This window comes from Chaetodon auriga, chromosome 19 (genome assembly GCF_051107435.1).
Source record: "Chaetodon auriga isolate fChaAug3 chromosome 19, fChaAug3.hap1, whole genome shotgun sequence".
In the NCBI taxonomy this organism is placed as follows: Eukaryota; Metazoa; Chordata; class Actinopteri; order Chaetodontiformes; family Chaetodontidae; genus Chaetodon; species Chaetodon auriga.
The window spans coordinates 16081076-16341396 of NC_135092.1; the positions used below are offsets into that span (position 1 = coordinate 16081076).

The 260321-nt window shown below is 43.0% G+C and overlaps 15 protein-coding genes across 25 annotated transcripts; 4 read left to right on the forward strand and 11 right to left on the reverse strand.

Annotated features, from left to right (window-relative positions):
- Positions 1 to 31350: 31350 nt before the first annotated feature.
- smad7 (SMAD family member 7) lies at positions 31351 to 48970 on the reverse strand. Its single transcript, XM_076757736.1, has 4 exons — positions 47461 to 48970; positions 46476 to 46529; positions 42804 to 42875; positions 31351 to 32007 (listed from the first exon to the last, which is right to left on the reverse strand). Exons 1-4 carry the CDS (start codon positions 47924 to 47926, stop codon positions 31469 to 31471), a joined length of 1131 nt encoding a protein of 376 aa, XP_076613851.1. The 5' UTR covers positions 47927 to 48970; the 3' UTR covers positions 31351 to 31468.
- Positions 48971 to 58842: 9872 nt separating this feature from the next.
- On the reverse strand, positions 58843 to 109399 carry dym (dymeclin). The gene is made up of 17 exons (XM_076758401.1): positions 109185 to 109399; positions 107107 to 107313; positions 105984 to 106036; positions 105677 to 105770; positions 104569 to 104705; positions 103149 to 103221; positions 100685 to 100810; positions 98688 to 98827; positions 91416 to 91601; positions 91123 to 91301; positions 89669 to 89794; positions 89426 to 89539; positions 89167 to 89261; positions 84612 to 84711; positions 70339 to 70521; positions 68248 to 68361; positions 58843 to 59093 (listed from the first exon to the last, which is right to left on the reverse strand). The coding sequence occupies exons 2-17, from the start codon at positions 107244 to 107246 to the stop codon at positions 58944 to 58946; spliced, it is 2010 nt and encodes a 669-aa protein (XP_076614516.1). The 5' UTR covers positions 107247 to 107313; positions 109185 to 109399; the 3' UTR covers positions 58843 to 58943.
- An 823-nt stretch (positions 109400 to 110222) lies between these two features.
- On the reverse strand, positions 110223 to 112522 carry c21h18orf32 (chromosome 21 C18orf32 homolog). The gene is made up of 3 exons (XM_076758473.1): positions 112444 to 112522; positions 111369 to 111583; positions 110223 to 111083 (listed from the first exon to the last, which is right to left on the reverse strand). Exons 2-3 carry the CDS (start codon positions 111546 to 111548, stop codon positions 111018 to 111020), a joined length of 246 nt encoding a protein of 81 aa, XP_076614588.1. The 5' UTR covers positions 111549 to 111583; positions 112444 to 112522; the 3' UTR covers positions 110223 to 111017.
- A 2-nt stretch (positions 112523 to 112524) lies between these two features.
- On the forward strand, positions 112525 to 115018 carry rad1 (RAD1 homolog (S. pombe)). 3 transcript variants are annotated; one of them, XM_076758472.1, is made up of 7 exons: positions 112525 to 112620; positions 112889 to 113090; positions 113251 to 113359; positions 113465 to 113622; positions 113742 to 113842; positions 114064 to 114162; positions 114379 to 115014. In XM_076758472.1, exons 2-7 carry the CDS (start codon positions 112896 to 112898, stop codon positions 114554 to 114556), a joined length of 840 nt encoding a protein of 279 aa, XP_076614587.1. In that variant the 5' UTR covers positions 112525 to 112620; positions 112889 to 112895; the 3' UTR covers positions 114557 to 115014. The 3 variants fall into 3 exon arrangements, with proteins under 3 accessions (XP_076614587.1, XP_076614585.1, XP_076614586.1); XM_076758470.1 differs by having other exon boundaries at positions 112540 to 112593; positions 114379 to 115018; XM_076758471.1 differs by having other exon boundaries at positions 112567 to 112782.
- Positions 115019 to 115627: 609 nt separating this feature from the next.
- Positions 115628 to 118295, reverse strand: bxdc2 (brix domain containing 2). The gene is made up of 10 exons (XM_076758469.1): positions 118128 to 118295; positions 117676 to 117787; positions 117524 to 117567; positions 117365 to 117435; positions 117218 to 117267; positions 117055 to 117128; positions 116867 to 116917; positions 116591 to 116692; positions 116365 to 116493; positions 115628 to 116224 (listed from the first exon to the last, which is right to left on the reverse strand). Exons 1-10 carry the CDS (start codon positions 118272 to 118274, stop codon positions 115982 to 115984), a joined length of 1023 nt encoding a protein of 340 aa, XP_076614584.1. The 5' UTR covers positions 118275 to 118295; the 3' UTR covers positions 115628 to 115981.
- Positions 118296 to 118770: 475 nt separating this feature from the next.
- On the forward strand, positions 118771 to 123350 carry dnajc21 (DnaJ heat shock protein family (Hsp40) member C21). 3 transcript variants are annotated; one of them, XM_076757730.1, is made up of 12 exons: positions 118771 to 119185; positions 119617 to 119710; positions 119842 to 119965; positions 120395 to 120526; positions 120634 to 120938; positions 121032 to 121174; positions 121383 to 121476; positions 121690 to 121869; positions 121984 to 122032; positions 122123 to 122256; positions 122466 to 122550; positions 122662 to 123350. In XM_076757730.1, the coding sequence occupies exons 1-12, from the start codon at positions 119089 to 119091 to the stop codon at positions 122821 to 122823; spliced, it is 1599 nt and encodes a 532-aa protein (XP_076613845.1). In that variant the 5' UTR covers positions 118771 to 119088; the 3' UTR covers positions 122824 to 123350. The 3 variants fall into 3 exon arrangements, with proteins under 3 accessions (XP_076613845.1, XP_076613847.1, XP_076613846.1); XM_076757732.1 differs by having other exon boundaries at positions 122665 to 123350; XM_076757731.1 differs by having other exon boundaries at positions 122126 to 122256.
- A 293-nt stretch (positions 123351 to 123643) lies between these two features.
- LOC143337837 (alanine--glyoxylate aminotransferase 2, mitochondrial-like) lies at positions 123644 to 131669 on the reverse strand. The gene is made up of 14 exons (XM_076757735.1): positions 131573 to 131669; positions 130149 to 130237; positions 129464 to 129654; positions 129257 to 129380; positions 129070 to 129164; positions 128871 to 128964; positions 128184 to 128277; positions 127387 to 127487; positions 127104 to 127196; positions 126287 to 126419; positions 126015 to 126103; positions 125362 to 125511; positions 124451 to 124549; positions 123644 to 124141 (listed from the first exon to the last, which is right to left on the reverse strand). The coding sequence occupies exons 1-14, from the start codon at positions 131667 to 131669 to the stop codon at positions 124040 to 124042; spliced, it is 1551 nt and encodes a 516-aa protein (XP_076613850.1). The 3' UTR covers positions 123644 to 124039.
- Positions 131670 to 134322: 2653 nt separating this feature from the next.
- Positions 134323 to 144483, reverse strand: LOC143337836 (alanine--glyoxylate aminotransferase 2, mitochondrial-like). Its single transcript, XM_076757733.1, has 14 exons — positions 144244 to 144483; positions 142707 to 142795; positions 142218 to 142408; positions 141977 to 142100; positions 141779 to 141873; positions 141203 to 141296; positions 140868 to 140961; positions 139784 to 139884; positions 139491 to 139583; positions 139152 to 139284; positions 138059 to 138147; positions 137808 to 137957; positions 136489 to 136587; positions 134323 to 135484 (listed from the first exon to the last, which is right to left on the reverse strand). Exons 1-14 carry the CDS (start codon positions 144326 to 144328, stop codon positions 135383 to 135385), a joined length of 1539 nt encoding a protein of 512 aa, XP_076613848.1. The 5' UTR covers positions 144329 to 144483; the 3' UTR covers positions 134323 to 135382.
- A 721-nt stretch (positions 144484 to 145204) lies between these two features.
- prlra (prolactin receptor a) lies at positions 145205 to 157481 on the reverse strand. 2 transcript variants are annotated; one of them, XM_076757729.1, is made up of 9 exons: positions 157297 to 157481; positions 151727 to 151817; positions 150838 to 150970; positions 150313 to 150482; positions 148924 to 149090; positions 148696 to 148837; positions 148062 to 148158; positions 147449 to 147518; positions 145205 to 147306 (listed from the first exon to the last, which is right to left on the reverse strand). In XM_076757729.1, exons 1-9 carry the CDS (start codon positions 157297 to 157299, stop codon positions 146221 to 146223), a joined length of 1959 nt encoding a protein of 652 aa, XP_076613844.1. In that variant the 5' UTR covers positions 157300 to 157481; the 3' UTR covers positions 145205 to 146220. The 2 variants fall into 2 exon arrangements, with proteins under 2 accessions (XP_076613844.1, XP_076613843.1); XM_076757728.1 differs by lacking the exon at positions 157297 to 157481 and having other exon boundaries at positions 151727 to 152636.
- A 4687-nt stretch (positions 157482 to 162168) lies between these two features.
- On the forward strand, positions 162169 to 206058 carry nedd4l (NEDD4 like E3 ubiquitin protein ligase). Of its 5 annotated transcripts, XM_076758398.1 has the most exons (32): positions 162357 to 162538; positions 164329 to 164402; positions 169926 to 170007; positions 171556 to 171594; positions 172007 to 172060; positions 181948 to 181983; positions 182716 to 182766; positions 184289 to 184350; positions 184679 to 184781; positions 185800 to 185954; positions 186380 to 186515; positions 186606 to 186794; positions 186946 to 187023; positions 189248 to 189307; positions 190552 to 190689; positions 191718 to 191933; positions 194510 to 194707; positions 195420 to 195497; positions 197345 to 197399; positions 197939 to 197997; positions 198321 to 198386; positions 199039 to 199268; positions 200730 to 200851; positions 201028 to 201098; positions 201370 to 201465; positions 201570 to 201643; positions 201752 to 201812; positions 202024 to 202083; positions 202289 to 202396; positions 202915 to 203011; positions 203514 to 203586; positions 204123 to 206058. In XM_076758398.1, exons 1-32 carry the CDS (start codon positions 162494 to 162496, stop codon positions 204223 to 204225), a joined length of 3069 nt encoding a protein of 1022 aa, XP_076614513.1. In that variant the 5' UTR covers positions 162357 to 162493; the 3' UTR covers positions 204226 to 206058. The 5 variants fall into 5 exon arrangements, with proteins under 5 accessions (XP_076614514.1, XP_076614515.1, XP_076614513.1 ...); XM_076758399.1 differs by lacking the exon at positions 181948 to 181983 and having other exon boundaries at positions 162169 to 162538; XM_076758400.1 differs by lacking the exons at positions 181948 to 181983; positions 189248 to 189307 and having other exon boundaries at positions 162169 to 162538.
- A 5735-nt stretch (positions 206059 to 211793) lies between these two features.
- Positions 211794 to 218552, reverse strand: alpk2 (alpha-kinase 2). Its single transcript, XM_076758737.1, has 10 exons — positions 217527 to 218552; positions 214742 to 216272; positions 214443 to 214590; positions 213825 to 213952; positions 213670 to 213714; positions 213285 to 213583; positions 212860 to 212948; positions 212510 to 212727; positions 212367 to 212415; positions 211794 to 212284 (listed from the first exon to the last, which is right to left on the reverse strand). The coding sequence occupies exons 1-10, from the start codon at positions 218550 to 218552 to the stop codon at positions 212077 to 212079; spliced, it is 3741 nt and encodes a 1246-aa protein (XP_076614852.1). The 3' UTR covers positions 211794 to 212076.
- A 7614-nt stretch (positions 218553 to 226166) lies between these two features.
- oacyl (O-acyltransferase like) lies at positions 226167 to 231430 on the reverse strand. The gene is made up of 15 exons (XM_076757222.1): positions 231415 to 231430; positions 229317 to 229450; positions 229146 to 229224; positions 228926 to 229061; positions 228556 to 228761; positions 228216 to 228428; positions 228022 to 228124; positions 227818 to 227919; positions 227514 to 227679; positions 227354 to 227433; positions 227141 to 227251; positions 226911 to 227034; positions 226586 to 226772; positions 226344 to 226486; positions 226167 to 226259 (listed from the first exon to the last, which is right to left on the reverse strand). Coding segments are annotated over exons 1-15 (1878 nt in total). The 5' UTR covers positions 231416 to 231430.
- A 1160-nt stretch (positions 231431 to 232590) lies between these two features.
- On the reverse strand, positions 232591 to 247067 carry znf532 (zinc finger protein 532). Of its 2 annotated transcripts, XM_076758611.1 has the most exons (10): positions 246797 to 247067; positions 245776 to 246132; positions 239506 to 241873; positions 238819 to 239000; positions 237594 to 237770; positions 236750 to 236912; positions 236190 to 236492; positions 235899 to 236011; positions 235122 to 235260; positions 232591 to 235022 (listed from the first exon to the last, which is right to left on the reverse strand). In XM_076758611.1, the coding sequence occupies exons 3-10, from the start codon at positions 241840 to 241842 to the stop codon at positions 234519 to 234521; spliced, it is 3918 nt and encodes a 1305-aa protein (XP_076614726.1). In that variant the 5' UTR covers positions 241843 to 241873; positions 245776 to 246132; positions 246797 to 247067; the 3' UTR covers positions 232591 to 234518. The 2 variants fall into 2 exon arrangements, with proteins under 2 accessions (XP_076614726.1, XP_076614727.1); XM_076758612.1 differs by lacking the exons at positions 245776 to 246132; positions 246797 to 247067 and adding an exon at positions 244369 to 244483.
- A 4966-nt stretch (positions 247068 to 252033) lies between these two features.
- Positions 252034 to 253370, forward strand: grp (gastrin-releasing peptide). The gene is made up of 3 exons (XM_076757283.1): positions 252034 to 252187; positions 252829 to 253064; positions 253165 to 253370. The coding sequence occupies exons 1-3, from the start codon at positions 252034 to 252036 to the stop codon at positions 253216 to 253218; spliced, it is 444 nt and encodes a 147-aa protein (XP_076613398.1). The 3' UTR covers positions 253219 to 253370.
- Positions 253371 to 254634: 1264 nt separating this feature from the next.
- On the reverse strand, positions 254635 to 257757 carry rx3 (retinal homeobox gene 3). The gene is made up of 3 exons (XM_076758772.1): positions 257324 to 257757; positions 256696 to 256931; positions 254635 to 255878 (listed from the first exon to the last, which is right to left on the reverse strand). Exons 1-3 carry the CDS (start codon positions 257577 to 257579, stop codon positions 255429 to 255431), a joined length of 942 nt encoding a protein of 313 aa, XP_076614887.1. The 5' UTR covers positions 257580 to 257757; the 3' UTR covers positions 254635 to 255428.
- Positions 257758 to 260321: the final 2564 nt, after the last annotated feature.

Genomic DNA, 260321 nt, shown 5'->3' on the forward strand with positions numbered 1-260321 from the left:
TCAATGACGCACCAAAGTTGAACATAACATGAGACGTACATGCTAATGTAGGTCAAAGTAGTAGTACCGATTCCCTCAAAACGAACTGATTTCACAACCAACAGTAGCTGTTTTAAATCAAAGAATATGATGCATTTTGTTACTGCGCTGCATCCAAAAAAGCAGAGATCAAAATGAAGCTGTAGCCATAAAATACGGCGGAAACATTTGTTTATCTGCTTATTCCAGTTCCAGCTTGCAGGAGGCGGCAGCCTATCACAGGGCAACAACCTTGCAGGTAGCCAGTCCATCACAGTGCTCGTACAGGTAAGCGTACAGCCATTCACCACTTTCACCTCCACCAGTAATCCAGGGTCCCACATCCACTTGATTTGGGTGTTTACACCGCGGGAAGAAACTTGAGATGCTGCCCGGCGTTCACATCAAGAGCACTCCCTGAGCCTTCCACCCTGTTTTCTCTTTTAAGATTTGATGGTTTTATTTAACATCAGCGACTCTGCAGACTCCATCACCAGAGACTTTGTAAAGCATGATAGTAATATCCAACAACACAGAGACTATTAATGAATGCGCTGTGGCTCAAGGCCAATAGAAAGAGAATAGGCAGCATAATTGCACTGCGCTGAGAGCTCGGTTAATTCATCTAATTAAGAGTACTGTTGCAAGCGCATCAGCTCATCACGTTTTTGGTTTAAATTGCGCGAGCAGAGCTTTGAAGTCTGATAACAAAAGAACAGTAAAAAGTGAATTAATAAACACAAAACAATTGGCCAGTGTGTGAATTATTCACAATGTCTTCATTATTTCTGTTTCCACTTCAGCAGGTTAACTGCTCTGAGGCCTTTTATCTTACAGTAGATCCAACACTGACAGAGCCGCTCTCTTCATCTTCTCCCCACCCCCTCTTTCTCTTCCCATTCCTGCTTCTCTTTTACTTGCACACAACAATAACATGCCCACTTGGCATCTACGAGCACGAGCACACACCACACATGCAAACACAAAAAAGGCACACGCAAATATTAGGTACAGTAGGCGTCTTTACGTGAGTAGTCCTCTAGTCTCCTAGTAACCAAAGTTGGTGAAGCAGTAAAGCGGCTGTCTGCTGTTTTATTAGCCGTCGTCTGTCTGACTGAGTGAGACCACGACCACATTAGTGTGAATACGTTTGGAGATGCATCTCTCAAAACAAAGCTGATGACTGTCACGTGCTTAACCTTCCACAAACATGGCTGACACACAGACCCCGAGTATGGAAATCACATCATTCACATGTTATAGCCTTCACAGATCTGAACCCAGTTGAACACCTATGGGAAATTCATGTTTGAGCGCGCCATCAAACGTCATCAGAAGAACACTGGCTGCCTGCCTAAGCATGATATATTCATAGAAGAATAAGGTATACATGTATTCCAGCTCAATTTCATCTCAATGATAACCCCGAGTTGCTCCCGATGGGCAGGCCGGCGCTTTGCATGGCAGCTTCGCCGCCATTTGTGGGTGACAGTGTGAATGAGAGATAATACTGTGAAGTGTTTTATCCATTCAGGTAGACTTTCTCTTTCATTGCAAAGCAGCCACAGGAAATGCAATGGGCTTCTCTCTTCAAGTTCGTCTGGCTGCGTCGTAAACAGACCCTACAGTTGCTTCCACTTCTGTTCTATTTCTCTGTCAAAGATGGTGGTCACGAAGCATTCGCTGCAGCACGAAACCACACTTCCTGTTCAAAACTGTAACCACGCGTGTCACAAAATCAAACAGGGCTGAAATCTTAAGGATTACAAATCTAATATTTCTGTTTTTAGCAACCGAAAGACGACACCAGCTTGACAGAATGATGCAAATCCGTGGACGAATCATGGCTGGGGGTATTTCAGATGTGTGTGTAATAACAGCAGGACAGAGAGGCTTAACCGTGTAGACATTTTTAGACAGCAAAGATTACAGCTTAAATGACAGAAGAAGAGTGCCTAAGTGGACATCATGGATACTGAAGAAACCCAGTTTCTATTACCTAAATACAGACACTGCCTGCTGGTAAATATTTAATGAGTGCTTTATTTTTGTTGTATCCTCACAAATCAATCGTTGATAACCTCACAGAATATTTCAACTTCTCAGAGCAAGTGCTGTCACAGATGCTCATTTCTCCTTTCTCCAGCAACACATTTCAATTTTTTCACAAAGACAGGTAGCGGCTACACAGGAAGTGGTGTCTGAAGTTTGGCTCTCTTGCCGTTTCATCCCTCCAGCAGAGTTTCAGAGACTTAAAGAAGATATGACAAGAGAGCTGGTGCTCATGATGGATGACGTATTTGTTTTGTGGTCAAATCATGGTCATATTTTTACTTTCAGACAGTTTGACAAAAGAAACCAAGCAGCATGTTGACGTGATCTCTGAACTGTGTGATTGGCCATACTGACACAGAACTGCTTTGACATCGAGTGTGGACAGGAAACTTTAAAATATCTATCGATAAGAACATAAAATCAAACAGGTGTTTCTATTCCCTCTCACTTGTATGTCATCGTCAGTGTTTCCTGGAGGCGTCCTGCTGACGTTTTGATCCTCTCCCACTGTGGCCTCATGTGACATGAACAGCCCTGATGCCTTTTGGGAAACCCAGACAATGCTGGCTGTCCAAAATCTGACTCCGTCTGGCTGACTCTGTCTCACGTCCTCCCACGCACACATTGCACAGCGTCCCTGGAGCCCGGCGGGCTGAAGCTCACCTGTCACGGCAGCCACTCAGACACACTTTGTCTGATGTCAGCGGGTGGTCAGTGGGTCACCCTGTTAGTCATGTGGTGCCCAAACTGCAGCTATTCTAGAGGGCGGCACGCTTGGTGCGCCGCTCTCTGACAGTGAATGCACCATTGTGTCAAAAAAAACCTTTTCTTGCCTTGAGAGCTGAGATATGCACAACACACAGTTGCCTCTCCTTCCTTTCTGACTGACAGATTAAAAAAAGGAGCTTTTTTCTGTCTCTCCCTGCATGAAGGTGAAGCAGACAGTTAACCTTACTGTGTCTCTGTCTTTATCATGATGTTTTCAGCACAAAGGCAACTGACGATAGCAAACAAGAAAGATCCCCCCCCCCCGCCCAGAATTAATTTTCATGGCGTTAAGCGGGAGAAAATAACAGCAGTTTCTAGACAAGCAAGAATCATATTTCACTCTCACCTGGTAGAGGCCCTCCACTAAACTGATGTTAAATATGAGATTTGTGGTGAAGCATTGAATTTCCATTACAGCACCTTTATTACTTCATGGGGTAACGATGTATATTACTGCTGTTTTATGACAACAATACCATACTTAATGAGATCAGTTATTATGCACGCTCTATATGGCCTGGTACTCCTGTTCCAAGAGCCATGCTTTTCATTAAATATGTAACTTTTTTTGACATTGAGCTATGAGTGAAATGCCAATACAATATATATGATAATCACCATGTGTGGGCTGGAGCATCTCTCACCTCTTTTGAGTCATTCATTATCCATCTCCCCAGGTCTCGTATGTGCGCATCTATGCCTGTGTGTGTGTGTGTGTGTGTGTGAAGAGATGCATGTGGATGTCGGTAAATATTTCGCTTAATGTAATCTGTATGAGACACAGATGAATTTGTTTCAGTCTTGCCTCTACCCTATCAAAGGTATCCATCAGTGGGGATGGGTATTGAAAGCCGGTACTAAATTGGTACCAGTTCCTAACTGGCCAGTATCGAAATATTGATGAACTTAATGTTACACAGTGCTGTATTTATTGAACATTAATTCATCCTAACATAGCTGGCATCTTAAATTCCTAGCTGCCCCCCTAATGATGATAAAGCAGCCAATGTCAGGCAATTATGTTTGACGCTGCTTGACTGTAAACAAATACTACATTCTATAAATCTGAAGCAACGCAGTGTGTTTGACAGCCTTAGCAAAGCAGCTGCTGCAGCTAACATTTCATCCTCGAAGCAGCCAAAGTTTAATGTGAAAGATTTACAGGCCTTCCTTACAGTTGAGTCTAGTTGCTTTAGCTCTGTAGCAATAGTTAGCATAACATGAATCGCTAAGTGCTGGGATGTTTGTAAAAGAGTAATTGTGAAACAACTGCTGAAACTTTAACATCTTTTCATGTCATGTCTACTTATTGCACCAAATTACTGAGAGCAGCATCAATAAGAGGACTGATAAGTATCAATATCAATAAGTAGCAGCAGTATCGATATCAATGAAACCCTAACAATGCCCATCCCTCTCCAGAAATGAGTGGATGTTACACAAGTGTGTGTGTGTGTGTGTGTGTGTGTGTGTGTGTCAAAGGCTCCATGGCTGCACTTCAGACACGAGGCCCGCAGACAAAGGACCATTCATCGTCCCATTCAGGCGATCGCAAAGCCTCTCTTGGAGACACTGGGGCTGCCGCCGAGAGTGGTGGCACCGGGGCGCAACAATAGTGACATTATTTGATGTCAGCACAACTACGCCACGCTTCCCCGAAGAATGACTCCTGGCTCCAGCTCCAAATACTGGAAACACACACACAAGGATGTGCACGAGTGTAGGATGTGTGTGTGTTTGTGTGTGTGTGTGTGTGTGTGTGTGTGTGTGTGTGTGTGTGTGTGTGGTACAAACTCATCGAAACAAAATAAAAAATTGGCATTGGGAAGGTGTTCAGCAGTCGTGACGGTGATGCTTGTTTCTCTTCCCAGGAGCAGTAGGTGTTTAGAGGCATGTTGTCTTGGTAACGGCATATTTCCCATCTCACTCAAGGTGACTGGCTTGGTTCTCACCTCTTCGCACAGTCTCGCAAACACTAATTGTTATTTATTTATGGCGTGCAGGTGAGGAGCACATGGTTCGACTCCTCTGTCATTTGCACCCGGTGTGTTTCCTGTCAGTACGCTTGCTTACAAAACTCTGGTTTTCCCCTCAAAAATGAGGACAGCAAGCACTAACTCTAAAATATCTGCGGTAGAAAAGGTGACACTTTAAAATCAGGGGTGTAAAACCCCTGCAAGCTCAGAGGAAGGTCAGAGAGGGGATAAAAACAGCTGCTCGGGGCTGGTCGCACATGCAAATAACAGACAACCAATGCACAAAGTGACCATGTGGACGTGTTGCGGGCAGCACAAACGAACTGATCTGTAATTGCTTTACAAAACTGTCATTGACTTGTGCCTCTTTATTGATCGATTTGAACTGTAAAATCTCACCTTAATCACAAATAAGCCGAATATCTCAACTAAAGTCAGCTTTATTGACAAACCCTTTAGACCACCAGATAGACATGATTGATTTTCTTAAACTGATTTGTGCATTATTGATACACTCATGCTATGCTAGTTAAGGTGAGAAATTATTGGATTTGACTGCCCGTCATCAATTTGTGCCTCTCCCACACCGATTGATCAAGTTATTGATAGGTCACTACAAAGCACGACCATCGTGGCTGCTCTGGCATGTGTTTTGTCTTCTTATAATGGTGGATGCTATTGATCTAAATTATTAATAAAGCACACGCCTTACACATGTGCAATTTAAAGCTAAGACCAAGGCACGTGGGGAGATGCGGGGGGGGGGGGGGGTAAGGGAGGCAGAAAGACGAGGAATGAGAGGATATCGATGAACGCAGGGTAAAGAAATGGAAAACAAAGAATATCAGGATCAGAGAAAGAGAAACGGACCAGAAGTCTGTTTACTTTCATCCCTGTGATACCTGAATCCACCTTTTCCTCCGGTGTGTATTCACAGTGCAGCTGAACATGTGCGGGGAGTGACTGCCTGGCCAGTAATTAAACTCTAGTTTGTCTTAACACTCACCTCAGAGCCAAGGGAAACACCAAAGTGTCAAAATTAACATACAGGTGTAGGAACTCGTTCGGCCGTCTGAGCCGCAGGCTTGGCTGATATATCTGTGTCAACACACATATCTGAAACTGCAGGCTGGCTAAAAGAGGCCAAGGTATACCTGAGTGTGCATTTAGAAACCTTTCAAAGTGAAGCTGACTGAGAAGTGACCTTACATCAAAAAACATACACTTGAATGCCAGATGCATAGGCAGGTAAATCAAGAGCCACTATTTTCTTTTCTTTGTAAAAATAATGGCAGGTTCGTCTCATGAACTATAAAATGTGTTTACTTTACGTCGCTGCCAACCATTTTCAAAAGCATCTCATGTTTTTAAGACTGATTTTCTTCATTTCAAGCATCCACTGGCTTGATTTTTTTATTGTAGCTTGCTTGAGATCCTACAGTTTTTGTTAAAGCCACAATTGCCTTTGTGAATACCCTCCCTGATGAGTTCAAGGACGCTCCAACCAGCAGTTTTTCTAATCCAGCATCAACATTGGCTTATTGTTCACTTACTTTTAGCCTTCTGGGCTTGAGCTGAGAACTCAATGCTTTTTTGGCATTTGACAATCAGAAGGCAACTGATTGTTCAGGGGTGAAATGATTAATCAACAACTCCTTTGCTGCTTTTCTCATTTTCATACCATTGTAAAGTCAATATTTTAGGGATTTGGACTGATGATAAAGACATCACCTTGCCCTCAAGGAAATTATGGTGGACGTATTCCACTGTTTTTTGACGTTTGATACACCAAATAATCAATCAATGTGCTGAGAAACGCTTCAAATGCCTGCATGTTGATTTTCACTGCGTACTGAACACAATGGAAACCAGCAGCTGTTTGGAAAGCAGGAAATTAGTCTAAAAACTTTCAGTATGCTCTGAAAAAGGGATGGCAGACATGCAAAGCACGCGCAATTTGCAGTTAATGGGATAAAACTTGGAATACCAATGAAAGATGAACTTTCCTCTTGTATCAAATACACCTAAATGTAATCACACAGAGCAAAGATGGAGCTCAAGCATTACCCATCAGATGAGAATTTGGGAGAAAGAAAATCAGGCTAATGGGGGGGATCTGTTTACGACACCTGTGATAAGCTTAGAGAGGCTGCTTTTTGGCGGTTAGGTTTCAGGTAGTTATGAGGTTAAGAGGAGACCAGATGACGGAGGAGGGGGTAAGAGGAGGAAAGATTGAATTTATGAGAAGTGAAGAGTGCAACGTTAGATTTAGATGAGGGAGAACGTCTTCCCTTAAGGACAGATACAGACATGAAGGAGAAAGAGGAGACAACTACAGACACCCCAAGTCAGTTAGTTGATGGACACCCCAGCCTCTACATGCACCTCAGATGCCTGACACTGTCTGTCACCTTACCAAAACACACACACACACACGCAGACAAAACCAAAACACTATCCGCACATATGCAAGAAGTCACGGACGCCTTCCTTGCAAAATGAGCTTTCAAGCATATCTGTGTGTGTTTCTGTCTGTCTCTTTGCATTATCACCCCTCCACTGCCCTGCAGGCTTCCTGTTGATGAGCAAAGCAAGAAAACCCAAAAAAAAAAAAAAAAAAGTGTGAAGCAGAAAGTGAGAGACACGCTGGATGAGCTGTTAACTTCCTCAACCCAGGCCCATCCGTCTCACACACACACACACACACACACACACACACACACACACACACACACACACACACAAACACTCGTCTTTGTCCAAGCTCTCTCCCCCATCTCATTCTCTATTTCAACCATTTCTCCTCCCCCCTTCTCCCTGCCTCCCCTCTATTCAGCCTCTTTCCTCTCAGTCACTGCCTTTGACCTCGGCACCAGTATAAAAGCTAACCTTACACGTCAGAGGAAGGTCACTTGCACACAGGGAGGTCAAGGAGAGGTTGCGTTCGTGCCCCGAGGCGTTGCTGCTGTCCCAGAGGACTGTAGGCAATGTGACAAGGACGGGGGGGGTGGGGGGGTGGGGGGGTTCCCTACTTGACCTACGGGGGGGCTGTGGATGTTCAGCTAACAGATACACAGCTGTATGCTTTCAATGGCTCAGTGTAACAGTTTCATATTGTCACTATGCTGAATATGGATGTACCATTTAGAAGAAAATAGAGGTGTTTGAAAGGGTTTTTTGCTCAGCTTATGGCAAGAAAATAAAGCTTCAGATTCACATTGAGAGCGGATGTGTTCACGGTCTATTATGATTTACAGAATCTATACCAAATAAAAAAGCTCATGGTCTTTTCTGCCCACTGGGAGTGGATATTTCTCACTACATCTACATATCCTATCATGAATGTTTTATGCCGAGCACAGAAGAATCATTCTTACATTTTCCCCATTCTCTTTTTCTTTCCTCCTGTCTCTGGGGAGTGTGTGTGTGCACGCGTGTGTGTGTGTGTGTGTGTGTGTGTGTGTGTGTGTGTGTGTGTGTGTGTCCAGTGATTGTCTGCCTCCTACAAACTGATCTGTCTTCCTCAGAGCAGGGTGACAGGTCCCTCTGTGTCTCACAATAGACAGACAATCCCCTCACACGCACACACATACACACACACATGCATGCGCGCGCACACACACACACACACACACACACACACACACCACACTTACCACACAGCCAGATGGGCCTGTGTCCCCCATCGCCAGACAAATTAAGTTTGGGCCCCCAGATTAATATTCAGGCAAAGCACTGGCTCTATATAATTGAATCATGGTGCCATGAGTGTACAACAGGGGCTACTTTAGATGCAGCCACCATGCACACACACACACACGCGCACACACACACACACACACACACCAACATCAACACTTGGCTGCCAGCTGCGCTCGGTATCCTGTCTGCTGGTTGGGGGCAGGTCATGAATACAGAATGGCAGTTCTCTGAGCACCACACTGAGTTTTCTGGTGGATTTTACCATTAAGTCTCTATTCTATTGACATGTTACACCTTGTCATTTCTAAAGAAGAGAATATAAATATACACATCAGTTCTTAACCCTTTGCTTGTGTCATCAGGAGGCGTGCCAGCCAAAAAAAAAGAAAAAAAAAATCTAAACAAAAGTGGCTGGTGCTGCTCATGAGAGCTAGACTGAACAGGCAGATATAGTTTTGGCCAATATTAGCTTAATGCAGATAAGCATTACTCTTACATAGACCATATTTCACTCAGTACATATCATAAATAAACACATTTAACGGATCTTTATCTAAAACGGCCGACAAGTCCTGAATTCAGCTTCCTTAGAACGTTTCAAAAAGTCTTATTTTTCTATTTCCAGGACTCTTAGCTGTGAACAGTCGACTGCGTTGGAGGAGTCGACATCAGACCTGCAGCAAACACCGACACTACTGCTAGCTACAGTGGCAAATGAAGCCTAAAAGAATTAATCATTTTTAATTGGTCGATCCATCTAACCATCCATCCATTTTATGCCACTTACCCATTTCCAGGTTGCATTAACTTAATTAACTATATAATGAGGAATTATTGTTATATATTGCTGAGAGATATAATAAAGAATTCCAGTCCGTACCGCCTCTCCTGGTTTTCCATCATATTTCATACTTTGGATGGTGTGATCATGAAAGGGGTATTAAAATGCATTTTATGTGAGAGTAATAAGGTCTTTAAAATCTCAAATTTAACTCTGTGAACGCTGCAGATGCCTCACTCTATGTTGTATTTATCAGCAGTACTCATTCAGCTGAAATCAAACTCTCAAACAACAATATCGGTACAAGCAGCAGACACCATCATTAGCTTATATTTCATAAACTTGGCAGCGTTACATGTGAACGGGCTTCGCCTCCACGTCCTCCCAGGCAGCCTGGAGGGAGGTCTGACAGCAGAGTCAAGCATCAGAAAACACACGGAAGATGCTTCCTTCTGTGGTGTGTGTGGGACTAAAACTTATTCTTCTGTGGCTTGAAATGTTCAGCCGACTGGGCCCTGAATGCTGCTGTTCATCTTTATTAGACGAGGAAGCAGCTGGCGAGGGGAACTCCAATTACAGGACTCGCAGCTTCAGTTAATATCGCAGCATCAATAATGCAATCATGTCACCTTACGTCAAAAAAAAAAAAAAGAAAATCCAACAAAAAAAAAAATTCCCTTGAACCTGTGATGTGTTCACATACGCTGCGTGCAGTGAGTGTATGCTATAGCTAAAAGGAATCAAATATTTAAGCTCCTTTTGATAAGGATTTCTGTTTGATTGAGTATGCTTTTTGAATGAAAGTTTCATATTGTTTTTTGTCAAACATTTTTTGAACAAAAAATTATTCTCAGTAACATTATTAGCGCCGTAAACAACTTTTGAAGCTCCATTAAATTCATCATTACCTCCAGGAATTTACTTGAAAGAATACATTTTCTTTTCATTTGCAGGAACAACAGCGTGCAGACTCGACAATGGTTCAGTGGCTCACTTCCTTCAAAGGCACATGTTTGGTTTTAATATTTAACTGGGAAGGTTAGTTTGGCTCGTCAGTGAAAAGCAGTTTGGTCCCACAGGGAAAAAGGATGTGGGGGGGGGGGGGGGTGTGCTGGGTTAGCAGGGTGTGTTTTTAATGTCACGAAGGTGGCTGTCATTTAACCCGACTGGTAACTTATGCTGCGGAAATAGGTTATATATGCAAACTTTTTAATTTTACACAGCCATACACTAAAAGAATGACAAAGACACAGAAACTATAGACCACTTTGGATTATGTCTTCACACTTGGTCCTGATTTACTGCCCCAAGTCCATTTTACACTGCTGGTGTTGCAGCTGACAGAGCAGCAGTTAAGAAAACTGATTGTCTATTGGCATTTAATATTGATCCATGAAATTCATTTCACATCAATTTGACCGAAAACAAAAGTTATTTCCACATTTCTGTCATTAGAGGATGGACCGAAATGCAATTAATTGAATATTATGTTTAAATGTGGTGCATCAAGTTTAACTAAGAGCTCTACAATGTGCAGTTGTCACATTAGAAATAAACTGGAGGCACTGAGACTGCGCGTCTGTTAAAATAAATATAATAACCTACAAATGAACACAATAAGAAGTCTGTCAGCTTCCCTCTCTTGCCTTATTTGCACCAACAGTATTTGCCTTTTGCTGTATTCATTCTTTCATCTTCTTCATACTTCTCCATTATAACAGCCTGTTCCTCTGGACTGAACTAGGCAGCACGCAATCGGCCCATCTCGTGTGGAAGTCGCCTCAAATGACGCACTGAACATCCCTTTTAATGGGAAAGCACACAGAGTCTGATGAAGAGAACCTGAGTTAACAAAGAAAACCGATAACCACCAACGTGACTCGGATTGACTCGCCGTAATTATGTCGATGCTGCTTCATAGTACAGACGTCTGGTGCTTCAGGTAATCTCTAATGGATTTTCAAATACAGCGTGTACCTGTCAGCCAATCAATCAGCCATGGTTTAAAGGGAAAAGGCCTCTTTGTGTAAACAATATACTCCTGACAATGGAAAGTCCCACTTAAAATTAGACTTTTACCACATAATTACTGTTTATTTTGAATTCAACTGCATTAATGTGGTTTTCACTTCCTGAAATGTTACTTCTGAAGGTACAAAATATTGATCCTAATAATAGAACACAGTGCTAGTCTGCTCAGCTAGCTGCTAGACTGCCTCATCTCCTACCCTCACTCACACACACACACACACACACACACACACACACACACACACAAACTCACACCTCCACAGTCTCCTCTGCTTCCTGTTCTCTCACAGGCTGTCGCCCTCACAAGTTGTGGTGCAGAGAGAGGAGGTGACATGGACACACCCGCACACACATACACACCATTTCTCACCAGGCTTTTTCTGCGGCTCCCACACCACCTCTTCCTCCTCCTCTCGTCTCTCACTCTCCGTCACACCCAGGGTTCAGTTATGGGTTAGCCTGCGCAGTCGGCACATATTGGATTTTCGTGTTGACTATCCAACTGGTTTCTACGTTTGTTTTTATTGGTGTTGGTGTATTTCCTTAAGGTTTCACATAATGTAAGAGAGGCAAACACTGTCTCATGTTCGTGCACTCTTCATGTACAGAAAAGACTGCAATAAATGCCAATTCTTGTCTCTTTCATAAACAAAAACAGATCGAGTGAAAAGACCTTGCACCAGTGAAGTGGTAATGATTCCCCATCTGCACCTTTTTCTTTTTTTTTGGTAATTTCATGAGTCCTCCTCATCTCCTGTGCCAAAATGAGCAGGGAGGACACTAGAGACGAGTCAAGGTACCAATCAGTGTCGTTTTGGCATAAACACAGCCTTTGCTCCTCCAACTATTCAAACTCAGTCTCAGCACAGACAGCAAGACATGCTAACCAAAGCTGTGAAAACAGCTTTACTTAGCAAAGACGCTCCCACACAGAGCCCTCCAAAATCACATCAATGCTTCTCTTTGTCAGCTTGATATAAATTCTTGAACTGCTACACACGACTACACACACATCAGTGTGTGATTAAGGCCATAATGCCAGTGAGGCTGAGTCTGTTCTGTGGTAGAGGGGTATCTGCCACCCGCAGCTGTTTGTATGCTGTGTGAGACCCATCACTTTCAGTTGATTAAATCCCCAACAGTCATCTTATCTGAAGGCAGCAGGACAGGTAAGTGCGCTCCACTGGCAACAGTTAATTTGAGGGATGTGCTGCACATTTTCAAAGAGCTGCCCCAATTATATACACCACTTCCTGTGTGGGTGCCTTGGTTACATGTTGCACAATCAGAACCGGACTTAACCTCTCAGCTTTTGTCTACGCTAAATTGGTTGTCTGGTTCTGCAGAGCTTATGGTTTACAGAAATTATCAGGGAAATGCGAGCACACACTATGATACGGACACACAAATTCACATGAAAGCCAGATGGAGTATGGGTCTGTCCCAGCAACTACACGATACGATTTCAGGCGCTTAAATCTGCAATAACTGATTTTTTGGATCACTTTGGGACAGTTGAAACAAGCTGTGAACACAATATAGACAATATTCACCTACGCCTGTTTCAGTCTCTACCAACTATATCTCTTTCTTTAGCAGCTAAATGCTTCGCTCGGTTCACCAGCTAGCTGCTCACTGTGTCTGTCTGCTGTTTTGTGCAAAGCAGATAGTGCTTTTTCATTGAAAACAGCTGCCTGCATTGGCTAACAGCAATGCTACGAGTGGTGAGGGTGAACCAAAAAAGCAAAGTTGTGGCTAGACATCTAAGCGGCAGATCGGGGTGATAATTCTCTGTAGGCTCATCAATACGAACGATCAGCTCAAAATCAGTTACTGGATTCCAAAGGTGACTAGTTTTCACAGATGTGTTGATACTGTTTGTCACCATTGGAATCCACTGTAGCCATCATGTATTTATACTGGCCACAGTCGCTGTTGGTGAAAGATGCATCCAACCCAAAACACACACATAAACAAACACACATACAAACAATGAAGAAGCGCAAGCCCAAATTAACGTCAACATCCAAAAAAAAAAAAAAAAAAAAAGAGCAGATTAGGCTAGCTGCTTCATTTCCCAAGTACATGCCACACACACCCCCATATGCACGATTTATGACCACAACAAGAGACCCACTAATGACATGCTTCATAATGCCACACCTTTATTAACTCACACCACAACATAACGAACCAGAGAAGAGAAACAGAGGCCTTTCAACAGCACCGCACACGTCACCCCAGACTCAACCTCTCCCCAAGGCACAGAGCTTTGCCACTGTAATCTACTGTACAATCCCTGACCAAATGAGGGTATTAGCAGCATGAATAATTAGGCCAGATGTCCTGTTCTGGGCCAGCAATACCCAGCTACTTCCCCAGAGTTCAACACAGACATTCGGATGGAGTTCCTCAGGAGAGTCAAGCACAGGATGGTCAAAGGCGGAGCGAGGAGAGGTGCAGATGTGATGTTGTCATGGCCATACAAACCACAAATGGTTGAACATCGTCAAAAAAGGGGATGAGAAGACCTAGATATCACTGCCAGCCCCTGCAGCCATGTTTTTCAATGTCTGAACCACTTAGCAAATGAGAGAGAGAGAGAGAGAGACGGAGAGAGGGAGGGAGAGAGAGAGAGACAGAGAGAGGGAGAGAGAGAGAGAGAGAGAGAGAGAGAGAGACGGAGAGAGGGAGAGAGAGAGAGAGAGAGAGAGAGAGAGAGACGGAGAGAGGGAGAGAGAGAGAGACAGAGAGACAGAGAGAGAGACACACCACATCTTTACAACACTAATGCAGCAGGGACAGCAGCAGTTCTGTTGAAAAGCACATGAAGCCCCAAGGCAGCTTTCTGGTCCTTGGTAATCTTCTTCAAATCTCATCCCTAATGCTCACTCACACCCAAACACCCATCTGAAATGTTCCAAAAAAGGCAGACCAGCCGCCTGGATGGCTGGATGGCGGGCTGGATGACTGACTGGCCAGCTAATTGACTGGGTGAGTGAAATCAATGTTGTGAACTGGATGTGCTTTTCGGCTCCACTAACAGTGCACTGGTTCAGTAAGAGTTCAGCATGCCACAGTAAATGGTGGGGGATTTGTGTGTGGCTCAGCTGGTAGGACACAGAATCACCGCCGTTACCATGAATTCGCAAGAGAGCTTGCTTTAACACGTGTTACCAAAAGGTGGAAGAGTGCATTATTATACAATAGTGCCTGGACGGGACGAGAGGAGTAAATCATATCGACATACTGAAGACGAATTTTCAGATTCTAATCATGTGATGCAGCCTGCAAGGCAATTCATAAATACAAAAAAACAATTACTTATTTAAGCAATGAAAGAAAATAGCATAAAATAGTAGACTAACACATTCTTCTGAGTGGTCACTGAACATATGCAGTGGTTGATATAAAGTCAACGCATCATGGCGACTGTCGAGAAAACAAAAGGTTATTTTTTTGGCAGTTTGCTTAAGTTAGTGTGTGGGGACACCCTCAAAGTGATGGAATATGCTGGTCTTGAGCATTATTACAGCTCAAGACATGCTAAACTGGATAAGTTGCTCGGACAAGTGTGCTCTGATGAAGTTAACACTCTTTAGCAGAGTTTGGATGCCCAACAAGCAGCTTTCATCGCTGCATTCTGACAGAGACCGTGTCATGCAGGTACGTTTTGTGGTGAGCGAGCTGATAGCAAAGAAGATGAAATCTCATTCAGGAGGAGAATTTATGAAGGAGCGTGTTGATGCTGCTGCAAAGCTGCTAGCACCAGATAAAGTGTGAGTCAGTCGAAAACCTGTCATGAAACTCAGTGATAGCAAGTGGCTGTGTGATTTGGCCTGGGTGACATTACCAAGTACCTCTCAGAGCTGGTCTCCAAGCTCCAGCATGCTTCTAAGCTCTCTGCTTTCAAACTTGAAATCATCTGGAGCGAAATTAATGCTGTGGGGAGTGAAACTGGAAAGGGGTAACACTGTGCATTTTCCTACTGTGAAAGTACTAAAACCTGTTATGACATCTGAATATGCTGCAGAGTGTGTAAAACTCCTTCAGGCACTTGGTGAGAGGTTACAGGACATGAAAAGTCAACAAAAGCAATTGAACATACTTGCTACTTCGTTTAATGTGGAACCAGCTGATGTGCCTGACAACCTACAACATGAAATCAATGAGCTGCAAAGCAATGACCTACTTCTGTGAGCAGCTCTGCTCAAAACTGACTCATGCAAAGACTCAGTTCTGCTCAAGACTGACTGACCCAAACCTGAAAAACCCGGTTAGTGTGATACATGTGGTAAATTATTCAGCACGGCCCTTGAAGGATGTAATAAAAACAGAAAAGGCCATTGATAGGAAAAAGGTTCCCCACCCCTGGTTTAATCCATACAAAAAACAGAGTATAATGATGGCATGTTGTTGTGTTATGGGGAGTTTTTCCACAGTGATTTCCTGCAGTCTCACCGAGCCAGGCTTGATGTTGCCCCCTGCTTCCAGTCTTCATGCTAAGCTAAGAGAACCGTCTCCTGACTGTAGCTTCATATTTAAGTTCCTTAAGAACTCAACACAATGTCCAAATGATCAAAAAAGAAACTCCAGCAATGTTTGTCCACTACTAACAACATACAACTGTTAAAAAAGCACAAGAAGCAGGAGAGTCAGCTGAGCACGCTCAGTGTCAGCCTATGTGAGGAGTTTACTCTAATCAAGTTTTCTGTTCTTCATTCACCTCCACGCCTGCTGAAGAGTCTTATAGCAGTAACAAGGCCACTGGTCTTTGTAAAGCTCAGACGGTAGTATACACATGTGTGCACACACAATCACAAACAGGCTCGAACACACGGCCTTGCTGCATTTGGCCTCTTCTCCGTATCATTTCAGGGCTTCAGTGGGATTTTCTTCTCCCTCACACGCAACCTAAACACACATGCGCGCACACACAGACACACAAGGATAGCTGCGTAAACTTGTGTAAGACACTGCGCTGACTTCCGTCCATTGAGAGAGGCTGAATCCAAAAGCTAACCCTAACCAGGACCTCAAAAATGATGTTTTGCCTCATTAGGACCAGGCTTCGGTTGAGGACTACTGGTCCCAACAAGGTCAGTGTTTATACTGGAAAAAATCTCCAGAAATGCACACACACATACACATGCAAACATCTGCACGCAGACATACACTTCATTGTTGAGGCAGGCTTCCGCTCTTACATCCTGGGCACCTCTGAGATCGGCGCGACATTGAAATGAGTCCCCGGGAAAATTGGATCCCTTCCACTGTTTAAATTCCATGAACTTTGAGGCATGCAGTTGCTAAGCAACAGCAGAGCTGCATCCCTCTCTCCGATATCCATTTTGGTTTAGTTTCTGCATTTTCCAGCTTTGACAAAGACCTAAGTTAAGCATCTGAAATAATTCTCGTTTATGTAAACACACTTTAGAGGCATTAGACAGGATTTAGCAAATAAACAACTTCAAATCAATTTTCTAGCTGTGATATGTCATGTTTTCATGTCCACAAAGAAAACATCGGAGTGTAATCAGAACTCGTGAAATGAAGTGATAATTTACATTTTGGTGTTGTGCAGTTTGTTTTACTGAGCATTTATTTCCTTTCATATTCCAAGCATGCACAAGAGCACTGTAAGCTGACCAAAGTGTGTTTCTGCTCTGATGGAAGTCAGTGCATGTTCTGATTTCATGTCTGATGGGCCAGTAAAGCTGAAAGAGACCGTGTGAGTCTGTGTTTGTGTGTGCCTTTGTGTCCACTGCTCTAATCACTATAATAACTTCTGCTGAACACCACAGTCCCCAAGGGTGTTGTGTTTGTGCATGACAGACCAGTGCATGTCGGTGGAGGCGGAGAACGATGGGACTGTCGGTGGGATTTTTTTCTGTTTGGAGGTCCCTGCACGTCCCCGTATCCATCCAACTGTTTATTCCTCCCTTCAGCTCTCCACATGGTCACAATCAAAGAAATGCTGTCTGGTGTGTTGCCAAATATTTGATAAGCAGGGATGAAACGGAACGCAAAATTCACAGTTCAGTGTGTACTTTGGTCGGTGTGTTTTCGGTACAGCAGGGAAAACAAAAGAAATAGAAAAAACAAAAAACATTTGTGTCGTTCAACGGTGGCTCGTTGTCCATAACTCTTACCGTAACAGTTAAGGCACTCACATACTGTCATGTTGTCAATAAGAAAAAAATAACACTGGCAGAAATGTTCCATTGTGAGACTGTTGGTAATTTCAGAAGTCTGAGTATAAACACTCCCATAGCATTGCTTTGGTCTCAAACTGCAGCGAGAGGCTGCCTGAATAATGTGTTTTTGTCTCATCCCATTAATCAACACATTCAGGTGATGCTATCATGAATGACGTGTTTGAGGCGTTTCCACAGACAAGCCCAACTCCAGTTGAACAATGTCGGCACAGGGTTTGACACTAATCATCCTATTTTGGTGGAAATAACCGGGAAACCGTAACGTCTAGGACGAATACACGTACCGTTACACCTCTATTGATAAGGCTTCACATCGCCCAGATAGACCCTAAACTCGTGGACAAATTTCACATGGGATTTCATTGCACGACCAGAATTTGATGATGCGTGTGTGTGTGTGTGTGTGTGTGTGTGTGTGTGTGTGTGTGTGTATTCTCATCAACACTGCTCATGGATCTCACCATGTCTGCCTCTGCTGTAAAGGTTTTCATGCTCCACAGGTGAGACCTCATCTAATTCAGAGGTCTGTTTACAATCAGCTTCATACCACACACTGAGCTCTTTCAATCTCTTAGTTTCTGAATCTGTTACAGAGAGATTTCATCTGTACAGGTAAGGAAAATTATGATATGACGATATCGCCAGAGAAGTCAGGGGATCACCAAAGTTATTCAATTCATCCTCAGGGGAAAATGAAGACCTGTACCAGATTTCATCAGGGGTTCAGTAGGACATAGTATCAGTGCATCAGTACTGGTAGATGTTGAGATAAGGGGATCCATAAAGACAGTAGGATTCATTCTCTGGGGAGCATGAATGCCTGTATAAACTTTCAAGGTGATCCATCCAATAGTTTCAGACAAATGGAGTGCCAGGATCGTGGCAGCAGCACAAAATAACTGCCCAACTGGAGCAACTTGAGCCTGCATATGTGAACCAGGACTCGATTAGGAGTCCATGCTCGTTACCAAATAAGAAGCTCCAGCATTGCATTATTTCTCAGGACAAAGAGTTGCCATCAGTTATTAGAGATCAACAAGGGAGCACAAAGCTTTCAGAAATGAGCTCAATCTCTGAAGACAGATTGTGTGATGTGGACACAAATGACGTGAAGTTTAAGTCTGATATATGAACGACGATGCTATCGTCACACAAAGCGTCTGGACCTGTAAGCTATTGATTTGCTTGACGGGCCCTGCTTGTTTGTCATCTTACTGTGAGTTCGAGAAGAGGATCGATATCAATTTCATCTCTGTACGTTAAGCTCGGTTATGGGTCTGACACGTTTAGCCTAGCTTAGCTAAAAGAGTGGAAGCTGTCAAAGGTGCCTTCCAACATCACCACAGCTCAGGTTTCACCACTGTGGTTTTTCTACTCATCACAAGGGATTTAGATCAAATGCAGGGAGTTTTTTTAATTGAATGCTGATATGAAAACTGCTTCTAAATGGAGCTTTACGATAGGAAGTTTACATAAACCATCCCCAAAGATCCAGCCAGTCCAAGTCTTGATTCCTCTCTCCATCCTTCCTCTAGGACAGACATATTTCAGTACCTCAGTTGTTGTAAGACACCATTTGACTGCGTTCAGGTTTTGCTTTTTACAGTAGACCAATGCATTTATCTTATTTGGCTTTTAAAATAAAAATGTCTACTTTCCTGTAATGTGAGAGCTTGCGGTGAGTAACAGTGGCAGAAAGCTGGAATGAAAAATATTTTCTCAGGCTCTTTGCAGAGGGAGACCTACACATCATCACGCATATAAAGCTTGTCAGCACACTTCTCTCTCCGCCTGTGATTGTTCTCAATAACCCCCGTTGCCCAGATGAATGATGGCAGGTACTGGATGAAAGCCAGCATCTGCTTCGCTTCAGCTAAAAGTCTCTCTCTCTACAACGTTTTCATTCAGTACCATTCAATATCAGGCATCGCTGCACAAACCAGAGAGTGATGTTTAATAGAGAGGAAAAAATGGCTTAAGATGAAAGAGCAATCAGTTGCTCACGTATGATTCGCTCCATCAAGTGTGACCAAGGCAATCTAAAGTGAGGTGTTTGTCAATATGCAGCTCAAAAGCCCACAAAAAAACCCTCGAAATGTCAGGCAACTTTTTATGTGAACTTCTGAAAGCTGCTTCAGATTCAGCTGAACTCATCTTAAAACTCAATTTAACTAAATGTGCCAGCAGAAGATTTGTCCTGCTCCTCCATCAATGCTAAACTGGTTAACTTGTAAATTAAAGGTACAGTACAGTTATACAGAAGCCCAACATTCGAAGATTCTCAGAAATGGAAATGAGGTTATTCTCCCATGATTTAAGAAACTTTCAGGGAAAATATGGATTTATTCTCCAGATAATGATGGTAATATCTACCACAATGTCTCTATCTACTGTCTGTGTAGCACAGTGCATGCAGCACAACTACATCAAACTGTCAGGACTTTTTCTTTCTCCAGTATCTCATTTTACAAACAATGTCTGCCTGGTAATACATTTTTTTTTTTTCCTCTCTATCTTGATCTTCTTGCTGCCAGTGTGTCTCTATCAGCCTCAGCGTGTTTGTTTGGAGAGTACAGCTCGCTCGGTACGACATGGAAGTACGTCAGCGTTGTTGGCTTGTGTTTTTGCAAAAGGCAACAGGAAGAGACCACTCAGAGAGCGGAGACAGGAGGGGAGGCGAAGGAGAGACGGGTGAAGTTGTGTTGGAGGGAAAAATATATAAAAGGAGGGAGGAGAGAGACTGAGAGGTGATGCACAGCGCAGGACTTTGATAACTTAATAGATCCTGAAGACTCTTGTGCCCACTGAGTGCTCCTTCAGTCCTCTCTTCAACAGAGTCACTGCTCTGAACTCTCTGTATAAACAACCCAAAAGCATGGATGGGGGTGACGAAATGTCCAACAGGGTTTCTTCACCCAAACTGCACAAACACTTGTTGTATTGGCCCAGATATACAATTACCCTCCCCTTTCCAAAACCTGTCTTTCACCTTCTTCCGTAAGCATCATGTAACACACCATCTGCGTAGCTTGCCCATCAGTAACTTAGTCACACTCCCCTTTCAGGCTCTATGAAACGACTAGTCTGAAAGGAATCATTTTCTGGCTGCTACCACTTTTCAGACTGTCTTCTTGTCCTTTTGAGCACCTCATCACGTCATTCTGTGACACCAGTAATTCTTGGCTGCCTGACAGATCCCCGGTCCATTTCTGCGGTAAAGTCGGGACATGTTTTCTCTCATCAGGAATTTACTTCCTCTGTTGATGCAAAACACATTACACAACACACTATAAGCAGAAACTCGGAAGCCATGTTGCAGCGGTGTGCCAGATTCAGCTTATACCGTGGGATGAAAATCGATGGTTATCATTCCGTTTACACTTGCTCATGTACAGTTTTGAACTCTACCGTATGAGTGCAATTACAAAAAATAAAAGAAGAAGAAGAATCACAACAAGTGTAATCTCGTGTCCCCCAATGCTGTGATGGAACAGGCCAGTAGGTACCACCTCCAATATAATACCACCCTGAGATTTCACGTGTGATTTTCCAGAAAAAGATACCTTCTTATACTCAAGGCAAAATAACATTACATACCAGTAATGTGTCGCCATGCAGTTTTATTTAGCCTACTTTTGAGCAATCTGTCTCTGCCCCCAGCCCAACACAATGGAGTTGAATAGAGTCTAATTAGTTGTCTCAAAGCGGTGAAAGACTTACCCACTTATTCCATAAACAGTGTCCCTGTTACTCTGGATCATCTACAGACTTCGATCACAGTTTTCTAAGGAATTACTTGTTTTCAGTAAGACAGGTAGTTCCAGTGAAAACCGGGAGGTCACAGCACGGTATCAAGGACCCAGTCTCTGGCGAGGGGATTTGCTTTTGAAATTTTTACCAATAATGTGAGCGCCACAAAAGAAAATCAACTCGGCTCAATTGTATGCGGACGAAAGCACAAAGCTAAACCAAACGAAACTGTCTTGTGCCTAGAAACCATATGAGTTAGTCACTATTATTACTGTAGTTTGAATAGATGATGTCTGAGTCAGTAGCACAAGAGAAGCTGGATCCTTACCAAGCTCTTCGTCGAGTGTTAGGATGAACAGACAGCAGTTTCTGTGTTACTTGTGCTCTTCTGGCATTGAGCAAGGAGATAATTAGAGTAAAAGCAGAAGTTACAGTCATCTCTTTGTATGTCGTTCTCTTTGTCTCTCCTTCTCCTGCCTGGATCAGCACTATTGCTTTGATCTTATTTTTCAAATAACAAGGCCCCTGGGTCTACTGTACAACAGTGAGAAAGAGTCCAAACTACAGTGTGTGCGTGTCTGTGCAGGCGCTCATGCACATATATGTGTACTAGTACACATACTTTAAGTATGTGTTGAATATCGTCTTGTGTCAGACACTTGCCAAATTTTCCCTCAGGGATTAATTCTTCATGAGGATTTTCTTCTTCTTAAATGCTCACTCCACTTTTATTAGCACAGGATACTGCAGTCTATTAGTGATTTTCTTTTCTGTGGATGCTTAATTGGCATGAAAGTGCCAATTAAGCATTTCTAAATTGCCATTCCAGAAGGTGATAAATTGAATGTCATTACGTTTCCTTGCATTAGGTGTAAAAAAGTAAGCGTGAGATTGGAGAAGGACTGCTAACAGAAAGCAGTCGTTCTGTATTTTTGCTCATTATTCAGGAGACTTTAAAAGTCAGGGAATGTCGATTAAATGCACAATGTTTTCTTATGAATAATGAGGAGATGCATGGAAAAGTGGAAAGTTGCGAGGCAAGGACAGTTTGTTCTCCGGCAATTAAAGCCACCACTATTTCTGGCGTTTTGTCAGATTTTGTGTTTCTCTTTGCTGTTGTAAATAACATCATCTTCCCCATCTTGTTTGTATCTCGTTCTCTTTCCATCTCTCTGGGCAGACAGGATGTTTTGAGGAGGAAGACAGCAGGGTCACGGTCTGATCCAGAAAGTATGATAAAGATCAACCATTTCCTTTGCATCATATGCATGTGTGTGTGTGTGTGTGTGTGTGTGTGTGTGTGTGTGTGTGTATGTGTGTGTGTTCCTGTGTGTTTGCATCCACATCCAGTCTTTAACTGAGTTATGTATTTTGTCTTACAATGTGAACATACTTTGGTGCCACACTGTAATGAGGTATACTTCATATAAATGTGTACATTGTTCATAAATTGTGTTTTAATGGTTTGTAGATACGTAATAAGCCACTAACAAAGACAAAAATTGCTATTTTGTTGGTGTTATAGGACGTCTGCTCATTCGGACCAAAAAGAAAAACAGCATTTCTCTGGCTCTGCCCTGTTTGTCTTGTAATGAAAAGTGGCATGAGAGGAACAGATCGACATTTTGAGAAATACACCAACCGGCTTTTGCTTTCTGGCAGAGAGTTAGATGAGAGGACTGATACCACTCTCAAGTATGTCCACTAGATATACGGCTGCAGCTTAGCACAGTGACCACAAACAGGGGGTAGCAGCTAGCCTGGTTCTGCAAACGGTGACTAAACCTGCTCACCAATGCTTCCAAACCTATAAACCCCTTGTTATGAATGCCTTATTAGGAAGCAGTAGTCTCATCTGAATGTGACTTTTCAGTAAAATGCCACATCCTGTTCATGCTGTTGTGACGTACTATAAATTGTTATCTAAGCAGCCCAAAGTGTCATGAGCAAGCACAACTGAGGCATTACTACATTATCAGTTAATCTGCTGATTACTCTGCAGGTTATCTGATTATCATGATAAAAAAAAATGTCACTCATCTCAACTTCCTAAAAGTCCAAGGTGATGTCTTTAAATGTCTTGTTTTGTCTGACAAAGGCTCGGAAACCCAGAGATATTCAGTTTACTGCCACATAAAACAAAGAAAAGTGGCAAATCCTCAAAACTGAGAGGCTGGAACAAGCAACTGTTGGGTATTTTTTGCTTGAAAAATGACTGTTTTTCTTTCAGTACAAAGGCAACGCACAAACAAGGCCAAGCAGGCAAAAAAAATGATTTTTGGACTGAGGACAGGAGGCTGGACATGAAGGGCCAGGTTTGGGTTAAAGGAGGGGGGATGTTTTTAGGTCCCAGCCGAAATGTCTCCTGCAGGAGGTGGTGTGTCGGCGTGGAGGGATTCCCGCTCCTCTGAAGTCTGGCAGTCGGTATCTGGTTACTCCTGTAGGTCTGCCATGATTACCCTCCACTCACATTCCACAGCCCTCATTTACTCCAGTCCACACAGGAATCTTACAAAGTCTGCATTACACACAGGACAAATACACACAGGCTCACACATAAACACAGGGACCAACAAACCCAACAGATCTCCAGTTAAACCAACTTTTAACTCAAAACATTCACGTCAAATTACCACGCTCGCCGCCCCCGCTTCTTCAAATTCACCCGTCCTTTTCTCACAAACTCTTTGTCAATGGAAAAATGCAACACAACTTGGGAGTTTCGACAAAGACTTCGACTGAGGTCTGTGTCGCCGCTGTAGTGCTAACCTGGTTGTAAAATGCCCAAAATGCTGTAATCCACATGGAGGCGTTTGTCACCTCACACCAAACTGTGAGGGGGGGCAGCGGTAACGTGGTGGTTTTGCCTCGAGCTTGTCTGCTACCTTCCTGCAGGGAGGAATGCCTTCATGGCAGACTGGGCGCCCAATCAGCTGCTCATAGGGCCACATGTTGCAAAGTTCTTCTGTGATACTGCAACAGGACGTTATGTACTTTCACAGAGAGCATCCAATTCATGACATCAGTGTTTGTGCACATATCTGCGCGCTCATGCGTGTGAACAGGGTATCTCTGGTGCATCCTGCCTTGTGTGCATTGCCGTGCCTTCAGCCTCGTACTTGAGAGTCATCTCGTCTCCACACGCTGCTTCCTTCCTTTGAAAATGAATTTCCCATTGCTTTATTAAAGTCAGCTCTCTGTCAGTGAGTCTGACATAAACACTGTTCCTCTGTGGGGGGTTTTGGCCTCTGGGAGAAGGGCCCAATAGGACAGAGGACAGCGCAATTCATAATCAAGAGGAAGGCAAGGAAATGGCTCTTCTTGTGTAACGTAATTGAAAAAGAAAAGGGAAAGGATATTGTCGTCATCTCGAGCTTGTCTCATTCCGATATTGCACCTATCAATCATATTTCATAGGGCATGTTCTGTGTGTTCACTGACATTTCTCTTGATTTATCATAGTAATAATACGCACATACTGTGCGTATAAATATACAGAAAGAGAAGGGGCATCGGAGAGGGAGCTGTATGTGATGATTAAATGTGATGTGGTGCGTGTGTGTGAGGGGGCGGGGTAGAGGGCTTAATATATAGGATACGTGTGTGTATGCAAGAGTATAGACATCCAAACAATCATCTTTTTATCAACATGCATCGAAAGATAAAGCTCCCATCAGATTTGAGCCTGTGAAACTTTCAGATACAAAGTATTTGATACCGGGTGGAGCATCGGTTAACAAAATATTCAATCAAATAAAGATTCATTCTCTTTTATCCATAAAAGAAAGAGGCGGCTGCTGATCAAACTTAGATTGCTTAAATAAATCACAATCAATCAATTATTGAGTTGGGTGGGGTTGTTTACCTATTTGAGCTTTGGCAAACACACATGACTTCAGCAGCTCTGCAGACTTCAAAGCCAATACTGCAAAGACTGAACGTTGCTTCAGATGCTTAAATTAACAATGAAATTTAGATATTGTATGAGGTCTCATCCTGGGGGTGATGTATTTGATAAACATTTAACATTTGATGAGGACAGAAAGAGAACATCTTTTTCTCTCAGCACAGACAAATGAGCTGGCAGTGATTATCCACATTAATGTCCAGAAAAACAACTACGTTTCTTCTGTGATAATAAACTGAATATTTCAGAGGTTTGGACTGAAACAAGCAATTAGAAGACGTCCATTTGGCCTTAGGGAAACAGTGATGGGCAGTTTTTTTTTTCCCCCATCATTTTCTGACATTTTATCGGCCATCAACTCACGAAATAATCAGCATATTAATTGATAACGAAGGCAACAGATAGTCGCAGGCTTATCCGAATGTAAATCTAAGCTACTGACTCTTACGTTCATCTCAGTGCTGTTTAAGTATTGTTAATTGTACTACAAGCACAGTGGTCACACGGGTAAAGAAAGATCATCACCACCTCTTCCTGAGACCAGTGATGCACGAAATCTACTCAAATCAGTCAAAAGGTTTGGGCCCATCCACACAACCACTGACAGACTGGGTGCAGCGGGTGAGTCAGTCATTCCAAGCACTTCAACATGATCCCAATAGAGAAAATCGGCACAACCGCCAGTAAAAGTGCCAAACGGGATGCTGATGAACTTAACTTGCCGTCCACAAATATACACAAATGTAATGCATTTCCATTGTTTGACTTCAACATCCACACGGTTTTGCATTTTAACAGAGGCCTTCTTCCTGTTGACCAAATGATTCTTCTGGTTCCAATAACCCACAAAGACACTGACATCAAAGATCACAAATCCTAATTACAACTACAAGCAGCGCACAGCATAATCAATGCTGGCTCAAAATTGATCACATGGAAAATGCAGGACTTTTTTTTTTTTCTAATGACAATCTGCAGGCTGTATTCTTGCCACTGTCAGCTAGTATTGGTCTTAATGGCTAATATAACATCTCAATCTTTGGACGGACAACCTATAAAAGCCTTGAAATATGAGGGCCTGATATTTGAAGCGGAGATCAAAGTTTGTCTAACATACCTACTCTGTGTGTGTGTGCACATATGTTTGAGCCACTGAGTATACTGGGTTTGAGTGTGCTTTTTTCCTGAGATTCACTGAGGTTAGAAAAAATATGACTGCAGGCCATGCTGGGGCTAAATAAGCATAAGAATGCCAGAAGTGGCTGTCCCCTTCGTTAAACCCCCAACCGACACATCCAGCCCATAACATGGCTAGACTGTCCCCACCCCGACACCTCCACAACCTCCCATCACGGGGCCCAGCCCCCCCACCCCCCCCAACCCCTCCTGCTGGGAGCAGGCAGATAGACAGACTGTCTTATCCCCCCCCAGGGAAGAGGAAGAGGGGGATGGGGGGTCTGGCTTTGTGTCTACTGGCACAGACGAGGACTTTGTGTGCGTCCCCACATGCATGCATGGAAGCACGTGTGCAGGAATACGTGGACATATACACACACAAGCACGCACACACGGGCAGGCCAATAACATATGACTCACAGCACGCAAACGCAAGGACAAAGCGTACAGAACCCTTTGATCTATATATACTTCATATATAGGATGTCTCAAACAATAATGCAGTTTAAGATGCCTCGCGTTCCAGATAAATCTACAACGCATTATTTAAACAACGAAGAGGATGTTTACATCACATTTAATGTCAGATGACAGTCTAATTTAGAAAAAAAAAATAATTCCTGAAGTGAAAAGGTCAGGGCAAATTCACACACAAAGAACAGGCCAAGCAACCCCCACTAAAACCACCTAGACAGGCTTGCAAGGCCCCACCTACTGAGCACAACCCTGTTGATCCTCCCTACCCCCCAGGTCTGTATACACACACACACACACACACACACACACACACACACACATACAAATACACATAAAAACACAGTGCTATAGGCAGCATGGGTGTGTTAACCACAGACAAACCGCATGCCGGTTTGATTCTTACAAAAGGCTGTCCAGCATGCAGGCTGATAGCATTTCATTATAATAATAAGAATAAGATGGTGGAACAAATGTAGACAGCGTGCAGTCTGAGTCAGATCAAGGTGGTGTCTTCCAAAGGCAACAGCTTCTTTGAAGTAAATTACGTATTTTCTAATGTTCAAAAAGATTTGTAAAAGACTGTAAAGCATCTACGCACAATTTGTCATCTCCCCATGTCCATATCAGACTGCTGACATTAGATTTTTGTGAACTTTTAAAGTGGATTTTGTCCCCCGTCTCCTGAAGTGTAAATGCTGTGTATCAGGATGGGATCATTTCATGGCCAGTATGCAGAGGAGGGATGATTACAGCAACCAGTACGCCTGCCAGTGTACATAATGGTCATGTGGAGAGATGAAAGCACTTTTTTCATTCCATTGAACATTAAATTGACAATTTTAAGAACTGATTAATCATTAGAAGTATCTTTTTTTAAAGCAAAAAATTGCCAAAAATGCACTGTGCCCAGCTTCTAAAATCTGGAAATGGAGCATTTTAGTCTGTTTGCTGGACAAAACAAGAGGTTTGAATATATTAACTAAGGCCTTAGGAAGTTTTTTTCACTATATTATGTCATTTTATAGACCAACTGATTGACTTCATATTTTATAGATGGGTCCATTGATTGAGGAAAACACTTGTTGTTAACTGCAGGCCTGTTGAAAAAAGCTAAACATTCCCTTAAAGCAAACACAGAGAAGACTAATCTGTGAGTCTGTGTAGTCTAAACAGACTGTTCTACTTATTCAAAGTAATTATACAATATGCAACACCGCTTATGGACAAATCAAGGCCGAAAACAAAACTCAGAAGCATCAACCAGACGTCTGCACCGGCTACAAACAAGCCCAAACCATATACAGCCAACAGGTGACTGCTCAAATACTGTCTGTCATGGCGGCACAAACAGCAGCCAGGACACAGTACACAACACCAAACAACTTCCATAACATCGACAGCCACACAGCAAGTAGTGAAATACACACATTTAAGCGTCAGTACAGTCAGCAGCAAGCAAACACAGACACAAAAACACATAATGAAGGTGTTTCACTCACATTTCTTGACGCCTTTCATGGAAGTGAAGTGTTCATATCCAGGTGATAGTCATGTCCCAATGCACTTGTTGCTGAGGTAAATGTTGTTTGGTTGCTGAGGGAGCTCCCCGTTTCTTTCCTCCGTCGCTTTTGGCTATTTAGTCTTACTAGAAAAAATACAAACATAAGAAATACAATTTAAAAAACGGTAGCTGATATCATTAGCAACACAGAACTAGCTAACCGCTAACACATTAGCTAGCTAGTTAGCTAACTCCCCGAGTTGTTGACTTACATTTGAATGTTGCTTTAATAATAGTTTAGAGTGAGGCCTGAGGGCGGCTGCTTCAACTTTCATGTCACAGTGTCTTTTCCACTTATAGTTTCACAATGGCGAGGCCGCATCTGGCTGTTTGATAGTTAACGTCTATATTTTTTAATTAAAGGATGCAAGCTTCACCTGACTGCTTTTTACCGATGGACGTCAATCTTACGTCACCGTGGGAGTGTAATTCCCTTTTTCACCACACAGGCTGAGTGATATGAACCAGCCGTTACAATTTAGAGGGGCGCTGTTTTACCAATTCTAAGAAATTCATTTTAAAAAGCTGGACACCTCAAGGGAAGAGGTGTCGTTTATATGACAGAGAATGTTATTATATTTATTTATTAAATGACAGTGATGGTTTGTTTACACAATGAGGGAGAGAAAATACTACTGCATATAAGGAAGGGAGGAAGAAGGACTGCCAGGATTTCAGAAAGGTCTTACAGATATTTATTCAGTTAAATGTAAAATTATACTTTATGTAAATCACGGTCAAAGCAGTATTTCAAGGCCCTCTTCACACAGCCAGAAATGCTCGAGACTTTGTGCATTCATTTTCTTGAAAATAGTAATTTTGAGTCTAATAATACAGGGACCAGTTTATGAGATGCCCAGCTTCCTTGGAAGCTGCTCACAAAAACAGCTTTCGTGTCGAAGATACTCGCACAGGCTGACTAGAGATGTCTGTAATAGTTTTAATGGAATTATTGCTGGGCAAAATCAGGGTCATCCTGTCTGAGGGAAGTTATGGATATAGGGTCATTCCTCTCTGTCACGCACGCACACACACACACACACACACACACACACACACACACACACACACACACACACAAAGCTTCGAGCCGCTTTAGTTGTATTAGCAGGGTTAGGGATTATTGTTGTGAGGGCATGCAGACAGCCATGAGTTTAAAGTGCATGATGTCAAGGAACAGGGTCCCACCATGTGGGCCAACCCCCCTGGTGGGCTGTAGTCTAGTAGTCTCTGGTATTATTTATCTCCTTTTTCCATTAAGTTTTCTGTCTGTATTTTATGATAAATACAAAGATACGCACGCAGTACTGCATGTACTGGGTACAATCATTAATAAAACAGGAGGGAAAGAGTATAAATATGTTTCCTTGGACAAGCGGGGATTTTTTAGTCAGACAGAATTCTGGCTGCCGTATTTATCAATTTGGATTTCTGTTTATTATTCTTAGTCTGAATTATTGTATATGTCAGCTGATACATACAAATACTTAAGTGTTACATACGTCGTTTTTCAGCAATGATTTGGCGATTACTGATATGTACAAACAATAAACTATTGAAATCGCGCTGGACAGTATTTCAAATTTTGACTTCTCTAAAGGTTTTTCTCCATCTGCAATTCAAACTTATAGGAAAAAATGGTTTAAGGGACTCAGAGGAAAAACACATACATGATCCATTTCATTCCCGCCTCCACCACTGAGTCAGTGTCACTAAATATTGTTTTGTCTCTCGTATTCTAAATAAAATCCAAGGTTTTTCAAAGCGCTGTCGAACAGAGCCGAGGGTGGGGGTTGGATGGCGTGGAAAGTGGGTCTTGTGAATGTAGGTCTCTGAGACAGTGTGTGTGGGTAAAGCAGGCTTACAGTAGTAATCCTCTTCACAGACACCCATCTGACTAGCAACAGGACGAGGCCCAGACAGACACACGCACGCACGCACACACATAGAAAGGGTTTGTTAGAAGGAAATCCATTTTGTTTTGTCTTGTTTTTCGAAATACAGTAGGTCATAAATAGGCCACCACCCCTAATCGCACACTCTGGACATGACATGATATCTAACATGTTTAAATGAGGTAGTCATCTTCCAGAGCATTTTCCAGTGGTTCATTTCCTCAGGTGTGGCAACGCATTCTTTGTGCGATTGTTTGATATGTTACATTCCTTTGTTTTATCAGCAATTACAATAAAGAGGCTCCTCCAGGAAGCCGGACCCTTTGTTGACTTTATTGGTTCCTGAAATTTGTCATTACTGCTTCCTGGCCGTGATGTCATCAGTTGGTTAATGACAGAGAGGAAGAGGGACATGCATCCCAAAATAACTCAGAAAAAACAGACAATTTTAAAAGGCGTAATGAGCCTGTAAGAACAGGGGCAATGAGTTATGGCTCTGTCACAGTCTGACTCATTTTGTCTCAGAGGGAAATGCTTTTGCGACCCACAACATGCCATCAAGGTCCTTCAGTGGCACAAAGATAAGCTTGTGTTGACTTTGGTAATAATGAAAACACAGTGTTATTCACCAAAACTAAATTAGGAGGGGTTTAGGGAATTGACATGTGAATCTATTCAAATAATCCAATTTGGATTATGCACAAAACAGAAAAAAAAAGAAGAAATGAAACCACCACAAAACCCCAGATTAAACACAGACTAGACGAGAAACGTATTTGTATTTTTTTTTTTATTTTGGCATTTCTTTGTTTTGCATTTATATTAAGCAAAGTGCATCTTATTTTCTTTTTCTCATCAACACATTGCACAATACATAAATAATGATGCATATAAAACGTCTTCATATTTACAATTAATAATATATTTATATATAACATAAAATACATTTTTCGCTTCTTATTTTATTTAATTAAATCTTAGCCATTTATTAAACAAAGTCCGTCAGAATCTTATACTTTCTTCTTCTTCTTCTTCTTTTAAATGTTTTTTTTTTTCCCCCTCTCTGGTTGAACCTCTGGAACAAAAAAAGGAAAGTGGGTGTAGTCTGTTCGTGAGGCGGCAGAGGAGGTGAGGAGGGTGAAGAAGGCTGCTGCTATCGGGTGTTGAAAATGACTTCCAACCAGCACGGGCAGCTACTGATGAACTGTCTGGTGTAGCACTGTCCCCAGCCTTTCACAAAGCTTATCTGCACCGTGAAGCCCGTGCGAGGCTGCTGCGTGAACTCGTGGTCGTTGGGCCTCTGCAGGCTGCCGGCCTTGTCATAGTCAAAAGCTTTGATGGAGAAACCGGGGAACACCTTGTGCACCAGCAGCGTGCGCGAGTCCGGGTTGTCCAGTGTGGCCGACTTAATGAAGATGGGGTAGCAGCTGCGGTTGTAGACCCACACCCCGTCTGGCTCACGCGTCAGCTGGATGCCATAGCCGATCTTGGCCCGCACCATCTGCACCAGCTGGGACTTGTTGTCAGAGCAGAGCTGGCCCAGGCAGAAGCCGTTCCCCTGAGGTAGATCATAGAAGATGTCCAGAGAGGGCTCCTGGACTGAGTAGAGGCGCCCGACGCGTGTCTTCTCCTCCCAGTATGCCACCACGCACCAATGGGCCCGATCGCCAGACTCCTGCAACGCCAGGGAATCTGAAGAAGGAAACAGAGAGAGAAGGAGATGGTTAGACGTGCGTGAAGGTCCACAGTCAAGACGTGGTGACACTGAAATGTTAGACAGTAAAATATGGAGCTCAAGAAGTACAGAAAGAGAGGAGAGGAGGAAGGGATGAGCGCAAAAGCAACGGCTACACCAGACTTCTCAAACATCGCTACTTCTTCACAACAGCTTCCTTATCCCTGTTTTGGGAAATAGGGAATTTGCTTTAGTCGAGAGCCAAAAACTAAACTGCCATCCTCGATTTCTGCCATACAGGAAAACCATGTTGGAATTCCTGGACCTCAGACAAGAGAAGCAACTCGGAGACACTGGCAGGCAAGCGTCCACACGCAGTACAATATTTGTCTAGGCATTAAACGCTTATCTTCTGTCTGGCTCGCTGTATTTTTGTAGCGGCGTGGCCAACAATGTAGTGACGTCAACTCGCTGCCCTGATCATCTCTGCGCAGCGACGTGCTTCGCCCTGCTGGAGGAAATTAGAAACCATCTTTGGATTCACGCTCTTTGACGCGAGGCCACAGTCACCGAGCAACAGCGAGTGACTTTCACACAACACACATAATGTCGACGGCGAAGCACGTGGCGCTTAGCCGACGAGCGAGGCAGGCCCTTAACTCTCGAGCCCTGGTGTCTGAATCGTTGACAAGCTAGGCCTCTCCAGTCTAAAGTTTCCCCTGAGCGTAAAAGAAGTGTAGCATTGGCCATGCTCCAGTTTCCAAACCCCCTCCCTCCCTCTCCCGTCTCCCTTTAGTGTGCCTCCTGCGCCGTCCCTCTCCCCCTTCATATCTCTATTCCACAGAAATCTGGCTCTCAGCTACTCCCAGCTAGAAAAGTGGGAGCCAGTCAGGCGCAAGGGAAATAGAGGGAGACAGAGAGAGCGCGAGAGGAAAGAAAGAGGGGGCGGGGTGGGGAAGAGAAGGAATGCTTTCACATATTTTGACTGTTACTTTTGCAACTTTGCTTCCTCTTCTGATTTTTTTAACCGCCTCTTGTGCTTTTAGGGGTCGTCACCTAATTGCTGCAGCCTCTATCAGCCGCTCAACAATCTTTCACACTTCCTCCACTCCCTCACACGTATGCACACACACTCGAATCCAGCGCCGATGAAAGACACATTCAAGGGTTAAGAAAGCTTGAAGAGGGGAAACGCATGCGAGGGAAAAAATTAACAGAGCCCCTCTCAGAGCCGTTTCAGTTCCCATCCGACCCCAGCCTCCCCCGCCTCCCCTCCTCGTTTCATCTGGCGGTAGCTGTGAATGTAACCGGTAATTTGGAAGGTCCCGTCTGAGACAAACTGCGACGTTAATGCGGCAGGATCTCTGCCGGCCCGAGCGGACTCACCGCGGCCTGTCATTAGCCTTCATTAGACGCAGGGAGGAGGAGGAAGGGGGGGGAGAAAAAGACAACACTGGGAGAAGAGAGACAGAAACAGAGAGGAGAGGAGGGAGGGCAGGGGGAGAAAAACTGAAAGCATGCCTTCCATAAAACAAGAGGGGCTGTGTCCTTTGAAGTTGGTCAGAGCCGAGCCTCGGGGAGTTTATCGTAAATCCGTCCTCATGGGGTGCTGGGGGAAACTAAGCACCCAGCTATCTACCTTAGACTAAACGGAGGGGGAAAAAAGCATTTATCTTTGAGATAAGAGACAGAAAGTGTCTTTTGTGTCTCAGGGCTGATGTCAGACAGAGCCTCCGATCCTGACCGAGCTTTGCTCTCGGGTCTGCTTTACATGTACGTACAGGAACAGCCGGAGTTGATAAGGAGAAAGACGCGTTGGACTTTCTTAACAGCTGACAGAGGGCCTGCTGGCGGAGCTCACCTGTGGGGCCCTGTGTGTGTGTTTGTTATTGCTGAGAGAGACAGGGCCTGGCGTCAGAGGTCATTAGAGCGGCTGCCTGTCTGAGCCTGTCATTGCAGCCTGAAAACACCCTGCTATTCAGGACTACACTAACTGCCCCGCTTCCCCTCCCTCGTCGTCTCTCCTCTCTTCTCCTCTCAGAGACTGGTAGCAAGTCAGAACCGCAGAGGAGAGACGAGCGAGGGAAGGATTAAAGCAAAGGGCTGAGGAGAGACAGAAAAACAACAGAGGGAAATAGGTTGGTCAGCGGAACGGGTCAGCTAGTAGAGCATTCAGACCCTCCTCTTACGTAAAAGTCGCAGCGCCACATTGCAGAAATACTACATTACAAGTCCAGTCTTTCCAGAGACAGATTAAAAAAGAAAAAGTCGATAATCGGCCGAGACATTCTCACTTTAAGTCCCTAATGTGGGTCAAGCTTCAAAAAACACTTCCCACAATGCAACTCGATAGCCTCTTTCGTTAGATCCTCCCTGACTGGTGAATAAATGTCTTTCAAACCACCTGCCCCAAGTTTGTAACGCAGGCTTTTTTCCACCCAACGTCGTGATGACATCACTATGACATCATCAGGAGGTTATTTTCTCAGACTGGTAAAACTTCCAAAGAAATGTTTAGAGGCATTCAAGTTAAGTTAAAGTGCCTAGAAGCTACTCGTAGTTCATTTCCAGCACTGCAGTCAAGTGATTTGGGGGTTTTTTGTCCTCCAGTGTGACAGCAGCTCCCCTGAATTCTTCCCATTCCTCAGCAACAGTTAGATAAGAGACAGACTGAAAGCTAATTTTAGAGAATATTTATAGTTACAGCGTTCTGTCCGGCTCAAACTGTGCCTACAGGTAAACAAAACCGAACTTCTTCTGTTCAGCAGGCCGGCAGCGAGAAAGCGAGACAGGCAGACTCCTCCGTCTGTGGGGCGCAGCCTTGTGAAGACTGTGTTCACAGCTTGTCCTGACAGCCGATGAGCTTACACCTCTGAGTAATGCTGCTGAACACATAACCACACACACATACACACACATATAAACACACACACACTAATGTGAGTGGCCCAGTATCAGCACACCTTGTTCCAAGTGCAAGGCTCATTTAACTAAATTTTAATTTTTAACACGTCGTGTGTTTGCGTGCGAGGTGTCTGCTGGACACGCTCCTCATGTTACGGTCTGACACTATTTCAGGTGCTTCTCACATAGGTGCGCGTGTGTGTGTCAGACGGTGTCGTCAGAGTGTCTGCGCCAAGTCCGTCTGTCCTCGGAACGGTGTGTTTCCATCAGCTCCGGCCCCCGAACACTTACAGAGCTGTCTGCAGTCTCTGTCTGTACATCTGTCTGCTCTCTGGACGTCTGCCTATCGACGCATTAGTCCGTCTATCTGTCTGCCGCCCCCACCTGCTCGTCTGCTCTGCAGCCTCTCAGCCCGTGTGTCTCAAGCTTCTCCTCGCTGGAGATAAGCGGGCTAGCTGGCAGCCTGAGGCCATCTGTCACTGCGGCCCTCTCTGCTCCGCTCCAGTCGTCTGCTGCTGGTCTCTCCCTGTCTGGTTTGTCCCATGGGATCCACACGCAACCCCCCACCCAGAAAAACTAAACAAAAACAGCCCCTCACGGCTAAAAGATTGGCTCACTGTGAGGCAGCTGGGAGCTAAAATGTTGATAGATCATTGCTGAAATATACTGGAGCAGGTAGGTGTGGAGTGCATCATGTGATCAGATGATGATAATGATAACAAGCCTTGTTAAAAGCATTTTTTTGCAGTGTAAGACAGTGCAAGAAGCAGCTGGTGAGAGCTAATGTGGATGTTAGCCATTAGCAACACAGCGCAAACAAAAACAGCATATTGCTCCCATGTTTTCTAGGTATTTAATGGATGATCAGCTTATGGTCTGCGAGGTAGGGGGTGCTGGGGGTAGACTGTAAATATCTGTGATTAAATAAACCCCCTGTGCAATGCAAAATGCTTAAACCGTAGCACAGGGAGGGCAGATTCGGCGACTAGACACACACTGCAAGCTCCCCTGTGGATTTTAATGGTCCAAGGTCTTAAAGAGTGGACGCCACGCTAGCTGAGACAATTGGACTTGGTCGAAGGGGGGAGGGGCAGCTGGGGGGTATAAGGGAGGGGGGCTCATGGCCAGAGACACAGTCTGGAAGGTTAATCATTACCTCTGTCTGACTCCACACACACACACACACACACAGACCAGGTCGCTACTATACTTAGAAGTCAACACAGTCACAGAGCAGCACGCCCACACCCTCACGCACACACACGGTTTTCAACCTTCACTCCTGGACACAACACTATCAACATCGGTAAATAGCGAGGAGGCTCCTGAGAACTGTCTCGTATCGATCCCTGAGAGGCCTGTATATACGTGTGTGTGTGTGTGTGTGTGCGCGCGCGTGTGTGTGCCTCTCTCGGCTTAGACGTGCAATGACCCTGTCGTCATCAGACACACACACACACAGCGGCTGAGGAAAGGAATGGGGAAGGCATGAAGGAAACAGCTCGAGGGGGAAGGAAGGACTCTTCATGGTGCCTTATTTTCTAAGTCAACACCCTCTCTCGAGCCGGGGAAAGTCTATTCCAAAGGTCAAGGGTCACCCTGGAGGCATTCCTTTTGTTCTCTCTGCCACGCCGTATATGTTCAGCCCTGTGCGTATGTGTGTGTGTGTTTATGTCTGTAATGAAAGCCTGCGCATTTCTCTCACTCTGCTCACAAAAATATTTGGTCTCATTGATTTTTTTTAGTTTCGAGAGATCTGAACGGCGAGGTTCGTTGCATGTTGTGTTCACTTTCTTCTGCGGCAAAGAAATTCAATGACAGGCGACCCCTTCAGAAAGCGAAAGGTCAGCCGATCTGTGCAGCGAAGAGGAGGAGCGTCCTTGTCTCACGTCAATACAACAACACAGCCTTGTACATTTAAGCTATCAACTGTACAGTCTGGTTTGTTTTCTCTGTTTTTTGGTTGTTTTTTTTTTTTACTGTTGAAAGGTAAATGACTCAGTCTGCAGAGAGAGCAACCTGTGACCGAAATGTAATTAAATCAGGCTAAATTACGTTAGCACGGTTTGTCTTAAAAGAGTATGATGCTAGGTTAGCATTGCGCTCTTGTAACCGTCAGACTCATCATGATGTCCTTTTTAATCGCATGCATTGTTCCCCCCACAATGCACTTCACCCACTGACAATTCGGTCGCAGATTCGTGTGTGCAATGCTAGTAGCGGCTAATGTGGCCTCAAGCTGCTAGCCTCAAGCCACAAACAAGCAAACTCTGGCCGTTTTCATTGTGTATCAAACAGTGAAATGATTTAATAAGCGTACAAAAAGTGCAAAGTGACAGCTTTGAAGGATAAACGACACATTGTTCAGCCCTAGTGTGTAGATAAATACAGACATTGGGTTCAGCAGCTGGCGGAGGAAGTGGCTCTTTATGGTGGCAGGTTACGTAAGATGATGTTAAGTCCTTCCCCCGACTTCAGGAAACCTAAATAAGCCCCGATGGCAGGAAAACCACACAGGGGAGTGGCACAGTTTCGCTATCTACAGATCTGACTCCTCGCAGAAACACAGATAGAGAGAATGAGTTGCAGACACGCCATCTCTAACATGAACCATCCGGCCACGACTGGGAGAAGATAAGGAGAAGCAATGGCGCATGTTTTCCTAATGCCTCCATCTACTGTATAATTTTCTCTGAGTGGAAGTCTCTGCTCTAATTATACGATGCACAAGTCTTGATGCAGCTCAGGCACCGTGTTTCTCTCAGTTTGAGATAAAATGCAGGAATGTTTCATAATCAATTGGGCGGCATCTTGCATTTGGCTCCACATTATCACAAAACTGCAGCACGATTTTTCACTGAAGGACGTTTTATTCCCCTGCAACTCCTCCTTCCTACTCCTGTTAAGTTATTATTCCAACACTTCATCATACTGACCCTCTCTCTCTCTCTCACACACACACACACACACACACACACACACACAGAGATCCCCTGCAGCCCAGATTTCCCAGGGTGACAGGACAAATAAACACAAGCTAGTTGGCTACAGGGTGCCAGGCAGGCTGCACTGATGTCATCAGCTCACTTTTGCAAACAGCAGATCGCTCGCAGGCTCGGTATCTCTGAGCCATTTACATACACACACACGGCGCTATGGACAGATGGACAGACAAGCCGAAACAATCACCCTCATTGTTGAGGTGCTGAAACACCGTGGGAACTAAACACCGCAAACAAAGAAGCAGACAACCAGCAGAGCCAGTTGTGTTCATCCACAGCTTCTGTTGTGTTGTGACTCTGTTATTAATAATTATGTACCTGTGTATGTCTGTGAATGTGTCTGGTTACAGCAGCACTGGAGTCTGTGCAAGATATGTGGTTTCTGACAGGGCTGAGATACAATCACACACACACACACAAACACACACCCCTCCAGTCTGAGTACACAAAAGACAAACTGACTACATGAATGAGCAGGCGGGAGGGTGGAGACAGCGGTTCTGTGTGTCACACAAGACATCTGACACACACACATACACGCACAGGTTTACAGGAATGTGTCTCCACGTATTTCCATTTCCGTCTTTATTCTGCAAAGGGGGGGGGGGGGGGTTCTCCCTTCCTTCCTCTTTCTCCTCTTTTCTCCTTCACACCCACTCTGTCTCTCGTTCGTATCTTCATACATTGAGGTAATGTCAAAATCCACTTCCACAGAGTGACTGCAAACCAAAACAATGTTCATCTTGTTCTGGGCTTCCCTCCAGCTCTGGCTCGGAGCCAAATCTGCATAACCCACCTTTCAATCAACTGGCTATGCTAAGGTGGGCTAATGTTTTCAGCTGGAAAAGCTCATTTGATGACACAAAAACCCAAACACATGCAAGCTAGGGACACTTTCCTCTCTCCTCTCGTCTCTTCCCCCCTCTCTCCATCCTCCACTGTCTCCGCGTGCTGTTTTTTCGATTTGTGCAGCATAATGACACAGGGTGGGGAACAGAGGACGGCCAAAACCAAAATTAAGTCCCTTGCCAAGAGGCGGCTTGGCTGCCGAGCAAGGAGAGGAAGTGGGGAGTAATGAGAGATCCTGGCCCGGCACGGAGCGGCCCGGCTCTGCTCTGCTCAACTCGCTGGCTGAACACACAGCCTCCAAATTACAGAGAACAGAGCAGAGCTGCCGGCCATCTCTCCCTCCACCCAAAGCCGCCATCTTCTCTCCCTCTTCATTCCTTCCTCTCACTGTTCGAGCAGAAGATTCAAAGCAGAAACAGATTTACGGCGGAGACAGCATCTCTGAAACGAGCCTCTCCTGCTTGGAGCGGGCTGCACAGACATTTCTATCTTTGTAGAAGCAAATGCTCACTTTCTTTCTTTTCTTCTTCGCTTCACTCCCTCCTTCTTTCTAGCTGGTGCACTCCAGTGTTTGTTTTCTGTCACGAAGAGGCCTCGGCTGCCTCCCTGTCCGCTCGCCTTTTCCTCAAAGACATGAGGTCATATCCTGCGCAGCCCTTTCCTTTCCCTGCTAACCCAAACAAGGCAGGAATGCCGAGAGAGAGAGACGAGTGGGACTGAGGGTGCTGTGTTCCTGACTTGGGCTGTCGATTGCTGGAAGCCGGCTTTCATATGATTGTGTCTCAACACTGGTGACCATTTAATCCTCACTTCCTGTGAAAAACGGCTTCAAAAACAACACAAGGATCTTTTCTCTCACTGGGTTTGCACCGAAAATGGGCCGTTTCTTCGGGGCCTTCCATATGACAGCAGAACTAGTTTGATTTAATGAGCCGAGGTGCCAAGACTAAATTTAATCTCTGTCAGAGCCCCTGATGAAGGTTATACCTCCAGCCGATTCACTGGATGACTAATTGACTGACTGAAGGGCTGGCCGACTGTCTGTCGAGCGAGGTGACTGGCTGGTGGTGTAAGAATACAACTCAGCCTAAATTTAACCTGCAGTGGGAGGAAGCGCCTGTGTGACAGTCGGCAGTGCGCCAGGGCTCGCACCAGGTCATTCTATCTGCCTGCCTGTTGTGTATGCGTCGGTGTGTGTGTGAAAACGCGCGTGTGTGTGTGCGTACGTGTCACCGCAGCCCGACTGGATCCTCTTACACACAGGCACTCCGGGTCAGTCCCCGATGGCACCAGCAGGCACGCCACCGACACGCACACACGGATGCTACACATCCAATAAGAGCTTGGCACGAACAGACTATAAATCGCCTTTAAAGAAGAGTAGACGCATGTACGCACTTTGGCTGAGTATTTATCCTCAATACTTCTTTGGACCGACTGAAATGTGTCCACAATAATCAAAAACTATGTCTGGTAACAGTCATACCCATGTTTACTTACTCTTTGATCAGAGCGCACCAGACTCCATTCAAAATGTTGCCAATTTTAGACACATTCAACATGTGAGATCACTTGGATTCTTTTGTCAAGTGAACAAAATGGAAAACCTGTCAAAGTATTGTTTCTGTATCAGTACCAAAATTCAGCAGCGCTAGCATAAAAAGATTTGAAAATGATACCCAGCCATCACAAACAAACATCCACAGCCTGAACCGCCGTCTTCCAGATCCCAGAGGTCTTTTATTTAAGACAACACTCAGAAAAACTTGACCCCTGCCAAATCAACGAGATGGACATCCGGCTACATGGGTGCCACCTGAGCTGCTTGTAAACGATCTCGTCTCTAACAAGTTTAAATATTACTTAACACTCCGCAGATTCATAACCAACAATCCAGCGGCCTCTTAACGCTGACCCGAGCTCCCATTTCCAAATATCCCTCTTGATCTCTCTCTTCAGTTCCTGGGTGAACCTAAACCCCTGAGCTAAGCCCTCGCCCCTGCTCAAACCGAGATCAGCACCCCGACACCCAGCTCCAGGCCGCCAGCCATCAACCCCCTCCCCGCCTTTCTCCTCTCCTCTCTGCTCTGTTCCAAGCTGATGACGTGAGCCAGTGAGAGGAGCTTTGGAGCTGGTAGCCTGGCAGGCAGCCTAGTTTGCATTTGCGCTTGTCGCTGTCGCAGCTCACTTAACTCCTTACAGCCTGGATGGTCTTGGCTTTTCGGAGACGGATAAACGGTGAGAATAAAAGAAGGAAAGACGGGAGGAGAGGATGTTATCTCTAACCTCATCTCTGTCTGAATTGTGTTTTTTAGTGAGGATTTCTTTCGGGGCATTTTCCGCTCTTGCTAATGTGTAACTCCAAAGCAGGGCTGCTTTACCAATTATACACTCCAGCTTTTTCAAAAAGTCGACAAGTGTGTAAGTATTCTACTGCAATGCAAGAAAAAAATTTAGCAGTGCAACTCTTGCTGACTTCAAGTCTTTGCCACTCTCCTTCCCTCAAAGCCACCCTCCTCTCTCTCTTCCCTCTTCCTCTCTGTAAATATGTCTGGAGAAGAACATAAAAAGGGCAGAGTGAGTGAATTAGAAGGTCAGCAGCGGGCCTCTGGGAGAGCCATGTTTCTTTTGTCAGGGCCCCAGAGGGAGGGAGCAAAGGAGGGAAGTAAGGAGAGAGGGAGGGAGTACCAGCGGGGAGGAGGGGAAGAGGAATGGAGCAGCTCTTTTTTTTTTTTTTTCCCGGGGCTTGCCAGGGAAATCATGAGGGCAGAGCGCTTTGGCCATCCCGCCCCGAACCTTTCTACCTCTGCTGCCTTCACTGAGGAGGCCCATTCACTGGAGCACTGGCCGCTGCTGCCATGTCATCCTCGCCAGGAAGGAAAACAGGAGGAGGAGGAGGAGGGTAGTGTGTACGCCTTGCTGAAGGAGGGAAGGGGTAAGGGAGGGAGCATGGGGGGGGCGCCTGTTAAGACTCCAGTTCTTGGGTTTCACAGTTTGAACTGGGTCTAAAATGTGTCTTTAGTTAATGCACACAGGGAGGACTTTTAGTGTCCATCTCAAGGTGTGGAGGAGGGGGGAGCAGAGAGGGGAGTCTGATTTCGAGTTCCTCTGTTCTCGTAAGCACTGCTACAACCTCTTCCCCCATCTAAGGACACACACACAAATGCATGCATGCAGGGAGGCAGGCTAAACCACCCCCGACCCCCCCTACCACCAAACAAAGGAGGGGGGAAAATGGGCAGCCAACACCAACTGACATAAAACAGGCTTTAAAGGCCCAGTAATGAGAACCATCTGAGGCAGAGGAGAGCACAGAGCAGCACAGAGCAAGCTCAAGCAGCGGAGAGCAAACTCCTTCTCTCGTGAACACCATCTTATTCTGTAGCCTGCGGACATGGTGCTGGGTGAGGAAGGCAACGCTGCCAAAGGGGATTACGGGAGAAAAGCCGAGGAAGCCCGGAACACGTCCTGCATGAGAGATGGAAGAAAGAAAGGCGCCTGTGTCTCGCTCTTATCCACACACCGAGCCCAGAGGAGAGTTAACTTGTCCACAAAGACGTCTCCTGTACGCACAAACACACCCAAACAAACACTCGCATGTCAGCCGAAGCCTCTTCTTGCTGCTTCTCTCTCTCTTTTTTTTTTTTCTCCCTCCCCCACAATACCGCACGCACAGAGCATATTCTTCTCCAAACAACAGTTCGGCGTGTTTGTCTTCCATTACAACATGACACGGAAAGGGATGAGAGGGAACGGGGAGAGGAAGAGGAGAAGAGAAGAGCGTTGTTCAAAGAGCCAGGAGGGAGGAATTTGTGTGGATGTGGGAGAAATACACCACCCTCCTTCGCTGGCTTTTTTTTTTTTTTTATTACAGAGGGGAAGCAGGGGCCCCCACAATCACTGCCTCATCATCACAAGTATGGAGGGGAGATGTGTGTTGGGAGGAATGCACAGAAGAAGAAAACAGGAGAGGAAAATAATATGGCTGGGAAAAGGGAGGGATTGTAGGAAAAAGACAAGAAAATAGGAATAGGGAATCTATTCGGAGGAATATTTACCTGAAAGCCCCACAGGGGCCGAGTATGTCGTTCCCCCAGTATCACTGGATGAAGGTCCAGAGTCTGGAGAATCTAACAGAGAGAGAAAGAGACACTCTGAATTAGCACTGTGTGTGTTCCTGCATGTGTTTGTGCGCGAGGGGAGAGAAGGCAAAGCAGCAGCTGTGAGACCGTCAATCACTCCAGTGAAATCAATGCCTAATGAAGACGCTGACGACGAAGCTCGCACTCTCACACACACACACAGAGGACTTACAGAGGAGAGTTTCTTACACCCCCGATAATCCCCCATAATCCACTGCCTCAGGAGGAACGTTAGCCCCGCATCTCTGCATAGTCAAGCTGCTGATCTGGAAAGAGCTGCGTTCTTTCTGCTAATGACTTAGGCGACGTTGGAGCTGGACTTCTGATCCCGTATCAATAATCATACACACATCAAATATTAGATGACTGTGAGCGCAACCCTTGCCTTTCTGGGCCAACAGAGGTCCAAACTGCTCTAATGGAAGTCTCTTGATAACATTCCTGTTCCTGCTTTTCTCTCTCTAAGGACAGAGAAAATAGCTGGATTCAAATTTGCTGCATTGAAGCTAAATTGCAAATGTGAGCAAACAGCGAAGTGAGTTAAACGTGTATGTGACTGCCTCGACAGACGGAGCTCAGAGGGGCCTTGAAAGGTGTTCACTGTAAATTTTCTTAACAGGCAGACAAGAGAGAAAAAACTACTCATTCTCTCCCTCTCTTTGCATTTGAATGCTTAACTCCCTCTAAGACTCGTAATGTAGACTAGTTTCAACATGACACCTGAATGGAGCTTTAACAAAACCGCCGTGTGTTGAGCGGAGCAGCACGCCACTGGGAGCCGGCGAGCTCTGCTGCAGAGCTGCTGCTGGTAGCCTGGTATTCACTAATGATACATTCCTCTCGCTGCACGTCAACGCCGCGCTACACCTACTGAAGCCATTGGACCACGGTGTGCGGCGGTGGTCACCTCTGCTCTGCCTGAATCAGGCTCTGAAGTGCCATCTCTTCCGATTTTTTCATTGCGCAATAACGGGGCTAAAAAAGCAACAACTACCGTTTAACTGAAGTTGCTCTGAATTGAAGTTCACTGCAGCGTGTGTAAACAGGAGAAAGGCAGCGAGCAGGAGGTCAGTGTGCATTTAATCTACATATGGCGAGGAGGGGCGACGGCTGAATACCTCCACCGAGCAGAGCTGCAGTAGCTATGAAGTAATAAAGAAAGAGCAACCAGAGCGGTTTCACTGCGAGCCCTCCTCCCTGCCACCCTGCCCCCGTCCGGACGCGGACCGTGCCGCTGCGGTCGTGCTAACGAGATGCACGGGCATAGCCCAGCCTGCCTCGCTTTCATTGGCTGCCAGCAGCCTTGCCCTGGTCTCCCGGGCAACAGTTCACAGCTGACCACAGGGCTGAGGGGGCATCAGAGAGAAAGAGCCCAACAGTGTGTGATTTATATTCCCCAGAGCTGGAACAAGGTAGCGTTTTACGTCTCGGCTGCTTTCATATTGACCGCTGCTGCTGGAGCGGACAGGCACCCTGACACATATAACCCCACTTCCTGCTCACTGGAATCATAAAACCATCATCATAAAATCCATCGCTCCTCCGCCTCATGCAGATTTTTACAACGTCTGATTGCCTGCTAAAAGTTGACTGTGCAGGTTTTCTGAACGTCGTGATGATTTAAAACAGCTAAATATAAAGCAAATACAGAGAATAGTGCGGCAAATTGTAATAGCCTCCAGTAATGGGAAGGCTGATGATTGACAGCTCCCGGAGGCCCTGGGGAAAAACCCCTGTCTTTCTGCATGATAAGCTCATCTGTCCTCTGTGTGTGTGTGTGTGCGTGTGCGTGTGTGTGTGTGTGTGTGTGTGTGTGTGTGCCCTCGAGCCTGCTCCATTGTCCTATTAATATATGTTGTCTTTCACCCTCCCTCACCAATACAGAGACACAAACAGACAGAGTCTCCTTTGATTAACCACAACTGCAGCTGCGCTGACTGAATGCTACCAAATGAGGAAATAGCACGACAGGTGAGCTCGAGCTAAAGAGCGAAGAAATGTGACTTTAAATGGAGGCAGAATAGAACTTTTTCTGAAGTATGAAAACTCCACTTGAGAGACAGAAGAGCCGCCTGATGACATTTCCCATGCCTTGTTCAGTTCTCATCCGCGACATTTAATTCCCACACAGTTAAACCAGTAGGAGTTTTTCACTTTGCTCTGAGAGGGGGGAAACAGGGTGGTAACACGAGTTGTATAACCGTTTCCTTTGTCTGCATCCAGCTTGCATTTCCTATTTACCCTCTTGCTTCCTTTCGTCACTGGAACGTTTCCAACTGCTCTCGTACAAAGACGCTGCGCTAGCTCTGCCTGCACGCTGATCACTTCATTTTCAACCTTTTGGATAAAATCGGCTTGTGTCTAAGTTTTTTTGAGAATGCCTTTCAGGTAAGGCCTGGTAGATAAAGACAGAGGAAGACTGAGAGACGGGGGGCTTTGAGGAACCACAGCTGCAGCTGCAATGACTTCCTATTGTTTCCACTCACTGAAAGCCACTTTCTCCTTCTCCTGACTGACTGGCTGGCTGGTCGGCTGACCGGTCATTGTTTAACTCTGAGCTTTTCCTGCACTGACAGACTGCAGGACGGGGATAAACGAGCAAAGGAGCGAGGGACGGATTGAGAAAATCAAGAACTGTGAGGCTTAAAAGTCCCAGACTCAGACTCAGACTATGCATCTTTGTCACCCTCTCTGTGACATGAAGAGAAACTGCCGAGCAGAGCTCCCCGGTCTCACACTATTCTGGTTATAGCCTGAAATTTAACACACTTCAAACCCGACTTAATAGGCGATGACATAACCTGATGCCACTTTCCGGCACTGGGGAATCGGATGACAACCACAGCAGCATGTGGAGGCTGGCACAGGTGGAGCGAGAAAACAATTAAGCAGGACCAAATCTTGTTAAGGAAAAGAAAGAAGACAGAGCGTGCATGCAAACACAAATAGTCTCTCCCAGTCTGGAAAACAAACACATCCAAACAGAGATGTGGGACGGTGACACACACACACACACACATACACACACGCGCAAGCCCTCAACCTTAATCGGTTGATTAATTCAGCTGATAAAGGCTGGCTGGCTCCAGAGACGCCGCTGTCTGTGCCGCGATTCACAATAGATAGATGGACACACAAACAAACACCCATACAACTCCCCCTCCCCCCATCTCACACACACACACACACACACACACACACACACACACACACACACACACACACACACACTGCCCCTGGTGACATGCCAGTCAGTCTATAGCTGGTATCTCAACTTTGTGCTGCTTTGCCCTGGCTGCCAGCCATGCTAGAACTGCCCAGCCAGCCAGGCGTGCCACTCCACTGCTATCATAAATCACAACATAACATGGAGCCGTTTCCTACACACACACTCACACACACACTCACACACAAATGCACTGCAGGGGTAGTGTGTTAAGACTATATACATTGTAATGTCAGACACACAGACAACACATAAACATTCATGAACACAAGATGGCCTTTATATGTGTATGTTTTGGCAAAACAACAGTGTTTCAGACAATACATAATTTATGTCGTCATAAATATATAGATGAAGCTCACCTGGTGGTTTAAGATAGTCCATGGGATAGCGCGAATATGGAGGAGGAGGGGACTCTGCATGGAGGGAGGGGGGAGAAAAAGGCAGAGCATTAGAAAAAAAAAACACAAGGGAGAGATCTAAACTTTATGATAAGAGTTGTCATTCTTCTGGGAAAAGGTTTTGTGTCTGTCAGCTCAGCCTGGAGAGGCAGGCAGGGAGGCCGGCCGGGCGGCTATTGCCTTTCATTGGCAGGCAGATAAACAGGGGGCCGCCTGGCGCCAGGAGGGCCACTATCAGCGTCTAGGACAAACTGAGATACGGGCCTCTTTTGGCCCGGGACGCCAAGCAAGCGCGCACACACACACACACACACACACACACACACACACACACACACACACACACACACATAAACACACACACACAGGCCCTGGAAACTTCACCGTGGAAAGACTGTAAAGCCCGGGATGAGTCGCTTTGCGCTTTGGAAATGCCAATTGTGAAATGCTGAAATACCAGATGGGCTGTTGGTTTGAAAAGCGGGGCTTTGGTGGCAGTAGAAAATATCTCGATATAAGTTGGAATAAACAGCTCCGAAGTGGCTCTTAAGTGTATAAACACAAGAAATGAACATATTTAGCGTTTAAAAACACAATCAAGCTGCAAACTCATCGTTGTAAAAACGACAGGATATTTAAAAAACAGGCCAAATTCAGAGTGAGTGACAGCATGCTGCCGAAAAGATGAAGAGGAGCACTTGGCACGCTTTCAACATCGGTCAAGTTTGACCTTATGGAAACACAAGGCAGCCGTGCCAAGAGAGGTGATGTCATTTGAATTAGGCTAATTATCCCTTTAAGAGCCTGGTAATTCTTTGACACAATGACACGGTGTCTGAATTTGACCGTGATTTAAAATTAGGCCCGACCACCGGGGACCTCAACGCCATTTCAGAACTTTTGCTTGTGGAGATGAGGTTATTAGAAACATAATAATCCGGCTCACCGAGTTCACAAAGTCTGCTCATGTGGTGCGGGTTGCAGCAAACGAGCTCTGGGTTGATTTTCCCGTAGGATTCACAGCAAGACAGCCTCTTGAGCTCCGAGGAATGCCTGAGGTCCGGCCACCTGAACACTTTGTAGAGCAGCATGGGGAGAGAGTAAGACTGTTGACCCACTTTGGCGTCCACTTTGCTGGGCAGGAGCAAGCAGGGGCTTCGGGCACCCCCCTTGGACTCCACCGCCTGCAAAAGCACCTCTAATTGTTTCTCTTTGATCTTTTTCAGTATCGAGTGGGTCAACGCCTTCAATTCAGCCTCCGACCCGGCGTTGGACTTGGCCACCTTTGTCGCTTTGCCCATGCAGCAGCCCCCGGAGCCATGCGTCCCTCTATCCGCCTCCCCGTCGCCCTCCACGGGCGCACGGCTCCTCCAGAGTCGCCGGACGAGCCCCGATCGTTTGGTCCTAAACATGCGGGACGAAAAGAGGGTTCCCCGGCTAAAAAACGAGCATGGTGTCCGCAAATCATGAAGATTCCGGGATCCGAGTCCAGGCGATGACAAGCAGCCTGAGAAAATACGGTGGAAAAACGGGGAGCTGGAGAAGCGGAGGAAATCTGTAGCATACGCCAGTCTCTGTCGCCGTCTCCTGCAGACTTGATCAACGAAAAGCGGTCGAGGTTCACGGGACAGTCAGCTTGTCCTCCGGGGATAAATAACCATCACCTCCAGCGTTTAAGACTAGCCTATAATGATGAATCTTACAGCTTGTGCATCTCTATAGCGGCGGTGGAAATGTGCCACAGCGCAGCGGCATGTAGCCTGAATGTGTTACAATTATTCACTTGGTGATGTGCAGCCGAGCGCCGTGAGCTGACCCCTTTAAAAACCCGCTCCGTGCCGATTCTCAGCATATAAAGCCTGTCAAAACATTTTCTCTGTCTATGCGCATTAGCCGTGGAAGAAATTAGACAAACTGGGGGCCTAATTAAGCCTAAACACTATCACAATTATCCCATGGAAACCGAAGCTCGCCGCTGTGTCTTCAAGAGCATTAATCCACAAAATCCTTGATCCGACTGCACAGAGCAGGGCTCTCCACCAGGCTTGTGGAGGCTTTTTTTATTTTTTATTTTTTTTTTATCCGTTATCGTCTAAATATGCCACTCGTCTGCAGAGGATGTGGTCTGCTGGCAAGAATGAGCCTCGTCCAAGGAGCCAGGGAGCAAATCCGGGACTGAATCTCTCACCCGAGTTGAGTTGGAAGCCTGGGAGAAAAGCGAGAGAGACCCTCGGGTTACGTCCACGCACCGAGCCTTCCTGTAACCTATTTTAGTAGCCGAATCCCTTTCAGATAAAATAATCCAACCTCGTATCTCACACGAAGTTTCCGTGTGTGAGTGTGGCAGAAAGCGAGCCGACGAGTGATCTCGAGGGGGGGGAAAGGCTCTCTGTCTGCGAGCGAGGCGGCGGATGGTTTGGGTGCCCTTGCTCCGTCTCCAGTCTCCAGTGCGCATTGACGCGCCCGGTCACGTGTGTGTCTAGACACCCTGTCGCTTAAAAGAAATGTGATTGTGTTGCGCAAACAACAGATCAAGCAGAGCCCACAGCGCGCGCACACAACACACACACACACACGCACACACAGAGACAGACAGACACAGACACACACGCAGGCACGCACACAAAAAAAGTGGTAAAAAAGGAAAGTAAAGTTAACATTTCCCAGAAAAAGTTGACAAAGTGTAACGTTGAGATAAGGGAGGACGAGGTTGGGAAACTACAGCAGATGGGCCAAAGGATTCAGACTTCAAGTCATTTCTGTTAAACTTATGAATGTTTAAGTGGTAAAATTGAAGAAGATACGTCTCGAGCCCCTCTGTGCCCTCGTGAAGCTTATTTTTCCAACGCATAATCATAATTCAGCGAGCTTTAATGACATGGAAACCAAGAAAGGGACCTTTTTTTAAAAATGGCAGTTTTGGTGATATCGATGCCTGATCCATGATTGTCTGAAGCGTTTGATCAGTGTTTGATTAGCAGTCTATTCATACTGAAGAGAGAAAGTATTCTAAAACCGTGAAGAAATGGACCTGGACATCGATCAGTTTGCTGTATGGACAGCAACAGTCCATATAATCTTATAATAAAACTTCTGGCCGTTGTCATGCTGATAATCAGTGTCGTTTTCCCTGGTTTTACATCAAATCATTATGCCCTGACCTCGGTCTCTCAGGCCGAAAAGCACTAATAACCAAATGGATTTTAAGGTTTCAGCTGGACCTTGTTCAGGTTAGGATTTTGAGACTGTAGTTGGGGTTTTCTATTACAAGCGAGGGAGCTAGGAGAGAGACTTTGTGCCTGTGAGACTTGACGTAGGGCGAAGAAGGCCCAAGCATCTGTCCGAAACACGGATGAGAGCGCGCTGCTGCCGCCCTCTGGGCGCTCACTCTCAGGTGGGGCAAACTCAAAGTGTCCTTTGAGACTTAATTATCAACACAACCGTTTCCAATCTTCTTTATTTATCCAGTAAAACAGTCTATGGGCTGAGGAGCAGTTTCCTTTATAAAACAAATCCATATTTATTATGACAGGCGAAATGGTTTCATTTGATCATCTTACGGTTTTATATGCAGTTTAAAAGACAGGGACAGAAACCAACAAACAGTGTGGTGTATTAGATTTTTTTTTTTTTTTTTATAGTTGTATATATAATAAAAAGGCTAAATATGGTTTGACAAATGGCTGCATTGTTCTCATATTAAATTTATCAGCGTATGCGCCGTAAATCAGAACCGTATAAATTATAAACACACCAAACTCTGTGGAAATGATCTCATTTTAGACAACAGAAGTGTGGCTGCAGCCTTTCAGAGGATCTCAGACACTTCCAGCGCCCCTCACACAGTGAGCCGCATTTGCATGAATGCTTTTTTTCTAATATGTATGCGTGTGTCTCCTCCGTAGCCTAATTGTGTTCTCTAGACAGACAGTAGTCCAGGGGAGGAGGTGCAGGCAGCAGTATGTTAATGTGCCAGTGAGCCAGTGTCGCTGCAGGGAAGGGGGGTGGGTGGCTGATAATGATGATGGGAGAGATGTGCGGAGAAGGGGGACGGAGAGGAGTGTGTGTGTGTGTGTGTGTGTGTGTGTGTGTGTGTGTGTGTGTGGATGGGGGTAGTCAATAGCTCATCCCCACATTGTCCCAGGATCCCCCACTGGCGCCGCGCAAGAGCCCGACGCAGGAGCCCAAACGGTTCAGAGGACTGCGCCGCTTTTTACGGTGGTCTGGAAGCAATCAGTCAGGGGAAAAGGTCTGTCAGAGGGATTGTGGAAGTGGCTGCAGACGCGCATTGTCCCCTCCCCTCTCTCTACATCTCCCTGCCCTTCCGTTTGTGTGTGTGTGTGTGTGTGTGTGTGTGTGTGTGTGCGTGTGTGTGTGTGTGTGTGTGTGACTATTCTCCAGACTCCAGGAAGTAGCCAATTTTATCTAACCGTTTTCCATTTCAGTCTGGCTGCAAGAGCCCGTCTGTGTTCCAGCCTGCACAAAGCTGCAGGACAGGGTTTTCTTTAGCGTTTTGCAGCGCCATGTCTGAGCCACAACACTTGACTTGACTCATCTCAAACCCCACTTCACATGAAAGATAGCCGGATGTTGAATGGTGCGTTCAGCTGCGCAGGGGGTCTTGGTATATTAGGGACTGTATGAAAATTGTAAGTGGTGAGGACAGTAAACCTGTTTCACTGCGTTCAGCTGGAATATGTTTAATTGTGAGGTGTCATCGTCTGCATAAGGTAAAGTGCACATTGAAGGACTAAGATAGTGAAAGTTATCTTAACTGTTTTACTGCAAAAGAAGGATGAAATGAAATTTAATGAAAAAGTTTGTGCACGAAAGTAAAACTGCTCTACCTTCAGCCAAAAGAAAAACGTCATTAACCTCCCTCTTTTCTGATCTCCTCCCCGCTGCTAATAATTTTCATACAGCCTCTTAAAGGGCTCGACGATATGGTGATATATCCTGTAAGATTATGTGAATTAGTCAGTGGTTAAATACTTTATCATAGCGTTTATAGCGAGGATTCTCCGCGTTTAATATCTCTGGTTGTAATAGGACATTGTGGGCAATGGTGGAAATCAATGAGCAGCACAGTTTAATGGCTTATTGGCTTAATATATGATTTTTGCATCAATGTGATGAAGCACCTCGACCGCTCAGGTATTTAATTAGCTGGATTTGCCAGAAATGGACGTTCCTGTCTGATTATTTTGTCCATAAACTATTTCTCAATGGATTTTTCCAGAAAATACTGACATTTTTTCCATTTCCCAAAACAAAAAGAGCCATGGTTAATATTCTTCCTCTTCTGGGCATATTACATCCACACTCCCAACCAATTTGAGCTGTTTGGCTTAAATGAGGAACTGAATTTGCTCTAATTTATTACTTTATTCATTATTTATTACTGGATACAATCCAGCTTGTACTTTTCTTTGTAACTTTAAGATATCTGTGTTCTTTTATTTCCAATGGATATATATTATATGTATTATATCCATTATCCAACACATATGTAAAACATTACACAATTAAACACCACAAATCAGTTTGCTCTAGTTCCCTTTTTTCCCTTGGATGGAAATTTTATCCACACTGCCTCCTCCTAATCGATCGATAATTAATTTTATCTATTATTTTTGTACATTTCATAATATGGCCCTCCCTTGCAGGTATCCACCTACAGTATATTGTTTACACTGTGTGCTGCTTGGAGGTTTTTCCCATAATTTCTCCAGTTAAATAAACAATCTCATAAGGTTTAATATGTCAGATGATTGTCTCAAGTTCTGTAAATGTAAATATTTTCAGTAAAAACGTAAAATTTTGGGTTCCAGCCAGCATACAGTAAACGGAAGTGTCCCTCGCAACAGTCTATCCTGTGGACCACAGGGACGACTCAAAAGTGGGTGAGTAAAACAGCATGATAGAGGAAGGAGGATGATTAATATTCTAGATAGCAGTCCTGGCCTTTACTATAATTTATTGACACAGTGACTGCTTCCAGACAAGGGTCATGCATATGCAATTAAAGAGGCTTATTCTGTCTGAACCACAGTGCTCAGAATAGGTTGAAGGTGGCGCACAGGGAGCTCGTCATCGCTAAGATAAGAACAATAAAAAATAAGACAACTTTAATTAAAATGATAGAGAGGACTTTTTTCACCACTTGCACATCTGATATCTTGTCAGGAAAGAGCGAAAACACCCACATTGGTAAATGTCACTGCATAATTGAAAATTAAAAAATCCTGGGGTGAAAAGTGAGAAGGCGGATGTGCTTCTGTTCTCATTTTATTGTGTTGAAAAAAAAAAAAAAAGTCTATCATTTGTCAGCGTCTCAAGCTGTGGTTCCACCATAATGAAACAGAGACAGGGAGAGGAGGTGGTGTGAGCCAAACAGTGACACAGGCTGTACCCAGAACTACAACATTAGTGTAGATCTACCTGTCTCACACACTCTCAGCTGACCTCTCAGTGACGCCAAAGCTCACTTCACGTGCCTCTCTCCTCTCTCTGTCCAAAAGGAAGCCAAAGAGTTTCAATTCAGAAATCAGAAGATGAAGTTATGATTTGTCTTATTTCTACTGAAAGTGAAAATGAGCATAATGAGCTGCCGCTGACAGCCGGAGGTGAAGCCCATGAAGGTCCCGAAGTTCATCTCATGAGTTCAGAGTGAAACATGTCCGTGTCAAGCGGACAGTAAAGCTCCAGAAAGTACTGGTCAATGATATTACACCTCAGGGTGGAGGGAGAGATACCAGAGCTACAAATCACAGAAAGTGTAGCTCTAACTTTCATTATCGATTGCCCGTTTGGTGTATAAAATGTCAGAAAACAGTAAAAAATGCTCACTGGAAACACCAAAGGCGATGTCATCAAATTCTTTTTCAGATGAACTCTCCAAAACCTAAAAGGTATTCAGACAGAAAATGACATAAAGGTATGGAAATGTTGGTGCCTTAAGGCTGTGGTTCTCAACCTGGAGGTCGGGACCCTCCAAAAAGGTCACAAGACAGATCCGAGGGGCTGTGAGATGATTCATAATGTAAGATTAATGACTTTTCTAGTTTTCCCGTCTTCATTGCTCACTTCACTAGACACAAGGGTTTTGCTGCTGCAGCCTAATTTGGTCGAGTATGACCACTAGCTTGTGGTGGCTAATATTAGCTAATGTTAGCTGACTCGATCTTACTGAGCGACTTCAATGACTCTTCTCGACTTGACTGCTGCTACGTTACCTTTTATCAAGACACCCATGAACATTTCAATGATTTCATGACAAAAACAGACCAAGAAGACCACAAAATGTGTGTCTGCAACCTAATACGCCAGAGATGATTCATGTCTGTGACCTGTTTTTTCACAGGCTTTACTCAGTAGACAACGCCGTATAGAACGGGTCATTTTACATTCACATTCCTTCAGTCTGGTTTTGTTCAGGGATTCAATTTGTGACATCTTATCAAAGTAGCTGCAGGCCTCCGTGACCCAGTTCTGTTTATAGGCCATTAGTGTGAAACAGTTTTGAAGATCTGCATACGTGTACTTGGTCTACATACAAGAGTGGCAAGGCCAAACGGTGACAGGCATGTCAGTCAGCCTCCGTCCGTCCAGCACTTGACTGGATGTTCATGGATCCTGTGAGATTGTTATCAGTGTTTTTTAGTGACCTCCTATTAATATTCCACTGGCTTCACCGTCATGCCAGAATATCTACTTATACACAAGAATCATGAAAATGTACCGGGCAGATTGCCACGACATGTAATGAGCACAGCCGTGCCCCCCAGAGGATGAACCCTTTCAATTTTTGATACGCTTCTACTTTCCTCTTAGATCTCTGACAAAATGTCAACTTCGCCAAAAAAAAAAAAAAAAAAAAAAAGACACAACATAACCCCATTAAAGTTTAAGCTTAACAAAGAAAACATTTTCAGTCTGTTGTTTGCTCAGGCTTTTAGAAAGCATGTGGGGCTTTTATATTTTCAACATGTTACGCGTCGCAGGGTTTAAAAACTTTGAGCTAAATGCTGATGTCAACAACACAAAGAACAGCTGAGACGGATGGGAAAGTCATTAGTTGTGGACAAATTGAAATTTTGACCTGTTAATAGTTGAAACACCAAAGTTATTGCAGTTCATCCTTATGGGGACACGTCCACTAAAGTCAGTAGGGTTCATCCTCTGGGGATCTATCAGCCTCTATTACAAACTGATGAGCTGCTCCACGCAAAAAGGTCATCGACAGGCGACCCTGGAAGAATATGAGCGAAGTAATTTGATAACTCAGAAACAGAAAAATGTTCCGGTGTAAAATATAAACATGAGATAAGCTCCAGTCGAGGTATGTGGCTTTTAAAGTAGGTCCCCAGGTGGGAGGTTGTTCTCTGTAACCTGTGACTTCTAAATGTAGGTTAGCCCGTATCTTCCAGACATCAAGAGCATCATACAGTCTGTCTCTCCTTCGTATCTCTTTGTCGAGTTTGCCTTTGTTTTTCCATTGACGGTCCGGCCCATTGAAGCTCTGTTTTCATTCCTCTGAAGATCTGTGGGAGGGAACGACAGCGAGCGAAACTCTGTTTATTTTCATATTTGTGTCTTCATCTCAGTCTGCTCTCATGCTGCGAGCGAGCTTCCCGCTTGCTGTGACCTAAACCCAAAACTGTTGAGCCTAACGACCTTCCATCGTTACCATGGTGATCTGTCATATTAATGAGTTCCATGTCACAAGGGGCAACCAGTACTTAGCGCAGAACCACCTCAGCAAACTGGTCTCCGGTGCCCTACTTTTTACATCACTCAGTTGATGCTGATCCGGGTATGACCTCTGCATCTGGAGCCGTGCTGCGCTGGTAGGCTGCAACGCAATCTCACCTAGACCTTGAGGTAAACATACCAGCCTGAAAGGAAATAAACTACCCATCCCAGAACCCCCTGCTCCATCCATCTTCCTGCTGTCACCTGAGACAGGAACCCACGGTAAGGTGACCCCCTCCACCATGAAAGAACAAGGAGAGCCATGTCACTTTGTGAAAACCGCTCTTCAACCATCTGGCACGGCGATAATAGAGCTGGAAGCAGGTGAGGGCGAAAGAAAACGTCAGTTTGGACGGTTTGTCCTCGGGCACGCAGACTCACTGTAACCTCCTCACGACCCCGCGTTAAAATTGGGCCATTCTTTACATCAAATTGCATCCATTATATTGTCCTTGAGAATGAGAGAATTTCAGGCATGAAAATCAATACAATAGAGACGAAAGGCATGAAATTCTCTTGGGAAGTGGGAGCGCCAGCGACACAGTGGGTGCCATTGTGCATGAATGTCCCCCCCCAAAGTGGTTTCATGCCTCTGTTTCTGCTGCCTCTGCAGCTTTGACCATAACAGGCAACAGTAAGACATGAGGGACACATACAGTGCTAAAGTTAATTAATATTCTTTGATGCAGATAGAAACAGCGTGTGACAGTTGGCTTTTTAGGCGTTTTTTTTTTCTTTTGTGCTGTTTGCACTGCAGCTGAAATGAGCAAGTGCTGATGAGGTCCAAAGAGAAAAAAATAGATACATGCAGCATGCAAAATAAGCACCTGCTACACGCCTGATGCAAGTGAAAATCTATGCTGGCGAACAAAATGAATGAGGTCAGTCATCATTGGGGGGGGGGGGGGGGGGGGGGTTGCTGAAATCGGCCTCCTCCTCAAAGGTGATTGACTACACTTGTTCTGCCGTGACTCTGCACACTGGTGGTTGCATTCAACGTATGACTGTCCATCAGAGTAGATCAGCCTAAGAGGAAAACTGAAGAGCATAATGGAAGAAGGTTCAAAAAGAAAATTCAGCAAGAAGCGGCCCCTCCCAGATAAGGGGGTGAGGAGCCGCCGCTCATTTTTAACGATAATCTATCTTATGTGGTTTTACGGTCGGTTGAAAACTGTTTTGGCAAGCCAATCTTTTCAGTTGAACAGCCATTGGCAGAAAAAAACATCTTTGGGACCCAAGATATATGAATGAATATTCTGATCAATATCAATGTCAATAACTTCCAGACATCCTAAAAAAAAAAATTAAACAAACAGAAAGAAGCCGTTTGGTTCCAACCAGGGGGGGTTACAAGATTCATTTGGGTGTGTGTGAGATGATTAATGAGGTGAGACAGATGAAAAAAAAAACATTTCTGCTCCACATGATGACTTATAAAATATCAGATAGTGGACCTCCTCGGGCCTCTAACACCTTTCCAAAAGAAACAATCAGCGATGGGATCATCACTCTGCTTGGAACTGCTTTCAACTCAGATCAGTCACAAAAGATACTGCACTGCTTCAAAGGAACTGCTCAACATTGAGGGAAATACACTTCTCTGCTGTCTTGCAGAGCGTTAGATGAGAAGAGCGATACCACTCTCGTGTCTCTATGGAACTAAGAGGCTACCGCTAACAGCTGGGTAGCTTAGCTTAGCATAAAGAAGGAAGGCCGGAGGAAACAGGTAGCCAGTAAAATAACTCCCCCTACCAGCGCCGCTAAAGCTAACCAAATAACACTTGATTTATTGTTCCTTTAATCTGTTCAAAACATAAACACAAAAATGTGGTTTTACTGTTAGTTTTGAGCTGGACTACTTCTTGGGAAGGCGCAGTGACTTCCTGGAGTTGCCTGCAGCCTCATGCTAAACTCAAAAATACCGTACAACCACATTTTTGAGAACAAAATGAAACGCAGCCTTAGTGGTGCTATGATATGCTAAGCTAATTGGGTCCTGGCTGTAGCTCCATATTTAAGAGTACTGTTCTTCTCATTTCACTCTCTACAAGACAGGAAATATGTGTGTATCCAATGATGTCTATTTCACTTCACAGGCTGGTGCCTGTTGCAGGGGCTCGTATTACCGGGCTGCATGAGAGAGAGATGTGACACCAGAGACACATAATATTTAAAATACCCCAAGATGCTAAACAGGAGACACCGGTTTATTTGATAAAATCAGAAATGGCAGCTCGGCTTGTGTTCAGTGCCTGACAAAACTCCCCCTTTATGTCCACGTTCCTCCCTGAACAGGCCACCGTCGCACTTTGCTTAACAACCATGTGACGCTTCGGTTGCTTTGATTTAATATTTTTATTTAAACTCCTATTTTCAAAGTAATATTCGCCACAAAATGACAGCTGTTGTCATATTATATGTAGTAATATAAAGCCAGTTTCCCACCTGGGAAGAATCAAAGTAAAGTACCACCGTTTTTTCTTTCATTAGTAGTAAATATTTCAGTACTACTACCATTTACACTTTGAGGGGCTGAATATAAAAAAAAAATATACATGAAAATAAATAATTTAATACAAAGTCTCTACTTAAACATGCAAATAAAGTGACAAATCAAAGAGAAAACTGTAATTACGCACAATAGGACAGGAGGTTTAATGACTTGTCCTAGTTTAAGCACTTGCCTTGGGTTACCATCAGGGATAAAATGGAAACGACAAAGACAGGGTAAAGTCAAATAAATGGGCTGGAAGCAACAATGAAATCACATGAATCAGAGCGATGCTGACTGCTAATATTATCCAGGGACTGAAATTAAGCATTAATTATACTGTAATTCGATGTGGGTTATTGGAGGTGGCCACCAAGCAGCGCTGGTGGACTCCAGTCTGAAACCCTGCACGTTAGCATAAAACAGAGGACGTCCTTTTGCTTCTCTTTGTCTGACCCCTTTTTTTTTCTTAAAGTTTATTTCACCAACACAGATCTTTCATACAAACCCACCACTGTCAGAGAAAAAAATCCTAAGAATATGACACTAATTTATGAGACTCAATACCTTATACAGTAAGTTATTCGTGAAATGTATGTTTTAGCTTCCGAGACACGAGGCCTGTCTTGAATATTAAGTCGGTTCTACTTGTTAGCATTCAGTGCGGCACTAAATGACCATGTGTAACACATGATGCACGTGTTTTATCTGACCTTTTCTTTAAAAGCAAGAAAACAAAACGTAGGATTATCCATCGCCTGTGTCCTGAGCTCCTCAGAATAACAAAAAGCTTTACGTAAGAGATGAAACTTGGCGTGTGCTGTGGAACCAGGTGAAGCTGCTCAAATGTTAAATACGTATTCCCTACAGGTCTGACTGTACATGAGTGGGTGCTACTGTGAGAACTGTTACAGAGGACGCTTCACAGTGTAGAAGCAGAGGAATTATTATGATGTGAGGAAAAAACTGGTTGTGCTGCATAAAAAGAAAAAGAAAACACCATTCTGTACAAGGTTGAGGCACTTTCAAAGCAGCGTGCACATACTATAAAGGGCAATGCGCACACACACGCACGCACACACACCCAAACACAGACACACACATGCCGTCAGTCTTTTTTTTTTTTTTTTTTTGCCTAAGCTGAACGGGGATGAAGACGCAGGCAGTCTGCTGCAGCGGGTGCTTCAGCCAGAGTCCATGCTGAACAGCTCGATGCCATGAGGGCTCCAGTGGAGGCCGACTCCAGAGTTGAAGACCAGCGACCACACGTAGGGGATGAAGAAATCCTCCGGCTGGTCTTCCTCCACATACTTAAACTTGAGCTCCGGGAACTTCTATTCATGCAAAAAGAGAAAGAGAGATGTTGTAAGGATGCACAAATGTTGGCTGAAATGCAGAGGCCTTCTTCATGGCAGACATTTTGACTCGTCACAGTGGGAAAAGCACCGGTGTTACTCATATTAACGATGGCTCTGGAAGCCATGACAGTGAGCCAGTATTATCAATGCCCAGAACTGAAAACTGAAGCAGTTAAATGGAATTCAGGTATCACTCATTGTTGACAACGAGCCATTTGTTCCCATTCGAAATAAGGAAAAAACAAACAGCTTAGCGAGATGATTTGCCTTGCAAAGCGCTGCCATTTGCATTGCTGCTCGCGCAAAAAAAAAAAAAAAAAAAATGGAACGAGGTCCGATTTTGCATCTCAGCGATGCTCATCATAACCCGCCGTGAAATAAAGCGCTGCTGTTCTCAAAAGTTGAAAGTTGTGACAGTTGGATATTTTTGTGTGCTGTGCTGCTTCAGGTGTCGTTAAGATGATAAAATATGATTCGGGAAGGCCAGTTTGAAACATTACATCCATGAGTTTGAGGGCTTGTCAGATGGCTAAACACATATTACAAACAGTGATTTATGATGCCACAGATTTGCGGAGGGAAGGAGCCATTTCTGGTGCCCCCGGTTCCAGAAGTAACATTTCCATTCATTTTTCCCATAGACAACAACACGACACAGACCTCGCCGCCAATGTGGCGTGCCGAACGCCCATGCTTTTATTTTCTTGAAATGAATGAGAGGGTTTTTCACACGGTGCTCTTGTCGGTCTGAACATGGCCAAAGACGTCAGCACCACAGAGACACTGCCTCCAACCACATTGGATATTTATAAAGTGCTGCGTGACATCTCTCTCAGGTGGATGGAGGTGCTGCTGTACAGGTCGGTTAACTTGTTCAGGCCTCTCGGTAATCACTCTTCATCACGTACAGTAGCTCTCTGACAGAGGTAATTCCACCTGTCTGGAAGGTGAAATTGCTTACAGCTGCCTGCAGGACAGGTATTACTCTGTGGTCATACCGCTGACCTCTTAAAGGGCTGCTAATGTGCTAATGCCACCTCCTGACCCCAGCAGGAGACTGAATATTGACAGCTACTGTTTGGGCATAAAACAGCCTGACTGTCGCTCGTGGCTTGACCAGAAGCTCCACAGAGATCAATGAGAAAAACCTCCATTACAGAAGAGAGCTAATTAGCCTAAACTCAAACAAGAAGCAAACATGTAGAGAGGTAAGCTAATGAAGTGAAACCAAACACAGGAGCAGCCTGTCGGCCACACTGACCTTTTTATTCAGACCTGTTGGAAACGCAGAGTAACCTGATTACTTGGTAACAGCCACCAGACGCTCAAGCTCCAGCTCGTCTTGACTTGTTAATGGACAAAACACTAGCCGAGCTGCACCAGGCGAGGTTATCAAGTTTATCCTGCAGGTGTTGACTATGACATATCGTGCTGTGATTATGAATTTCAGAGCTGAAACGATTGGTCAATGAAGCAATTAGCTGATTGGCAGAATATTAAACAGCGACTGGTTTGATGGATGGATCGTTTTCATTTTTTAAGCAAAAATATGAAAAAGTTCCAGCTTCTTAACTTGGGAAGACTATGTTTAGAATATCCTAGAAGATGTGACGCCTTCAACACAAAGACTTTCAGTTTCCAGTGACATAAAACAGAGAATTAAGTTGATGAATCCACTAATCATTGCAGCTCTATTTGTCACAGATATGGAGCTCCTCTCTGGACTGTCAACCTGTTAGACGCAAACACAAGCCCACCTAACAGCAGGTAGGCAGCAAGAGAAGAGCATCAATAATACAGGGGTACCTCATTATACCCTCCTGTCTACACATGCAAGTATATGCACACACGCAGCCAGTAATCAGTCTGCGGTGAAAGACAGACGCTGAGGGCCTTTATGCAATGGTCCCAGTCCGGTCTATTGAGTCCCGGCTGGCTCTATTCACAGCCACACTATCGGTATCATAATGACACAGACAGAGGGGCTACGGGGTCACAGGCCATATGCCAGGCTACCGAGGCTAGGCCACACACACCACCGCCATTGTGATGGCTAGACACAATGCAGGGGCTGTATTAACTGGCTGGTATTTGTATGTAGGTGACTGTCTCGTAGACAAGCTGACCAACTCATCAAATGTTCATATGACACCGATAGCCACAGTTACTCAACCCAGGCTCGCTTTTACTTGCCCGCGTAGACGTCGTAGTTAATTTTTTATTTCAAGGTGGAAATTATTTTGCTTTCACTTCGCGGCTTTGTTGACCCATAAGCACAAACAGGAGGCCTCTGAGCCGATTAATGTCCTGCCATAATCGTCGTGATAAACGATCGTGATAACCAGCTGTGCTAATTGTGTCATTAAGATAATTAAAGCATTAATCAGTAAGCAAATACCGCTATGTCAACATACTTTCATACACGCGTGGTGTTATGATTAAGGAATCACAAGTTTCCCCTCATTAATTTGTAAATATACGGAACAGGGCTCCATGTTCCTCACATCATCTATGTGAGGAACATGTGGTGTCAGCAGTAACTGTCACATAATATAAGTTATTGTTTTCATAGGAACGTGTGCATAGACAGACATAAGCCACTGTGGAAGTATAATGTGGCACACTGCGGATTTCCATAGTAGCAGGAGACTAAAAAGAACAATATTTCAGTTCATATGCTCCATCTTTGCATCTGAATATGAGGAGCACTTCATCATGACCTCTGAATGCAGCATTCACAGTTTACAGGAACAAGTGACACAAATCAGAGCTCGCCTGGAAGCACACGAACGGCCTTTTCTCAGCCGCGACGGCGTGTATTCGAAGGCTTTGTGCCTTTGTAAATAAAGGTAGTGTACGCATAACATCAGCGATAAAGGCAGAGCATTGCTTTCAACTCCCGCATTATCCAACATTTTCTCTAAAAATCAAGCATGTTCTTCTCTCAGGCTGTTCATTGTGTCATGCAGAGGTTATTTTTGGGAGGAAGAGAAACATGTAGAACGACTTTATCTCAGCTAAAAACAACCAAACTGATGCTGATACGGACTCCAAGAAACACCAACATCTTCTGAAAATACGGGCACTTCTCAATAGTGTTTTTCTAAAGCTTAATAAAACAAACAAAAGAACAAATTGCTTCTAAAACTGGACCGTAGACACAAAGAGACAGATGAAAAGAATGATACTGGTTAGCTTAGCTTAGCATAAAGACTGGAGACAGGGGGAAATAGCTAGCCTGGCTCTGTCCAAAGGTGACAAAACCTGCCTACCAGCACCTCTAAAGCTCACCAATTAGCAACAAAGACTCCAGCACATGAACCCTTGTAAACCACAAACTGGCGTTTATACGTTTTAGTTTTTCTACATGTCTCCAGCTTCACCTTTAGCAGACACATATCAGAGTGGTTTTGATCTTTCTCATAAAGAAAGTGAATAAGCGTATTTCCCAAAACGTCAAACCATTCCTTTGATGATGACTGAGATGTTTGTGTGGTGTGACATCAGTAAAGCAGACAATCTCATAAACTGTCAAGAGACTGAAATGTAAGTGAAAACGATGCACCTAGCACCACTGAAACAAACATCTTATATCCAAATGAGAGCCCGACGAGACAAGCGCCTCCAGCAGAAGAAATCCTGAACCTGATGGGCAGGAATGCATCTCCCCCCCGTTCACATCCGACCATTTTCACTAGATACTGAGCACAAAATGAGAAAAAAAAACTATCCTTGAATCACAATGGCCAACATTTCTCCTTCTGCTTCTGTATTACACAGAACCACCAAGGGATTTGGTGCTTCGGGAAGTCTTGGATATTGCTACATGCCTCGCGGCAAAAATGTCCCCTCCTCGCTCCAGTGCTTTCTGGGAAAAATGTGAGCATCTCCGGACAGCCACATCCCATCCCTAACACTATCTGTCCCTTATTCTGCCTATACTGTGGCTTCCTGTCTGTACATATCTCCTCCGGCTTTCTGTTGCCTTCCCTGCCTCCTCCACCCCTCTGTTTTGTTCTCAGTCTGGCAGCTGTCTGGGCCCACTTGGCCCAGGCTCATATCAGTTAGTTATGGGTCCTGGCGGGTCAGGCCCTCGCCCCTGAACACAGACTGACTGGCTGGCTGGCCTCATATCTTCACTCAGGACTCTGTGTTCCCTTCCCTCCTCTGCACGCCGCTGTGCTGTAAGAGCTCGGCCAGACACAGAAGAATGCGGCGAGGGAGCAAATACTAACTGAACACACAAACACACACTGCGATGCAGGTACATACACGCACATTGAAAGGTTGTATTTGTTATTATCAAATTCATGATGATTAAAGATAAATTCTGTGATTTAAAACACAGTATCACTGCAAACAAAGTGCCTGCTGCAGTCATTCATGTGTAATAACGAGCACTGGTGATTTCGGGCCATGTTTCACACAGAGGCGATACTGAAAATCCGCCCTGATATTTTCAGACTTTGTTTAAGTCCACTGCCCTCCTTTCCTGTCCAAACTTGCAGTCATAGTGAAGTGGTCACTGCAATGTTTACGCTGCCAATTCAACATGATAGTGTGGACAAATATCGAGCGAAAACGTCCAACGTCAGCGGGTTCCAGCGTCTCAAATGTGAGGATATGTTGCTTTTCTCTGTTTTCTATCCAGGGTTTTTCAGTGTCTGTGGGTTTTGAACGGTTGCTCCACCGCTTGAATCATCTCAACAGCTATTGGACGGATTGAAATCAAAATTTGTACAAGCACTAATGGTCCCAAAAGGTTCTTCTAGCAGCACCAGCAGGTCAAAGTTTTCACATTTTGCGAAATATCTCTCATCTTATTGATGGATTGGCACAATTATGGTTCCCAGGCGAGGAATCCTACTGACCCCCTGACTTTCCCTCTAGCGCCACCATGAGGTTGAGATTTGTGATTTGGAGTAAAATGTCTCAGCAACTATTGGATGGATTGTCATGAAACTTTGTACACACATTCACGTCCCCCTCAGGACGAATTGCAATGATTTTGGTGATCCGCTCTCCAAGAAGCAGCTTGAAATATGAGCGATGTATGATCTTTACTGTTAAGCTTGTCTATATTTTGGGCATCGTGTATTTAGATTGCGGATATCTGTCTGTTCATATTTTACACTTCGATTTATATTGGTATTTAATTTTTGCTCTCTCTCCTACTTGTGTACTGCAGCTGCTGCACAACAGTTTTCCTCTGGATGAACACAGTTCTCTCTTATATTCTTATTCACATCAGCCACAAGTGTACTTTGTGCTCAGTGCTAATTAGCAATGCTAGCCTGCCTACATTAGCTCTGAGCTCAAAGCACTGCAGCCTCACAGAGCTGCTAGCACGGCTGTGGATTCTTTGTCTTGTCTCTCAGATTCTATAGACAAAAATTATGAAGCAATGTTGAATGAAGTCGCAGCCTTATGGTTGTTGGATATGTTCTGTTGAGTTAGTCTGTGAAATATTAATGCACCAACTCACATTCTGAAACTCACATTATGGTTCAGGGAGCTACGAGGTTCCAGCAAGTTCAATGGTGACAATAATCTTAAAATAATTCCACAGTAACTTCGTGTCAGATGTTTGATGAACCCTGGACTCTACTGGTCTGACAGAGGCTTTAGAGTGAGCGAAAGGATATACCCTCTGTTGGAAAGTGTGGGAAAGTTGTGCTGACCAGCCATCAGACCTATACAGGCCCAGGTACTGAGCAACAGCTGGTACCCCCCCCACCCCCCCCCCCACCCAACCGTCGAGTCCTGAGGAGCCACAGAGTCTGTATGCTATCACTGCTCAATAAGGCAGATTTCAGCTGGTCGGGCTAAACAACACATTCCACAGGCACTGCCCATGAGAGTCGCTCAGCCTCACACACCCTGAAACAACACACACACAAAGAATGAGAGAGAGACGGTTGAGTGACGAGGCATTGACCGTCGCCCCTGGGGTATTTACCACCTTCTTTAAACCCTTTCTTTCAGTTGGTCCTTCATTTGCATGTCCATGTCTTTGTGTAAATACTTCTAAGTCCTTTAAGTAAACTGGCTTTCTGTAGTCTTGTGTCTACAATGTTCCCCTCACCTACATGCTTCTGTTTTGTCAGTAAAATATACACAAAACTTTCAAACGGTCAGCTCCTTCTAACAAGCAGATTTCATGGCAGCAGATTTAAGCCGTGTCCACATAACGAGGGATTAAAAAAAAACACTGAAACGCAAACAGAATAAGAAAATCGCTGAATGTCTTCCCCCTATTTTCATATCGGCACATAACAACACAATCCATTACAGGCATCAGCTGGTGATGAGACAAAGGCTCAGAGTACGTCCATACTGAGCCCCTTACATTTGTAAACACACTTTTATCTCTCCATTTCAGCCCTCCGCCTGGACTGAAACGCTTGTTTTTCTCACCCAAAAACGAAGCATTCCCAAAACCGTCCCCAGGGTGTATACATCTTAAATGCTGACTTGGTGATTCACTGTGTACAGGAGACACAGAGCTTTTGCAAAATGGTGATGTCAGCTGCCTGGTGAGAGCCAGAGGCTGTGTGGCAGTAAAGTTTAGAGGGACTTTCTGTCACCTCCAGCTTTCTTTGTGATTGATCATTTCGATTGTCCATACAGCCGAACACAAAGCGCAGCTGTCGTCATTAACCTGGCTGACTTATCACGGCGGCGCAGCAGCCCGGGTTCGATTGCCGGTTAGCAGGTAGTATTTATGAGCAGCGGTTACGTCCACACTCGTTCCATTGTCCGACAGCAGAAACAGAAAAATATGAGAGCCACTATGCTGTGAATTCAGCTGCATTAAAGCACATTAAATGTGACCGCAGAGAGCAGGAGGAGGCTGAACGGAGGCAGCAGAGCTAACTTTCTGTCGTCTCCAACTTTCTCCGTGATCTCTCATTTTAAATGTGGACGTACGGCACAGCTGCTGTCATTAACCTGCATTTACGTGATTTTATCAGACAACATCAGGACCGTAAAATAATGATTCGGTCAGCCGAGCTGCCTGCGCCGCTCAGATGATGGCCGTGATGCAGACAAGAGGACAAAGAAGAAGAGACTTTGCTGTTTTTGTTCCACTGAATCCAAAATAGAGGTTTATTTCAAATTTAGCCCACTAAGGTCAACATGGCTACAAAATCAGGAAATCAAATTTCAACACACCTCAGGTAAGATTAACCAATTGTTATTTCATACAGCATTCACTGACAAGCAGGGTACTACTATGAAGTGTAAAGAAATAACTGAACAGACTCTTGTGTCCGGGGGTATTGTGTCTTCCAGCTCTTTCTTGTCAGTCCTCTCCATGTGCGCACACAACTGATTGAGACACCAGTACTCCTTCTGAGAGCTTTACTGAGTAATTACCAACCTGTCGATGATTCTACACAACATTAATCCGAGCTATGGATTTTTCGCGTTGGGAGCTGAATAACAGAATGAGCTCATAAGATGAAGGGAAGCGAGAAGCGGAGAGACAGCTGTTTGTTTGAGTGATGGAACCACGAGGCGGTGGGGACTTCTCCCCGAGGAGACATTGCCCAGATATTCTCTTTGCTTCATCTCACCCTGTAGAGCTGGAGAGCACTCAGATGGTGGAGCATCAATGAGGGACTCAGCAAGACTTTTGCATAGAAACAAAGACTGGAACACACACACGCACGGCGACACGCCAACACAGTCTCAAGGCAGTTTGTGAAGTAGTCACCTCGCGTGCATGGGCATGAATTTTTCGTTTTTCGTGACTGTCAGCACGACTGTCAAATTGATGTATTTCAATCCGAAGTACCTTTCGCGTCTGCCACCATGTTCAAATTCGCAATAACAAATATGCAACGCCGGTTAGACTTTCAAAATAAAGCTTGGTGAAAAATACTTCAGGTGACAGTCACTTAAGTTAAATTTAGGCACCAAAATTATTTGGTCATGTTGAGGAAAAGATTATGGTTTGGGTTAAGGTAAGCACTCCCTTATAACAATCGACCTTGATGAATGGTTTCATACGGGAAGCAAACGCCGGTCTCCTGTGTTAGACCCATCCATCCATCCACCCTGGCTTCCTCCATATATGTGGACCTTGTTGCTCTTTATACTATGTTCTTCCTCCTTAGTTTGAAAGTTCATGTCCACATACATGAATTTCTACATGTAATCATTTAATTAACCGCCCTGATCCTGGCCTGAACACACAAAATGGTCATCATGCAAACACACACAGATACACTGCATGAGTGTGCTACAGGTGCAGCAGCCTCGCTGAAGGACACGGCAGGGTTATGCACATGTCTCCACGTGTAATTCTGCGGCTCTGTGGTCGATGGCAACATTAACGCTCCAAGGTGCCGAGACAGAGAGAGCACACGGACCCCGTGAGCCACGCACCATCCCTCTTCCACATCGGCTAGCGAGACAAATGCCTTGCAGCCAGCCGCCAAGTATAGAACATGAAACACATGATGAAACATGCAATTAAGAGCTTCTGCGCTGGTGAGGAGCGGCGAGGGGAGACCGCTGGTTACATATTTCCTCACTGATTAATGGAGGAGCACAGGGAAGGGCGGGGGTTAGCGAACCCACCAGGAGTGTTGGGAGTGTTGGGTAACGAGGCACGGTGGCAGATTTATGCCCCCCCGTACCCCCCCTCCCTCGATCTTACGTGCCCATGACAAAGTGCCCCCTAGTCCCCCATCCCATCTCCTTGAAATGTCATTACATGTTCGCATGTAGCAAACCAGCAGAGATGGAATGAAGATGGGCATTAATGCTAATGAGAACTGGGCTTTAGCCTTTTGTCTCATGTCCCAATGGCTCTTTCCATCTTTCCCTCGCCCCAGTCCACATCCATACCCCATACCTCTCTCACCTGTCCAGACCAACTAATTCTCTTTTCTCCACCTACACAGCACCAATCCACTACTCCTCGAAGCCTTTGAAAATACAGCGTTCTCTCTGCACGAGCACACTGATGTCCAATATGAACCACTTCTTTTTTCTTCAGCCAGTCTCATATTTCATTATCCCTCGTCTCCGTCTCCATGCTCTCCATCTGTCCCCCTACTGTGCGTGTGTGTGTGTGTGTGTGTGTGTGTGTGTGTGTGTGAGAGATAGACAGATTTACCTTCAGCCTGTCTGTGGGCAGGGCCTGGGCTCCTTTCATGATGACCTCCTGAACCCTCTCAACTGACAGGTCACTTCCAGCCTGTTCCAGACGCTGACTGAAGAAGCCGATCACCTACAGGTCACACCAGAGGGAACAGCCAATCAAAACACTTAACCCAAGTTTGCCAGAAATTGGTGTAATGGAGAGGATTTGCATTGCAAACATAGAGAATGGGTATGAAGTTGGTTTGTGGTTTAATTTTGAGTGAAAAGAACAGTTAATATAAACTGTAAGAATAAATGTTGAAGAATAGCTGGCTCAAGTTTCATTTTGGCTTGCTTTGTATGTTTTTATCTATAGCTATCTAAAATAATGACATTTCCATGATGTTTTCTGTTAGGCTCCAGTCTAAATCTTTCACCATTAAATCCTGTTCCTGTCTCTAAATACACGGATCTCATGTTGTCTTGATCTCACTGAGGTTTGATACCCACTCCCAGTTCTGTCATGAAGCTCTTTGACTCTTCTAATCCCACTGTTTGGAGCTGTCACACTGATATTGCAGCAACCCCACCCTATATGATGACACTGGGTGCAATGGTGAGATCAAAGTTAGAGCAAAGTGGCATCATGTTGCACACAGAGAGCTTCGTTCTGTAAACAATAACACTGGTGAATGCTACAACCTGTTCACAACAGAGAACGAGCTGGTTTGTTTTGATCTGTCTAATCTGAGACTACATTTTGCTACTTTTGCATTGACAGCCAACAAGACGCATCCATGGGTTGTTATGTTTCCTAGCAACAGTAAGTTGCTCCAAAAATGCATCCATACTATGCAGGGATACAGAGATGCATATGGCATAAATTACATGCCAATTATATGACAATGTTGATTGAGAATCTTTGCAAATAAGAGGTTAAAAGTACAAGAAATGGCTATAAAATGGCATGAATTTTGCTTTTGGAGAGTGCACAAATTCAAAATGCTACAAACACAGGCTCAGATCATATGCCTGTAGGCTATAAGCTACAAATACATACATGCAGTATTGCAGATTACAAATTCACCAGAGGGTTTGAGCGTGTTTCGTCCCACTTAAAATAAGCACTTCACTGGAGCTCAAATTATCTGATGCCTTCTGGGTTTAAGCCCAAACAAGAGATCAAGGAAGCTGTGTTTCCACTGCAGCGCTAGGTTCTTCCCCAGAGAAATGTTTGATATTTGATAATTAAAAAACTGTAGGTATTACTGATTCTTTTTAATGCTCGCTTTTTTGTCAAACCAACAGTGAAAAATGCATCTACGGGCAATGTTGTCTCTGCTCACGTTCAGTGGTTGCTTTAGAGAATTCAAACACGCCACAGCCAACATGAGCACTGTTTGTATGTGTGTGTGTGTGTGTGTGTGTGTATGTGTGTGTGCCTACATCTATCTAATACTAATCTCTTCATTAACTCTGAAGGCCTCCCATATGGGGTTAATTTAGAGGAGCAAAGCAGCCCCTCGTCCTGAATCTCATGCTCATACACATGGATTTGCAAGCACAGGGAAGGCATCGGAGAATAGCCTTAGGGAGACTGACTTAACTGAGGGATTCTAGATAGCATGCTTCCCTCATACTTATGGATAACAGCAAAGCCCGTGGAAATGTATGCAGCAACCCCCATCCCTCACACATATACATTCATACACACCAAAGCTTCCTTTCCTTCTCTATTGGACTAAAACAGCTGTGAATGACAGCTTTCTCTCGCTCTGTGCCTTCCTCACCCATACACCAAACACTCCCAATGAATATTTGACACAGAGCCTCTTGACACAAGGGGACTGATTAATTCATCAATACTACTTAAGCTCACAGAGCTCTCAGCATGCCACACAGTCCAACTGCATACTCTGTTAACCATGCAGTTCCCTTATGTTCCTGGCTTTTTGAAACTTTCCCTGCAGCTGGGGAGGACATTCAGGGAAAATCTGTATAACCTTGATCTATGGAATAATTACCACAAATCAGCCAACAGCGTGAGCGAAAGCGCTCCAAGGTTCATGCTTGTCTCAGTTCACTTCTGATATTTGGGTGACTATCAGGAAAAAAGGCGACTGACCGTGTCCAGGTTCTGCATGATGTCCTGGAAGGATGGGTGCGTCCTGAACTGCTCAAAGAGCTCTCGCTTGTAGAGCAGTGCGTACACCAGGTTGGGGTTGTGGTGTAGAGAGTTGCACAAGCAAGAGTTGATGATTTCCAGCATCATGCGGATCACCTCCTCAATCACATGCAGGTCCTGGGCCTGGGGGAGAGGGAGGATGTAAAGGTTAATTGGTTTCCCACTACACTGGTTTCACTCATAATGGTGTTTTTAAATGATTGCTTCCTGATAGACTGATCAGCAGGGGGGAAACAAGGAGGTGGAAGAAATGGCAGGAGGGAGAGGAGGATGAAAGGAAGGAAGGAAGGAGGAATGGAAGATGTTCCTAAGTCGTCAGCCAACGTCTTAGTGAGGGACAGATAGGTGACCTTGTAAGCCACAGATCAGGTCATGTCACAGTATGTTTCCTCCTAGGGCAAAGACAACTGTCGCTAGTGACAGGTGACAGTACGGGAGGAGAGGGGTGTGGGAACGACGGAAGGAAAGGCGAAGGGGGTTGAGTGCTTGGCAAAGTCCTTCACACACAGTAGGCTTGTCACAGATCAAAACACAAAGCAAGCAAGTTCATGAGATATCAAGCAGAGAAAAGTTGGTTTAGCTTAGCACAAAGACTGGAAACAGCAGGAAACAGCTAGCTTGGCTCTGTCCAAAGGTAACAAAATCCCTCCACTATCATATCTAGCCAATGAGTCACTGAGGAACTAAAAATAAAAGAAATGCTGAGTCTTTAATGGAACTTAGGATGCTACAACAAGAAGGGTTTGGGGTCTTTGGGATTGTGTGTGTGTCCAAGTATGCTATCCATGAGTATGCTAGCTGTAGATTTAGTAATCTGTCCATTCAACAGCACTTCCTGTCATTCACCTGTTTAGAAATCTCTATACATTCCATCAGCGAGAAAGGTTTCCTGTGCAGTACTGTAGCCGGGTTTAGAGGTCTTAACAGACCAGAACCTGAAGGGCAAATAATAAGAAAGAACTGATCCTAAGGGGACCGACAACAGTCAGACCTGATCCAAATAGACTCAAACCAAACAGACCCATACAGAGGAAGAGCACCAACACTGACCAACCTTATCAATCATTTAAAACCCAGCCTGACTTGGGTCCCTGGTTGGGACAAGAAGCTTTGGTGGTTCCAAGAAGATCACTCTTATCATTAATATGGAAATCTAAGCAGCAAGGTATTCTAAAGTCTAATCAGACCATCTACTCTATTTGGGGAACTTGCAGTTTAAGAACAGAGATTCTATCATTCATTGTTCTTTATTTACCGCGCTCACAACAATGTGTCTACAGAGACAGACAGACAGACAGATAGACAGACAAGTCGCCACTGTGACGAGATAACGTCCCCTATGGCATGTTCCATGGTGGCACAGAAAGGAAATGGCAGAGAGACTGTGGGAAAATGAATAATCTTTAAAGAGATAAAAATCAGACGACAATGAATTGGCGAATGCAGTTCAGGAGATGATTTACGATTTCCCGGGGTGTGACAACTGTGAGCAAAGCTCTGAAAAATCTATCATGCACTGATGTATTATAGATAAGATCCCAACATGATGAAGTCAATTTCCAAAACAATCTAAAAATACAAAACAATGAATAGCACCTCACTTCATCTAAATGAGCACAAACACTGCTAGCAAAGTGGACTTGAGGCACCATGTCGTGTTTTTCATTCGCCAAAAAGCAAAACAAATATAATGACTGACTTAAAAGTGTACCATTCGCTGCCTAGAAGCTCATCTGCCCTACTCTATAAACAGAACATCTATGTTGGGCAGAACGGAGCGAACAGACCGACAACAGCCACGAAGAAGCTGAGATAAAAATGCAGACTAAGAGAATGCAGGAGTCAAGAACACAGAAAGCAGCTTAGCTTAATGCGATGGACGACTAATGAAATAAGTCCAACGGTGGAGTGACCACCACTGTAACACACAAAGACTCTCTAAACCCATTTCAGCGCTGATCCCGGGTCTGTATGATTAGCAGGAATAGCGTGGCCGAGTCACAATGAAAAGCTGTATGTCCGTGAGTAAATCCATTTTGTTTTTACATAAACAAAGATTATTTTAACAAGAATCCCTTAAACTAGTGAGGGAGATATTGTTAGTCATTGTTTCTAATTTCCCCATACATATTTTTGCCATTTCTTTACACATACTCTAAAAACGATTAAATACATAACATCTGTAATAAGCTAATACTGGCTGATGCATCTAATCCACACTGGAAAAATAAACTCAATACAAGTGCTTCAAATGTACGTCACTTAACCAATTGTGGACATCACAAATGTCATTAGAATGAATGTTCCGCCATGTTGGCATCGATCATCGACGGGCTTTTTTCACAGCAGTTGACACTTTGACTTGTCATTGTAGGGAAAGCACAGGTGTTACTAATAACATTAACTTAGCTCCGTTCTATTCAAGTGTCCCAGTAAGCCGTGACAGTGTGACACACAGCGTGCTATTGATTGTGATGTGGCAGCAGCTCAGTGAGGGAGTGAATACCAATCAAGGACTGGGATGTTTCAAAGAACACTGGAAAAATAAGCAAAAACATCAGCTGCGTCATTACAACAACTGTAAGATTGTCCAAGAGATAAATAACTACTTTGAAAGCCTAGTTGACCAGTTCAGCCAGTTAATCCAAAAACTTTAATCGCCATCCTTGCTTTGCAGGAAGCCTCGCCTTAGACAGTACTCATCAGCAGCTTCCTCTGGGGTTACATCCTGCCTCATTTCAGGCTTGAAATGAGAAATCTGTACTCCCCTGGGAGTGTTGTAATTCCTGTAAAATACATTAGAATAAGGTGCTGAGCAAGCCAGTTATAGTATTAATATTTAATGTATGGATTTATAAATCAGTAAAGCGTTTTGATAAAAAAAAAAGGCTTGTGTTCCTCTGCACTATGAGACACATTTAATACCTTGAAGAACACTCATAAAGTCTGTTTAGCCACATACTACCATGGAAAAACAAACAAGAAAAGAATACGGGTCTTTATGTTCTTGGCTCGCTTTGAGGATTCGTTTTCATGACGAACATCATTGTTCTGACGATGACCTGTTTCGACCAAGAATTTGCTAATACCAGCTAAGACCAGAACAAAACAAAACAGCAGCTCAGCGAGACTGCAACGGCAAGCTGATTGGAAGCTGAGATTCCACCTCCAATCTGGGCGAACCATCTGTAACAGAACTGCATGTGGTGGCGTTTTATATTCCATCTTCGGTGTCCTGCTTCGGAAACAAGTCCTTATCTTATAAATGACTTTGCTTGCTGTGTGGCCTTTTTTTTTTAGCTGTAGCCACACATAAGCGTATGCAAAATCTCAATAACCCCCTGAAAGTAGGCAGGGGGATTAGGGTGATTGTAAATAACTGTATTCTGTTGTGTGATGACCGTGAATCAGGCTTGCCACACAGATGCAATAATGCCTTGCGCCGACTTCCACAGGCTGGCGGACGAAGGTGTGGAGCTTTAACAGGCAGCTTTAACCTGAAGAGACAAGTGGAAGGCAGGAGAGCCGGCTATAATGAGGATTGATTGTGTGTCTGGAAGCAGAGGTGGCTCTCTGGGCTCGACTCCACTGCCTGGCTAGACCTGCTCTGCTCTGTTCTGCCCTGGCAGGCCATAATTAGACAGAGAGCAGGGACAGATCTGGGAGACAACTGAGTAGGAGGCAGAGGAAGGAAGACGGCAACAAAAATGGAAGCATGGAAGAAAAGAGTAGGGGCGAGATGATGGAGAAAGTGAACGCGACGAAGAGGAGACAAAAGGAGAAGAGGAAGGCAGAGTGGGAGTGAGGGATGCCTTGTGTGTTTGTTCTCGAGCTGTGCACCCAGCTTAATGAGATTAGCCTGGCAGGAAAAAAATGCCACACTAGGGAATTCAGGTCACATGAAAATAGGCTAGCTAGACGTCTGCCTGGCCCTGTGTGTATGTTTGTCAAGTGGATGAGATTAAGAGTTCCATGGTCTACTTGAAACCCAGACAGGATTTAAATATATTGGCTCCTCCTCTTCCACTTCCCACTCTGTTCTCTTGTTTTCCCCCAAAATGTATCTGCTCGACAGCCAGAAAACACCTGACATGTGTTTGTATGACTGCATGAAACCATTACAGCCTTTCCTTTCTTTCTCTCGCTCCCCTTCCTCATTTTTTCCTTCCCTCCCCTCCGCTTTTGTGCTCCTTCTCCTCCAGTCATGTGCTACTTTCCAGCCTCCTGCATTGTCATTTAGTCACAACCACTCATGCCGCTATTTAACGTCCTCTCTCCACCCAGGAAAACACAGGCCTCAGACATGAGCTGTATCATTAGTCTCAATGATCCTGCCCCATTTTACTTGTTTCACCATTTACGCAAACCTTACAGAAAGCCTCTGTGTGTGTGTGTGTGTGTGTGTGTGTGTTTGAAAGCCTTCCCATCTGTCTGATTTTGCTGCTAATACTTCAACATGCTGGGCACAAATGTGTTTTGTCTACAGGTATGTTCGACCTTTGCTATCTGTCTGACAAGGAAAATTACAGTTTACAGATGCAATCAGTGACCGAGAAGGACAGTGCCAGCACTACACTATCTGTGTGTGTGTGTGTTTGTATGTGTGTCTGGCCGTCCTATCATACCCAGGCGTGTTTTTATGCAAGTGTTTGTGTTTGTGGACAGGGTGTTTAGAGACACAGACATGTAAATCCCTGTAAAGTAGGAGCTGGCATCATTAAACCAATAGCTTAGTGATTCCCTGGCTGGCCCCGCTGCTCACTGCAGGCTGTTGCAGGGCAGACAAACCAGACATATTAAGAAAGAGCACTGACAAAGACAAGGGCATGAAGATAAACACAGACAGATACGCAGAGCGACAAACAGAAAGACAGACTTAAAAGACAGCTTGAAATCTGTTTTTCTCAATGTCAGAACTCAAGCCATTCAGTGGAACTGAACGTTTGCATTTTAGCCTTGATGCAATATCAGAATAGGCAAAAAGAAAAGAGGGAAGGTCTGAATATGAGAATAAGCGGAGAGAAAAAAAAAAAACTCCACGTGGACAGACAGAGAGGGTCAGACTGGCTGAGTAGCAGCAGCTTGCCGTGTCTTTTGGGAGTTTTTTAAATAGGTCATTGTCTGACCTGCATTATGGTACCACGGCCATGTCATAATCACACCATTTTGTGGAGCATTGTGCCCAGATCAGCCTCTTATTACCCCATAGCCTCACAAAACTTCCTTTGTTGCACACACACTCACAAAATGAGGCAAAAGACTTGGAGAGTTTGCTACAGGACCGACAATCCAGTCTGCCAGTCTGTTTAGGAAAGACTGTGTTGGACAATCGCTGCATCACTGTCTGTGTGGAGGGGAAGTCCGGCATATTTGCAGACAGACACATCATTATGTGTTTAAACAAGCACGCTACCTCTCTGAGACTTGGTTAGGTCTAACAGCAGGGGGGCTGTGGGGGGGCCAAAACAGCAGCGATGACGCGAGCGGTGATGATAAAAAAGATGATGCCAACAGCTGCAACAGCACTCTGGCAGATAGGTGGGCAGCGCTAATTGATCTGCTGCTAGCTGTGCTTTGTTGTGCTGTCCCTCGATCAGGAAAAGACCAGGGCACAGTGGGGCTGCCCTAATTACCATTTGGAAGCAGACAATCATTAGGACCCCAGAGCACCTGCTGCCTGCAGGGGTGGCACTCCTACTGCCCGAGAATAAATGCAGAAAGAGTCGGAGAGATGGGGAGAGACGATGAGAGGCTGACAGATATACAGAGAGACAGGCTAACAAGTAAACTAACAACTAGGCCCAGCATCGTCTGCACCAGGCAGGTGAGGAGAGAAGAGACTAAAAAAAGGGGGGTCAGTGAATGTGAGCTCTCAGCAGGATACTGCCTTAATGACGGCAACACATGGAGACAGACTTGACATAATGAACTACATAAAGTGTGGCATCAGTCTAAGGAGGTTACTTTGTAACGCTCTACCTCATTACAGAACATTTTATTCAGTGTTAATCTCTTATAAAGACCACCAAAGACTCGCCTATTTAAACCTCGAGTTCGGTTCATGTAGTGAAAACTATGGCTCAGTGAAACCCCATTTACTGGGGCTTGTTACTAGCAACACTTACTTATGCGGGCATTCAGATCAAAAACAACCCTGTGACAGAAGATTGCAAAGGGTGTTTCTTCGGGTACCAGTGAGACAAAGAAATATAATTCTGGAAGTCCAGTTTGATGCAAAGGCCTATCACACACTGAAAACCCTGCAAAGCAGTTTGTATTACTGAAGCATTTTTCTACTCTGGAAATCATTTTAGCTTTCATCGCAGCAATCGCGAGGTAAACAGGAATATGGAGTTACAAAATAATCTACCAGGAATGTGTGCGTGCATGAATTCGACTGGCCAGCACAGGCGGAACGGCGCGCACATCCACCAAACTTCTACAAGCGCTGGATGAAAAAAACAAGACAGCTATGTCTGAGCGAGATCTGCTGGAGAGAAGCACTGCTTTATTACATTAAATCTGTCAATGGCCTGGTCCTTCAAATGCATTTTTTTCATGCAAAGCTAATTTTAGTGTGAATGCAGCCTTAGAAACAGAGAGGTACGCCTATTTGATGAAAGCTTGAGTAACAGTGACAGGTGACAGAGATGTGCGTGATTAGCTGACTAGTCGATTAAACTTTGCTACCCTTGCCAGTCACTACCAGAAATACTAGTCAGTTAAACTTATTATAACTATTATTTTATCAATGGACACATTTAAATGACAGTATAATGTGTTCATAATGCACCGCAGTAATTACTATTACCCCTTTACCAGGAAAATCTGCGTAAGCCGTGGTGTTCAGCAGTGGAAAGATGAGCCGGTGAGTTTTATTTTGATTCTCTTGAGTCTGAGTGAAGTGTGTTTTATGATGAGAAAATTACTGTTTCTGTAAATGAAGTCTGGTGGCTTTGGTGAGAGCGATATAGAGGCTGTTTCTGGTTAAATAAAAAGGGTCTCGCTCTTAAACAAAAAGGGATACTTTCCATAATGTTATCAGACACTTAGAATAACAATCTCAGCCTGTCAGTGGCAAAAACAAAGACTTTTAGTAGATGTACACTGACGGTGCGCAAAGGCCCGGAAGAATTACACTGCAGCCCGCTTTGCAGCTGCAGCCAGCGGTGCTCTCGTTCAGGACTGGACCAAAAAACTGGTGTCCCCATTAGCCACTCACACACAAAAACGTGGGAAAGTAGGGTTCATAAACACAAGCCATATTTGACTGGAGTATCTCTCATCTGTCTGGGACACTGGAATCTTACAGGACATGCAGAGCTGTTGTAAGTTTAAACCTCCATTTAATTTTCAGGGAAATAAGTTGTCAGGAGCCTCCCTAACTACTACACTATTACATTCTGGCAAGTGGCTGCTGCTTCTCACTACATCATCAAGCTGGATCAATCCAGAAGCACCTGACATAATAACCCAGTTAATCATCCTGATTTGATAGCGCTACACTCCAGACCATGAGCAAAAACTGTAGGCAAATACATTAAAGGTTCGATATGGTATGAAACTGAGGAAAGTTAAATGTATAGGTGGCTTTCACCTTCCTCACTCCTCTCCACATCTCTCCCCTCTGGGTATTTTCACATGTAATGAAAAGAAGCTCTGTGTGTGAGTGCACTGTAACCTCTGATTTCAGGGAAAGCGGTGGAATTATCAGTCTTCTCAGGTGATTGGTTCTACATCAAACGACTATAAGAAATGTGACGGGATAATGTAACATTCATACTTGAATCAATCATTCACTTCCTACTTTCAGGTAAACCATGTATGAAGGGAGACAATGATCCTTCCCCTTACGCACGATGTTGCTGAGAGGTACGAGTTGAAAATACATGAGATTCCCATTTGTGATGGAGTCATGTGGAGGCCATGCTGAACATACACATATGTAATTTCATATAAAATATGCAGAGGGGAGAAAGATCAGGAGAGGACAGAAAGGTATGGAAAAGGAGAGTGGACACTTTATCTGAGATACATATGTACATTTCATATACATATGTATGTTATTTTCCAGTAAGGGCAACGCTTCACTCCCCCTTTAAATAACAAACTTTAATGTAGTTGCAAGCAGATATAAGTGTTAATTAATATATTTGTCATGGGCTAGGACTCCTTCAGCTACATTATAGTGTGCTTTTTTTAATTTTTATATAAAATATTACAAGTAAATAAGTTAAGTGTGGTAAAGTGTAAATATCAGCTTACTGGGATTCAAACTCTTGTCCCATGTATAAGTGATCATAGCCCAACCCCGACCCCAATCCCGCTCTCTGAGGGAGAAACCTGCAATGGCGATACTGTTTCCAAATGATCTCAAACAGGGCTGGGTGATCGTTTCTTTTTTCACATCATCCAATCAAGGCTACTCAAGATCGCCAATCTGACTGGCAGGGGGTGGTGGGAATAGGAGGGGACAGAGGGAAATACATCCCAACACGCCTGTGAAATGCCAGCACGGACTTAGTGTCAAAGAAAAAACGTTAACATCTTGTATTTAACCTTTTAAAAACCTGTGTGTCTGTGCAATGTTGTGGTGTAATCCAAACTATGCGTGACGTCCATCGTCACCACATTTCAGAGTTCAGGGATACCACGGGGTCGGGGCCCCTGAACTCTGATATGGTTAAGGTTCAGTTGCTGTGAAGTGACGCTCAATAAAAGTCATAAAAGCTACTTGCAGAACAAATGAAAAATATCACAGCATCATGTTCTGTTTAACATCACTATCCAAATCACATGCATAACATTAACTACTCTTGTGGAACACAAAGTGAAGTTCTGGTGCGCAGGCTTGTGGAGAACAAGTCTGCAAACCGGTTTGTAGTAAAGGGTTTAAAATTCACTTTTTTAACTCAACAGGGTTCAGTGGGAGGACACGCCGCTCCACCAGAAACATCTCTACAAGCACAGTAGGGCGCAGATTCCGGAGAGCTTACCTTCATAGCACCTTCACTCATCGATATAAAATCCGATCACCAATCAGCACAAGCCTGGTTTGGTTTGATTACTGTGGTGGAAATTCTTGTTAGGAAACATAAAGTTGCTGATACTGTATAACGGCTTAGATGATTTATTGATCTGGCTCTACATGGGAACTTGAAGCCAGCATTAATTTCTTAGTAGAGCATATTTGAGTCGTCAACGGAAAAAGCAAAACACACTCAAAGCAATTAAAAATGGCAAGTCAAGAAAAAAGTCCAGCGAGTTCCAATTCAAACTAAATAATCATTTGCAGCTCAAACATGAACGGCCCTTGATTAAAAACTCAAAAAAGTGCTGCTGGTTGAAATTATCCGTATCTACATATACTTGAGACTGTACAGTCATCGACTTTAAAAAAAATGCAATTTCTAGCCATCCATGAGTTATTGTAGCATTAAAGGAAAAGGGAGGATTTTGCAAAACAATTTTGTAGCCTAATAAGAAAGTGGCAAATTCCTGGAAGGCCTGATAATAAACAGAAGGCATAATGTTTATTATGTGTTGATACATCCTGGGGCTCTGCTTTTTCCCTAAACAAGAGGAATGGTGCTACAAAGCTAATGCATGTGTCTACTCTGGCTATTAAAAAGAGATCACAGATTGTGACTCAACCAGCGCACATAAACATACAGACAGGGTGGTCCAACATGCTTCTGGCTCCATGTGTGTATGTGTGTGTGTGTGTGTGTGTGTGTGTGTGTGTGTGCGCTTGTAGTCTCTTCCCAGAAATGTACAACAGTAAACAGACTAAGAGGCACAGAAGTAACATTACCACTACCACTGGCTGGGAGCATAAACAGTGGCACTCAACGCAACGCAACGCAACGCAATGCAGTGCAACACAGCACATACATCCTGCTTTTTATGTTTGTTTGTGTGTACAAGCACATGCTGCATGTCACTGCACATATCTCAAAGGCCAAGAAAAAACATCTGCAATCAGAGGTGCAGAGGCTGCAGAGAGCAACTGTGGGGCCCCCTGAGAGCTGCCCTGCTTGGATTGGGAGCCTCTGGCTGTCCCCCGGGGGCTCAAGGGGCCCTAACCCTTCACTCTTTCTTCCCTGACACTAACCAGACGCAGCAGCACAAACACATAAGAGGAGCGAGGGGGGTGGGGGTATACATATATAAATATAAATATATATATGAGACAGAGACAGAGACCAAGAGGCAGACATCAAGAGGGAGAGAGGGAGACATTAACACATAAGCAGAATGCACCCAGCTTTAACCCACAGCTTAGAGCATTTGACGATGGTTTTTCATATCCTCCTCTCAGTCTCTCCCTCGTAAAGAGAGCAATTACATGTCCAGGACAATCCCACATTAAACAAACATTAGTTCTCTCTCCAGAGCCAGACTCAGCCAAATTACATTGTTTCCAGATGCCCATCACAAACCCACCCTCTCTCCAAACCCCCCTCCCCATCGCCTCTCCACTCCTCCTGCTTGTTTCTCCTCTTTCTATTGTTCTTGTCTACTCCTCATGTCCTCTGTATCTTTCGGGAACCTATAGTTCCCTAAACTTCCTGCCTTCCCAAGTAAAGACGAGGGTTTGTTGTGAATAACACCAGAGCAGGCTGTTTTCAATTACGCTACGACTGGAGGAGGAGGAGAGGGGGATCAGAGATGGAGAAAACAAAGGAGTCGATGAGACAGCACTCCTTGTTTCAGAGGTTATTATAACTGGTTAGATAAGATAGATTTCTGTTTAAGATTCATATTTGCACCAGAGAGTGGAGATACAGGGCTGGTCAGCTGATGTTTAGCTTCTCGATAATGTGTGCAACCATTAACTTTAGCTCAATAAGCTTATTTTTGTATTTGCTGTTTAAACTGACTTACTGATCAGGTCCACATTTGAAACCCTCTGTTGATGCCATACTTCAATTAAAAAACAGGACTCAGAGACTGCAGCTAAACCAGCAGCTCTGTGAGGCAATTCTTACTTAAGGACAGCAGCACTTTGAGCTAAATGCTAACTTTAGCATCCAAACAAGCAACATGAGTCTAACGTGATGTTGTGAGGTTCTCCATCATAATTTAGCACGTTAGCATACTAACATTTGCCCACTAGCACTAAAACAGCAGAGCAGAAGTTGATGGGAACGCCATTAGTTCAGAAGGTATTTGCTCTTAAATGACAAAGTAAAATATTTACCACATATCACAGTTGATATGTACCAGAATTCATGGCAATCTTTCACTTCAACAGCTCTCTAGACATTTCAATTTTCACCACAAAGGTCAACCTTGTGGCGACACTAGAGGAAAAATTATCTCCAGAGTCATAGGAATCATTCTCTCAGCGCCATGAATGTCTGTACAAAATTAAATGGTTATCCAGCCAATAGCTGTTGAGATATTTCTCAAGTGCTGGACCAATCAACAGACCAACACTGCGCTCCACTGGCATGGCTAACAATAAAAAAACGGAGGGCGATTACACATAGCCTGAGCACAAGCAGTGATGATTAACAAAAGACAACAAATGATTTACAGCAAGAATCAAGGCCAAGGCGGAAGCCCCCCCAACCCCCCCGAACAAGGACCTTCCAGGCTTTACCACTCAAAAACAGTACTGACTAGGACCAACCAAATTCTTGGGAAAATCAGATTGTGCATTGTACTGTGAGCTCACATGGAAGTACACTACTGTCCAAGAACACAGTTCATATCTCCGAGTGAGTGGGCGTATGTGTGCACATGCTCAGAAGCAAAACAATACAACATGTTCCTTTTAATCAAGAGATGTTAATAAAGTTGACTTCAGCAGCCACGAGAACGCTTGTGGACATGGGAACCAATGTCACATTGAGTCAGTATAGTCTAAGCTCAAGGATAAGAGCAGTATCAGAAAAGTTGACAAGCTCCGTCTTAAAAGACTATGACCCAGACTGGATGTCAGACAGCAGTCTAGGAAAAAAACACAAAACAAACAACTCTTAAAATTCCCATGAAATAATCATCCCGGAAAACTGCCGTGTGCCCTTGAGCAACACACTGAAACTTTACCAGAAGCGAGTGCTGTTGTGTAGCAGACCTCGCACTTTGACCTCTCAGTGTGTGTGCGTGAATTCGTCTTATTGTTGTCATTATTACTGTATTCACTGTGAGTGTGCTCTCCATGAAGAGCAGCTGGCTGGACTTCTATGTTTGACACAGAAGACTTAATCGTGGCAAAGTAATGTCTCTCTATGTTTTCTTTTCCATTTTCAGTCATGTACAGTGGGCATTTATGCACATGTGTAAATAAAACAGGGCATTAAATTGAGCCCTGAAGGAAGGAAGCATCAAAATAAAGCCGGATAGCAGCATTTTACAGTAACTGTTTTTTTTTTTGTGTGTGTGTGTTTATATGTGTGCATTGATGTCTGCTTATAAGGGCCCTCATCAGACAGTCGCTACACGGCTGAAGGACCACTGAAATACTCTCACGTTTCCCCATTACCTAAGGGCATCTGTGGGGACCTCCGAATGCATCTCCAACCCCCAAACACACGCACACACACAAATACAGTATGTTTACCCACGCACGCACACACACACTTATCTAGGATCACGCAAATCTAATGAGACAGCCAGACTGAGATGGACAGCATACAGACAAACCTGAAGGCAGAGGTGTCTCAACACAAACACAGACAATCATACAGTCAATACTCAGCACTCATTGGTCAGGTACGGCTACTAGTAATCTCCATAGATACTTGACTGCATTGGGACAAAATCATGATTAATTATAAGCTCCGCCAGTAAGTTACTGCTATGGTGCTGTTTAGATTTCAATTTCAGATTAACGCTGATGTCTCAGAGAATTTTCAATATTACTTTGGTGCCACTGTGAATGATTTTAATATTCAATTTTCGAGACGCTCAACACTTTCATCAGATGTTATTCTACAAGTGGAGGCTCCATTTCAGAACAAATTAAATGTGTGGGACGTGGGCTGCAAAAGTAATGAGAGGAAGACAAAGGATTGGAGCAGACAGAGCAACTCGACAGCAGGCCTGCAGCAACGGGCCTTAAATGTGATGCTTTCCAACGGCAGAAAAGGCAGAAACAGCGTGAAACTGTGCACCACATCCTTAAATGAATCCCAGTGAGTACCTAAACTGGTCGACATAACTGGTGCGAAAAGTAAAGCGTGGAGTTGTCTCAGACTTTTACAGCAGACGAAGAGAGACATCAAAAAACATTTCAAAATGCGTGATGGAGATGCTACACTGCAGATCAACTCAAGTGTGACAGCATGTGGTGACATATCTTTTCTTATTTATTACAGCAATATCAAATAACGCTGACAGCAGCTGATAAATACATTGGCTGATGAACTATAAATGTTTTGATTATAATTTAGATGATAAATTATTCACTTGAGTGATGAATTCAATAAAAGTACAAAGTATTTTGATGGTTGCAGTTTTGAATTTAAAAAGGTATGATGATTGCTGATTTTCAAACCATTATAAAACGTTGGGGTAAAATAGTTATGGTTACTTTAGATGAGAAGATCAGAAGCTTCAGCCAGCAGCTGCTTAGCATAGCTTAGCATACAGACTGGAAACAGGGGGAAACAGCTAGCCTGGATCGGTCCATGTAACCTTCGGTGTATGTAATATTTTACCTCATCAGCTTCATTGATTGTAAATATCTGCTCATTCTGAATTTGATGCAGCAACACGTTTCAAACCAGTTGGGACAGGAGCAGCTAAAGACTGGGAAAGATGTGGAACGCTCCAAAAACACCTGTTTGGATCATTCCACAGGTAAACAGGTTGACTGGTAACAGGTGATAGCATCATGATTGGGTATGAAAGGGGCATCCTGGAAAGGCTCAGTCGCTCACATGCGAGGATGGAGCGAGGTTCACCACTTTGTGAACACATGATTGGATAAAGAAGATTGCTGCATGGGCTCTGGAGCACTTTGTAAAACCAGTCAGTAAACATAGTTGGTTCGCAAATGATTGCTTTCTGTTTTTATTTACATTTTACTCAGCGTGCTGACTTCTTTGGAATCGGGGTGGTACTTCAAGCGCAAATTCCTGTAACCTCACACTCACAAAACGTCTTTGTCAACTTCTGTACCTTATCCAAGTAGAAATAATTTGGCAGCTCCTAATAAACTGTGTGCAGACAGCGAGAGAGGGAGAGTGTGATTTACTCACATAGTCGGGCAGGGCTGTGTTGTCTCCCTGTCTGCCTCTCAGAGACTGTGTTGCCTGCTCCAAAACCTTGTTGTGCTTTTTGGAAAGCAAAGCAAATAAACTGCAGGAGAAACACAGAGAGGGGAAAAGGAGTGAGAGCAGCAGAGACAGATGAGCGATACACTTCTACAAGGAACCCAAATACACACACATCTTCCTGCACATGTTGACCAGCGTTAATGTGCTGTAAATGCTCAAACAGTGGATTTTACTTAGCTAAACAGAAAAGAGAGGTCTTTATTTAAGACGGATTATTATTAGAGACCGGCCTGTTTTTCTTTCTAAATGAGGCCTTTAAAAAAATGGAAAATAATTTGTCTTGGAATAATACAATAATCACGAAATTGGCAGGAGAAGGATTTAGAAATGACGTGTCAAAATACTAAACATGATTACGTTTCTCTAACCTGCTTTTTTTTTCTTTTCCTGAACAGGTCACAGCCTTGGTTGCTTTATGAAAACCTCCAGTATTTGTACATTACAGTGTGCGTTTATTCCCATTGCGGGTCACGGTCTGCCACTCGACCCGCTGGTCACATGACTTGACTTCACCTTATTGTACGTGTTTGAGTGTGTACGGTTGTCTGGATGGGATTGTATGATTGCATGTGATGGATAGACACAGACATACATCAGGAGTCCTCGAGTATGCTTGGGCGACCTTGGGTTGCAGTGGGGTGGGTCAATACACATGCACGCACACACATGCACGCACACACACAAAGACTATTAATGGTTCAGTGTTGACATATGTGGTCACGCAAGAGACTTGGAAGAAAACACTTTTTTTTAAAAGAACGGCTCTTCAGCTTCGAGTGTGCAAAGAAACCCTCGCTGTCACTTGGAGTTGCTTTTAACTCTCTTTTAAGTGTTATCTTTTTCTCTTCAGCTCTGTATTACATCTTACCTAATCAATTACGGAGTCTTATTTCTTATTCATCGCGGTGTTTATTATTATAATTATTAGTGACCTTCTGTTTAATTATAACTTTTTAATAGTCTTTCTGAACGCCCAAGGGTGCTGAATATTTCATTTGTGTGCCAATCAAGGAAAGAAATTGTAGAATAAATTAAATTCAATGACAGCAAAGGGCTGAAGAAAGTCAGATGCATGAACAGAGCTCAGATAAGCCCCTCAGAGCTACACCTGTCCATCTGTCAGCACTGGATAAGACACACACACAGAATCTCTCAGCATTCGTTATCCGGGCTAATTGGCCAAATGATAGCTGAATGGAGATATCTGAGCAGCTCTGAGGAGGTCTACTTGTTATCTACAGGCCTAATGTCAAAGGCCATATTAGCCAGGACTACTTAATAGGACTTGTTGTTCTATCTAGTCAGCTTTCCTATTTCAAATGAGAGCCCACCGACCACCTGGGTAGTTTGCCCACAAGGAAGCACTGTGACTAGCTGCTCTGTCACGTCCCCTGTTTATGCCGAGGCAGTGACAGACACGGCACAGGAAACAGTGACACAGAAGGATTTCCATACTGCTGGCCTGATCCCAAAATCAGTCATGAGGCTGAAGCAATGACAGATGTGGTCCACCCCGACACATTGAAGATGTAAAGGTGGTCTGTCTGGACCAGTTCAAAGGATTCAGTGCGTGGTTGTGAGCTGTTCTTTGAGTTCTGCGTTTGGACATTTGCATGGATGAGATAACTTTCATGTTACGGATTCATTTTGTGGCTTGCGTGAGTGTTCGCATGTTTCCGTTGAACTGCTGCTCAAAAGGGGATTAAGATTACATAATTAATTGAGGAACAGTAACTCTGACACATCACGGTGTTTCATTACTGCTGACCATCACAAACGGTATTTTGTTCTGAAGATTAATCATTTCCACACGTATTTTGTTGTGTTTATCAGTTGCTATGGCACACAAAAGCAGGTACACACAGTCTGTTTCAGTCTTTGCCACATCTTCTCTTCAATGTGAAAAAAAAGCATTTACATTTTATGCTTTTTGTCCAAATGACAAAACCTTTACACCTCATGCAAGCATAAAAACTTTGGTAATATTTTGTCTGACCACTTTTATTTTATGCCACATTTAAAAAAGGATATCAAAGTAAGTTAACTGTGAACTTGAGCTAAAATGATCAAATTACTGGACGCCACTATTTTGACATCTAATTAGACATTCTAGTAATTTTCAATTCTCTGGTTCCAGCTTCTCAATTGTGAATCATTTCTTCTGTATATTTCTGTTGGTCAGATGAAACAATCACAGCAGGCTCTGGATATTTAATGTTTTTTTTTTTGCTGCCATTTTTTACTTCAAACAATTGATCGGTTCACTGAGAGAGTTACTGGTGGATAAATCGATATTGAAAATAATTGTTAGTGGCAGCCAGACTGTGAACTATGGGCAGAACAAAATATTGATAGGGGAATATAAGGTGTTACTTCCTCTTCCAATACATTATTGATATTTTTATTAAAACATGCAGGCGCTCTAAATGGATTTGACTTACAACACGAACAAGTTCCATTAAGTGTGTGTGTGTTAAAGAGGAACTGAGCTTCGACTCAGTCCACTTTTTTGTACATTGTTTCATCTCAGTTGTTAGATTCTGTGGAAATGACACCACATTGCAATGAATATTTCTTCTTCAGTTACAAAGACATTGTGATGTTTCGTAGACGATTGTCTTGCAATGTATCGCAGAGTCGCTGTATTGTGATAAAATTGTTATTGTGGGTAAGATATGATAGTATTGTGAGTCCCAACTCTACTGTGAACTAAACTGTATCTGTATCTGCACACATTAGAGTCATCAGTGAATGAATGGTATGTTGACAGAGGATATGGAGGACAGAGGTGAGGAAGAACAATGCAGCACAAAGGGAATATTGATGGAGAGAGGGTGAATAGGAAATAAGGAAAGATGCGGGTGGTGGTGGCGGTGGTGGTGGAGGCACTTCAACCCACTGCTGCCTGTAAGTAAACAGCACCAAGTGTGATTCTCTCTAAGAGTCAATTAAGGAGCAGAGTTCAGCTCTGCCTGGCAGACGTTTGGAAAATCCTAGCAGGAAATTCCCTTTATCTAGCCAGCCAGCCAGCTAGTTTAGCCCAGCCCCAGCCATCATAGTCATCATCATTATCATTATCATCAGACATGGAGTCAGTTGCTCTACATCACTACAGGACAGACATGCACACATTCACAGACAGTGTTCCTCTCTGACTCAAAACAGCAGAGAGTCACAGATATGGAGAGAGACACAGGCAGGAGATAAGAGGATCCTTGAGTGAGCATGAATGTGTGCACGTCTTCAGGGAAGGAAACATTCCTTCCTGTCCACAAACACACATGAATGACATGATGTGTGTGCGTGTGTGTGTGTGCATGAGTGTTTTGGACTTTGTCCTCTCAAGTCTTCCGTCTGCTCGTGGGCCAAAACCCTTTCCCTCAGTTCCTTCATGTTACATAATGTTCTCCTCCTCTACACAGACACACCACTCTCTAAATATTTCATTTCTTAGTCTGTTCCGCTGCGGCCACTGCCAAGTTACTATAACGATAAATGTTTTGTGCCGATTCAATATGAATCATTAAAATGACTGAGTGTGCTTGTGAGTGAATTAGAATTTCCACCCTTGTCTCTCTTTTGGCGTCCTCGCTTGCCTCACACAGATGAAGACTGTGTCGAGGACTGCCGCTTCCTTCAGACAGTAGCCGATGAAGTTGAAACACACACCAGCTAAGTGTGAAATTAACATGGACATGAAACCACAAAAATATCAGAAAGGACACCACCTCCTCTGTACTCGCTCTAGTTTCGGCAGACTATATGCAAATTCATGCTATGAGGAAAGCTTCTGGCTGACACACATTTACTGTTTTGATGGTGTGCCACCCTTTTCTACTTTATTATCTGATTTACATGTTTTAGCACCCACTTTCCCTCCCTGGAACTCACACTTTCAACCGTCAGACAGAGAGGAAGCACAGTTTAGAGCTGCTTGGAGTGGACAATAGATGAGATTCTGCCATCCCAGCGACTGTATATTGTATTTAATCACCCCTTGGTATATTAGACTAATATTGGAAAACTTCAAAAATCATTTTTTTTAATGCATTTTGCATCACTGTGATAAAGTATTTTGATTTGTGGGTATTTAATTCAGTCAATCTGCCGAAAACACACGATCTTCTCTGGACATTTTATCCATTAATAATGTTTAATCATGTATGCCGGGGATTTTAATTAATTCCACCATTGACAAGGATGTCAAAAAATATAAAGGTCAAGATTCAGATTCTAATTTAAACCACTACAGAGCAAATATTCATTGTCAAACAGGAAAAGTACACAATAAAAATAGACTAGTTCATTTTGACACAGTATTTGAAAACTTAACTTTTTCTTCAAACCACTTTTAGTATTCTTCCAAAGAATGAATTTAGAGCTGAAATAGGCTGGAAATGGAAAAGGGCCGGATGGATTATATCCTCTGGTCTGTTCTGTCTGTTATGTCATTTGTACACCTACAGCATGTACTCACCTGATGATGCGTTGGGCAGCATACTGGTGGAGACAGCGAAACTGGGCTGACATGTTGGCAAGTGCAGCCAGACAGTTGGTGTGCAGATACTTATCCTAGGGAGAGTGCGCACACAAATATACACACTTTACTCGATGTTACTGCAAACCTGCAAAGCACTCCGTTATTTCAATCTTTCTCTATCTAGGTATATAAAAGTGTCTACAATGGATGGATTTCTGAATGCAGGGCTGTTTGCTTTGCAAGCGCACAAAATTACCCTTGTCCGGGTCATGTTGAACTGGATGGTGCGTATGACCACCAGGATGAGCAAACTGCCAAGAGAGATCTCTGTCAATGACCTCTCTGTGTACCATGAGATGTTCTTCAATACCTGCGAGAGGGAGAGACGCAGAAATGAGCCTGCTGGAAACATCAGGAATGACTATCGGAGCCAACACAGGTGAAGCTTGCAGTGGCGACACCTGAAATGTGAACAACGTGTATTAAACTGTCTACCCACCACCTCGTGGATGGAGCGATTGAAGGCATCGTCCTCTGTAAGGATGAGCAGGATAATGAGGGCCATGTAGACATGATGAGAATTTCTGTCCTCCACGTGGTAAAGGATCTCGAGGATGGGCAAGACCTGAGAGGAAGAGAGGGAGGAAGAGGCTGAGCATGTGCGTGTTGTCACAGAAGTGACATTCATTAAATCCTTGCTGCAAGATTTCCGACTCTGAGTGGCTCCACCACTGCAGTGCATGCATTTCTCACTGGATAAAATTAGCCATTTCTGTGCTAGACATGTACACCAACTCTTAGTCTGTTGGGGTGTTGCTCTTCTTTCAGGAGGCTGGGCCTTACTGCAGCCCTGCAAAGCTGTGGAGGTTTTGTGGATGGAGGTGCGTAATCTATCAACAAACCAAATAATATTATTGCTTGAGCTACATAAAGCTCTATCACATAGTGTTTCCACCTGTGGTGAAAACAGCATCAACTAAAAAGAAATAACAAAACAGGAAAAGCAGCACTGGAGATGCTCTTTGGGAAGACAACATTTTACATAATTATGGCTGCTGGGGGAGGAGAGGTTACATTCAGAAGTATACAGAACAGGAACAGATGGTAAAAATGATCAGCTAACGACAACAATGTGCAAAAGATTTAATTCTCTGAATCATACTGTCGGAGTGAAAGCTAGTAGCTCGCAGGGTGAGTAATGAACACACACAGTCGCAGTGTTAGCTCATTACCCTGTCGTGCAGCGGTGCTTTATTGTTCAGCAGAAAAAGTGGCTAGACTCATTAGTAAGCCCCTACATAATAAGCGCCGTATAGATCTGCTCATGATATTGCAGCTATAAATAGGGAATAACACAGAAATGTCAAATGATATCAGATACAAAGAATTAAACCCGACCTGCTGTTTCAGAAAAATCATTTCCTGCACATGTTTGGCTTCTTTTTAAACCTGGTGCAGACTTTACCGCCTGCTACCACTCTTATACAAAAAAGTTTATTTTATTTATTGAATAAAGAACATTATTCTGTGCTACACTGTGTGAAAGAGCCTCATATGTGCCTGTCTACCATACTCATGTGTGATACCATCTGACATGCTGAGCTAAAGACTAATTTTCATTCACTAAATGCCTCTGTACATTCATTCGACTATAAAGAATAACTGGCACTGTCCCACATGGACAGAATAGCACCAGCTGCCACTGCATACATCCTCGCTGTTTACTGAGCCATAGCATTGGTCCTAGATGAAAGGATTTCATGGCCATACCCATGTGTGCAAGGAAGGGCTGTATAATGTGTTTTGTTGAGGATTACCCAATCACACTTTGATTCATTCTTAACAGTGTTCTTTGCTTTTGCCTTGTCAATTAACCACACACACACAAAATGTCAGATTAAGGCAGGAATAATGAATCCATTGGCGTAGCACACTCAGTGCTAGCCTACCCACCAGATTGTCCATGTCGGTTCTGGAGAGCATATACGTCCTCATGTTGGCGTTCTGATGAAGGAGGGTGTACAGCAGTAGCGTGGCCTGGTCTGAGCGCTGCTGCTCACACAGCGCTGTGTACAGACTGTTGAAATTGATCTGGAAAGTGTGAGGTTGCTCCGCGGACATCGACGACGTGTCTACATGGGCAGAGGTAAACATTATCATATTTCATGGCTTCACTGCCCTCTGGTACATGTCGTAGAACAGCCCTCAACTGTGTACAATTTGATTAAAATAAACAAAAGTGTTACCTTGTGTGTTTCTGAAACAAGTAATAGCCTGGCGGGAGGGGTTGGGCCAGTCAGGTCCATCTGTCAGATTGGCTAGGACCAGCAGTAAGAGAAGGCTCTGATTGGACAAAGGTAAGGGGTTGTGTTCCTGGTCTATCCCGGCTTTGCTGCCAGCTCCACCCAGTGTGAAGACACTCCACAGCCCACCTGGAAACAGGAATAGAAGAGAAATAAGGACACTTGCAAATGTAACGCAGAGAAAATCTTATTGGTGCAAAAACAACATTGACATATCATCACCTCTGAGGTTTATATGGCGAACTCTATTTACAGAGCAACATTAGCATTTGTTTGGAGTCGGGTTTCTCTCTTTTAGCTCTGTTTTTGGTCTCAACTCCTGAGGGAAATATGAGTGACCCCTTTTACTTTGTCACACTGTTCACACATTGTCATTTCATACCTGCTTATTCTAAAAATATTGACTTTAGTCTGTTGAAGTACATGAAACTATTTCACGTCTATTCCCTCTAACATAGCTCCCACGGTGTTATCAAGGCTTCAGTACAGAGTTTCAGGACTGGTCTGAGAACTGCAACAGTTTCAGTACAACAGATGGGTAATCTGTGCAGGATCCTATAATGAAGAGCAGTCAGCTTGTGTACGTCAACCTCTTTATAGAAAGCACTGAAGTATTCTCACAACTTGCAGCCCTTACAACTGATTTACGCTTCATGGGGAAATGAACGCAAAAGAGTATGTGCAGTCAGACTGATGTAATCAAGACCAAAACGGGCACAATGGAGTCACGCACGATGGTTTGCAGCACCTGAAATTTGAAACAACATAGACGGCGCCACAGAACAAAGAGAAACTAGAACTACTGGCCAGCTGGAGTGAGGTTCGTTTTTCTTGTTTGGGGATGAGAGGGAGCCGAATTTCCTACAGAGCCACTGAAGTGCTGGTGCTTTCAGGCGTCACGAGAAGCACGAGAAGCATGAGCACCAAGGTACACAGATGACAGTCTCTGGCTCCTGCACGTCTAGCCACATAGAATGCACGAACCAAGCAGCAGTGAGAGGCAGAGCGAGTGTGCTGCAGGCCCACACCGATCAAGCTACTGAATTTGAGGAGCAGCCAAGTAGATTTGTTGCCACCTAGTGGCAAAGGACGGAAGAGCGGATCACTTCTCGGACTGAATTTGCACAGGCTCTCCTTGATATGAGCATGACAGTAAGTCATCCTGACCAGTCCAACTATGACACACTCACATCATCTGTTTGCTTGGTTGCTGAGCCAAAAAAAGATTTAAGCTGAGTGAACGAGGAGGCTTTAGTTCAAAACATTACAGGGGTGAAATGATGCATGTACAGTGACATTCTGCTACATAAAAAATAAAGTCGAGGAGAAGATGGGAGGCCACATCCCTGTGTCTTCTCCTGCTGTGAAAGGAAGGAGACAGAATAAAGGAAAAACTGATATATTACAAAGTTTCCACATACTTTCTCTCTAAGAGGTTCATTTGAGCAACATGTGACTGTTTAAAATCTCAGTAACATCCATGTTTTATATGTTGGTTTGCCTCTAAATTCACTAATGGCTAGTAAAGAGCGGCTCCAGCATTCAGTCCGACTCTGTGTGCATAAATGTGAACGCAATTTCAGCAAGGAGGGAATGAATTTGTTTTTATTTGAGCAAAGGGGGATCAACAACAAAAAGAAAATCCCCAAGAGACGAATGACACAGTTTTCACCGGTCAGTCTGTCTCTCTCTCGCCCCACACATGATACTCTTCTTTCCATCTACTGCTCAGAGAGAGAAGTGAGTGTGAGAGTGTGAGAGAAAACAAGATCTAGAGGGAGAGGGCCAAGTTGTGACGGAGCCCTGTTCATCTCATCACTGGCACCACAGTGACTAGCCCAACAGTGTCAGAAAGCCCGGTCTGGCAGCCACATTTCCTGCTCGCTCTGTCTCTCTCTCTCTCTCTCTCTCTCTCTCTCTCTGTGTCTCACACACACACACACACACACACACACACACACACACACACACACACACACACAGAGCTCTTTTTTACCTTAGTGGGTGCTGTTTGTTATCCGTCTGGCTCGGTTCCCTCTGCCTGTCTGCCTGCCCACCACATAAACCCAATAACGCTACACTGCTTAGGCTTCTCCGGCTCTGGCCAGCCGCCCAGTGGAAAAAGAGGAGGAGGACACGAAGAGGAGGAAAGGGAAGGGGAAAGCGAGGAAAAGAGAAGGTCACACGCGGACACAGACGCTGGCAAGCTGAAATCATAATCTGGGCTTCAGGACTCGGGGGCAGTGAAGGCATCGTACTGCGAAACACGCCACACAACTTCCCGCACAAGTCTTACTTTACTTGAGTCTGTATCCACAAAACAACTTTTGAAATCGATCTTTTCATCTCGGACATGACCTATAGATCTCTAGAGGTCTCTTCACAATATCTGAATGCTATATGTTCTTACCAAAATCTATCAAAACAAGCTCATAAACAGTTTCACCGACAGAAAATGAGCTTTCGGTGTTCGACTAAGCCCTGGTTTTAGGACACAAGGCTGTGATGTCCAAACTGTAGTCTTACATCAGACTGTGCCTTATCATTCACAATAAAACAACAAACAGTGGAGAAGTTAGTTCCAAAAAGGGGAGCAACTTGTGAAGTGTGGAACAAAAGATCAGATATGCAACAAACCACATTAATATTATTTCACCACCTCAGGCAGAAGCACCCAGTTGAGTTCGAGGAGGGCCAAAAATCCTTCGAGGAGAGCTCAACAGCTATTGTGAGTTCTAAGCCAAGCAGACAAACTACGCTGGCTCAGCATAGCATCGCCAACTGTTTGGCAAGTTGTACTCTGGTTTTTGTCATATTGTCAAGAATATCATTATTGCAGAAATGCACTGAAATACTGTGATATTATTTTCGGGCCATGCTGCCCACCACTGGTCTTGCGTAATGACCCCCGTCATCAGACGTGACCACAGGCACCCAGCCAATATCTGTTTTCAAATTAAAGTATCAACACACAATTAAATCTGTGCCAAATGTTGTGACGCAGTCAGAAACCCATCTCCCCCAAATCCACATCGGCCCCCTGACATCTACTTCACCTGATCCCGACCCCGTGCCAAATCCTGATTCACATCATGGGTATCATAACACAGACACACACACGCTCCAGTGAGGCACTTAATGATGCCGCTGTTATTAGACTGTTGATTGGAGGAATATCATTACTTCACTTTCCTTGAACAGCACTGCACTACTTCTTATTTTCAGTCTGAATAAAGTTAGCGAGGAACATACTCTGATTGTTCTGTTGCATTAATTCCCTGTATGCAGCTGCTCGAAGCCACAGCACATTCACATTAACACAAAGGATCACTCCTCTATGCCACTGATTATGATACACAGCATTACAATGACAGACACAGGCTCAATGCATTTGGTCCTATTTCAAAATGACATTCAGAATAAGAAGACTGTTAAAAATAAAAAAAACTGGAATTGCATAAAAATATTCAACAGCTCAAATCTCTAATAAGCAAACACGACCTTTCTCTGGAGGTGAATTTAAATTCACTCCTGGAAAATTTGGCCTAATTTGGCACAGGTGTGCTCTCAGTGAACGTGCGCCCTGTGACAATGCTCACATTATGATTCTAAGCAGGTGATATCTGCCACATTCACTCTTTAGCACGCTAACAGTTGCTAATTAGCATTGACAACGGAGTACAACTGAGGGTGATGTGAATGGCGCTATTTTGCAGGACTAAAATAAAAGCATTGGGCAAATTAAAACTGCAAACCAATCATGATCACCAAAGACATTAATGTCTATTTATTTAGATATTTGAGTGTGGACCAGGAGACCAACTCTGCCACCAGTGGAGCCATGTCACCAGCATGGTTAAAAATACATCACCAATATATACATCAGCAAGACAGACTAAATGTCTGAGAAATAGGTCAAACATCTGCTTTACACTTACACAATACACTTGAACACCATTGTGAACATCTCAATGGCCTGTGGAGACACTCGAGACGCGAGCTGAGGTGGGAAATATTTTCTCATAGTCACACATGAGAACATACACTTCGGTGCAGACAGAGACGTGAACGCCTTGTGAACAGAGACAGACAGAATGTGCTACTTACTTATTTACTTGCATAACAGTGAATGAAATATGACATCAGGGCTTCAGGCCAATGCCTTGGCCAAGCACGCAGATACACACGCTGATACACACACACACACACACACAGACACAAGTACGCCAAAACTTGTGATCATTATCCAAAAATGCACATGGGGAAACAGGCTGTACAGACAATAAACAAACACTATTCTGATAATCTCACACAAATCCAAATATATGCTCAAAGCACTTCTACCCAAACCCAATCCAAGACCCGTCTAACATAAACAGCAAAACATGAGAACATTCCACAGACGTGGAGTGGCTCTGTGACAAATCATCACAACAAAAAGACACCACTAAAACATTGAATGAATCCTCCGATACCATTTCCCAAGTGTGACATACTAATGAGGCCCAACCCTAATGCTGTACATGAAGACACAACAAGGTGTCTAATGTTTGTCAGGATGCCACCAGGTGAGAGTTCCTGTTAGCTTCTCTATGGCAGCAATAAGGTGTGAGGACTGAGCACTAATCATTTTTATGTGTGTCTGCATATAGGCAAAAGAAAGACTCAAGCAGTATTGTGTATGTGTGTGTGTGAGGGAGTGTTAAGTTACAGGAAAACCTACAAAAGTACATGTGAAAGGAGAGGAGCCTAATGTAGAGTGGAACAGGATGAAGGAGGAAGAAGACGACTTACTTTATTAAGACCCTTGGGGGAAATTACATAATTTTTCTCCAGGGTTATATTTTTTCTATGCACACACCAGCCCGAAATACACACACACACACACACACACACACACACACACACACACACACACAAACACATACACACACAAGAAGCTATTGTGGAAAGATGAGAATGATGGAGTCGCCACACAGTTAGGTGCCCAGTCAGGGGTTTGGTGCCTTGCTCAAGGGCACCTTGGCAGTGCTCAGAGCTGGCTGCTGGACTTGAACCGGTCACCCTCCGGATCTCAAGCCCAGTCCCAACACACCCAAGGAGAGGAGAGGACAGGAGAGTAGAGAGAGTCATGCAGAGTGGAGGAGAATAGAGTAAGAGTCTGTTTGAGTCAAACAGAGGACAGTGGAGCAGAGTGTAGGAGAGAGGAGTAGATGAGAGCAGAGGAGCATGGAGTTTACTAAAGGAGAGGAGAGGAGAGGAGGGGAGAGGAGGGGAGAGGAGAGGAGAGGAGAGGAGGGGAAAGGAGAGGAGGTTAAAAAGTTCTGAGTTGCCAGTTTGGGTGATAATCCCCCCTGCAGACGCTTGCTCAGACTCAGACAGCAGAGTGTGTAAAAGCAAGAGAAGACGAGACATCCAAACCCCCCCCCCCAGACATTAAAATGCCGCCAGTAATCAAGCACTGCTTCGCTCTGCCAATGACCAGTGTTTGGTTCTGGAGAAAATCCAGGCTGTCTCTGAGTGCGAGCGTACGAGCACCAGTGATTTTACATGCGACTAATATGAAGAACTTGGATTTCTATAAAAAAGGAAGGACATGAGGAGGGAGTTGTATGAAGTACCGCTTTGTAATACAGGTAGAGTTTTAGAGGTTTGTAGTGTGGTTTGCGTACAGTTGCAGGCAGTCATGACTTTTTGTAAAAACCTAAGCTGAGACCAGTTCGAAATGACCTCACAACAATAACGTACAATAGCTTTGACACAGATAACGCAGACATCTCGTACATTGAGATTGCACGACTCAAGCAAGTTTCAGGGGTCAATAATTTATTCTCATGCCACGAGGAAATTAACGGAAACCAATGGATACCTAAAGATTTGTAGTAAAACATGCAAAACCACTGCTGTGCTCCTTTAAAGGGGCACTGTGAGAAAATTGCTTCACTAAGGCTCAGTTTGTAACACAGAGGTTATTTTCTCAGACTCACACAGGTCCTCCGGAGCAACAAAAGACATCAGACAACTGTTTTCACAGGCGTTAAGATACTAACAACGATTAGTAAACTGACCTTTAATGTGTAAAACTGGAGTTCCCTTTAAACTACATTTTACTCATGCTGCAAAGTCAAAAGACATTCAGCTGATACTTACTGTTATTACAGAGCAACATCTGTGCATACACCCGTTTTAAACATTCAAATTAAAGCCTGCTTGTGTACTCTGTCAATCCCAGTTGACTGTGTGCATGCGAGACAGAGAGACGGAGAGAGAAAACAAGTGTTGTTTCTGAGCTCGGAGCATAAGAGCGCTTGTGTCTTTGTTGGTCTGTGCGTGTGTGTATAAGGGAGGCGGCTGCAGACAGACAGGCTCTAGGGGATTACAGAACAGGACAGGGCACCATAACTCATCGGGCCGATCACTGGCCACAGACAGACAGGCTGGGGTGAATGCTGATGGCTCACTGATAGGAATCTGCCACCAACGGCCGACAAAGAGCATTTATCTGCGGGGGAAACCCAGCCCTATTCTCACACTCAAACAAACATGCATTCAACAAACACGCAGCACGTTACCAATCTAATACACACTCGCTCTGTTCATTTTTGACTCATCACTTTCATCCACGCTGCCATGGCTGTCAGCGTGGCTTGCACTTTCATTTCACAGATTAATCATATTTATCGCTCACTGGCTCCAAGAAAAAAGGAAGAAGCTCAATTCTTTGCTGTCTGGCTCTTATTTTTGTCGCTCATTCCTGGAATTTATGATAGCATTTTTACTCACCAGCTTAATTTTGATGTGGGGGATGCAGCGACATCACGACAATAACAGCGCAACATGAGTCATAAAAATAATTGAAAAATCAAGGTTTTATCATATGATCTAAGTTAGTGGTTTCCAACCTAAGGGTCGCACTCCTTAAGGGGATCCAAAATGAATGTAAGGGCTCACGAGATGATTAAAAGGATAACAAAGAAGAGCACATGTCACAATATGAGGTTGATTTAGTTCTGATTTCCCTCTATTTTACTGTCAAATACTCGGTTATTTCTGTCTTTTAGCAGGAACTCTTTGATTGTACTGCTCACCAGTAATGTTAGCACTGGGGCCAAAAAGTAAAATGTTATCAGAATAAATGTGAATTAATGAATACATTTCTCCTTTGCTGTATTGTGGTGGTTTCCTTTTGTTCATGTGTGATGCGCGTTCTCGTACTCGCCACCCCAGACGCCAGGCCGTAAAGCAGGCCTCCCTCGTCTTTCGGCTCAAAGATGTGGGTAGCTGGAGGTGGACATTTCTCCTGCCTGATGAAGTTATAGAGGAGGGTCTTCACCAGTCGACTGGTTAAACACAAACTGGGGGAAAGAGAGACAAAGGGAAAGAGATGGAAAGAGGTTTGAAAAGACCAAAAGATATCTGAAATGTAGATGTAACACCTAAGAGGAGAGAGGAGAGCGGTAGCTGTAAATTTAGCTTAATCGACATAAACGCTCTAATATTACATCAATAGATGATAAAACTGCGTTCTGTGCTGTGTCATTGTGCTTGTGTGCAAACTGATAAGTGTCCAGTTTGCCACATATAGACTTGGTGAGCTTCTGAACCATAATTCTTTCTCAACGTTTTCATCAAAACGAGGGTTAAGGCTGCAAAAAGATAATAACAGGGTTCCTTCGGACATGTTTTCTTCAGAAGAGGAATAATATGTTGTCAACATTGAAGATGTCAATTTAGAGAGTGTGTATACAGCACTCAAAAATAGACTGTGATACACACTAACACACACGTTTTCGCAAATCTTGGACGGTTCATATAATTTTTAAATGTGATATATTTGACATATTCTAATTATAAGTTTCTATTCTACATTCATGATTCTTGGCTGCTGCAGTTAAATTTCTTTTCTCCCACTACATTTACTGTGATCGTTATGCACCAAAAATACCTGTTTCTGATCGCGAGCTAAGCAGGAAACGTTTTCAAAATAAAGGCCCAGAGGCTATCTGGTCTTGTAGCAGTCCTCTGATTTGAATGTTCAAAGCTGCTGCTCACCTGCTCAACAGAAACATCACTTCTACCTTAACAGGTAAAAACTGGAGTGAGAATGTGAACACAACCATTTTAATTATCCCTTTATCAATCAGCAATCCCCTTCATACTGTTATAAAACACATGTCGTATATCAGTCCATATCAGGTGTCACTTTGAGACTCCTTCCTCTTCACATCAACTCCCTCCCAATGAGACCACCATGCACAAAGCCATTGACATATAACATCCAGTATGGCTGCTTTTTCGACAGATCTAATGGTAATACCATTTTAGATCGCCTTCTAATCTGTTTTACCAACATCAGCTACTTGGAAGCCTTTCTTCAGCTCCATGGCAATTAATCCAAAGTGCTCTCTTTTGGCTCTTATGCTGTGAGAGCCCTAAAAGAAAATTACTTCCATCCTCTGTCCGTCCATCTTGAATGCACCACGAGACTTTGAAATGCATTCAGTGTTACAGCATTTTTCTGAATTTATCCGTATTCAAGATAACAATGAACTATGGAAAATTGAGTTCAAACTGTTTCAAAGTACAGGTCAATAGCAGAAGGTTAACTGTAGCTTTGATTTGATTCTATTGATCTTATCACATCTTATTTATGCGTTTTGACTCCTGAGGTCACTTTCCCTCAGAATCGCAGACTACAAGGTCACAGTGGAGACAAAGGTCTTGGTTTACGAGATTTGCTTCTATTTTTTCCTCCTTTTAGCATCAATTGAATAACACATGAAGACATTGTTTGGAACATGATGAAACTGACTGGAAGCACAGAGAGAGGCTAACTGTATCAGAGTCTGGATAGAGGAACAGTAGGCTGGATCAGACGGTGTAATATTGGACTGGAGCAGATCCAAAATGATCTGGGCCTGCGTTCAAAAAAAAAGTCGGCAACAGACTGCGGACAACCCAGTTTCAGAGGCATGTGAGAGTAACTCGTACAGCAGTCAAAATTTTACAAAATTACTCCATCTTCATGTGTTTGTTTTACATTTTGTACCTCTGTTTTTAGCAAACTTGGTTTTGGGGTTAAGGTTGTCTTGGATAAGGATTCAGTTAGCCACAAAGTTTGGTGCATGAAGTAAACGGCAGAATTCAGTGGAGCCCGAACTAGTCTGTATGTGTGTGTGTGTGTGTGTGTGTGTGTGTGTGTGTTTTCTCACCATCGTCCCTTCATGATGTGCTGGTAGATCAGTCCATCTCGGAGGATGTCTTTGTGGAAGAGCTGATAGGAGAAGAACACCAGCAGCGTGGTCACTGCCTCAAACAGGATGCTATACGTGATGTCACTGCAGGAAAAGACGAACAGTTAAAGCAGATAAATTAAAGTTTCTTAAACCACAACTTCACGGATACAAATGTACTCAAAATAAGACAATGTTTAGATGCAGCAGGCTAATTCGAGATGATAGCAACACCTGCTCTCTCAACAGGCCTTTAAAAAGAACATCACTCCTTAATGATGTAATATTTTGGGATGCTGCTCATTTGCATGAGCGATATGCTGCAGCTCACTTGCCATGTTGTGCACATTGACACCAGTTTATAAAAAGGGCACTAAGGCAATTTGATTCCCAACTGGAAAGTGACAACATTACATAAGTGTCTTTCAAATGATGCATGTTTCCACGCTTGCATATGGACAACAATTATTTTCCAAACTAGCTGTGATGGCGCAAAATAATCTCGTATGAACACGTTTTAAACTCAGGATTGAACGAGAGTGCAAATAAACTCTCCACCCTTAAGCAGATGAAGCTAAAAACAGCCTTCTTGAGTCAAACAGTGAAGGTCAAAACAGAAAACACATACATATGGAAATGACTTAAAACATTGGTCAAAGGAGTACATCAAAATTGTAATAATTTGGGTTATTTTACTGATGAATCGACCAATGATTTGGTGTATAAAATGTTACAAAATAGTGGAAATTGCTCAACACAATTTCCTAAAACTTAAGCTGACATCTTTAAATTTCTTGTTTCATCCAATTAACAGTCTAAAACCCCAAAATATTCTGGTTAGCCTTATAAATGACTAAGAAAAAAAGCTCGAACTAGTGTTAAAACTTTTTTAAAAATGACTGAATTTACAACTAATTCATTTAATTAATTGTTTCAGCTCTGCACTAAATCTATGGTACTCTCTCTGACCACAGACACTCTAAATAAATAATTAGGGAAGCAGTATGTGAGGAAACGCAATAAGGAACAATCTGTATCTACTGCCTACCTTGAAATATGATATAAAGATTTCTGACATTCATCTTTCTCCTACAATTAGGTCTCAAAAGCTTACAATCGAAGCACAGACGCCTGGTGGGGATTTGGGGGAGTTATACTAAAAGAATGGTCGTACTCCCGTCCAAACCAGGAGCACGTACAGAGGAAATGGGCCGACGGCCACGAGGTGGTGGAGGGAAGAAAAACAGGTAGAGTCTCGAAGCTTGGAACAATGAATAATGTTGGATTGCTGAATGCATTTACACAAGAGCCAGGGTTTGATGTCCGGAGACAACAGAGGAGGAGGAGAGAGGAAGAAGGAGAAAGCAGGCAGGGAGAGGAAGATGTCAAGAATGACACAACACAGACGAGGAAAAAGAGAGGAAAAGTGGAAGATGCTGCGTCAAGGAAAAAACAACTGTCAGTCATGTTTCTGTGAACTTGTTTTGACATTGCCGGGGAGATTTTGTCTGCAGAGACTTACACACTGCATCTTTGTCTCTCTGTGACAGACTGAGTGGCAGGCAGGAGATAATTCCACCATTGATAAGTAAATACACTGAAATATTCACTCATTAAAGCAGAGTGTGCTAGCGTGCACACCGCCCACGGGGAGTAAAGGCTGATACCATTTTTCAATCATTATGTTCCCTCCTCTCCCACTCACTGGCACCGCTCCTAACCCAACTTTCATTTCAAGCCTTTTCTCCTCTTCCAAAACAACCAACACTTTCTCTCTTTCTTTATTCCTGTTAGTCATATCCGCTCTCTCTCTTTTTTTTTTTTTTTAACTTTGTCCCTTTGTTCATCACATTGCCAGCTCAGGGCTCCAGCATGTCAGTCTGAACTCTCTGGAAGTGAAACATGTAGACATCTGAGCCCAACCTTGTTTTCTAATGGATTTCAGCTTCCCCTGCTTAGTGAATCAGGGAGCGGATGAGCAAGCGGAGCACGCAAAGAGAGAGAGTTACACATAAACTGCTTTTCATTAACTGCTCAATGACGAACTTCCTACACGCTTTAACAACCAACAAACACGAATGAAAACAAGGGCTAGGCTGAGAAACTGCGCAAAAGTCGACCATACTTGAGGTTTTCATGCAAATATCGTGCTGATAGTATAATGTCAAACATGAGATTTTGAACAATTAGCACCGTGACGTTACCAAAGTGCTGTGAGGGGACAGTCAGGGCAGTGTGAACAACCAAAACTGAGGAAAATGTCACTTTATAGTGTATCAGAATCCTGCATGTCTGACCTTTTTAGTGCATGCAAGACACAGTGGGGTGTTTGAATTAACCTTCCCCTCTCTCTCTCTCTCTCTCTCTCTCTCTCTCTCTCTCCCTTGTCCTCTGACACAAACACACACTCATATAGATGTACATAAACATGGGAGATACTTACAGCAGGGGCACTTCAACGATCAGGTGAACGAGGTTGGACAACAGCTCCTCCAGGAGATCCTGGCTGCCTGTTTCTACACAAGAGGTTGAGGGAGTTATTATATGAGACATATATAGCAGCTCCCTGTTGATCATAGTCTCCCTTTGCTCCTTGTAACTCCCACTGCACTAATCCCTCTTTCTATCCTTCCCTTCATCCATATTTCATGCTCACTGTACAGAGGAATGGCACTGATGGAAATTAGCTGACTGGGATTACAGGGTTTCTGCAGGATTCACAACATTTAAGACTTTCAAGACATTTTTTTCAGCACTTCTCAGCAGTATACAACAATAACTCCCAGTGATATAATAAAATTAACAAAACCTGTGCCCGGTTAAGTGGAGTTTTTGATAAAATTCTGCTTCCTGTTACTGTAGCTAGTAGTACTGACAGTATTTGCTACAGGTCTGAATGCACTGATTGAAACTCCAAAGGATTGAACCCCCTGCAAACACAATCCACTGTTGTAGCAACTCCCCTTTTTTAGTTAATAGGTGTCTCCTGACAGCCTGCAACTGGATGCAAAAACATTTTATAACCAACATTACTGTCTGCAGCAGGAAAGAGAAAATATCCTGTCCTCCAGTAATACCTGCAGACACCCTGGATTATCATCTCTGTGCCATTTTCAACAAGCTGTAATTAGTTCAGTGTCATTCTGCAGGCAAATCAGAGGAAGATATTTACATAGCAACCGTCCAACATGGCAGATCTAATCCAAGGTCTATATAGAGATGATTTTTTTTTTTTCGCTTTCCTTTTAATGGTATTTTTATTGTCTCTCTAAATGAGCAAAAGTGTTAGGTTGTTTATATTTATCACGGCCGTCAAGAAGGCACACATTTGCCAAGTGTTTATTTAAGGACTTAGCTCAGACAGCGCTCGTGTTTGAGGCTAAAAACCGCTGAAGATGTGCACAGTGGGCGCAGATTCAGACTTTTATTAAGAGTCTCGGAGAGACAGCTGATCCAGGTCAGCAGCCAGGGGTATTTGTGCTCAATTAAAAAGCCAATTTTTTTATCTCTCTTTAGGTATGAAGGGCAGTGTTGCACATTTGACCCTTGTGACTATATTGCAATAACTCACACCTTATGAGTCTACCAGGAGGCAAACACTTTCTAAGATGCTGCTTGTAAGATTTCTCAGCAGACGATGTGGATTTTTGTGCAGAAATGATCTTCAGTGGCTTAAAGCACTTGAATTTTTGTCTCACACACACAGCTGCTGGTCTCTACATATGCACAAAACAAGAGGTGTGCACTCAAAGTCAGTTGCAGTGTATCCAGTGAAGCTGATTTCTTTATAAAATTTATGGCCTCACTTCAATCTCCCCTGTGGCACACCTTCCTTTTCCTAATGAAGCTGTGATGGAGCTCACCTCCACAGGAGCCTGGTGCCCTCTCCTGGTAGGAGAACTGTAGGTGCAGCTCTTCTTCACTCATCTCCCTGATGAACACCTTGAGCAGGCAGCGAATCATGAACAGTGCATTGTGGGCCTGCCAGATGAACAGCTGACTGCGGAGGAGAACCAAAAAAAGGACATCGTGTTAAAGGTCAAACATAAAACTGGGATAGAAATACATGCTATGCAGGGGCTGGCTATGTGCAGCTGGTTCAGTATTATGCTGCATCCGCATTGTGCCTCTAAAACAATGACACTTCCTCTTTTATAATGACTTGAGTGTCTTTTACATCTTCTCTTAACGTCTTACATAAAACACTGCTACACAAACAACCTTGCTGAACTTAACTAATGGCTTTGAAGTACATCATATGCGCCGCTCTGTGAAATGTAAAATGTGGTGATGGAAAAAAAAAAGAAAATAGCTGTCTCACAACTGCAACCTTCACTTTGACAACTAAGAATACTGTGAGAATAATGTGGCTTTCACCGGAGAATATAATTATCCTACACAAGTTAGTATATATTCACATGTGACAGACACTAGATTGGGACAAAGTTGGTGAGAAACAAATGAAGGGGAAAACAAGAAATGATTGGAGCCATCCAGTACAAGCCACAACGTTTCATAACCACTAAACGCCACCATGGGGATGTCTAATCAGTCCCACAAATTGCCAATTTGCACATGCCAATTATGTCAGACCCAGAAAATGTAGGTTTGGTTTATGGGACAAAATCTGTTACGAAATGTGTAATAGATGGGAGTGGATGGGGCGAGATAACTCCAACCTCTAATGATGTTTAATAGAGAATGAGGAGTCCCCACCCGCTGACTTGGGCAGGGTCAACCTCTGTGGAAATGGAGTGAGTGCAGAATAATGCCACATGTGTTGATGGTTATACCTCAGCAGCTTTCTCATGGGAAACTACAACCACTTCAGTGTTTCCCCTGTAAAAAAACAGGATTCCCTGACTGCCTGTGATCAAACAATGCACTGCCGCACAGTGAACATGCGCAGGGTCTATCATTACTGACACAGTCATCCCAGTTCATTCTCTCCTCTGAGGTTCCCATACTCACTCTTGGCATTCTGTTGAGATTTTCAGCTCTTTGGTTCTTCCCAGAAAAATTCTCACAAGAGCGCCCAAGTTCCCCGTTCTGGGATTGTTTTCAACTTGGAGCAAAAAAAGGAGGAGAGAGCTTATCAGCTGAATTATATACAAACTTCACAAACTTCTTAATTTGATAGTTTGACATGTAAACAACAAGAGGAAATAAATGTTTGTTTGTTTTTTATTTAACTCTGGAGAAGTTGATACTGGTTGTGAACAAGGCACTGACCAATAAAATACACACATGAAACATATTAGTATCACAGGCTACGTACTCAGGGCCTTGGCCAGCGGGATGACAGCCTCTTCCAGCAACTTGGAGTCTCCACTGTTTTAAAGAAAAGCAGAGAAAAAGAGAGTTTGGAAGAAAAGGAGAAGACACTTAAGTCTGTCACTCTGCAGTGACAGAAAATCAGAGTTACATAAAATCCTCTGTCAAGTGCTGTAACATGATGCTTGTGTGCAGTACGTTTCAGGGGAGCGTCCTTCGTTTTTCACAGTGTACTTAGCTTAACCGAGAGATCTGAAGCAGGGGGAATTGGGCATCTTTCTACTTTGGTTTTCATGTAGATTAAAGAAACGAGGTAACTGTTAATCAGTGAGCTTTAGAGGTGACGGTAGGCAGATTTAGTTTCCTCTGGGCAGAGCTGGACTCTATTTCCCTGCTTCCAGTCTCCATGCTAAACTGGGTTAAGCTAAAATTAGCTTATTTTACCGCATACGGTTTCTGGTTACAGCTCCTCAATGATCAGTATTTGCTGCTTTCCATGTTTTTTTTTTTTTCCCCGAGATACCAAGATAAACTAAACATCTTTGGGTTTTGGACTGTTGGTCAAGAAGACAAGCAATCTGAATGTGACATCTTTGGCTCTTGGATCTTGCGATATCACATTTTCCCTCTTTCGTATTCTCACATTTTACAAACCAAACCAAAGTTGGGATGTTGTGTAAAACATAAATAAAATAGAATGTGATAGTTTGCTAATCCTTTTTCACTGAAACAAAGACAATATGTTTCTCAGCACTATTTATGAAAGAGCAAAGTGCTAACTAGTAAATCTATTCTCAGCCAAACAGGACAGTAACACTGGTGAATCATTTCTGCAGAGAGCTCTACAAACATCATGTCTACAGTTTATTGTTGGATCCTGGTCGGGAATATCAAAGGACTTTCTCACTGGAAAGGCTGTGTGCCGTTCGTCTGTTTGTATAACATGAGGCAGCTCTTGAGTAGATGCTCGGGGAAATTTGTCAAAAATGAAGGTGTTTGTTAGAAGAGTCACTTATAGTTTGATGTCATCTAAACCTTTAACCACAGCAGCTGTACAACTGAAAGGCAACATTTTGGTACATAATCAGACACATGAATGAACAGAATCTGTGTGTGTGTTTGTGTACCTGCTGGTAGGACTGATGAAGGTGAAGGAGATGAGCTGATTCCAGAAAGGGTCATTCTCTGATATGGACTCTGCGCCCACCAGGGCCTTGAGGCTGGGGTTATCGGACAGGTCACTGACCTGGCTGGTGTTGGCACCCATCTCTACTGGCTCTGTTCAGCCAGACTCACCACTCTTCACTGCTTTTTCACCAGGCATATGCCAAATCCTGGGGAAGAGGAAATGCTTTAATTGCAAGTGCCGTCACAAAGATTAATAATTAACTCAACACACAGCATATCTGCTAATCATTGTTTTTCCAGAAACGGCCTAATGAGCTCAGTAAAAAAAAAAAAGAGCAGTGACAATATCCAAGTCAATACACTCATTACTGCCTCACTTTGAGAAAAACTTACAAATATCCATACACAGCAGAACACAAGTAAGATTTATAATTTTCACAATATTACTTGCACTTGTAAACGTAATTACTAATCCGATTTAACATCACCTCTAAGTTAATTTCACTGATACTGAAGATGTATCACAAATAACAGAGATATCAGGTGTGCCATTGTTCTGTGTATGCTTTTAAGGAGCCAAGAAACAACACAAGAAGGCCTGCTGCCACTGAGGACTGATAATTTGGGTCTCTAATCTCCCTATCAGACCTGTCAACCCTCCCAATTTTCCCAGAATTCTCTTGTATTTTCTCCTTCTCTCCTGCTATCCTCTTGTATGAATAACTTGAACCTTCCCCTCCACTGACGCAGGTGTAAGTATGTAGAATATGAGCTGCAAGCTCTAGTGATGAAAAGTCATTCACTCAGACAGCAGCTGCCAATAAAACTAGAAGAAGAATGTGAGAGGGATGGAGTACCTGCCAAAAAAGGGTTAAACGTTTGTGCAAGTATCTCACCGAATGGGAGGAGGCTTAACCGCACTTAATGGACGGCAACGTCAGTCACGCTTTTTGGAAATCTGCCACACAGATTTTAATGTAACACAGGGAGGGAAAAACAACAAATCCACCAAGACTAATGTACAGCAACAGAAGCGCGGAAACATGGTCTGCCAATGACTGCATTTATGCTATCTCTGCCATCCATTGTCTCAATCACCTTCTCCCAACAATTGTCTCAGCTGCCAGTGGCCTCTCTCAAAATCACAACCATAGCATGATGTGTGATATGTACATATCCTGCAAGTACCCCAAAATTAAATAAAGTGCTGACTTTATTTGCCCTTTTGTGTTTTTCATGTCTAGAATGCAGGGACGTTGATGAGGATCAGACAGGTTTGTCTGGTGGTGATTTTAGGATTCACTGTGTGTCCCCTTGCTTGAATGTTTGAATGAATATAAGGACAGTGGTAAGGGTGGTGGGGCAGCCCAGGGTGGGGCGCCTGAAAATTTCCCTTATTTTCAAATCACTCATATGTACTCAAACTAGATCTGTCCTCTTGATATACAGTGGTCCATGAGAGAGGTCAAGTTCTCTACAGGATGACACGTAAGGAACCAGGACGTGTGTTTTGTTTTCTTGAAATGACACACCTTCGACACACAGGTGTACCCAGCTGGCCAATATTTGCCCAGGTAAGCTGGAGCATATAGAAGCACCTGGTAGTGGCAAACCACAGAAGACAGTTTGTGCCCCTCGTGTATTAAAGATAATAACGTCACACAAATGGCACAAACGTGAATTAAGAGGGGGACATCGAAAGCACCAAAACATACTATTTTCTTATGTTGTTATAGTTATTGGTGAACAGACTGCTGTGATCTTGCCAAAACAACATTTCGTGTCCACAGTCAGTGTGTTAAATCTCATACGTCTCTGCTCATATTATGTCTGCACTTCAGTTAACCAACTTGCATGACGTTAGCTAGCTCATCCTATTTCAAATGCAGGAAATACTCTGTGCCTCGGCAATTTTGACTGTCAGCACGGTGTAGCGACTCCCAAATTAGCAGGAAGCCATAGCTAGTTAAATTATTAACTCTTGACGGTGTCCGGTAAACCGCTCGTTAATAACTCACTGTCCAGAAAACAGCTAACGTCCACCGCTTGTTTGATAGCAGCTGATCGCTCGGCTTACCTGTCATAAATGTTTCTCGCAGTTTCCGCGGCTCTGTCGTCTCCCAGGACCGTTCAGCAGCGACTGTTTTTTACACTAATTGGTAGTTTAGTGTAATTTATTTTTCAAGTATAATTTACAAAGGCAAATACCTGTAATTCTGAGGAATTCGAGGCAATTAAGTTAACTCTACATACTCCTTTCCTCCATGTTTTCCACGTCGCCACCCCTTGCGTGATGACGACATATGGGCGTTGAGGACGTCGGTGACGTTGCAGATAGAAATGGGGCCAATAGATCGTACTACTGGACTTAAATTTGACAGGTAGCTAGAAATACAGTTTCAAATGGATACTAAAATTGCTCACTGTCTCCTGCATGTGTTAAAAGACGACTGCTTGCCACCCTTTAAAATAAATTGAGTTATAATGGATTTCTTCAAAATTATGAATTCACTAAGTTGATTATTTACTGATTTGCTCTTTCTGCAGCACACGGCCTGTGTTTGAACAGTGCCTCCTCGAGAGCCCTGACTGAGACTCTCATGTCTTTGGTGGCTCTCAGTACGCTATGACAACACAAAGCCATTTCAACAGTGAAGTCAATTAAGTTCCAATAAGAATACAACTGGTTTGACTAAGTTTCAATATGCTAAACTGACTAAATTACATACATTTGAACTAAATTTTAGTACTTAATCTAAATTGCAGTTCTCTAAGACAAAAGTTTCACACTGCATGTGATGTCAAGCCCAAAACTGTTGACCAGTAAAAGATCTGAGTCCTTCTTCCACCACTAACATAGTCTTTAAGGTTCCTATAGCCCTGTAATGTTTCTATTTAATCCAGTTCAATGCTTTAAGATGACTTTTGCTCTCCAAGGGAAAGGGGCTGTGATCTACTTTGCCCCAAATCTGCTTAAGAATTTTGATTTCTAAAGAAGAATCAACAAAATCTTCAGTCACAAAAGCAAAATCACCGTTACTGTACATGCACCTGCCATGAGAATATAGTGTTGATTTATGCTTCAAGTAATGAACCATGCTGCTGTATTGATTAAAACGCCTTTGACATTCAAATGTTTAATCTGTATTTATTCATCACAGATGCACCTTAATTCATATGTGTTGTCTACATTCCCACTGGCTGCTGTAGGTACTTTTTAAGAACAGGTGAGTACTGAAAAACCTACATTATTTTCATTGGAGAGGTGCTTTAAAAAGGCTGAATTTCCCCATCATATCTAAGAAATTTCAGAGTATAGTTCTCTTTCTCTCTCAAACACACACACACACACACACACACACACACACACACACTCTCTCTCTCTCTCTCTCTCTCTGCTTCATGTCACAATGTCATGAAACTGTCAAAATCTTTACTTAAACATTTGTTTTTAAATATCATTACAATGATCATTCTCAACCTAATTCTGTACAGGTATGATATTGTAATCACATTCACACTGTTAAAATATAATTAATCACCCAAAAATTGATTCCTTCCTGACTTTATGAAGTGATCAAGCTGAAGAAGAAGCACAGCTTAATATGGGAGCAATAAATGAGCATCTTTTGAACTGCAAGTCTGACTTAAACTATCCAAGTGAGACTGAATATAATAAAGTCAATGCAACATGGAAAACATATCAATATATCTCATATCAACAATAACCAATTTCTTAAAGTTACTGTAAATTAAAAAAAAGAAAGAAAGAAAACAAGCTACACACAATAGGGAGAGTTCTGAAAACCACTCCATTCAAAGAAGACTGATAAGTTAATTGATAGTTTCTCTATATTATGTTAATGGAATATTTACACAGTTTTAGATACATTATAAACATTTGGAGGCATCAATCTGTCTTCTTATCTGCTGCTATAGCGGATCCATTGGCTGTGGCCTCACCATTGCATTCAGCCTGAAACAGACAAGAAGGAAAGTGTCGTTAAAAATGCTGTTATCAACAACATACAATCGTGAAAGAGGCACAAAACTAACACCAGCATTTCTAATGAGTATGTGAAGTCAAACCCCAAACTTAACCTGCAAAATTCAGTGGCTTTAAACGATGTTAAAGATGAGAAAACACATTCAGAGGGTCAATAATATTGAAGTATCACCCAGCACTACACAAATAATTAAAGGAAGAAGGGTTTCATTATCAAAATGTCTTAATCAAATCATTACTTTTCCATCAACTTACCTTGCAAGTCCCATTACTCTTTTCACTAACTTTTTGGTCACTTGTGCCAGTCTCCTGGACTGCTTTCTTGGACCAGAACATGTTAACAATCGGTGAGATGAAAGGATAGAGGTAAGGCTCCAGGAACCTCTTGTAGACCCACAACAGGACGGGAATCACAATACAGGGAATGCACACCATGACTGTGGCTCAGACGGGTGCCAAGAACAAAGAGCCTGAAGCAGAGGAGGAGGACAGAGACAGTTTGTCGCAAGTTGTCAAAACAGTATAATAATGTGTCTTCATCTCCACAGGGGTGTAAAGCTTCTCGTGACTATATGTTAAGACCAACATTTAGCTAACCACAGGAATGACAAATCCTGAAGGTGATTTGTGAAATGTCCAACTGTGGTGAAAGCCTCCACTGGTCATCCATCAGTCATGTTGGTTATTGGCCAACATGGTAAAAGGACTGTGTTTTATATAGCGCTTTTCTAGTACGATGAGCGCTTTTAGACTGCCGAGACCAGGGATCGAACCACCGACCTCCTGACGACGCTGTACCTCCTGAGTGTAGTACAGTGTTCACACAGCTTGACAGGGGGCGACAGCACAGCAGAAGTAAAAGCATAACAAGCTTATTTTAACCAACAAGATGCCAACTGCATCTGCTGTTTTTATTCCCCATACCACTTTACTAAGCACTAAGCCTGCCTGCCTTCCTCCCTCCAGTTAACAACGTAACCTGCGAGCTATCAGAAGCTAATATTAGTTTACAAAACATCGTAGCAGAAGAGGAAGAGAGGCTGTGTTTTCAGTTCTCCTTGTTAGACTTACGATAGACCTGCTGAGGGCCTTCCAGAGGCTCCACAGAGACTTTTGTTTGCTGTTAACTCGTCTTGTTACTGATCAACACTGTTACACACAGCGTCATCAGACTGACTGTTAGCTAACGCTAGCTTCAAGACTTCACTCGGCGGTGAACCGAACAACTATCTAAAAAATGTGACTAACCAACAAACTAAACGACATTTTTCGAGCCACGGGACATTAATTAAGTAATAATTCACTAGATAACACCACTGTTGATACGTACTGCTGATGTACACGTTGTATTTCTCAGGCGATCCTGATGCGAAGTCTCTGGAACGTCTCTGCACATGCGCAGAATATACTTCCGCCGAATAAGACGGAAGCGGAAGTTGTACAACATACTGGCGCCTTTCCTTTTCTTCAAAACAAACCTGTGAGTGTCTGAAATACAACTTTGTAAGTCGGTGACACGTAATGACAGTTTCCAGCAGCATTTTTAAACGCTTATTTACCGGAGATGCTAGATTGTACAAGAAATGGCACTGAAATTAGCAGTTTGCTGCGTACGCTTAGCCGAGCTTCAAATCACAGCAAAATGACTGTTTCCTGCGTATGAGTTATGGTAAAATTTAGCTAGCTTACATTAAACCTTTTCGCTCAGATGTTAACATCTGTTAACGGCATTTTCGCCTTTAAACTTAGCTATCTTATATATGTTTTCATTTCAGTGCCACAATGCCTCTGTCAACCCAGACGCAAGCCGATGATGAGCATTACATTTTGGTGGCCAGTATGGATAATGCTCGCAATTTGTCCAACATCCTGAAAGCGATCGCCTTCAAAGACCACGCCATCTTCAGTGCGACACCCAACGGCCTTAAAGTCACTGTAGAGGACTCCAAATGTCTGCAAGCCAATGCCTTCATCCAGGTGTGTTTGCTTTAAGTATACAATAATCCTTAAACTTTTGTATTGAGTAAACATGGAGGAAGTGAATGCAGCTGAATGCAGCAGAGTCTTGATTTCCCCCAATTTTAATTTCTGACAAATGCACCCCCTATAGTGGAGACATGTCCTGTCTTTATTCCAGGCTGAGATCTTCCAAGAGTTCACCATAAAAGAAGATTTGGTGGGTTTACAGGTTAACCTCACTGTTCTGCTAGACTGCCTCAATATCTTTGGAGGAAGCACAGTGCCAGGTAACGATAAAGGAGAGTGAAAACTAATGCAACCAGATATAACACTGTTTAACCATCTCCGATACGTCTCAACATTTTCATTCTCTCCCTCGTGTGATGTTACAGGAGTATCAACAGCCTTGCGGATGTGCTACAGGGGCTACGGCTACCCTCTGACCCTGTTCCTGGAGGAGGGTGGGGTCGTGACTGTGTGCAAGATCAACACGCAAGAACCAGAAGAGCCAATTGACTTTGACTTCTCCAGCACCAACGTCACGAACAAGGTGGACTTACAGTGTTTCATGTCATGAAAGAGATGAACTCTTCAAGTATCTCTACAGTATCTGCAAGTTTAATTAAAACAGTCCATAACTGATTGCTGCTCATATACCTCTTTTCAAAGGTGATCCTGCTCTCAGAGAGTTTGAAGGAAGCCTTCTCTGAACTGGACATGACCAGTGAGGTGCTACAGATCACCATGTCCCCCAGCCAGCCATACTTTAGGTGTGCTGTCAACATTACAAGTGCTTTGTAAAGCATCACTGTGTCTCTTGCAGAAGGTTTACAGGACATTTGGCTATACTTGTAAAACTCCAAAGAACCATGTTTAAAATACATTTAACCTGCTTTTAATAATGAATCGGTCACATCCATCAAGGTGAAGGAAGCACACTTGAACTTTGAGTTTTAGAAATACTTTTGTTCTTTGGTTTGTTGCTCTTCAGATTGTCTACGTTTGGGAACTCTGGAAATGCCCATTATGATTATCCCAAAGACTCTGACATGATGGAGCTGTTCGGATGCACCACGACACAAACCAACAGGTTAGCACATGACGACCAGAACAAAACAATGGCAAAGTAGGGCCTGAATTAACAGAAAATGTGTAGTACTTAGTCATTATGTAGTTTGTTTTGACTTGGTCTTACATTACGATGTCCACTTGCAGTACCACACACTGAGAAATGGCTCTATATCTGCTGTAATGAGTTTTATTAAAGCTCCACATTCTGTGCTGTCCTCTCTGTGAACTGCAACAGGTACAAGATGTCCCTGCTGAAGCCGTCCACCAAAGCCTTGGCTTTGTCCTGTAAAGTCTCCGTGAGGATGGACAGCAGGGGCCTCCTCTCTCTGCAGTACCTGGTCAGGAATGACGACGGACAGATCTGCTTTGTGGAATATTATTGTTGTCCTGACGAGGAGGTGGAAGAGGAGTGATGACAGTCCACTGAATACCCCTTTAAATAAGCACTTTAGTGGTGGCCATTCACTTTGAATGAGAAACCAGAGTATGCCAGAGCAGGCGGAGCAGCCAGTGGGGTGCATACAGGTAAAAACACTGGACTTAATGGGCATAATGGGTGATGATACCGTGGGAAAGGTCACAAAATCAACTGGTTCATCATTTGCCACACAGTCACGTCTGAGTGAAGCATTGCTACTGGATTTGTGCAAAGATGACGTCACTGAGCTGGTGTTATGTGTGGACTTGCATCGTTTGTTAATATGGAGACTCAGGTATTCAGAGTGCCTCCACATGCAAACATTAACTGTACCTTCATGTGTCAGTTTATAGTCCGGTTGCAGCCTTGATCTGTTCTGATCTCGTGTTTCTGCCCTTTTCCCTCAGAGAGCGAGCTGGTTGATGGGTAATAAAGTGAGCCATTGAAAACATGATACATTGATATGTTGTTCTTAAAAGGTTTGGCGTTACTGTCTGTAAACAAAACATTCAAACCAGCCCCTCGCATGCTCAGTGTGACACCTGCTGGATCACATATCATGTGCTGATGGCATTTTTCTACGGCCAGCAGTCAACAAGCCATCAGCAACACCAGGTAATTGTTTGTGTCCAGACAGAATTTAGCTGAGCTTCAGACAGAGGTGACACAGATTAAGTATTAGCCCAGTCCCAACCTTAAAAGGTACCATCCTGTGTACTGCTATTGGCTGGAGGCTACATACCCACCGCTCAAAGGTTGCAGCCCTGAAGCATCCCAACCACAGCAAAATAAGAAAATCCAGGCAGAGGGCAGATAAATACCCTGCAACACACTTCTAGTGGGTCATAAATGACAGGTTTTACATGACTCTATGTGTCGGTTTTTAGGAATCTCCTGCATGGTATTTATGGTGTTGTGTAGTGTGCATACATCTACTCTCAGACTTTACATTGCTCTACACATACTGGCATTTCTTTGGAGTATAGATCAAATAATACTGAGAGTATGTTTTAATTGTTTTATTTCCATGACATAGAAACAACTGTAGTCACTCAAAAGCAATAAACTTGTTTTTTTTTTTACACATATGGAATATTTAGTTTTATCAAAAAGGATGGGCCAGTATTGTTTGCAGTACTGTAAAAGCAGAGACCTTCATGGCCAGCTCCAATCAGCACAATCCTCCTCAAGGAGGGAGCGAAATGTGTTTTGTGTGAATCCACAAATGATGGCATCAGACATTGAACACAATGTGTGCAGATTTTCTCTCATTCTGTCAAATAAGTTGCACATACAGAATTTTTGTAACCAAACAAAAGGTCATAATATTGGACTTAAGACCTGGCTGCACTGTTGCATTACTACATTTTCTGGGGAAAATAACTGAACCACGGCACTCAGTTTAACCCAGTCCGTCCAGTTACCTGTGTGCCATCCTTTGTCTTTTGAAAGCTTTGTGTTTGTTTTTCTTCGCCATTTTGGGCTCAGGTGCTTCTGTCTGGATGTGAACAGGCTTCTCATCGGCTGGTGTTAGGAAGACGTCGGCTGTGACGTCTGTGGCCAAATCCTCCTTCGCTTCAGTCCTCTTCATGTTCTGCATCTCCTTCACCATCTGCTTCTCACGCACTCTGGCGGCTGCCGCCAGTCTGATCTGTCTCCGGTGCTGTGGGTGTGTGAGGAGAAAGGTGACTGACACGATCAGGAAATGATGGAAATGTAGCACGGTCATGTAACGGGTGCAAAGTGTGATTCAATATAACATCACATGCTTACAACCAAAAACTAGCATGAACTGGACTTTACCATGTTAGGAGACTGGAAGCCTGGGTTTTCATATAGCGTAGGCCCTCCAAAGCTCCCCTGAAAGATCTTGATGAGGTTGAGAACAAAGCGAGGGCCGATCTCCACGAGGGAGGCATCCTCCTCCATGATCTGAACACGGCACACAGAAAGAGATACGTCTTACTTCTCAATGCAAAATATTTATTTGTTGGTCTAAAAGATTTTGCCAAGAATAGCGAAATGTTACCTGGTAGTTTCTAAACCATATCCTGTTGTCGACAATGGTGAATGTGAAGACGTGGTCCACAAAAGGCTGACTCTTTGGATGGTAGCGTGGAGTGGAAAATGTCTGCAACAGGGAAAAGTAATGAGTTCCTTCCTTATTTAAAAAAAAATGTAGACATACAACCTACAGAGCTTTCAAACAAAGTAAAACCTTGCTTATAGATACATTCACAGCTGCATTAGCTTGTGTGTTCAGGATTCACGCATGCATCTTCGGACATGCTTCTCGGATACACACCTGGGTTAAGAGCTCCTTCAGTAGAGCATAGTGGGGCTCACTGTCAAATTTCTGTTGGAGACAAAAACAAATTAAGCTCTTACCTTCATGTATTGATTATGAAGCCTCAGCTCCCATCACAGACATATACTGCTAATACTATTGTACTGTTGACAGAATTACTGACAACATGTGCCAGTGCTACTCACAGGGTCGAACGAGACCAGTGGCCTGGATCCTTTGAGGCAGTTTCCTGTCATCTTGAGTTCAGCCAGTGTATGAACTGTGGAGGAGACAATAATATGAATCAGTTTTTACCCGTCGCGCATGACAGATGCACTGCACTCCAGGACCATGATAGACGTAACTCACTGTTTTGAACCAGAAACTTTGCAGAAGGTCCATGAGGGCTGTTTGAAATCCTGTACGAGAAGAACATTAGTGAATTAACTTTAAATAAAACAACACTAAGTACACAAGCTTGCTGGTTAGAGAATGTAACAAAGATCAAATACTCACCACATATAGAGGTCCTGCTTCTTCTTGGCCTCAAAAAAGAGGCATTTGTTGCAGTTTTTCATTTCACACACCTGGAAACAATGCAGATCTTTAGCTATACTGTAGTGTACATGATTATACATAAGGCCCTTTATTGTCCATTTTAAATAGCGAACTCACCTCATTAATAACAAACAACTTGTCTTTTCTGTCCATTTTTGTATCTATCAGACAAAGAAAATCCTTGTTATGGTCTCTGATCAAAATAAGTGTCAGCGTATGCATGTAGTGTGGTGAAATGACACTGCATCTGACTGACGGACTGCACGAACCTGCTTTTGAATGAGGCATTATGGTCCTCAGGTCTTGCATCAAGTGTCTTGTTCTGAAGTTGATGCCTCTCGAGGAGAAAATGAGAACCCTTTCCTTGTTGGTCCATTTACCCTGTTCAAGAAAATACAGCTTATAACATCAAAACAAACTCAAACACGTTTACTGTTATGGAGTTTAAGATATTTTCTCATTCACCTAGATGGCCTCCTAGTATCTAATGATGGGCAGGAAATACGGTGTGTTGTGAGTGTTGACCTCAGACTGGGCATGTTGTGATTTTACGACTTTCCGCATTAAATTACACTATTCACTGTGTTTGGTAGGTGTGAGCCGTTTTGGTAAAACAATGACATTACACAACTTAAGAACAATATAGCCCAAGTGTATGGATGAACTGAAGTTAGCTGACTAGCTACCAATTCAGTGGCTAATAACAAGCGCTAGCACTTACCATCGACACCGGTGGTGGAATTGTGACTTCATTTTTCATCTCCTGTTCGGCTTCAACCGGTGCTTCACCTCCATCTGCGACAACTTTGACTTTCTTTGCATTTTTATCAGCATGAACCCGTCCACGTTTTCTCTTGAACGCCGACATGTTTGTATGCTCGCTGACCCAAATCTCGCGTCACCGAACGATAGTTCAACTGAAACAGCACACGTGCGGACGGATCAGAGAGGAGGGACTCCCAGTGGCGCGGAGGTGGTACTGTAGACTCAACACAACACAATCTCCTCCTTACCTTAAAAGTAAAATGAGGACAGTATGTCCTGTGTCACTGTTTAAATCTGCTTTTAAATAGAAATGTCCAGAAAATAAAGCACACAGTAGGACTAGATTGCTGTTGACTACCGCTGGTAGAAATGTACTGTATTCCTAAATGATACTGTTAGACATGTATGACCTGAGAGTGACATGGAGAATCATTATTTTTTCACTGCATCTTTTCCTGATAGAGGAGAGCCGAATAAAATAAAATAAAATCTATCAACTGAGTAAGATACTATTCACATTTCGCACTGTGGAGGGCAGCAAAAGGCGATTATAGCTTCAAATCTGCCGAAACGATAACGGAAAGAAGAGCAATTCTCGCGAGATTTACCGGCACTGGTCATGGCTAATGGTCTAACCTATTGGTTGTGGAAGTAACTCAGTGGCTGTTGATATACAAACTATTCGTCAGTGTGAAAGGATATTGCGCGTATTTAAATATGTAACGTCAAAACAATACATTATTGTTGCTATGACCTGATAAGTCTGCGTTTTTTAAGAAATAGAAGAGAGATACTGCCTACTCGCTAGCATGCTACAGTTAGCTACATGTTAAGGATATCATCTGCTGGGACAACGTGAACAACACTTTTCTAAGTATTATTCCTCGAGTCAGGTTTCTCTTTACAATTAGCTGACAATGAAGTGTCACTATGAAATCTTGGGTGTGAAACGAGACGCGGGAGACGACGATTTGAAGAAAGCTTATCGTAAATTGGCATTGAAATGGCATCCAGGTAAGTTGTGATGGAAATGTGGTAGTTATGGACTTGGCAAGAAGGATGGGAGTATCCCAGGTCTATAGCGCATTGGACGAATTCTCAGTTAAAGTAAAATGTCGGAATTGACTTCTGTATATGTCATTTTTCTTACGGAGGTATTGTTAATATTGGTAAAGTGATTAGTAGTCTTTGAAGGGCGTGTCGATTCACTGCAGTATGTTTCGTAGAACCTTCCACTGTAAAGTGAGCAACTACACCTGTCAAATAAGTGTAATGTTGATGTAGTAAAAGTGTGATATTTGCCTCTGAAATGTAGTGGAGGTAATGCCATGTCATGACATTGTGATTACACAGTGTGTGTATATACTGAGCTCCTCTGGCTCCCTTGATGCGATGCTGTTAGCTTGAACCCAACAACAGCTGTGGTTTCCCTCTGACATTTCCAGATAAAAACTTGGACAATGCCGAGGAGGCGGCGGAGCAGTTCAAGCTGATCCAGGCAGCTTATGATGTCTTGAGTGATCCACAGGAGAGAGCTTGGTGCGTAGAGATTTATCTCATCATGCGCAAAGAGTTGTTGCAGACTCACGTTATCTCTGCTGTTTAATACACAAACCGTTCAGGGTTCGGTATGTCGTAGTTTGACGCCTCTGTCTCCTTCTGTGTGGCAGGTATGACAATCACAGGGAGGCTCTGCTGAAAGGAGGACTGAGTGGAGACTATGAAGACGACAGCATTGACCTGCTGCAGTACTTCACCGTCACCTGCTACTCTGGCTACGGAGATGACGAGAAGGTTTGTGCTTTGTGGTCGTGTGTGAGGGTCATCAGTCACATCAAACCTTCAGCGAGGTCTTTTCTTCAGACAAAGAAAACTCCAATAGAAACAGGATCTCAATGTGCCAAAGAGATTCCTTTCAAACATCGCCTGGAGTCTGATTTTGTCGGGGATAATTCAATTATGTTTACCATATGATATCTGGTCAATATAACTGAATCTCTTCTCTCTTTTGTCCATGTTATGACCTGAGGATGGAGCAAAAGAAAAACTTATGTTTTTGGGAGGCACACCCCACATGAAATACTGAAATAGTTACTTAAAAATCTGTTCAGATTGGTGGGGGCAGCTTCATCCCATGTAATTCAGGATTTCTTTGTTCATCTCAGAACAGTGATTTCATCATTTATTATTCCCACTTGTTTATAATCCATTCTCTCTTCGTAGGGCTTTTACACAGTCTACAGGAATCTCTTTGAGTCCATTGTTAAGGAGGAGATGGAGCACAGCAGGGTGGACGATGAGGAGGAGGAGGAGGAGTTTCCTCCCTTTGGAGATTCACAGAGTGACTATGATACTGTAAGTCAGCCCACACTTAAAACTCATGTCTCAAGATTGTTCCTTTGGATGATGTGAATCAGTCATGATTTTTAGTACTGAATCACACTCTCTTCGCCATATTACAGGTGGTGCACGTGTTTTACGGCTTCTGGCAGAGCTTCTGCACTCGTAAAAACTTTGCCTGGAAGGAGGAGTACGATACAAGGCAAGCCTCCAACCGCTGGGAAAAAAGGGCCATGGAGAAGGAGAACAAGAAGACCAGAGAGAAGGCTCGGAAGGAGCGCAATGAGCTCGTGCGACAGCTCGTGGCTTTCGTCCGCAAGCGTGACCGCCGTGTGCAGGCTCATAGGAAGCTGGTGGAGGAGCAGAACGCTGAGAAGATCAAGAAGATGGAGGAGCTGAGGCGGAAGCAGAAGCTCAGCCAGGCCAAGTAAGTAGTGGACAGATCACTGGGTAAATCTGGCATTTGTTTTCCTCCTTTCCCTCCTCCTAGTCATAATACTACACTGTATGTCCATCCCAGACTGGCAGAGGAGTACAAGGAGCAGAGCTGGGCGGCCATGTCTGAGCTTGAGAAGGAGCTGCAGCAGATAGAGGCTCAGTACGGAGAGGAGTTCGGAGATGCATCAGAGAGTGAGGAAGAAGAGAACAGTGAAGAGGGAGGAGGTCAGTGAGGCTGTGTTTGAGATTAAAGCTTCACTAAGGAGAGCGGCGACATGCATCAGCTCCCGTAGCTACAACACAGCTGGACTGAAAAATCCCCATCAGCACCAGCAGCGTTGGAATAGAATGTGATCATCAGTGAAATGAAAAGTACTTGTCTTGTTTTTATGTGCGCAGTTTCTTTTTTCAGTGCATAAATATTCCTTCACAGACGCAGAGCAGCCCGATGGAGACGAGCTGACAATCGACTATTATGATGATCTGTACTGCCCAGCCTGTGACAAGTCCTTCAAATCAGATAAAGCGTGAGTAAACGCACACCCGCTCTGCCTGCCCGCTGTCCTCTGGACGTACATGTGTTTGATTTCATTAGAAAGTCACACAGAGCTTCTTTATGGATAAACACAGTGTCTGGGGACACTGGATCTTTGGCTTTTATACTCTTCAGTCACTGTTAAATCTGTGTCATTGATGCCTTTTCTTGCTGTTTCATCGTTTCTTTTCTTTGCTGTCTACAGTATGAAAAACCATGAAAAATCCAAAAAGCACCGGGAGATGGTGGCGTTGCTGCGGCAGCAGCTGGAGGAAGAAGAGAATTCACTTGGTTTGAACCAGGAGGGAAGAGAGGAGGAAAATGAGCAGGAGGAGAAGGAGGAGGAGGAGGAGGAAGAGGAGGAGGAAGACAAGCCAAGGCAAAAGTGTGTAGCTGAATGTGATAATAGAAAAAAACATACTCTTCACCTGGTTGTCAGAGTGGTTACAGCTTGGTGACATATTGAAATTTGTTTAAAATTTCACCTGCTCCTACACAGGCTGTCCAAAAAGCAGAAGAGGAAAAAGAAACAGCAGAAAGTAGCACATGTGAGTAATAGCTTCTGTCTCTCAGCGACTGGGCCTGGCTTAGTGTGCTCTTAATGCAGGCTTCTGTATTCATGCTCTCCTCCCCCACAGCAGAGTGCTCCAGAGGAGGAGGAGGAGGAGGAGAAACCCACGCTGACCACCTGCAAGGAAGATGCCCCCGAGAAGTCAGCGGACCCCACAGACCCGGAGAAGGAGGATGATCTCCCTCCCACAGAAGTCAAGAGGTCAGCCCAGGGGTTTTGTGATGTCACTAATTCATCTTTATTAGACCAGACTGAAGTCTGCACATTTTAGGGGACCAAGAACAGAGTCCACAGCAGTACCGAATGTTTGAGGCTGCATTGATTCATTATTGTGGCCACTTGGGGGCAGCAGAAGAAGCAGTTGTGGTTCTAATCCGATTTTATCTGTCACCTAAATGTTTCCTTGGCAGCTCCGGGAAGCCAAAAGGAAAGAAGGGAGGAGGAAAAGACAAACCAAAGAATGTCAAGTCAAACACCGGAGGACAGGTTCCTGAGGTTTGTACTTTCACACTTGTCAGTTATCAAAAAGAATCTTATTACATTAAACTGTGAGAAAATGGTCCATACTTATATCAGTTAATCTCTTATCCCTATTTCCTCCTCCAGAAGGAAGTGAACCTCTGCTGCGTGACCTGCAACCACGAGTTCCCCACAAGAAACAAGTTGTTCGACCATCTGAAGGCCAGCGGCCACGCCTCCGCTCTCTCCTCAAACGCTGCTCACGGCTCTGTGAGCAAGAGCAAAAAAGACAAGAAGAAGAACAGATAACACCTTTCATCCGGGCTGATGAACCCCAAAGAGTTTGACTCAGCAGGAACACAGGAAGCGATGCTCTGAGAAGCCTCTCTGGAGGAAGATAAACTGAAAAAAGCCTGTTGAAAGTGGATTTAATGGACCGGATTGGCTGAATGAGAGCAGATAGTTTTTTTTAAACAGTCATTTTCAGCTGTGTATGTGTGAGAGACTCCTTTTACTGAGTCCTCCAGATTGGAATGACTGAAATGTTTTCTGTGCTTTTCCCAGTAACTTATTAAATTCTCCATCATGATAAACCAGTGGAGATTAACCAGACAGGATGTGTGTAGGAAACACCTTCATCCCTGTTATCAGATCCTTTTCCGTTTTGGGACTCCTCTCTCTCGGTTTGTGAACAACTCAGTCGTAGTATTACTGCATCATGAAAATAAAAGTGATACTGCATGTTGGTATTTATACAACAACTGTGGAATGATTTGCATCAAGTAACCCTGTTTAACAATAAACCCCTCTATGCTGGTCATGTCTGTACAAAAACATGCACCTGAACCTTTTGAAATGATTTTTTATTGGTGGGAGAAGAAACCAAATTGCATCTTTAAGCTGATGTGTAAAAGCACAAATAGTTGTTTGATCAAAATGCGGTAATTATTAAAATCATGATACGTATCGGTGACTTTACATTCTATGTGTAGCATTCAGGGTTCGTCTGAAAAAATGTGTAATTTTAATGTTTTCATGGTTAGGAAAAGGTTTAAATTCTAACATACATGTTTCAAAACATATTTGAAATGAAACCATCCAATTGTCATTTTTGTCTCCTGGGGTTGAAATTAGCAAGCTTGAAATAACCATGATCAAAACATACAAAGTCAGTATGAACAGATGGTAAAAATAAGCAAAGTGATTGATTGCTGAGGGCGTGAAGCTGCATTTATAGTAACAGTTTAGATGCAATGATAAAGGCTTTAGTAGTCTAGAAAGGTTTTGGTTTAAGGACCTTAAGGGTGCTAGAATTTCGGTCTGAACCCTGAGTATTCAACTGCAGACTGACTGCAAAACAATCATGTTGATTCATTTGATCCAAAGAGAGCAAAATGAGTTAAAGTCAGTAAGAGAAATACGTTATTTTTTCCTCATTAGAGTGTTGGTGTTTAAAAAAATGCAGTCCACTGCTGACTGGGTGTCCAGGGTTTGCCCTTGGCACGCAGTCGCTCCTGCGGCCCGTTCATTTTCTGTCCATGTAGTTCTGGATGGCCTTTTCGAAAATTGGCAGGAAGAAATCTACGTCCTCCTTTGTGATGCACAGGGGGGGTTGGATGCGGAAGGTCTGAAGTGGTGAGAAAACAGAAGAAAAGAGGGGAGATGATGGAGCGCCAGAGATTTTCAGGAAAGCATGCGTGACCGGGTCTCTTACTCTCTACTCTGGATCACATGATGCTGCTGGCAGAGAAGACACTTCTGGCTCATGTTCAGAGGCAGAGATGAGAATGTTCATAGGCTACTAAAACGGGTAGTATGGTAGTACACATTTATTCTGAAAATATTAGACTTATTCTGGACATCCTGTTTCATGTTGCTTTGTTTCCACAGCATGCTGGTGACCCTGCAACATAAACATCAAGGTGAGTGCAGTTACCTGTCCGTAGACTCCTCCTTTCCCTATCAGGACTCCCATGTCCTTCACGTCCTCAAAGATCTCGCTCATTGCCTCAGGAGCCAGCGGGTCCTTGCTAACCTGTGGACGACAGAGAAGAATCCAAACGGGCGGATGTGGGTGGATGTGTTATATAAACTATATTCCAGTAACTCAAATTTTGAACAGCATCAGTCTGCCCGTGTCCAAGCAACAAACCTCTTATGCTAAAAGGCCCGATGGGCTACTGCATCTACAGTTTCCAGGTTTAATAATAACTGAAGGTTACGGCAGCAGAAAATGATGTCCTCTTCAGCGTCGGTCGGTTACTCATCCGACCATGTCGTAAATATTGATGGATTGGATGGTTAGGGCAGTAAAAAATAATAATGTTTGTTGTTTTTGTTGATTTTTTTTTTAATTGTTACTAAATGAGTGTTAATTCAGTCATTGGTCATATTTGAAGGTAGTGTTGACCGCCTTACTCAGTCTGGGTCTCGGTGAGGATTTAATTTGAATGCTAATCCTCTTTGCTTTGGGGTTATCCAATGTTTTGTACATGTAATAACAATTTTTAAGAGCCCTTTGCTTGCAATATTAAAATTTTGCAGTGTTAACTGCTTCTGCACAAACAGTTTGGTAAATTACAAATATATCAAGGCAGAAACTCAGAGTGAGTGTTTCACGAGGCGTCACCAAACTGTGATTTTCTGCAGGTAAACTGTGACTTTTTAAGTTTCTGGTTCTGTCTCTTCGCTTTTCTAATTCAACATCTGCCAGATGTGCTGCAGCTGATTGTTCTCTTCAGAGTTGCACATGGTAAGTGCTGCTGTGGCTAAAGGTGAACCAGGGTACAGCTGAACCATGCGGAGGAAAGGTGAGCGTCACATCTGCTGCAAACTCAGTCGGCCTACCTTGTCTTTGACCATTTCCACGCCGATCTGCAGGCCTTTTCCACGGACGTCACCGATAATCTCATACTTGTCTCTGAGTTTTGCCAGTTCGGTCATCATATAGGTGCCCACGTTAAGACTGTTCTGCTGCAAGCCTTCTTCTTTGACAGTCTGTTGAGTAAGAATCCGTTATCGTTTGAAGTCCAGCTGAATTTAATCACCCCTTTGCAATCAAAAACAATCATAATCAGCGCTTTGACTCACATTTGCGGCGCCTTAATTCTCCCCTGTGAATGTACGTGTAGGAGCTGGACAAGTTGTTGTGCCCATGTTTTTAAGTTTGATGCCAAGGAGGCGTTAGCAGGAAAGCTAATGTGGTTTGTTTTTGAGTCTGTGGTTTTGTGTGTTGTGTCGCTGTCTGCTGTCTGCCTGTTTGTCATGACATTACAGCTCTATGCAAATATGGTTTTAAATGAAATTATTTCATTGGCTTCATGGAAAAAAGATGGAGAATGTAACAGTATTCTGACGGCTTAATGTAAAAGTAGGGGGCACCATAATGAAACCAAAAAAATGTAAAATACAGATTTTTCCTTTTGGTTTTTCCACACACAGGATGTGATTTACAGAGGGTATATGTACGCAGGATTGACTAGAAAAAGATGAATCCTTACATCCAGCACTGATGAAGCAATGGCACAAGCTAAAGGACTTCCTGCAAAGGTGTTGAAGTGGAAGGCCTTCCCAAAAGAGGCAGCAATTTCTGGAAAACACATGAATAAGCAAGCTCACACACAGACATGCAAAAGAAAACAGGGGGGTCTTTGAGTGAAGTCATTGTCAGGACAGACTGAGCCTGATCATCTTTCTCACCTCTACCTGTGTTTCTCGACTGTTTGATTGTAGAAATAAAGACATAAATGCATGCCTCCCAGTATTATCTCACCTGGTGTTGTCACAACAGCTGCGATTGGGAATCCATTACCAATGCCCTTTGCCATTGTAACCATATCAGGAATGACGTCATAGCCCTGGAAACCCCAGAAGTGGCTTCCTGCTCGGCCAAATGCAGTCTGGACCTGTCAGGTGCAAAATACATGAATTTATTTACAGTTTTCAAAGTTCATGATATATGATGCTATCATTGGTACCCATCCACCAAGCATTGGTTGAATGAAGTCTTTCATAATGAGTTAACAAAGCAATTGAGTGAGTCTTAGTTTGGTGGAAGAGAGAAAGGTCTAAAGGAGAGAACTAGTCTTCTGTTTAATAACCAAAATAGGCGTAAGAATATTTTGCTGTCTTGACTAAAAAAAAGCTATGAAACGTTGCAAACTCACCACTGGTGGGTGGGGCGGGGGTCGGGGGAGGAGACACACACCTGTGTAAATATATCGGCAATCGCTGGTTGTTGGGCTAACAGTGGCTGGTTGGAAAACATATTGCTGAAGCCTTGTATGTATTTATTATATGTATATATAAAAAACATGTCTATTATATTGTTTAGATCCTAGTTTAAATATCTGAATATGTGTTTTGTGTGTATAGCATGGAGGGGGCTACAGGTGCATCTCCTTGTACAGTGTTTAACTTGAAACACCTTGAACCTTGAACCTTGAATTTTGAACCTACTCTGAACATATCCTACTGAAAGCAAACAGGCTCTGCCAAGTTGACTTTCATTGACTTTCACCTTCAGAGCCTGTAATGGAATCATTGAGGTCAATTGCCTGACCGTATCCATGTTAGGTGGCGTTTCTAACCTCATCAGCGATGCAGATCCCTCCCCTCTCTCTCACAAGTTTGTAAGCGTCCTTAAAGTAGTTTTTAGGGTACTGCACAGCTCCTCCCATTCCCTGTAGAAAACAGCACATTCACAGTCCCACATTAATTAACACAAGCACTCATATTGAACATGGATGACTTGACAACGAAGGACTCAACAAAGTTCTGACTTTGATTTTGGTTCAAATTACTCAATTCATGTTCTCCTTTAAAGGTGTCACATCCATGACGTGACAAATACTCCACAGCAGAATACTGTACCTGAATCGGTTCTGCAATGAAACCAGCGATTCGACTTGGGACACTCGTAGCAAATGTCTCTTTCAGCTGTCCAATGTACTGTTCGTTTGCCATGCAATGACCTGCGGGATCAAAGACTATTATTTCGGAGACAGTAATGATACTTATATTAGTATGTATAAATGCAATATTTATATTTTTGTAAATATTTTGCAATCCCAAATAGAGGTAATACTAAGATCATTACCATTACATACATTTTGTTCTAATAGCCCACCACTACTACAGTCTAATTTGACTAAACCTGGTGTACCTTACAGTATATTAGACTATTGTTTACCGATATTATATCATAACATAACATTTTTTTAAAATATAAAAAGTAATGCGGACATGCTAACAATACTGACCATTTCCAGGCGGACTCAAGCTGAGGTGCAGGCATACGATACAGCTAATATTCCTGAAACTAATAATGTTAAAAGAGGAAAACAATCAAAAGAAGGCTTTAAAGGGGAATTGTTTAGTCTGATTTTCAGGATTAAAACTACTGGCCTGTCGTACTCTCGTGACTTTCAGGGAAAAGTTTGAAAGAGGGAACGTATTTTGTCAAAATGTAACTCTAAATTAATTTGGCAAATTAACTGCTGCCAGGTAATTTAACTAAACTACAGGGCCCATTAAATTGTTGTTGGAATATTGCACAAGGGATCCTACAGCTCAGTCCCACAGACAATGGTAGTCAGTTTGCCTATTTATGAGACCAGTATGAGAGATAACCTGAGTGTGTCGAGTCATGCATGCATGTGTTTGTGTACCTTGGGCACAGCTACATTCTCTGATGGTCTGCACGGGAGAGTCCCTGCAGTGGCTTCCTCCCCACGGGCCTCTGAACACATCAGGACACATGGTCTGTTTATTGGGTAGAAACCAAGTCAGCTGGATCAAACTGACAGCAACAGTCACTTTAAGTAATGCAGCACAAAGAAATCAATTTTTTTTTTAGCACAACACAGCTTCATGCATCTGTTCAGCAGCATGGGTGGAGCTGGAGTGCAATAAAATCTAAAAAGTCTGTTTAGCACACATATAAACCACTCTAACAATTAATCTTTAAACTGGACTGACTGCAGTTCCTCAAGGGTTCCTCAAGGGTCCATTCTTGGACCTCTTTTATTCAACATCTACATGCTCCCCCTTGCTTATTTTATAGATTATTACAACATCTCCCACCATTTTTATGCAGATGACACACAACTGTACATAACAGTATCACCACATGACTACAGTTCCTCACATTTGCTGAATAAGTGCATTAGACAGTCATCCAGTAACGTAACTGTGGAGTTTTTGTTTAGCTTTTTTGCCCATAACAAGAAAGATTAAAAGTCAATTCTTCAATGTTCCTGTAAAGCACTTTGAATCGCCTTGTGTCTGAATGGTGCTATATAAATACACTTGCCTTTCCTTATGTTGTGTGTTGCTATACATTAATAAATACATACACTTGTGCAGCCTGAACTGGTGGCGACGGGGTATTTATATGCTGAGTTGGAGGTAAGACCCATGGTCTGTTGGCTGCCACCGTGGTACGACCCTCTGGAGGATTGAACGAAAAGAATCAGACACATTTAAAGCAAACGTTGCTGAAAGCATTTCTTATTTTTCATGGAACAGTGAAGCACATAAGGATTTGACTTGGACCTGAGAGTGATGATGTCATAGTTGCCCGTGTAAAGTCGAGCCAGCAACATGGCCAGGTCATTGGCTTCTGAGCCGCTGTTGGTCAGATATATCACCTGGACAGGGAAACACAGAGCCGCAGACATTTTATTTCCCCTTCATGTGTATCCTGGCTCCTGTCCTCACCTGATCAAATCCACCACGGTACCTTAAGAGGATCCGGTAAGGTGGAGGCCAGTTTCTCACAATACTCGTGGAGAGTAGGATGGACGTAGATGTTAGTAGTATGCCACAGTCTCCTAATTTGCTTCTCTGCAGCTGCTGTCACCTTCCTGTGGCCACAGATTTCATTCATGGTGTATCAGAATAAAACAGGCCATCACTGTGTGATATTAAAAAGAAAAAAGGACCTTACGGGTGGCAGTGGCCCACACTGACAGTTGCCACACCAGCAAACAGATCCAGATATCGCTTCCCGTCCACATCCCATAGCCATTGCATGTATCCCTGGTTGATGAACACTGGTTTCTTATAGAAGGTAATCTTCGAGGTCACAGGGTTGCAATTCTGCCTGCGGATCTCCATCATCCGCTCTTTGGACATACCCTGGACAGACATAAATACACAGCAGAATTAATGACTGACACACAATATTAAAACGCAAAGTAAGGAGTTGTACTTTTGCACGAGTAAAGATTTTCAGTACACTACCCACCACTGGTAATACCACCCTCTGCAGTTGGTGATAATTCTGTGCCTCTCCCTCTATCGTTTAAATGTGTTTGTGATGGTAAAAAATGTCATAAAACATTGCCCTACAGTAACACTAGTGGCCAAAAGCTCCACAGGGTACCTTACCATCAACATATTGAAGTGTGTGTACTCTACTATTGCTGATCATTTCATTTTCTCTCCTTAAATTTAGGATAATGTTACGTATAGAACCTGCCAGGTGAAGTTGAATATTTTGGCGCACCACCTTTGCATGACATAATAACAAATCAGATATTTTACCAAAGCCATTACATCCAGGTCTGAATCATTACATAAAACAGAGTCCAGCAGTGCAAGATTGACATGTGATGCCACATCACTCTGACCTTGTACTCCTCTGGTTTGCAATTGCATTGGGGCATCTGCGGGAGGTCTGCAGGACGGTATTTGAAGGCGGATTTCTGACATACTGCACCTGTGGAATGGTTTCATGGAAATTCAGAAAGATAGGTTAAGTGGGTGCCACTCCTGAAAACCCGTGCACAAAGAGGAGTGAAAGAAACCATCCACGTCAAACTGAAACGAGCGTCAGTCAACAGAGCAGGTGGTCTAAGACACCACTTATCAGCCACTTAGAACCTCAAGCAAGTCCAGTTTAAGTAGATTTTATTCAGTTATTAAAGAACTCCATGAGACGATCAAAGCCTTACTCTGACATTTCTGTGACAGTTGGGGCTTTTTCTGTGATCATCTGTTCTAACATTTTCACTGAGGTCTTAAAACTTTTAAAATTCCCCCTGTTTATTGACATTTACCAGTAAATTACTAAATTCAATTGTAGATGTGGGCAGCACTTCAGAGATCTGGCACCAGACTATCTATAATCTAGAGAAAAATCAAATCTGATGTAAAATTCATTTCATCATGACTCTACCATCTTTTGATTTCATGTCATTCTGAATTATCTGGTCAATATTTAATCTAATTGTAACCTGGTTGATGGTTTAACTGCATTAACTTCGCACTGCGCAACACAGAAAACAGCATACTTCTTGTTTTTCTCGCTCTGCTGATGGCTGGAGAATGTCAGTCAGAACTGGTCACTGACGGACAGTTTTTTTTTAAATTATTGTTAATGATGACATTTAGTTTGAGCACAGAAAAACACACATTATACACAAGCTTAAATACTAAAATACAGATCGCACACAGGTTTAAATAACATGTTCTTAACTCTCACTATGCACCCTTCATTTAACCACTCAAGTGTCAAATTAGATAGTATGACAGTGAAGTATTTTACTGCCATGTGTGCAGAATTACATCTCTGCAGCGTTTTCTGCTGTCATTTAACTTGATGCACAGTTGCCTTTATTTTTATGTCACAATATCAAGACTTGTTTGTGTAATGTACCTGAAACAGTCTGTTTTTGAATAGCAGTGAATATATTAGCGAGTGTAGTGCACTTTATTATTAAATAACAAGAATATTAATTTTTATACAGCACTTACAGAAAAAAAAAACAGAATAAAAAAATTAAATATAGTAAAACACAAGAGGATAAAATTAAAGAATATCTACTGCAGCCTCTAATAACACAGTTAGCTAATGTTTATCCCTGAGTTTTACACAGACAGATTGTCTTGGCCTTCAATTATATCAGCCATTTAATTTATTAGCCGGCAGGTTGATAAGCTTTAGCTGAAAAAATGACCTGAATCTCTACATTGCTATACCGACTGTGTCAGCATCAGCAACAGACCATGATCAACAAATTCTGTGCTTTTGTTCATCTAGATGTCGACTCACCACTTCCCAGGTGAAATTTGGCCCAACCAGGTGAACAGCAGAACGGTCCCGTGAGACCTGCATAGCGGCCACTTAGACAGGAGCCAACTTTATACATGTTGGGCAGGTGCAGTACAGACGCCTCTCAGCTGCTCTCTCCACCTCAGCTTTTCTTTTTCTACAAAGTCACAAGGATGGGTGGACAGTGCTCAGCCAATGGTACCCTGATCCCACCAAACTACAATGATTTCTCTGCAACGTCACAAGGATGAATATGTAACTAGTGGCTCCAGGCCACTATGTCCGCTTCGAGGGGGAGTTTTGTTTAGGAATAAGGCAAGATATGTCGGGTGGTTCTGGTTCTTTCCTGTTGGAGGCCTGACCTCATTCTGAGGTGAGTGGGAGTGAGATTCAAGGTTCAAGACTCAAGTTTTTGTTTGTCGCTACATAATGCAGGATTGCACAACGGAAAGCAGTTGTAGCCCCCGCCAAGTGACACACGCAGGAAATATGAACAGATATTCAATCTTTTAATTAGAAACTAAATAGGCAATAACATAGAACAAACTACATGAAAGTAGCACTAAAGGAAGAAATAGACTTGGATCCTCTTCTGGGCACCTCACTGGTCAATTGATTGACATTGATTGGGAAGCTAATCAGCTGATGAAGTCTCACCTGCATGGGGCCATGTGCTCACTCTGTCTCCCCCTTCCTATGGCTCACATCCACCCTGGTTTACTTTCTTTAGGTTTTGCACCTTCAACACCTCCACAACACATGTACATACACTGCTTTCATTGCTTCATTTTTGTTAGCTATAATTTTAATAAACTATTCTTGTTTTAAGTGAATCTCCTGCTCTCTAATGGCACACTCCCTGAGCCAGTTTGTGACCACAGGAAAACTAAATTAAATGTACAGTTGGAATATGAGTGTTTCAAATTGTAGTGCTAATATAAAGCTTTGTTATAGTGGGAATGAGGGTAATGCAAAGGTAGTGGTGTGGTAATGTGCAAAACCAGCATAACAGAAAGTTAAAGTCGTTCTTTATAGTGTATGAAATGCAATGGATGAGATAGAGCGGAGGAGTTTCACAGCCTGAGGAAAGGAGTTGCTCTGTAGTCTCGTAATAATGCTGTGGATACTTCTGTATCGCTTGGCAGACGGCAGCAGGGTGAACAGACTCTGGACAGGCACCTCACCAATATCCCTGATGGACAGTGAAGGAGTACCCGTGACGTTCTGGGCAGGTTTAATCAGCCACTGAAAACCCCCTTCTGTGCACATCTCATGCTAGTTTGTAATCTTTGCTGTCCGGATGTTTTCTACTCCTCCTCTGAAAAAGTTATCAAATAACTCGACACAGGTGTGTGCGTCTTCACCTCCTTTATTCTAAAATCAACAAACAGCTCATTGGTTGCTCTCTGTGCACCACTCCGTAAGACCGCCAACTCCCTCGCAATATGAGGTCTCGTCATCGTTTGAAATCCTGCCGGTGTTGGAGCAAAGTTCTCTTCACATCACAGGCTGCAGGTGTGGGTATACAGCGTGAACAGGAGGGGGCTCCGGTGTTCAACGCTTGAGCGGAGCAGATGCGACTGCCAGTCTGAGCTCTCTGAGGTCTATTTGTGAGGAAGTCCAATATCCAGTTGCAGAGTGTAGTACTCCCTATCCGTTTCCTGGCGGTGTTGTGTTAAGCTGAAATCAACAAGCAGCGTTCTCAGCTGACTCAGTTGAGATTCTGCCAGATGATGGAGGCCATGACAAACTGCTGAATTCCACCTCGTCAAGAGCAAAGTGCACAATTTTTTGAACCTCGAGCCCAATGAGGGTTGCCTCTGTAAGAGGTGTAAGCCTCATTAGCAGAGGTGGAATATAACTCAGTACATTCAATCAAGTAACGTACTTAAGCACAAATTCTAGATACTTGTACTTCACTTTACCATTTTCATTGTGTACCACTTTGTACTTCTACTCCACTACATCTGAAGAGACAAATACTGTACTTTTTCCTCCACTTCATTTGTCTGACAGCATAATGTTTCATCTCCCCTCCTCTCCAGTGAAATTTGGTGAATTTCAATGTGACTCTTTCTGATAAACTGAAGGATTAGGTGTTCCTTTATGGGTTGAGAAAATTCTCCTACTTCTTAAGCTGCATAAACTATTTGAAACCCTCTTGGATTAGCTGGAAAATGCTTCAAAGCTGAAAACAGGCCTGTTTTCCTGAGCTCATGAAAAGAGAGATACGTGGTTCTCACAGGACAGCGACACAACAAACATATGATGATCTTATAGAAAATGATGCTTTACTGTAGATTAAATGAGCCAGCAGTACATAAAGTAGTTAAAATGAGCTCAACCTTAAACATCTACAGCAGTATACATACAGATTAATGTAACAGCAGTATTAATTCAAAAGCGTTGTGTATACAGTATAATAGTAAAACACTGGCAGGGAGCATTTTACTGCAAAATGAGTTTACTTTTGCCACTTATAAGTATAAGGGAAGTATATTTTTAAGTATATTTTGCTAATATTTACATACTTTTACTAAGCAAGGTCTTGACTGCAAGTTTTTTCAGTGTGGTATTAGTACTTTTACTAAATGATCTGAATACATCATCTACTAGTGCTCAAAGTGAAAGGAGACTCATGTTCCTATTACATTTCAAATCACTAAGGTGCTGGTAGAGTGACAAATCCAATAATATAGTAAATACAAATACAAGTACTGTTGCCTGTGGATGACTGCAAAGATGAAAAAAATAGCCCAATAACCAGATTTGGACCTAGAGGCACAACTCAGAGACCAAGCTGGTAAAATGAAATGTCAGCTTTACTTGTAGACAACAGAAAAAGATCATTACAAGGTAGGGCTGGAAGAGAAGGCAAAATTATCCAGCATGAAGCAGGACAAGTGGCAGAGATCCAAAAGACTGGACTGCTAAGAAGCACATGAGGGTGGGAATGGGCAAATATATGCACTGCAAGGCTAATAATGAGGTGGGAACAGGTGTGCAGGTGGGCGAGAGGAGGACAGGTGATGTGAATGGCAGGAACACAGGGGTTACTGCAGGGCAGGAGGGGGCTGGAAGAGAGCAGGTGTGAAATGTGGCACAGCAATCTGGTGTTCAACCTCAGACTTGGCCAGTTATTATAGCCAGGTAGAAATGACTGAGACAGATAATGCAACACCAGAATTTCCCACCTAATTTGGTATATTTGAGGTCAGTTATAAACCCTTTGGATTACGCACTGCACTTAGAACATTTCAGTGTCTCGTGCAGCGTTTGTTTGGGCAGTCAGCACTCTTGTACTTGGATAATGTGATCCTGTTCGGTGCAGCAGCATCTGGAGCGGCTCTATGAACTACAGCTCTGTGAAGCTTTGACTGGCAACTGGAAGCTATTGAAAAGCTGAATATCGGTTAGGTCATCCCGCACAGTGTTGACAGTCAAGAACCCATTATGCCATTTGGACACAGCAAAGATAGGCGCTATAGAAGGATCTGCTTTAGATCCAGAAGCAAGAGAAAGGGATAATCTTAGTGGAAGATTAAAGGATGACAGGATTAAAAAGATAATTAAAAACCACAAATAGGTAGATCCTATAAATACCTGCAGGTGGCACTGTGACCAATGTATGAGAGCACAAATGGTGCTCACAGATTCATTATCATTACATTCACGCCTATAATCAGCAGCATGTGGCATTTGGCATTTTTAACATTTTAAAAGATGTATAAAAAAATGCAATCCTCTGCTGAGTGGGGTTCCAGGTTCGGGGCTTGGCATTGAGAAATCCAGCTGACCGTTATCTGACTTTCATCTTCTTTCCATGTAGTTGTGGACAGACTTGCCAAAAACTGCCAGGAAGAAATCTGCATCTTCTTTCGTGATGCACAGGGGGGGTTTGATGCGGAAGGTCTGAAGTGGCGAGAAAAACAAGATGACGAGACGGGAAATTGTGAACAGCAATTTAGAAATAGTCCATATATCATCATGAAAATTGGGCTGTAATTGCAAGATGCGCTCAACGGCAACGCTGTGGTGGAGGAGCTTTATTTACAATGATTTCCACCTTCTTAACACTTCCTCTAATTCAGTCAACAAGATGGGGAGTGAATTATTGTAGCTGTGCATTTGAACTCTGTGGTGTTTGGACTGTTGAAACAAATTCCCCATATTCAGTGTTTTTCTTCTAGTATAATAATCACTGTGCAGCATAACAGATGCAGTATTAAAATTTCTAAAAGCCACTAAAAGCAACCTGCTTTTGTGCCATAATTTTCCTTTTAGAATGAGCGGAGCTAGAGGCAAAATGGCCTTGCTGAAATACTACAACAGCTGAACCAGAGAATCACAAAACTGTGGCAAAATTATCCAGATTGAAATCGGTCAAGCCACTACAAAAACAGCATCAGTCTTTGTTGATGCAGGATGGAGAAGCTCTAATTAAAATGCTATGCAAACATGTTTGTTTGAGTGCTGTACCACATGACATTTTTTTCCATTTGAGGCTTCTGTGAGCTTTTTGAACAAAGCCTCAAATGTCTGTTGTCACATTTTATGATATCATCACCCCCAAAAAGTAAATCCTTGAACAAAATTCTCAATTTGAGCGAAGTAAATCATGGGATTAAATGAGTTAGACTTTTGTTATTAAATCATCTTCCTTTAGTGAATTTTACTCGTCAGTTTCATCAACATAAACACATACAGTATAACGTAGCTCAGACACGGCGCCCCTCTCTGTCTCCAGAGCTCTAACTGATTTGCTACACGTCACAAGTGATAGCCCATCAACACTGAAGGCTACTGTAAACAGACAGGAAAGCCTTTGCAGACTGGAGCTACTCTGGTGAGCGAGCAAAACAACAAGCTTTGTGATGTAAACCGAAAACAGAGAAACAGAGCTGGAGTGCTGTTACCTGTCCGTAGATTCCTCCTTTCCCTATCAGGACTCCCATGTCCTTTATGTCCTCAAAGATTTCATTTATTGCCTCAGGAGCCAGCGGGTCCCTGCTGGCCTGTGGATGACAGGGAAGAGACGAGGATGTGTTATAGTAACTGCAGTAGTTAAAGTAACTAATATTATGAACATTATCCCGCTGCAGTCCACTAACTGTTTGATTGTGACACATACACCTAACCTCTGTTGCTAATTGGGTTGAGTCAAACATTTGAATTCTGGCCTAATTAACCTGTGAACATGATTTCCACTATTAGTCGGCGACATGAACGATTTCCAGGCTACTTACAGCTGTTGAGTGAGTATATCATGAATGGTGGTTTATAACATGTTGTATATGATGGTATGGATGGGCAGAGGAATTAAAAGAAAGATGACATCCAGGAAGCCAAGATAACTATCGGGCCACAAAGGCATCAAATCTTTCAGCAGACTCCTCGCTCTGAATACATGGCTGACAGAACGCCTCAATCATGGGTTTATTGACAACTTCTGTATCTTTTGGACCTGTAAAGAACGCTTTAGACCTCATGGACTACATCCAAACATCACTGGCTGCAGACTGCTCGGCACCAACCGGCGTCATGCCCTTGTCATACTGTACCAAAACAAGAACACGCAGATAACCGCCAAGGTCAGCCTGCACAGGCAGAAAGCCTCAGCAGACCCTCTGCTTCACATCATACAAGGCATCCTGTCTCTGTCCTAGTCAGGAATCCAACAGCCCTCATCCATCTCCATCTCTTTCTCCAGGGACCCAGCCTCCAGTGAAGCTCAGTCAAATTGGTGAACTATTAAACAACAGTAACCACGGACATCATCACTCAGGTGTCTATCAGAAATGCCAGTGGCACGGTCACGATCCTGAATTCATTCTTTACCTGTTTTTATGTCCATTCTGTCTTTTCTATGTAAAGCATTCACTTGGCTCAAGTGATTTCTTTCTTTGAGCTGCAATTCCTGTATGAAAGGTGCTATACAAATAAACTTTATTAGTATTATCATTATCACTGGCCCTTCCCTTTGCTGGCTCTTTTCAAATACAATAGTATCAACAGATTAAAAAAAAACATGTCGGAACTTGAGTCAGTCAAACATGCGCTGCAGCTGAGATTGCTCTCTTCAGGGTTACAGATGGTCACTGCTGCTCCGGCTAATGGTTAACTGGGGCATTGCTGCACCATGCCCCCAGGGGGCACAGCACACACACACACACCCCCACACGTTGTTCAAGCATGTGAGGAGAGCCAAGTGTCACTTCTGTTACAAACTCAATACCTTGTCTTTGACCATTTCCACGCCGATCTGCAGGCCCTTTCCACGGACATCACCGATAATCTCATACTTGTCTCTGAGTTTTGCCAGTTTGGTCATCAAATAGGTGCCCACGTTAAGACTGTTCTGCTGCAAGCCGTCCTCTGTGATAGTCTGCTCAGTAAAAACATGTAACTCATGAAAAACATTGAATTTTGATGAATCTGAACTTTCTCTCCTGATGAACAGGACTGACTTTGAGGATGAACTCTTACATCAAGCACTGACGAAGCAATGGCACAAGCCAAAGGATTTCCTCCAAAGGTGTTGAAGTGAACCCCCTTCGTAAACGAGGCAGCAATTTCTGGAAAACACATGAATAAATAAACAAGGTTACACCTCCACTCACTGCTGCTCCACACCAAATCCTCAGCCAAAAATGGATTTCCTCAGACAACATGGGTTACAAATGAATGGTGGAAATATCAAAGTGTTTTCATGTTGGTCTCCATCCCTTTATGGAAATCTTTGTATTTGGCTTATATTGCATTGAACAGCAAGGGTGCCTGGGTGCATCAGAGTTTGATTATTAAAAAGAGCTGCGGCAGCTACCTTAACAAATAACACAAGGGACAACACGTGATCACATATCCACTGCTGGGAATAGATGTACTTGTTCCAAGACATGAGGGTGATGACCACATCAGATCAGCTCCAGCAGCCAGGGCAACCAGCAACAGAGGTGAGGGTCAAGGGAGCTCCCCTCATCCAGCATATTTCATTTTATCAGATCAGTACTGCTATAGTACTGTGCTGCTGTGTCAATGGAGAACGCCCTCTTGTGACCATTGAAATGCTTTCTATAACTTGGGGACTTTGATACTACAATACCTACATGTGAGAAGTACTCATAATCTCATGTGTCCTCTCTGTCTTCAGCAGGGAGCTGGATGCTATGTATGTACTAGTTCTCCCATGAAACCACTGTCCCCGCGTGCTCCATAACGACTGCTTCATGTACGACGTTTGAACAACTATGTGTGCTGGTTACCCCCACAGGATGGACTGTGTGTTTTGTCACTTCTGAACTTTGCTACCATCTCACTCGATTTTAAGATGTGTCGCATTTATTCTGCCAAAGCCAAATGTCTAAAAGATCTCGCAGTGTTAACAGAAGTGGAAAAACAGGTTTCCTGAAAATGGGGCCAGTAGTTTTTTAATCCTGCAAACCAACAAACTGAACTGAAACCATCACCTCCTTGGCAGACATAACAATGCCCCATAAACATGCTTTATAACTGTATTTAATCTCTTCTGTGCATACAAGCAGATTTTCAAACAAGGTTTTTACTCACAGTATTACCTCACCTGGTGTTGTAACGACAGCTCCCATTGGAAATCCATTACCAATACCTTTCGCCATTGTTACTATATCAGGAATGACTTCATGACCTTGGAAACCCCAGAAGTGGCTTCCTGTTCTCCCAAATCCAGTCTGGACCTGTCAGGTGCAACAGAGATTAAGTTTATTCACATTTGTATTTAGAGATGAGAGATGGTAACATACTAAAAGACAGTATGGCCGTCCATTAGTACTTAACCTGAGACAGCTTTCTTATATTGTTTTTGTTTTATATGCCTTTCTCTTGGGCATCTTGGAAAATCCATCCATAACAATATTTAAAATATCTAAAATGTGTACCTAACCTCATCGGCAATGCAGACCCCTCCTCTCTCTCTTACAAGTTTGTAAGCCTCCTTTAGGAAGTTTTTAGGGTACTGGACAGCTCCTCCAACTCCCTGTGCAAACAAAACACATTCACATGCCACAGTCCCATCTGCATTAACACAAGCACTTGTAATATTACTGTGCATCCATGACATACAGTTCACAATGTTAACATTCAATGTGGCAAAGCAACAGATCAGACTTGAAAAAGTATTTACATGTTGACTGTAAGACTGCATTTCTTCAAATACTCCACAGTAGAATACTGTACCTGAATTGGCTCTCCAAAGAAAGCAGCAATTTGACTTGGGACACTCGTGGCAAATGTCTCTTTCAGCTGTCCAATGTACTGTTCATTTGCCATGCAATGACCTGCGGATCAAACAAATAGAAGCCCATTTCTTCACACTACTACAGAGATTAACATGTGAATAGAAAAGGGCAATTTGGGGTATTTTGTGGATTGGGATGGGACCGTGATAACTGCACTACTGCTGTCCAAAGTACCCACCACTAGAACAACTATATTCAGCGCACAGCAGCAGGGTTGTCATTGACTGATATTGATATAATATTGAAGCATATAGCTTGTTTGTTTTGTGTCAACAGTCATGTAGACATATTAACATACTGAACTGACAATTTCCAGGGAGACTCTCTACCTGAGATGCAGGCACACTATATAGCTAAAATTCCTGAACATGGTAAAAGGTCAAAAGAGGTAAAAGGGGTAAATGATCAACAGTTGGAGACTTTGACCTTTATTCAAGCAATCCAGTACCTCGTTTGTCTCATTTTCAGGGTTACAAGGGACCTGTTATTCCTTCATGGCTTATAGGCAAATTTAACCCATACCTAATCATGATACTACCACCTGTTACCACTGAACCTGTTCACCTGTGGAATGATCCAAACAGGTGTTTTTGGAGCATTCCACAACCTTCCCAGTCTTTAGCTGCTCCTGTCCCAACTTCAGGATAAACATAAACTTACAAACATCAATGAAGCTAATAAGTTAAACATCAAATATATTGTCTTTGTATTGTTTTCAACTGAGTATATGTCATAAAGGATTTCCAAGTTATCACATTGTGTTTTATTTATATTTCACACTGCGTTCTAACTTTTTTGGGATCAGGGTTGTAAAAAGGAACAAAATGAAAACACACACACACACAACCTCCAGCACAAGCCATTTTTACAATATCATTGTGTATGAACACAGTCCATGAAAGTATGGTTAATGTTTTGTAGTAAAAACAAATTACAATGCTTAATCTCACTGATAGCAGTCTTGTTTTTCTGGGTTACAATAGCAGTGTGAGTGCTGAGCCTCGGTGCATGTGTTTGTGTACCTTGGGCACAGCTACATTCTCTGTTGGTCTGCACAGGAGAGTCCCTGCAGTGGCTTCCTCCCCACGGGCCTCTGAACACATCAGGGCACATTGTCTGTTTATTGAACAGAAACCAAGTCAGCTGGATCAACCTGACAGCAACAGTCATAAGAAACGTAGCACAAAGAAATCACATTTTTCCTTTGTCTTATATGAGATGTTTATGTATCACACATACATGTTGTCCATTTCTATCAAAATATTACAGATTCACCTTCATTAAAACAGAAATTACAACATGCATCATCAATTGTATATTTTTCTAATGACATTCTAATACGTTCATGCACACATACATTTGTGCAGCCTAAAGCACCGGCAATGGGGTATTTATATGCTGCGTTGGAAGTAAGACCCATGGTTTGTTGGCTGCCACCATGATATGACCCTCTGAAAATCAATCAGAAACATTATAGACATTTAAAATATTATTAACAATCAAGCTGCCATGATAAATAATGTGTGACATGCTGAATGACTATAAGAATATAATCTAAACACATATAGTATTTTTTAATTCCCTGAGTGGGAGCTGGAATCATAAACCTTGGCATCCGGTGTTTACTCAAAATGTATACTTTCTGTCTGTCTGTCAATTTTTGTCCTGACTGCATCTTGAATTAATGTTGAAAAAAGACAACCTACTGCAAAACCAATTAAAAAATCCATCACGAGGCTGGAAAAAAATTAAAAAAGTAAACACTGGTTATGAATTTTAGTCTTTAACCTAATAAAAGGTCACAATATTGCATTACTACTTGGTCAATACCGCAAAGGTTTCTCCCTTGTCATATACTTTTCATGTAAATACGAAGCACACAATGACGTCTCTCTCTCTCTCTCTATTCACGATTCTTAAAAAAAGCTCGTACCTGAAAGTGATGATGTCATAGTTGCCTGTGTAAAGTCGAGCCATCAACATAGCCAGGTCATTGGCTTCTGAGCCGCTGTTGGTCAGATATATCACCTGGACAGGGAAACACAGAGCCGCAGACATTTTAATTTACCCTTCATATTTACCTGCTCCTGTCCTCACCTGATCAATATGAAAAAACAAGCCACCAAGATACCTTTAGGGGATCTGGGAAGTAGGAGGCTAATTTCTCACAATACTCATGGAGAGGGGGATAGACATAGATGTTTGTCGTATGCCACAGTCTCTTCAACTGCTGCTCTGCGGCTGCTGTTACTTTCCTGCACACACAGATATCAGATATAAGAACGACAATAAGTGAATGAATGGTTTTTATTATGTACTGTATATCAGAGTAAATTATCGTTGTATGACACAACAAAGAAAAAGGACCTTACGGGTGGCAGTGGCCCACACTGATAGTCGCCACACCAGCAAACAGATCCAGATATCGCCTGCCGTCCACATCCCATAGCCACTGCATATATCCCTGGTGGATGAACACCGGCTTCTTAAAGTAGGTAACCTTCATCACCATGGGGTTGCAATTCTTCCTGCGGATCTCCATCATCCGCTCTTTGGACATACCCTGGACAAAGATACACAGATCAGGAGATACAGTATTGAATCATCTTTCTCTCTTTGGAAAGAGCGCTCCAAAGAGCTAATCTGTATGCATTCATCAGTTCAACTGGAGTCTGTGTGTGTGCCTGTGAAATGTCACTGAAAAAAAATAAATAAATAAATAAAAAATACAATGAATGTACCAGCATGAATTATTAGTCTGAGATAATAACCTTTTATAGTCGCTACTGATGTGATTTCAGAATACAAGGCCCAACTGTTCAAGACAGAGACACTGAATGCTTGGAGGATATTGCTTTTACCTTGTATTCCTGTGGTTTGAAAGTGCATCGGGGCATCTCTGGGATGTCTGTGAAGGCATGATCGATGGCTGATTTCTGACATGATGCACCTATGAAATATTTAAGATTTAAGTTCAGACTGCAAGGCAGAAGAGACAGTTATTCTTTGAGGAAGTTGAGCTAGCTGAGTTAACTCTTGTTACTCGAATGAGGCTCAACAAAGCTTTGCTGTGACATTTCTGTGACATCTGGGAGTCAGTTGTGAAACAAGCTATCAGTTATATTTTACCCAGGGGTCATACACCTCTCATCTACCTTTCTATGCCTTTATTATCAACAGAACACAACAGACATATATGTTTATTTATTTCTATACTTGAATTAGTATTGGTGCTTTTTTTTCATAACATTCAGAATTTTCCTGCCTGTACGTTATCAGATTGACACCTGGCTGACACTGACCATGTTAAGTTGACCTTAGACCTGACATTGTGTAACACAGGATGGTGTCTGCTTTCTTTCGGTTGTGAAATGTGATGTAGAAGAAGCAGCACTTTGGCTGGCAACTATTCACTTTCTTTGTATTTCAACAGTCCTGCATTAAAACCTTGCTTTCATGAAGATTATGATGTTCAGTATTGCTGAAACTGTTTTCTTAGGATGTAGGTTGCAGTGCTGTTGAACTGTATTGTGTTACACAGAGAGGTGTGACATACTTCTACTTCACTACATGTCACAGATACTGTACTTTTCACTCCACTGCATTTATCTGACAGCTGGAATTACTCGTTACTTTATAGATAAAGATATAACAAAGAATACAATTGATCAATTTATAAAATACAACACTGTGCTATGGATTAAACTAAATATATAGCTGTTAATGTCGCTCCAGCTGTAACATTAAAATGCTGCTTATGTGTCAAAACATCTGCAATAATATTTTATGTATAATCTAATATTATTTCAATAATAAATAAACTACTGTAATAACGTGCTTTTACTGTAATAGATCAAGTACAATTGCGGTTAACCAATAAGTTATGCAAGACTACAGAGTATTTACAAATTGTTGTACTGCTACTTTTACTTAAGTAAAAGAGTAACGTTAGTTCTTCCACCACTGGTTATAAACGTCATCAATGTAGGGTTTATTGTGGGACTGTTGTATTAAAATACACATTTTATTATGTGGTTTCTATACACATATGGTAGCTAGATGTGTACTTACATTACGTAATTAACTGCAAACTGAGTATAATGCTAATTTCCGTTAAACTAAAAGTTAACTTAACGTCACTTAAAGCTAGTTAGCGTTGTGCATTTAACTATTCACTTTAATTTTATCTAAAACTGGGCAATGTGTGACATATTTGTTAGCAACGTTTCGCAAGTGCCGTTATTAGTTAAAGCTTGTAAACATTTGTTTCGTTTCTACTACGACAAACATAATACTTGGCTAACTTAGCCCATGTTCAGGCTGTAGACACAGCCCTAACGTTAACACACCAGAGCTAAGCTAGCTGTTCTGACTTTGTTGGTCTCCATGGTAACTCACCACTTGCCAGGTGGAGTTTGGACAGCGCAGGCCGGCGGCAGGACGCGGCACAGCGGCCACTGAGCCGGGACACAGCTTTCAACATGTCGAGCGGACAGAGGGCCCACAGCTATCCTGTGACCGTCACCGTTTCACACTCAGCAGCGGACTTGCCTAAAGGCGGTCTTTCTGCATTGAAAAAGTTTTGGGGGGGAGTTTATGCCGTCCGCGCGCAATCAGCGACCCACAATGCCCCTCTGCGACGTCACAGGACGCGCGTGCACGTGCACAAGCTGAGTTTATAGAAGTATCACGTGGCTTAATAAAGCTTACCTGCGTTAGTGAATAATTAGCATTCGTTGAAAAACGTAAATAACAAATAACAACTGCCAACTGATTAATGTTTCAAACAAGATTTCTAATTGATTCTTAGCCCTCCATTTGACCAAAATGGAAACGACAACAATACACACCTGATTTACTTTCTGTGCTTTAACCAGTGATATAATTTATGATACATGCAGGATAATTTCCCTTTTTACATGTACTTTGTCTGTAGAGCAAGAGTAGCTGTCAGTAAAATCATTCAGATTATTGATCAGTTACAGGTAGCATTTCTTTTTTTGTCTCATTATTGATAATTACACACATGTAATAATAACAGGAATGCAATTATCAATATACACGCAGACACAAAATAAAGATCAACATCCCATTACTGCGTATTGTAAATTTATTATAAGCATTTTAAAAAAATGATTACCATAATGATTTTGAGAGTTGATCTGTTTCAAACTGGATTTTGCATACGAGTGGCTGACTGTTTATAAAGCTTTACATAGATACATATACACATATAGCAACAAAAAAAAAACTGGTAAAACAGCAATTTATCACTGTTAAACAACAGAGACAGAGTGACAGAAAATTAGTGTCATACAAGTATCATGACACTATTTTCCCATCCAAAAAACTAAACCCCTTTGTAGAAATAACTTTTTTATTTGTCCACTTAATCAATCAAAGCAGTAATAAATGTATGTACAAATAAATGTATACAGAGTCTGAATGACTGATTTATATATATATATACATACATACATACATACATACATACATACATACATACATACATACACCCTATCCTTCCTCAGAATGAGCACCTGTACTTTGTCTGTGCCAAGTTGTTCGTACATCCTGTTGTACTGATAACATGCAGCCTCACTTCCACTACTGGATGCTGTGTCCTCTAAACTTTTAGCTGAGGTGAAGAAAAGGAGTCAAAATACAGAATTCACCATATTTACCACAGCAGAACTGTGCATCCAGAAGGACTTGAACAGAAGTTGTTACAATAATAGTATTGTATCATTCTTATTTATATATATTTTTTTAATTTAAAAAAGGTAAGTTTGTTTACTTTTTCACTCTGGCCAGCAGGGGGCGGGGCTGCAGCCCCCTCTGCCCCCCCCCATCCTGCACTAACGGCTTTGAGATGTATTGTTCTACAGGGAGCAGAGAAAATACAGAAAAAATGGATGCAAAATAAAAGCTTTCTGCGATTTTGATTTTAACACACAATTTTACCAGATGCTCACATTATACCAGGATACATTTCAATAAAAAAGTTCATGAAATGAAACGTGCCTGTGATGGAGAGAACGACTTATCACAGATAATGTCATAATGTCTGAGTGTAGTACCACATAATTTATGCAATCAGTCATATTCTGTTGATGATTGGTTGATGATTATTATTATTCAGATCATTCAATCATATTATTATAGATTTTCAAAATCAGAGAGTCACTGCTGTGTAATCAGTGAAAAGATGATGAGGAACATGGAAAACAAATAACAGCAATTCTGTAAGAGCAACATTTTGCCTTTGCAACCATTTTTGGAGGAGTCATCCAGTGTTGGTGTTTCTTTGTCTCAGTCCTGGCCTAAAACAGGTCTTACAATGTCCAAGACCTGCCAGCTGGACTTATGGGGCACCTAGTAAGTGGGCAGTGCGCACATGGAGGCAGTGTCAACATAACCATTCACCGCCAGGACCATTTCGTCCTGTGCCGGCATGGCAGTGTGAATGCAGGCTGTGGGCTTCTGTGTAGTGGTAACTCTGGATGATGTGCAGCAGTTCTCTCTGGCTCCATTCACCTCCTGGTTGTCACAGGGGCAATCTTCTTCCCTCACCTCTCTCTGGAGCAGCAGCATGTTGTTCCTGTCTACCCCCTTCACCTTGCTATAGTCCTCCCCTAGAAGTATCTGAGGGCAGCCTTCGATATCGCCACGGCCTGACACAACTGGCTGGAGAAGCACCATATCCTCCTTGTTGACCCTCTGGACCTCCACGTACTCGGTGGACCGGAGAGCGGGCGAGTGCAGACCGGCAGGCGTCTGCTTGCGGCCGATGCTGGAGATGTTGACATCGCTGTGGGCCTGGAGGTGCCGCCGGGCCGGCGTCTGGGGATGGAGCTGATGTGGTTGCTGGTTGCTCAGGCGGAGCTCCCAGGAGCTCGGTCCGAGAGCCTCCTTGGTGCTGCGGCCAGGCTGGGTGAGGTATGACGCTGTGGGGCCTGGGGGGAACAGGCTGTCAGAGAGGTAGTGCTGTTGGGTCATCTCAAGTGAGCTCTGCTGGTTAAGCGGGCTTGAGCTGTAGTGGGGCAATGGAGAAAACACAGAAGGCCAGGTCTTCACCCTTCCACTGGACATGTCGGGGCTAACCATGTCCTCATGAGCGCAGGCCAATGCTTTCTCCTCCCAGAGATTCGGGTGCCTCTGAGCCTCTACCCCTATTCTTTCCTGATCTGTTCGCCTCTCTTCTTCTTTTGCCTCTCCACACTTGTCCATCAGCAGAGTGTGGCTGTCGCAGCTGCCCCGGCCAGAGTCGCTGTCAGATGAGGAGCCCTCAGATTTGAGGCAGCCGTCGTGTAGGTCCTTGCTTTCCTCCAGCATCAGCTCCTGCTCCTCGGGGACGTACACCTCTAAGTACTCCACCAGCAAGTCCTCGTAGTTAGATGAGTGGATTGGGGGGAAATCAGACACCACCAGCGCGCTGAAGACCTCCTCAGATTTGCCATTCTACACACAAAGAGGAAAATTCAGTTGTAGTGCAGCAACAATCAGTCAGAAGTCACTTTTCTTATTTAAATCTGATTATTTGCAGCAGGTTAGGAGAATCCTTCTATACATCAAAAGATTGTTCCATATGTTTTTGCTTTACCTTGAGGAGCTGCTTATCAAATCCTTTGATTTTAGGTCCAGGGACTGGTGGCAGAATACAATGCTTCAAGCTTCACACATGAAAAGAAAGAAAATCATGTTCATGTGAGGCTCGTGAGCAACAGAGATGAAAATAAAAATCAATACTTCTCCTGCTGTAAACTATAAAAGCCCAAAGTGGCAGCACTTATATAAGCCCTGTTATTTTATTATCACAGCTTAATTTGTCACACTATCTGAAGATATTAACCTGTTTCAGTTTTGGGTTTTCATTATCTTACAATAACAAAATGATAATTTTCTTTCCAGTAATCAGAAACAAATGCAAGTAACAATAACTAAAGAAACTACGATAACATTTTAACTATTCTCTGATGGCCAGTTCTAGCAGTTCCAGCAATTCATAATATTCTGAGTGTCCTTATCAAAAGCAATGGCTGTTACTTCCACTTAGCAATGTGTTTAAATCCCTGGGTAATGTGCTTAAAAAACAAATATGAGTAGCTTTTTGTCTTTGGGTAATGGGATAGTGAAATCATGATCCCAAAGAAAATAGCTTGATATCAACATTTGACCAAACAAATTGCAGAAAGAATTCATGATCATTATCTCACCTGCGGCTGTTCATGTGTAGCAACCACGTGAGGATGAGGAAGATGAAGGCAGAAAAGACGGTAATGAGGATCCACACTGACTTCTCCCGATGGAAATCTGTAAGACACGACATGTCAGCCTGAGTGCTTCAACACAACGAACAACCTCGTACTGTCTTATTATCTGTGTATCCTCTGGTGATTCATATTGTATTCATATTCATGTGTTGCATGTCGTACCCCTCTTTCTCCCCCATTGCTTGTCTGCATCTGACCTACCCTGTGTCTACCCTCTCTAATAGATAAAAAAAATAATAAAAGTGTAAAAATGACGATGTGTGTTTTCATGGGAGACCTCAAGAAAATCTCTGCTCCCAGCCAAGAAATAGTTTCAGCACATAAATTCCAACAAAACTCCAACACTTTTTACCTTTGGACAGAGCCAGGCTAACTGTTTCCATCCGTTTCAAGTCATTATGCTAAGCTAAGCTAACCATCTGCCGACTGTAACTTCATATTTAACAACCTGATGAGACTAGTGTTGGTCTTCTACATTTAAATGTTGAACCATTCCTTTAATAAATGCTTTATAATGTGTATGTTACATGCATGTACTGTGTAGTGTGCTGTGGGTAATTGTTGGTAGATATCTTACAGTCAGGAACTTTGATGTAGGAAGTGGAACTCCATTCACTCCAAAAGCCATGATCGGGCTTACAGCGCACCTGAACAAGGTATGTACCACCTGACCGCAGGCTGAAAATGTTAAACATCTTCTGCTGGCCTGCAAGGTGCATCTGCAAATACAACACACACAATTGATATGACATAAGCCGTTATGATGAATACAAAACAAGTAGTTTGACCACCAGGAGTCTCCTACCTCCCAGTCAACTTCCTCCTCCAGCTTGACGCGGATCTCGTAAATGAGAGTGATCCAACCGGAGCGGGTGTCAGCCTTATGCGGTGGTTCCCATGACATCCGGAGGAAGGGCCAGCCCTTGTCCTCCAATACAGTAACTGTTACCCTCTCTGGAGGATTAGGCTTGACTGGAGAGGGAGAGAGAACACATGAGTATGTCCACGTGTCTTCCTCTATGCAACAGCAAACCACTGCACATCGCCAGCAGATGAGCACTGTCTTTGCACGAGTGGTTGTTAATGTTGAGGCTTTAACTTCTTGAAGACACATAGTTGACAACTGTGAGGTAAGACAGGCTTAGGTCTGCTAACCAAATCAGGTTAATGCAACTATTAAAGACAAGAGGAAGAGGAGCACTTTCAGATAAGCAGCCTCAAGGACAAAGTGGATACTTTCAGCCTTTTAATTCTATGGGTTTACGCCTCCCTTTTGGATATTTCATGAACAAAACAACATGCTTTTGCATTTAGCAACATGATAGGATACCAGTAATTCCATACCTCATACAATATTTATATATTATTACATAATATAAAGTCGATCTGCCCTGTATTTATATTTAATCAGATGTCATATGAAAGGGAACAGGGTGGAATCAATCTCCAGTTAAATCCCATGAAAATACCAAAACCAGCAGTGTGTTAGCTCATCTCTCAATGCATTCAACTTCCCTTCCCTGTCTGTGGCTTTTATCCAAAAGCTCCATTTATTCCTACTTTTAAAATGGGTTTATTTAGAAAAAAAAAAAAAAAAAAAAAAGCAGGACACTAGATTTTAGAAAACTGCACTTAAAGAGGAGAAAGTAGTGCAGCTGCTGGGGGCTATTTTCAGCCATTGTATGTGGGATTGACTCAAAATAAATGAGTGTTTATCAATTAATTCAGGAGCATGTTGGCCAGTGTGGCACTTTTATGTGTTTTTAATAGTTTTTGCACAGTAATTGAGGTGTGTAACTCAGGTACACAGTATGAGCTGTATCAGGTTTTGGCTACACGGACAATATTTGTTCATAGAATCAGTTCATTGTTGGTTTTGGTCTTTTCATGGGATTTGTAGACAATAATATTTTCAGTTTGTCTAACTCTTGGGTCAGTCTTAATCAACCTCTATTCAGCAGGATTAAAAAATAATTCTCTAACTTCACTGCGTTAAAATGATGACTTTCAGTGCGTGGTTACAGCTAAAGGGCAGGTTAGTACACTCACAGAGCATTAGCCCCAGTGTGCCATTGAGCAGCTGTGTGAGTGTGCATTAAAATACACTTTTTAATCCTCCTGGGGAAATAGTGCTCTAAACACCAGGCCACACCACGACAACAACCCATTAAAAAATTAGCACACATTCCCTCACCGATGTACACCACATCTATATCCACGGGGTCGGAGAAGGTGCTGCCCAGTGCGTTGGTGGCCACCACGGTGATGTTGTAATTCACCCAGATGGACGTGTCGTTCTTGTTGAAGAAGCAGGAGTTCTCTCCAGCTGTGTGGTAGTCGGGACACTCCAAGACTGTCTCTGAGCTACATGAGACAGAGGAACAACAGCATGTCACCACGTGTGTGTGTGTGTGTACAGTTCCATTTCTGCAGATCAGCATGCACTCTTCATGCTGCAGTTGCTACAGATGCTGTGTGCTTCAAAAGAGATGATTTGGCAGATACAATGCTTAAAGGTGGGGTGAGTCATTTTGGAGAAAGATTGTTGATATTGCTCCCCTGCATCTCCCCTCCCCTGTCCCTTGTCATGCACAAGAGCATGAATACCACCTGTTGCTGATTGGCTGGAATAGTGATGTCAACAATCATTCTCCAGAATGACTCACCCAACCTTTCCAGGATCAAAATGAAGGGAGGGCAGAAACCAGTCGTCACTCACTTTTCTTTGCGATAGTAGAGGGCGTAAGTAGTGGGCAGTCCCCCATCAGAGCCCGGCTCCCACCAGCAGGTGAAGGTCTCTTTTTCTGGAGAGCGACATCTGGTCAGTGCGGGCTTCCCTGGGGGGCTGTAGCCTAAAGACAGACAGGTAGAAGTGGAAATGAAATCAACTGAATACAGGGTGCATCATGAAGCAAAAGTAGAAAAGAAGAGATGTGAATTGTGAATGAAAATAACCACACTAACAAAAATGACAGCCGACCAACCACTAGACACCTCTCAGACATCTTAAAGGGACAGTTCACCCCCAAATCCAAACTAATTTTTTTCCTCTGAGCTGCAGTGCTGTCTGTCAGCTTGTGTTGCTCAAAACTGCATAAAAATGCAACGGTTACTCAAGATAATCCACAGAGCTTGTTGTGAGCTGTTTCACGGAGGAACCACTTTCCTTCTACCAGACTACACCTGCCAACTGTGTCACGGAGCATCTCGTGCTCATGACAGCACGAAATGTAAACAATAACAGCATCCTCCTCGGCTGAGCTGTAACGTTAGCTTGCAGTATCGGTTAGCTATAAACTAATCTCCACAAGTTAGCAAGGTCAGACTAGGGTTAGGGGAGTAGATGCACGCTTCCTTCTGTGCAGTGATACGGTTTGGCTGGTGTCATTCTGGAGAAAGAAAATAGTTCCTACATGAAACTGCTCACAATTGTACAATTGTCAACTGTATTTGGCAATTTGAGTAAAACAAGCTGAGCGCCATCTAGTTCCATTATCTTAGAGAGAAGTATTTTTGAATTTATGGTGAACTATCCCTTCAACTAATTGCCAGAAACATAAAAAAATACTGAGACTATTTTCCAAGGCCGGCTACATCCAAACACTTACGTGTTCCCTTTGCAGGCGACGTGAAGAATAGCAGCAACAACAGGAGGATAACTTCCACAGCTTTCTTCATCGTGGCACCACAAAGCCTCAGCTGTTAGATGGAGAAAGAAATAAAAAAAGCAAGGTGAGAATGGGAGGGCGGTTGGACTGTCTCATCTTTGCTCTTCACAAATCCCATTTGATGCTGTCCGCCACAACAGCAGAACCGGCCAACTTGTATTGAGTCACAACATGCCTGCATAACAAAGGAAAACTGTCATGCAAGGGAAAATGTCTCCAAATTGCCACAAAGCCCGCTTGAGAGTGAAGCCACAAGTGAAATAGTGCCTGAAGACATAATTAGGAGGAGGCAACGAAGAAGGATGTCGTCCACAGGCGAACAGAACAGAAAACAGAAAACAGAAGAATGAATCCTGTCAGTCAACACCCGCGTCCTAAGCAGACAGGATAAATAACTCTAAATGTGATGAAAGAACGGTAAATGTGATGAGCTGAAAGAAAAAAATCTTCCACAGAGAATGTATGCTGTTTCACTGGGGATTAAAAAGCATCCTCTCTGTGTCCGTCTACCTCTACCAGCTGGCACAGAACTGATTGCGTAATCTGAGTTCAGGCTTCTGCCTCGACCACACACACACACACACACACACACACACACACACACACACACACACACAGCAGGGAGGCTGGTTTGCCTCGCTGCCGCTCGCATGACTTAGAAATCTGCATTTTCCTGGCCATGTGCAGATGTTTGAGTTATTACTTGGTATGGCCCTTCATCTCTGAACTCCGACGTCAGGGAGGGAGGGAGAAAAGGAGGATGATATAGAGGTTACATGGATGATAGAGCTGATGTTGCATCAATAAAAATTGAGAGCTGGCAGAAAGCCCGTCCCATCACATGCTCTCTTCCTTTCTTCTGATTACTGATAGAGATTTGTTGTCAGTTGAGTCCAAATGCATGTTCACACACTCAGAATGGTAAAGAGAGTTCCTGAATGAAATAGAGTCTAAAAACGACCCCGATTGCAAAAAAAGTTTGAAACACAAACAAAAATAGAATGCAAGCATTTGCAAATGAACTGTGTTCACAGACAAGTTTTACAAAGTGTTCCTGAGCCCAGGTAGTAATATCCTTCATACAGTCATGTACACAAAGTGGTGGACTGAGCCTTTCTAGGACGCCCCTTTCATACCCACTGCTACCAATGGACCTGTTAACCAGCTTTCCCAGTCTTGTTTGAAACATGTTGCTGCAGAGTTTTAGATCTTATTATATGCAAATGACTCCTCTCTGCAAGCCTGAGGCTCTCAACAAAGCACTTTGTCAAAAACAATCATCTGATTTTTGGTCCACAGTTTGATTATTTGCACGTATCAAAGCACAGCAATGAGGGCACATGTAGCAGGACATATAATGTAAGAAGTGCACTTACAAACAGACATTTCAAACAAGAGACTAATAATGTTTATTTAAGCTGGTGAGAAGTCACTATTTGCTCTGAAACTCTTTCATTTCTGTCTAGACAACTGGTATTTTGATATTCAGCTTTTCGAATGTGCACCTGTATGCTCCCACTGTCCCACAGGCCTGACACAGCACGGCACGACAGCTACATAGAGGTGCTACAACACAATCGAGGAGTCTACGCACTGGTATTTCTATGACGTCCATATCACACTAAAGAGAGCTATCAACATGCAAAGACGGCTCACTCACTTATCAGCTTGCCGTCAGACTCGTGAGCAGTGAGGCTGCCTGAACATGTGTTTGTCATATCATGTCTATCTGGATGATTCATTTAATTTTATTTTCATAAGGATTTTGGCTTCCAACAATTATGAAAACAAGATTGTTTTTTTTTAATTTGTTTTTCGGCTAAATTATATTTAAAGTTCACGGAAATACTTTGTTTTTTCAAAGTTCAATAAATGCATGATGTTTCCAAAGCCAGTGAACGATCGGGATTTTTATCATTATCAAAGTTAAAAAAAGAAACTTTTCTACTTTTGCAGGCAGCTTATCTTAAGAAAGTTCCACTTCCGTAACATAACAAAGACGTTCGGCAAGTGTCATCAACTCTTCTTTATGGTGCCTTAATTTCAATAACGTCATCATGATCTGTTAATTGGCATTAAGGTCAAGGCACTGGATTAGCCTCCTGCTGCATATAGCCTTCTTACGTAACCGGTAGCCCAAACTGAATAAGCTGCTAAGCTGCGAAAGTGCAGGCCAACAGTGCAAAGCTCTTCCCTCACAGATAATATTTGTCTGAATGTTAAATTTAGAGTATATCATATAGGTTTGAGCGCATTTTCTGTTTTACTACACCTTTTTTCAGTTTCACCTCAGAAGCACTCAGCTGTTATCCCTCCACATTTATGATCGCCAGAGATGACTAATCTACTATTAGCTGCTTGCTTGCTAGCCCACGGCTCCACAGTTATACATAGGCTGAAAACGGGTCAGTCAGGTCATCGCAGGGCTAAGACCTAAATTCACACTGGTGCATATGAATCATACATGACTTGTGTCCATGAGTGGCCGCTCAATTTCAAAAGGTGAGGAGAGGACGTGCCAAATGACATGTTGATGTTAAAATGCAAGCAGTGTTGGTAAGATGATCCCCTCGGCCACGATTGTACAACAGCCCACCTCAGAGGTGATGAATAAGGAATGCCTCTTTCTCATGCAGGGTCACAGTGTTCTCAAGGGCACTGAGCACCACAGCAGCACGGCTACGGTGCTACAGTCCTGTTTCTAAGAACCCGGCTCTCCCTCCTGGACCTGCACAAAGTACACAATATATCCTCAATGATTTACTGCACAGTCAGGTATTTCAGTTTTACATTAACTTTTATTTACATGAAATATGGGACTGTCTTCGTACTAAATCGGACTTTATTTAAAGGTAGAAAATAGTGGCTCCCTTTCCTCAGGGCTCAGCTTCTGTATATAAACACAAAGACAGTGACAGCATCAGATGACCTTCAGGAACTCCACCGTGTATTTATTAAGTAGATCAGCTGGTTTAGGATGACAGAAACGCGCCTCGATGTTCCTCCAGTGACAGTCACTAATCTGTCCGAATCAGAAAATGAAGATAGTAGGTGCAGCCGTGAGTTGTCGTACAGATAAAGTGAAGAAACCTGTAAAAGTGATTCCAGGAATCACTGCTTTCACATCAAACCCTTGACCTACACTTCTGCTCAGACTGGAACAGACTAAACACTTCCTGGTACTATGAAAAAACCAACAACACCTTTCTAGGAACTATTTTTTGTTTTATGGGGATAATAAAGAGCAGAGAGCAACAGGAAACAAGAGGTAGGGCCTGAAGTTGTTGGGTAAATTTTAAGGCTGAGGACACTTGACTTTAGCGACCCACTGGCTTTTGATCTATTGTCACCCTCGGGACAAACTTTAGTCACAGCACCGATGAGGACATAGCAAAAGTCAGTGAAATGACAATACAGATTCTCAGGGTTGCAAGTGGGGATTTTGATTCGGATGAGTTCAAGTGTAGTTCTACTCCATGCACACTGGCACATACATGGGTAGTATGTGGCGTACGGTGGCGCATATTTACACACAGCAACACACACATGATTAAACGGGACAATCAGAGTAAAAGCTGTCATGGCACCTTCCTCGCTCTCGCTCTCAGCCACATACAGCACGCAATGAGAAAACTCAGCGTTCTCGTGAAGCACAGGTCATGTGTTTGTCTGCTCCAGCGACAGTAACTGCAACACTTTTTACTGCAATTGTGTTGCCTGTTCAACTGTACTTCCTCTATTGTCTTGGCCAGCCTATACCCTGTGCCCTCCTGTGTTTTTGACACACTCACCAAGTGGCCACACTGACATCAGGAAATAGTCAGAAAAGGGAAGTAACTGTTTTAATAGTCAGCCGCTGCAGCTCAGAGTGGCTCCTGTGTTCAGGCGAGCGAAGCAATGTTCTTTTAAGTGACACATCGGCCTGGTGGAGCAGTGACTGCATGTTTTTAAAGGTGACATGATTGAACATCTGATTTCTCCTGACCCAGCTGGAGTGTAACATACATTTGACGAAGGTAGCTCTGCCAGGACTTAATTGCAGCTGCAGGCTTTTCTGATGGTGGGCGTCGTAATAACAGCTCACCTCCATCTGGTTCGTCCTTTGTCAAATGGAAACATTGAGTGAAATAGCTGGGCTGTGGATGTGTGAGTGGAAAAAGGCAAGAGGGAGCAATGTACGCTTCTGTTGTTTGCTTGGACAAAGGAGAGTAATTGCCTCACAAGACCGCATTAGTCGTAAGGTTGTGAGGTGAATTTATTATCATGAGTCATTAAATTATACCACTTAAGCTTGTAGCTTCTATTCAAAGCCACACTCACACAGAAATGACATATTGTCAAATTATATCTTACGTGTTGGCCTGTACAGAAAATACAGTGATTACAGTGAACTTTCTGGTATGTCAAATGAGCCTGCTGTTCCTCTCAGTCGGTGTAACATAAGCCCAGAGGGTGCAACATTTCTGATCTGATTAAACTGATATGCACCTCTCCCCACTGTGAGTTTTAAAGGGGAATAATTCATTATTACTTATAAGCAAGAATTTCAAAGTCTAGGCACATGCAGTGCTCTGCTTTTAAAAACAATCCTTGGTAGATTTTCTTCAATCAGACTGTGTGACCTAATAATTACAGCTGCAGTCAGCATGCAAGGCCACACACTGACTAAATGAAGCCCCGGCGCAGGACTCACAGTGGAAAGAGTCAGTAAGCTGCAGGCACCTAAAATTGTAATCCAGTATTGAGTTGATCAGCTTGGTGCTATAAAGGCAGATGGCCTCTTTCACCTCTCACTAACCTGACTAAAGGGAGGAGGAGCAGATCATGACCATGGAAATCCCATTACACCGCTGACACCCCTGCATCATCATCCTCCTACGCCGAAGGAAATAACCTGCCAATCAGTCAGCTGTCACCCAGGGAACATGTCCTCATGTGGAACAGACACAGAAGTGCCGCACTCACTTGTTGACTCACACTGAGTCAAAGTCAAGCTGTTGTAGTTGTGACTGACCATGACAGACATGATTCAAGACATCATTCACTGTGCAGGCAGAATCTCAGTTGACTGACTCACATGATGTGAAAAGCTTCACTTCATCTTAAAGTGTGAAATTAACCATTAATAATTTGACTGCTTGGGCCTTAAACGGCAACGACAAGCACCAAAAAGAAAAATCTTTCCTTTGTCCATGTTATGACTTATGGAACACACACACACACACACACACACACACACACACACACACACACACACATCATGATTGCAATATAACAATAACAATAACGACATGATCCCTGCCCAATTAGTTTGCTGTTACCTGCAGCCACAATTAACTAATTTGAACTTAAAAACATCGTTTGTAATATTCAAAGTGAGATCCAGAATACATTAAAGTGCTCTTTTATAGGCTGCATGGTTACAGGTTCTCCACCGCTGAGCGCTCTGATCCCTACCCTCTCCCTGTCTCTGGATTCATCCACACCGGACAAGCAAATGTGCGTCTTACCATCAGCTGTCAGGAGTTTTCAGCCTCTCCCTCCGTGTCCCGGCCGTGGTGAGAACGCTGCCGGCTCCCAGAAGAGCGGACTTACCGGCTTGTGTAACTAGTTTACCGGGATGACAGCTGACAAGGGCGCGCGCACTGACCGGCCGACCCGGGCAGCTTACGGCTGTCCAGACAGCGGAGGAATCGCAGCATCCTCCCCCTGCTCCTCTGTCATCCCTTAGGAGGGCGGGGCGGAGGAGCCTAGCCTCCCTAACCGCGCGTAAAGACCCGCCCACCTGAGCCGCAGCGGGGCTTTGAGGAGGAGAGACCCGCTGTGTGACATCCAGCAGAGGGTCCTCAAACAGAAGAGGAAGAGGATGAAGAAGAAGAAGTCGAAGAGAGGGCTGGAGGCATAAAAGTAGTTCGATGTAAAAACCTTATCATGCAGATTTGTTTTTTTTGTGCCTGACAAATCTCTCTCTCTCTCTCTCTCTCTCTCTCTCTCTCTCTCTCTCTCTCTCTCTCTCTCTCTCTCTGTGAGTGAACGTGTGTGCGTGTGTGCGCGTGTGTGCGCGTTACAGTAAGGGATTGGGTCACACGTCTACTTGTGGTTAAGGTCACTCTCCAGGAAATGAATGGCAGTGAATGCAATTTCCTCCTGAGTGACAAAAACAAGTGCTTAGTGGTGAAGGATTCATGTCTTTTACTTGAGTAAAAATACTAATACTACACTAAAAATAGTCCATTGCAAGCAAAATGTTACTTAAGTCAAAGTATGTAAATATAATGAGGAAAATGTACTTAAAGTATTAGAAGTAAAAGTATGCAGTGCTGAAAAATGTCCTATGAGACTATTTAACCATTATATCATTAGATTATTAATACTGATGCATTAATATAAAAGCAGCTTTCTACTGTTGTAGTTAGAAGAGGAGAAGTTATATTTTTAACTTTTTTTTTTTTTACAGGGCTGCAACAAATGATTATTGTTATTACGGATTAATCTGCTGCTTATTTTCTTGATTAATTGACTGATTGCTTGTACATTTTCTGAAAATAGTGTGAAATGTTGTCACATTTAGCCTGAGCCCAAAGTGACGCCTTCACGCTGCTTGTTTTGTCCAACCAACCGTGCAAGCCTCAACATCATTAAAAATCAAAGCAGAAAGTTAAGATAAGGTAGGATAAACTTTATTAATCTCGCACCAGGGAAAGCAACAGATCCTCTCATTTCAGATGGAACCATGAAATGCTTTCACATGAAAAATGACAACAATCATCAAAATATCTCTTATATATTTTGTTTGCAACAAGTTCACTTTGTAAAGTAGAGCTGTCTAATAATTGCAGTGAAGTTAAAGGCCCAATAATTCCCTCAAAGACGTAATAGAGTGGCAGCACAGAGGCCTACTTATCTGTTATACTATCAAGAATGCTGTGATATTCCTCTTGTTGTCCACGGCTGTTAACAGACTTAAACATGTTGTCCTTTGCTCTTGACATCATGCTCTTGCTGTAAGTGTGTTCATTTTGTGGATAAAGATGTGCAGTGTGTCCTGTGGGACCCTGTTTCTCTCTACACAACAATAAAAGTCAGGACATGCTCCTGTTTTGCTGCTACCTTAGTGACTTTAACTCGCTCTGCCTGTGAACAAATATTGTAAAACTCACTGTGACGATCAGAACGCCGTGTCCTGTTTATCCTTTCACTGGTTCCTCTTACTGGGAGCTGTAAACATAGTAAGGTCTCCCAGTATTTGACATGCCTCCCTCCCTCTCCCTGGCCTCCCATGACCTCTCCCTGACTCACTCTGTCTTATTCATGCCTTCATGTGAGTCAGTTAGTCAGCTGTTTGACACGGATATGCAAAAGATTCATACACTCCTTTTGTTTTAATCCTCTAAAGGGAAATAAAAACATATCACACCTGTCCAGAAACACAAATCCTCTGGTCGAAAGGTGCAGAGATATTTGATTTACTACAGGATGTAACCCCGACTGACGTCCCCGCTGAAAACACTGTATGTGAGTCTCTGTCTAAATAGCAAAAAGACAGACAGTAATGCACCTGGATAAGACTAACAGCATTAAAAAAGGATGCTTCAGTGTGTGGATGGCGCCTGTGATGAAACATGAGGTGAACAATCACTGCAGGAAGGTGTGTAAAAAAACATGAACTCTGCAGATGCACGATGGCTGTAAAAGACTTCAGCTGCTGGAGATTCATGAAGGTGAACTAATTCCAGATTTCTTCAGGGATCTTTAGGGATCAGCCTCTGTATCCGATCATTGTCTCCTGAGCTAAACTTCCTTTTGGCTCATTGTGTTTGCTCTGTGGGAAGCCACACCTGCAGAGATCCTACAGACGCAGACACACATATGCATTCACGTCAAAGATGCCGCCTGAGAGACGGCAAATTCCTGGAAAGTCATGATGTGGACAGCAATGTGGGCTCAGCATTTACTTTTATTGGTTTTATCTCACATCTTTTTATTTGCCATCGGTCAACTGTTAGGTCACATGTCGTAAATTATTTTTTTACTGCTCAGTTGCTGATCTTAAAGTATCAAAAGTACTCAAATGCAGAAAATGGCCCCTTGTGTTATAACATCACATTTAATGTATAATGTATTAATGTGTGAATAGCATTTTACTGTTCCAAATAATTGAGGTGGAGCTAATTTTAACAATTTTAAATATTAGCATAATCAGTGTCAATGTATTATATTTGGCATCATATGTTTTGTGTGTAAAATTACTGATGCATATTCTCATTGATGTCTAATAAATTTAGACATTCAGTTATTTTGGGAGTAGGTATAGAAAAATTCTGTGTTGAAACAAGCTTTTGGACGGAGTGAATGATGGCCATGTATCAAGAGTGGCTCGGGAAATCTCTGCCTCCCCCCTTGTCGGCTCTACTTAGAAGCAATAATGTTATATAATATGGCCATCTGCTCTTCACATTGATTTAAAAGTCCCATTATGCGACACAACATGCTGAATGCCAGTGAGCATTTGACCGTGGACGCGTTTGATGGATGCCCCCAATAGATGAGTTAAAGACAGCAACTTTTTTTTTTTTTTTTTTTTTTTTAGCTTTAAAATCATTTTCTCTGTGCGTGTGCGCAGTGAACGTGTTCTGGTATTCTGGTATGACAGCTTGCGTGCCCGTGCTTGCAGAAAAGGAGTGAGGCACGGCCTGCTGTCAGGGATGAAGGATTGCGGTCCGCCTCTTCCTCAGGAGGTGTAACATCTGAAATTACAGCCTGCAACTTCGGGTTGTACCAGTGTAACATTTCCTCCCTCAGTCGTTGTGCATCTGGAATCAGCAGGCTGCAGGGACAAACCGGGACAAACCGGGAACAGATCGTGACTCTGTAGTGACATCTAGCGGCGCTTTTGGGAACCGCTTTGAGAAAGCGTCTGTCACAGGCACCGACCCACACCACAAGGCTGCAGGGAATGGGAAATTGGGGTCTTTGTTTAATAAAGAATAGACATTTGTTAAAGGCTTACCTTTTGAAATCGCAGCTATTTAACCGCAGTTTAGGGGGCATTATTGACATAATCTGCCAGATATAATATGATTTGATATCTGATGTGATATGAGATGATCTGATATTGAATGGAAAGAAAGAAAGAAGAAATCTAGTGTTGAACATTGTGTGTTTTCTGAATGTGCTAATGCAGTTTGGTGGAGTTTCAGTAGTGCAGTAGGCGTCTAGGCGGCAGTATAGGACCGGTGGTGCTCATGAAAGTGATTTTTAAAAAACGAGCTGAGTGGCAAATGAGTGTCAACAAGGCATCATAGTATGAATAATTCAGTTTTTACTGTACACGTAAGAGCCTAACCACTGCTCAAACCATATAAACATAGTTTGATTTCAAATGAATGAACACAATAGTAAAAGTCTACATAAAAGTCTACAAATAAAAACTTAGATATGGTCGGTAGTTTATTGGCTAAAACCATTGTTGTGTTTGCGTTGTGTATTTGGGATTCCGAAAAAATAATCATATTTATCATGTCATGTAAAACACATTGCACATATTAATCACATGTAATGACTCCACGTTCATTTAGCACAAGTGGTTCACATGTGAAACATTTCACATGATGAATCCACATTTTTTTTTTTTTTTGCACATGTGGCAATCGAACCCAGATCCAAAAAATCAATAAACAAGTAACCAAACCATGGCAATGACACTGGCAGCGACAATAACAACAATACACACCCACTGTTTGTTTGTAAGGGTTACATCATTATCCAATGGGCCACGTCTATGTGCTATTAATCCTTATTTCTTTTCAGATACAGTAGCTATAACCTCACGGTATAGACCTATTTGAGCTCATTGTGGTCTCAGTTAATTTTCACTCGTTAATCGGTTGCTATTATGTGAAATTATAAACGCTGGAGTCAGAGTTCATTCAATTTCCCACGGTGACTCCTCTAACTTCTGCCGCGGCATCGACCTAAATTCGTGAGACGCGGATCAGTAGTTCGATCTAATCTGTTATTTTCTGTGCATGTAACCTGTGATTGGCTGTGTCGTGCAAGCTCCGCCCCTAACATGAACGCGCTCAAGGCTGAAAGGTAATATCCAGAGCGAGGAACCCACCTGAATGAGACTAGTTCGCCGGAGATGGCGATATTATTCATGATGCAGATACATTAAAAATCCTGACAGTGCTTACCTGAGTTGCTTTACGAGAAACAGCCTCACACACCCCGAAAAAGGGGAAAAAACACACAGGCACGACACACCCCGTCTCCACGCCCACTGCATATCTTATTGGCTGATGAGGAACTCTGGGGAATTCACAACGCACTTGATTGGTTGGGGTTTGCAGCAATCACGTTCAATCGGCACAGGATTGGCTAAACTGTTAAGAGGAAGTCAAGTGTCAAAACGTTTCAGGGGATAAGCTCGGAGTTGACAAAAGCGATTTGTCTCAGTTGAAACAATTTGGACACAGTGAATTTTTTTAAATTACCAAATTGTGTCCAGGACGGACCACGCTGGCGAGGATTACGTTATCCGGCTGCGAACCAAACCCCCGTACCGAGCCAAGGATTTGCTCTCACCGTGAACTCGACCACCACCGCACGGCAGAGAGAGGAAAGTGGGACTTTATTGTTCAAGGCTAGCCAGCTAGCTTTGCCAAGCGGCTTGTTTTTGTGTGTGTAGCGTGGACCGCAGGCTATATGGCTGCGACGTACGAGCCAATATATGGACTTTCAGAAGACGAGGTAAATTAAGATTTAATCTCAACAAAGCTTTGTTATCTGGGCGACAGTGAAAAAGGGGGTGTCTCTCAGAGGGGGGGCTCAGCCAAAGATAGCTAACACCATCGTTAGCTGATAGTCAAGCTAACAAGCCCTCACCCACGGTAACATTCCGTAGTAATGTTCCGGCAGCTGTCAATTTCCTGCCCCCTGTCTGCGTGTCCACAAGTTTACTCATCTTAATTTCAGGTACAGCTGCTCACTTTGTCTCCAGAGTACTGAAATTAAACCTAAACGAAAGCTTAATAGCCTCGCTACATCCTGTACTTATATTAACGCGTGGACGACTTGTGGCTCGACTAGTAATGTCGCCCCAAAGTGCTATGTTGAAGCCCCGACATATGGAGGAGAAATTGATGCATTTCTTGGGCGGTGGGCTGCACGGCATTACAAGCTGTCAGACATAAACACTGCCCCTCGCCTGTGAGCAAAGCTGTTTGGTGGTGAGCTGAGCGCTGGGCGAGTTCGGAGACTGAGACGTGGACGTCTTGCTCTGTCACCTGAGGTCGATGCTCACTTTGGTCATGAACTCCTGTGTCGCCTTTGGCACTCAGACGTGCATCAGTAATGTATTAATGCTATATTGCAAATGTTGCGTGGCAGCACGATTGTCACGAGTCATCACAGAGTGACAAAGTAATCTGCCAACCGAGCAGCTGTCGTATGAGCCAACTACCTATCAGACATTACTAATACAGTCAGAAATAGTAAGGCTTTTTGGGATGACCATGAGAGATGACTGAAAATAAGCCTTTCATATATTCGGGGCGTGATTGTTGAGTTTGTCCTCTGCTGACATCCGTAGGCTGAACTGTCACTCCTTCACCAGGATGCAGGAGAGATTTGCATGTGGGCTTTTAATGCCAATTTACAGGACAAATGTCTTGGCGGGCCCAGTGAACTTTGGATGAAAGCTCCAAAACACATTCAATTTGTGTTTCTGACATTTAACATTTTATTCAGATTGGAACATGTGATGATAAACTTTACTCAGCCGGCGTCGGTGTATGCTCTGCCATTTCACCCATTTCACTATCACGGCTCTGCGGTGCTCTGTCAGTCATTATGGGAGGTGAGGCGTGCTTGTAACGAAATGCCACACACTGTAACTCGAGGGACTTCGGAAAGCGTTGGCTAGTTATTGGTTAATGTTCGCCATATTACAGACATTAAATCACATGGTGTAATCTCCACAAATAAAGGCTTTAAGACAATTGTGGGTCTGCATTCCATGAGACGCTGCACCTCCCGTGACCACGAGGTAAACGTTCAGTAATGCTACACCCTCTGAACAAGACCATGGCCTAAGGTAACAACAGGGTTGGCCTGGGCTTCCACCTCCACTCCCTCCTTTGCTCCTCTCTCCAGCGCTTGTCATGTATAAATAAAAAGACGCAGTGTGTCTGATTTTGTGTGAAGTGCTTTGACCCAAACATTATGGTCATCAAACACGGGGATAGTCAAAGTAAGATTGATGAGCAAACAAGCCAGCAAATACACACATTTTTGAATGTTGCGTTGCTTTATGAATGTTTTTCATGTCGTCTGTCAGGTTCGAAGTGTTGGTGTCACTCATGACTGAAAGCTTTTCAAATACAACGCGCTTTTTTTCTAGGTCAGGGTTATTGACATGACGAAGCAGGTTGGTGCAGCCAGCAGCTTGGAAGACTTGAAGTTGCTTGATTGTGAGGCTATGAGATCGTTTTTCTTTGATTTGATTAAATGTTTTGATCCATCATGTCGCTCTCTTGCAGCATGAAACGAGAGTGCTGCGGGTTAAGGTCATTGCAGGAATTGATCTGGCGAAGAAAGACATCATCGGAGCCAGGTGAGCACCTCCGGGTTTAATTCTTTCTTTTTTTAGGACACACCAGAAGATGCTGTTTTCATCAGGGGTGTCTTAGTAGTAACATTGTTGCGCCACTTTTGTGCTTTCATTGTGAGATCAGGGTGCAGGCCCGGTCAGTGCACCTCCCCCTCTCATACCACATATGTGTTTTCATTTTTAGGACTGTGTTGTAACATCCAAAATTTAAGCAAGGCACGCCAGTCAACAGTAATAAATTTTCAGGGGTGTTTATGTGAGAAAAGCCCAACATGACCTGTAGATTGCATCGTGCTCTTTGATTCAGAGGGGCTCCTTTAGCCCGTCCTCTCACCTTATAACAGCAGCGCTTCACACTTTCACTACGTTCCTTTTACTTAACAAAGACCTTGAACTCCAAGTGTTAATCAATGATTACCTACCTGCCTCTCCTGTCCAACTCATAACTCTAGTCAACTCAGTTTTTCCAGATAAAAGTGTTTGACTAATAATTATACATATCACAGACACAGATGTTAAACTTCAAACTTTTGAGGGTCTTTGAAGCGTTGTGTTCATCCAGGGGGCTTCTGTGTCTTTTGCTGTCTGACCTGCTTTTCCCGTGTGTGATTCTGTGATGAAGTGTAACCTACTGTTATCACAACTTTTCTGTCATATTGCATAATATCCCTCTGCGGAGCTGTATTTGAAGTCAGTCTGTAGTTACTGTTTTGCATGGCTAAGCACGATGACTCATGCCCTCTAAAGTTTAATTACCTACGTCTTCGTACCTGCAGTGCTAGAATGCTCTGACCGATTAATAGTACACAGAGTGACCATCAATTATTAGCAAATTATCAATTTGTTCATGTGCTAAATGGAGTTCTTAGAAACTTACTCCTTCTTAGTCCAGACCAAATGCATCATTGTCAGTCCAGGGTCTGAATTTAACGATAATGCCTGTTTATTTTTAACCGGTTTAGTCTTCGTGACCCATTCATGTACTTCCATCAGTCAAAATGACCAACCATCCTTTCTGCTGCAGATCTTTTTAATCATCAGGAAGTCATAAGCTGGCATTATTTTCACACACATTTGAAAATGTTCAATGACATACTGCTGGACTTCTCATGGGCTTTCTTTACTACACTGGCACAGAGGTCATGTGCTAGCCTATAAATTATGTCAGGTGTACAGGAAGGGAGTAAAACTAATACAAGACAGTCAGAAATTGAAATTATATCTCGAGGTTTGTGCAGCCCTGATTCCAAAAAAACTTGGATGCTGTATAAAACATAAATGAAGCAGAATGTGATATTTTTATATCTGCTTATTCTGAATTTGATGCAGCAACTTGTTTCAAACAAGTTGGGTTAGGAGTAACTAAAGACTGGGAAAGTTGTGGAATGCTCCAAAAACACCTGTTTGGATCATTCCACAGGTAAACAGGTGATAGTATCATGATTGGGTATGAAAGGGGCATCCTGGAAAGACTCAGTCATTCACAAGCGAGGATGGAGCGAGCTTCACCACTTTGTGAACACATGATTGTATAAAGGATGTTACTTTTTTGGGATGCAGGCTCGGGAACATTTCATAAAGCCATTGTCAGTGAACACAATTTGTTTGCAGATGGCTGCATTGTATTTTTATTTGTGTTTTACATAGCATCTCAACTTTTTTGATATTGGGGTTGTACGTGAAAGTGTAATGCAAACGCAGTAGTACTGCAGTAATGCCATCCCAGGAAGTGCTCAGAACAGGCTGCCTCACTGGAGATTGTATGTTGTCATTATCTGTAACTTATGCTGGTAAACAACAAGCACGAGAAGGTCCAATAATAATCTTGATGAGACAGCAACCATTAGCAGCAAAGCTTTACTCAAACAATCAGAAATAAATGACGTTATCCCAGGTACAGTGATGGAAGAAACTATGAATTGTACTTTCGTGATGCACTTGAAATGAGGCTGAAGTCGCCATATGACTAAAGCCCCGTCTAAATGTGAACACTGCTCCGTTTGTTCTTTATAGTAATGCTTTTGTATATCAGCCATGAGAAGGCCGACATTGTCAGAGGAAGAGGCTGGCATGTTTAGCACTGTGTGAATGCTCCTCACATGCCAGAGTGCATGTGTTCGCATCCTGATGGCCTGCTGGCAGGACAGCTCAGCCTGGCTCAGGAGAAATCTGAACTGTAATGAAGAAACACTGAATGAGGTCTCGATGTGTGGCGAGCTACCACAGGAGACAGTGCTGACTTGGCAGTCTGTCACCTCATAAGATGCTCAAACAGTGCTGGCTTGTTCTTTTCTTCTTTTTGCTCCAAACCTGTTTCCGCTGCTGCTGTAATACTTTGTTCTATTGTGTTCTGCTCTGTTATTTTTGACTAAATAAAACACCCCTCGGCTTCGCTTTTGCTGTTTTCGTGAGGCGTCGATAGAAACTCTTCTTGCGTGCAGTCGGGCAACAGTTTGATGGAGCTACCATTTGAATCCAGCGGCTCATGCTAGCTTTCATCTCCCAGTGTTGACCTGAAGTAGCCTGTCTCCCTCAGCAGGATTCCTGTTGATAGAAGGAAGGAGACAAGAAGGAGTCTCATTGCAGTCTAGATACAGTAGGCCCATTGTTTCTGTTTAGTCACAGTACATCACAGAACCACACAAACTCACAATTAGAGGCTGCAGGGTTCCTGGAGACGCTAATTAGCAATCAAGCAACAGCAGTTTTGCTTGGGGTGCGTTTGCAGCGCATTTTTTAATATTTCCCATTCTCCTCCTGCCTTTTCCCTTCGCTCCTTCTCAGTTACTCCCTAAAATCAATGTTAGGCTGCGCTCCAACCGGCAGCCCAAATCTAATTTTGGGCACATCCATACTGGAATTAGACCGGTGCTTATGTCAATCCTGCAGGGCAAAAAAAAATCCCATAGAAGGTGATTATGGCAAATCAGATCTAAAACACATTCGTGGATGATTGGAAATCTGAATCAAATCAAATTTCCAACCCTGCGTGTCGAGCAACTGCAATCAGCATATAATTGATTACACAGGATATGCAACACGTAACACTAACGTTTCACCCAGAGCATGGGAAAAAGAGAGATTTTACCTTACTTGGTGTCATCTGGGTAGATATTGTGCAACAGATAAAAGTAAAGACAACAAACATTTAAGTAATTTTTCCAGCATTTTCCAGGTCATTAAATGTGAGTATTTGCTGCTTTCCTTGGTCTTGCATCCTGTAACATTAATATTTATAGGTTTTGAACTGTCGGTCAGACAAACAAGCCTTTAGATGAAGTTATTTTCCGGCTCTAGGATAAAGCGATGAGCATTCTTCACTGTTTTCTGATGTTTTATGGATCAAACACTTAATCTCCAAATGATTGGCAGAACAATCCATTAAGAAAACCATCATTTGTTGCAGCCGTTCTCTCAAGTTAGGCGTTATGTTGGAGACTGTATTTGGACGTCTTTGCTGGGTATGAAAATACATGAAATGCACTGTGAAAAGCATCCATGATATACTTTGTTATCCAGTGCGGTTGGATCAGACCTCTCACTTTGTGCTTAGATCTCAGCAGGAGTGAGCCAGGTGAGGCAGCATGACTTACCTTACTTTGCTCCACTGTCATCTCCCTTCTTTTAGCCATTCACAGCAGTAACTGTGGTGCTAGTTATTTTTATATTGCTTGCTATGACAGGGTTATTAAAGACAAGTACAACACAGAATCATGTATGAGAACCCTTCAGCCATCATGTCCTCCTGCTTTATACAACATATACAAAACAAAAAGAATACAGCAACACATATAAATGTGTTTTAATACAGATTGAGATCAGAAGAAGCAGCGAGTCACATTTATAAAGGTGATTTTGTCATCCAGGTTTGGTTGTAATGCAAGAAGTTTCAAAGTTACTGATTAAAAAATGTCTGCCGTCGCCACACACTGAGACTTGTGAGAGGTTTTTCTTCAAAGGGAGGTTTTGGAAAGGTTATAACCTGACTCTGTACCTTGTGTGGCCCGCTGGGACTGAGACCAGCAGAGTAATTGGTCTGCCTGGTGAATAGCCACAGCTCCGCGTCTCTATCCAGAACTCGCTGGAGATTTCTGCCCTGTCAGCACCTTCAAATACACCAATTGGCAGTTTTTAAATAGCACAGTCACATATACTCTGCTTACTATTTGCACCGCTCACCTCAAAATGTTTTGCAGTTTCTATTTTTAGCACTCTGCTTTGTCAATACGACATTATAGCCTTATCTCACAATTCCCAAATGCAAGCAGTTTTTATCTGCTGGGTTGTTGGTGGTGGACTCGGGTTTCAGACCTGGAAACGAGCGGTGTTGAAGTGGAGTTTAGCAACATGGGCTCTGGCACCTGAGGACACAGTTAATGTGATGTCACACTGGAAATAGGGCTAACGAAGGTTATACTCGCCAGGCTGTACGGTACACTGTATGTTTACAACACGTGGAATCCAAATTCCCTATTAAGACCTAAAATTGGGGCTGGGGGACATGATAATTTTTTCCATTTTGATCAACATTGATATTTATCACGATGTATGATTTGATAATGCAGCCAGTTTGAAGCGTGAAGAAACCAGAGAGTTCACTGGTTAAACTTCAGATTACAGTTTAAACATTTAACTGTGTCAAGTTGCCTTGTAACTTACAGTAATGTTGTTGTCGCTGGGACGGCACCTTTTCAGATGGAAAAGATAGCAGAAAGATGTTTTGCAGACCGTCTTAATCTGCACTTAGTAGCTGTTTAAATATCCAAACCACTTCTGTATAATTGATGTCATGTTACCGTTTTTGGCAAGAATTTCCTGAGCTTTAATTTTAACGTGAGTTCACTTTCACCGTTGCTTTCGAGTCCCTCTGCCCCTCTCATGCTTTCACGACAGCATCCTCCTCCACCTCCACTCTCAGAAATGGACGTGTGCTTTGATGAACAAGCCTGAAACTGTGCACTGACTGGCTGTTCGATCTATCTGGCTTTATTTTGGTGTATGGCGTCCCGTGATATTCTTGTTGTGTATGTAGATCTGGTTGTGCTACTCCAGTTTACGTCATGTGTTCTCTCACAAATTTCTCCCACTGGAGATAATAAAGGCTGCTCTAATCGTCCATATCGAGTAAAAAAATAATCTTTGTTGTCGGCGAATCGAGATCGTTTTGTGGCCCAGCCCTACCTGAAACCGTGTCTTCTTATATGTATGTAAAGTTGCCTCATAATGCTTGGCCATATTTGTGCTTTTTAGTCAGATTTTGTCTGATTTAAACCATAATTGTGTTCATTTTGTTCATACTGTTCTGACTTTTTCTGAACGGAAGAACAACGATGTGTTTATTCTTACAAATTGGAAAAATACTGTTTTGGTATTTGAAATGGATGTATTCTGTCAGCAGCACTATCATCTGTAAATGAATTTGAAATATTATTGGTAAGTACTCATAAACTTGTGGAGAGCAGATTTGTAACTCTCACTTTTCACCACTAATTTTTCGTCTTGTTTTTTTTTCCTTTATCTCTGCAGCGATCCTTACGTCAAACTTTCCCTCTATGTTGCGGATGAAAACAGAGAGCTTGCCTTAGTCCAAACAAAAACCATTAAAAAGGTAGGTCCGATGATAAAGAGGTTGCTCCCTCCTGTGTTCTGCACGGACCTTTGCCTCACAGCTTCAGACCTAATGAACTTTAACGTCTTTGCATGGCAGCAGATTGGTCACCTCCTAATCTCAGCCCCAGTGCTAGCACCACTTTTCCCTCAGATCAAGGCAGTCGTATCATCTTGAGAGGTGGAAACCAGAGGAAGTCACCAGAAGGCGGTGCCTCCTTTCCTGCTCAGGGGAGTGTAGAGGGAGACATTGGACAAGCCCTTTTCCCCCAGTGGCCCGTTTTTGAGGAGGAAATGTATTCTCAGCAGGGGGAGCTATTACTTGCTATTAGTGTAAACTCCACTCAGAGGATATCTTGATATCAAAGTGGGCTCTTATTTTGAACCAAATGTTTGCAGCTCCCACTGTGGATCACTCTAGTCTTTATAGTTTAAAATGAAGTCTTAATTCACATATAGTGCAGAACATGTAGTGCATGTTATTCATTTGGTAGGATTTGTGGAAATCTTCAGTATATGCATGGATAAAACTTTGATACGCTCACATGTAGCCTGACTCTGCAAGCAGCTCCTTATTTCTTTGTAATCCCTCCTTTTCTTGCTCGTTAAGGATAGCCTCATGTAGCTGCCAGCCAACCCTCTGCTGGAGTCAAGCAGCTCAGGCCTCCATGCAGGCAGACATATGCTGCCAGTGGCCATGGCTGCCTTATTGGATATAAATAGCTGATAATGCACTGCTATGTGGAGCAGAAAAAGAAGCATTACTGCTCGGCTCTTCTGTGGGCTCTATGTGTCTTTAAGTGGGACACCTTTGATGGCGTCTTTGTTGTTGAAGCTAAGAGTTTGGCTTGTGGCAAGACGGCAAATAATGAAGAGCCAGGCTGAGACTAGCATCAGTAACTCAAAGTTACCCTGATCTCATACTAAATGTTGACTTTTGGGGTGTGTTCTGGGAATTTTTCATTATTTAATCAAGAGAATTTGACGGATTTTAGTGTTACATTTTCCATCAAAGGGCAGTGGGTTCGTTCATCACTCCTCTATGTCAGCAGTGGTTTTAACAGAGGTGTTATTTTATGGCTGCCGTAAAATGGCAAAAAAGTGTTTATTAATCAGACTGATGTGAAATTAAGGCTTCATTGACATTCTAGTGTTTAGGTCATTCCAATCACCAAGGGAATTTTAATGAGATCTGTCACATAGCTCCCAATCCAATAAAATATCGGGCAGACGGAGAGAGAGCCGCCGCATTCACACGCTGAGCTGGCCCATCCAGAAAGTGGGTGAAAATCCTCATGGCTGTTAATCTAGGGCCTAACGCCAATCACCGGCACATGTCAGAGCTACAAACTTCCTCCAACGGCTAAGAGGATCATTGACGCACAAGACTGAGCCTAATTTCTCACTTGAGCTCTCTCCTCTCACGACGAGCTGGACAGGTTTTATACATCTGCTCTGTTTCCTGTGTAAGCCAATGATGCCGCTCACTGTGCTTTAATACACAGTTAATTCATTATCAGTCTAACCACATCCATGCTTTGTGTTTCAGACCCTCAATCCCAAATGGAACGAAGAATTCTACTTCAGAGTGAGTTCATTATGTGTCAGATTCCCTTTCTTCCCGCTGTCCTGCACTGCCATGGTCTGTTATTGCCCGTGTTTATCCTAGAGTGGTGGTGTTAGAGTTGTTAATCTTTGGCTGGAGTTTAACTGAGAGCTGAGTTCCACCTCCTCCACCACTGTAATCAAACAGACCATGTCAGACTTTAGAAGCTTAGCCGCACGTGTGTGATTATTCTCCACCGGTTATTTATAAAGAATTATAGTTCAGTGCCATGTTGTAACGCTTAGAAGACTGACTCGCTGCTAGCCACCGTCGTCGTGAAGTATTTGACGCAGAAGCGAGCAGGCTGTTGCCTACAAGGTGTTTGTTTGCATGTACATCTGCATTGGCTTTGCATGCCACGTAACCACTGGTTGACTGCTGTATTATCTCACAGGTGTGTCCGCAGAATCACAGGCTACTCTTTGAGGTGTTTGATGAAAACAGATTGGTAAGATTCACATTTTGTACCCTCTTACCCCTCACTCCCTCTGTTGTTTATGTCACACATTATTTGTCTGTCAGTTGTGGATTTATTTCCAGTTCTAGAAGTCTCGAAAAGTTGGGACGCTGTGTAAAACATAATAAAACAAGTATTCTGCTTTTATATATGTTTTACACAATGTCCCACATTTTCTGGAATCAGGAGTTGTTCCAACCACCCGGATCTTCATGCTTTGAATTTACATGTTTCTGCTTCAAACTATCCAGACATTGGCTTCCCAGTGTTACTTGCTTTTATGGTTTAGTCTCAGTTATGTGAATGAAACATTAATTTGCCACTAAATAAAACATGATGATTATAAAACTGATATTGCTGCACATCTTTCCAAGTAATTTTCCCAGAATAGCTCCGCTTTCATTTCACTGCGGGGATCACCAACAACCTGGAATGTATTATATTGACTTTATCCGCACCCCCATGTCTTCACGATCTTTTTCTCGTGAACTCTCCGACACATTGCAACATCTGATATCGCAGGATACCAAACTGTAAGCTCAGTCAGAAGAACACAAGCAGAAGAAACGTGTTGCAGCACATGTGGGAGAGAACAGAGGCAGCGAACGGCCTGTTCATCCTCTAGTTTCATGCTCCGCTTTAAGGCCGCAGTCCACCAACAGCTACCACATTCCTCTTATGTCAGATTTCTCAGATTTCCCCCACAGACGAAAACACTCGCTTCCTTGACTTGTGAAATTAAAGCCCAGTTGCCATGACAACTAGATTAAATGTCTGCGCAGTGTCAAGAGTTGCGGCAATTAAAAATAGCACACGTATGTCTTAATGATCATCTCACTCGTTCACTGTCAGTGTAGAACCTTCACCTCGGCCGACCACGTCCAGAGGAGGCTGAAGTGGCTGTTGACATAATGAAGACATTGTTCTCTGGAAGAAGTAAAAGGCTTCCCTGAGAGGGCTGTAGGAATGCACTGATACTTGTTTCTAATGGCTTCTCAGTAACTCTGGGGTCTGCATCTTGAGATTGATGTTTAGTAAAACAAGCAAACTTAGTATTGATGTCCTTGGCTGGATAAGACACATTCTGTCTGGGCCTCACAGGCTCAGGGCTGCTGCCTTTGGAGGACTAACGTGGGAGGTTTCTCTTTCCCAATTTACTTAATCAAGTGAAGATAGGTGCATTTTATGATGTAGTCTGCACGTTTCATTCACTGATAAAATCAGCGCTCGCGTTGGTGCGGGTTGTGTGTGCTCGTTCTGCACGCCCCTGCTGAGGGGAATCGCTGGCCCTCGGCCCGCTAACGAAAGGACAGCTCTGATTTCTCCCTCAGTACGGTGGGAGCCGTATAGCCGAGGATGACACAAGAAAGCGCAGCACAGGCGGCCTCGAGCTCGGTCCTGTCCTTATATGTCTGAGGAGGTGCTCCTCTGTCGCTAGGTGCATGCCAAGGCAGCCCCTCCACCACTGGCCAGTATGTCTTTGAAGGAGCTGCTTGTTCTCCTGCATCCATTACTTTTATGGTTTATTTGTCAGAGGAGATGAAAAGTTAGATGAAGCTTTGTGCTGTAGAAATGTTGCGGTTTATGCATGTGCTCTAAATGTCAACTAATGCAACTGTCTGACATATAGAAGAACTACACACGAGACTGACAGCTAACATGGAATGTAAAGAAAGAATAGGCCTAAATACAGAGTAGTGCTTTGTTTGAAGCAGGCATGTTATGTCATTTGGCGAGCTGGGCTTGCTGCCATTGGACCACACACTGGCATTTTGTTTCTTTTGTACAGAACATTCTCCATAACATTTCACACACACATTTATTGACTGTGCCTAACACTGTAGGCAGTGTGTCATCACTAAGTGTAACCGGCTGCCAAGCCACAATTTCTTCTTGCTCTGCAGTCTTTTCCTTTTGACTGTTTCTGTGGCTGCAGTCAATATCGCCCATCTCCTTGATGCCCTCTTGTCCACAATGGAGATCTTTTTTTTTTGTTGTCCTCCTTTTTTCTCTTTCCTGTCATCAATGGCTTGGCAACTTGATTGCAGCTTGCTTTTTTGAAACAGATAAGGTGACGCACTGAGGGCTAAACCATAGGTCAAACCAGTCATAGAAGTTGGAACAGCTTTTTGGACAGCTCTGAAAGGCCAGATTATCACAGGGAGTTTGTCAGTTCTGTGCATGGGGGCAGACAGCTCCCCCGCTAAGTCTGGCCTCAGGGCAAAGTAGCCCAGAACCTTCATTTTCTCATGCTGTTCCACTGGTGAATCACTTTGCTGCCTAGCAGCATAAAGAATGCTCTCATGAATTTACATAATGCTGTGAAATCATCTCTCTGTTTTACCTTGTACTGAAGCCAAATAGTATATTACAAGTGCTTAAGCATCATAATTTGTGTGCCTAATTTCAGCATCACAAACTAGGATCACAGCTGAGTTGTATCTTGGGCGGTTTTTGGATGCAAACAGGGTGGCCTATAAAACCACCAGACAGTCAAGTGTTGGCTGTGTATGGGAGGCAGCGTAGTTTATTCCGTTTGAAGAAGACTTGGATGTCTTTCTCCGGAGAGGGCTGTGCTGTTTGCCGTATCAAAGCTGCAATCTGTCAGATACTCTGCTCTTTACTCTGCTGCTGCCTATTTTCTGGTCCATTTTTAGTAACAACTTCTTTATGCCTCATTTTTTTTATGTTTCCAAGCTACAAGAAGTACCAGTGGGCCTGGTGAAAAGGGATATAGATTTCATATTGTGTGTTTGTTTACCGCAGATTTATGGGTCTGTCGTGTCTTCTTCTCTTGCCCTGGCCGATCCATGTTATGACCTTAATTCATTGCATTAATGGGGAGAGAGTGCAGACGGTAGAGTCATATTTACCACTGGTGTTCATGATGAAGACAGTGGTGTTTTGAGGAAGATATTTGGTGCAAGAAACTGAGCTACACACAGATACTGGGAGAGCAGATTTAGGTAAAGAATTAACTTATTGGAGTTAAAAACTACCAAACTGCTTGTATGTAGGAGTGAGGGCATTATGAGAGGCGGGGAGGCGGGGAAGTGCGCGGGGGTTAGAAAGAGATCATGTGAATGGAGGAAGGGATGGACAGTGGCAAGTAGGATGTGTTGTGGGGGGCCAGCTGGCACTTGAGGGCAGAGTGGGGTTGTAACAAGAGGTGGCAGAGCCATTTGTAGTCACATGACTGACAAGCAACCCACTGTCACCTCGGAAACCAGGAGCGCCGGCCGCTCTTATCCAATCATGTCAGGAATGCTGGCCGTCATTCGGCTGAGGCTATTTCTGCTGTCTGTCGCTAGTGCTTGGTAGTGCTTAGAGTCTGGCATACAGGGATCCTTCTTCTTTTTTTTTTTTTTCTTTCCCCCCTCACCCTTCCTCTCTTTAGCCTCGACTCTGCCTTTCCTTTGAGTGCGCAGTGTAAAGTTGTCAGCTCTTTTGCAGTGGCAGTCTAGTTTTTGTGGTGTGACTTCTTTCCTCTGTACAGTTTACTGTGGGAAGGAAAGTTGTGGAAGAGACTCGCAGAGGGTGGGAGGGAGGGGGGGTGAGAGAGAGTGGAAGAAAAAAAAAAAAAAGGGGATCAGTCATCTAGTCAGCCAAAGCAGAGAAGTGGGCGACAGTAAGAGACCGAGACGGGAGCCAGAGGAGAGAACTGAACAGCCAGTCTAAGCGAAAGTGAGAGGGAACGGGAGCTGTGATACGGGAGGTGAAAATGGCACAACGTCTGCGTTTGTACTTTGGCTCAGGCCGCAGTAACACAGCCCCGGAGGTGCTGGAGGGAGACTCCGAGGAGCAGCAGGGAGACAATGTTGTGGTCACGCCGCTCAGCATGCAGCCTCCTCCGGTATCGAGGCCTTCTCAGGAGCCAGCTGCGCAGCATGTCCCACCAAGAGCGTTTGGTTCGGAGCCTTCGCTGAAACGCAGCTCCTCCATGTTCATACCTCAGCTCGCCGCCTACGCTGAGCAGCGGCCCACCAAGAGCTCCTCCATGCACATCTCCCTCCAGCGCGCCAATGGATCCCGGAATGGAGATGCCCGTGGTCATGTCGATGATGTCCCGCCACCCTGTTACACTCCTCCAGGACCTGCGCCTGCCTATACCGAACCGCACATCGAAGCGGATGTTCCGCGACATCCGCCTCCTCCTTACTGCAGCCCAGATTCTTTAAACTCACAAACTTTGGTGACAGAGCCGGAGCTGCCCAAACGCAGGGTCTTTAGTATTGGTTCCAATGGCCATACTGTGTATAGCAGAGGTCAACCTGGTATCAGTGTTGGTGGCATTTGTATCCAGAGGAACTCTCCTGACGGCTCTGACATCCAGCATTTCAGAATCCTACCTTACGGCGGTACTGGCTGGTCTGTCCAGCAGCCGAGCTTGGACCAGTGCTCTGTCGTCAATGGTGGAACACAGAGACTAGTGTTTCAGCTCCAGCAAAATCAGAACCAGGACCAGAGCCAGGACAGGCAACAGGCTGCTGCATCCCAGGAAGAATGCACAGATGTTGGCTTTGCCAGCTCAAGGGGTAGCCGTACGGTGCGTTACCCCAGAATTCGACTGGAGAGAAGCTCGTCTCATCAGAGGCTGCTGCTGGAGAATCAACACCAGAAAACTGGTGCAGATAGCCAGGCTGTGGAGGAGAACCAAGCAGACGCGGAGACTCAAAGAATGGAAGCAAGAAACAGATCTAATGCTTGTACTTTCAAAATCAGTGGGGATTCTTCCAGAAGGCAGCCTCACTTCAAGATCTATTTTACCCCTGGCGGAGGTGGAGATCAGGATGTGAGCCTCTGCAGTGATTCGACAAGGAGTAATCCCAAGGTAAACTACTAGAAATCTTTAGATCTACGGGAGTCTTGGTTTTACTGATGAAGATATGAATTTGAGAATGAAAATTGAACAGCCACAGCAAATAGTGGACGGGTCATCTCACTCCTGTGACATGACAGCTTGTTTGTAGTGAAGTCAGAATAACGGGGTGGGGGCATGTAGAAGGGCCACGGACATAACAAATGAGAATCAGGGTGAAATGTATAACTACATACCTAAATTGTGCAAACTTTGTGGCATTTCCCCAGTATTTCACATCTCATTTGCGAAGCTGCTAGTGTTTCACTTATGCTCCTGCTTGAATTCAGCCCAGATGAGGAGAGATCCGTATGGTGCAGGAAGAGGGTGGCGACATTCTGGGAAGTGAAAAGCACAGACATGGTTGCTGAGTTAAATCACACACACTGGCTGTCTTTCACTTCACGACCACAGGCATTTGAAATTTTACACACATCGGCCCGTTCAGTCATGAAAGGAAAACAGGAGCAGGAATGGGTAATTTCTCCCTGTGCACTTGTTGCCTTCTGCTTCACAGAAATGTGACACTTAAGTTTGGTAATACCCTTAACTGCAGCCAGTGCTCGTTGAGAGTTGGCTGTTTCTATCTTTAGTCTATTTCGAGTGTGCTTGTTGATTTTGAGAGCGGGCAGACGGCATGTCTTCTTTGGCTCTAGGCTGGTATGGATCCGTATCCTCGCAGCTGCTCCGCGAGTGATTGAGAACTTAGACGTTGTTATTGCCCAAACACTGATCAAGAAGTTTAACGAGCTATCAGTATCCTGAAATGTTCTCCTTCTCGTGTGTATCGCTCAAGCTTTGGAAACGAAACAGGCCCAAAGGTCGCTCTTCTACAATCAGCGTCATATTACCTAATTTGTCATTCACAAGCTTCTTCTTAAATCACTTTAAATATTCGACGTGTCGGCAGCAGCACGATCTTTACCCCTGGAAAATAAACTGAAACTCAAGTTGCAGCTTTAAATAACTGCTGTTTATTGTCGCTATTTAAATTATGGGGCTGCCATTGACTATATCACCATTACTCCCAGTAGTTTCTCACGAAGGGTTTGCTGCCAGGAGTCTATCAGGGATTCTATACACCCCTGATTCCAGAAAAGTTGGGACACTTTATAAAACGTAAGTAAAAACAGAACACAATAAGCCCAGGTAGTAACATCCTTTATCCAATCATGTGTTCACAAAGTGGTGAACCTTGCTCCATCCTGAACAACTGAGCCTTTAGAGGACGCCCCTTTCACACCCAGTCATGATACTATCACCTGTTACCAGTCAACCTGTTTACCTGTGGAATGTTCCAAACAGGTGTTTTTGGAGCGTCCCACAGCTTTCCCAGTCTTTAGTTGCGATGTTGTTGTATATACAACCTGGACATTTGTGGTTCCCAACCTTTTTAGCTTGTAACATCTAAAAAAAATCAATGTCTATTTATGATCTCTTGTCGCGGGTTGATTGTATGCGAGTCTTGACAAGTAATTTTTACTGTTCAGATTGCTTTTTGAAGGTTATAGCCTCAAGTCTTTATTCTGCTTTCCTGTCCTGTTAGTTATTTCATGACTCATGGCCAGTGTGCTACACCAATGAATTATAATGGATCTAACGGTGCCCTGTGGTGTACTTGACTGTTAGTACTGCGCGATACGCAGTCCTGCCAATTGTTTCACATTATTCCACTGACAGACAGGGGACAGTAAGGTGCTACGATGCACAGCAATGCACCAGCAAAGGCTCATTTACTGCTACCAGTAGTTAACAGGTGTTAAAATATTCAGAAAAAAACAGCTGTGCAAATAATTTATGTGGAAGGAAATACATTCAGCGTGCTTGTTTGACTTCAAGGATACACACACTGAACAACTTCATGATTTTTTTTTGTGTTTCATCTCTTAATTTAAAAACTTGTGTTTCATCAGGACTGTAACACTTTGGATTAACTGGTTATTCTTGCCTTCCTGACCATTAAGGCTAACAAGGATAACTGCAGTATGCTAACAATGATGTTTTAAATCCAAGATGGTGTAAGATGCGGTAAAATATTTATGGTTTGGGCTGTTCTCCACTAATGCATCTACTATGACTGAAATCATATTTTTAGTCATAGTTTTGACAGCACTTAGGCCGTACGTGAATGCATTTTACACTCCTTCCCTTCTTTAAGACACATGGTGTTGTGTTACCCAAGGGCATCTTGTTTCTCGTGCAACAAGGAAATCCTCATTTAGACCGCAATGACAGGTCTTCCCCGACTGGTTGCCTGGAGCTGGAGTGCCCCTTTTAAAGCTCCGGATGATGGGATACTACGAGTGTGTGTTGTGTGCGTGCCAGCTAGACTATCTGCAGACAGCTATGCCACCGTGTCGTGCCCTCGTTACAGCCCTGCCTCGACACCCCCCCCCCCCAGTTGCCATTCACAAAGAGCTCTTGCAGGCCACTGGGTTTGCTATATTTACCTGAGACTGGACTGTGGATGGATGGGGGGGTTCTCTTTTTATTTTGGTCCGGTAGCGTGTGAGAGGGATTCATATTGCTATTGTTGTGAAGGGCTTTTCTCTGTCGGCTCTGATCTCTCAGAGGTGCAGGGCATTGTAATTCAGTTGTGTCAGCACGGAGACTGTTGAGTAGGTGAGACAACCTCTTCACACTTCAGTGCGAGCCTGGACTTGTTCCAGGTTGCTCTATATACTCCGTCTGTTACCACTTCTTCATGCATGGCGGTTCAGTACGGCTACAGTTAGCATTAACCATTGTCATCATGCATCTCTTGTTGCATCCAGGCATGCTGTAATTGCTCTGGTCCAGTTTGAATGAAGTGAATTTCATTTGTGCGCTGAAAGATTAAAAACAGCAACACCTCTTTCTGTAAACAATGTCTGTGAAAAGGGTTGATAATGTGTTGTGTGGAGTATCAGGACATTGTTGTTGAATTTCTTCACTTTTCAGTGCTGTGAACACCACCTCCATTGTTTGGGTAGTGGAAGAAAACTCAGAAACTTTTATGTAAAATCCAGAGCTATCTGCATAAGAAGTATGTGAGAAGTAAGTGTTCGCGTTTTGGGTGAAATGACCCATTTGTGATTTTCTTGCTAACTTTTTTCAAGCTTCAAAATCCTCCATCTGCCTAATGTCTCTTAAACTCTTCGTCCCTCCTCCTTCTCTTGGTCAGTGGCACCCTCCCTCTCGGAGTGTAACCTGGCCCTGAGAGGCAGCTGCAGGCTCAACTATGACCCTTTGATGACTCTGCAATTATATCCCTCTGCACACACATACCCACAACTTAAAATGCTTGTTATTGTTAAGGACAGAAAAAAACAGCTGTGTGTCCCAGAGGTACATGTGTCCCATGGGGTACTGCTATTACCACTGCCCATTTCATAGCTTACAAGCAGCAGTGCCACCATTTTTTTATAGGTTCAAGCATGGTAGCAAATGAGTTTCCAAGGTGAAGATTAAACGTTCATTGGGACTAGAGATGCTAGTTTCAGTTACTTTTGCTTTTAGTTGCCCAACCCCTTTTAACCAGTATCTAACTGGTTAATTTTGCACTATATCGTTCCCATCAAAGCCCCCAGACTCCTTCCACCACACTGACAGGCAGCATATGGGTCGCAGTCATGCAGCATATCGATTGGGTGATAGCTTCAGACTGGAGTGCATCACACTGTATGTGTGTGTGTGTGTGTGTGTGTGTGTGTGTGTACAAATTAACTGACATGCACAATTGGACAAAAATATTCCCTGTGATTAACCAATTAACGGTTAACCATTGATATCCCTCATTGCGACTCATCAGTGCTGAAAGTCTTGGCTGGTTTGCAGCATTCTTTGTAATTCTAAACTTAATTCATGCAGCACGAACTCAGGAAGCGTTTCACAAATTCACATTGTTTGTTACACGTCAACACATGTGAGAGAGTGTAACATGACACCGTCATACTCGCGCTGTGGTCCAGGTTGCTTTTGTTGCTCTCTCCTGGTTCAGATAAAGCTCACGATTCACTGTTTCGAATTACTTGTGTCATGCAAAGCGGTAAATGAATTGTCTAGTTGGGTTGGGAAGTGAAGCCAGATCCTGCTGTAATTAACACAGCCGTGGTTTGAGCTTTTTCAAGATGAAATGGTTTAAACTGTGTCTGAGTGAGTGTGTATGTGTGTGAGAGTGCGCGTGCAGTCACAAGCGTCTGTTTACGTGCCTGTGCATTAATAACTCAGTGTTTTCATGTGACTCATTTGTAACCTTTCACCACTGAATTCCAGGTCTGTTAACTGTGGCGGGAGCCCAGTGCACTCGCTCCACAACACTGCTTTTACTTTTTCCCTCTGATCATCAGGATATACCTGATTGCTGTATATCTCAACCTCGTATCAGTGTCAATAACAGGGCTCGGCCAGCATAGTTGTAAGAAACGAGCAATCATGCAGGTTTTTCTTGTTTTTGCTCCATTAATTTAGGACAATGGAAAGCGACATTTGATGAGACTGAAGTAAGCACCGAGGACTGAAGAAGCGGTTTTCATAAGCACATTTTCTTCAAAGCTGTTCTTTGCTGACTCAGGTTTAAAAAGGGACCACAAATATCATCAAATTTCATTGTCAAATCATGTTGATATACAGGGTTCCCCCACTCATAAAGCTGAATTGGAAATTGTTTCCATAACTCCATATTTAATTTTTATGGCTGCACTACGAAGCAGCTTTTACAGATGCCACAGCACTGAAAATGTCTTCGGTTGTACATTAAAACTTGAAGAATGAATGCCTTCGAAAGAAGCTTTGAGACGGCCAGGTTGCTCTTTTATTTACAGAGAGTCTTCAATTAACAGCACTTGGTTAATATTTTTACATCGTTGACCCCGTGGCAACCCATTAAGCCTCCCACAGCCTACAGGTGGATCTTAACTCAGGACCTACAGAAATATCACACATTGTTTCAGCTCAGCCTTTCCTGTCAAACCAGTGTCTATAAACAAACATCATTGTTAGTTAATGCCTGTTGTCTAAATCAGTTGTGTCCCGCACACAGGCTTCTTCCAAGAATGGCCTTTTCCATCTCACACAGGTAATCACTGCTGGGGGCTGCTGCCGTGCAGCCCGGTCACCCGTCAGTCTCCCCCTTTTCCTCTCAGTCTGCATTAATTACGACTTAAGGATGGGCAAATCTACCGGCCTCGTAAATCTGAAGCACAAACCTTCCCTGGTTCTCCCCTGTTGTCACCGCTGTCCTTCTCTCCCTCTGTCTGGCTGACTTGGCTTCAAATCTGGTGGCAGTGGATGTTATTTTTCCTTGCTGGGTTCACTGGTTCTTCTCCTATGAAATGATACCAAAGGCCCGTCCAGAAATAAAACCCTAGACTGAGCCTCTTTGCCTGGACACGTGTGGAAATCTGTGCTGATTGGCAGAGAAGATAAGCCTCGACAAACTCGAGCAAATGTTGCACAATAATTTCGGTAACATGTGGAAGAAATTGCTCCAACATAATTGCACTTCATGGTTTTGCAGCCATGTTAGATTTTCAGATCCAGGTGTCCACAAAAAAAAAAAAAAAAAGGCTAGAGGTTATTTCTGGATGGGGCTGTCCATGAAATGAACATCTTTGTCTCTTTCACTCCGTCTGTGACAAACGAACACGAAATGCTTCTGGACCTTCTGGTGCGTTAGGTAATTAACCTCAACATCGTGGTTTCTCCCCCTCTCTTCCCCTGCTGGAACTTTCGGTGTTCCCCAGACACACTCAGAAAGCTGCTACTTCTAAAATTAAGCCGCTGAAGGTGACCTTGTTTTCTTTCCTAGACCAGAGATGATTTCCTGGGACAAGTTGATGTTCCTCTCAGTCATTTGCCGGTAAGTTATTTGCGTGTGTGTGTGTGTGTGTGTGTGTGTGTGTGTGGCCAGTCTGACACTGTTTTGAATACTCAGCTGTTTCTTATCTTCAGTTTTTGCTCTGCCTGATCAGCCTCTGTGAAGGTCAGGCGAAAGAGTGTGTTTGTGTGTGTCTGTCTGGAGTGTGAGAAAGTGCTAGCCTCACAAGTAGCATGTTGTTATGCTCAAACAGCTCACTCCTTGTTAGACATGGAAAGCGGGTTGTCTAGAATGTAAACAGAGGTGACTGTCCCGAGGGCGGCCTGCACTGAGAATCAATGGAAAAAGCTTCACTTGTCAAATTCTCACATTCACGTGCGCTCACTTGGAATCTGGGCTGGTGGGAGATAACAGCTTTTCACAGCAAAAACACGCAGAACCAGTGTGTTTGCACCTCGGCAGTTTTTACAGTTCAGGTTTGACGTAAGCTTGAACAGACCCGCAAACCCCTCTGAAGCAGCACGTCCTCAGCTCGTTTGAGAGCCCTGCTGTCAGACCGGCTCCGGCTCTCTGAAGTTCTAAGTTGTGAACCTTTAAAAGTACATCAGTAAAAGGTGTCGGGGTTAATTATTAATGTCCTGTTTGGCTCCCATAGGTCCAGGAAATTGGCAGCAGATAAAAGCTGAGTCATGTGGAGAAGGGAAGTCAGTGGACGGGCGGGATGGAGAATAATAAAAGAGAATATTTGGTCTTGATGCAGCTAATGCCGAGAATCTTAATTTAGCAAATTGAGCCGAGCATGAATAAGCTCCTGCAGTGCTTGTGTGGGTGATGTGTTCTGCGTCATGTGTGTGTTTTGAGTCGATTCATTCATTTTGTGCATGACTACATGTTGTAGGAATTGCAGTTTTATTCATAGTGACCGGACATTACTTTAGTCATCACTTTTCTTTATTAACTAGCTCCTTGATACTCCTTTCATCAATCAGGTCGGCCGTTCTGACCCACCTGAATATATCTGGTAGCTATTCTTCCCTCGTGGAAGATTAAAACTTTTTCCAAATACAGTTTCATGCACCATAAAGCAAACCCTGTGCCAGCTCATGTGCCTGTGTTTGTTGCATGAGTCACACTTAAGACAGGGTACATATTGCTTCATGCTTTTTTAACAGCAGCTATTTAAATGCATTATTCACAAAACTTGATATCAATTCTTAATATCTAAAAGCAGCAGCTGCATCTCAAATTATTATCTTTTATGCAAAACTGATATGGAAACTGACAGTGAGGTTCAGTGGTACGTTGCAGAACAGTATGTGGTGAGCAGCCAGTCTGTACTGGTTTGGCCCAGTCAGAGAGAGGTGGGAGATCGCTGTGAATCACAAAAAACCTTTTTGCTGTTCAATGTGTAACAGGAGAAGCTCACGATTACATAATGATGGCTGCGCAGAGGGCTCCAGCTGTGTTGTAAACTCACGGCTCTGATATTTTGATGCTCTAACATGCGCATTTGCTTGTGTGTGCAATTGATTCCTGTCAACAAATGCCTCCTCTTACTTTGCAGACGGAGGACCCTGCCATGGAGCGTCCCTACACGTTTAAAGACTTCCTCTTACGGCCAAGAAGGTCAGTTTCTACCCGATGTTACAAGTAAACAATAACATTGGATACCAATAAATCGCGTCTGGTTTGCCCAAACTAGCAAGTAGAATAGACTTTGACACATTGTTAAACTCATGATCTTGGTTTGGCTGCAAACTGGTGTCATATCTCGAGAGAGCGGCACGTTCACGTGACGGTCAGTTGAACGCTGAAGGTGAAAGACCATCTGGTGCTCATAGGCGGTTTGGAAACTCCCCTGCATTTCTAAGCTAGGGGCTCTGAGGGTGCGGGACACCTGGTTTTGATGTGCTGTTTTCAAGAGGGTCCATTTTTGCTGATGTTATCCTTCTAGTCACAAGTCCAGGGTGAAGGGTTACCTGCGCCTAAAGATGGCCTATCTGCCCAAACAAGGAGGACAAGAGGAGGAGGCTGGAGAGATGAGGGAGGAGGCTGAGGTAAGGTTTTGGCCACCGTTGTTGGTTAACTGCTGACTGAACATTACCAAAGGCATCCTTTTTGACCGCCTTGTTCTTAATAACCTAAAACTGAACCAGATTCTACTTTTATTCCTTCCTTCCACACAAAGAAAACACAGATCTAAGCGTGGAGATGAAAGCGAGTTTCCTAATTTTGGACCAACAGAAAATGTGAGAGTGGTTTTCCTCCGAGTGAGAGGAGAAAGAATCGCTCTTCTTTGTATTCCTTTCTCTAAGAATTCAGACAGCATCTCGCTGCCAGACTCTGGTGAAAGTCTTTTCCAGGTCAGCGTATGGAAAAACCATTTACAAAACTGCCTGTTATTTAGAAAAATCAGACCGTCTTCCTCTTTTACTTCATGTTTTTTTTTTTTTTTAGAAGTGTGTTCAAGTGTGGATTTCTTGTGGAGTGCTAGAGAGGTGATATACATTTTCAGGAAGTGAAAGGCTTCACAGATAAGGTGACATTTAGCAGCTGAAGTACAAAAACTCTCTAACCTCCCTTCACTACATGTTCTCAAAGTGAAAAATCCTCCCTGGATTTCTTTTTCACCTCGGTATACTAACCTTTAAAATGAAAAGCATTGCATAAGCTTCTCAGTTTACTTCTCTGCCGACTGATCCTGAAAGAGAGAGTTCAGAATTGTCAATGCTGGTTTTGATACTGATGTCTTGCATCCTGTGGTTGGAGATATCCCACCCAGCGAGCAGCCTGTCAGACAAAAATAAACACCTTTAAATGCTGCCGTGTTCTGCTTTAAAACATTTTAAACCACAACACAAAAGTAAACATTTTAAACCACAACACAGCACTCCAGCATCTCTGATTCATTCCCTGCTTGGATCCCGTCTGAAATCAAACTGGTTTGCTGATGTTCATGCGTGTCTGACAAGTTAGCAGCTCTCTGGGGTTTCTGTGACCACAGCGTCTTTGGTCTGACCTACCACTGAGGTACTCATACTGTGTATGTTAAAAAATCTGAACTCTCTCTTTCAGGGATGGGATGAGTCTGCGGACTCAGGCTCCCAGCGGCCCCAGCAGCTGCTGCCCCCATTGCCCCCAGGCTGGGAGGAGAAGGTGGACAACCTGGGACGCACGTACTATGTCAACCACAACAACCGCTCTACGCAGTGGAAACGGCCCTCTAACATGTATGTCTGTCTTGTTTTTAGTTTGAAATATATTTTTACAGTGGTTAAAAGGTATAAATCAGTGTCTGTGATGGGTCATTTTCTGTATTAATCTACGTTTTGCCTGTATAGTGGACTGTTAATTTCCCATGAGTCATTATGACCTGCCATGTTTAGAATGTTTGCAGAATAATTGTATTTTTCTGAGCAATAAATACGAAGCTACACATAGTAGCCATTTAGCTAACTTTAGCATAGAGAATGGAAATGGGAAACCGCTAACAGCTAAACAGCCTGGCTCAGTCCAAAGGTAACAAAATCCACCTACCAGCACCTCATTATTTCACATATATCTGGTTTATTTTATTGACGAGTGGTAGACTGCAGCTGAAACAGTTTTGTGACTCATGAACACTTTTTGCATGAAATCCCTTCTTCTCCTTCAGGGATGTGATTTCAGAGACTGAGAGTGACAATCAGCAGCGGCAGATCCATCAGGAAGCACACCGTGTTTTCCGATCCAGACGTCACATCAGCGAAGACCTAGAGAATGAGCACCTGGAGCCCAGGGACCTGGACAATGTGAGGGAGAAGAACACACACATACGTACAGCAGACAGTGATAAAATCTGATTAAAGTTTCATGGCTGCGTCTCCTTGTTGCTCCTGTAGTCCTGGGAGCTCATCACGGAAGAGGATCCTAACGACAGCATGGCCCAGTCTCTGCCCGGCCCCTCCTCCGTCTTGACCCCGCAACACCCGCCGACACCTGTCACCCAGGAGTTCTCCGAAGACCTAAATCTGAGGCTGTCCCTCACGCCCGATAGCAACGGCGAGGTGCCAGGGCCCAGCTCTGCTCTGGTGAGAGTGCAGTTTTCAGTAGTCAAAACCTGAGTTATGAAGTATGAATTCTAACTGATTTCCTGGTCTGTGCTTTTGTGTCAGACATTAGAGTGACAGGAAGTGCTCGCGATAATGTTTCCCTCTTTCCCCGCTGGCTTTGTTTTAACAGGGCCAGCTGTCAAACAGGCTCCGATCCTCCAGCATGACCGACGGTGTCAGTGATCAGGCCCAGGCTCCTCCTCTTATGGTACATATTTCCCAACCCTGACGTTTTCCTCCATTTTCTTCTCTGACTCCTTCGACTTCCTCCCTTTCCTTGTGACATTGCTTCGAGCATAGTGAACATCCCTTTTGTTTGTCTGCTCTGTGAACACCTTTAAGCAGGCAGGCATTGTTGTGTCATTTGCCTGCTTTCTGTTGGCATGCCTCAGTGCTGTGGGTGCACCACACATCAGATCACTTTCTTTGCTCCTCCTTGCATTTAAAACTTGTTCGCGCTCGGCAGGTGCTCCTCACCTTTCCTTCCCACTTTATGATCCTTCGATTTTACCTTTTCTTCTTGCCTCTGTAGGACTGCCACACCTCCTCCCCTCCTCTCCCACTACGACTCTCTGCTCTTTGTGATTCACTCGCGGCTATGTTTGATGGATTGTAGAAATGTTGGCTTTACAGCCGTATGCCAGCAGACTGACCATTCCGGTAAAAAGCGTTGGCAAGTAAGATTAAGGACAGCACCGCATCAGATCAAACGCTCCCCAGAGAATCCTGAGTCATAGCATCAGTGGAGACTCAGCTCAGCGAACTGTCACAAGATCTGAGTCAGATGTTTGTCACATGGCTGAGTCACAGCAGTGAGCTCGGCCTCGTCAAGGCGAGGAAAAGTACAGGTGCTGATGTCAGCCTTTCCCTTTAATGCCAAGTCTCTGAGGACTGGAAAACAGTAGGCTCATTAAGAAGCCATCAGACGAAGCCATATGTTTGAGCAGTTTCCGATCACAGAGAAGGGTCATTCATCTCTAATGATATTAAAGTGGATGTGGGTGGACTGATTGCCTGTTTGGTAAAGCAGCCATCACTTCTGATTAGCTGTTAGTAAACCTTAAAAGACAAAGCTGGCATTGTTCTGTATTTTTCTTACTGTCATCAAATTCCATAGATAGACCCCAACCAACAACATGTTGGTCCATCACAAAACATTCAGGCACCGTAGTCTGGATGGTGTATGTGCGACTGGCCAAAATAAACTACAGTGACTGCGTTCATGGCGATGAAGGAGCATGTCAGCCAGTGCAGCGGTGTGGCTCACTGATGTGGTTTTAATGGTTAACAATGGAGGCCTGCGGCTCTTTGGAATAACGTCCTGTGTATCAGGCTTTTGCTGCATGGACAATACTTTGAAGTATTCAATTCATTTCTGGCTTTGGGATTTGTTGACAGTAATAAAAGTGTAGAATATCACCACACTTGTCCTTGAATAGGAGGTTGTGGGTTGACTTTAAATGTCAAAATAACTAAGTGCAGATCTCAGCATGTATTTTTACTTCTTTATGGGTTTGACATTAGAAATGACAAGATCAGTTTGTACTGTAGGTTCCCTGTTAAAGGATTGGCAGTGAGGTTAAGTGCAAATCAGGTTGCTTACGGTCTTCCAGGTTATGTGGTTTAGAAAAAACACAGAACATCCAGTACATGTCTGGTGAAATCACAGCCGGCTGAGCTGCACTGATAGTGTCTTCTTTCTTGCGTCTTTGGCGTTGCTTGAATCTACAGTTTCTATTTTTGTTTTTCTCTGCATTTGATCATTTTCTCACAGTCTGAGATTGAAACTCCTTCTCTGAACGCAGCACATTAATTGACATTCACTGCTGTTTTCTCTGACGGGTATTACCGTCGCTTTAACGTCATTTTCTACTTGGGTTGTTGAGATTAAAGGCGCTGCGCTGGTTGGGGATTAAATTCACAGTCGAGGAAAAAGAATCCGCGGCTTCCCTCCAACGGGGAAATACAAGCCCGATAACTTCTGCAGCTCAGACTGTCTTGTTTTTCCTTTTTCTTTGTCTGTCTGAATATTCAAGTTGATTTACTTCGCTTCAAACTTACTGACAGCACTCTGCCACAAATTTCCTTAACCCACGTTTTGTGTAATCACGTCAACCAATCACGACTGCAGTTACTTTCCACATTGATTGTGCTCCTTCCTGCTGCCCGTCAACCTCACAGCTCGTATGCTTCAGTGGGTGTCCCCCCACCACATTTTCCCACCATGGCCCATAATCACAAGAATCTCCTCCCTTTCTGTCACTCCTCACCTCCTTTGAGAAGAATTCCCCCCTTTTGTGCATTCACTTTTTCCTCACTCGACCTGCACTGTTGCCAAAACACTCTCCCCTGCCCCATTGCTTCCACTCCAGCAATGAAAACATTAACATATTGTGAACTAAAGACCGTCTTCCCCTGTTGTCTACCACCAGCAGGGTTCCCAGACCAGAAGAACACGAGCTCAAACAGTCTCAGGTGGTGAGGAGTCTATGGTAATATCTCAGTCTATACACAGTTCAAACCCTGTCACTCGTACACCTCTTACCTCCAAGACACCCCGTAGGACGAGCCACGTGTGTCCCCTGACCAGCCTTTCAGTCATTTATGTCGCCTTTGTTTAGCTGTGTGATCCGAGAAGGAAGCGCACAAACATTTTCACACCATGTGACACGTAATGCAGAAAAAACACATTTTGTGTAAGCAGTCATTAAATTGTCCGTCCTTTGTGGAAGCTGATGGATTTGTTCTCTAAAACAGTCAGCTGATGAAGCCACGCGTAGCCAAACAAATCCTCCTGATTTAGATCAGCAGTTGTGCAAAAGTTCTGTGTGTGTGTGTGTGTGTGTGTGTGTGTGTGTGTGTGTGTGTGTGTGGTTTCTCTTGACGTGGCGACCTGATAGTCAGTATTAAGTAATGCCGCTGATCAACCATTGATAACAAGCCATAAAGCAGCGTAATACAATGAACCCAAGAGGAATGTCCCAGGCTAGTTGTCTTTTGTCCCCAGTCCTGATCAGGGTCCTTTGATATTTACTCATTCATATTCATATTTACTTAAATGTTGATGAAAACACGTATGTGACACACACAACAGCTGTAAACTGCTTAATCTTACAAGCCTGATCCTAAAAAAAAGTTGTGTAAAACAGAATGCAAAAATCCAGTTTGTAAGGTTCAATCATGGATACGATGTCAATAAAAGTTGAACTGTGCTGTTTTCGCTCTCAGTTCATGTTGTGATCGTTTGGTTCAGTAATCTTTATTCTACAAATGGTTAATCGTTCACTCAGCAAAGTAGTAATGATCCACTCCTTTCCTCCATGTGGTGTTTATTTTAGCACTGCTCTGTTTTTCATTGTGTTTTGTCTGTGAAGGTTCACGTCATACGCGCTCGTCTATTTTTCCCTTTAGAGTTAGAAATCTCAGTTTGTCATACTAAACTGTTTCTTTCTCTGTGCTGTGCTGCCGAAACGGGAAAATATTTCAAAGCTCTTGTGTTGTTCTTGATAGATGTTGAGACAAAAAAAACATGTGGTCTGTTGGAATAACTCTAAACTTTATTGAAAACATCAGTTTCTGTCCTCTTGCGCAGACGGTAATTTGTGCCCTGACTCTCTTTCCGTGCTGAATCATGTAAAAACATTAAAAAAAAACCAAATCCCTCCACGTGTTTCTCTGCTCATCGGCCTGTACTGATTAGTTGTCTTTGCTTTGCTCTCTCTCCACACTTGGCCAGTCTCCCTCGGCGACTGCCTACACCTTGACCACCCCTGGCCTGCCCCCTGGATGGGAGGAGAGGAAGGACGGCAAGGGAAGAACTTATTACGTCAACCATAACAACCGCACCACTACCTGGACTAGGCCAATTGTGCAGGTACAGCAGGTCTGCAGGCTGGCTGGACTCTATGCCGGGGACCGGACCCCACCTCGGCCCCCGTCATGGCCTTGGCCTGTGTGTCGGACGTCTTCCTCTACTCCCCCCTTGTGTCTCTCCTCTGTGTGGCCATAAAGAATGACAGAAAGAGGCACAGATTAGCAACCTAAAAGTCTCTTTTTCTGTCTTTCTCGCTGTCCGATTTCTGACTCTTTCCAGTTTTATTGTGTGTCTTCCTCCTCCTGTCTAGCATTTTGTCTGATACTCTGGATGAAGTGCAGCTCTGCATTGGTCACGCCTTTCTAAACCCTGGCATGGAGCTGCAACCACCACTTTTCCCTTCCCTTTTCCCATTTCTGCCCTGTTTTTCCACTTGTCTCTCTCTTTCTTTCTGTCTGCAAATGAGGCAGCTCCACATAGTCTGAGCTCAGGGGGAGGCTGCTACATGGGACTGGGTGTATGTTTAATGCTCATCTCTCTCTTTGAAATCCACCCTTTTCATTTCCGCTTTTAGCGCACCACCGGTTATCTTATACGTGTTCGTCTGTTGTCTTTCATCACACGGTCTTCTCTGACTCTCATCTGTTTTTGTTATTATTCAGAAGGAGAGGACACTGCCAAATGATTTATGTAATGATTTCATAGCGTTGCTTTGTCTTTGGTGCATAGTTGTGGCCCTCTGTAAATGTGGGTTTACCCATTGTAGCAGCCACTTGGGTTAGGGCTGTAAGTAACACTAACTTTCATTCTTCCAGTGCATTATGTTACTAATCCCAAACCTTCATCTCATTATTAATAATTACATTTTAAGCGACATAAATGATTGTCTTCTTGCGCCTATATGAGCCATTCTTTTGGCTCAGCTCATTTCCCTGAGAGAAAAGCTTGCATCCAGGCCTTTCCGGTGGCAGACAAGCACCTCTGACAGCATGGCTTACGATGAAGACACGTTTTGTTTACGCAAAAACGGCCCCGCTTGCCTTATTCCAAACCCCACTTACCCTCAGAATTGTTATTCTCACTGACAGCTCACTGAAGACGGAGCCAGCACCTCAGCAGCAGCAGCAGCAGCAGCAGCATCAGCATCAACATCAGCAGCAGCATCAGGAGGAGCCTCGGCCTTGCCACCCGCATCCACCCCCTCCTCCTCTTCCAATGCCTCCAACAACCACCTCCATGAGCCCCAAGTCCGACGACCTCGTAGCCTCAGCTCCCCCACTGTCACCCTTTCCACCCCCTTGGAGGTGAGAATTAGCCACCTGTACCACCCCGTTTCGCCACACCCTCATCCTTTTCCTCTTTTCTTTGCCCTTCCACACTTTCTCCTCGAGCAGTTCTTCACCGCATCACCCTTTCCATCCTTTATAAGATGATCAAATCGTGATCCTCGCCCCTCTACATCAGCCAGTCCTCAGTTTCCTTCTCTAGTATTACACCATTCTAATGCTATCTCTCCTTCTTTCAGGTTAACTCTGTCTCGACGCTGCTTTTCTCTCTTTTCACCCTCGCCAACCCTGTGGAAATGTTAATCTCATCATTTAACCGCTCCTCTCTCCTCATCTCTTCTCATCTCACCATGAAGGATGATTTCCTTTCTCCCCGCTGCTCTTTTTTTTTTCCCATCTTCAGCGAAGAATGAGCTGATGACCGAGCGCCAAAGCGGCTCTCCATTAAGCGACGATTAGTCGCGTGAAATGGTCCGAGCTTTACGCCCGCTTTTGTTATTCACCATGATGACTTTTGTTGTGAACAGTATGCGCTCTTGGCACAGCCGGCATCTCTTTCTGCCGCAGTGTGCTTTAGAGCAGAAACAGATTGAACTTGTGTGGTAGATCCAAGATGGTAGATTCAGTTACTGCCAGCTGAATGCATTACTTGAATTGATCACGGGTCCCAGATGATGGTTGTAATTTGCTAAAGCAAACCCATGGACATCCAAATCAATGATATTGATCTTGCAAATTAAATATCATTAAATCCAGAGGCCGTTTTAGGAGCACAAAGGCAACCGCAAAAGCATTTGAAGATTAATTTGTGCAGAAAGCATCCTTTTGAAACTTATCCTTGTTTAATACTCAGTGCTAATGTCGGGCACAAGCACTGCAGGATTCACTTTTGATGTCTTGTCTTTATAGCGACAAAAGATATGAACTTCTGCAGTCAACACTCACAAAGACTGCGATATCAGACGTGAGCTGCTGCTTTGTTGGAGCTGCAGTGTTTGATTCTTTGCCCAAAAAAGAGAGAAAATGCACAGATATATGTTCATATTCGGGGCTGACTCAGGTCCTCTACCTGCAGCCTGTCTGTGTTTCCACCGTCAGGGCCTTTCGTCTGTGCACGGTTATCATGTATGCAAGGTACATTTTGGCTTAAACTTTAAAAATATGCAGTCTAGCTATAAATACACCACACAAACGTGGCTAATTAAGATCAACATCTTAAAAAGAGCGCTCTCTTTGACCTCCTCCTGCATTTAATGGCTTTACTCTGCGGTGATGAACCTTTGCTGTACCAAGGGAGCAGACCTGAAGAAGGAAGTTTAATTAAGGTGTGTGTGTGTGTGTGTCTGTGTGTTAACAAGGCGTCGAAGAAGTAAGGGAAGTGAAACAGTCACTGCTGGATGCTGTAATTACAACTTCCAGAGGAGGTGGGAGGTGTGTGCATTAAATTATGCAGCCTTTTCTCATGTTAACAGATCAGATCAGTCGGTGATAATTGCTGCTAAAAGAATAATGTGATGTAGGAACACTCATTAGCCTGAGCGACTTTAGTCTGTTTAATGTGGCTGTGAAACTTTTAAGATGTCAGCAGTGGTCGGTTTCCTGTTTCTTTTATCCTTGACCAAGGTCTCCCTCTGTTCAGATGTGCAGAATACGATCTTCAGTTTTTCTTCATGTTATCCAGAGAGGATCTGCAAAAATGTTCTTATTGTACCATGAAGCCTCAGAAGCAAAGTCCAGGGAATCAGCAAAAGCTGAAATCTGTCGAGCTTATCAAGCCTTGACGCTTTCTTCTGTGACATTTTGATTGACAGCATGACAGAGTAGGCAGCATGCATGTTTAATGACTTCCCCCTCTTTGCATGGGAAACAGGAGAATTGTGACGATGGGGCTGATTTTTTCTTTCTAGATCTTTTCTAATGTTTTCAGGCACCCAGGTATTGTTTCAAAAACGCAGCTTTTTCTGTGCATTTTGGCGTCTCGTCCTCACTCGAGCTGTGGTTTAGGTCACTGAAAATGGAGCTTTTGGGAAAACTCTGCTGTTCAGAAACTCAGTTTTTGGCTTGTGACATCAGAGTGTGTGCTGTTACCTCCTTTGTTTATGTGTGGCGAGTCTGTGCAATGGCAGACGTGGTGCTGTCTGACGTGTTTACACATAAATGTATAGTCACTGTTCCTCTATATTGAGGAAGACTGTTCCTCTGTATTGAGGAACAAAGAGGTCTGAACGTTGCTGAATAATCGAACACTGCCCCACCGCTGACATCAGAGCTTTTGGATGAGCTCGGGCAGGACCTCTAGCTGCAGGCAGCCTGTTGACCATCATGGCTGTAGGGTTAGGGTTGTATCACGTCTTCCTGGTTTGTCATGCTCTTGACTGCGCCTCATTTGTGTTTTTGCGTTTTCACATAGATTTTTTTTTTTGATCCCTGTGTCAGTGTGGACTTGTCATTGAAAGACTGTTTTCCATCCTTGTTATTGTTTTTGTGTTTTAAAGGATCAGTGCTGATTTATTTCACTCGTCCATATTCGGTTACATCTGCTTTTAATCTAACAGGATTGATAATATTTCACTTCATGTTTTTTTTTTTTCCAGGGAGCCAACAACATCCAGGTGCGGAGGGCTGTGAAGGACACGTTCTCCAACCCGCAGTCTCCCCAGCCGTCCCCCTACAGCTCCCCCAAGTCACAGCACAAGACGCAGCAGAGCTTCCTGCCCCCAGGCTGGGAGATGAGGATAGCCCCCAACGGACGGCCGTTCTTCATCGACCACAACAGCAGAACCACCACCTGGGTGAGCAAGCACAGGCTGGGTTGCGCTCAGGGCAGAAGATGATTTTTGAAACATGAGTGACGCTTGACTTTATTGTAAAGGTCTGCAATTTCCAAGTTAGCTTCCAGGAAAACACTGTTACTTGGCAATGATTAAAGGGAATTTCTTGCGTAACCTCAGTTCACAGCAGGTCAGCACATGGTCTCCTGACAAGCTTTGTAACGTAGAATATGAAGATAAATGATGACGAATGATGAATGAATGAATATTTACTTGAGTTTAAATCTGAAGGGAATTCCTGTCAAAACCAACAGCTGTGAACAAGCAGCAAAACTGAAATAACATCTTTTTTTATGACTACCGCTTTGTCTGTTTCCTTAAAATTAATACTAATCAGACATTTCTTTCCAGGAGACTTGTTAGGACCCTTAAAAGTTCATATTTTTTGTTTCACCGGCCACAAAAAATCTAGGGCAGTGGTTGGAGTCGATCTTCCAGGATCTGTTGGTGACATCTGCTGGTTTAAGTTATTTTAACATTTATTTCGGTCGTTATTAGGATTCAGTTCTTCAGACTGAGTGAACTTTGGGGGCATGTCAAGGAGCTGCTTTTTATCCTTAAACCAAAGCAAAATGTTGTTTTTTTTACCATTTAAAAAGTCTTTCTCTTCCCCATGTTTTCGAATCATTCATATGCACGTCTGTATCTCCTCCTCCCTCTCTCGCTCACTCAGGAGGACCCTAGGTTGAAATATCCAGTCCATATGAGGAATAAGAACTCAATGGAGCCGGGCGAGCTTGGTCCTCTTCCTGTAAGTACAGTCACAATTAGACCAAATGCATATTTAACCTTTTGGCCCACAAGGCACGTCAGTAACGGCCTCACAGATTCCAGTAATTGCTTATCTTTGTTCACTCTTTCGTTACCAAGGTGCACTATGTAGATGACTGTGTCACCAGTTTCCTCAGCTAATGAAAAGAGGGTTTTTATTCAGTGACTTTTCATGTTTTGTTGCGGTTTTAGTGTCTCAATTGCAAATTTGAAGTATGTGGATGAAGCAGCCTTTGCGCTAAAAGATGAGACACGTTTTTAGACGTTTCATCTTTAGTCCTTTCTGAGCTGGCGACGGATGACAAAGCAGAGTCTGGGGGCTGCGATAGCCTCTAATTAGGAGGAGACTATTTGTCACCTGCTCCATTATCTATTTGACAAAGACAGACACCCAACAAGTGGGCCGAATGTTACCGTAGGTAGCTGTTGAATAGCTTCATGGGTTTGTACATCTCACAGGCTTGTGTGGTGTGTGTGCATGTGTGTGTGTTCTCTCTCTCTCTCTCTCTCTCTCTCTCCCTCCCTCTCTCTCTCTCTTCTCTCTCCGTTCTGGTGGATCTAATGTATGCTACTTCTTCTACACCTGGCCATGTCTGTTTGGCAGCACCTACCAGAGGAGGTTGGTTGGTGCCTCCCTCCCTCTGCCTGCCTTCTTTCCTGTCTGGTCCGGTCTGGTCTGGTCAAATGCCTGCAGACAGCCTTGCGCTTTCTTTTCTTTATTTTATTTTTTATTTTTCCTCTCTCGCTCTCTCCCTCTTTATATCTTTTCTCTTTCTCATGACCGGCATGGATGGACTGTACCTCTCCCTTCCTTTTCATCCGTATTTTTACACCACTTCCTCTCTCTGTGCGTCCCCCCTGCACCACCACCACCACCACCACCACCCCTTCTGTTAACGATTTAACATTCGGAGAGCTCCCCGCCGTTCTCCTGGGACCCCTCAGACTGCTCCATGTCTGTGTACCTGTATCCGTGTCTGAGGCACAGATAGACGAGTTGGGAAAGTGGAACGGGGCGAGCTGCACCGGGCGTTCGTTAGGGAGAAGGAGAATGAACGAGAAGGACTGGAGGAGGAGAAACAGGGTCGAATAAAGGGCAGAGGGAGGGATGGAGGTTTCAAGAGAAACAAAAGGAGCTATATATATATATATACACACACACACACACACGTATGTTAAAGGAAGGAACTGGCTGTATGCTGCATGTGTTATCAGCTTGTCAATCTGGTCTGTCCACTCATGCAGAAGCAGCATACTTGGTAACACACACACACTGTAGGTGCACCCTGTTTGTCAGATTGTCAGACTCGGTCCCTTCCCCCACGCCTTTACTCTCAATCTATTGTAAGTTTTTTAATTGCCTGACTGCTGGTGCCGTACGAGTGTGTGTGTGTATGTGTGTGTGTGTGTGTATGTGTGTGTGTGTGTGTGTGTGTGTGTGGCCTGTGACACCGTACTGAGTGGTCACCGTGTCAGTGGTGGTGTACTGGTTTGAACTGGTAGTGGTGATTAACCTTTAATGTTGTGGTCGTACCCCTGCCTTGCTGACGTCTCAGACATGCCTCAAATAGGAGAGAAAATCCCTTCGGTTCCTTTGCGGTGTGTTTGATTGAGCTCGCCTCGCCTGCAGTGCCGGCCTGTCAGTGTTTGGACCATTTTCATGGTCAGTCAAGGTCAATCAAACATAAATTAAAAAGGAAAAACAAAAAAAGAAAAGTGGATGGATTTAAAGGACTATTTGAGCATGGCCTGTTGAAAAGTGCTGTGTAATGGTGACTTTGTGCTCTTTTGTCTCACTCTTCTTCTCTTTTTTTGTTCTGTTTGTAGCCTGGATGGGAGGAAAGAGTTCACTCAGATGGACGCACTTTCTACATTGACCACAGTAAGACGACACCATCTTACCCCCCTCTCTCTCTCTTCCATGCTTGTATTTGGTCATGTGCGTTTTGGTTTATCTGTTAATCCTCTCTCGAGTTGCTGTTGTACACTGTGTGGTTGTTGCAGTGGAGCCACAGATTTTTCAGTGTCGGGGGCAGCACAGCACCTCATCCATTACAGCAGAAACTCAGCTGAGAGGTCATGCTGATTAAAATGTATTATGTGATGGGCTGACATAGTGCAACAGTGTCACTTAAAGGTGCAGGGTGTAGGATTTAGGAGGATCTGTTGGCAGAAATGGAATATAACATTCATCAAGTATGTTTTCTTTAGTGTACAATCACCTGAAAATAAGAATTATTGCGTGTTTGCTACCTTGGAAAGAGCTCTTTATATCTAGAGAAGTCAGAGTCTGCCATGTAAATTATGTATTTCCAGTCAAATGCCTCATTGACTAATCATTTCTCCATTAAAATTCACTAAAGTCTTGGTATTCCTGTTCTTGCCTGAGGAGTTTGTGTTATTTGTGTTCGTTTAATCCAGATACAAAGAACACACAATGGGAGGACCCTCGTCTGCAGAGTCCGGCCATCACGGGACCTGTGAGTACACAGAAACAACAAGGTCCTCTCTCAGCACTGTGCTTCTATCTGCCGCACACGACCGGCAGCCTCTGTGTCTGTGGACGACAAAGAGAAATCACTTTGTCGGCGCGGTCGTCACTTAACATGCCGACACCTTCGTGATATTCTGTGCACCACTTCAGATACCGTCCTCCCTCCCCTGTGTTACACTCTCTGTAGTTTTGGTGTTTGTTCAGTTTTCCTGTTAAAAAATTCACATCACAAGCCAAATGTCTGTAAGAGTATTGATCAGTTTCGGGTCATTTCTTGACTCCTGTGTGCGTTGTTTGTTGTCCATGCAGGCCGTTCCCTACTCCAGAGAGTTCAAGCAGAAATACGACTACTTCAGGAAGAAATTGAAGAAACCGGTGAGACGTGATTTTAAAATGTGTCTTGGGTTTCTGGGTCCTTGCTGGGGAACAAAGCTAAATTTGGTCAAAACCTCACTGCTTCTCCAGGCACAAGAAGGCAGCCTAATTAGCTTCTATTTTGATTGTGCTTGATTGCATAATTATTCAACTTTCTTCGCACTGCGTGACTGAGTTTGATGTTTTTAGATGCATGTTGAATATTCAGCGCAATTGTTTCACATTTCTTGTCGTTAACACTTTGTAGGTGGAGCGCAGAGCGGCGTGTTATGTGTTTCCTCACTGCTTTGGGATACACTTGGTGAAACTTAGCCGTGACACCATGTTCAGTCTGGTCAGCAGGCGTGATTAACAAACTGAGGGCTGTATCTAAACTGAGCTGTTTTCAAAGAGGAAAGGAATGCCTGATATTTTTGAGCTTTAATTATTACTTCAGTAGACCAGGAAGTAAACAACCAGCTGGACTTTTTCTGCATTTTGCCCTGTTTTTCACTCAGTCAGTGTTTTTTTTTTTTTTAGAGCACCTTTAGCAGCAGTTAAACTTCCTCGCCTTCTTTGATGAGTCTGACTCAGTTTGGTGTCCTTGTACGAACACGCTCCCACCTTACCTGAACGAACAGAATTAAATTAAAGCTGTATTCATCTATTCCAGGCTGACATCCCCAACCGATTCGAGATGAAGTTACACAGGAACAACATCTTTGAAGAGTCGTACCGTCGAATCATGTCCCTGAAGAGGCCTGACGTCCTGAAGGCGCGGCTGTGGATCGAGTTTGAGTCGGAGAAAGGACTGGACTACGGTGGTGTGGCCAGAGAGTGGTTCTTCCTGCTATCGAAGGAGATGTTCAACCCTTACTACGGCCTGTTCGAATACTCTGCCACGTAAGTTTCTGCCTGTTTGTGTGCGCTTGCTTTAGATTTACAGAGTTGCCTCGAAGTGGAGAGAGAGGTTTCAGACCTTGTGGATATTCGAGGGTACGACTACAGGACGCACTGATGAAAGGCTGATGTCGTAAAGGAACTGTGCTATATGTTTGCGGCCGTGGAAAAATCCCTCTCCGCTCATATTTATGGTCGTTTTCCACAAAGCGCAGCAAGGGCCAGAGCTGCCGTATTGTTTCCCTGTGAGGCTTGTTAAAGTTTCCTTTTACTTTGATTAACTTTTCCTCTCATTCAAAAAGCCATCCTGGAGCAGATGTTTCCCACATACCGTGCACGTTAAGATAATCAAAGAGTGGTATGTTTTGTTCCTTTACTTGGCACCGCCTCCGATTGACGACGACTCGGTTGATTCTCTTTCCGCTTTGCCGTGTAGGGCAAAGGTAACAGAAAATCAATAGTGCAAATGGAGCTGCTGAAGTTAACAAATGAACCCTGACTTTAATTAAAGCGGCCGTGATTAAATAAATGATTAAATAACTATGACTTAATGTTTAAGTTTGAGTGAATTTGTATTAAAACGTCAAACCTTTGAAATGAAACCTCATTCTAAATGAAGAGTTGATGTTTAGAAACCGTTTTTCTAAGTTTTCTGTCTCTGGGGTGCATAAAAACACTCACAAAGCTGTTAATTGTTCTTCAGAGACGGCTTGATTATGGCCGAATTCGTATCATATTTTCATCATATATTATTTAATATCTAATGTCTGTTATAAAGTTGTTTTTATTTGGTATATAAGATATGTCAAATTATGCTGAAATGCGTCTCTCTTGTCCTTTTTGATCGCTCCAAGCGGCAGTACTCTAATAGCGCAGATAGACGTGCATCAGAATCAAAGCAGCAGCAGGCTTGACCGGGTTTTCACTTGAATGCAGAGAGCTGAACGAAAAAGCCAGGCTCAGAGGGAGTTTGGGATTTCAGGGAGGGGCGAAAGAGCGCCGCTGTAAAGGAAGAGACTGCACAGGAACGGAATGTGGCACAATAATAGTTTTATCTCAGTTGTTTTCATAATCACTGGACGCCAAAGTTTGATCCATCGCCCGGCCCTGAAAACACACGCATGATATTATATTTATAAGATGCTCCAACACGGTGGCGCGGTGTCTCTGTGAATCAGCAGGGATTGGTTGCCATGGCAAGGAGGCAAAAATATGACTGTACATAAATGCATATTAAAAGATTTCCTCTGGGCTGCAGGCAGCGTTTGATCAACGTTATACAGATTGTGCAGGAGCAGCAGAGTCCATGTGCACTTTAGGGACATAAAGCACCGTGCATGTCATAAAGAAAGTCTCATGAAGTGAATCACAGGCTTATTTATTTAATCAAAATTATTTCAAAGAGCTGCTTGATGTTTGTTTTCATGGAAATGGCTTTTTCCTTCTGTGCCTTCAACCCTTCAGGGACAACTACACTCTCCAAATCAATCCCAACTCCGGCCTGTGCAATGAGGACCACCTCTCCTACTTCAAGTTCATCGGACGTGTGGCAGGAATGGCCGTGTTTCATGGAAAACTGCTGGATGGTAAGCTGCCTTTTATGTTATGAATGCACTAAAAACAAAAAGCGATCCTTTGTTGATGTGATGTTATGATGTGTATTTTCAGCTCGGACACACCGAGGCAGCACTTTCGCTGATGTTTTTGAACGTTTTCCCACACACAAACTGTTACAGCACCACATTATTTTCTGCTTTCTTAGGTTTTTTCATCCGACCCTTCTACAAGATGATGCTGGGGAAGCAGATCTCCCTTAAAGACATGGAGTCTGTGGTAAGTTCTCATGGCTAATAAAGTGTTAACTGATTAGTTGATTAAAAATTCTGCAATTCTGGGACACTGTCTTTGGCACTGGGACTGAAACATGTATTTAGAGCTTTTAATTTGCTTATTAATTTTAATTATTCTAACAGTTAGCCATCATTTATTAACAACTGAGCAGTCAACACTGACCACAGGGTTTATGTTTGATGGGAATGATTCTACATACCCGAAAGAAACCCTGAAATCTTATTTTTGTCTGCCCTGCGTTGCCCCCCTGCAGGACAGTGAATACTACAACTCTCTGAAGTGGATTCTGGAGAATGATCCCACTGAGCTGGACCTGAGGTTTTGTATTGATGAGGACAACTTCGGACAGGTGCGCAGGCTTCAATCAGTCATTTGGAATTTGTTAAAAACCACATTTTTTAATTGCAGTAAAATAAGTTGAGGCATTTATGTTATTGTGTATTTCTTTCTCAGACGTATCAGGTGGACTTGAAGCCCAGCGGCTCAGACATGGTGGTCACCAATGAGAACAAAAAGGAATACATAGAGTGAGGCCTTTTAACACAGATTATCATTTAATTGTTATCAAACATGAGTCTTAAACTGTCCTAGAACACGTTTCTCTACTCACATCTTGATAATCTTCCTCCTGACAGCCTGGTCATCCAGTGGAGGTTTGTCAATCGGGTCCAGAAGCAGATGAACGCCTTCTTGGAGGTATTTATGTGCAATAGTAGAGCGGCCACTTGGGGGCAATGTGACCACAGACTTTGTGTCGGCATGTGCGAGGCCTCGCTCTTAGATTCAACCTCTGTGTCTAAACCTCTTTCTTGAATATTTATAGATTTCAAACACACTTGTTTAGTGAGGTGTTGGCTTGAACTTTCATCAGAATTCTGTTTTAATTCCCTTCTTGTTGAACTTTCAGGGCTTCACTGAGCTCATTCTCATAGACCTGATCAAGATCTTCGATGAAAACGAACTGGAGGTATGAATTCTTTACTCTGAATGCTCTCCACCAGTTATCATATCTGTGTAAATGTCTGCAACATGTCACTGAGTATTGGAGCATTAACATAATTCTGTGTGAAGGTGGAAAGCAGCGATGGCTGTAAATGCTATCTCTCTCTTTCTCTCTCTCCCTCTCTCTCTCCCTCTCCCTCTCTCGTCCCTCACCCTCCGTCTCTGTGTAGCTGCTCATGTGTGGTCTGGGTGACGTCGACGTCAACGACTGGAGACAACACACTGTTTACAAGAACGGCTACTGTCCCAACCATCCTGTTATACAGTGGTTCTGGAAGGTACGTCTGCGATACGTCCACGCATCCACTCATGAAGACACACAACGGCTTTGGCTACATATTAATCTTTGAAACTGGACATTTCATGATAAAGGTTGGTTCCAGTCAGTTTTCCCTCCATCCCGCCTGTGACGGGTTTCGTGGCCTCGCGTTTGAAGATCAAAGTCTGTTTGGAAGAACAGGCTTGTTTGCTCTGATGAAAGAGCCCAAAGTAGCACCCGCCCTGGTTATCATCTGTCTTGACTTGAGCTTTAACACACACAGCCACACGCAAATACGCTCAGACAGCAAACAACACGCACGAGCAGTAATTTGAGCTTGTATACATGCTGACACACACTCAGACAGCAGTGTCATGTCATCTTATGAACACGTTTTTTTTCTTATATAAACACACACACAGAGGCAGGATTGAAAAACCATTCAGAACCTTTGCTGTTATGTGAACGAATGGGGTGTGATACATGAAGTCTGTGAACTATTTCATAAAGTATTTATCTGCCACTTGGTCCCTTCAGGTCGTCCTGCTGATGGATGCTGAAAAGAGGATCCGACTCCTCCAGTTTGTTACGGGAACATCACGAGTGCCCATGAACGGCTTTGCTGAGCTCTATGGTAGATCACCTTCCTTCGTTTCCTGCTTGTACAACAGTGCCAGTTCTTTAAAATCGTCTAATATCTGCAGGTCCTGAGCTTTATGCAACAGTGACACAAAAATAGTTTTCTGGGAAAAGATGAGTCAACAGTCACAGTTCCAAGAACTGAATTACTATCACCGTACCTGTACAGGTAGATAACACAGAGGGATGACCAAAAATGTCAGATTCTGTGGTTTTGTATGTATAAATACTTTATGTCATAAAGGTTTAGTTGGTCAGTGAGAGAAAACAGAACATTTTTCTGTACATACTGAATTATCCATGAAGCTTTAAATGATTAAATCACCACAAGTGAGAAATACTCAATTGTTTGGATGAAATGCAGTAATTGCCCAAAAGCTCCTCTTCTTCCTCCTTCATCAGTGACTGAATCTGTCATACCTAGAGGTGTAATAAAATTGTTCCTACATCACAATTGTTTGTCAGCACCATAATTATTGTTGTTTTCCTTCTTCCAGGTTCTAATGGACCTCAGCTGTTCACAATTGAACAGTGGGGAACACCAGATAAGCTGCCAAGAGCCCACACCTGGTATGTCACTACTATACACACACACACTCACACACACACACACACACACACACACACACAAAAAAAATAAGAGGCTACAGCTATGCTAGCAGCTTTGAGGCTGTATTTAGGCACAGCTAAATGCTAACCTCAGCATGCTAACACACTTCACAGTGACAATGCTAACATGTTGATTCTAAGCAGGAATAATGTTTAGCATTATTGTCATCTCTGTTTAGCAAGTTAGCATGCTAACAATCGCTGCTTAGCACTAAACACAAAGAGCAGCTGAGGCTGATGGGAATGTCATTACAGATGTTTGGCCATAAACGAGAGTATCAGTGAAGTCATTTAAAGTCATCCTGAGAGGAACATGAATGACCGTACCAAATTTAAGACATTTCACTTAAAAACACAAAGGTGAACCTCATGGTGCTGCTAGAGGAAAAGACCTGCTGGAGTACATAAAAGTCAAGAAGGTTTATTTATGCATTTCCTTGAAATCAGACACCATGTTACGTTCGTTGCATTTGTCAATCAAACGTTTCTCTTCCCAGTTTCAACCGCTTGGACCTGCCCACTTACGAGTCGTTTGAGGACCTGAGAGAGAAACTCCTCATGGCGGTGGAGAACGCACAGGGCTTCGAGGGGGTCGACTAAAGCGGCAGCCTCTGGCCGCATCCAACCAACCAACAATAAAAATGAACAAAAACACAAAGCCACAGGGATGTCAAACCAGCTGCTGTAGCAGTTCTGTGCGAGCATGTTGTACTGTAATGCCTGAGCGTGAGCCACCTCCACAGCACGGTGGTCTGAGACTGTACAGCGATTTGTTGAGCCAATATGCCTACGTCTTTATATCTTTTCAGTGCGGGTAGGTCACTCCTTAAAGGTGCTGGGGAAAGAACGGGAGAGTCGCAAAGGTTGAATGCTGAAATCTATTATCCGCAGGCATGAGCGATAAATGACGAGAGCTGGCCCCCCTCCCCCCTCCGATCCGCCGTTTCTTTCCCCTCTACCCTCGTCCTGTGAAAATCTACAGTGCTGGAAAACATTAATGCATTTCAATAGCTCCTTTATGTACACTATAGCACAGTGTTCGAGCACCTTTCAGTGGAAGGGTCTTAGCATGGCCTTAATCTGGCTCTTACATGCACTATTTCTCTAAGAAACTGCAATGGCACTATGATCACAACTCTCTCAAATCCTTAGACCAACACCAGATTACCTTAGGAATGCTAGCCAATCACATTTCAGGAAATCGGCCACACCCCTCCGTAGAGCCTTGTCTGTATGTTGTGTGATCAGAAATCGCCACTGCAGCCTTTTGTAGAATAATGTTTGTTTTTTTTAGCCACTGGTAAGGATTCAAGAATGGGGGATGAAACAATCCCCAAAGATGATTTTTATAGTTTTTGTCATCATGGAACAGGTTTTGTTTTTTTTTTTTTTTTTTAAATCATTGGTATAATTCTTGCAGGAAAATACTCTCAACGTATTTGTACTGATGAACAATGTTGTTTACTATTTTGAAAATTCTCTATGACCTGGTGTGTGAAGTGTAAATCTGGCTAGTCTGGGACTTAATTAATCCATATCATTTGTTATGGTGATAGCAAATGTGTTGAATAAAAATGGTTTTTATTGTAGTGCTATGAAAGCAGCATGAAACTGTATCTTGTGTTTGCTTTGACTACATGGTCGTAATTTGGACGTGTAATCGGTCTCGAGGCGGAGAAGGGAAAACTGGGAATAGCTTCTCTGAGATGTTTGCATCATGATTATATTAATATTCTCATGCCTGTTGCTGTTCATAATGCTGTAAATTGTTCTTGGAAAAAAAAAAACACATTTTAAGTTCTTTCATGATATATAAATATATGTATGACCTACATTTAACAGAAGTATTACTGATCAACATCACTAAAATGAAGCTGTGTGCGTGCGCGCGTGTTTGAGAGAAAAGCTGTGATTGCCACTGAATATAAAGCAGCACGTTTCTTACAAAGGAAAATGTTCTTCTTTTTTATGTTTTTGTTTCTCTTTCTCTCTCTCTCTCTCTCTCCTTTTTCTAACACCATTGAAGCTAAAGGGCACTTTATAGATCACTCTGAGGTCATGTCACCTGTTGTTTGTCTTTTGTCATTAACTTGAATGTGATTCTTTTATTTTTCCATTCGGCGCACTTACCTGGTGCAATATGAATAGTCTGTAAATCTGGGCTGCTGCTAAGGTAGAAAAAGTTGACAGAAGTGAAGCAGAGACTTCACCTCCTTTAGTATCCTCTCTCTTCCTTTCTCTATGTTTTCCTCCCGTGTGTTTCCTCCCTCCTGTGATCCCACACTGACTCAGTAAAGATTAGTCCTTTTTTTTTTTAGAGGGTTTTCTTTTCTTTTTTATGAATGACGGGAAATATCACTTTTGTTAAAGATTCCACTCTCTGCAACTCTTTGTGGTTCATTTAACTCCAGTCAATAAAAACGAAACTTCTCAGAGTGTGTTTGAGTTGATCACTCTTTAAAACTTCCTCACGTAAATAGTACCTTTTGAAGAATGGATGAAGTACACTTTGTGCTGTTTTGTCACCTTCAAGTATACTTAAGTGTACTCCAGTAGTCACTGAGTATACTTGAAGTGTAAATCATATGCTAAATTGGCTAAAGTGCATTGAAGTCCACCAGTGAAAATCATGATTCATGAGCATTCAAAACACACTTGCAGTACAATAGTATTACAGTGTTGGAAATATACTTAAAAGGACGTGAAATTAGAGTACACTTTAATTAAGCATGCATACTATTAAAAGTATTTGTAATTTAATACTTTTTAAAAGTGCACTTAAATACAATTTATAATACATTTGAAGTACACTTTTTAGAAGTACTTCAATATACAACTTTAAGTACTGCAGAATTATATTCATTTTTGATACATTTAAGTCAGACTTAATCTGTAGAATTTATCTATTTAGAAGTACACTTTTTTTAAAGTATGTCAAACATACTGTAAATTAAGCACTAAAATTAAAGGTGTACTTGTTTCTAATGTGCTAAACTGTAATACTTTTTGACCTGACTACATAAGTGAAAATAGATGGTTACTGTCCAACAGTCCCATATAAACATTAAGTATTAGAACAACATCTGAAATCACAGACACTTTACTGAATCTTTAAACTATTAATTTCTCTTGAATATTAACCCAAATTATCCATGAAGCCTAATTCCCTGTTGTGGTTTACATTGGTGAAAAATAAGTACATTTAATCAGTGTTGTATGTAAGTACAACTTTGAGTGCAATTATACTTAAGGATAGCCATTGGTGTATACTTTTACAGCACATTTCAGAGAAATTGTACTTTTTTCACCATTTATTTGACCACTACAATCACTAGATGCTAAAATGTGAGTTAAAATCTACCACACGAACGTCCTGTAAATTAGGATGCATACTGACAAACCTACCCCACATTATGTATGTAGAATATAAATACTTCATGTGGAGTGACTACATGATTAAAATTCTGCTTTTAAAATGACCTGCAGGATACCTACAGGACAGGTGCTGTGGAGGAGGGAGATTGTTTTAATTCACCCACATTATAAATGGCTTCTTCATGGGCAGCCAAACTTGGCTCAGTTTCCTGACATCCAAATATTTCTTGATAAAATCATTTTCAGAGCGCCTGTCTTGAGAAATAAGTGAGACATGCCACTGCCCCTGTCTCTCTTTTTACTGAGTGCGCACGTGGTGTGGTGAAAGGACCTCAGTTCATTCACACAATCGCAATCTAGGAGTTATCAGCTCCAAGGACAAGCAAATAAAAGCCACACTGCCAGTCCGGGGACATTTTATCAAGCCCCGCTACCCTCGATCTGGTCACAAACAAACCGAGAGCCAACTCTTCCCCAGATCCACCTTCTAAAACATTCCACCCGGCTCAGAAAAAAGCCACAAAGTGCAAATCTAAACAGTTACTTAAGAACAAATCAAGAGAAAGCATAAACCTGTTTCTCTGGTTTGTGTAAAAGTTTACAGTCTGTCGGTCTCTCACAGGCCTCTGTTTCTGTGTTACGTCACAGCGCTGACCTTAATGAAACCCTGATGGGAAGTTAAAGCAATAACCTGGGCCAAAAGTGGCTGATTGTGGCTCCTCTGCTGAGTCTCATGTGGACAAACCTGTAAAATATTTTGTTCATAACATCCACATATTTGATCAAAAAGGAAACTTAACTGCATTTAGTTAATAAAATTGCAGAATTTTATGATTGCTTTGGCTCAGTTTTCGTAACAAATTTCAGCAAATAACTTCGTAAAGAGAGCCAAACTTACTTTTAAAACACAAAATGCTCCTAACACAATTGTGCCACTCTTACAAACTGCTTGTAATTTAGTACAGATATTTTAATTTTGTGTGCTACTGTATGTGAGATTTTGACACCACAATGGAAGTAGAGCGTTTTGTGTTGAGAGTTTTGCAAATTGAAATTGTTGTGAATATTACACTACTAATATTAACTACACTAAAGAAATTCTGATTAAATTAAGTGAGAACTTGTGCCTTTTCCAGTTTTTCACAGCAATTCTAAATATTCAGTGGTGGAAGACTTAAGTAAATGTATTCATACCACACCATGAAAATACTCTGTTTTCCATTTTTTTTTATCTATTAGTTTTAGCTACTAATTTCAACTGTTTATTCATTACTTTTAGCCAATTAGTTAAAATGTTTGTCCATTACTTTTAGCTTAGCTACATATTTAAAACATTTGTTCATCGCTTTTAGCTAACTGTTCAACTGTTTATCCATTAATTCAATTCAATTCAATTCAATTCAATATTCCTTTATTTGTCCCGCGAGGGGAACTTCCAGATTACAGCAGCATCAGTAGAGCAGAAACTATTACTGTTAGCTTAACTGTTTATCCATTACTTTCGCTATTTAATTGTTCATCCGTAACTTTTAGCTAACTAGTCAACTGTTTAACCATTACCTAATTGTTTAAATGTTTATCTCTTACTTTTAGCAAACTGTTTAACTGCTTATCCATTACTTTTAGCTAACTGTTTAATTGTTCATCCATTACTTTTAGCTAACTGTTTAACTGTTTATCTATTACTTTTAACTAACTATTTAACTATTTATCCATTACTTTTAGCTAACTGTTTAACTGTTCATCCATTACTTTTAACTGTTTAACTGTTTATCTATTACTTTCAGCTAACTATTTAACTGTTCATCCATTACTTTTGCTAACTATTTAACTGTTTATCCATTACGTTTGCTAACTATTTAACTGATTTTCCGTTACTTTTAGCTAACTATTTAACTGTTTATCCATTACGTTTGCTAACTGTTTCTGTTTATCCATTACGTTTGCTAACTATTTAACTGTTTTTCCGTTACTTTTAGCTAACTATTTAACTATTTATCCATTACGTTTGCTAACTGTTTAACTGTTTATCCATTACATCTTGCTATTTCAGTAATGTCTACCAATTATTTTTAGCTAACTATGCAACTGTTTATTCATTGCTTTTACAGAATAGTCTACTCCCAGTGCATGAACCATCACCAAAGTCTGTTATGTCCAGCTCGGTGACTTTCAGTGAAACCTTGGTATTAAGGCCCTGTTGCCTCACCAGGGCAGTTTTTTGGTCTCCCGCTCCTCCACCCCTCACCCTCTACCTCTGGTCAGGGTCGATCAATACTTCCCCTGTAGCTTATCACTAATGTGGAACTGGCTGTTTGTCCAAACCCTGCTCCGTCTACATAAAGACTTGGACGGAACAGCATCAAACCCCAAATGCACCACGTATCACCTGATGAACATGCAGCTCCGGACGCACTACTGGACTTTTAACTGTTTGGAAAGACTCAGACAAAGATCGCTGGTGCGGGAGGGAAGGAGCAGAGAAGAGAGAGCAGTTGGGAGAGTCAGGAGCAGGAGAGTGACCCCCTGGATGAATGAATGAATCTGAGAAGACGATCCACTTGAGGTGAGTTAACTGTCCTGCATTAGGTCTGAATCCTTTGGTAATGTTTTTATCAAACACATGTGAACTATGATAAATTCAGTTGGAAATGCCATTTTCAGCTCATAAATGTTATTGAATATAGTTAAAAGCAGCTCAATAAAGATGTGTTGAATCTGCTTTGACATACAGTCTGAATCAACTGTTTTTATCAACTACATTTGAGAAAACTTTATGCAAAAAAAAAAAAAAAAAAAAAAGGGTCATCACACAGGTGTTCTTATATGTTGTTGTTCTCTCATTCACACACATTGCACACAGCTGCAGTCATCCCCACCATCAGTAGACAGAGACAGGCTGGACTTTGGACACTTTGGATAAGCCTTCTGTATTTACTCACCATTATTTTCCCTATTTTCTATAGTTTCTGTCTTTTTTTCATTTGTGTTTGAACTCAGAATATTGATGGGTACAAAATCAAAGTGTCTCATGGATAATGATAAATCATAACTTAAGTGTGATTTCAGTCTTCCAGAAAACAGCACAGTCACCACGTGTCCTTCAGCGTTTGTGTCTCTCCACACTTTGGTTTCTCTTTATTGATTCCACACGTCACCAAACTGCTTTTTTCCTTATTCCACCAGGTCATCTGCCCTGCAGTTTGTATTAACAACCTCTCCGTCTGCACTATCCACAGTAAATTCTGTCCTCCAGAGCTGTGGAGTGTGACAATGGTGTTTGTGTCCTCTGTTTCAAACGCCATTATCACACTAAATAGCTACAGTGTGAAAAGGACCTCAATATATCCTCAATTTCCTGGTTTGCTGTTGTTTTTGTTTTGTTTAACGGCTTCTCTTTTTGTGCAGATTTGTAATAGTTTCCTCATTCATGCTGTAAAATCTGAAAATGTGTGTTGTTGTTTTTTTTTTTGCTGCTTGAGACACATTGCACTTTGCAGGAGGGGCAGAGATGTAAATAGATATGCACTGTGTTGATACATCGTTCATGATCTTGAGCCTCTGAGTGTGACCCACTTACTTTTGCATTTGAGGTGCTAATTTGCTGCTGGAGACCCTCTTCTGTAAGTTTAGATAAGAATAGACTTGCCATTTGTTTACATGCTGCTGCCAATTTCTCCAATATCTAAACAGGTCATCTACGTTGAACACTTGTAACTTGTAAATAACACGAATAAACATTTTGTTTTTGTCTGTTGCTTTAGAGTGAACTTTTGCACCATTCATTAGAATTAAATAAGCCACAAAATGTATAAACAAGCAAATATTTGCATGTTCATATTGACACAGTGCTCCCTCCCTCAAACTTATGTAGGTCAGAGGTCCCATTACAGGAAATGTGAGTTGATTTAATTTCCTGAAAATCAGAAATCAGAAAGCATATTCAACCAGCAACATCTCTTTAATTACAAAGATCTACACGTGGGCCAGCTGCACCCTGATAGCCATGTCACCAATTTAGGTCAAGGATTTAAAAGGCAACAGTATTATATAGAGACCATTTGAGCCTGCAATAGCATGCTATTGAGATCATACGGACTCAGTTTGCAAGTAGATTTGACAGTTGGTGTGGTGTTATCACTGGGTTTAGTTTTACGTGTCTTCTACTTGAGCTAGACCAGAACAGCATAAATCCTTGAAATGATGCCAGATATCCAAAATCAATCTAACAAGCACAACTGCCCCAGATAATAAAATGACAAATAAATAAAACTTCACATTTTCCAGTGAATTAATTCAAAGGCATCCTTAACGTGAGCTTCATATGTACAAAATGTTTGTGTCGTTTTCAGAATAGAAATGTGAGCACATCTTGAATTAGCAGCTCTACTAAATGAGCAAACATTATAATATGGCAACATTAAACTGAATATATGTCCTCTGTCACCTTGCAAAACAAACACACAAAAATGACCCACTCATACTGTATAACTGAGCCCAAAACATTACACATCCTCTACTGGGTGTATTTCATCATACAACCTACTTGAAATACATTTCTTCAAATCAATTAATTACCAAGTTCATTAATTTAATGAACTTACAGTTTGAAAATGTCACAGAAGTAGAAAAACAAGAAAGACTCTGCATTGATCTGTAAAGAAAAATCATTGCACCTCATCAATAAAGCAATCTCTAAGACATCACAGTTCAACACTGTAGACAAACATCATTTTCAAGTCTTTGTTAGATTTGTCACAGTTTTCCCAAAACTAAATAAAATTCCCTCACCTAGATTATTAGAAATACTCTCTCATACAGAAATCTTCATTAAAATAAAATATATCTCTCAAATGTTCAACATGAGATGAAACAAAAACTCGTTGGTTGTGTAGCGATCGCTCCCTTCAGAGTCAAGTATGTCTGTCTCCGCAATGATCTGGCCTGCTGCTGCCCAAAACTCTGGACGCCTTCATGATTCCTCTTAGTCAGGCTGAACTCTGCATGACACCACCCCAATGTGAGTGAAGCAAATCACCAAAAATCTCACCCCTGTAGTCCAAGATTCTCCTCCAATTATGACTTGCCCTTCACTGTTGGCCCAAATGTTTTCTTCTTGGGTGCAGCGGAGGGTTGGGGTTTCGGTTTCGGAGCAGATGCGGGCTTTTTAGCTTTGGGCTGCAGGGATTTGAGGCCCAGGATCTCACAGTACGTGTTGCACTGGTGCAAGGCTTTAAACTGGTCAATGAAGGACGTGGCACAGTTTCCTTTGAAGCCTTTGTATCTAGAAATAAATAAATAATGAACACATCAATTTGCGTGTATCAACAGTTTGCATCTATTATCGACTTCCTAAAAATACTCACCCCTTCTTACATGTGGCTATTCCCACATCAGTAAGCCTCATTCCCACTCCTGAAAACCACAAAAAAATCAGATTTAGTGATGATGCAGATAAAAACATTTTGTATGAATTTCAAAATCTGCAGTTTTTTCATGTTTTTCCAACCTTGCATGTCAGTAACCAGCAGGTTGCCCTCAGTCTTATGGTAGACCCAGTGCTGGAAAGCACAGCATTTCTGTCCTGCCTCTGAGTCGCGTCTCATCAGGTTGAGCTCTTTGCCGTCCTTCACTGAATACTTGACAAAATCACCAAGCAGCTCCTCCTCCAGCGTGGCGTACGGTATGTCATTGGATGGACGGTGAACCAGGTAGATGGGAATGATCCTAGTGGAAGCATGAAAGAAAGTGGTTTCAGCCGTGACTATTTTACATCATTCTTAAATGATATGAAGACAAATGTGCTGCAGAGAGTTAAGTTGGGCATTAAATTCGCAGTTTGTGCTATGAGCCACTCACTCTGGGATCTCTCCAAAGGATTCAACAGACTGGGCTGCAGTGGAGTACCTCTTGATGTACTCTCTTGCAGTGTTCTGGACCTGGCACTCCTACAGAGCAAAAAGTCAATTACATTACAGTTAATTTCTGAATTATATCTCTGCACAAGATGATAGTTAACCTATAGGAAACCTGCAGTGCTTTTGTGGGCTACAATAAAAGACATAAAGGCCTTGATCTAAGACTGTGTTTTCTGTGCTTTTGTAAAAGTTATTTTAACTCTGAGAACTGACTGATTGGTATATTCAAACAAATGCTTATGCTATCTATGCAAATTGACAGAAGGCATTCTTGTGGGCATTTTCCCCACCAAGTTATATTTTTGAGCATAAATGCAGTTTCAATTAGAATTTTTCATCAAAATTTAATGCCTGTGACGTTCTCACCTCTACAGCCAAAGTAAAGTTCTTCTGAATGAGCTCTTCGTTGTTCTTGGTCCCGTAGCTGATAGCATTGTGTACTTTGAGCACGCAGGAGTGTCCAGGTACTAAAAGGTTTATCTGACCCGCTTGCAGCTTGGTCCGAAAAGCCCGCCGGTGCATCCCCTCCCCAAAGTGGACCTTTTCAGTGATGATGCTGACAGGTTGGTTCTCACCAAAGTATTGGTCAGACAGGATATCCTCTTTGAACATCAGCCTGGAACAGTGGACATCCTCTTCTTCACTCCCCACCTCTACAGGGGCAGCTAGAAACAAGAAAGACAGATCAGGATCCAAAACAAGACAAGACTGGGATGTAAAGTAATAAACCTTATTCTCAATCACAACTCACATGAGATGGTCTTTGGAGACGGAGGGATGACAATCTCACTGAGCACTGTGAAATGATCAGAGAGTCAAAAAGGAGAAATGCTGCTTTTTGTAAACTGTGATGGAAACACATTTTTAACTGTACATTCAAGATTGTGGTTGAGTCATGTTTTATACCTTCATATGTGAGCAGGTAGTCCAGAGTGACTGATCCGTGTAAACTGGTGAGCTGACACTGGTACTTGCCCAAGTCTTTGTGAGAAGCGTTGGAGACGGTCAGTGACACTCTGCTCTCATCCCCTGCACTTCAGAGAAAGGTACAGTGTCACACAATGCACCACACAAAGCCACTAACCTCCACACAACAACCCTCTGCCACTAATCTGAACCGGTGACATTTAATTATACATATTATGGTAATCCGGGATCCTTTCTTTGTCAAAAATATGAATTGTGTTTCCTGATGTTTGACTGCTTTGGTTGCTGCTCTTCTTGAAGAACGCTCACATCAGCTGAAGTATTATGCAACTGAAGGTATCTATAGATAGATGTAGGTACAGGTTACACAAAAGCAGCATGACTACTGAGCAAAAGATGGAAGTAAAAGGTAAAACCTTCCCTCCAATGCAAGTATTGCATAACAGATTTTTCCTCATTCCTCGCCACTCTTTCTGATGTTCATCTTATGTGGTAAGTCACTATGTATAGGATACTGGTTGGCGCTTCGGGGTGTAAAGCTGAGTTATGTGAAAGTGTTGTGTAAAGGTGAAGGTAAAATATGATGCACAAAACTACCTCCTCTTGAGCTCAGTCAGGACAGTGCCGTCTCTTCTCCAGGTGACGGTGTGGTGGGTAAAGACAGCCGCAAACTGACACCACAGGCACAAACTCTGGGGGTCTCCACTCACTGCCACTGCCTGGATAGGCTTCACTACCTTGGGCTCTGCAGACATTATCACAAGCTTTTATTATGAGGTGAAGAATGTGAGTTTACATGCCATCATGCAGGAGAATGGCTGGAAAACAGCTCTTGTCCTGATAATGTGTCATAGAATAGTGCGTAGTAGACAAATGGTTTAATGTTTATTCCTTACCTTCCTTAGGTGGGACTTTCTGTTTGACCACCTCACTGTATGCCTTCTTACGAGTTGCCCCGGATTCTGCCTTGGGCTCCTCTCCCTTTGCCTGGACAGAAACACCTGGCTTTGGTAGTTTAGACTCCAAAACACTGACAATCTTCCCAAACTTGTCTTCTGACAGACGTCGTCTTTTAATAATATCATCGTTCAAAGGACTGGTGAAGTTTTTTGGCTGGTGGTCTTTATGATCCACATGATGCAGAGGTTGTTCTCCCTGGGAAGCTTTAGCCTCTGATTGCTGGGACTTTTTCTCAGCACCATGTGAGTGATCACTGTCTTTCTGAGCTTTTCCAGGTTTAGCACACAGCTTGGCCTCAAACATGTCAATCCTCCCCTTTGCAGACTTTGGTTTTGCTCCGTTCTCCACCTCCACCAGTGGCTCGCCTACGCTCTTCACTCCTGTTGCATTTTGAGGGTGTTTCTTTTTCTTCTTGCCATGTGGTTTGCTTGGAGCCTTCTCAGCTGCCACACCAGTAGCAATCACCAATTTAGCCTCCTTGTCCTCAAGCCCGGCTGGTGTGCTCTCACTGGTTTGATTTTCTCCAGTAAGTGGACGTGTCTCTTGCTGTTTGCAGACCTGCTGGGCTGAAACATGGTGAGATGAATTCTCCTGCTTCTTGGAAGCTTGTGCACCATAATGATGGCCGGCTGGCTTGTCCTTTTTGGAGCGTGTTTTGCTCTCTGAGGTGGACTTATGGGTTTTATGAGGCATCTTTTCAGCTGGTTTCTGATTCAACTTGGCCTGCTCAGATTTTATGATGGGTTTTGCAGGCCTGGCGACGAATGGGTCATTTATATCTAAAGTGATGCATGCAACGCGTTTCTCCTCTGAGATGATGAAATGATCTGCTGGGACATCAGCCAAGTTTGATAGTTCTCTACTGAGGTCATTAATCTCCTCAATAATAGTTTTTCTTGGAGTAAAGAAACACTCTGCAACATCCAAGTCCAGATTCCCCTCTGGTGAAGAAGTCCCAGAAGAGTCTCTTGTATTTTCCTTCTCATGAATCAACTCACCTTCCAAAGGTGGTTTGTCAGTATTTCCATAAGAGGTTGGCCAGAGAGCGCAAGGTTGTACGTGATCACGCTTGTGATCACCGACAGACCTTTTGACAAAAGTTTGATTTCCTTTCAAACTGCTGCTTGTCCGACCGAAGAGGGAGGAGCTGATGCCAAGAGGAGCGAAGGGCATAATAAACCTGGGACTTCCCCACTGTGGCTCCAACTGACACGCTCCGTCAAAGTCTGGTGAAGTGTCAGACGACACGTGTGTGTTAACATTTATATGCAGGCCAGGTTGTGTGTCCACACCTGGCACCCGTGAGGGTGTCAGACTATGTGTGGTGAGGAAATCTGCTGAAGATTCTGTTCCTTCACGATCAACTTCAGCGGGTTCAGACCTCCTTTTAGCTTCCTGCTCGGCCACCAAGCCCAGCTGGGAGACGCTGTGTTCATCTGTCACTTCACACAGTCCATCTGCAACGGGCTGGTAATGAAGATGTACAAATATTAATAAGAATATGAGGTAATTTTAAGCAATTGTATATTTCCGAGACTGACGTTTTTATTTTTTCATCATGTTGTATCCTCTTATAGTAGTCTTATAGATCCTCCTACAGCAAGACTGTCAGACTCCACTGTAATATGATACAGTATGTATATATAAATTTTAAAGTTAAAGGCAGATTGTGCTGTTGCATTTCAGATATTTCCATTTTTCTTATCAACACATACCTTTCTATAGAGCCACAATGCAGACGTTTATGAAACAACATGCTCCTAGAGCCGATCCCAGGGTCCATATGTCCTGTATGCAACTGAGACCTACACTGTCGCCGTTATAAACAGGAGCTCCAGCTATGCTGTGCTTACCTAAGCCAATCAAAAGCAGTCCCCAGGCCCAAGGACCTGTTGGCATCTCGATCCTGGGTTTTTAAAGGAGTTGCGGTGGGAATGGGTGTATTAAAGGGTGTGTACAAAAAGAGAGAGAGAGCACGGGGGGGTCATGTTTCACCCCTCAGCTGTGCTCTCCTCTCACCCCTCCACCCTGACACGCCGTGGATGCATGCTATTATCATTGAACTTTCAGCTATTATTAGATGCCATTTCTGTCCATCTGAAGTTTTCCTCTCTCTCTGGCACTCCTGTTTCCTTCAGCACACACACAGCTGTCAGTCTTTGAGATGGGAGCCAAAGGACTTATCCAATAATACAGAATCAAGCCTGGGTGAGAGACCTTGGGTGCTAAATGAATGGCTCCAATCCAAAGCAATTGTCATGGGTCTGATGTCTGGTGACATACAGGGATTTCACTCTCAGGACTACTATGTGCCTCCTGACACGCTATCAATAATATAGGTATGGCAACACTGACAAGGGCAGGAGTGGGAATGTCTTTTAACGTTCTGGCCGTGTTTCCAAAGCACATGACTGATTCATCTGTTGGCCAGGACTTCTGATGTGAAGGTGATCGCTGTTATTCTCTCTACCGTGAAGGGTGAATCTTTCCACTGCTTTCCCTCTCTCTCTCTCTGCCAAACACTACAGAAAAAGTGGTATGTGTTTGGGAGTGTGTGGGCAGGCATACTGTATGTGTTTGAGTCTTATTTGAGGGACCAACACACAGCAAAAACGTACACATAAAGCAGAGCACAAACTTTCCACCTGTCAAACACTTTGCAGGATAATAACTCTAAATTTTTCAATAATGATTCGAAATCCATAACATAAGTCATCTTACCTCTTCAATTATTAGCTCTCCCTCCAAATCTGTATCCTCGATTATATTCAGTATGATTGGATCTTCTTCATTGCTGATGAAAATGTCTGTCTTGAAGGACTCAACATATCCACCAAAATGAGAAAGGTCCAGATTTGCAGAAGAGGTAGATCCGGGGATCCCATCTGCTCCGTATCCTCCAGAAGAGGCCACTGCAGTACCGGATGATCCCACGGATGAGTGCTGGTGTGTGGGGCACAGGGATGGCTCATCCTGTTCTTCTTGTGTGGTGAGGGTTGTCTCACACAGGGATTCAACGCTCTGGGAACCCTCTCTGTCTTGGAGCTCTGGTCCTGCAGCTTCGAGGCACAAAGGAAAACAGCTCTGCCCAGAGAGGACAGAGCTCTCCGGGATGTTTTGTGCCTTCAGAGGCTGATCCTGCACTCCCATGGCTGGCTGCGATAGTGTCTGCACTGCTGGTTCTTGACCCTCACCTTCTTTAGATGTCCCTGTATCTATATCAGCGTTTACCTCTGCTAGTGCCTGTGTCAAAGCATCTATCTCAGCCCCTGTCGCAGCAAAGGCAGCCGTTAAGTCCTCTGGTGGAGCTGTGATGATGCCAGTCCAGTCTGAGAGTGCGCTTGCCCAGCTGTCCACTGACGACCACCTCTCAACTGGTGGCCCCCAATCTATAGTGTCATTACTGGACCGGCCAATCCCTTCACTACCATCAGGGTTGTAACCTGACACTTGTGTCTCTCCTGCAGGAATAGACAAGACACCGGTGGCTGTGAACCCTCCTTGAGTCACAGAATCTTTCTTGTCCCAAACACCCGTATCTTCTGTATCTTCACCTGTGAGGTACTGGCATGCGTCCAGCCACAGATCGATGGGGCTGTGACTGTCCTGTGGTTTGGTGGTTAAATCAGTGACCTCTGGATTCCCTTGTCTCACATCATTTACTGACATCAAGCCTGCCTCGCAGGCATCCACAGCAGGTGGTCGTAACCTCATGTGTTGGCTCACGTCTGACTCACAGTCCACCATAGCTTGGCATTGTGTCACCACATTTTCTGAATCACACATCAGGACATGTGTATCACAATCCTTTTCCCCCTCTGTTTGTGATAATGGCTGGTATTCAGGACATTTAATCTCCTCTGGATCGACAAAAGGGCTCAGGATGAAGTCCGATGTCTCACTTTCAAAGATGTAAAGGTCTGACACGGGTGCTATAGCTGTATCACTCTCTAAGCTATCTGACTGAAGTGATAATGACCTCGATAGATACGTGGCTTGACTGTGGTCAGAGCTGAAGCTGTGGCTAGAGAGAGGCTCAGTAACAGATGGCTCCATCAAACCCTCAGAAGTAGATGAAATGGCCTTGAAAGGTTGGGATGTACTACTTTGTTGACTGAGAGAAAAGGAGAGGGCTGGTTCTTTAATGTAAAACTCTGAAAAGGAGTCAGATAGGGGGGAAATAAGGTCATGAGAGAGGTGAGGTACAAGAGGCGATACAGCATCTGATGAGCTCAAATAGCTACAGACCCTGAATTCATCATCCTTTGGTGCAGACTCTGAGCAAAGTGACAAACACTCTGCCATATTATAGCTGGATGACAAAGGCTTCAGACAGTGTGAGTCACTGTTTCTCTCCAGAGACGGGCTTTTGGAAACGTTTGATAAAGTCTCAGCTGGTTTGTCAGCGGGGTATGAGAGATCTGACATCGTCTCCGCTCCTGCCTCATATGCTGACAGCGTGTTTTCTGTGGGACTGTGCAGAAGACGAGGAGAGGCTAAATCCTCAGTTTGACTGTCTGTTAGAGCTGGTGTTGACCGTGTTTGGTCATCCGTGCAAAGAAGCGACAGATCCATCGGGGCTTCTACTCGTGCTGCTTGAGGAGGTTGTCAGCAGCGAGACTCCTGCTGTCAAACAGCAACTTCAGGCCAAGCCTTGGAGCGAATTACGTAACGTTCTGTGCACACATTGCTTGTGCTCGCCATCCCTGGTGTCATTTCCTCCCCTGGATCCAAGTGTATCCTCGTGTTTTTAAATTTAGTACCTGCAAAATGAAGCATGACATTACCAGAGAAGCAAAATATTTCACAGTTAAATTGCAAAGCTAGAGTCAAATATCTATATCAGATGTCTGATCTGAGGCTTGTGTGTGCATGGGAAGTATTAAATAAGGCCCAGTATCTCCCTCTAGCTGTTTATCTTGGTCGCAGGAGATGCCCCTTTAAACAGCACGTTGCATCTATTTTAGAAGCTTTTAAAGAGCACTTGACATACCTTATCAACAGGAAACCTTCCTGTTTTTGTTACTCTGTAGCTGATAAAAATGTCTGGCGTGTGGTGGTTGTGTTGTCACCAGCTGCAGACTACAATCTCCAATTCCTATTCCTAATCTATGATATCCAGACATAAAGACTGTATGTCAAGAAACTTGCGATGCAATTGGAACAAATAACTCTTTCCTTTGCATTTCAGGTTCTTTTACTTCAAGTTTTTCTTGACCAATACATTAATGCACACATGAAAACCATTCAGCTCTGAATGAATGCCAACCTGAAACCTTATATTTATGTAACTGCAGTCTGTGGAGGTTCATGTGGTATCATTGTTGATAATGCGCTCAACAATCAAGATATTCCAAACTCCAAATATACCAAAATAACTTTACATTGAAAATAAAGTATTACCATCTTAAAATGTTGGTTACAACAATGATGATACACCTGATGGACATTAATTTAATTCTGTCAGATTACGGCTGCAATTACTTTTAAAACTGAAAAAGTATAGCTATGCACATGTAATTGTTGTGTTGCCCGCTACCTTCTATATGTACAGAGGCCTGACATGAAGTGTTGAAAGGGGAGGCTTCAAAACATGCACCCTGATATACAAGATTGCAGGAGGGGAACTGGTGGCAGAGACACTGGAAAAATACCAGCACATCTTCACCCATGGCCTGCATTTGTCAGATTCCTGCTGCAGTGAAGGACACCTCACCGGCCCTCAGGCCTGAAATGTTTACTATGCAGTACAGGGCCTAGCTTTAGAAGGTGTAGTGACAAACCCCTTGAATATAAACAAATTTCACACAATTTTCAGGCCGCGAAAAACATTAAAACCCCAACAAAATGCTAATCTTACACTGCTCAGTGTAAATTCCTATTTACCTTAATAAATCCAATCTGTTTGATTCGCCACAGCCACATTTAGAGCACTGACTCTATATTTAGATTTGATTATCACATGTATAGTTCATATATCAGAGTTGTAACCTACATCCAAAGGCGCTCTGAAGTTTTAAATTGAACAGTTCGGCTCGATCTGTACTAATATTGAAAAACAATAAAGCTGTCGGCACCTGCGTGACTGAGCGCAAGAAAGCGTAATTCGATGTCATCTTGACCGTCTGTGCCAAAATAGACCCGTCACACAACACCCCCCAAGCCTGCTGCATCTTTCCAGCTCCTATATGTTAACTACTGAGCTTGAAAGCTCACATAAATCTGAACACAGTTTTGACAATAACAACACAAGCTGCCTCAAAATGGGAGACTTTCTCAACACTGAAAGCTGCACATGAGCAGGAAAAGTGCAAGAACATCAGTCAGACATTATACCTGAAATTCACTTAGAGGGATTAATTCTGTTGTTCAAAGTGTGTCATGAAGCAAAGCAGCGAGAGAAAGAGTGTGTGTGTGTGTGTGTGTGTGTGTGTGTGTGTGTGTGAGAGAGAGAGAGAGAGAGTGCGTGTCTGTGTGTGACTGTGTCAGCCTATCAGCAGTGTCATAACAGACAAAGCAGTGTAATTGACAACATAACCTTCCCAGAGAGAGCCACAAACAAACGTCTAACGAGTTACCTCCCAGCTGAATCACACATGATAAAAGTATTACTAAACCAGTTGTTACAGCCCATGAAGGGGATTTCAGCCCTGCATGCAGTACGTACCCTTGCCATAGCCGTGTGGTTGAGGACATAGACCTGTGATGTAGGACTTCAGTATGAGCTCAGGCAGAGCCGGTGGTCTTGGGGTGAGAGTCTATTTTTAACTGTTGTCCCCCGCAAGTACAAAGTCGGTTACCTGATATTGCAGACATGTGCCGATCTTGAACATTTAACACTCGATATCTATATTTACAAGCTGTCTGACTGATGGCCCACTTTATGGACTGATTTTGACTTGTGCTCGTCATAGAAATTAAGCTTAGGGAAGTTTTGGACTTGGGAGAGAAACTTTAAGCAACAACACGCAGCAGCAATAAGAAAGTTTGTCAATCACCATTTAACATCTATTAAACATGAGACTTTTTTTTTTTTATAAATGAATTAAATAAAAATCACAATAATAGTAGCATTTAACATTTAGCAAACATATATACTTATAACACTTATATTCAATAGTTGCTTAAACTTGACAGAAAACATGAAAACAATACATCACAAAGTAAAACCTCCTGATATGAACATGCATCTGTGACAGTGAGAGTCACATTTCTGCAAACATCAACGCTCTGACTGCTCTGGCAGAGCAACAATGAACTGTTGTCAGTGACCAAAACAACCAAATGAGGCCAGACCTTGTTGGCTTTCATGGAAAATGATTAGTCATCAATTATCTCCTCCTGGTGTGACAGTGATTAAATGTGACTTTGCCTCTCATTTGGTTAAATTACTTATCTCATAAGCAGTGAACACAAGCTAATCCCTGCTGACATCAATGGCAGCTCAGTTTCCAGTCATTTCAGCGGTCCAGTAATTTAGCTGGAAAGTGATGTCGTCATGAGGGCCTGTGTGTCTGCTGAAGACATGAAACGTTTAAGCTTTTACTCGCTAAGCGAAGGTTTGACTTACTACTTTTTGTAACTACGCTTATGTGCTTTCCTCATGAGAGATGGACCCACCCTCATGCCTGCTGCAGGAAGTCATGAAAGAGTCCGATATAATAATTCCATCACTTTTACACCAATATTAGTGTATATATTCAGAAAAAATAGCCAATTGACTCCTTTCCCATCGTTAGTAGATGACAAAATGAGTCTTTTAGGAATTTCTCAAAGACTATTACATGTTCTCACTCCTCGTTATCTCGCCTTATCCTGCTGCTTGACAACCTTCAGTGCTTTTCTCTTGCTACAAAGCGCCTTTACATGACTTTGATGCCTTGCATTCCTCTTCCTTCTTTCCTTTTCATTTTTCTGATGTTTCCCCAGTCACAGTTTAAATCACTCTTTTCTCTGGTCTGCTTTCAGTGTTTAATATAACAAACGTTTTACACTTGAGGAAACTTGTGTCCTCTTTTACTTGGATCAAACATTGTTGCCGAGTGGAGGACTGCTTTCTAAATGTTCTTTCATAATGCCAGCGAAGGAGAGTTTTGTAACCAAGACTAATTTATGGCTCTTACATAATTGCTCCTGTGACAGGTGAGCGGAGCGAATGCTTCTACTGCTTTAAAATCACCACGTTGTAAATAGCGGTTGAACAACAGAGCCCCTCCAATAAAACAACAGCGTGTCAAGTTGAACTTTGAACAAAACAAATAAAGAAAATGAAATATTTATGACTATTTTTAGCCGCTACTTCTCTGAGAGCACTGACACCCCTCCACTCTGGCAAAGCACTGTGTCACTATTGTGTGTGTGTGTGTGTGTACAAGTAAACAGTGACAAGTTTTATGAATGAACCCCCCCCCATCGAAGAGGACGAGGACACAAACCGTTTAAATGATGTCATGTCCTTTTTGCCCTTTCCGTGCCGTTATGTAACACCGTTTCGTGTCCACACACCTGTTCTTGTGCTGCTTTGTAAATCTACTAAGCAACAGAGGGAATATTATTGGACTATCGGCGCATGAGCTCGTGTGTGGGAGATGTGCGTTACTTTGTAGGTTTTAAAAATAAATAAAGGAGAGCGATGAAGTGAGACAACATCACCTGACTGACCACCACTTTATCTGAGTTACTGAGCAGCACTTGGACTTTAATATAACAGTGGCTAATAGTACAGTAGTTAATATAACCGAAGGGGGTCTTTAAATGATCACATTATTTTCAACCGAAGGTTCTGGAGAGCTGGAAGGATTACTGTTAGAAAATGAAAACACCACTTTATTCTTTAAGAGTGTGCTTGTTGACAAAGCTGTCAGTTGCTTATTTTGTATGTAAAGCCCCATATGAGCTATGCTTTTAAAGCTGACGAGGAGGTTGGTTTTTGTTGTCTTATCAGTGGAGGCGAGGATCAGCTGTGTCTCCTGGCAGCAGACAGGTCAGTTGGGGGGGTTAGTCAGCTCTTTGTGCTACTGTACTCGCTTCAGAGGTCAGAGGTTAATCCTTCCTGTTCTCGTTTCCGCCTGGCAGGGGCAGAAAACAAAGGTGCGTTCAGTCCACCTGTCTGCTCAGAAAGCTTTAAATTTCCATTTTTACCACCAGGATGTTACAAGACACCGACGGTAAACAAGGACAATTTCCACAATAACCAGTTTACAATGGCCAAACAATGTATGCAGTCATGTTCTTCAAATTTCTCTCTCACAATGTGTATGAAGGCCGAGCTGGTGATGAACAACGTACAGGCTTCTAACACGAGAGTGGATGCAAATACAAGATATGCAAAAGCAATGTGGTCACATTTTCCTGACTTTACAAACCAAGCAGGACAGGTGACTGACACTGAGCAGGTTATGGGACGGACTTTTTGACATTAACGATGTGTTAAAATGTGAAGGTTGAAGGAGACACAGCTGATAAAACATTACATAAGAAATGAGGGCAGTTAAAGACGGGCTTTTTGGTCTTTAACAAGATCATGCTATAACACTGCGTGTGTGTGTGTGTGTGTGTGTGCGCGTGTGTGTGTGTGTGTGTGTGTGTGTGCGTGTGTGTGTGCCCTCTCAGACACAACACATTTACTGCGTCTGCAGGGAACAGCTGAAGGGCCGAGCTGCCGGTTGGACTGTTGGACAACAAGCACTGGTCTTACGTTACTGAGTACATTTACTCAGGTGCTGTACTGAAGATACTTGTACTTTATTTGAGTATTTCCATTTTGTGCTACTTCATACTTCTACTCTGCTACATTTGTGTGACAGCTTTTATTTTTCAGACTACAGTCTTTGATTCCCTTCCTTGGAAGTGCAACCACATATTTGGTGGCTCTGAATGTTTCTGATAAACTGAAGGACGAAGTGTTTTCCTGCTGCTGAAGGTGAATAAATTATTTGAAAGCCCTCTTGGATTTTGGAAAAATGCACCATCACAAAGCTGAAAACAGGCACTACAATGCAACAGTAATACTGAAAAACAACATATATAAAGTGAATCACTGAGGGGAATCATTTTTTCTGCAGAATGAGTATTTTTTACTTTAGATACTAGTACATTTTGCTGATAATACTTCCATAGACATGCATGTCTTTTACATGCTGATATAGATATGGAATTATGCACCATTATTACCAGTATAATGAGTTTATTTAACTGTACAGCACCTTTCAAGAGCAGAAGATTTTTAAGCTGTTTTTTAAGTATGAGTGATCTCAGCAATGTTTCTTGAACTATAAGCATACAGCAGCTGAAACCATGTTGCTATTAACACTAGAAAATGCTCTAACGGTCTCAGACATGCTGCACCATCTTGAGCATGTTGTTGTGGGGTTTTGGATTGGACGTGGCCTGCTGGACTCTTGTCGTCATGGTGAGAGAAGTGTCATCTTACCAGAGCAAGGTATATTTTTACACCAGGTTGTTGCACAGTCGTCTGGCCTCCTTCCCTAAACTCTTTGGACGGCACCGGGTGGAAAATGGTGCAGCACATGTAAGAAGTGTGTTTCATAACCATGTTTTCTTTGTGCATGAGAGTCGGCTAAAGGATGCTTTTCTGGAATCAGTTAAACCAGGAACAAATGATAGATGTGAGACTCATCTTCACTGTGCCAAAGTGCTATGAAACTAATAGCAAACCATATGTGGCATTACTGTTAGACCACTGAACACAGAGTGGAGGAGGATAGGATCAAGGTTTTCTTGGGGGATTAGTCAACTTGATGCAACGCACAACAGAGCGCTTGCCCTGCATAACTCAAGTGACAGGATGGAAACGTGGCTGGGTGGTTTCACGTCATAAGAAAGTGAAAACCTTTCTTATGCTCTCATCATCTGAGTCAGAGTCACTTGTAAACTCTGACTCACTGCCATGGAAAGTGCAGTGAAAACATGGCTCGAGTTATTTGTGTTGTCTTACACCAGAACTGTTAATAGGATGGCAGAGGAATACGATGTACTTTGGGTCACAAGGAAGCTAGTCATGCTTGTCTTGCCCTAATCAAGAGCGCAATACATTTTACCATCTTAGTCCTCTTTGAAAAGCTCCCAAATTGAATACATGCTGTCAGTGATTCAGTGATAATGGCCATATTATATCCCAGACAACACAAAATATCTTTATTTGTAGATGACACAATGTCATATCTGTGACACAATGAACCAGAAAACCAAAAAAAAAAAACCCACAAACAAACAGGTTTATTATCTACAACAGCAGAGGTGAACAGGAGCACTGGGATAGCTTACAAGGCACAAGCAAACAGAATATAAGATTAGGGATGTTCGCTGGAAACGTCTTTTGTGTCCTGACTCGTCTCTGCTTTATTTCAGAAGGAGGTAAGGCTTCTCTACCAGCACAGTCAACACGTAGCTCACCGCCAGCGTGAGCACAAGGTGGCCCAGGAACATGTACATCTAAAGAGACAATACACAAAGTTACAAAGGAGAGAACAGATCATGGTCAAATCTGAAATGACACGTGTCGTCTGAAGTACTTACAAAGTTGATGTCTGTGTAGTGGATGGGGGTCTCTTGCAAGCCAATATAGAGGATGATGAAGACAGGATGTGTCAGATAGCAGGCAAAACTAATGTTGGACAGAGGGACCCAGAAACCCAATGAGAGGAAGCTCTTGATAAAACCTGAAGAAACAGTACTTTTTAAGATGCATATTTAAAATTGTATTTAGTTTTTCCTAAATTTTGTATTTGGACTCTTGAGCGACCCTGTTCTTAGTTTACCTCCATAACCCTCCTCACAGGCTAGTATGATCCAGGTCACAGCCAGAGCCCAGAGCGGTCTGTGCAGTCCCTGGTAGAGGGCATGCGGGACAGACGGATAGGCTGGGGTCTCCCTGAGGATGTAGGCCAATCCAACCAATGCAGCCATGAGTGACAGACAGAAGAACCAGCCAAGTGCTGCCTGCCACTGGAACGACAGCAAGACACGATCAGTGGGATGGCGCCTCAGTCGCTCAGGCTTCATAACATCAGATATGATGTGTTCAGTAAACTATGTGTAGTGATTGTGGCATGGACGCCTCACAACATCATCAGATGTTCTCACCTTCTGCTTTAGCAGCTGATCTTTCTTTGTTGTCAAGTATATTCCGGTTAAGATCCCTATTAAAAACGGCCCATATCTCGTGTAGGGTTTCACATAGTAATACAGGACGTAATTCTCAGATGTCCTGAAAACAAACAGATAAAACATTTGAATCTAAGTCACCTTACATTTCATGCATTTGGTTCCTGAGGCGACTGCATTAGTACTAGATCAGCATCACTAAGTCTTACAGTGTAGACGGCTGGAAGACCGGCAGCTGCAGGAGTGCAGTTATGACAGCACTGGTCACAGTGGTCATCAGCAGGAGGCCTCCAGCGACGACTGTGAACACACCTCTGTTTCTGATAAACAAAAGACAGAAAGAATACAGAACTGGACGTGCTATCATGTGAAATGGCCCTGATTCACAAGGTATTCTGATTTAATGGAAGAGTCATACATACAGTCTGTAAAAATAGACTAGCAGAGGAGTGGTGGCATAACACTGGAAGTCCAGAGACAGGTACCATGTCCAGGGAATACACTGAGGAGACATCAGGAAATAAAATGTGACATAGAGTTGAAGCTACTAGCACATAGATCAGAATCACTGCTTTAACTTACTATCTCATGGACTGGGAGGAGATTGCTAATCAGCAGTAAGTTAGCCCACCAGTAAGTCTTACAGTCCATCAATGTATCTATAAATGGGAACCAGTATGGCCCCCACTTGACCAGAGAGATGAGGCCAATGGTTAGACACATAATGAACAGATGCAGTGGCTGAATCCTGCAGAAAGAAGAACACATGTTTACTGTACATCACTGGCTTTAGATCACACACGCAATGAAGACCTTCCAAATCCCTTTTTAATGGTGAAAGGGGACACGGGTAACTTCATGTGGTGAAATGATCAACATACGGCACCTTTTAATCCTGTTGAAGAGGTAGCTGGCCACCACTCTGGGGCTCAGTTTGTCCTCAGCCCTGTTGATGGAGCCCAGCAGGGACCTTGCACTAAGCAGACCCCTGTACGACACAAAAACTGCTCTATAAACGGCAAAAACTGGCAACTTAAAACTCACCAATATAGATTTTTACACACACACACTCATGTTGTTTCAGTCTCACCCTAGCAGCAAAAAAGTGTCCACAGCCAGAAAAACAGGTCCGCTGATGGTAAGCACATACAGAGGGTTGCTTTCAACTGTCCTCTTCCAGTTTTTGTAGTTATCTGCAATAGAGACAGTGCAGCGTAAGAACGTAAAAGTAATCTAATGACATCCAGACTTAATGTGCAAGTTGCAGTGAGCCTTGCCATGTACCCAGGTTGTTTATTACGGGGAACTGTGCAGAGTGTCCACACATGATCCATAACAGGCTGAGAACACGGATGCCATTCAGGGAGGAGTAGCCTCCCCCAGGGATGGTTGAGGAGGTGCTGAAGACACCCTGGCTGGTTGTTTGTAGAGAGAACACCTGAAGGCACCGGTACACACAGCTTCGAGGAAAACACAGTGGAGTGTGGCTGGTGCTGTCTATGAAAGATTCAATAAAGCAATGTTTGAAGAAAAACACAGCACAGTATATAACTTTACTGTGCCCAGTATTTACTTATCATATGTGTTTGAGAAGCATTGTGCTTGTACTCACACAAAAACACACTGAACTTACTATTTTCCTCCAGTGTGCTACAATTAATTTCACTGCTGGAGGAGCTGTTAGTCTTCAAGGTCCCATAAAGGTTGAGGCCAGTGTTTATACAGGAAGCCTCTGCTGTTGGACTGACCTCTCTGCTCCGTTGCCACCTCATTATAGCTGTAAACAGGGTGGCCGCGAGAGGAACTGCTACCATTACACAACACACAAACCTGCAGGAAGAAAGGTTTCTGTGTTGGGTGAAGGCTCAGCAATGGCACTTTATTTTTAAAAGGCAATAACAGGATGAAGTCCTGAAGTCCAGTGCAAGTTACAAGTACATATGCAGGTAAGACAGTAGAGAGAGTGAAACAAAAAGTCTTTATCATGCACTGACAGGCAGGTGATGTCTGATGCATCAGGGGCAATGGTGTTGGACAAACAGTGGGTCATGAGCATCTCCTGGGTGGACTGATTGACCAGGATAGGAGGTAAAGGAGGAATGAGGGACGTCTGACCAAACTGAAGTTGCCCTGTTAAAAAGGTGAAACAAGTCACAATCAAAACAACACCAGTATTCGACTGAGTCAAGAGAAGCAGATTTTAAAGTCACTGACCGTACACCACCAGCATTTGCACCTCCTCTTCCCCGCAGGAGTCAGGAACACAGATACCTACAAAGTACTGGACTGTTCCCTACAATAGTGAAAACATTATGTTCAAAATTACATTTTTGTCTGTGAGGATGACATTTTATATCTGTGATTAACATCATGTTTTATTGTTACCTGCCTAAGGAACACCTGGCAGTACTGTCCAGAGAAGGTGGGACCGTGGGCGGAGCGGCACTGCTGCAGCAAGCCAGGCTGGTTGGCATTACCGCCTTCAACATTGCTGCCCATCTTTCCGAATGCATCATACACTGACACACAATACACACACACACGATTGATTATGATTGTACAGTACTGTAAATGTGGTATCTGCTTCTGTGATTCAAGAATAGCAATATTGGTGACTATTCAAAAACCCCTTTGATGTTTGATGTTTCTGCATCCTATATAAGAATAACAGTAGGCTTGCTATCTTAGATTATATAAAAGTGATATATTGCACTATAATCAAGTGCTGGCTAGTGTGCTTCACTTTTCTATACAATATAAAAGATAAAACTCTGTGAAGATAAATTAATCTCAAAAACAGAAATGAGCTTTTCGTGTTTTTAGTTAAGAAAAATTTCAAGTAATTAGAAATTTCACCATGTAAATCTTATTTTAGTTATTTCTTCACTTAATGCTTAATGCTGTTTTATTTATGTAACAGGCAAGCGAATTCTCCGTCTATGTATCTAACCAAAAGAGCTACCACTGTAAGTTTAATAAAAACATAAGAAGTCGCTTAACAAACACATTATTTCGTTATCTTTTTCATGCAGTCGCCTCAAGTGAGTGAAACAGCGCCCCTCTGGGTTGTAATGGCTGATCAATGAGAGCCAGTCGGTGTGGTCAAAAATGGCGTTGCACCCTGACCGGAGGGCGTACAGGTGAAGTTGGCAGAGGCCTTGATTACTTAGATGAAGGAGTGGCATGCGGTCACTGTGATGCCACTGTAAAACTGTGACTGGACATATCTCTGATGAAGACATTCAAAAGTAAATGTTGGAGCCTAAAAACAAACATCAGCGAGTTAATATTAAAATGAAACAAAAGTTAGCTCGTTTTTCAGTGTTGCTAACTGCCGTTGGGAGACTAGTTAGCTAGCAGCTCGTGAAAGAGACGCGCAGGTTAGCTAGTTCTGTTAGCAAAAACTAACAAACAAACAAACAAACTTACTCGACATCTAATTAACTGTGAGGAGGATATTATATGTCATGGATATGGACTTCTTGGCTGCTTCATCTTCACCATGAATAACGTAAGTCACCCTCTGTGTCATATCTGTATCTTTTCTCGCTGTTTTCGTCTGTTTTGGTTAAATGTCGCTGTGTGTGTTCAGCTGCTTGCTGTGTATTTGTTATGGAGATCATGTTACATGACCTGTTAGCCTGGACACTGAAGCTGTGCCCAGTCCTCACAGAGCAGAGCAGCAGGCCTTTAAATCATTCGTAATTGCTCCAATTTTACGTTTACAGGTAGTTCATTCACCTGTTGGTTGTGTGTAATTTGCATAGAAGCCAGAGCAGCTTCCATTCATTCATTTCTGTGTAGTTCTTGAGCTATGCTGTATAACAACAACAACAATAATAATATTAATGATGATTATAGTTTGTGTATATTTACATCATAACATGCAGCTCAAAGTGCTTTACTAAATGAAAAAAGACGTTAGACTCTTAAAATAGAATGTAAAAGGAGAAGAATGTGAAATAATAAACACGTTGGAAACAGGTAAAAATAGTAAAGTACATTTAAAAATGTAAGAAATCATTTTAATATCCTTGGTATAGTTAGTATGACTACATTGCTGTGGTAAAATTTGAAAGCCGACACCTGATAAGATGCACAGATAGGACTGTAAGTCATGTATTTGATGCATGCACTGATACTTTTTCAGCAGAAACTCTTAAACACTTGTGGGCTTTGCGGTGCTGTATGCTTCTATTCTGCAAAAATCCATGTGTTTATGTGCCTTTTTTAAAATTTTTATGTGAACGTAAGTCTAAAAGTTGCCAAGTGTTATGCAGTTTGTTGCATTTGTTGTGAAACAAATCTCATACTGTCCTGTTTGATAACATTTCTTTAGATGTCTTACTTCTCATGGTTAAAATGAGGACTCAGTGTGGCCCCTGTAGTTTAAATGGGCCTGAACGTCTGTGCCTCAGACTCATTGCAAATGGACAAGTGACTCTAAAGCTTTACTTTGTCAGGAAAAGTCTGCAGCACTTACTGAGAACAGCATACTCCTTCGGCCTGTCCTGGTTAAGTTCCCAGAGGAAAGTGTTGGTGTCCTCCTCACATTCCTGAGACACTGTCAAGGTCTGCCCGACGGTACACCCTGCAAACATAAGGACCGCCACCCAGCACAGGACCATTTTTAAGACTGACTGTATCTTTGTATTGCAGATGGTGTTTAAATAACATAGGATGGGGCACGTCACTATCAAGAAGGTAGCATGAAATTCATTCTGCATGGGATGGATTGAAAAAGTGCTTTGGCAACTGCAGGTTGTCCCTACCTGGTTTTCACACCTGGTTTTGAACCAGATTTGGTTACATGAGGATGAGAGGCTAACAAGAAAAATCCAGGCTGTGATTACGTCTCTGCTAATCAGAGTGCAAGTCTAATAATGACGGATACAAGTCAGTGTCATGGTTGTTGCCGCGTCGTTACAGCAGATGCTTTACAGTGGTGTCAGTCTGATTGTGTATGTTTAGCCATGAATGGCCATGGAGGCTGTTCTGTCCTTGTCTGGTGTGATCAGATAGGGGATTGCTGGTAATTTATTCTGGATAAGCATGAATGGAAAACCACAGCTACACATTTACAACTATTACATTAGATCTCTCCACTGAATTACAGGAGCCATTTATCTCAAGCTAAGATATGAGAGAGGTTAACGCCACAGACAGTCCAGTGATGAAGATAAATCAGCAATGGCCACTAGAGGGTGAGCTTGTCCCAAAAACCTACATAAAGTGCCATGACTTCAGCAAGCAACAGTGAGGGACACAATGTTTACACATTCAGTAAGATGCAGCTACCTTCTGATCTTCGGCAAGTTCTGGAGTCATAAGGAGCATCAATTTTTCAATGATATCCAAGCAGATTTATAGATCAGATTTATTTGTGATGGACAGATAATGATATCCTTGGAAAGTCGTAGTGAATGATGTGTATCATATCTGTGTGTTCAGACCTGTCTGCTGTTTGGTGCTGGGCAGGTAGCCAAGACAAAGCGTTAACACAAACCCTCCCACATGCATACATCTAAAACTGTGGGTCTGTAACTGCTACGTTGAGAACTATGGGGCCTTTCCAGCTCTGCAGGGCAATTTTTCCCACTTCCTCCATAATACAAACAGGTCCATATAAACATGAATGATCACGAGAGGATTTGTGATATATTTCCACAGAGGAGAGCTGATGTCTCATGTGCAGTTGACATCAGATCTTGCCCCTGGCAGGTTTCATCATTTATTGACATAAAGAACAGCTTTGTACACAAGCGTTGGAAATTTCTAAAAACAGCAGCAGCAGCAGCAGCAGCAGCAAGACACATTCTAATCAACGAACAATTCACAGACTGCTTCTCACATGCAGTTTTACAGTGCGAGACAGTTAAAGTCTTATTATCAGAGTAGAAAAACTACTGTCCAAAACTGAATGATAATATCTTTTTTTTTTTTTTTTGGAAATGCTTGGACCAAAGAAAGCAATGGAAAACAATCTCACAACTGTCAGTTACTGTTCATATAATTGAACTAGTCGTCTTGTATGAATAATTCCGTTTGCAGCCAAGTGTACATTCGTAGAAGGTTTTCTTCAGTTTTTCCCAGTGTTATTCCTGTCAATAATCATTCGTTATCGTTTCACATTAAACCAAAGAACCACAAACAGAAGAAACAAGACGGAAAATGATAATGTTGATGTTAGTTCTGAAAAACAGGGTCATTCCAGCTTTATTTTTATGGTGCTGTAACAACAGATGATGATAATAATAAAAGTTAAGTGCGTTGTATCATATATTTTAAATATTCAGGTAAATAAACTATTTTTTAAGTGATTTATAATCACAAAGAGCTGCCATGTAGTGTTAAGACAGGATTAAAACATAAAAAAGTTTGACAAACATTTATAAAAACAAATTCAAATTTGGCCCATATATTTTGAAATCTGTTATTCTCTGATCTGAATGTCTCTGATATTAAATGTTTAATATAATCATCCAAAAAACTGGGAGCTTTAAATGTACTAAAAATGGGTTTTTATCTTTGTCTGATTGTCTGAAATCTTCTGATATGTAATGTGATTTCAGCTCAAAATTAATGCAAAGATTTAGATTTAAGATCAGTAGCTTCAGGATGTATTAGGTTTATTGGCTCAGAGAGAAATATTAGTTATCCATGAAATTAAATTAACTTAAAACACAGAGAGTGTTTGATACCAATCTTCTACTCAGCTTTTTAGTTGAATTTGAAGACCTCAGGTAGGGGTAACCTCTACTGTACCGGGAGAAACCTAAAACTCCCCAAGTTTTATATATTTTGTCTTTCAGACATTCGTTGGACATTAGCAGCATTGAAAAATCAGGACACTGCTGACTGTATGAGGATTAATCCCATTGCAACAATATATTCATACATTATCTAGTCCTACCGAGAAGACGACAATGGAAACTGTTTAAAATAAAAAAAGCTCTTCTATAAAAAAGATCTATTCAAGGCCTATAGAAACATCTATGTGTGTACAAAAAACTACCTTGTTCCATTTAATTAAAGACACATAAAGTGACTTTGACATATATTACATATTTTTGTGTGTATACTGTATACATTTTGTAGTACCCTACATGTACATTATGTACAACCCCAATTCCCAAAACGTTGGGACACTGTGTAAAACATAAAGAGAATGTGACAATTTCCTAATCCCTTTTGACATATGCTCAACTGAAAAGAGCACAAAGACAGTATATTAAATGTTTTTCCTCTAAAAACACCTGTTTTTACCATTCCACAGGTAAACAGGTTCACTGGTAACAAGGATAGGATAGGCAGCAAGGATGGAGCGAGGTTCACCACTTTGTGAACACATGATTGGTTAAAGGATATTACCACATGGGCTCAGGAACACTTCGTCAATCCATTGTTGGTAAAGACAGTTCCTTTGCAAGTTTACTTTTTGGACAGTCCCAGATGTTTTGGAATCGGGGTTGTATATGCAGCATAATCGCAGCGAGTTGAGATACTGTAGGTTGTCTGCAACAGTTTGACAAAAGTTTAAAACATGAGTGTTTGCTTTAGGTGGAATGGTTTAAAAATGTGTCCCTATCACTTCTCAGCCACACTCAGTCTCTTTGACTTTATGAACGCCATCCCATGTGTCCTCATGTGAGTATTCAGGTTTCCCTCCGTTTCAAACATCTTCCCACACACTTTGCATTTGGTGCTCGGTGTCCCGTCGTTGTTCTCGTCTGTAACGTCCAGCTGGTTCTCTCTCTGACTCTCGTCGTCGTCCTTGCCCCGTCCGTTGTAACGGGCGAGACCCTGCGGCTCCTTCAGCCGATGGACGATGAAGAGGTGTCGGGCCAGCGAGCGGTGGGAGGTGTAGCAGAAGCCGCACTCCTGACACTGGTAGGATGAGCCATCAGACTTGTGCTGGGGAATGTGCTCGTGGAAAGCCGTGATGTCCTCACTGGTGAAGCTGCAGACGGCACACTTGTGAACTTTAAGGATGTTCACCTTGAGCCTCTTCAGTGGCTGTGAGTCGGAGCCCCTGGAGTTCAAGCATGGAGGCCCCTCATCCTCTTCTGGTTTCCTTTTGGGGCTGAGGGTCTGTAGAGAAGAATAAAATGATGAGTTAAGAATGGCAGGAGAACCATGAAAGTCACTTCACAAGGAGCACTTCCTGCTGATAAACGTGTGTCACAGTACCGCTTTCTTGTCAGGTGAAGCCTCCATATTATCAGGGTTGGTTGTCTTCCCCTCTTGGTCTTTGGCTCCATGCATCAGCTGAATGTGCTGATCCAGCAGCACTCTTTTAGTGAACGGCTGACTGAGAGCTGGGCAGTGCCTTTCAAAGAACAGAGAAATAACATACAATTTTCTGATGTTTTAATTATTAAGCAGTATTTAAGAGTTTAACTTGCATTACACTGCATTGGGGCTGCTGCAAGGACCCAATGTACGCCTCCTGAAATTTGTCACATCACAGTCTGTAGCCATGGCACCTGTCTATGACTCCTTATCGATAAATGGCTCATTAGTATCTAATATTCTGGAGCCAATCACTTTCTCCTCCGCCATCTTCAAAGGAGAGACTGTCCACCAAAAAAAAAAAACTGCTGTCTTTTCATGTTTCCTCCTAATGATCATTGTTGATTTCTTGGTATAATGCAATGATTGTTTGCTAGCTGTAACAAAGTGGTTATTATTGTTACCATGATGACAAAGGTTTGCTAATCATAACCAAGTCTTTTTGGGCCTAAACCCAACCAAACCTTAATCATACTGGTGTAGGTCAGAAAACAGTTTTATCTCTGATAATGTGATGTTGTCCTGCCACTAGTCGTGTCAGAACGGAGAGCACATGTTCTGATCACTGTGTTGTGTTGTTGTTGAAGACATATATGTGTGTTGTTCTGAGGGCATGGAGCAACAATGTACCTTGTCTGTAAATGTGGAGGAAACACAGTAGGTGTGTGTACTTACGGACAGGTGTAGACCTTCCGCAGTCCCTTGTGTTTGAGACGGTTGTGTCGGCAAAGACTGTGGGAGGAGCTGAAGGACTTGTCGCACTGTCGACAGGGGTGTTTCTTCAGTATCTGCAATATAAGCAAGAATGCATCATACCTTAAACTACTATTATTTGACAGCTGTAGCTAATATAGTCAAAAATTCTGAATACTTCTTCCACAACTATAGGAGCATCACCTCTCCAAATTTTGGTCCCTACGCAGAATGATCAATCAGAATGAATGAAGAATGATTTCAGACATTCACCTTGCCATGTTCGCGCCTCATGTGAGCCACAAAGGCCTCCCTGGAACTGAAGAGGTTATTGCATTCCCCACATGTGTATCCTGAGCTGGGAGGGTTCTTGAGGTCTGCTGAGCAGTTAGTGTTTGTTTTCTTTAGCGGTGAAGGTGAAGACTTCTTTTCTCCCTTGTCTTGACCATTTACATCTTTGTTATTATTATTACTGGGACTGTTGCTACTGTTAGAGTTAGTGGGCTTGGTGCTGAGAGGGAGGTTGATGCCTAAATTTGGTGGACCCTCGATGGTCCTCAGGGTTCCATGGATGGCCTGCAAAGAATCCACACATGCAGAGTGAATTATGCCTAAGAAGTTTTAAAGTACTTGTATTTGAAACATTTCTAGACTATACTTTTACTTATATGATTGCCTTGAAAAATGCAATACCGTGACACATATACCTATTCATTAAGTCACAGCATGAGGTTTGATTTCAGAGTTAATTAGAAGTTCGACACGACCAGGTTTACAAAAAAAAGTGGTTATTATTGTCAAGCATGCCTAAAATAACGCCTTCGTATGCCCACCTTGATGTGATCCAACATGAGCTGTTTCTGTGCGTAGTGCGTGGAGCAGTCGGGGCATTTGAACACTGAAACTTTATGATTGATGATGTGCTGATCGAAGTGCGTGTAGAGCAGGGACTGCAAAGTGAACACCGTATCACACATGGAACACTTATAGATCACCCTGAAAGACAAAGGAAAACCTCCTTAAGTAAGCACTGGGAGTTTACTGGAAAATGTGTGAGACTCAGTTTATCTACAGAGAAAAGAAATGTGAAAACTGAAGTGTTTAAAGAATCCTGGTTATGTTGGATCAGCACATTGAATACTGTTACTTAATTTTAAGCTCAAGACACAACCAGGGCTAAACCCACCCAGTGGTACTGCCCAAGAACACCTGCTCCTGAGCTCCTGTATCCTCAGGAGTGCTGATGATGGACAGTATGCAAGTCAGTGAAAGGTTGGCATGTGGAAAAAACAAACCCAAGATAAGCCACCATGTCTAAAGCCCACAAATCCTGCTACTGATGAAGCAGCGAGGATGATTTTCCTTAGAAAAATGAATTGGCCATGGGTATTAAGTTATATTGGCGTGTGCCTGTGTGAAAGGAAGAGTGTGTAGATGTGCACTATACATGAGAGGCTGACAATTATTTGAGGAAAACCTGTGCATTACGTGTGAATTGGATACTGTTTTCTTTTAAGTATTACTATATTGGACTTGTACACTTGCAAAAACAACTACAGTATATGCTGCTGAATTCTGTCTTCATGCAGAAAATACAACATAAATAGTTTAGATTAGCATTTTATATAGATGATAAAAATATGTTTAAAAGAGTAGATACAGCATTTGAAGACCTACTTGGGCTCTCCTGCCTTCATTCCTGGATGCTGTGTGTGTGCATGAGAGTGTGTTCCAGGTGCAGACTTGAAGGCCATGGGGCAGAGGGGACATTTATAGAAGACCTCACAGTGAGTGCTCTGGATGTGGGACTTTACAGTTGCAGCATCAGCGAAGATCACACTGCAGTGGACACAGCTGGAGGGAGAAGGAACAAGAGTTCACAAAAGTCAGATTTAATTAAGATTTTATCTGAGCGACGGTCAATTTAACCTGACAGAAGCACTAAGTTTGTCTTTTACAATTTACTTGATTGGTGACTCTAGGTGCGCAGTCACTGTCTTGTTTAGAGTCTGTTGAGTATCAAACTACAGCCTGGAGATGGAGATCTAGCATAAACACTGGCAACAGGGAAACAGCTATTCTGGCTCTGTCCAGTGGTAAACAAATCTGCTTAGTAACACCTTTAGAGCTTATTAATTAACATGCTGTGTATAAGTGGGCATTTTTTTTTTACTTTTGAATAGACTCAGACAAGCTGGTATGCTAAGCTAAACCAGTGCTTGCCGAGAGTAGTTCCAGTCTTGTCATCTGCAAGCAACTGAACATAATTTCCCAAACCATTGAACTATTCCTTTAAGAAGATTTGGCATGCTTAATCTCTCATTTCAGGCGGTCTTTGTGCACTCTGGTTTGAATGTTGAAGTTAAAATCAGTCATGTTCCTGAAGCTCAAATTAGCTAAAACATACAAAATGATGTGTCACATTTGTGAAGTTGTTACATATTGATCTGCAGTGAAAATGCAACAGACAACAATGTAATAATATTACAACAGTGCAGACTTTACTTTTGACTTAAGATTTTTATTTTCATAACATTTTGATAGACCAGACTCATAACTGAACAATAATTGGTCAGAGAATGAGTTTTCAGTTTTGATGGCTTGTATCTTCGATGACTCCACATAAAAATTGGGACTATCCAAGTTTTTCCCCATATGTTTCATGGTATCGCTTTCAGTGATATAGAATTGTCAATCTGAGTTCCACACAGTCTAATAATAACTGTAATTAGAAATGATAGTGGCACCATGAAAGAAAAGCTCGAACAAGAGGCACTTACATCTGAGTAAAGCCGCTTAAAAGGGAAGAACCCTGCTCAGTGGTAAATACCATGAATTTGTTTTCTATTCAATTCGACTATATTATAAATAAATGTTATGATTGCAGTTAAAGTAGACTGACCGGTAGCCAACTCTGCGGGTGTAGTGCAGGCAGTTCTTGGTGACATGTGACTGGAAGTGGACAGAACGGCAGCTGGCTCCACACTCGGGGCAGATGTAAGGAGACTTGTGCTGGTGGATTCTCTGGTGCGACAGAAAACTGCACTGATTCGGGAGAAGCATTTGGCAGATGGTGCATGTTTTCTATAGGCACAGGAAACAGGAGATAAAGAAAATCATTAATTGCATTTTATCACAGCGCTGTATTGACATTATAGGTTATCTTTACAAAAAGGTTGCTGTTCATACGCTCTAATATACAGTTAATTCAGGTCAGCCAAATTAAAAAAATAAAGTTAAAAAAATTTCTCACATCTAGTGCTGTCTGCTCATTCAGATAATTTTGGGTAAATTTAGATGGACTACTGGCCACTAGGCAATTCTTAAATACAGAAAAAAAAAACAAAAAAAACAATATCAGTGTCATTATTGTTTCTGCAGCTGTTAAAGTTTTAACAACTTGGGGCACTATTGTACTTGTACCAAGCTGTAGAAGTGCCCCGACTGTGAGTCGAGTAACATTGTCAGATGGACTTCTGGAACCAGAAGTCCCTAGAATAGCTCATCCACACGGTGCAACTCAATAGCACACTATGCTATGTTAACCAATAAACTTAGCATAAGTCAGAACTCTTTTGCATACACACACCTGCTCACTGGACTCTGATGCTTGCTGATAGTGCATAGCTAGCGAGCTGTCGTCCTGAAACATTTCGTTACACTCCAAGCACTTTAGGCTGTGCCTGCAGAGCTTCGATGCATCATCCTCCAAAGGCATGGCAGCCACAAGAGGAGCGCTGCATGGGGCTGCAATCACTGCAGTTTGTGACCCAGCACCAACAACTCTTCCAGGGATTTGACTAGTGGATGCTGGTGCTTGGGAGGTGGAAGTGGTGCCAGTGATGTTGGGTGGACCTGATGAGGGTGATGTGGTTATCATCTGATCTGCAGGGATGGGTTTTAGGATTAGATGTGAGCACTGCATGACGACCCCTTTGTCCTTGTGGCCTCTGGCATGAGACAAGAGGCTGCATTTGTTGTAGAACACTAGACTTTTGGTACAATGGTTGCAGGTGACCTCGATCCGCACGCTGCGACGTTCGTAGTGCTGTGTCAGGCTCTTCTCAAGGGCAAATGAATCTCCACACTCCAGGCACTTGTAGCCACGTGAGGGTAGAGAGATACAAGCTGAAGTTGGTGGAGAGAGATTTGGGACATACACAGGGACAGGATTTATGCTACTCAGGACTTTATTGAAGGCATCCACTACAGAGCTTTGAGAGCTAGTGAACACCTGAACCCTAGAAACTTTCTTTGAAGCCCGGCCAGCGAGAATTGTTTTCTGTTTGACTTGTGATTGTTGATGCTGTGGTTGTTTGGGGGAGGACAGTGCCTGTTTAAGATCACAGACACTTGAGGATAGAGTCTGAGGCAGAAGATTGAGGTTACTAAGATGTACTGTCTTTGGCACAAGTTTGGCATTAGCCAGACTGGAGGCAGGTACCATGACAGTCTGTTGCTGGATGGCATTGGCAGCTTTCAAGATGGCACTGCTGGCACTTTGCACTGATGCAGCAGGGATGACTGTTGCTTTGACTGTGGTGTTGTTAGCTAGCTTCAGGTTAATGACTTGGGAACCAGCTGTCTTGACTGCTGAGACAGGAAGGAAAGCTGTTGCCACAGGTTTAATTGTCATTTGCTTGGTTATTTCAATTGAAGGGCCTCCAGTTGTGGCTACTACTGTGGTTGGCAGAGAGTGCCTTGTGGGAGATGAGAAAATTGCACTGGTGGTTGCTATGATAGATGGGCTATTCTCTCCTTTTCTCTGACCCTCAGGATCAAACTCTGGTAGAACGCGGGTGACAGTACGCTTGATCTGGCCAGATGAGGTCTTGATTGTTTTGATCCTGACTTTTGGGATGACTGGGGTGGTGTCTGTGCTTGAGGAAGGGGAACCTTTGCTGCTCCCTTCACTGGTGACACTAGAGGGGCTGTCTGGTTGTCTTGTTAGCAGCCTTTTTGCAAACTCAAGGGCTGACTCCTGCTCATGTGGCTTCTCTGGAGCTCTGGCATTTTCATTGGCCTGGATGGATTCTTTCTGAGTTGCAGGGAAATCTGGAGCACCCAAGTCCGTAGTACTAGCCTTTTTGGCACTGAGGGCTGCTATCGCTGCTATACAAGATGAAAGTTTTGCAGAGGACTTGGCTTTGACTTGAGACACACTGGACGCATTAATAAGCCCTGATGATTCTCCAGCTTCCTTGCACTTTTGACTTTCAGACTTGATGACAGTTTCCTTTGCTTCCTCCTCAGGTAAGGTAGTGGGGTTGTTAGACTTGGAACCTACCGAAGTACCACTCTTGTTCTTATTGTGATCAGGTTTTTGGTCTTTGTTTGCTCTGGGTTTAGAAACATTATCCACTGAAACAGGAGGTTTGGGATTATGATCCTCTCTCGGAGTAGTGGATCTAAAGAATGACTGACCTCCTTGCTTGTCCATTGGGTCATCTACCTCAATTTTGTCATCGTCATCAAACTCTTCAGCACTGGAGATGGGGCTGAACTGATTGAAGGTAGATGATTGGTTGTTAACTGGCTGTCCTTCCTCCCTGGAAGCCTTCCATCCATTCTTGGTGTAATGAGTACCTGGAAGTATTGCGGGCACAAGACCATTATGAAGTCCATTGCCAATGGCAACGGATTGGGGTTGGGAGTGGCAGTGAAAATGCCCATGCCCGTCCTTCTCTGATATGGTTCCACCATGTTCACTTTTGTCTGTGTTTCGAATGTTCTTGACAATGACACTCACGCCAACATCATGTCCTGTTGAGGCATTGTGGGCCTCAACTGCACCACTGGATTGCTTGAGCTGTCCGTCCTGGTCATCGTGGTGGCCAGATTCAATAGCAGCTTTAGGATCCACCATGTCCGGGATGTCGAAGGCTGCCAGCAGGTCATCGAAGTCTGGCGTCTTCATATCTCCCATGGTCCTTCTCCTGTACTGATGAGGAGATCACCTGGGGAACACAAATGAAATGGAAGGATAATGAGTAATGTGAACTGTGTTCACTAGAGATCTTTTAACAATACGCTAATTAATGATATGATGAATTCTTCAACATGCTATAAGATAACACATTTTGTGATGAAGCTCTTCATGTGGTCTCTAGATTAGCTGTGTTTGTATCTGATTATTGAAGTAACAATGTAATTTAGCAATGAAAACATAGTTTCATGTGTTTCACTGTAGCAGATCAAAGATTGACTCAGTTTATTAATACAGTTGATTCCTTGTGATCTGGTGTTGAATGATCCAGTCATTTTTATTGCTAATTAGATGATAAGATGTCTTGTGTGTGTGTGTGTGTGTGTGTGTGTGTGTGTGTGAAGCTGGTACTTTGGGGGACTGATGAAACCTAATAATGTCCATCAATAATCATCTCCATAATGGATTGGTTTATTTTCTTGGAGGCATGAATTTTCTCAATAAATGATATTGCTTGTACTTGTTGTAAAAGCAAATGTGTGATGGATGGCTATACTAACATCATCCTAAATCCATCAGTAGTCTCAGACTTTAGCTTTAAAAGGAATAAATTCATTACATTTTTCAGGGAAATTCCATGTAATTCTCCCCAAAGTTGGAAGAGAGCTACACCAGAAAGACTAATTAAAACTAAGTAATATGATTGTGTTCATGAGTGTTTTGGCTTTTGAGTAGTGATCAGGTTTGAGTGTGACATTGGGGTGGATGCAAATTCCAGTATTTTTCTGTCGAAGTGCATTTATTTTATATTTGAAAAATGTGGACAGAAGTAAAAAATCAAATGGGTGTTGTATTCCAGACGGTGGCATTACATGAGTTCATGAAAGTGGTCTCTTGTTCATTATTGGTGGAGAAAGTTCTAGCTGTTACTAGTATGTTACTGTATCACATTGTGTATTTAATGTGTTATTTCTCTTTCAACAATACCAGAAAACCTCTTTAAAACAGAAGACAATGACAGAGCAACTTACTTAACATTTTTATAATTATAGATTTATTTTATTTGGGAAAAAGGCACAGAATTCATTATTTCTAAACTGTCCATATATTTTGGGAATTACAGCATGATTTCTGGTGGATTTAAGTCTATGCATGGAAGCATCATTCAGACTGAGCTTTTTGTGCTCTCCCATGTCTTCAAATCAGTCTACACAAGCCTAACTGACAAACAACATGCACGTATATGTACAATTATCCTATTTATGCCTCGTTTGTCCTTACACTGGGCAACTTCAACTGTTTCAGAAAGAAACAGCAGGGAACCACATCCTGGTCCTCACAGGAGGTAGATTTGACATTTTGATGACATTAAATGTGGGTATTCAGGAACATTTTCTTCTTCCCTCATTGCCTGTTCAGAATTGCTGTAATTACACAAATTCAAAAGGGAGAGAGGCAACAGTATACCAGTGTGCTGATCAAATCCATTTTTTCAGAGTTTTTGAGTACATATTTTCTGATGTATATGATCAGGAGACTGATGGATCTGGTCAAAATAATTAGTACAATAGAGAAGACGAGTGTACCTATCAGTGGACTGACACTCAGATCAGTCAGCTGGTTCTGGTGTGAATAAAAGATGTACGTAATAAAGATTTGGCTGAATGAAATATGAAGTATGTGAATATGATGACAGGAGGAAAGATCTAAAAATAGCCACTCCTTTAAGCGAGCATGTGTTTATTTATCAACAACAGCCAATGTTAATAGAACATGTCTTTGTTAGTTAATTCTGTAAGCACAATGTCTTATGCACTATTATCAGGCATCAGAAGAAGTTTGATTTCAGTGGGTTACAAACCAGTCTTTATTTTTTAATGTGAGCAAATAGAACATGATGGGACTGAGCTGCACTGTGTCTGGATGTGTTATGGGTGTTGGGGACAAAAGGCACAGCCATGGAGCTGCTCTGCTTGTACAGTACGTGCAGTTAAACCAGTACTGCTCTTTGATCCAAATGCATGGCAAACACATCTGCACACAAACACACACACACACACACAGACCCATATCATGTAGCCTCATATTTGGTTTCATAAAGCAACAATTCTGAATTCAATCCAGATGACGGGATGGTTTCAAGAATGAGGTAAACACAATGACAGAGAGAGGGAGAAATGGTATGTAGGGAGAGGGCAGCAGAGAAATGCAGTGAGGGGGGAAAAATGGCTGCTGAGCTGTGTGAAGCTGCAGCAGAGAGAGAGACAGGCCTGGTGGAAAGAACAGCTAGTCACAGCCATGACAGGCAGAGCAGCCTGACGTAGAGAATAAATGAAGGTTAAATCCAGACACATATGAAAAATACACAACACAGAACCCCTCGCAGCAACAGCAGTTTAATACACATGCATGATTACCACCTGGAATCCACACACACACACAGTGAAAAGGCTGCTACAATCTCAGCAAAGTGCATGTAAAATATAACAATGGTGGAAACATGCAAGTGAATCAGCCACTCCTCACCCTCTTGCCTCCGTCCCTCTCCAGCCACTAGCCAAACCTTCTTTCCTTCCTTCCTTCCATCCTGCAACAAACACAGCCACAACACTACTAACCCACAAAAAGCCATCCACCCCACCCTGTCTGAAAAAAAAAGAAAAAAAAAAAATGCTGTTTCTTCCCAACCAGGCAAAGGCCCAGAATACAGGGTCAGGTTACATCCAGGGATCTGGTGAGTGGTGGTGGTCCTGGTAAGGATCCTCCTTAGTCATTCTCTGCACCACTAGCAGCTCACAGACATACAAACAGACACAGATCATGCTCCAGTGTGTGTGTGTGTGTGTGTGTGTGTGTGTGACGGTGTGTGTGTGTGTGTGTGTGTGTGAGTGTGTGTGTGAGGCAGGGCTGCTCTGGGCTGCAGATTCATAGACTCCCAGCCAGCCACGTCCCCCTGCCCTCGTCCCTTCCCAAATCTCCCTGCCCCCTTCTCGCTATGAGCCGCACTGCATAGCACACCGACATCCAGCCAGCAGCAGCAGCAACAGCAGCAGCAACAGCAGCAGCGACAGCAGCAGCCGGGTCTGTGCCATGGTAGCCTGTGGCTGAGCTGTGAAGGGCTGCCATGGAGTAGTCTGAGCTATCTCTATCCCTCAGTGGAGCACAGAGACGGTATTGTTCCTGTCAGCCCTCCATCTGCCTCAAACCGGTTTCAGCTGGTTCCGGTCAGCCAACATAAAGCCCTGTGCTGCATTACGGCCTCAGAAACAGACAGGCAGAAGCAGCGAGCCCACCTCGCAGCAAACACTGCAACATTTCCCACCAAACTAGGTGTGTTGTCACATGGATTTAGTGAAACAGGACCACACATTTTATAGGCAGGTGGCAAAGAGGAGATACACTGCTCTGGTCGATTGCACTGCCATAGAATTAGGCCACAAAAATAAAAACAGCAGTGTACTAAATGATGGCATTTGGATGAGCAAAGTTACCTTGACAGAAAAAAAGAAAATACTAAAAATCATGCAATGTAAACAAAAACGTGAGCTAAGGTTGAAAGCAACTGCATTGAAAAGAGAGAGCAAATTTAGGCAAACATGATGGCAGTATAGAAGCTTAATCCGGTACCTTGGCCTGTCTCTCAACCAGATCCCACAGTGCTTTCACCTCCAGACACACTGGCAGCCTCTCTGACAACTACAAACTTTCATGTCGCCCCCAGCAGCCATTACAGCCAGCACTGTGATACAAAGACAAGGAATGTAAAATGCCCAACACAGACACTCTGCCATGGGCAAACACAGGCCACTCATGCACCTCCCTTCCCAGATTTCCATCACACAGATGCCACCCCTGCCCACATATGCCGCCTCAGAGACACACATAAACATAGACATGCACGTTCATGCATATATAGAGGTAAATGTGGCATACCCTTGGCAGATTTTTTTTCCACTCTGAGAGATAATCAGGAAAAAAGTCTTCCTGTAGAGGCCTCAGCACCTGCCTTTACTCAGCCCCAACCATTGCAGCCCCCATCCTCCTGCTCCTCCTCCCCTCCCCCTTCTCCCCACTCTCCTTCACTGTGTCAGTCCTAGATCTTAGTCCCAGTCCAGGCCTCGTTTTCTCCTGAAGCCCCCGCCACCACCTCCACCACCACCGCTACGGCCGTGCATGAGGGGACGGATGGAGAAAGGGGGCAGTGTTCAGCAGGCGAATCAGGCCTTTTGTCTCTGTCTGTGCAGGGGGGTGAGGGGACTCTTCATTCTGGCTCCAAAGCAGCAGCAGCAGCTGGTGCAGAGACAGAAGAGAGAGAGAGGGAGATGGAGACAGAGGGAGGTGGGGGAGATGGAGAGGAAGAAAAGGAAATGAGCAGGAGAGGAGTGTAATAAGGGCTTAAATATGCACACCATGTTCATATTTTAGGCCTGTGCCATAGCCATATATGATCGAAGTGCATAAGATTGTCCTGACGAGCAGGGCTCGATCCTGCACATTCTCCTTCAGGGATCAATAACATTATTCATTAATAACATGATCTATAAATAGCCGACGCCTCTGTTTAGGCCCAAGTGTCCATTTGCATGCTATGTATGCCAAGGTCAACAAGTCCTGTGTCTGCTTTTTTTTGTCTAAGATGGAGGTGTCGCAGACTCTGATGGCAGTACAGCTTTTTATTAAGTCCACAAGATAAAAACATGCACAAATTCATACTTTCTAAAAGCAAATGACACAACAGAGACACTAAGAGCACCATTGTGACTGACCCATGAAGAATTGTAACTCATTCCTCTGCTGTGTCACAAATGCAGACGTGATTATCCTGATTCATTTAGCCACGTGCAGAACTAACACATCACTAACAAGGCAATCAAACAGTAAAAAGATGACATCACATTACAGAAGGTGTGTTAGATAAACAAAACACAATCAAATCAAGTATTTCATAACCTACCTGGGAGAGTGCAGAGAGAGGCTTTCAGCTGAATAAGGCTGTCTCTCTTTGGCCTGCTACCAGTCCTTGATACATCTGGCAGACCTCTCAAAGGCAGCCATGAATGCTGCAGCATAAACTAATTAGCCCTCATTATGATGGACCATGCCAGATTTATTCAACAGACAACACAAATGCATTACATACGCTGCAAAGCAGTTGGATTTGTGCAGAAATATCATAAAAGGCCCTCATGGTGCCTCCTGCCTCTCGACAGTGTGACAGATTCAGTGCAGGAGAGGAGGCTGAGGTTGCTGTGCTCCCCACCCCGAGCAGAGGCACGGTCACATGACGTCACGTTGTCTCCATTCATGTCGGCTCCAGGCAGCAAAGAGGAGCTGCTGCCAGCTTACCGTCGCGTTCGATTTCCGGAATTTCCTGCGTGAGATATGCATGTTTGAAAGATTAAGTTTTAATGGAAGCAGAAATGTGTCGTTGAGATCGCAATATGATTGTGGATGCAGATTAGTAGCAGTAGTATTATTGCTCAGATTAACCATGTTTAGTATTTTTTAGCTACATAGAAAGGGCTTGATCCCAATATTAACTTCCTCAGATCATGTTCAATGAAAGGCTGCAAAGGGCAGACGTACTGGGCGTTTTCCTGATTGTCTTTGGCTCCATTTAAACCAGTGTCTCCCAACCTTTTTGCATACAAGATAAGGCATTTGTAGGGATGTTTTGCATTTGGATGATTTGTAGAGGCAAGAAGTAATCATATCCAGTATTTTACAAGAAAACAGCAAAACATTTGACGAAAATCAGCAAATTCAGCATAACTTTGCTTCCTTTGGGTTCCAGACCCTCAGAGTTTAAAACCACTCATTTAAGACATTTTAACCCCACCGCCTCACAAGTGGGTTCGTCATTACAGACTCCTGCTTTGCAGCCAACCATTGTTCAAACCCACAAAACTTTATTTCAGATTCTAGTGGAGATCCCAAAGTTTCCACAGATACCAAGATGTCAGGTTGAATTTTGGGGGGAAGGACATGGAGTGTTGAATATTTCACTCGTATGGCTTTAATGAAGAGCTGGAATGAGCTGCTTCTTATGATACAGTCAACAGTGTGGAATAAGATGCTTTTTCCAACCTTAGGGACCATATGAGAGGAAAGCTGGATTTTAAGGAGTTAAACCTGCGCTGTAAGCAAATAGGCTTTGGGGTTCAATGGATACAACAAGGTTTCTTGAATAGCTGCATATTCTATATCAAAACAACCAATTTTCAAACACCAGAAACAGCCATTCATATGCTCTCTCCCTCTCTGCCTCTTGTGTCACAATATACAAGTAAACAACATGTTTCTTTAAATCCCAGCGCTACCTTTGAGGTCTGCGATTGGACAGCTGCCAGGTGATTTAGTCAAAACTGTGACGAACGGCACAGACCTCATAATGGCAAAGTGTCCTGTTAAATTGACATTTTCTGGCTGAAAGGCCCTCCTGAAAATGGCTTTTGCTTTTCATAAAACCGGTATTATTACAGTCATGACATCAGCCATCAGAACACTTAACGTATCATGAGTATGACATTTGAAAAGAATGAATAGTCTGAATAGAAAATAGGGAGGGCGTTATTTTCAAAGCTCAAAAACAGAGATTTTCAGCATGAGATCACTTATCGTTCACTATGTTGTACATGAAATATATAGCAAATTAGCCCAATGAAGCATGTCATTTTACAATAATTGTATTATATGTTATTCTTATTTTACAAAGATGATAACAGCATAACTAGATAATAAAGATAGTTATAGAGGTCAGTCAGTATAATTAATAGTTTCATGCTTTTTGACATTTAACAACACATAATAATACACATACATATATGTATGTGTATATAATATAAAATTAAAGTTACTCATGCAGCTTCCATCACAACACATGACTCATAATTGAAAAACATTGTCTGAGTGCTCCTTAAATTCACCCCACAGTGCCATCTGCTGTCTCTCCTCCCAACAAATGAAGTTCAGAGTAAACCAGCTTTTTCCTTTTAGTGACACTTTCAGTGGAAGTAATGCACAAGCAGTGGATGCCAATGAATGGAGAACAATAGTTTTTCATAATGAAACTTTCCCAGCTCACTGTCTTCAGTCAAAAGAATATAATTACCAGCGTAGACGTGCAAACTGCAGAATGACGCAGCCAATCAAGCTTATTCAAGCTTTCTAGCCATCCTAGGTTTAATTATGTGGCCTGAAATGACTTCAGCGGTCTCTGGTGCATGTGATCAAGGGCTGGCAATCAGACATGAGAGGCTGCAAGTGAACGGGTGAATGAGTGGGTGAACGATTAAGAACTCCTCGGCCTCTCGGTATGCAGTCGCCTCAAGCTCACGCCTTTGTTGTACAGTGTTGGACAAGTGTTATTCATTTCTTTTTGTTCACGGTGCAAGAAAGGTGGAAATTCACCTGTGTAACCTTCAGCAGCATCGTCGCTTCAGAGTTTTAAAGTTTAAAGTCAGTATGTTTGTTTCAAACTTTTGTTTCAGTGGTGCGTTTAATAGTCCTGGAATTTCGTGATTTCTCAAGACTTGGTGCACGCAGGATCTTGTTATCTCGCATAAAAGTAAACCAACAAATATTTCAGATGGCACTGCTCTCTGTCCTACCTGGTGCTGCCCTTTGACCACAGGTGACTCATCCTGTTTCGTTAAGGTCAACCCTGGACGAGGATGCGATTCGTTACGAGCCGGAGATGCTCTCTAACATCCTGCTGGGATGTGTTTGTTGGGTTGTGATGTGGCGGTACCCAGAGGAAACCTTCAACCTTTTCAACACAAAATGTTACTTACCTGCGTGGACTCCTTATCTGTCCTCATCTCTTCTCTCCCCCCTGCAATATGTCTGTCAATAGTGCCATGAAAGGGATCAGTCAGGTATGAGAATTTCACACAGGACTGCTTAATTCACACTGTTGACCTTTCCAGAGGGACAAACACGCTGTAACAAACTGTACAGAGACACGATACGTATGCTGCATTGTCAAATTCTTGTAAATGAGCACACGACAGCTGCCGCCTGCTGCAAAAACATTCATCATCGTCTATCATGACATCTTGTTTCGCAGTCAAGTTCAGCGTCATTTCCTCTGACAACAGGGTGATGTGTAGAAAACCGAATGGGATCGAGTGAGCGAGGACATCTTATTTGTGGCGGCACAACAGACGTCACGACAAAGTCATGATAAAAGAATTTGTTTTAGGTGTCTCAGAATGATCTGTGTTCTATTTTCTGTTCTGTTTCTGATTCATTCATTTAATGAACTGTTTTCTTATTTGCTGATAATACTTCTGCAGTTTTACTCATGTAAAATTTTCATTGTGCCTGTTAATAGAGTATTTATACACTGTGGTATTACCAGAAGTGGAAAGTAACAGCAAATTCACCTTAAGTACTGTACTGAAAGGGATATTTCAGTGGTTTAGTATTGCAGATCAGTAAAGTTGAGGAACTCAGAAGGGAATGGTCACGAATCAAGAGACGGTCGTCTGAAGATGAATGACAGCATCAGTTGATTCAGCGCGTGTCCCCAAAACGACTGTTCACGTTCAGGTGATGAAGCCCTCTAGCAGCCGTATTCAACGAAGGAAAGGAGGAAGTCAGGTGACGTCGTTACAGAACGACAAAATCTGCAGAGGTACAGGTTATCTTAAAATGATCTGTTTTCCAACAGTGATATTGTAAAGGTTTGGGAAGGCACAGGCGGACACATGTTTGACATGCAAGATGTGACACAGCAGCTAAAAGACATGGTGCCGCTAGTTTTTTCAGTGAGTTTTACAGTGTTTTCACCCAGAAAGGGCCGAGCTCGTCTTGATGGTGTATACACCTCTCATCTCTCTTTTGGTTAGACCTTCACTGCCTGGTAAATGCCAATTTGTAACAGACTTCCTGTTAAACATGTTGACCTTGATGACATCATCAGGGTTGTTTTCCAAGACTGGAACACATCAGACAGCTGTTTTCACAGGCTGGGTGGTTCTTAACCATGGCTGGTGAACAGATCATCATCACACTTGACAAAAGTTGTTTAAAGTCTTTTTGTTTCTCCAGATGGAGATCAGCTGCCTCGAGTGATGTCACTTGAGGCAGCGTCAGTCGGGCCAGGAGGCGCTCCTCAGCTCTGCCTGAGGCGAGCAACTGCAGGGTACATTTGCCGCTACTAGCATAACCCACCTGAATCTCTGACTGAACTGCAGTTGCATTGTGGGTAATGTAGGCAAAAGGTTTTGACAAGACCAGACAAGCCAAAGAGAAATCTCTGACTGCTGCATCCATTTTGAGTTTTTTCTTTAAACTGTCCAGTTTTTTGGTACTTTGAGTACTTTTTTCTTTCTTCCACTGCATTTCAGAATAAAGATTTAACCTTTTACTCCACAAGACTACCTGACAGCAGTAGTTTCTACCTTTTTAGAATTAACACTGAGGACTTTATGAAGTATGGTATATTCCTGTTGATTAAACTGTCTATAAGTAGTAGAGTAGTAATAAAAATTAGCTCAACCAGCTTCAACATTAAAATGCTCCTGACTTACAGTAAAAATAATCGAATTACAGGACCCTAAAGACTCTGAAAGGGCAAATTCTGCACCAGTACTTTTACTCTCATCGCCTACTTTAAGTATATTTTTCTGATGATACTTAACAATTCAAGGTTTTTTCTCTTTCAGACAACTACTTTTTTCCTTCAGTGAAGGATCTGAATACTTCAAGCTTTCCACCACGTTTGGTGAGACGGAAGCAATTAGTCAGAAGTCGCGTCCATCATCGTGAAATGACGCTGACACCTCCTGCAATCACCCTGCAATCTCTGGACAAATAATAGCCGGCAATAGGCTAATAATTACATGCTATAGATGATCATTTGTCATCGCCGCGCTCTCATCCCGACGCTGGCTCCGCGGTACTTTGAAAAACAGCCGCTGACGCACAGCTGCATCAGGAGGAGCGTTTAACTTCCATCATTAGCGCTTCTGTCCAAGACACCGGCAGAGAAACTTCAACAAGTCTGCAACTGGAGCGCCTTCTCCCCCCCTCCGCGATATCACTTCACGGCAGTAAATAAAAAAAAAAAAAATAAAAATAAAACACCCGACTATGGTGGAGATTTTCTGAAGTTAGATCAGGCTGATTAACTGCATCTAAGGATTAACCCACCGCTGTTCAGAGCTGCCAGTGTCCCCTGATAACATGGGCGGAGAGTGCGCGTGCTGCTCAGGGACCTGCAGACCAGTGTGGCCACTTTTTCTCATTCTGGCTTCAATCCCCTGCATGTTGCACTGCTCAGAGAGTCCTGCAGCAGCTGCTGGCAAAATGTATCCACGCGGCAACCACTGGGCTGTAGGTAAGAGAAACTTTACATTTTCCATTTAATTTTAATTTCATTTTTCTAGTTTAATATTGTTTTTGCTTTATCCATTTGGTAAATATGCACCATGATTGGCTCGAGCATTTAAAGCCAATCATATTGTAGGATATTATATGTAAAAATACAGAAATATATGAAGCATATTCTGCGTAATGTAAAGCTTTATTTTGCTATGTCAACATATATTTGCTGACTGCTAAAAGCAATGACATTTATGATAAATAAATAGAAATATTTCTAATAATCACAGTAATGCAGTGACCTGTCTTATCTGTCTGTCAGCCCTAACTCTCATTTTACCTGGAATAGGTTGATATTTTTCTCATCTTCAGTTGGAGAGGCTCATGAAAGAAAAATAATAATTAGATTCTAGTAAATTGAATTAAGATAAATTAATCAAACACCTCTTTTAGATGAGAAAGTTTCATGGGAGATATATATACTGAATAAATTACATTAGGCATTTTCAAACCATCCAGGCTTGCATTGTAGTGAAAATATGGATTTTATTTACAGGTTAATAAACATGATATTGCCTGTCACAGCGCTGTTTAAACCTCAGATTTACAGATTTATTTAGGAACAGTTCATGCATCCCGTTATATCCAACTTCACAGGTCATTTGATGGGGAAGAAGAGCATCGAGAACCTGCCTGAGCTGCAGGGGATGAGCAGTGACTACCTCACACCCTCAGAAACAGCTGGAGCCACGGAGCTGCACCAGTACGAGAGTCTGATGGAAGCTCTGATGCAGCGAAAGAACCAAAAACAGAAGACGCCACAAACTGCAGACAGCCTGCTCGGCCTGCGCAGCGGCTGGAGGGAAGAGGACAGAGACAAATACCTCAGAGAGGTCAGTTTGCACCTTCTTCTTTATCTTATCAGTTTTGAACATTTTTGGAAATAAGATGTTATGGTTACATGTGTTTCTCCATTTAATCACTGCATTATAGATGTCAGACCTGCTTCTTCTGGCTTTGAAACTGCAAGACAGTGACTCCACCTGAATGCAAGACGAAGTCTGTGTCATTAACTTCTAAACGTGCCCTGTAATCACACAACCACACTGTTTAATTTCGTCTGCTGTCAGAACACGCTGGAAGCCCAACAGATTTTGTCACTAATTTCTGATTTGCATCTCGTGCTGCAGCTCCATTGCAGGCTGACATGACATGGTTATAAGCTGAGAATGCTGAATAAATTTAACGTTGTGATAACTGCATTGTGGATGTCTCATCGTGCTTTACACGCCGCAAGTGGCCTTATATTACTTTTATCATACGCTCCTGTTTTTCTTTGAAAACAGGTACTGCAACGCTCAAAGTTCGCCCCACGCGCACAGGAACCAGTTTGTGCCATCAGGTGGCGCACAACATCCACTTTGAGAGCATCTGTAGGCTCTGTTACATTTGGAGTAACTTACCTGTTAGGTGAAGCATTAAGACTTGAGATGATCATAATTACTGATGACAGCAGATCACCAAAAGCAGTTTATGTTCAGTTCAGTGAGTTTTGATGCTGCTTTTTCGCATCAGAACAAATAAACACAAACACACCACAGTGTCTATTCAGGGCAGCGTAGGACAGATGATGATGGGGGCTGTTATTAGCCCTCATGGGTTGCAGACAATAAGAAATGCTAATTGAAACAGTTTGGTGACACACATGTTTTTCCTTTAAAGCCAAGGGAAAGTTTTCTCTTTTGTCCTCTTCCCTCATTTGTTACGGATGATTGGGGAACAATGGAGGTACAAGCCAATTTCACCCCGTCATTATGAGTCTAATCCCAGGAGCGAATGGGATAAAGTTTACAGGAGCTAATGAGGAGGAAATAAGAGGGTTGACAAACTCATTCTGTAAAACAGGGAGGAAGCTCAGGAGTTTAAACTCCTCTTAAAAACAATCTCTGTTCCTATGAATGCATCTTTAAATGGAGTGATTCAGATGGGAACAAACTTGATACCGTAAAGAGATCAAATAATTTTTGTCCAAAGTTGCTTTTTCATTGTAAAGTGTGGCCCTATTTGATCCCATAAGGGACAGCATTTTAGACTGCATTTGCAAATTCACGTCACTATTTAACACCAGAATAATTCTCAAAAAATTCCCGTCATCACTAGTTTTGCATTTGGTGTTAAAATTAAGTTTTACTGGTTTAAAAATGTTTTTGTTTTTTTTTTTTCCTCCAAAATGATGTTCGTGGAATCCACCACTAGGGGGTGCTGTGTTCAATATATGTCTCAGTGTGGCTGAGCCTTCATCCACCTCCACTCTGCAGCATGATTAATGACGCTTTAAATGTTTTTTTTTTTTTTTTTTTTACATAAATGTGGTATTGACAGATCAACAGGTCACGTAGATGCTTTTCTCCTATATATTTGCTTTTTCCGTCACAGAAAACATGATCAGCCACTATTGTGTTTATGGATTTTACATACAAAGTTTATTGTATACAGAAAATAATCACATTCGTTGAATCTTTCATTTGAAGACCAAATACCAGCATGGGGATGAATGCATGAATCAAAACAAGGAGTTTACAAAAGTAGAATAAATAGTGATGGATGCTCATGGGCTCTGTCATAGTGGCAACATAACACTGGATAAAGGTGGGCTGAATGAATGAAAACGCTTCACAGTAAACACAGCTGGCAGAGAAGATGAAGGAGAAGAAAACCATCAGGTCATCAGTGTTCATTAGTTTCATATTTTACAGGAGTTTCACAGTTAGTGTCACCGATTTTCAGATCTTTACGTCCCCTCGTTTGGCTTTTCTAAGCAGCATACAAACATTAAGAAATGGCCATAAGAAATTAGCTGGAAGGACATTTGTGTTTATTAATGTAAAGTATTTGTCAACAACTTCTCCTTTGACAACATATTTCTATATTAGTCTTTCTTTGTGATGTTGTCGTTATGTTTATACCTCAGCCTCCACTTACAGGCGGCCACAGGAGCAGCCAGTTATTGGTAAATGCATTAATAAACACTTATATCTGCTTACATCCTCACTCGACCATTTATTGAATTTTTACATACTGCTTAAAGTGTTACCCTTACAAATGACGAGGATGTCTCTGATCCAGGACTGTAGATTCACTCTTCAAAGCCAAAGCAAAATAAAAATCCCTTCAGCGCGAGGATGAGGTCCGGTTTTAAAAAGATGCAGTTCGATGTGTTCTGAGGTCTCGTGTCCATCTTAAACCTCCACTCAGCATCACCACGTCTTCCCAATGGACTGAATATGTTCCTTGGCCTTCATCCTCAGTGAGGCAATACTGGAGTTCCTTGGATCAGTTGAGCACTGGTACACCGGGGGCGGGGGGCACATAGAGCCCATGTGGGGCAGGTGAGGGCCGTGTCCCAGGGCCGGGGAGTTGAGGAAGGAGGCCGGCAAGGAAGAGGGCATGGAAGGGGGAGGAGAAGGGGTGTAAGTGCCCGGGAGGCCCTGCGAGCATGTGATGAAGCCCGGGAGGGACTGCAGGGAGGTGGAGGTGGTGATCGGGGTGGAGAGCCAGGGGTCCAGCTGCAGACTGGAGCCCAGGGAGCTGGTGGGAGAGCGGCTGAAGGAGAGCAAGGAGGAGGAGGAGGTGTCCTGGAGCTTGATGGAACTCACCTCCAGCTTCTCCTGCCGACGCCACTTGGCCCGGCGGTTTTGGAACCACACCTGGAAAGAAAGAAAGAGGAGGATTTTTATTTTCAGTTCAACTTCAGTTCAAGTAGAACTTTATTCATCCCTGCAAAGGCAACAGGAGCTCACCACCAGTCAGCAGATCATAGACAGGAGGAGAGAGAAAAAGACTTTTACAGCTGAAAACATTTTAAAAAAGTAGTCTTTAATATATGTAATATAATGTGTGAAAGTATTTAAATATTTAGAAATGTGGAGGATGAGAGTGTGATAGATATGAATTCAGCTATTAAATGAAGCACTTTACATGAAATTGCGTTGCTATAATAAAGTTTAAAATTCAGTTTCTCGCCATGTTAAATGAGTGATACTTTCCTGAATCAACTTAAAACTTTTTGTAAATAAATATGCCTCTCTTTAAAATTCAGATAAATAAAGTAGCTTTTTGTTCTCCAGCAGCAAACATAAAACTTTCCATCACTGATATAGAAAACTTAACTGTAGACAGAAGTTCGTATCTGTGAATAACAGGCTGTAATGGAGAAAATGAAATGCCCCCACAAACAATATAAGGAAATGAAATAAATTTCGATTTTATTTCCTTATTTGATGTAATCTAAATTTCAATGCAGACCTATAAGGGTGTCGTTTTGGAAAGCTTTTTTGGCTTTCATTCTGTTTCAATACAAATATTACAGATGTTTTTAGTGTTTATGTGAGGAAATAATGCATAATGTCACAAAATTATAATAATCACAGCAGTCATGAATGCCTGCAGGCCTTTGGGCCGAACATACACGTGCAGAATGGGGGAAAACAGGCGATGGAAGCGGTCATGTCTCTGCGGACTCACCTGCACTCGGACCTCCGGCAGGTTGACCTTCAGCGCCAGCTCCTCCCTGCTGTACACGTCCGGGTAATGCGACTTTTCGAAGGCTCTCTCCAGTTCGTGAAGCTGGAAGGTGGTGAATGTGGTTCTGTTCCGGCGGTGCTTCTTCTTGGGGTTTTCATCGTCGGAGAGTTTGCCGTCTCTGTCCGGTGAGTCCGGGCACACCGACGCTTCAGCGGCGCTGCTGGCGCAACACACACCTGCGGAGGAGGCACAGTGTGTGGAAGAGAAATGAGTTTTGGCCAAGTTGAAATATGCTTACTACAGTCGAATTGTGACGGTTCTAAGTAATGTGGCTTGTTAATGTGTTATTTTTTATTTATTATTGATTTTTTTGCGGAGTTTTAGGCTACAGTCTGTACAATCTGCTGAAAGTTAAGAGACTTTGCGCGGCAGCAAAAAAAGTACACCTCGGCCTAATTAACGAAAAAAATAATAAAAATACTGTATGATTTCCTTGAGAAAGGGGTAAGAGCTTACCTAAACACTTAAGAAACATAAAGACTTAACTCTACATGGCTGGATGTAAGTATATGTTTGTCTTAAAACGGCTGATTTGAGACTGGGATTTGGTGAAAACTGGCCGACTTACTGTCAAAACTTTCTGAGGAATGACTTTTCTTCATGGGGGTCACAATTACATTCCGCTCAGCATCTTTGACCAGGACCTTTTCTGTCATACTGAAGGAGGCTGATTTGTGGAAGATGGTGTCCTCTTTGAATCCCAGTATCGCCTCTATGCTGTGAATGGTGGACGGGTTGTCCCCCGGGCTCTGGACCGAGCGTGCGGACGGAGACAGGCGCTCATCCATCATCATCACTTGGGATGTTGATCCAAGAAGCCACATTTGTCGGTGAAGTCCAAAAAAAAAAGATGGTCAAAATTAGACACAGTCCAGTTTTCTATTCGAGTTAATCGCCGTTGTTGTGTTTGGCAAAGTTGGAAATTTCAAATCAGCGCCGAGGGCTTTTGGAAAACTTGCGCACGGGATTTACGCACCAGTAAGACCGCCTTGCTCAGTGGATATGGAGCATCTTCAGAGAGGGCTTTTAAAGTAGTGCCTGCTGTAAGACCCCCTGCTCATGCTGCACCCCCGCTGCACGTCAGAGAGGGGACGTCCTGTTGGATTTGGCCCTGGATTTAGGGGTAACTGTGCGCCCATGCAGGCACCAGCGCACACCCTCCCTAACTCCTCCCCATCTCAAGTGCATCAGTCAGTGCTGGCTCTAAACCGACTTACATAAATCTTAAAACCATCTTTCCACTCCTCCAGATGTCATGTTCATGTCAGTCTGTGAAAAAAGAGGAAGATTAGGCCCACAGATTAAGGTACAACAAAATCATAATTACAAGATTTCTGGTCAGGACACGGATTGCAAGATGACAGCTTAATATTTAATCAAAGCGTCAAGATATTGTTGCCAAACCGCATAAACGTTTCATTTAGTTAAAAAAAATGATTTGTTTCATTGACCCATAGGGAAAAACATCCACCTCCTGACACATGTTGACCCTTAAATGGTCGTCTTTGGTCTCATTAGAAATCAATTAAATCTAATGAGTCATAAACCAGACTTTAAGTATGAGGAGTTTCTTTAAGCAGCTTCCTATAGGTGTTCAGTCAAAGAGGGTGACAAAGCCCAAACAATAACAAATTTGGGCTATAACCACTTAACAGCAAACAAAGATTGACAGCAGTGTGGTAATCCCTCTTAAGGGGATTACATTATTTTACTTAAAAGAGTTAAAACCCCTAAAACTATTTAGCTTTTCCTAATTACAGAAGGTGACCTTATCCTTTGTTTGCCTGAGAGGGGGGGTCAGAGGGAGAGAGATGCTAACTGAGCACTGTTTTAATTAGCACCAAAAGCTTGTGGGGCAGTCGCATGCAAAACTTCATTTCAACACTGTTTAAAGGGGCTGTCTTGTTTTCTTGTGTTTGCACTTGAAGAGCTCTGCCAGTGTTTTATGGCACACATGGCCCACAGAGCATGATGATAAGTTCTTAGGCTTTTAGTGAAGTTTAATTGATTTTGAACCGGTTCTGTTTTATTGTTGAAATGTCAGTGGTGTTTTGACCTGTGAAAAAAAGCTGAACGCTGCATTTCTATCTCATTGGCTCGATACTGTTAGTTAGCCTTGAAAGCTGCACGCACACAGGCTGAATGAAGCCTTTGCATCAATACAATGACGGCCAGTGTTTACAATACCACAATACCAGTGAAGAGACGGCAAAGACAGAAAGTATCTTGCAGGTTTCTTAAACTTTTTAAAAAAGTGTGTGATAAAATGATGTCAACGCAAACGTAAAACTTTTCCAAATCTGAGAAAGATCATAGCATTGACCACTTTTGTCCGCTATGATCATCCAAATCCAAATTAGAGACTGAGGCTTTAAATGATTAGTTAAAACTGGGATCTTTGCTTATTGCCTTGCCAAGAGTGAGATGAGGAGATTGATGCCACTCTTATACATGCTGTAAATGTGAAGCTACAGCCAGCAGCTAGTTAGCTTAGCTAAGCATAAAGACAGGAAACTGAGGGAAACAGCTAGCCTGGCCTCTGTCTGAAGCTAAGCTAGCAGTCTCCTGGCTTCATATTTACCGTACAGATACCGGATGAGACTGTTGTTAATCTCCTCATTTAACTCAGATAAGTTTATTTCCCAAAATGTCTGAAGCTACTTTACACTTTGAGGCAAAAACCCAAACCATACGCCCCAAAACACACATACGCATGAGCTAAATGACTTTACATACGTATTTCATCCATTTGTCCATTGCTTTTAGCTAACTTTTTCAACAGTTTTCCAAATACTCTTAACTAACTAGGCCTATTTCAACCGTTTATCCATTATTTTTAGCTAACTGCTAACTTTTCAACTGTTTAGCTAACTAGGCCTATTTCAATTGTTTATTCAGTTATTTTGGCTAGCTTTCCTGTTTGTCTATTACTTAACTATCTCTACAGTTTGTCCATAACTTTTAGCTAACTGTCCATTACTTTTAGCTAACTGTCCATTACTTTTAGCTTACCATTTCAACCGTTTATTCAATTATTTTGGCTAACTACTGGTTTGTCTATTACTGATAAGAAAATAATTTTAAAAAGTAAAATAAACCAGTTTGTTTATTACTAGCTAAGTATTTCACCCATTTGTCCATTACTTCTTGCTAACTTTTTCAACTGTTTATCCAACAACTTTTAACTAACTAGGCATATTTCAACAGTTTGTCCAGAACTTTTAGCTAATTGTTTCAACCAGTTAACCATTATTCTAAGTGAACTCTTTCATCTGGTTAGCCATCACAGACTTTCTCTTTCTTTCTGACTTTATGACAGGCGTGTACAACTTGCCGAGCTGCTAGCTCAACTTCCTTTTCCAACAAAAAGAAGAATGAGATATCTGTTGTACTTCAGTTTGTCCTGTTGTATGCTCATCTGGAGAGAGAGGGAGATAAAGAGAGAGAGCGGGGGCACAGGCTGACAACCTTGGCTCTGCTGATCCTATTAGATGGTAATCTCCAGACTTTATAAATCCACAGCCGTTTAAAATTGGGTTCATGTGAAACTCTAAACTGTTGAGGGT

Excerpts from the sequence above, each read along its gene's own strand:
- oacyl (XM_076757222.1), bottom strand. Across the intron at positions 229,225-229,316 it reads GCCAGGTGTTCCTTAGGCAG|GGAACAGTCCAGTACTTTGT; the intron begins GTAACAATAAAA and ends TCACTATTGTAG. Across the intron at positions 226,487-226,585 it reads CTGTGAGGAGGGTTATGGAG|GTTTTATCAAGAGCTTCCTC; the intron begins GTAAACTAAGAA and ends CTGTTTCTTCAG.
- rx3 (XM_076758772.1), bottom strand. The coding sequence starts at position 257,579 with ATGTGGCTTCTTGGATCAACATCCCAAGTGATGATGATGGATGAGCGC. Across the intron at positions 256,932-257,323 it reads TTCCTCAGAAAGTTTTGACA|GTGTGTGTTGCGCCAGCAGC; the intron begins GTAAGTCGGCCA and ends CCTCCTCCGCAG. Across the intron at positions 255,879-256,695 it reads TGCCGGAGGTCCGAGTGCAG|GTGTGGTTCCAAAACCGCCG; the intron begins GTGAGTCCGCAG and ends CTTTCTTTCCAG.
- smad7 (XM_076757736.1), bottom strand. The coding sequence starts at position 47,926 with ATGTTTAGGACCAAACGATCGGGGCTCGTCCGGCGACTCTGGAGGAGC. Across the intron at positions 42,876-46,475 it reads GGACTATCTTAAACCACCAG|ATTCTCCAGACTCTGGACCT; the intron begins GTGAGCTTCATC and ends TCTCTCTGTTAG. Across the intron at positions 32,008-42,803 it reads GGCCCCTGTGGGGCTTTCAG|ATTCCCTGGCGTTGCAGGAG; the intron begins GTAAATATTCCT and ends TTCCTTCTTCAG.
- bxdc2 (XM_076758469.1), bottom strand. The coding sequence starts at position 118,274 with ATGTCGGCGTTCAAGAGAAAACGTGGACGGGTTCATGCTGATAAAAAT. Across the intron at positions 117,129-117,217 it reads AAAGTTTCTGGTTCAAAACA|TTCATACACTGGCTGAACTC; the intron begins GTGAGTTACGTC and ends TCTCCTCCACAG. Across the intron at positions 116,918-117,054 it reads CACTGGTCTCGTTCGACCCT|AAATTTGACAGTGAGCCCCA; the intron begins GTGAGTAGCACT and ends TGTCTCCAACAG.
- LOC143337837 (XM_076757735.1), bottom strand. The coding sequence starts at position 131,669 with ATGTATAAAGTTGGCTCCTGTCTAAGTGGCCGCTATGCAGGTCTCACG. Across the intron at positions 130,238-131,572 it reads CAAATTTCACCTGGGAAGTG|GTGCAGTATGTCAGAAATCC; the intron begins GTGAGTCGACAT and ends ACCATTCCACAG. Across the intron at positions 127,197-127,386 it reads TCATTGCAGAACCGATTCAG|GGAATGGGAGGAGCTGTGCA; the intron begins GTACAGTATTCT and ends TGTTTTCTACAG.
- grp (XM_076757283.1), top strand. The coding sequence starts at position 252,034 with ATGGGCGGAGAGTGCGCGTGCTGCTCAGGGACCTGCAGACCAGTGTGG. Across the intron at positions 252,188-252,828 it reads CGGCAACCACTGGGCTGTAG|GTCATTTGATGGGGAAGAAG; the intron begins GTAAGAGAAACT and ends CCAACTTCACAG. Across the intron at positions 253,065-253,164 it reads GAGACAAATACCTCAGAGAG|ATGTCAGACCTGCTTCTTCT; the intron begins GTCAGTTTGCAC and ends ACTGCATTATAG.
- LOC143337836 (XM_076757733.1), bottom strand. The coding sequence starts at position 144,328 with ATGTTGAAAGCTGTGTCCCGGCTCAGTGGCCGCTGTGCCGCGTCCTGC. Across the intron at positions 142,796-144,243 it reads CAAACTCCACCTGGCAAGTG|GTGCATCATGTCAGAAATCA; the intron begins GTGAGTTACCAT and ends AATATTTCATAG. Across the intron at positions 142,101-142,217 it reads AGTGTGGGCCACTGCCACCC|GAAAGTAACAGCAGCCGCAG; the intron begins GTAAGGTCCTTT and ends CTGTGTGTGCAG.
- dym (XM_076758401.1), bottom strand. The coding sequence starts at position 107,246 with ATGGGTGCCAACACCAGCCAGGTCAGTGACCTGTCCGATAACCCCAGC. Across the intron at positions 104,706-105,676 it reads ATCTCAACAGAATGCCAAGA|TCAGCTGTTCATCTGGCAGG; the intron begins GTGAGTATGGGA and ends TCTCCTCCGCAG. Across the intron at positions 103,222-104,568 it reads GGCACCAGGCTCCTGTGGAG|AAACAGGCAGCCAGGATCTC; the intron begins GTGAGCTCCATC and ends CCTCTTGTGTAG.
- c21h18orf32 (XM_076758473.1), bottom strand. The coding sequence starts at position 111,548 with ATGGTGTGCATTCCCTGTATTGTGATTCCCGTCCTGTTGTGGGTCTAC. Across the intron at positions 111,084-111,368 it reads AGAGTAATGGGACTTGCAAG|GCTGAATGCAATGGTGAGGC; the intron begins GTAAGTTGATGG and ends TGTCTGTTTCAG.
- dnajc21 (XM_076757730.1), top strand. The coding sequence starts at position 119,089 with ATGAAGTGTCACTATGAAATCTTGGGTGTGAAACGAGACGCGGGAGAC. Across the intron at positions 119,711-119,841 it reads GATCCACAGGAGAGAGCTTG|GTATGACAATCACAGGGAGG; the intron begins GTGCGTAGAGAT and ends TCTGTGTGGCAG. Across the intron at positions 119,966-120,394 it reads GCTACGGAGATGACGAGAAG|GGCTTTTACACAGTCTACAG; the intron begins GTTTGTGCTTTG and ends CTCTCTTCGTAG.
- prlra (XM_076757729.1), bottom strand. Across the intron at positions 149,091-150,312 it reads TATAGATGTGGTGTACATCG|TCAAGCCTAATCCTCCAGAG; the intron begins GTGAGGGAATGT and ends CTCCCTCTCCAG. Across the intron at positions 148,159-148,695 it reads CTACATCAAAGTTCCTGACT|ATTTCCATCGGGAGAAGTCA; the intron begins GTAAGATATCTA and ends CGTGTCTTACAG.
- znf532 (XM_076758611.1), bottom strand. The coding sequence starts at position 241,842 with ATGGGAGATATGAAGACGCCAGACTTCGATGACCTGCTGGCAGCCTTC. Across the intron at positions 236,493-236,749 it reads TCATGTTGGATCACATCAAG|GCCATCCATGGAACCCTGAG; the intron begins GTGGGCATACGA and ends GATTCTTTGCAG. Across the intron at positions 235,261-235,898 it reads CGGAAGGTCTACACCTGTCC|GCACTGCCCAGCTCTCAGTC; the intron begins GTAAGTACACAC and ends GTTCTTTGAAAG.
- nedd4l (XM_076758396.1), top strand. The coding sequence starts at position 175,791 with ATGGCACAACGTCTGCGTTTGTACTTTGGCTCAGGCCGCAGTAACACA. Across the intron at positions 185,955-186,379 it reads TGGAAACGGCCCTCTAACAT|GGATGTGATTTCAGAGACTG; the intron begins GTATGTCTGTCT and ends CTTCTCCTTCAG. Across the intron at positions 203,012-203,513 it reads CGGCTTTGCTGAGCTCTATG|GTTCTAATGGACCTCAGCTG; the intron begins GTAGATCACCTT and ends TCCTTCTTCCAG.
- rad1 (XM_076758472.1), top strand. The coding sequence starts at position 112,896 with ATGCCTCTGTCAACCCAGACGCAAGCCGATGATGAGCATTACATTTTG. Across the intron at positions 113,623-113,741 it reads GCACCAACGTCACGAACAAG|GTGATCCTGCTCTCAGAGAG; the intron begins GTGGACTTACAG and ends CTCTTTTCAAAG. Across the intron at positions 114,163-114,378 it reads ACCACGACACAAACCAACAG|GTACAAGATGTCCCTGCTGA; the intron begins GTTAGCACATGA and ends GAACTGCAACAG.
- alpk2 (XM_076758737.1), bottom strand. The coding sequence starts at position 218,552 with ATGGTGGACTGTGAGTCAGACGTGAGCCAACACATGAGGTTACGACCA. Across the intron at positions 212,949-213,284 it reads ACTTTACTTTGGCTGTAGAG|GAGTGCCAGGTCCAGAACAC; the intron begins GTGAGAACGTCA and ends TTTGCTCTGTAG. Across the intron at positions 212,728-212,859 it reads TCCTTTGGAGAGATCCCAGA|GATCATTCCCATCTACCTGG; the intron begins GTGAGTGGCTCA and ends TGCTTCCACTAG.